The sequence below is a fragment of the Melospiza georgiana genome, chromosome 9 (genome assembly GCF_028018845.1).
Source record: "Melospiza georgiana isolate bMelGeo1 chromosome 9, bMelGeo1.pri, whole genome shotgun sequence".
Classification (NCBI taxonomy): Eukaryota; Metazoa; Chordata; class Aves; order Passeriformes; family Passerellidae; genus Melospiza; species Melospiza georgiana.
Genome location: NC_080438.1, coordinates 19925131 through 20168923, shown reverse-complemented (window position 1 = coordinate 20168923; position 243793 = coordinate 19925131). Strand labels below are relative to the sequence as shown.

Below are 243793 nucleotides of genomic sequence, written 5' to 3'. Positions count from 1 at the left end.
ATATACATACACATAACTTTTATATATGTATGTATAATATAATTATATTAATAGACCAAAGTATATGTGTATCCCTATAGACAGGACCAACTTGGATGATCCCTGCAGAAACACCTTTCTGGACTCCTCAGTTTAATCATTCAGCAGCCAGACTACTTAGCTCTCACCTTTGAAACACATTACAAAACTGCCTTATTTTACTACTGAGTAATTCAGCTCTTCTGCTATTCTTTTTCCCTCCAATTACACTGTTCACCTACATTACACAATATCTGAAGCAGTCTCCTCAATATTAGGTTTTCAGATGAACAATTAGTTATATTGATTGCAAAAAACCTTCAGAAATTTAGAGAAATGAAGCTTTGAGCTAAGTCCCTGACACCCACCACAGTTTTCCCCAGAATAGAGGATTCAAGTTACCACACTGAACTGCAGGCTTCTAACAGTTCATATCTAGATTTCCAGGCCTACAACAAGGAGTCCACTGGATTTTTCCCTTCTTGAAGTGACAGTTTCTCTGGCACACAAACACATTGCTGTGTTTCCTCAACTTGAAACAAATGAACAATAATCCAAATAGTCTGGTGAAAGGCTTATGGAAAAAAAATAATTTCCACAGGCCCTTCCTGAGATGCATTCTTTCTTGGCTACGAATCATGACAGCTTTTCCCAGTAAAGGCCTCTCCTTTACCTATTCTCTGAATTATTGCCTTCCCTCCAGCTACACAGACCATCCATCTGGAGTTCTCCCACACTGCCTTCCTTGAAAAGACTACTTCCATTTCTGTGACATAATACCCCTTGTAGAGCTCTCAAAGGGCTGAAAGCAAGACAGTCATCCCTTTGGAACTGTCTTAAAACACATCTATTTATCTCTGCAAACAGAGGGGTTTGGTTTTTTCTAAGTATGACAGAGTTCCAGTGGGGAGATGCCTTTTTCCACAGTGACAAAGGCATTTCACCAACTCTGCTGCTGTAAAGAGCCTCCTTACTGATCTGTATGCATCACAGATTATGTTTGACTATGGTCAGACACTCAGAAGCAAAGACCAACTAGAAGACTCCCAGATTCCTGAAATCAGCTTCCTAAACCCAGCACATGTCCCTACTGCTAAAGCTGAGGCAAATATCTTTGCTTATCTCAGAAAAAAACTGCTCAGTATTAACCAGCAATTATTTACACATTGGAAGTTTTGCATTTTCAGCATTCTTTTAAGGGAGAAAACGACTTCTTTTTCAACACTGAATCTTGTTGCTTTTCCCTTAAATAATCTCAACTTGTATTTATCATCATATAGCATTCAAAACTGGGAACAGTACAGATGAGATCTCAAACCAAGCACAGCACCAAGTAGAGCAGAATAATTACCTCCTGTGCCTCACATCTGATGCTTTTGTTACTATTACCCAGAACAGGTTTTGTTTTGGTATCACTGGGTCTTAAGTCTTAGTCTGATCTGCTGTAATGTTCAGAATACTCAGCACAGAACTGCTTCACTCCCTGACAAGCTGATGCCCCTAACACTCAATCCATTTTTCCCTTACAAATTTTACAAAGCCAGTCTGTTCTACCATCCACTACTAATGAAAACACTGAATAAATTTGTAAACTTGATCACTGTACTGTGCTTTAACCAGAGAAATAGTTCCCGAGTTTCCAATTTAGAACGTTGTGTAAGAAAAAATCTTCTATTCATTGTTCTTTATCTTTAGTATGTTAGAGAAACTTAAATCAAAGAATTTACCAAAAAAAAAAAAAAAAAAAAGACTTGAAATAGACTTGAAATCAGACAGTCAGACAGTAGCTCACAGGCCAACATCAGCAAGTTATTAATGTCTGTCCATAAGCAAGTTAACTTTACCTTAATCAGTAACACAAGTCAGCAGTAAGCACTTGATGCTTTGCAGGGGCAATGTGATATTAGCTTCAAGTTGCTTTATCTCCTAACATCAAATCACATTTACAAATACTTACTGTTAGAGGATATTCTCTCTAGGGCTGTTATAGATGACTTTTGAACTGGAATAGCATGAAGTCATACAAACCAGTATGTTTTTAAACTGCATATAGAATTATTCAGAGGAAGGTTATGTCAGCATTTTCTTACTTTGGAGCTAGAACTGTCAACATCATTGTCTAAACTTAAAATGGTCAAAAAATAATTGTATGGGTGTGAGAGCAGTACCACAGCATTACTTCAAAGGATTTTGTATTTATATAATAAATGAAAAACATGTAGGAAAGCTCCCCCCACCTATTCCACAGTTAATTTTGGTTTTTTATTGATCCAGTCTTGAATAATGCTGCTTATTTGGTAACAATATCAGGCAAAAACATGAGCAAGTGTCATTCTGCATTCCAATATGAATCATTCAATAAAGTTTTGCAATATATACATTTTATCCAGCTTCTGACATTAAAGGTCATCATGCCAATGAAAATTCTTAACAATACAATAAAGTCCTTCAAATATAAATGCTTACGAATGTAATTCAAGAGACCAGACAATTTAATTTTCTGAAATTTATATCACTCATATCCATAATAATTTTACATTTCACACTTCATGCTCTCAAATGTTACCCTAGAGAAGACTAAATCTTTTTGCCACATATACTATTAAAGACACTAGCCAGGTTTATAGAGTTACAGAAGACTATAATAAGATGTAAAATTTAGTAGTAATAAGTTATGACATTTGCTGACTAAACCATTATTCAGTCTATCCTAATGTTTGAGCCACTCAAATACAATAAGTATTTGGATGTTATATACTACCCATTTCATATACTTACAGTGCAAAGTAAAAGACAATTTTTTCCTGAGCATTTAGGAAATGAAAATCCTTTTTCTTTATGTTTGATCACAGTCCATTTAAAATATACTCCTCACATACCTAGGCTTGTCAAGACTGTACAATTAAGACAGGCAAAAGTTTGTAGATATCAGAAGCCCAATCAGGAATCAGAAGGGTTACTGAACATCTCTAAAATTTGTCCCTGTTTTTCAAGTCTAAGGATATAATAGGATTTTGAGTCTTAGCAAAAAAATTCAGAAATTACATTTTTCCCATAGACCAAACATTCCAAAATGTACAAACCACATGCCTTCCAAAACAGAGAAACAGTCGCTATTTAAACAAATTGCAATACATATTTCAACTTACTATTCTGTAGTTAATGTAATGCCCAGTGAGCTGTGCCTCCAACAGACATAAGAGAATAAAACTTTTAGGAATGTGTTTTGGGCATTTTGTAAGGAAGCTGGATTCCTTACAAGTTCATCTTTTCCTCAATAGCTACAGACCATGAGTTTCTAATTCAATCTTCTCTTCTGTTTGCAATATATCAGGTTCTACTGGAGGAACAGGCGGTCTGAGTATAATCTCTGGACCTCCACCATATATTGACTGAAGAAAATTCCAAGTTTCTTCTGATATTTGTCCAGAATCTGCACCTGAAAAATTTTTAAAATTTAATTACTATTTAAATCTTTATTGATTTAAGTCCAGAACAGATACAAAATGGAAAAAAAATCCAGATTAAAATTTAAAAATGTAAGCATTCAGATCCAAATTTAACACCATAACCTTTATTTTTGCTTTATCTTGCACCAGCTGCCAAACCCAATTACCTATTTTGTGTTAGTTTTGTACTTCTTGATTCTTACAACTATCTGCTCTAAATTATGCAGTAATTGCAGAAAACACATGCAAATTCTATGATAAATATCTTATCTAATATCTACCAATCAAGCTCACAGCCAGTAAATCTTGGGACTCAGGAAACAATGACTCATATTATTATAAGGACATCAATCACGTCACTTACACAGTAAAGTTCAAGGACTCAAGATTCTTGCTTCAGCACAGAAATTAATACTGATATTAAAGAACAAAAGTATGAGAAGCACAGTGAAATTCCCAGAGACAAAGGACTATTATTAGGACAATGAGAGCTCCAGCAATGCTCCTGTAGCACTGATGGGTCAGCCTGATTTCATTCACTGGTTAAAGTCTTTGCTTATGATCCCATGCTCTGGCTAGAGGTCTGTCTCCTGTCTCAACCAGCATCCAACAAGCATTGCTGATTGTCCACAACTTTTTCCAGTGGCAAAGACAAGATGCATCAGCACATCCCCCCTCTAAGTTTTAATACAATGATCTGTCAGATACTGAGTGATTTCCTCACATTAACCCACAGAGAGATCACATTTCTGCTCTACCAGAATAAGCCTTCTTTTCTTTTAGCAAATCAAAACCCTACTTGACAGTTTTCCCTGACAGCCTTATTAGACATTATTAATTTGTCTTGTTAAGCTTGTTTCAGCACCCTCATACTTTAAAAAAAGGAAGTCAGCCCTACAAACTTCTCCTCCTACCTCCTGTACTTCTCTGTCCTCATCACCTGCTGCAGTGGTGCTTTGTATGTTTAGAGTTTCTAAAGGGGAAGGGTACAAAGAGCTGCATGTTTATTTAGCTACACAAACTCAGCTATGCAAAGCTTCCCCTGGAAGTCACCATGCAGATCCCATGCCAGTACTGTTGATGTTATGCCTCACTTCTACTCTTTTACCTTCAGGCTCTCAAGAAACAACTCCACCTCTGCAGGCACAGGAGTAGATCTTCACTCACTCACTCATCCAGACTGCAGCCAGTCAGGTTAAACTGAACAGGCACAGTGAACTCAGGCACTGAGTCACAGAAATGTGTAGTACTGGACCCTATTTAGGGGCATTCCCACCTCTTACAAGTTATCAGAAAGATTTTCTACATCCTACTCGTTTTTATTTCTACACAAGCTCTAATTCGTACCAATGTAGCTGAAAGTAAACCAACAACTGGCCAATTTGCTTCAAATTTAATTACATTTCAAATTGATTCAATTAATTAAATCATTAAAATGCACTAAAAAACTCATGAGTCCCAAAACTCATTGTTTTTAAAATAAACTCTTGACATTCTACAGTTGGTGAGGTTTATGGTAGGTTTATTGGTATATCTAGTGTATGCTGAGGCATTAAGCAAAATTGGGAAAAAATCCAGTGAAATAAATGTTAATCTTATTGATGCAGATTCTTCTTTTAGGCTGAGCTGCAATGAATTTAAAGCTTCCTAGAAAGTCTAAAGACTTCCTAAAGCAGGACATATAAGAATGTTTTCCTCTGTAGCTATGAATTCCAAATAAATGACATTGAGCATTTAAATCTGCAGATTAATGAAGAAATCTGTATATTTGCAAAAACTTCACTAACATGCAATGTACAGGATCAAATGACTTGCAGAAAAATGAGCAACAGACTTTATGTACAGTGGTTTTTCTCTCTCTGTGAGATGTTTTTCTATTCAAATTAGGTTTCAAGATTCAAATAACTACATACAGATATAGAACAGTCTCCCAATTTTGTTAAGAAAACCCCCATCAAACCAAGTGATGCAAAGCCAAAGCACACTTTCTCCATTTTCAAGTTACTCTTGAAACACCTCCTACACTCTCAACTGCACTTGGATTAGTCTATTGCATATAGTAATTCTTCATTTTAAGAATAAAATGGTTACCCAAAAATGGGCACAACACAGATTAATTAGAAACTGCCATTCATTTTATTGTAACAATAAATAAATTTTTAAAAATCATAAATTTCCCAAACTTCCAGCAAATGCATAAGGCTGCAGCAATATTGGACACCTACCTTGTTTCAGCACAGCATTGCCACATTTTGTTACTGCAATCTTAGCATTATCAATGGGGCCAGGAGGATCTAGTGCAATAGAAAAATTATTAAAATTGGGAGAGCTGAAAACAAACAGCAGGTTGGAGGTTCTATTTGCAAAGGAAAGGAAAAACAGATCATTTGTTTACTGCTTGTTCTTCTACAGTTTAACAGTACATTCTAAGTTGTTAAAAGCTAATCACATTTTAATTAAGAGCAAGTTTTCCAAAGCATTCCTGATTACAGTTAAGTCTTCAAGCAACATAAAACACAAATTAATCCTAATTCTTACCCTTACCAAAGCTATCCCAGAGCACACTCTGATAAGATTGTAGAACAATTTATCAGTTTCCATTTTAAAACTTTAGAGGCATCTAAAGTCAGCTAAACTGACATCAGTACAGTTGTTACTGAGCTGAGTTTACATTTGACGAGATCACCTTTCCTCCAGAAGCTGCAGCATCATCCACCAGTTTGCACAACAAAATCCATTCCCTCCTGTGCTTAGAGCCAATTTTCCTGCTGCCACTAACAGCAAACATCCTGCAAACAAGCAACATTCCTCCCAACACCATCCCATTATCCCACTGCTGTAAAGTATTTTACTATGTTCTGTAACCTGGATGCATTGTAACCTATAAAACCTGTGCTTAGATATTTAAAAGCTTTCTTTGCCTTTGCTATCTGCTCTTCCTACAGTTTTCTACCAAAGCAGGAACAAACAACAATACAACAGAAGATTACCTAGATTTTGAAATGGAGCACAACTTACCACTGTCTTTACCCTTTACAAAGCCTTCCCATTCTCTGAACCAGTGCATGCTGATGCAGTAAAACGTTGATGGAGATTCTTCTTCTTGGAATGCTCTATTAAGCTACAGGGAGAAAAAAAAAACCTCTGGTTTTCTGCCCTTTCATTTCTTTAAACTACTGAATTCTTTGAACTGTGCTAACACCATACCATTACACTGTAACAGAACATTTTAAAGAATCACTGACCATAAAAAAAGTAAACACCTAGTGAACAGGTGAGATGAGATTCTGAAGCAGTGATAACCTTCATATTAATAGCTGATTTACTGTTTTGTTGAGAAATTACTTTTATTTCCTAAAAACAGCAACAAGTTCTTCTTAAGCACAAGTGCTTACTCATCAAACACTAATAGATAATTACTGTGAAGGCTGAACTTTCAAGTCGCAAAAAAAGCAGAGATCTTATTTTTGTAAAATGAAAGTGGTTTGAAAATCTTCTTCCATAATTTTATGGAAAACTCTCTGTGTGATGAACTGTATCTTCATCTGTGTTTCTTTTTCCTCAAGTATTCTGAGCAGATGGCACTACAATTCCAAGCAAGGCACAGTGAACTAACACACTGGGATTTTTCATGACTTACAGATCTTTTTACAACGTTATGAAGAAACAAGCAAAAAGTCACTTAAACCTTCAAACCATTATCTTTTTAGCTCTGTAATAACACAGCTACACTTCCCCTTTGAAGTCATAAACCTAAAGCATCAACACAACTTCTTGAAGTTTCATATAGAGTAAGTGTTGCAATCATTCCCTAAAGCCATCTTTATAGAGAACAATAGAATTTTCTGTGTACTAACCAGTAACAATAGTTGCACAACAGTGCACATATAATCACTGCTTTTACTGGGAAGACACTGACTGCTAAAAAGCAAATGGGGTTGACTCAATGTCATGAATAATAATTTCTATCCCACGATAATCCAGAGTAATGAAAATTTCTAAAAATTTTAGAAAAACATGGAAAATATGAGAATCTCTGAAGCATGATTAAAGGACAAACAGAACTGAAAAAACAGAGTCAGTTCTATTTTTCTTCCTTTCATGAGTTGAGATAGCAGAAATGGAACTCCAGTATCTCTGCAGCTATTTTCAATGAAAACTTCAAAACACATTTTGGTTTAAGAACATCAAAATCATTACCTCTAGTTATTTTACTATTCAGACTCAAGCACATAATCCTCTAACCAGGGAAAATATAGTAGCTCCTTGATATTAATTTTACAGATCCATGACAATACCAACATATTTACTTCACACTGAATCACTTACGTTTGTTTATATTTCTAATGCCTTTTCTTTAAAGTTAGAACTAATGATTTCACTTAAATTTTTCTTGGCACAGTATTATTACACTTAAACCATAGCAGGCTGCACAGAACAGAGCACTGGCAGTGTAACTGCTCACATGGCTGTTTCCATACTATAAAAAAGCAATTTAAGAAATACGTGAAAAATTTTCTCTAAGTACATTTTCACCTAAGAGTTATCTGGGATTTCACAAGAACACTACTGCTGCCATTAAGAGAGGTGGGGTGGTATACAGGTATAGAGATATTTAATAAAGTCCATTTGTTACAGGAATCCCTTGTGCAATTCTAGTAAGCCCTTGGGTCTAGTCATGAATGTCAGGTGCTGGCCAGTAGCAGAATGGATAAATGTGAACTGTTTTACCCGTATAAACATTTCCAATTCATTTTTCCTTCTTTTTTCAATTCTTTCAGACTCTATTTGGCAGGTGTGACAAACATACAGATGGTTAACAGCTGGTCCTCCTCCATATCTGCAGAAAAAGTAAAAAACCCCAAACAATCAGCCTTGTGGAAAACATCATGTAAAAAGATCATGCACCTGCAGACGTGGCAAATGTTAGTATGAACAGAAGGCTGACACATGCCAGTCACAGTGATGCCAATAGCCATAGTTTATTTTCTTAGTAATATTCTGTTCTCCATCCTAAGACCATCTTGCAAGTTCTGACTGCCTCATGCCAGCACAAACCATCTCAAACTCATCACAGACTTCAGAAGGAGATGCTATAGTTAAACATGTCAGTGAGCAAGTATTGTTCAAAATACACCAGGCGTGATTTTACCAAAGAAGATTCTAATTCTATTCTAAGAAACAACCTATGGAAATTCCAGCCAGTTCTGTCTTAAACATGTTCCTAAATCCCACTGCAGACTCCTCATTAGCTTTGCTACCTCCCTGACCCCAGTCTATAAACTTATTTATAGTCTTGTTCTTAATAGGTTATTCTTGACCCTTCCCTCAGGTTTTTCTTGTGTGAAATTATATCCATGGAAGTCTGCAGGGGCACTGCTCCTGTGAAGGCTATTTTTACATACAGAAAATGGATAATGGAAGAAAAATCCAGTACATCTAGGAAAAGGGAAATAAACTGCAAATACCGTTGTTTGTATTTTTTACTTGTGTGCACCAAAACTTTAAAACATCAATAAAAAACTCCCCAAACCCTCAGATGTATCATTCAGGTGGCAGGAAATTGACAGCTAAAAATATTTCATGCAAGAGGAATACAGAGTGTTGAAAGCCATCAGCAAAGCTCTTCTGCAGCTTTTTGTTACTTTGGAATAAGGCATAGCTTGTAAGAATTCCTGCTTTGTAAGCAAACACTCAAACCTGACTGACATTAAAGTGTGGGGCAGTAACACAGAACACTCAGATATAAGTTATTTTGAAGCAGTACTGGCAGCTGAGGCTATGGATTCAAAGCCAACATAAAAGAAAAGCTGTCTGCAGCCAACAAGAGAACAGGAAGCTGATACAGAGAGCTCTTTCAAAAAACCTCTGCAAAGTGTACTTTTGCTGACCTACTTTGTGTTATTTCATACATACCATCCATGTTTATTGCTTTAATATTGAAGCACTAATCCAATAACACACTACTCTCTGCAGTCTTTTACTTTGCATAAGGAAATGATATAAATTGGCTGTTTGCAGCCCCTTCACTCAGCTGGGTGCCCAGAGGGCTGTCTTTTTCCTGAGCCACTAATTCTAAAGTCTGATGCTTGGTTCTCAAACTATCACTGGATTTTTCCCAATTACAGCTCCAAACTTACCTGCTGTACAGATTGTCCCATATATTCTGAGGTAGCATTACAACAAGGTCCTCTATGAAGTTAGCTTTGTGTGGAGGAACACCTGCAAAAGGAACAAAAACAATGAAAAAACATTTGTGGGTTTTAGTGAGGGGAGGAGACTATGTTACAAGTCCATAAATAAATAACAAACAGAACCTTTCAAGGAATTCAGAGAAATTACATTAAATAAATTTTACCTAGGCAGAATCTATTACTGTATTTAGAGACACCACTGATTTTAGTCTTTTATGAGGCTGAAAAACTTATAAAAAGCAAACTATATGAATGGCTGAAGTTAAAGGGTTAGAATCCATTTTACATAATGAGTTCAAAAAGCTGCTTCAAGTATACAGTTAAAATGTCAGCATGATTAAATATCTTGATTATGCATGTAAACACTAACAAACTGTCTACTCAAAATTCACTTATTTGCTGCAGACCTTTTGGAATTACTTCAAACAGCATGAATACTTGAGAGAAATTTTGAGGAAGGCAGAAATGGAGGGGCTTGCAGAATTAGCAGTGTTGAGTTGAAGCACATGGTAAACAACAGTGGACTATTCAGGAATTCTTGGGAACAGAGAAAAACTTGGGCACTTTTACATCAAGAGTCAACTGCTGCAGCCCTGCAGAGGGAAAGCCAAAGGGCTCACAGGTACTCTGCAGATGGCTACAGGGACACAATCATCCTGTGTTAAAATTTTGGTTCAGCAACAGGGGCAGCACCTCCATCATCCAATCCATTGCAATTGTACTTTTATTAGAAAATAGGTACTACACAGTAATGATTTCTTGGATTGTTAGCACTCAAATATGGCTATTTCCCCAAATGTGTTTTGCTTAGTGCAATGCTCTCTCTTTTTTTTTTTTTTTTTTTTTTTTTTACATGTAGCACAAGGTAAAATTTTTATGCTCCTATACAAAATACACAGAATTACTACTTGATTGTCACACTGCTATGTACTGGATATGCTGCATCAGCTCAATTTCTTCCAAAGCAGCTTTCAAACCTTCTCACTGCTTATAGCCCCAAGCTGAGAAAATAATTTCAATTTGCAGATGAAAGTATTAAGGACGATGATATAGTGACAGGATGTTTTAAAATGTGAATATACATGTTTAAGAAGCAAGCAGACAAGAGGAACTGTTCCTCCTTAAGAATCAAGAAAGTTTATAAACAAAATCAAATGTGCAGAGAAAAGAAAAAAAATAGGACAACTTCACACAGTATAATTTCTACTTAGTCAGCTACTAAAATAAGAAAGAATTTACTCAGAAGTTATAATTTACCAAAGAAATTATAATATGAACTTAGCATAGTCCAATTCCTTTTATTAAAACAAGTATACACCACTGCTATAGCTAGAAGTTGACAAATTATTCTTAAATGATTCACAGTTACAGTCTCACCTCCATGAATACAGAGAAAGTCATTATTTGAAATTGGTCCTGGCTCTGCAAAAGTTTTGAATTTATTTAACCACTGCCTGGAAACATAGAACTGCAGAAGACTTGGTTCCATCATATTCAGCAGCCCTGATATCCTCCGTCTCTCTCTCTGTGCTTCTTCACTGCTCTTTCTATTACAGAAACAGAAATCATTAAACAAATACAGATCCTGTGTACAGTGCAGATAACTTTTATGCAACTCTAACACAATGTGTTTTGCAGCCAACTTTTAGTGGAAATTTGATCTTAGTACCAGAAATTTAAAATCTGAACACTGAGTTGCTTTTATTATCTCAAGCACAAAAGTTCCCTAGACCGAAGATGGTAATAACATGACTTCTCACTTTCATTTAAATTCTCAGAAACATAATAGCCTATAAATAGCATTAAATTAAATGCATAATAAAATGTATAATACAATGGATTAAATTACAATACATTAAAATCTATTTTCCTACATCCCATCCATCTGATAAATACTTTGGACAATTCCAGTTAGAGCTCTAACAGTTAAAAACTTTCTGTGTGCAAAACCTCCCTGTGTGCAGAATTCCCTTCCTCTAACTGGAAATAAGGTGGTTAGCTCCAAATTGATGCTTCAAGTTCTCTTACTATGCAGATTTCATTTTCATTTTAACATTAACACTTTAGCTCTCACAGAGCAAGTGTTAAGGACATAACTGAAGGATTAAGTTTTTCTCCAGCATAGGCTTTTCTCATTGGTCAAACTGTTCCATTATAATTCCCACAGGGCAGCTAAATCTGAAAGCTTAAAAGGTGTTTACATACATAACTCATAGGGGTATGATTGTACTTTTGATGTCTTCCTTACCTGTAGAAGAGAACATAAGCTTCTGCATTTTGCACTGTGGATTCTGATACTTCTGTGACACTCTGGTCATCAAACTCATACCACAAGTTATTTAAGTTGTTGCGACAATAAGCTATGTAATGTCCACCTAGGGTGCAGGAAGCAAGAGTTAGCAAAGAGGGTCTAGAGCTGCCATTTTACTCTGTAACACATGAAAATGAACTAAGTCATAATAAAATCCCCAAGTCTTAAATGGGAGAAATAGAATCGTTAGCAGATATGACTTTGAAATTAACTCATGTTAAACTCAACATCAGCTTTTTTCTAAATTTCTATTAGCTAGTGGTGAATTGAACTACTTTCAGCACATTGCTGCACTCTTCAAGCAGCATGCTGTTTAAAACAGTCCTGAACCATGACATTCAGTGTAAGATTATCTGAACAATTTACTCTTGTCAGTTTTCACAACAAACTCTTTTCAAATCTTTGTATGCTTTAGAATAGAAAATAGCACAGATATAGAATAGCTACATGATACCATGATCATAACTAACTGTGTTTCAAAGACTATTCTTACTACATTTAAAATTATTACTATTTTTGAATTCATATTGAACTGCTAGTAAGTAAATAATCAAATATCTGCTAAACTGATTAGGTGAAGCGTGACTTAGCAAGGACTAAATAGAAGTTGAAAAACTATCCAGTAGACCAAAAATAAAGGGAAAAAACCTCAAACAATGGATACTTTAAGTCTGAGAAGTATGAGGGGGTAACTTCCATAAAAACCTATATAATTTCCGGCTTAAATGTTTTCTTTCTCCTATTTTCCAAATCTTATAAATACTGAAATCACCTAGGCAGAAATTACCTCGACATATAGCAATAAGATGTTATTCAGCTACTTTTCATTACCCACAAATAGCAGTTACCACCTGTTTTGGGGTTAAATGGCAGTGATCATCCAAAAGAACATATTTTTAAAAAATGACTGGTATCTTTATAGTTCTTTGTAAACAATTTCCAAATATTAAAGCATTGACACAAACAGCAGTTACATAGAGCAGCTGATCAACTGGTCATCTGCTGGCAAGTTTATTTGTACATTTATGTTGTTCAATAGTTTTCTTTCTTAATATTCCTGGACCTGTTAAATTTTTTCCACCTTCACTTTTATTTAGGTGTACCACGTAATTTCAAAGATGTGCCAACACTTTCAGAGCAAGCCTTAAATCTTCCAGATCGAGGTAAAAATCACAGCATTCATCTTTCACTTTCTAATTACCTCTGTTTATCTATTTACCCTTCAGTATACAGTTATCACCCTTGAAGAAGAGTGCTGATGTAGCAGCTGCAAAGATAAAACAATCAGCCCATACTCACTGCTGGCAGTCCCATGGTGGCAGATGACAGACAGGAGATCGTAAGTCACGATTTGAGCAGGACTGTCCTTTGCAAGGAAAGGCTGAAGGTCAAGGCCTTCCAAGGGAAAGGACACATGGGTCCCAATTTTTGTGGAAAACATGAGTTCATGTCTGAATCTTTTGAGATGAATGCACAGAATCTGTAAGGATTGACAGATTCAGTCAAGAACTATACATGCTATTTGATATTAAATACCTAAAAACTGTGTGCACCATCTTTTCCTTTTATAATCCCAAAAAGGATAGTTTTCCCTATGACTTCAAGCATATTAAACTCTGTGTTTTAATCAGCTGTGGCTACTAACACTGATGCAGCACTGAAAAATGTACCTTTTCTCAATGCTCATATTGCACAATCTTGTAATGGGGACACTAATTCCTCCTGATTATTGCACATATCAACTCATGCTTTGAAGTGTAACACTGGATTACTTTCTAAATGCAAAGTTACAAATGTTACTATAGAAAAGCTTTTCAGTCTGGCTGTGGTGTTTAATTCTGTGAACACAGTATAAACAGTAGAATATATACTAACACAGAACAGAAATGCTGTTACTGCCTGCAGACCAACAGCAGTAACATAGGGAAATCCCATTCCTGCACTTGTCATGTACAAGATTCATTTTCTTACAGGGTGAACAACCACGTTGCTCACATTCTTAACAAATGCCAATACAAAGGTAGACTTCCATCACACAGTATTATATAGACAATTTACTCTGTGCAACTCATTTACTCTTACCACATTCATAATCATGCAGAAAAAAAATGCTTTAAAGTGCATATTGTAACAGTACCTCAGGAAATTTTTGTACTTTGCAGAATTTCACTCCATTTCTTAACCTAAGCAAAGGAAAAACCAAACCAAAACAACCAATGATTAATTCTGAAAAGGTTTTACTTTATTGCACTAGATCAGCAAAAGCCTAAGCTGAACATTGCATTAGTAAACCCAAAATATTTCTGGAATGTAGACTAGACATGGAGTAGCCAAAATGATACAAACAATGATGGTTCATAAGACAAGACAATCTGTACTGCTGAAAAATTCAAAACAGCAAGTACTATCAAGTCCCAACTAGCTAACAGTTTCTATTAACATAGAGGAAAAAACTTGAGGCTTCATGAAAGCTGATAATCCAGCAAAAAACAAAAAAAAAATGAACTAAGTTTACTTCTAAGAAATTATCTACAGCACATACAAGAAGGAATAACGTTCCTGTACCATAAAGGGCTTCAAGCAGTCTTCACACCACTTCTGTTTCTTGGTTTTTTAGTATTTAAAGCCATATATTATTTATTTAACACACCTTAGTGTCCTACTGCATATCAGGGGAAAGCTGCTAGTACTAGAGAGGGCTAAAGACTTTTATTTTGTCAAACAAAACCAATTTACATCTAAATTGGAACGGCATGAGAAAGAATTAAGCACATGTGGTAGGGTAAATCGGTGCTTCCTTGGGAAGTATTCCTTGGGAATACTGAATTTCTGACAGTCAGAACACAGGATCATATCAAAAGATGAACAGTATTGGGACCTACCCAACAGAAATAAATGTCTCTTGACTAACAGAAACAGTAAAACCTCAAATTAAGACAAAGTAAAACAAAGGTAAAAGCCAGCTTACTTTTTACACCTTCCACAGCTGTACATGTTATCACCTGAAAACATCAGGGAGAAGAAAACCAGCCATCATTCTCTAAATCCAAACAGTTATCCTTTAAGTGTGTACATTTGATAGAAAAAAGTGTCAAGGGAATTTAAGCTGCATTCAGTATTTAATAGTCATAATAGTGTTGACATAGCAACTACAGGAGAGGTTCTTAGGTTTTGTCTTCAACTATGAAGCAGTACAGTATAATCTGAAGAGATGATGCTATATAATTCAAAAGGGAAATAATTTACTATGTCCAAATTGAGGTTATAAGAATGAATATTAATATGGTGGGTTTGAAATTTTTATGAGCCTTCAGTTGATACAATTTCACTAAACCAAATTCAGACTGACTTGACGTTTCTAAAGCAGCTTTCATAGGCATTTCTCTCAAATACTCAGTTGAATGAGAAGCTTACCTTTCTGAAATGAATGATCCCAAATGAACAAGGACTGACTGTATTACACCTTAATAGGTGGCCTCTGCTTAACTGCATTAAGCTAAGAAGATATTAATCATCTCATTGTGAGAGGAGGAAAAAAACACAGAAGAAACATGTTCAGGTAATTAACCTCTTACCCTTGAGCTCATCTCTGGCGAAAAAGGCAGCAAGACAATCTTGTAAGGTTACAACTGGACCCCAAAACCAGCTAGGAACACATGAGACAACAAACCTGAAACATCATTGACAGAAAAGAAAGAAAACCAACAAATGTTCTGCCAGAAGAGCAGAAACTAGAAGTTCAAAATAGATAATTGAATCAAACAAGGTAAATATTATTTACCTTTTGAAGTATTCCATAAAAAAGGCTATCCATCCCTGGGGGGCATATGCTTCTCCACATGACCCTGCCTTGACCAGAGATGTCTGATGACTTGCAGAATGGAGTTTAGCAAGATCTTCCTTACCTGGAATAGGCAAGGACAGATCCTGAAAGGTCTCCAGGGTTACAGACAGCTAAGGAAGAAAATAAATGAAACACAGTGGAGTTAAGCTGGAAGAGAAATGGTTAATTAAACTGAATTCTGTACAAGTCACTAGTAACTACAAAGTCACTGCATCACTGAAAATTCCACTAGGTAGGAAATTACCATAAAAAAGCACATTTACAAGAATTCATTTTTCAAAAATCGGAACCAAAACATAGCATTTTAAAATTAACTTGCACATTGTTATCACGGAAACATTTTTTTAGGTCACTATTACTTTTCTTCATATCAGTCATACAAAGCACTATGATTTTTGCTTCAGGCTGTGTTACACATAATAGTTTCAGAAAGCTTCACTCCATTGTTTCTACAGCATTTTACTCTGACATTATATTGACCTGATGCAACTGGACACGCTGCAAGGGAGACCCATCTGTGCATTTTCTTGCTCCTGTGCTTCATTTAGTGATCACATAGTCACAGAGTCAAACATCAAACACATTCTAGAAATTTTTGTTTGTTTTTTGAATTTCTTCACCAGATTACCCTAAGACAACTTCACAAAGCAGTCAATGATTAATATCATTGCAAAAGTTAGAGTCTTTACTTGGATTTTTTGAAAGACCTTATTTTGTAAGTCTCAATCTATCTGACAGGACAGTTACAGCACTATATTAGATCACTGTCTCATTTTTTCTTCGAAACATCAGGTAGCATGTATGCATTAGGATATTCAGAGCATTATTAAAAACTAATGAGACCTAAATGAAGTTGAAGAGCAAGCTTCTCTCTACATCCTTGCTGTAAACCAATTCTCAGAATGTTTTTTTTAGCTATGAGTAAATATTCAGCTCAATGAATACAAGCTATTCTAAACACAAAGTGCTGGTAGAAGCTACTATTACAATTTGAGAGAACAAGTATGAAACACCCCAGCCTTCTGAGGAAATCTGCCACAAAAGAATATAAAGTTACCAGAGAATGACTGTATTCATAAAGCAGTAAGAAAAGAACATGTTAAAAGTCAGAACTTTCTCTTCTTACCCGATCACAGGTCAAGCACTGGACTGAACTTATTATAGTGCCATCAAATATATCAGAGATAACACTCCTGTACTTCTTGCGCTTCTTCCTTTTTGGTGACGATACCGTTGAAACTATAAAATGACAAAAGTAAAATGCTGCAGTAAGGCAAAGTACAGTGGATTCTGATTACATTTCAACTTTGTGTAATATAATTAGAAGTCTCATGTTCAGAGTAAAATTATAAGCCAAGCCCTGTTTTCTATTTACTAAATATTTCTTAGGAATGATGAGATCACATTACTGCCATTATAGGCAATTAATGTGGGTTCCTCAAGCCATTGGGGACAATCACCAGAAACATTTGCCTCTGTAAGTAAAACTCAAACTGCCAGTCTTGAAGTCTACAGCCTATTGCAACATGATGGATTTATTTTGGCAGGAATCCCTCAAGGTATAAAAAGGAACATTTTATTTGACACTTAATTTGATCGAATCTTCTTGGGAAGTTTCAACCATGCTGGGCTGAAAGGCAGCATCTCAATATTACTGTATCAAAACACTGATGACAGAGGATTGAAGTAGACTAAAGGTACAACTGGAGTCCAGCCTAACAGCTGCTTATTAAAAAACCCAAAGTCTCTCAACCTCTCCTGGGCAAGCACCAGTGACCGAGCACCTCTTCTGACAGACTCACTTCAGGTTGTCTAAAACCCTCCTGTAATGGCAAAGCCACAACTGGAGACAGTAGCACAGATGCAGCGTCAAAGCTGCTGAACAAACAAACCTAGCAGGTCAATGATTTAAATCCATTTAATCACTGTCATGCAACACTAATGCTAAAGCATTAAAAAGATAATAAAATGTTCAGAACTTATCTGCAAAGGCTATTAAATGAAACAGGATCATAATATTAAAGTTGTATTTGTTTTTTGATTTGGTTTGATGCAATGCCTTAAAAGCAAGTTCTGAAAGACAAGCTTTGCTTAAAGTAATCTACTGTTAGACAAATCAGGGAAAATAAAATTATGTATTGTTCCTCATGCCCTAAGGCAGCACTGTCTTATATGTAAAGGCAGTAAAAGTCTAAATATTCCAGATGCTCATAAAGGCATCCTGCTGCAGTGCCAAGAGAAATACTCAGCACTGCAGGGACATTAACTACCATGAAGCAGCCAGCATTTACAGGTTTATCTACAGTACAATTACACTTTGCTCCTTAAACCTTAATTGACTAAAATGGTGATTTATTGAACTTCTGCTGAATAACCAATGAGCTTATTCTCTGGAGAGCATTACCTTTGGGGGTACTAACTTCTCACACCTTTCTCTTCTCTCCAAACTGGTACTACTGAGAAAATTGTCTAAAAATAATATTCTGCCTTCCTAAAATAGAGGCAAATACTATTCATGCTTCAAAAGAATCAGAAGATTATAGAAATACAGGGAATAATCTTGCATGTCCAGCTTACATAACACTCCCTTTTCCCCACCAGGGGAAAAGGGCTAAAAGGGCTAAAAGCCCCTTAGGAACAACCCTGCATTGTTACACAAGACATAAGTAACACAATGGGAACTATAATGTGGAATAATTCAGTACCAGGAAGGAGCAAATAAAGAGCCTCTACCTTTTTTGTGGACCTGTGCCAGTGAAGAGCACGATGGGAATGACTTTGGAGGGCTGTTTGATAAGCGTGTGTTCATCCCTTCAACTGAGGATGGTGTTTGGGCAGCAGATACATCATTCATGTGAACGTCATTGATGTAATCTGCAATTCAGAGTTGCACAAATTCTGTGAAAAAAATTACTGCACAATGAACAGACACAGTGGTCATGTAACTTATTTAACCCCACTGTCAGGCCACTGGACATTCAGGTATGTAGCTTCAGTTCCTTTGAAGTTAAGAACAAAACAAAAAACCCACTCTATCTGAAACCTTACCCAGCACAAACAGTTAGCTCATCAAGGGAATTAAAATCAAATTCAGAAGATTTAAACTGAAAAACTAACTAAGTAAGGACATGGTTTACAAGTACAACTACCTACCTTATTTGGCCTATACCTCTACTACATTCTATAACTCACTTCTACTCCCACAGATATTCTGGCTAAGATTTTGACTATTTCAACTGCACTTCAGCAATGCATTACCTGAGAATCTGCTGTGTATCTGTACTTTGACAGTTCCTTGGTTATTTAAAAATTCAGTGGTCTCTGAAGCAGTGTTTGTGTCTTTTTCCAAGTCTTCCATAGAATTTGCTCGTTTAAGTTTGTTGCTTTTTTCTTTCTGCCAGTCTTTGGAAGTGACTGAACTGTTATCATCATCCTGAATTAACATGGTTGTTTCTGCAGGATCCTCTAAGACAGGTTTGAAAATTGTGTCATTTTCTGTTTTATCACAGTTTCCACAGGATTCACAGGGCTGAAAGCTTAAGTCTGACTGGCTCTTATCTTCTTCCATACTCTCTTCAACACTCATAGGCTGGGCATCTTCCAGTTCTACAACTGGTTCTTTAAGTTCCTCATGCAGCAAATCCATGAGACAACGTAAAAATTCTTGTGCATCCTAGAATTTTAAACAAGTTTGACCATATTACTCTATTTTATCTGGAAGATATTCACAACAGAAAAGATACAGATAAGTAAAATGAAAGCTGGCTGTTAATGAAGAATGAAGAAAGTTCCTCTGTCCCAGGTCTAATGTTCAAAACCACTTTTCACTTCCGGACCATGTCTGTTTCCTGCATACATTTCTTGCACGTCACAAATAATCTTATAACACAAATTTCCTCCCAAAATAAACTATTTTAACAACACCAGCAAAAATGTTGTCATAGCTTACTGGAACAATAAACATAACTCAAACAAGTACCAGCAGCATGGTCAGACCCCAGCTCTGCTTGTACTGGAGCATTTTAGAGATAAAATGCTCCATTAAAATCAACCAGAGCCTTGCTTTCACTGGGTATGAAGTAAAATTACTATGATGTGACTTAGCCTGACTTTCCAATGCATCACACTGACAACAATAATACAATTCTTCTAAAGCCTCAACAAGATTTCCCAAATGTGTTCCCACAAAGAGCTGTAATACTACAAGTCTAATCTGTGTTTGAAAACATCCTAAAAGCCACCAAATTTCATCAGTCAGTGCAGTATCTATTTCTATCTTGGCAATAGAAAGTATACAATAAAGCAGGTATGTGAGAAAACAAAAGCCTCTTGTTGGCAACTACTACTGCTTTTATTTTCTTCTGTTTTCCTTTTTGTATTCTGGTTGTTCATAATAGTAATTTTTGCTGCTCAACGTTCCCATCTATCATAACAAATACTCATTCAGCTCAAAACTGATGACTACAAAAACATTTCTTTTCTTAAAAATTGCAACTTACAGAACTGAGTTTGGATTTGGGTAATGAAAAAAAACCCCAGTATGCCCACTTGCTGGCAATCCTTCCACAAAAAACCAAAATTAACAAAAACATCTAGACATCAATTAAGAGATAAACATTCTTCATTGATCAATGTAATTTTCTCCCTGAACATTGGACATGGCTGCCCAGCTTGCTCTAGGAGAGTGCTGGCTATGAAAGCCCTGCTGTGTTTTAATTGTTGCCATGAAACCTGCTGAACACACAACTGAACTATGATCCAGGCATAACTGAAAAAGGTTCTCATTAAGTGTTGCTCTGCATGGAAAAAGATGTTTTCATCAGCATTCAAAGCTGCAAGAATTAAGTTTCCATACAGTTTCTTTTTGGTTTTCAAGGCTGAATTTCTGCTTTTTCAGAAAGCTAGGTGGCACGTCAGAAATTCATGAGCAGATTACAGAACTTTAAGCTTAGTATTTAAACATTGACTTTACAGCTTCATGCAGCAATTGAACATTAAAACATGTCCTAATCCTTCACTCCACAAATATGAAACCTAATGGAACAGCAAAATTCCTATTAATAAATGCAGATTCCCAGAAGACACTAGTAAGCTTTTCTAATTACAAGGTTTAAATTTTTCACCTAGTCCTAAAGCTTTTAATGATAGTGCTCCACACTGTATGAATGCACCAGATATTGTATGAAGTAGCAACTGAAGAATGCCTTTCCTATAAAATGAACCCTGCCCATTTAACAAGCTACCAACCTGAGGTTCCCATAACACACAAATGGTGGGGCTTTTTTCCAAGACACTAAATGGAAATTGCATACTGTGTATTTTTTTTTTAAACATCATTAACAGACATATATTAAAAATCTGTTATATTAACTTTTTTTCAGCATCTTTATTTTCTGAGACTGCTCAAATATTAGCAGCATTATTTCCCACAAAGGAGAAGCTCAGATATTATTACTTGAATTTTTCTGAAAGAAAAGGAGTTATTCTACACTGAAGGCTTTTTGAGAATTTGATATAAGTAAATATAAAACATGACCTAACTACTGATTATTCCATTTCAAGTGATCTACATTCAAGTTATATTAACCAAAGTTTATGTTGCATTTGCTTTAAACAAATACAGGAAGTATGGTATCTTAAGCATTAGATTTCTGATTAAGAGATAATTTTATGGCTTAGGCAGATTTAAAAGGCATCAGAAAGTTTTACCTGTTGAGAGTAGCCTCGAAACATTGGATTAACAGTTTTAATTCCTTGAAATAGGCCAGTAGGGACAACAGATCCAGGCCTACAAAAAGAGTTTTAAATATATAAACACTGAAAAATAAAGAATTTAAATGGATTTTTTAATCTTTACGGGATCATACCGTTACCTGCAACTGAACACCAATAAATTAATCTTCACAAAACATAATATTGGCATTGAATTATTAATACATGATTTTTAAACACCAGTCACCCAACTGAAACAGTGACTGTATCAGGCCTTTTATGGCATATTTCTTGTCAGACAATCAGACAACAAATCAGACATACTCTTGCCTCTGTGCATAATTACTGCTTTACCTTTGTTTTTATATTTTGAAGTATTTTCTTAGCCAGATATTGCACAAATTCCATATAAGGAAATAAGAGAAACTGATAACATATTGATATGGAACGAAGGATAGAGAGAGGATAAAATAGCTAAATATTTTAGATGCATTTCTGGCAAATATAAGTATTTTTAAGAGCTAAATGCTTGCAATCCAATATATTTCTTGTCCTGTCTTTGGTATGTATGAAAAAATAGCAGGCTATAAGGAGTGCCTAAGCCCTGCAAGCCAGTCTTTCCTTCCTAATTTTTTTAAGAGGAATTCTGTGAACACATAAAATAAAATTAGAAACCTAGGACAGATTAATGCATCCCTCATGACTGTGGAATTTATTTATTATCATTTCATCACCAAAATGATTTAATACCTGCTTTTGTGCCAGAGTTCTGTCATCAGCTTGAGGTAACTTTTACAAATTGCAGGTTTCTTATCTGTTCGGGCTAAGCCCCCGCAGTCAAGAAAAAAGTGTGTCAAAGGTGGGCTGGATGAAAAGAAGAAAACAGTCATTTTTTCAGGTTGCTAAAATACAAGAGGAAATCTGCATTTCATACAGGATTATATCATAAAAGTAATGCTGTTCTATGACTGAACAACTCCACTTCCCACGTTCATAAATGCTGCAACCAAACATTTCCTGGTAGGACAACTTCAGCAGTACAGCCCCACTCTGATCCTAATATTTCTTTTCTTGAATTAAGAGTTTATTCTTATGCATTTCCTCTGATTTTTCTGTAGATTTTTTCAGATTTTCTTCTAATCTCTAAAACTGCATATATTCTTATTTAGGAGGCATTAGAGTGAAACAGAGAAAAAGCTGAGTGACCCATATACCATAATAAATTGTTTCCAGTATACAAGACAGATTCAACAAATATATGCCTTCCTCCATGGTACTGCACTTCTTAAGTCCATCTGGAAAAAAAGCATGCATAGGCAAATATAAAATTGCATTAACTATCATTTTCCTTACCAGTTGGAAAGAGCTTGTAAAGCTGCATTCATGTAACAAGTGTTTCCAATATTTTTTAATCCTGTTAGACCTGGAAAACAGAATAAATACAAATCTGTTAATCCAATAATTCCTAGAAAATATATACTGATCAGAATACTCACGGAACACTTGGGATGCCAACTACAATGCAGAATTGCAACTAAAAGAAACACAGGACTCCTAAACAAATACCAATCTAACTAGAAGTAGTAATGAAGTGTTCTGATCTCAAGTGAACTAAAGATCACTTCAGAAAAGTGGACTGTATTTCATCTTACTCACTTTTCATGGTTTATGACATCTGCAGATTTTAATTTAAATTTTAAAACACCAAAGTTTTACTTCAGCCAAATGACTTACCTGTTCAGTTAAACTGTTGCTATGCTGTATTTGTAACTAATCACATCACCAAAAGCTTCTCTAAGATTTCACTCTTCTGTTCCAAATTCACACTAAATCAGATTACATTCAATATTCAAAACCTACTCAAGATGTGATTATCCCAGGCTAGTCTTGCAATTAGTCCTTTTCTATTCCAATGATACACCTTTATTTTTATTAACAGATTGCTCAATTCAGACTTTCCTGCATTGTTTATTTTCTAAGTCACACTATTTACATTCTTTACAGATAGTCACATATACCTTTTCCACACACATGAAAGTTGTAACTGACATATATTCTTTCCATAATTATGAATTATGCAATTCATGGCTACTAAAGCATTACATTATTTAAGTAATATATCAAAATAAAATTGATTTTGTGTGAGGGAACAGTAACATTTCTAAGCAAAGAATCAGTAAGACCCAAAAATTAAAAATCATGACAAACACTCAGCAATCAGTACTCATGACTATGCAATTCCTGAAGTCTAGGAACTCTCCTGGTAGTTTTGTATATGGCAGAAAAAGAAAAGTTACTAATAAAATCTTTCTACATCTGAAAACCACTTGGGTTACTTCAGTTACAATTTCTAATAGACAGGACTTCAAAATTAAGTTTTACAATGTCCTTCTGTCTGAATGAAAGTACAGTCCTGCTTCCTGTATCAGAACATGCATTCCAAACTCTGCTACAAAGAGAACAATTATTCTTATACTGAAATTGGAAAGCAAGAACAGTTTGAAGATTTTGATTTTCTTTCAGTTTTTTTAGAAGCAGCACATGCTTCAGGAAGATACTCTCGCTGCATTTTTCCAGCCTGTAGTAATAAAAGGAAAGTTTTCAAACAGACTTCTTGTGAAGATATATTCTAATGGTTGCTTCATCAAAAGCATTTCAAAAGAAATTTTAGGAGTAAAGTTAAAACAAAGCTAAAGAAGATTCTTCCTTTCAGTTTGAATAAGTTTCTTAACAGTCCCATCATCATTACTGGGAACTTTATTGCAATTCTAATTGCATATTATTGCAAGGTAAGCTACATTCCCCAAAATAATAATAATATAAGAAGAGATAAAATATACAAAAGACACATTGGTTGGAGAAACTAACTAGGAATAGAACACATGGGGTAATGATGTAAGGGCAGATGGCAAATTAGTAGGGTGGTGTCACATCCTGTCAGGCCGTGCCAGACAACAGAAGGGACAAGGCAGGTTTTCTGACCAATGCCAGCAGACTCAGCAGAGGGAAAGCTGGCAGTAGGTGAGTGAAGGAGAAATGAGAGCCATTGCTGTGGTGTAACTCCAGCCAGCAACACAACACCCCAGAGCTGCTCACTCACTCACTCACTCCCTAATGCTGGGATGGGCAGGGAGTTGTACAAGGGAGAAAACCCATGGGTTGAGAGAAAGACAATTTAACAGGTGAAGCAAAAGCTGTTTGCACAAGCAAAGCAAAGCAAGGCATTCATCCACCACTTCCCCAGACAGGAAGGTGCTCTGCCATCTCCAGGAAAGCAGGGCTCCATCATGAATAATTGTCAAGACAAACACCCTAACTCTGAAAGTCCCAATCTTCCTTCTTCCTTTCCCAGGATGCCACATGCTATGGACTATCCCCCTGATCACTTGGGTCAGCTGTCCCAGTTGTGTCCCCTCCCAACTTCTTGTGCACCCCCAACCCACTCCCTGGTGGGTGGTGTGGGAAAGAGAAAAGGTTGACTGTGTGTAAGCCCTGCTAAGCAATAACTGAAACATCTCTACATTATCAACCTGTTTTCAGCACAAATCCAAAAACACAACCCCATAGCAGCTAGTCTGCAGATAACTAACTCTTGCCCAGCCAAAAGTGGCATATGCATAAATTAGAATAACTTTTCTCTCATCACTGATGGAAAACAAACTGCCTTGACATATGCAATGGTATCTCAAAAATAACAGCTCAACAATCTGCTAGTCATATTTTTCTGAAAAATGGTACTTAGCAGTATTTTCTTTACCATGAAATACACAGACAGTTCTTAGAATGATCAATAATAATTAGAGGCTTCAAAGAAATAGTAATTATTATGTTCTCTTATGAAATGAAAGATTAAAGCTTCACTGCTTGGGATTAGCTTTGCTGCTTAGGATTTCATCACTTTAATTTTCATTTTTATACTAGATTTAGTATTAGGGTGGGGTAATCTCTGATATGAGAAAGCTTGGCAGTGCATGAAATCAATTACGTCAAGGAGAAAACAAATAACCAAAACCCCACACTAGGATACTACAGGCTCACAAAAGGATTACTCAAAATGAAGGAAAGTATTTAAATCAGGAATCTTTTAGGGCAAAGAGGCAAAACCAGTAGAACAGATTTTTAAAAAGCCTACTTGAACCAGAGTGGCTACAATACCAACTGCACTGAACATGCTTTGGCAATAGCAAAACTCAGGCAACAGCCTCTGCTCTGAAGGTAAGAAAGATTGCTCCAAGAAGGGCAAAACTAAAAATAAACACCTGAGCTGAAGCAGAAAAATAATGCATGGGGTTTTGCTTTTATTACCTCTGGTCTTCAATTCATCTTCTTCCACTTCTATATCTAAGTCATCAAATACAGCTGCTAAAGGAATCTTCAGTGTGGGATTACTGGGTATTTTAAAATCCTTAAAAGGAGGAAAAGAATATTTACTTTAATTCATCACTTTTCTACTTAATTAAGCCTATGTGTAATTTTACCAACAAATCAAGAACTGGAAAATTATGTGAATGTATTTTGAAATCTCACTGCACAGAAGTGAGAACACCAGGATTTCACAGGTACCCTCAGAAGGTTTACTAAGAACTCCCTCATGTTTTTGTTACCAGATCCCTGAGTGATTTTTAGAACAACAGCTGAAGAACAAAAACAAAGCCAGGGATGGGATTTATTCCCCCTGGATAACAAAGCAGCCAGCATGGAAGAGCTAAGGCAGGAGTTATCACCTAAGCTCATGTAGGTGTTTTTGATGTGCCACCAGATGGCTCACTACAGTTAATGAAGACAAATTAAACTCTTGAAAGAAAAATGTACAAATAGAGAAACAAACTAGTAGACAGGCAGCCATTTATTGAATTACAGGCTCCTTTTGTGAGCACATAAATAAAAATCCTGAACAAAATGCTTCATAAACTTCGTAAGTTCCACTGATTTTTCTGCGTATTATACCTGTTTCCTTGGAAAACTAAAGAAGGTTAAATATAATAGAACAGAAATTCAGAAGTCTGAACTCAGCTTTATATCAAGGGACAAGAATTTTTAGACAACAGAATTTTTTAAATTCCAGTCGTGACATTCCAATTGAGCTGCTGGCATTTTATGAGAAAATGATCAGATTACATTAATATTAAATACGAAACTTTGAAGTAAATATATTTATTATACAGACTGAAAAATGGTCCATCTTTCTGTTCAACCTGTGCATGATGATCTCTCTTCTACTGCTCTATGTCTCAAACAGAACACATTTAGAAATCCTGTGCTTCTGCCTGTGACTTTTAACCTAGTTACCTGTTAGGTTATGTAACTACATTATAAGAAATAACACTTCTTTTTTCAGCTACAAACATTATTCCAAACAATTGCAGTGTAACTTTTCCCAAGACAACACTTACCTAAGAAAAAAAAAAGATCAGAGTGAACACTACTGATGCCAGTAAAGCCAAAAAAGTTTTATGAAAACATAGAGGAATTAACAGAAAGTTCAGCCACAAGAATGGAGGAAAAGTTAGTCTCTCACTTAAGAGAAAACATAATTTTTACAGCTGCCTTTGCTCCCTTGGGTTAAAAAATACCTGCACACTGTTTTCTTGTGCTTGGTGAGACAATCTTGTACTCGGTAGTGGAGAATGAGATCCCAATTTTCTGTCCAGGAATACTTCCTTACTACAGGCGTAACACCAAACACGGAGAGTGGTAAGGTTGACAGTCAGACAGTGCTTTGTCTCCTGAAACAGAACAAAAACCACAAGTGGGATTCAGAAACTGGGAAAAACTAAACACTGCTACATGCAAGCTAGAATAGGTATTTCAAAATTCTAGGTTTTTCAACAATGAAACAAATATGCACATTAGAATATTGAAAAAGAACAATTCAGTTACTAAATTCTAACACAAACATTCATTTTTAGAACAAATCACTCAAACTAGTAATAAGATGCAATCAGAATCAAGACACTGCAATATCTAACATGCCTCTCTGTAATTAAAAAAATAAGAAGAAAGCCTTCTTATTCTTGTTAGAAATGCTACAATTCACAATGAACCAGTTTTCAAGGAATATCTGTAACTGTGTAACTGGCCACAATGGGAGCTACCACCTCTACCATGTTTATTTCTACTGGTTTGCTGCAAAAATTCAGGGACCATCTGGTCTCCAACTTCTCTAGAAACACCTCAGTTCTCAGTCTGTTGTAAAGGCTTTAGAACTGTGATTCAGCATTAACAGCGGATAAAGAACCCGTGAAGGTATTCATATAGATTTACATTAATGCACTATCTATTTGTATAAATACTCTTTCTTCTCAAGTTTCTGCTTCAAAACAAAACAAAACAAAACCAGGAGTGGTGGTAAAACCCAGTCATAACACCACAACTTCTTGTAAAACCCCTGTATAAACTATTCTTTCATTTTAATATTCACCAAGGCTTTTCAGTAATTGTAGGGATCAAAAATTGCTCTGTGTGGAACTTTAGATGCATTTACTGACCAACTGTAAACTGATGGCAAGACTTTCATTAGTCTCAAAGTCAGCAACTCAGAAATGCCATGTTTATAACACTGCCACCTCTCTGTGCCCAGAACACCTTGTTTTGGCAAGTGTTGCCCTTGCACACGTGTGTGCCCAGAACACACAGTGAGTTTAGACCCAAACCTATGCAGAGAATGCCCAGCCCTGGCAGAACTTGGCATGCTGGGGACAGAGTGCACACACTCCACTGCTCCCACCAAGCTGGATCCAAGATCAGGACAGAGCAGGAAAGCTCTGCTCAGCCTACAGTTACTTCATCTGTCACAAGGAGCATATTGCAGAAACAAAGCAACTCTCTCTGGTAATTTATACTCCCTATCTTACACCTCTTTAGCTGCCCATTAATGCAACTTTCCTCCTCCTACCCATCAGGCAGCCTCAGTCCCAGAAATTTAAACTGAAGTAGTGAAATACTAGACATAAGCTGAGGTACTCAGCAAATCTTTCATCTGTGCATCTTGAAAATCATCAGTATTAATTGTCCTTTTTAATTTTAATTTGCACCATCTTCTTTAGAAGAACTGGATAATTATGCAGATGCACAAAACCTGCAAACTCACATACTCCTAAATTAGCAAGATCTGCTTCTATAACATGAAAAACAATTACAGCTAATCAAACCTCCACACAGCTAGCTAACATAGATTATTGACTTCATTGAAATAAAAGTTCTTTAACTCCATTGCTTCAAGGAACTGTGTTACCAGCAAACACATACCTGGGAATGGGTGGTACTGTGATCATCATGGGATTCACCACAGCCAACATATGTACACCTGTTCTGTTGGGCAAGATACACAGAATATAGAGAATTAAAAAGTGGTCTCAAACAGGTTTACAGAATAGGAACATACTGCCAGTCCCTTTAAATCCACTCAAATTTCAAACTTGTAGGACTTGAGTCCGACACAAACCAAGAGACATGCACAGAAAACAGTGGAATAAATATCACTTAAAGCAAAAAAGAATGCTGCAAGATTTAACTCAACTTTTCCTACTGATAAACAATGTGTAGAATCTAATTTTTTTGGCAATGCCTATATATTTATTCATATTACACAACATGTATTTTTACAATTCCTTATTTGGTAAATATTGTTACAGAAAACACAAAGTTAATCCAGTGTCTGAGTGGTGAAATACTGAATGGCAACAGCCTCAGACACCTTTATACAGAAATCCTTGCATGTCCCTATCTGCAGTGCCTACTCATCAGAGCATTACTTCACAACTAATAAGCCTCTTCACCTTTACATAAGTTTTCAGCACTATATGGCTAAGAACTTGCCATGTTCTAGTTATAACATGCAAAATAATTGTCTATTTTAATCATTTTGCAATGCTCATTACAAAACATATTTGGCTGAGTTGAGTGTGGAATCTTGCAGCTGCTATCTTCAAGCAATTTTTGCTAATTCCTCATTTGCATGAGTCAGGCCAATCACACAGGAGGGTACAGCAGGTTATCTGTGTAACTCTAAGCATGTTAATTTATACAATCAAATAGTCACTGAACACGGCCAATTTCTATTAAATGATCTCAGCCATTTGATAAGTTACAGATTGTTTACATGCTGGGATCTCACCAGGTTTGTCTACTGAAAAAGGTGAAGACAAGATGCCAATTCATCCAAGAGGAGAAACATCACAGCATGACATTAAGTGTCCTACTGCAACTACAAGACTCTCCTATGGAAATGTGAGTATAAAATTTAGTTTTTCAGTAATAAGTCTAAGACCTCTATGTGAAAGATAAAAAACATTGGTTTAAGTTTCACAGCATTTTCCCACCTGCCAGGTAGATGCATCCCTGAACACCTCTTCCCCACTCCCAAGAGGTTTGTTTAAACATAATTAAAACTTCAGGCCATCTAACAAAAGACATTAAACACTGCTTCTTTCCCCCTTCATCACTGTTATTGAAAGAAGGAGCAAAATAAGATGATCTCTTAATTGTTCCCACTGTCCAGCTCAAAGGACACAAATGAAGGGCAGTTTAAGATGCTCACACATACACTTACAGGGGGCATTAGCCTAGAGATCCTTCTGACAGTACTCAAAGAAAAATTGCCATTAAATGAAGTCAAGCCTACAGGGCAAAATTTCAGTCTCTGCAAACATCTGCAAAAAGTCCAAAGAACTCACAGGACATTTTAAAAACTAAGTTAACTATATGCTTTCCAGTTGGGATCATAGATCCCTCATGCAACATATTTATTTTCTTTAAACACAGTGAAAATTACAGTTTTTTGTAGACAGCAAGGAGAGTCAGGCAAAAGCATATTTATGGCAGAGCTATACCCAGGGTAAAGACTGTATGAAATTTGTAAAAAGTAAAGAGAACGCTCATACAAGATTATGCAAGTTTCAAAAAAAGGAATTTTTATTTGTTTTCCTTAAGAATAAAAGTTAGAGTATGCATTATTCTGTAAAATGTCTGCATTTACTACTAGATGTTATGACTACAACTGCTAAGAAAGGCTTATAAAAAGTAATTTAATTAACTCAGGGATAATATATTATTTTTTAGATCTACCAACCCACGGAAAAGATTAAAAAAACCTTCAAAACTTAAGAGCTAAAAAGTATCATAACTCAAGTAAAAACACTAATATGCTATCTTCCTTCTTATACAAAACCCTCATTTTAAGCATATTATTCTTAAATTACAAGAAGTATGCACCCAATATAAGGTAAGTTATCTAAAAAAAAAAAAAGAACTACAGAAGAAATTTTGTTTTTAAATGATAAGTTAAACAAACTAACTTCAAGAACTTCATCGCAGATGTTTCTTTAAAAAAATTCTACCAACTTTATCTTTACTAGAAAATGACTCTGCTGCAGAACAAGAGAACAACTTACCTCTAAGCATGCCCAAAGGTTGGGTCCTCTGACTTTACAGTCCTGACAAGTGCCCTGGTAAAGTTCAACACAAAAGCAAGTTTTATTTCACTTACTTTCACCAGTAAACCACAACTTCAGGACAAAATGAGAAAAAATACTGTAAAGCTTAGTATCAGATTAATACCTTTAAGACTTTAAAGTTAGCTTTTAAAAAGGGATATTTTGATAACCAATCCAGTTTTTGCTTCCCATAATCTCAAGATCAGCATATTTTTTTGACTAAAATATCAGATTTATATCTGAGTTTTCATCTTAAACCAAAAATTGCTTTTCTAAGGCATAAATATTACCCTATCACAATCCTCATAATTGGTCTTTCCTATAAATTTAACATAAAAAGAAATTATAGTGATAGAACTTTTAGTAAATTCATATTGCTTCTTGCAGACACCACCTGCAAAGGTTTATAGAAACAAGATGTAACAGGAGGGAAATGCTGTTCTCCTCAGCAGCAAATGAACTGTTACAGAAATTAAGCACCATGGACAGAAAAGTTCTCACTTTTCATCACCTCCCAGCTACTTAAATAAGCTGCAAGATCCTTCCTTGTTCCATTTATTAATACTAGCTTGAAACAAAGATTTCAGGGAGGGGAGGCTTCTCCATCAAAAAGAGAACTGTGACCCAAGTAAATTCAAGCATAAATTTCTTTGTTACAGTTTCTACTTAAAGTCAGTTATGCTATCTTACATGGACAGTCTGAATAACCAAATGCTGCAATGGCAATGAAAATGAAGTTCAGCTTGGTGTTCTGCTAACTCTAACTAATGATTACAATAGAACATCAATTGTGGCAAAGGTGCTCTTTAAGTGCTGAAAAACAGATTTGCAGCTTTATCAATCCCACAATTCTTCTCATACTTTATTTAAACCCTGCTATTCCAGCAGAGGAGCTTTTACCCATGCTTGACACTTAAATGAACCTTATAACTAATAATACACTAACATGTGGACCTAAAAAACCTGATCAGTTAACAGTGATAGGAAGAAAATGAATTGCTACAACTCACATGAGATTTCTGTATCAATTCCTCCTTTGTTATCTCACCAACTGATTCCAGGTGTGGGCAATTGCTGCTGGGTGATGACATGGCTGAAGCTGTATTTTCTGAGATGCTGTAGCTGTAATTTTCAACACCAGAGAATCACCTGTCAAGAGAAGTAAGAATGAGTAAAACCCAATTCCTTAGACTAGACAGCAATACTAGATATCTAATATGCAACATATACATAACTTTAAAAACAATGTGCCTCTTTAGACTAAGTTAGTATAAACAACTTTATAAAGAGACTCCAATAGCCCAAAACTATTGCTGACTTCTAAAATTAAATCCTATGACTTATAAGTCAAACAAAAAGAATTCTGAATGGAGCAGAGGTGATTTGGGTCAATTATTTAACTTTGTGGACTCTGCTATGGCACCCAAATGCTATAAACATTGGTTTTCAAGCCAACCTAGAACTGACAGTGGCTTTGCCTGTATGTTCTGGAAAAGGATCTTTGCAACACTGCTGAAGCTGTGAAGGCTGAACTGCAGAAACACAAGACTCGTTTATCACAGGATACAGAAACTTTATCTTGGTTTTATTTATTTACAAAGACACATTCTAGATTCAGACATATTATATATCAAAAGGAGACAAACTTGTGACTCACATGTAGCACTAAACACTCAGCAACACTTTTATCTTGTTCTCTTTGCCCATCCAAGGTCTCTGGTGTAGACATAGAAACTTATCAGAAATAAAGAATGCTACATACAATCACTTTGTTACTATTATTTCAATAGTTGCACAAAAACAACAGAAGGAAAATAAAAATACTAACTCTGTAACATTCTTCTTATATAAATACTCCAACTGACTCATTCAGACAGGGACTATCCAATAACTTTGTTTCAGTTTTGTCACTTAAGCAATTACTATTGATGACTCAATCTCTCTAAAGGCCAAAAAAATTTAACTTGTTCTGCTCAATTATTCTGCCCAATATCTGTCCAATGTAGCACTCCTTTATCAAGACTTACAACTAAACTTCAACTCAGTTGATGTACTCTCCTTGTTCTGTCTGCAGCCTTTGGCACTGCTATCAACACCTCTTTCCACTTTGCCTGTGTGCTTTGGCAGCTTTAGGTTTGCTCCTTCCACTTACAGGACCAATCACTCATTTCAATATCAAGCACCCTACAGCCCTGACAGAGTGGGGAAATCAAACCTTGCCTAATGGACATCTCAGACACACTCCCAGGTAAACTCTCAGCTTATCATGTCTGACCTTTTCCTTCTGTTGCCTTGCAGTAAATCCCTTTGAATCAAGAGCCATTTCAGCTCCCTTTGGTCATTTTTCTATATAAGTGTGTGTATGTGTGTAAATAGTCTGTTTTATTGCTATAAACATTATTACAAAGGTAATATTATTGAAGTATTACATCTTATTTGTTATGGAAAATTTCTTCATGTCCTATTACATCCATGTGTGTACACACACACATATATATACACAAATACATTTTATATAAAAATAATCACCTATATAATAATATAATTATTAGACACCTAATTGTATATATGGACTCATAAGTATGAGTATATATGCTTCAGTCTTTTTAATATCATGTTAACAGTTGTTCAATAAGGTATTTCAGAACTTATCTCACAAGACTGAAAATACTACATTTAGGATTTTTTTTTCTAAATGAGATCTGAATTCTCTCCCAGGACCAGTGGCATGACATTTAAAATGCATTATTCTAAAACATAAGCTCCTGCTGGAGAAGCACTTCCCCAGTTCAGTGACTGACTATAATCTATATGCACTGTTACTGAAAGACACTTCAAATCAGGCAACAGCTTTTCAAGCCAAACCTCCTCAACTTCCATCATATTAGCAATTCCTCTTTGAACTGCAAGGTTCCCTTCCAGAACAGAAATGGCAACATGAATGCATGTTACATCTCCCACAGTTTGCAAGGTCTGTTAAAATGTTTAAAAAGGACAAGTGAGTTTCAAATAAAGCCCTGAGCACGTTAAATGCAGTGAGATGACTTAATACAAATGCTTTAAAAAGATTGATATAATGGATTAGTAAAGCTTTAGGCTTTTTTTTTATGGCAGAAGCTTTCTGAATGCACTATTACAAGTAATACAAGCAATGAATGGAGACTTCACCTCATGCTGCCAGATTTGTATTTAATTTGTATTTAACTTTTCATACACAAAACTCCACAAATCCAAACCTGCAGTCCTGAACAAACCCAGACCCAGGAGCTCTGCTCATGCCAGTTTCTGTTTCTTGGTGCAATCTGCATCTCTTCTCTAACAATGATCAGAAAGGCCAAAGCTGTTCAAACTCATGTCCCTGTGGATGTGGTCCCTATTCCTGTCTTATGGAGAGCATCCCTTGTGGAAGTGTAGTTCATGTTACAAATTCTTCACGTGTCATTATACGAACAAAGCTGAGTAGCAATTCTTTCACCTTTTGTTAACAATTTCTTTACACACCTCCTTCCATCTTGCTGCACTGTGATAACTCTGCCATAACCTTGGTAGCTTAATACACATAGCTGCAGAAACACATTTTGTAGAATTTTATGTTAAAGTCTAAAACTGTCAAATTAATTCAAAAGCCATGACTCATCCTTCACCTAAGTCCTAGCCAGCCCAGGGTAGCCCCTCCCTTGCTCAGTGACCTTCCTCCATTTCACCACTTCCTACTCTATGTGAAGAGATTGCCTTTCTTCCCCTGCAGCTCATTAGCACATCTGCTTTACACCAGCTTCTGCATTGCATTGGCATCATCCAAAAATTGTTTTTCTGCATTTTCAGTACTTGAAAAAAACCCCAAAATAATCCAATAGGATTTGTAGTTTCCTTTGCATTCCACATTATACTCCTGTTCTGAGGCTGGAGCATATCTCCATTTCATGATCCCATGGGATCACACAATCATAGCATGGTTTGGGTAGAAGGAACCTTGGAGATCATCTGGTTCCAAAGCCCCACCATGGGCAGGGGTGCCACTCATCAGATCAGGGTGCCCAGGGCCCCATCCAGGCTAGCCTCAGACACTTCCAGGGATGGGGCATCCACAGCTCCTCTGATCAGCCTGTTCCAGTGTCTCACCACCCTCACAACAGAGAATTTCTTCCTAACATCTAACTAAACCTGCCCTCTGAGTCCAAAGCCATTCCCCCTGTTCTATCCCTGCCCTTGTTAAAGTCCTGCTCCAAGTCCTTGTGTAAGGTCTCCCTCTCCCCCCTGGCTGATCAGCCCCAGCTCTCTCAGCCTGTTTCCACACCAACTGCTCATGATCACACTCATGCAATAAGGTTTTCAACAAATGCTTCCCACAGGTCTGGGAGAGGATTGGTCTCCCAGTCTATTGCCAGCTCTCCCCATTGCTTCCCCTCAGAGGTTGCAGCTCACCTATCTCAGTGCTTCACACCACCCCATCCCATGAAGTGAACCCATTCATGCTCCAAACTAGGACTCATCAACAGAATTTTGCTTTGAGCATGCACAGACTCACACTTCAAAGAAAAAATGCTCTTCAAGTCCAGTCTTGGAGGGTTTTTTGTGTTCTTGACAAGTCTTTTCATTCCCCAAGTAAAACAAAACTGAGCCATCAGAGAAATGTGGACTACAATTCAAAGCATCATGACCAGCAACCTGCTTATTATTCAGTAGAATTCCACAGCATCAGACTTGTGTGGTGCCTACCATGGAAAGCCTATCACACCCACAGAAAACTCCCATCAAACACTATGGAATTCACCAGATCTCCAAAATTATCTTTGGGTCATGTAAGGAACCCTATATCTCCTAAAGAAACAAAACAAAATTTAAATTATTTCAAAAAGTTTTGGATTAATGATTTCATCTGCCTAGTTACAGTAGTTAACACCTCAACAGATACTGAAAAAAACAATTGTATGTTTTATGTATTCCACTGATATTCTAAATATGGAGCTGTTTCAAGAGATCATTTTACAGAGTTCAGTAAGGGAATGCTGATGGAAGATTTTAAGAACAAAAGGATTATTCTGAAGACATCAATTATATGAAGCAGCAATTGTGTCTTCATTACAGGCCTTTATTATTGTGTCAGTACAGCTCTGAATAACAGCATCTCAAACCAGTAATCTGTAAGCTCAGGCTCCTTCATTGCACTCATGGTTATTTTACCAGTGATGCACTGGAACAATTTCATTTCACATTTATTTATATTTTATAGCAACAAACAAGAGTGACACAGAGTGCAACTTTGTACCTGAACACTTAATTACTTAGAATACTCAGGAGGTCTGGAAGTTCAGCAATTACTTATCCTATTAATATTCTTCACATTCACAAAAAACCCACCAGCATTCACTCAGAGCTATAAAAGCCCACTGAAGTGATAGCCTTAGGCATATACCAATTGTTAAGATACATCATTTTTATCACTTTTCTAAAAATCTGCATTGTTTTAATTAAATTTTAATTAAACGGAAATTCCTTCAATTGCTTTTGTACATGAATGACATTTTTACCAAACTTAAATGAGTCTTTTTACTGTGTCAAATTAAGGTTCATCTTTCCTATTTCTTGACCTAAGTTCCTTTATATTCCATCAATCAATAGGCAGTTTTGAATTTTATCTCCCATCCCTCCGTATTTTTATCTTTTTTTAACCTATCAACAATAAACAAGTGCAGCCCATTTCTTGAAAAAATGACACCACCAATTCCAGCTCTGGTAGAGAACTTACTTTATATATATTTAGCATAAAGCCTGGTATTTTCCCACTAGATGACAAAAGTGTACTCAATAACCAGGTCAAAGGTACCTGCTCTTTCTCCTCAGGTACCAAGAGCTACCCACTCAAGCAAGACACAAATTGATAAGTCACTTGCATTACATTTCTTTTCTGCACTTATGTACTGTTCCCACAGAGAAAAGACATTTTAAAATATTCTGGACTTGAGGGTACATCCTCTTACAAGGTTAGATAGTTTTTATTTTATATTGGCTTTCAGGGCATACAGGCCACTCTTTCCTTTCTTCCTTCCACCACGCTAAATCCTAACTATGAAACCCATTAGCTAACCTCTATATTTCTAAGAGGATTTTCCTACTCGGGCTTTGCCTAAGCGCAGAAGCCCACAGTGATTTTCCACTAGGCGATCCCCGGGACTCTTCCCGCAGGCTGTTCCAGCCCTCATACCGACCATCCATCCGCACGGGTGACTCGGGGAGCGAACGGGGCCATTTCTCGGTCAATTCCCGGCTTTAGGGACTGCGCGGTGCCCCCGGTACCGCTGCCGCACAGCCGCACCTTCAGCAGGGACCTGCGGAGCTCTGTGGCCGCTTCCAGCCGGGGGCAGGCCGGTCCCGCCCCACACGGCCCCGCTGCCCCGGGCCGGGCACCGCCGACTTCGGGCCCCCGCCCAGCCCGGCGGGACCGCCGGGACGGCTCCCGGGCGGCCGCCACCGCCGCACCAACGCGCCTCGGGCTGTGCGACCGGCCAGGCACACGGCCCGCCGCGCTGCCAGCCCCGCCAGACCGAACCCTCCGCCGCTGCCCGAGCGGGCCCTTCCTCTCTTACCGGAGCAGCCGGGAGGATGCGCCGCGCACGGATCCCGGAGCTCAGCCGGGCCGTGACCAGCCCCGCGTCTCGCCCTTGCCTGCGGAGATAGCGGCGCTGCAGCGGGGCTGCCGTGGCGGAGCTGGGCGCGCCCGGGCCGCGGCTCCGCCGGTGCCGCCCCGCACACGCGCGGCCGGGCGGGCGCGGCTGCCGCGACGCCGCCGCGGACGCGCCCCGCACAAAGATGGCGGCGCCGAGAGCCTCAGCCGCTCATGTGAGCACTGCCCCGCACAAAGATGGCGGCGCCGAGAGCCTCAGCCGCTCATGTGAGCGCTGCCCCGCACAAAGATGGCAGCGCCGAGAGCCTCAGCAGCTCATGTGAGCGCTGCCCCGCACAAAGATGGCGGCGTCGAGAGCCTCAGCCGCTCATGTGAGCACTGCCCCGCACCCCGCCCCCGCCCGGCTGCCCTCAGCGGGAGCTGCCCGCAGCAAAGATGGCGGGCGCGGGGTCCTGACGCCGCAGGTTTCCCTCACGTGGTAGCCGCTCCTCCCGGCCGACAGCGGCCGCGTCTCCCTCTGCCGGAAGGGGATCCCGCCGGTCTCCGGGCAGCGCCGGGGCTGGAGCGGAGGGAGCTGCCCGTGCCCCGGTGCTTGGCGAGCAGGTAGGTGACAACTGCGTGCGGCAGCTGCAGCGGCCCGGCCCGGGCACGGGGAGAGGCGCGCCCGCTGTGACCCGGGCGGGTGCGAGGAGGGGGCTGAGGAGCGCGCAGGGCACCCGGTTCTGCCCGCTGCCCGCCCGTGATGCCGGGGCTGCTCAGGCTGGAGAGGGCTCGGGCGGGCTGGGCGGAGGTGGCTTCTGCCCCGCGGCCTCCCGCTGTGCCGCGGTTGCGGTGCCGGGGTCGCGGTTCGGAGGCTTCGCCTTGTGTTGAGCATCAGGGAGCGAGAGAGGTGTGCCTGCGGCGGGGAGATTACGTCAGGCTGTAGTGGTTGTGTCTCGTGGTGTGTCTGCAAATAAACGAGGCGCTGAATGAGATAAACTTTTTCTAGCTGCTCACAAACCTTTTAATTCTTTCAGGCGACAGATATGTTCTTCCAGCAGTCGCGGTTTCCGAGGCAGGGTTGTTCCGTGCGTGGTTTAGAGGCTGTAGTACGGGAGCGGCCGCTAATGAAAGCAGAGCGAGCCCTCCTTAGTGCTGGGCGTTGGGCAGCTGCACATCTGCACACAGCAGCTGGACACACGGGGCCTGAGCTGAACCAGCAAATCTGCTGTCACCACATCAAGTCTTGCCTCTAGTCAAAAACATCAATCAAACAAGTCATGTACTGTGATTGAAGAGATTAAAGCTTGTAGAAGAAAAATGGCCTGGGCTCCTATAGTTATGCGTCCTTCTTATAGGAAGGATGCATCCTTCCATAGTTATGCATCCTTTACATCTTCATAGTATGTATCCTTCTTTTGCCAGAATATTCCAGCGACCATCTGTGATTGTTTTCAAGATAGTTTCGCTTAATGAGGTATGGGAGAGAAGGAGCCATGTCAGAAGAGGCTGTTACTGAGACACGATTTTCTCTGAAGACAGTAGCTCTACGGGTGTTTCATCTTCCCCTTTCCTGGTATTATTCTCTTAACCAGGTAATAAATGCATCTAAATTTTGTTGCTTTTGTTATACGTTTAGAAGTTCATTGCAGTGTTGTATGTGCTCTTGTGACTGAATTAAATTTGTACAGAATACATTGGGGTTTAGTTGGTTTATAACACTGCACTAAATTAAGTGTGACTTTTTGTCTTTTTCTGCTAATAAATGCTTAGCGCATCATCATACATCTGCTTTACCTGAAGTGTCTGTGTATCTCCATTTTGTAACAGTGCAGTGATTCTCAAGATATCAAAATCCTCAAATTGTCTTTTTTTCCTTGTAGATTTTTTTGTATTTACAAGCTAAACATAACTGTCATTAAACTTTGAATAATAGTATTGAGTTCTGCTTTTCAAATCAGGTCTTTAATATGATTGTATTGAATCACACACTTATAATCAAAAGCCATGTCATATTTCACAGTTCCCTGTAAGTACTTTACTGCGTATAAAACCAGGGTAAGATATTCTCAGTCTTAGCTGCATATGCTTATTTCCACTTTTTTTCTATATATTAAATACTTCAAAACTCTCACTGCAAGATCACTCTTTTCTTTTCATGTCCTTTTTAAATACCCTTATGTGCAACTATTAACATTCCTCTTTTTAGCGGTTTTCATTTCACTGTTAATCAACTTATGATCATGTTTGTAGGCACACACAAATTTAGAAAAATTATTTTGCAGTTCTTTGAAACTACAGTGTGCTAACATTTAATTTTGTGATCTTGGAGATTTTAATCTCAGGTGTTTGGTTGTTGACTCTCTTCTGTGAAATGCAGTAGTCTTTTGTAAATTTTGTAAGCTCTGTGTTGGTTCTGTGTTCCAGGCATTTCCTTTTCCCCATGGAGCACAGTGGTAGTTGTAGACCTCAGTCAAGGCATGGTACCAGGAAGGGCAGGGTTCTCAACAAACCAAAGGTGCTTGACTTGTTGACTGTAAACTCAGTGCAGAGAGAAGCTTTCATTGTTTCTTCACATTGCACAGTGGTGATAGTCTTTAGCAACTGCACAGCAGGCAGGAGTGCCAGAGTGCTCTGTGTGCTCTCTCTGGTATGAGGAATCATGTTACACAAACACCATATGAGGCCCGAGGACTGTGGATCTGTTTTTCTCTCAGCATTCTGTTCCTCAAGCAGCATAAGTTTCCAGAAGATTTTATGAATGTGAACTGTGGTTTCCAGTTAAATGGCACTTTCCTTGTTATTTTGCATGTTACAAATTTTGTTAATAGCTTTTGACACAAGTTGTTTGTGTTTGTGGCTCTTATTTACTAATTTAAAACACCTATACACCTATGACTGAAAGAGATCCAAAATAAAATGCAATTTTTTTTTTCAAAACCTAATTTAGAGAAATGTGTTTAAATACATGTTCTATTCAAATTGAAACACCAGAGGAATGTTGGCATTAGAATCTTCCACTCTTTCACAGTGCAAGAAGTAGTGTAGTTGGGAAAGGCAGGTTCCTCCTCAGTATTTTTTTGCTGTTAGAGATTTAATTGAAGTCCTGCATTGTCCTGGCATTAAGAAGAAATTTAAAAACCCAAATCTTTATTTGAAAGTCATTTGCTTAGATCCCCATAGTCTGTGGGTTTGCAATATACCTTATAGTTCTTTGTGCTGCAGTCTGTCTCTCAGTATGTATATTTGCAATTAAATCACATTTTTATTTTCAGATAAAGCTTTCCCCAGGGTTAAAGAAACTTTTCACAGTAACAGCAGTGAGTGCAATATCTGTGATTTTTCTGGCCCATCACTTTAAAAGAAGACGTGGAAAGAAAAACAAGAAAGTGCCACCATGGGAGCCAGCTCATCTCGTATTAGAGTGTACCAAAGCAGCTGCTTCAGAAAAAGGTAAGGCATGGAACCCCCAAGCTGGGGTTTTTTTGTTGTTTTCTTGGAGAGGGAAGAAAGTTGTGTGAGGGGATGGGTATGCATAACTGTCGTAGTAAACCAAACTATTTTCCTTTGTCCATGGGATAGTTTGGGTTGGAAAGGACCTTTAAAGTTCATCCAGTCCAACCCCTGCATTGAGCAGGGATGTCTTCAGTTAGACCAGGTTGATCACAGACCCATCCAACCTGGCATTGAGTGTTTCCAGGGATGGAGCATCCATGACTTCTCTGGGCAATCCATTCCAGTGTTTTAGCACTCTCATTGTAAAACCTTTCTTCCTTGTTATCCAATGTAAATCTTTTAGTTTTAAAACCATAACCCCTGATCCTATTGCAGCAGACCCTGCTGAAAAGTCTGTTTCCATCTTTCTTATAGGCCCCTTCAAGTACTGAGAGGCTGCACTAAGGTCTCCCTGGAGCTTTCTCCAGGCTGAATAACCCCAACTTCTAGCATTTGCTCAGAGGGGAGGTGCTCCATCCCTCTAATCATCTCCATAGGATGGAACATCTGAGTTGGTTCGAATTTTTAGACTTTGAATTTTGAATATGTCAAATTAGAAACTAAATTACAGTATCTTTCTTTTAAAGAAGCTGGGCTTCTTGTCAAAGGTGAAGTTTTAATCATGAACCAGGATTAAAACTCTTTTTATCAATAGTATGTTAACAATGGGTTTTGCCATTCTTACATGCGTATCTCAATATGGAAAAATTCACATCTGATTTTTTATAGAATAGGCAAATTATTAAGGTAAAATGCATAGTTATTGTTACAGACAATGAATTCTAATGTGTAGTTTCTCAAGTAGAACTGTAAATAAAAGACTAATTATTGTTTGCTTCTAAACTGGATTTTATTGAAAAGAGTAAATGCAATTCTTGATAGATTTGCACAAGAAGCAATATTGAGTTTGCAAGAACTTTAAAACAAATTTGTCTCTTAGGTTCTAGTTGTTCCAGTAGTCGACAAAACTTGACTCTTTCTCTGAGCTCTGCCAAGGAAAAAGGATCTCAGTCCTGTATCTATGCAAATGGAGGACTTTTCAGTAAATACTCTGGTTCAGTTCAGAGCCTGGCCTCGGTAAGTAAAAGTGTGTTAAGGCTCTTGAATGTCTGTTAACTTGTATTGGATATGCATCTAAAGGCTTCACTGAGCTGAAGGAAGCTTCCTGAATGAACTGCACAGGCAGCCAGAGATGCTGAGAAACCACTGTCCTTCCCACAGAGTGAAAGCAGTTTCTAGGCACATGGCTTGGATGTGGTGTACTCAGGCAGGAACGTGATTTTAAGGATACTCTCTTTTATTTTTCAAGGTTCAGAGTGCCACCTCTTGTCACAGTTGTGCTTGTGCCAATTCTAATTCCTGGGATAAAGCAGATGAAGATGACCTTAAGCTTGTCAATATTCCAGTGACTACACCTGAAAATTTGTATTTGATGGGTAAGTTGTAATAAGAACATCCAGCATCTGCTTACAATGAATGTAAATTATTTTTGGCTTTATGGTAAAGTGACACAAAATATTACTGTGTTCTTTCTCAGTGTCCTGTTGGCAAGTGTCAGAGAACATTTCCATAAAATAATGAAATCATACTTGATCTAAAGTTAGTTTTCTAGAACACTTTTTCCTCCACTATTTGCAGTAGTAATCCTTAAAATCAAGCCATGACACATGGGGAAAATGGCCATGTTTCTTTACACAAAAAGAAGGTAAATATGTACTGGCTATATACTGATACAGACTGGGAAGTGATGTTGTTTCAGCTTACATCTCTGTGATAATGATGCTTGTTTTAGCTACATATTTTCCTGTGTCTGTAACGCGTGAGTGCAGCTGGAGCTGTTGCTGCTCTGCCCTAGGTATGGAGCTGTTTGAGGAGGCCCTGAGGCGCTGGGAGCAGGCCCTGACTTTCCGTAACAGGCAAGTTGAGGATGAAGCAATCTGTGGTTCCATTAAGCTGGGAGCAGGAGATGCAATTGCAGAAGAAAGTGTAGAAGTGAGTACATCCCATCTGTAATCTACTGGTGCTGCCCTGACAATTTGTTCTGTGTTATTGCCTGAATCTTTGCAAATTCAGTTACCAAACTTGACAATTGATTCAATTTCCAGTTTAATGGTATTGTATTTAAAGGAGAGCTAAGTTCATTTCTTCTGACTTTTTTGGTTGGTTATGTGGAGGAGGGCATGGGAAGGGAGCCAACATTATTTATCTTTTGGCAATTGCTGATGCATCAGTGTTTGCTTCTGGACAGTATTATCGAGCCATCAAGCAGACAACTTCCCTGCCCGTAATCCCTTGGGTCCTCTCTTTCTTTTATGATTATGTGAGAGGGTATCTGCTTGCCAAAGATAAATGTCTCAGGGAAAAATAATCAATTTGTGCATATTCACAAACAATGTGCTTAAACTTTTTCCTCCTGTCTTATAAACGAAATGCTAAAAAATATTTTGAAATAAACAGGTATGTGCTACTTTCATTATTCCTAGTGCAGCAAACATCACAGATAATTTTTTTTTAAATTTAGATTTTATTTTTTATTACTCTAAATAAAATATGTGTGTGTTCTGAAAAGTGTATCTATTGTGGATGTTGAAGTTTTCATCTGACAGTGTCCCTGTGTGGTTTGTAGGAAATTAATGTGTCACGGTTTGTTCTGTGAAGACTTAATATCCTTGGACTTTACAAAGGAATCTTACAGGCTAAAAGCAAATAGAAAAGCTGCTAATGTCTGTCTTCTTGCAGGATATCATTAGTGCTGAATTCATTCATAAGCTTGAATCCCTTCTTCAAAGAGCTTATCGTCTTCAGGAGGAGTTTGAAGCCACCCTTGGGGTCTCTGATCCTGCTGCTCTAGCTAATGATATTGGTGAGTACTGCTACTTTACATCCCTTTTGCTTGTAATTATGGCTCTTGAGGGGAGGAGTGAGAAATCCACTGAGCAAAATTGTATTTATCAGTAAATCAACAACAACAAAAAATCACATTCTTTATGTTATTATGTTGTGTTTGATAAAGTGGTTCTATTTTAGTTAACAATGGATTGAAAGGAAATTGTTTTCTTTGTAACTTATCAGTATTTAAACATTTATACAGCAAGAATATATGGCCCTTTTTATAGCATGGGTGTTCAGAGGTCTTATGCATCCTCTGAACTATGAAATTTGATATGCTTTTATCATAATTTTTTTATCAAAATGGAAAATTAAACTAGAAAGACTTAATCTGAAGCAGATGTCCATTAGCAAAGGTCTTATCTCTGGTGGTGAAGTATATCAGTTCTGAGTGCCTAAGCTGTTACAACAGTGAATATAATCAGTAGTTGCTGCCTGACATGCTGATTAACTACAGATAGTTTGATTATTTTTATTGAAAGAATTGGATATTAAAGATGGATGCTGTTGTACCCTTCCATAATTCAAGATGAGGCATCTGTTCTCGAGTGAGTGTAGAGTTTGAGGGCAGAGCACGTTGTGGCTCAGTCTGGCAGGAGCCGTGGTGCCTGGCACGAGGTGGCAGTGCAGTGCTGTGCTGTGCTGTCCTCGCTTGGCCTCCCTCCTGCATCCACCAAACACAGCCTTGACAAGGGGGCAGTTACATCTGGGTCAGAGCTGGCTCTCTGACTCATCTGCATACACCTGGAAATGTAACCCTTAAAGCAAAGAAGCGTTTGAACATTTCGGTTTGGTTTCATCTGAAGCCATCAGTCAAGTTGCATTGTATATCCATTACAATTAGAATTTCATTTGTGATTTCTGTCTTCAGGCCAAATTAATAAAATGGTACTCAAAGGACTTCATGTGATTGCTCAATGTGTTTAGTTATTACCAATGTGTTTTGTTGATTACCCTGGGAGTATTTACAATTAATATTTCATTTTTCAGATGTGATAACTAAATTCTTGTTTACCAAGAATGTTCTGAGAATCTGAGTCCTTTCAAACGTTCTTTATATAAGTAATTTGTGATCTCTTGAGTTACTTTATTATTTAAATTTTATTTGTGCTGGCCCAGATGAGAGAGGAAAAAAGTAATAAACTGGTTTAATGAATGCTGTTATCTTTGTTTAGGATTTGGAGCTTTTCATCATTATCTTTCTTTAGCTTTTGACTTGAACAGCAAGTATATTAAAGGATGCTTCACTTTTTCAGAATGTTTTAATAAAAAATCAGAAGGACCATCTCCTGTGAAGCTCTTGTGATGCCTTGAAGGGTTCAAGAGTCACAAGAATAAGCAAGTCCAAGAAAATGATGAAATCACAGTGGTCAAAAGACATAAAGATAGTACAGCTTTCTTTGCGCTACTAAGAATAAGAATAATATTCTACTGCAAAATACAAACTATTTTCTGAACAGAAACAGAAATGGAGGGTCCTATGCTATGTAGGAATGACTATAATTTGTGGCAAAAGGATGATTTATACCTAAAATTTTCTTGGTAGATTTATATCTAAAACTTCTTAAAGAAATTAGATAAAGAAAGCATCCTTATCTACCATTTACTATTCATTATCTTGGAAAAAGAGAATGGGAGTTGGTTGTTTGTTTGTTAAGATTTTGAGATAAATGGGCATTTCCCAGTAATTTGGAACAATCTCCAGCATGTCATGCCTGTGAAACAAGAGTTGCTAATTTGCAGTTCTGCTACCACAGCCAAAATAATACAGTATGTAATTAGTGCCAGTTGATACAATTTCAAAGCAGGTAAGTTTTCTTGGACTGTAGGTTTTTGAGAGATCTGCAGTTTGATGTATTGGTATAGCATAAATTAGGTGATGTTTAGCTCACTGACGTGAACATTTATTTATATTTCTGCCTACTGTTAAGAGAAAGATTTACCTTTTAGGGAAGATATTTAGTTAAATGCTGTAATTTTATCAACTATATAATTGATTATGAAATCATTGTAGAGCCGGAAGTTGATAAAATTTATAATTTAGGGCATTTAAAATATTGAATGAGCAAAAAACAAAGATTACTAATAAGGATCTGAATAGTCTCTTTAAATAGTAACTAACTACATTTGTACTACCAATCCTTCAGATATGAACTGTACATATAAGTGAGAGATTTTAAAAGAAAAATCATGAAGAAACACTTAAGGAAAGTTACACATCATAATCAGTGTAAGCTCTTGGCACATTGCTGCAGAAAAAAACTTTTCTAACCTTTGGCTGTGTGCAAAGACAGCAGCAGCATAGAGGCAGAGATGCAGTCTTGGTTGGTGTGGTTTTAGAATACTGTGTCCAGTCTCTTGGTCATATTTCAGAAGATTGGAGATTGTAGACAGCTCAAAACAAGCCATAAAAATTTCCCATGTTTTGGAAAAACAAGGTAATCTGTGGTTCATGTTGAGCATGTCAGCTCCTTATTGAAGAAAACACTGAGAGGTGACTGACTTGTTCTGAATAGCTGCTTACACATGGAAAAGGTATGTGGTGCTGGGGGACTTGTAGACCTTGTTGTCAGAGTCATAACTAGATCAGATTTCTTGTTGTTCAAGTGAAACAAGTGAAGTTCTGAAGCAAGCTACCCTCAACACACTTCAGAGGCAAGATTTGCTTTTAGTGCTGTTTTGAGGGATGTTTCATTCTTTGGGGAAGATAGAAACCTGGGGTTAAATGGTCAGTGTGGTCTTTCTGGCATTTCAGCATTTCCCTTTGCTACTGTTTTTCCTTCTTCTGTGAGCCTTGGAGTGAATAGGATAAAGCCTTTGTCCTTAATATATTAATTCATAATTGCCCCATCCATGGAAGTGCTCAAGGTCAGGCTGGACAGGGCTTTGAGCCACTTGATCTAGTGTTGGCAGGGTTGGAACTGGATGGTTTTTAATGTCCCTTCCAACCCAAACCATTCTGTGATGACACTTACAGCTCATTAAAAACATTTATAACCAGCTCATGTGCTTCAGGGTTTCAACTGTTCACCAGCTTCAATAATCAGAGAATGTTTAGCTCTGGTTTTTTTTCTCTTATACATAGGAAAGATAGATATGGTTTGTGGATTTTTCTTCTGTTTCCTCTACCTGAAGTGCTTGTGATCAGCCACAGCTGGAGTTGAGGCTCTGACAGTTGGACAGATGTTATCAGGTGCTACATAAATGCCTGACAGGCACTTCTTGTTCTTCCTTATAAGAATGGAAGATGTTTATAATTTGATTTATAAGGAACTCCAAATTTGTTCAGAAGGAAACTTAGGTGAAAATTTTTAGCAACTTCTCAATTTTGGCTTTCTCTGTAAACTCTTCTATCAAACTTCTGGAGCTCCTGAAACCTCTCTCCTGCTATTTATCTATGGTTCAGAGATGCTGCTCCTTCCCAAAACCTTTAAATGTTACTCTTCCCAACATTTCCCTCTACCAAATCAAATTTGGATCTTAGTGCTGCCATTGATAAATCATACCACGGACTTGCTTTTCACTTTGTGATCCCACTTACTATTTTAAGATGGTTGTGCATGATAAACAATTTGCGGAGCAGGAGCCTTCTAGAGGAGGCTGAGGTAACATGTCACAAGGGAGAGTCAGGAATGAGTTACCTGGGGGCCTGTTGGAATACAAGAGCTCACCACTGCAGCCACTGTCTGTCTGTGCCTGAAGTGCCTCTCTTCTGCCTGCTAGGACAGCTACTTCTGATATTTCTAAATATTCAGCTTTCAGCAGTGCAGAAGACAGAGGTATAAATAAATAAGTTTTCTCCCTGTGAGTAGAATACCATTAAGAGTAATAATAATAAAAATCATTACAAATAATAATTTTCAACTTGGTAAGCTGTTGTTGAGTTATAAATTATAAAACCACTCTGGAAAAGACTTGCATTTTAAACAGATGAAATAATGGAATGCCATTGTGTTCACTGTTGCATTCTCCGCTGGACTTTTAGTGTTATCCTATAAATCAGTGAGCTATAATAGGATTTCTGTGGAAAAAGTACTTCTGGACATGAAAATAAATAAATATGTAGGGCTGAACTGTGGTTGTTTCTATGCTGTGCCTCTTTTAGTACTGTGAACCAGCATGGAAAGTCAAAGACAGGCTGTCCTGAGGCAGGCATGAGGCTGCACTCCCAGAAAGGAGGCAGTTGGCACAAAACCGTGAAACAAAATATTCATCCTGTTATTTCTGAGTGATGAATGTAAAGGTGTGTAGAGGGTTAAAAGCTTCCAGGACTTTCAGTACTCTGCCCTTGAAGAAAGCTCTCTCCAATTTTTTTTCCTATTTAGAACTTTTCTAGCAGACTGAAATGTTAGTCGAGTTAACTTGGGAGGAATGCAAAGAGTTGGGAGAGAAACAAAAGCTTTACTTACAAGCAGAATTTCAGGTCAGAGGGGAAAATTCTCAAATTGTTCCTTGTCAGTGCTAAATTCCTAATACTTCATATTATTATTTTAATTTCTACTGTAGAAAGGAATGCAGGCATTCAAACTGATGGGGACTTGTGTACACTGGCCCTTAAACTTTTTGCCAATATTAAAATGTTTTAGTGTTAATACATTTTCATTTTTATAATACTTACTTTTTATTGTGTATCAGTTACGCAGCTTAAAACAAATTAAGTGTTTGAGCTACCACAGTAAAATTGTCACGAAGGTCTGTGCTGTTGGATGATTTTGTTGAAAGGTTTGTCTGTTTCTTTTTTTAATTTTCTTCTCACACTCAAAGATATGCCTGGCATTTTGGAGAGAATAAGCACAGCCTTTAACCTAGTCTCAAAACTGTTTGGAGAACTGATTTACATATTAGGAACCTTTTCTTCAGCAGCTCTTAAAACCAACAAAAATCTTTGCATAATCACTGAAGCTGTTGAAAACTCATTTTTATATAATTTATTAACACAGACTTCTCTAATGTCTTCCTGTCCATGGATTAATATCTACAGCCTGTATTTTCTTCCTTCCTCTCAATGTTATTGGGAAAAAAAAATATTTTGAGTGTATTTTATTTGCCTATATACAATAAATGTTTCTAGTTATAATTCCTAATCTCCAGGAGCAGTTTAATACTTCACTTAGGTGAGCTCTAGTATTACATATTATGAAATAACTTAGAGTTGTGTAACTTTTTATGTTAGCTTGGAAACTTTTTCTTGCTTTGTTCCTTCAAGATAAATTTCCATTAAATAATTTTTTAATTTCTTGGAGATGGCCTAACCATTTTTCTAGTGGCTCAAACAGGATTGAAATTGAAACAAAAGAAAACAGCTTTTTCTCTAAGTGTGAAAATGTATTCATCCCAACAAATGAGGGAAAAGGAAAGAAAACAATATTTCTAAGTCTGAGGAAAAGCCCAGAGAAGTTATTCCATTCCTATTTTTAAAAAATAATGCATATTTTGAACATAATTTTTACCTATTGCAGTTTGTTGAAGTTCAGTAACTGCTAAAACATGAGGTCTCTTATATTACAACTTATTGCTGCAACTCCTTATTTCTGACACCCAAGAGACACTCAAAGTGCAGATATTTGAATTGGATTGCATTTCTTCCCTAATCAGTAATATTTAAATCTTCCCTTTAAAGGCATTTTGTCCAATATTAATAACACTTCCTTTCTAGATGGCTGTCCATAAAATTCCTCATCACAAAGCACTGAGGTACAATGCTTGAACAGAGTAAGATTGGTCATTAGAAGTTCAGTCTAATACTGAAGCAAAAATATTTTTGCAAACGTTTTGTCTATAAAAATACTATAATGCTTGGCTTTCTCAGTGATACTGTTAGTTTTGGCAGTACTCTACTAAAAATGCAAAGTGGCTTTGCATAAACATGCAGAGAAGTTAGTGCTGCTGGAAAATATTGGTATTCATAATATGTATCATAGCTATTTGCTAACATGGAGTGTATTTTTATGTTAATTCTAGAAACTGAAATCTTTTCAACAGTGGCTCAAGAATTTCTATTGTACTCTTCACTGACCCAGCAATGGAGAAGTCAAGGTCACTTACTATGGTCAATTAGCTTGGAGATTTTTCCAAAAGCACTTCCAATAAGATGAGAAAGAATGTTTCTGGTTTTTGAGGACTCTCCTTACTGTTTGCCCAGCAGCTTTGCCATTAGATCCAGCAGTGCAGGCTATTTATACACCCCACTGCTTTCCCTTAAATGGCATCCCCGAGCCCTGTCTTCTTTCTGCCCACACCAAAACTCCTGTCTAAGCCCTTGTCTCTCTCACTTCTTGACTCCTGCCATGTTTTGTCTTGCCTTGTCCATTTAAAACTTGCTTGTCTGACATGGACTTAACTGTTGTTTATAAAAATCACCTTTGCTCATTTTTCTGATCAGATTATTCCTCTCTTAAGAGGTCTCTTTCCCTTGGGAACTTCTCTTCAAATGAAATACAAGCTGGTCCTCCTTTTAGCTCTAAAAGCTGCTTACTATGGAGCCACAATCCCCCAACATGATTTTATTTCCCAGACTTTGTTCAGTTAGCTGTTCCTGTGCATCCCTCCTCAGGCCTCCTAACACAAAATGCATCTCAACTAATTCTGCTTGTTCTTTACAATATGTGTACAGCTGCAATTTTCTCTTTCTCATTTTTTAAAAAACTATTTTAAAAGTACATATTTACCTTCTATTTGAGTAAAGAAATGTAATCATTTTCCTCACTTGTCAGAGCTTGAATTAATAACTGCTTGCCTGCATTTTGAAGTTACATAAAAGTGGTAAAAGGCCTGCAAATGCAGGAGGTTGGGTTTTTTTATTTCTCCTCTCTCATGTTTTTATGATACATTCTTAACAAGTTATAGTTTGCAGATTCTTTTTCTTACTAGAAAAGGTGTACATGCACTTAACTTCTATTAGTTTGTATATATTGTCTAGAGGTAGGAAAAATCAAATAGATGGCAATGAGTGAGAGTGGGATAAGTGTTTATTTTTCTGGCTGGAGTACTGGCAGTGTGAGGTTATAGAAATTGATGATCAGGAACATGTTTTGGTCCATAGAGCCAATTCCCCTTTAGATCTTCTCTGAACAATCTCTTTTTTGCATTGCAGTATGCTTTTAAGAGAGGCTTGTCTGAAACATTTTTGGGCAAAATGAAGAAAGGGGAGCCAGAACAGGCTCAGGGAGATAAAGGCAGTGATAGTTCAGAATTTGAAGAGACTTCTAAAGAAATCAACTCTCTTGGCTTGGTAGCTTAGTATTGGATGTGCAGAAAAAACACTTTGAGCTTTCCCATTGCTTTGGAGAGCAGTATCAAAATGGAGTATTGACAGAATCATAAAATCAGCAAATACAGATCTCTGCACTATAGTTTTATTAATTCAGTAGTTAGAACTAAAGTAGGTACACTTCTGTTTGCAATTTATTTTCAAGGACTTAAAATGAAATTAAAACATTGTGTGTATGTACACATACCCAAAAGCTAAGAACTTTTCTTAATGAATGTGTCTACTATGTTTAAATCTTGCTGCTCTTTAAGTGGAAAACTCTGACCCATCAAGGTGGCATAAAAGATTGTGGTATATCCACACAGTACAGTCTTCAAGAATTGCTGTTAAATTATTATCTAGCACTAGCCATGCCCCATCACTACAGCTCTGCACATTTATTTGCCAAGCATTTACTTTGGAGTGTGATTTTTTTTTTTAATTGTTTACCCTGTACCTGGAAGGCTCAAGTAGCTTGTGTAAGCATTTCATTCCTAATGGCCTTTTAATATCTTACAATTTTCTTAAACTTCTGTTTCAGCTTGAATGCTTCAAAGTTGAAACTATGTGGGAGTAAATTTATTTTTGTGGCAAGTTATAGCAAAAGTGAACAGTAACAATGGAGGGAGTAAAATTTATTATTTATGTGTTATTTTTCTCTCATGCTTCTATTTGTGCAGTAATTGCTAAAACTCTTAGAAAAAGTAACTGGGTTTGAGATGTGTCTCATTTCCCTTTTGATGGTTCAAACTGCAGGGTGTTTTTAAAATAAATTACTGTCTCTAATTCTCTGTGAGCTCTCTGGACTGTGCGCATGTCCCACCTTACCTAATAATCCAGTTTTGTAGCAAAGAGCTGTGGTGTAACTGATTCAAGAGCACATGTCGATCACACCAGGCTTTATTCTCTCCCCTGCTATTTAAAGCTGCCCTTGTTCTACATGGAGAAAGGCTGTGAGTATTTAAAGGTAAATGTATGCATATTTCCACATGGCTTGGCACTGATTAGCAGCTGCTCAAACAGATGCAGTTAAAGTTGCTGTCTAGTCAATGTATTAGTTATCTGTGGTAAACCAGAGTAAGGGAAAATAAAGCAAGGATTGAATAATAATGTACATAGCTTAGGTGATTGGCAATGGTCAGGTTGCTTTAATAATTACTTGCATTATGATTCAAGCATTAATATGTCGTTACCACTGCATTTGGCAACCTTATAGCGTTATTAATTTGCTTTTTTAGTTTAAGTTTGATAATTTGTCTTATTTAGTAAACTAAAGATTCAGAACTCTACATAGAGTACAGCCTTATAGGGATTCTTATCTCATTCTTTCCCATTGTTGGGGACAAGTGGAATACAAGTAGGTCCCAGTCAGTGGGGCACTCCAGATATTCTTTAAGTCTTATTGCTTAAAGTTAAGCATATGTCTTAGAAATTTAAGTTGTCAAACCATGTCTGTGTGCAGCTGGGTTTGCAGAAGCCAGTCACATTCCTGAGCAGTGTCACTGGAGTCTGCAGTGTTCTGTTAAATAGTTCTGCCCTGAAATTGAAGGGAAGACTGAGATTATTAGGCTGTTCTTACAGAGTTTTTCTGTGTCAAACATTCTGAATACAGTCTGAGCCCAAAACACACATGTATGTATCTTTTGGTGTTTATTTCATTGAGGATCACCACCTGTATAGCTGGTTCTGTCTTTGTTTGGTAATTCAGGGATGAGAAGGTATCAGATTTTTCTGATACTGTCTTCATACATGTAAGTGGAATTATCAACTGCTGGGCAGCATATGTTTATTTTAATAGAAGAACAAATGAATGTGTGGGTTTTCCTTTTGTCAGGCTGTCTTTCTTGCTTTGAAATATCAGCATCCCTATGGCATGATGTACTGGCCAAAGAAAAACCTTCCCAGAAATCTTAGTTTGACAAGACCATCTTGGATGGTCCCATACTCTTACGCTGTGTTCAGAAAAGTAGGTTTTGTGCCAGAATACTGCAATGTTTGCTCTTTTGGGTTTCATATAACATGTTAAGAAACTGATTTGAAAAAAAAGGAAATTGAAGAAACAGTTAGAAACACAACAGGTTTCAGGAGCTGAGCAACAGTTGGTGCTTATTATTGTCCCTTTTCATCACTATGTGTGGTAATATCTCTCTTTGAAGAAATGTGTGGTGGGAAAGGCAAGAAGGGGGCAATGAGAATTGCCTTGGAAAAAAGGAAGGGATAACATTGGTAAAGCACTGGTGTAAACATCCTGCTTTTAAGTACCCACTGACTCACAGGTGTGGAAGAACTGAGACCAAAGGGAGAAATTCACTTTTGAGATTCCTCTGTCAGTCTGGTGAGAAGATCTTTCTACCTAACCTGGTTATGCAGGCCTCTGGCATAGGAAAGGTACTGAAGGTAGTAATTTCTAGATGTGGAAGCCTGAAAGTTAACCTTGTGCTTCCTTTCTCTCTAAATGTGGCATTGTATCTTCAATCTGCTCTGCATCCCCATGAGTTAATGTACTGTCACACTGAATGGGGTTGAACAGACCATCCCATTGTCACTAGAAGGTGGCTGTACAAAAATAGCAGTAGGTTGCACTTGGTTTGGAGAAGTGAAGAGCTGAGAAAAGGCAGTGACGTTTAAATCTGATGACTGAGGTGTCTGGCAGGCTCCACAGGGCTGTGCTGTAAAGCCTGGGGCCTCAAAGTCTCAGCTTTGAAATAAGCAGGGCTGGAATTCAAACTGGTCTTTGCTGTGGACAGCAGAGATGTGGTGCTTTCTGAGCTGCAGGAGAATGGAGTGAAGAGCAGCGACAACTTTGTGCTGCACATCCACCCAAACAGACTCTGTCTGGATTAGACAGCTGAGCAAATTCACTTGGTTGCCAGATCTTTTCTCTCAAATCAAATCAAAGTACAGAAGCTGTTACCTAAACTATTGGAGTTGGAAACAGTAGAGTGCTCAGAAGCAAAACTTTTCTATAAAAAATAGGGATTGAAACCTTAAAATCTGGGAAGATATTTAGGTTCAGGGTAAAGAAATTGTGAAAAACTGTAACCCTTTGTAAGTGTAGAACCATATAATGTGCAGTGTTTCCATTTTCAGTGAAATAAAAGGCTGTGTGATAGGGAAAGACCTCTCAGTGACATGTGGTTTACACAAGATATATGTCTCAAATCTGCTTCAGGATCATATGTCTGCAAAGTAGAGAGTCAAAGAGGTAAATCAGAGAGAAAAATGCATGCATACATCTATTTTGTGTTTACTAAGCTGATTTCTCAGCTGTCAGCACACATGATTTGTTAATTCAGGGTATAAAATACATATCAGATGCTGCTTTGTTTTCTTAAAATTCAGATTTCGGCAATGTAGCACCACATGTGTTTACTCTGCCTCTTCCTTGAGATCATAGAGTTTCTCATGATGAGGTCTTTCCATTTTGAAATGTTGGTTTTACAATAAATCTGCTATTATGATTCAGACACAGCTTTCACAAGCCATATTCTCTATAATAAAACTATATTTTTAGCCATTTGGTATTTTCTTTGCTTAAAAAAATAACTATCAGAAAATATTCCAACTCTGTTATCAAATTTATGGAAGAATGCTTTAGCAGATTTAAATCTTGAAAGAATCATTTTATTTATCACCATTCCAGAATATCAAATTTATATAGTATTTCCTAATACTTTTCTCTAATTTGATGTACCTGTGTGCATGGATTATGGGAAATAAATTGAACTTACATTCCTTTCTCAGGTACACTTGATTTTTACATGAAGAGACTAAAATTATTACACATGTAACTTTGTGCTGTTTATTTACCTTTGCAGAATGAGAGCAATAGGATATAAGAGCAGTAGCCATGTTGTTTTGCTTTATACACTATTAAATGTGGTATTCTGCAGGTAATATAACTTTATGGACAAAGTCAGCATCTTGAATGTCTGAAAATAGTCAAAGTATTATCAACATCACAGAAATTGTTATTATTTCTTTCCAAAGTATTTGGAAAATCTCTTGAAGATTATGAGATTATTTTAGGCAAATTGTATCTTTTTCCACATGACAAATATTGCAAATCAGTGCATCACAGTTTTCAGGTGCATTTTATTGCTTATGTATGTAAACTGAATGGATTGTACTATTAAATTTTTATAAGCATTCTCTACTTATGAAGAATATATTACGGTCATCTATACATGTGCTTTTAATTCAGCTTTTAGTCAGCTGTACTACTTTTGTCTTAATAACATCCAAGTGATACAGAACACAGTGACTGAACAACATCTTGGGTTTTGCATAATGATAATTAGGTGAGAACCCAGTGTCTTGGAAAATGGACCTTTTCATACCTGTGTGAGTGTGTTTTAAGTAGAAGGCTTTTATGTGAACCCTGAATATTATAGTTGTGCTTGGAAATAATTATGAAAGTTCTGTTAAGTCGACTTTTTCCAAGGAAGTAAGATTTGGCTCTCTATTCACCCATAAGCAGAAGATAATTCCTTGCATGGAAACCACTGAGGTTTTTGTTAAGGATGCATTTGAAGTCTCAGCAGTAACCCCAGCCACAGCTTACCTTGACCAAGGTCTGAGAGTTCTAGGAGGAGGGTGAAGTTGCAAACACTGAGTGTCTGATGCTCTCCTGTGCTCTTCCCCTCTGGGCAGCTTTGGCTGCTGAGTTCTGGCCTCACCCTGGTGAGCAGAAGCTCAGAGTTAGAAGAGGGCCCTGCTGGAGGTGTGAGCACCCACTGAGAGCCAGGCTGGAGTATCTTCTGTGGCTTGGTGGGCATGGAAGGAGTGTGGCTTTGTTTCCTAAAGGAATCTGGCACTTCAGTTTGCATCAGAGCAGTAGCAACAAAGCACCATGAGACATGTTGAACTTTGATACATGCTGATGTACTGGTAGAGTACAAGATCTGGGGAGATATTTTTAAAATACCCTGACCTGAAATATATTTTCATGCTGAAGTCACTAACAGCTTTGGTTTCATGTGTTTAGATGAGGTGCCTCCAGCTCCCCCAGATATTTGTGTTACTGGAGGATGTAAACACATACTGCAACAGCAGATCCACAGTGTGGGTACCCTGCTCCAATATTGGCTTGCTTTTTTAACTTGTGGCTGTAGGACCCAGTCATCAGAAGGGGGCACCTGAAGGCTGGGATTGTTTTCTTTTTATAAATATGACATGATGTAAAATTTGCTGTTTTCTGGGTGCATCCTCTAAGACTTCATGTAATGCTTTAGCAGCTACTTGGTAGAAGTGATGATCAGCACTCTCAGAGTTATGAACTATTTATAAAGGTAAATAAAGCTGCTTTTGGATGTTTCAGCAAGGGGTGACAAACCACTGTGCCACTTGTGATTAGCTAGAAGACTGTGGCACACTCTCATGGAACTGAACTGATTCATACTGCTGTCTGAACTGGGTTATTGTAATTCCTTTCACTGGACAGGAAGGCACATATAGAAGGGCTCTGAGCACACAACGTGGGCTGGCAGAACACTGGGCCCCTGCTGCTCTGAGGGTGCCATGACTTTTCATAAGTGGTTCCTTTGCAAGGTTTTTTCCTCTTCAGACTCTATAAAGTTTCTACTTTCTCATCTTGCTTTTCTGCTTGTGATGTTTTAACTGCATTGATTTTCCACTGAAGTGGGAGGGCTGGGCAGAATGGGGAACCATGACTTTAATGGTGGTACTTGGAACTAAAATCTGTAAGTCCCAGTGAGTTCTTTACTAGTAGGTAAGTGCTTTCCTTTTTGAAATGTGTCAGCTAAGTGCCAAACTCACTTGTGAACTTCCTGCCATGTTTCATTCAGGGTTGGCAGGAAGATAACATGGAAACGGTTTTCAGAGTTTTAAAACATTACGGGAAGGTGAATGCTTCCCAGTTGAATACTAAAAAGCTGATTTCTGTACAGTTATGAAGGTCAGATTTTGGTCTGAGAGTTTAGGGGGTTGGCTCTGTGCTCTGTATTACCGTGAAAATGTACCAGCACAAAGACAAATAATTATTCTGGATTAGTATTTGTAAATAGATGTGAAAATAGCTTGGTTCTGGTCTCTTTTTAATCTTGTTTAGTTTTAAATAGATAGTTGTTTGCAAAACATTATAAAGCTAGGAGTAATTTCACAAGCTTTAGCAGTCCCCCATACTTTTCCATGTTTTTAACACTGTAATATAATTTAGGGACCATAGATACATTTTTAAGGCACTACAATCAAGAGCCATGATTGTAACATCTGACACTCTACTTCATCCTCTTTACAAATAGAAGTGAACCCAAAATAACTCCTTGGCTCCTCAAATAGGTGAAGTATATTTGAGGCTCACATACTTGCTAGTACTCCCCTCCTGAAGTTATTAGAGTCCATAAGAAGCAGGGATGAGTGTGTGAGCAGTTGCAGGCGCTGGTGGGTGGGTTCCTCTTGCAGCTGTTCATTCCAGGAGTCTCTTTGTGCCACTGTCTCTTTTTTTTCATGTTCTTGTGTCTAAGAATGTTCTGCTGGTACTTGCTTGGTATGTACTCCAGCTGTAAGTTAATTTTCACCCCAGTGAAATTCCATGGTGAATTTTCATAAGAGCGTGCTCCCTTCACAGCCTGGGTATTGATAAGCACCTGCTTGGCTAAGGATGTTTCAGGGTATTAGGGTGGTGCTGGCCTGAAAGCCAGAAATAGCTGACAAGGCTGTTTGGTTTTCTTTAGGGAGGCTGTGCTTTGTGTGCACATATCACTTGCCAAAGGTATTATTTCACTCAGCATTTCCAACCTTATTTTTAATCTTTTTCTTCCTCATAAAATGCGGATTTTGTGTCTGTTTCTGTAGCAGTGAGATTTTTTATTTTGAGTGAAAACACAGATACTCCATATTCAACTAATTAACATGTTAAAAGCATACTGGCTTGATGATAGTTTTAGGCCATATTAGAAAACTTGGAAGTATGACTTTTTCAACAAAGATAGATTAAATAAAAAATTTGTTAACTCTAGAGCTTCATTTAGTCTTTAACAGGCTGAATACAAGATCTATGGAAGAACCCCTGATTCTGTGTTGTTCTGGGCTGTGATTCCTTCATTTACACCAATTATTTTTTTAACATATGTGGAATACATTTTAGTTAAAGAGCATTATTCCCATTTATATGTAATCAACCACATAACCCAGAGTTAAACTATTTAGAATCAGTGTGGGGATATGTTCTTATTATTGAGCTATAAACTCACATGTAACAGTAAAAGCAGCTTAAGCAAAAGGAGAGGTTGAAAAAAGGAGAGCCAAAAAATCTGCAGCCAGTCTATAATGCTTGTACTATCCTGGGTTTAACAGTATTATTGCAAGTGCAGCAAACTCCTTTGTGAAAAAGTGATATTAGAAAATCATCTAATGTAATATTAGAAGAGAATTAATGCAAATAGTGAGTTAGAAATAAGAAAGAAACATCATGTTACCCATCCACTCTAAGCAGACCTCAAGCTAGTGCTTTACAAACCACAGTTTGCTTTTCTGTTCCAGCACTTCACATTTCAGAATGTGATTGTTTCTCGACCAACTTTTAAGCTCCAGTACTTTTCCTCTTGGTTTTAAGAGGTCAGAAGAAAGAAATAGTAAGAATGAGCTGAAAAAAATCAGACTGCATATGAATAGCGGTGAAGTCGTGATTGCAATTTGCCTAACTCGCTCTAGTAAAATCTTTGTCCAAACTCTGAATCATTTTTTCCCTCAGTGAATACTCCCAAGGACAGATATTTGTTCTGTGCAGGTTTTGAGCTGTCATTCCAAGTCCATAACTAATAAAACCATAACAACCACCAAAGTAATAGTTAAGTAACGTGGCTTTGTAGCATTTCAAGTGATGAGTAAACCATCCCAGTAAATTGGCATTTGGCCACTCCGCTGTGTAATGGAGTTTTTAGTGAAGTATTGCCTTAGCAACAAGCCTGGATGACATTGGGTAGCTGGTTGCTGCTGACTCTTGGAGATAAAACAGGCTTTTAGGAACACATGTGTAATGTCTGAAGGTAAAGTAACCCAAAATAAATGTATCTGCTCTACTGGGAATGTAGGATGGGTCACATCAAGCCAAAGCCTGACTTACCGACTTACGAATTTAATCCTTCTGTGAAAGTGTTTCTGTATGGTGAAAATGAAACCATCCCAGAAGTGCAAGAGTTGAAATCTGAGAATAAAGTAAAGCAGAACTGAGAGAAACTGTATTGCAGAAGATTTGAAGAAAAAATAACAGTTATTTTAAAGGCTTTGAGAATTCTTGTATTGTAGGAAATACTTCTGGATGTGTTATTTCAGTGATGAAGCTTTTTGAGGAAAGAGGATACAGTGAAGATTAAAAGCTTCACTTGCTCTCCAGAAGAACCAGCAAGTGAAAAAAGGCATGAAAAGTAGAAAGTGAAGCAAATTCAAGTAAAACTAAAATGTGGTGGTGTTTTTTTTATTAATAAACTTTTATTTAGAAAAGTAAAAGTGGTGGCTAGGACATGGAGCAGTTTGTTACATAACACAGCCAAGTCAAAAACTTGACTGAGGATCTAGCTCAATATAGCAAAGTAATATCATAAGATAAAGAGATCATCAGTAGTCTATAACAGAAAGGCCAAAACCTTTGCCAAGTCTTTTTGTCTTCTTCCAGTTCATTGTGGATGATATTTGAAAATCCACTTTAAAGGCAGAAAAGAGAGAGTCACATTTATATATGTTAGTGAGTCATAAAAGAATTTACCCTTACATTAGTATAATATTGTGCCTTCCAAATGAAATACTGTGTTAAAGTACACATGAAACACGTTTTCAAGATGTAAATGGAATTTTCTGATTGTCTAATAAACTTTTTTTTTTTTAATTTTAAAGATAAAAATACAGACATTACTGTAAAGGATAATGGGGATGATTTCTGCCTTCGAGATACATTAAGCATTGCATCCACGGATTCCTTTGTTTCCACAGCTGAGGTAAGACTCTTAAAGATTGCTTTTTTAAAGATTTATTGATCTATTTCAACAGTGAACAGAAGAATCCTTATTTTTGCTAATCATTGTAAGCAAAAATATATTTCTCTTGTGGGGAAAATAGAGCTTTTCCAGGCTTCATTGGACCCAGTTGTTTTGGGTTTATTTTTGTGTACTGGCATAATGCATCCCCAACTCCTAAACAGAAGTTGCTTTTGAAAAACAGATCACATTTTCATGAGTGAAGAAGCAGTCAGTTGAGGCTATAGTAGTTCCTTTCACCATGATTTATATTTTTCTGTTCTTTTGTCCTATTGCTTTACCATACTATAAAGATGTATGAAGAAGGCTTTGTGTTGTTTAGACCTGGAGGAGTTTTTTTTTGGGAGGAAATTGTAAGAAGTTGACAGCTACCTGTTTTAGCACACTCCATGCACAATACGAGGGCAGCAGGTTGAGCTGTTGCTCTGTTGTTGCATACGATGAAATGACTTAGCAGGAACCAGAGGTCTGAGGCTGCTCTGGGGCCCTGGGCCGAGCTGGGGGAGCTTGTGTGGCCCTGTGGGTGTGCAGGGACCCCCCAGCTCCCTGCAGCCACCACGGGAAGGGGCCTTGGGCTGGCAGTGACAGCCCCTGGAGGTGCAGTGGGACCCTCCTGACTGGCCACACTGGGAGGCTTCCTTGGCAACGTGAAGTACCTGATCTAACTCACTGTAATCCTGTGGGACAAGAGCACAAAGGACACGTGGTAATCTCTGGGTAACAGCCTGTTAGCTGGAGTCTGCTACAGCTCCCTTGAGGTGTTTGAAAGAGACTCATGAGCAGTGACACACTTAGTTGAATGAGGAATATCTCCTTCTGTAGTATCTGAGGAGCTGCAGTGATATTGAATAGCACTGTTCTCCAAAAACCAGGAGAGGCAGCTGGCCTCAGAAGATCATTTTGTGATAGATATTGCTCTCCTATACACACCACAACTAAGCTACTGAAGTCCGTTGCAAAAAGAAAGAATTGCACACACATTCTTTGCAGTTGTTTTGACTGTCTCTTATGGGGCTTGTTTTTCCATAACACAGTTACCTTGATTTAGTAATTCACATTAAATAGTGATTTCCTTGATTTAGTAACTCACATTGAGTTGTGGTGCCCAACATTCCTAACAAGGACTGTATCCATAGACACTGGTTTCTCTTTGCTGTAATTTGGACACCACCACAATTCAAGCTTGTTTCAGCTCTGCCAGCTCATGAGAGGAGCTGTAAACCATTGTAGTTTGTACATTTTATATCTGGTTTGTTTTTGGGGGATTTTTTCACATGAATTTTCATAATGCTTTTGCAAGTATGTGAGGATGGGAACAACCCCTTATGCTTATTTGTGCTGCTTGGCTTTAAAGAAAGGGAAAACCAACCAATCAACCAAGCAAACAGAAACCCCAGGATGTGTCAGTGGAATCATCATCCTCTCCTGAAGCTATATTGTCCCAGTGTCTGCAAAAAAAACCATTGGAAATAAAATTGGACATGTAATTGTCTTCAAGTATCCTGAAAATATTCTCCACATTTTGATACATCAAAGCCACTTGTGTCAACTTGTTTTTCCAGGATAAAGTTATGAAGATTGTCTCATCCTTTCCAGCTGTTCTAACCTTTGCCAATAGAACAAATTCACTTTTCTCAGATTTTATTGAAGAATCTAGTGAAGTTCTTAGGTGACAGAAGTCCTGAAGATTAATAGAACATGAGCAACTTGCAGTTTGGTGTTTGAGCCAGAGCACCATCAGTGTTCTGGGTTAAATGGGAGCCAGTAGGCCTAAACTAGAGGGTCAGCTAGCTCGGGAGTTGTAGCTACAGGGCATCGTTGTGTGGTGCAAAAAGAGAGCTGTGAATTGGTGTTCTGGTACAAAACCTCTGCTACCTTGATTTATTCTTTTGTCCATCCTCAGGAGGGTGTGTGGTGGGGAAATGCTTCACATTATGGCAATGAGAAGGAGCAGCAGCAACTTCCCAGTGTATTCAGCTGTTAGCAGAGAGCAGTAATTGCTTTGATTTAACAGGATTACAATTGACATACCAAATTCTTTTATTCTAGACATGATGACAAGCAGCTTCCTCTTGCTTATCTACTTCTTAATTTTTTTTCTTACACTAGGGAAACAGTGGAATGTTTTAATTTAGGCTAAGTGGTCTGGGGCTTTTCCAGCTTCAGATTTGTCTCACCTAAGGGCCAAATAAGGCAGTTCCTTCATCATAAGCTCCCTGATTGCAGTTACAATAGCAGTAACTGTCCTAAACTCCATGTCTTGATTGAAGTGTTTAGCAACATTTTTAAATCTGAAATTCATAGGTGTGATTATGCCCTACTGGAATTAATAATTTCACCTTCCAGGAAATTAGAACGTGGCACCATTTTTTGTGGCCTCATCATGCTGCAAGCTCTGTGTTGACAGTTCCTTGGCTTCCTTCTACACTGTATCCTGTCCCAAGGAGCAGGACTAAGTATTTTGTGTGACTCTGATTTTGGAGACTGGAAACTGTGTTCATGTTTCAGCGCTGACACAGTCAGTCAGATTTAGCTCCCTGCCCACAGGAGAGAGAACATTAATGAAACAAGACACAGATAGATGCTTGAATGGAAATGGATAGGGATACTGCTCAGGAGGCAACAGGAATGTCGTGCTGTTATATTAGAACAAAATATAGGAAAGAGCTGTACAAAACTGGGACAGTTTGGCAGGGTTTGCATCATGTGCCCTTTTGATGAGCTCTACAGGATAGCAGGAGGGTGAGCCAAAACTGCATCTGGCTGTGGCTGGTGATCAAGAGGGTGCTGAGGATCACTTATTTGATGACTTCTCATACAGAGTTGTGCCTGTCTGGCAGCTACAATATACACAGGTGCCTGAATCTTTGTAGAGACAATTCAGACACAGTTGCCCTCCCCATGACCAGACAGGCTTCTAGTCTTAGACACACTTAGGCTCTAGAAGCATTGCAGAATGGGTGGTAAGCACAACTATTGCCCTAATTAAGTTATTAATACCACTTCTGTGATAAATAGTGGTATTTTCTTCCCCATTTGAGCCTGGCTGCCTTCAGCTTGTGTTGATGAGGGTTAGTATGCTTTTCATAGTCTTGCTTTCCCATCTACTGTGACCAAAATAGCTGCCACCTTTGGCAACAATGCAGCAGTGAGTGTGCCAGATAAAGGCCTCTGCCCTCTCTTTGCTGGCTTCTTTTCCATCTTACTAACAGAACCTCTCTCCTGCTCTCCCTGACAGTGAGCTTTGTTGCTGCTTCTTCATTGTCAGTGCACATGCATTTATCATGTCTAATTTTTGTGTTTTGACTAGTACTGAGTCTGTAGGTCTATTATCAAATAAACTTTGCTTTCCTTAGTCCAAAGCTTGGGAGATTTTTTAGACTTGTGAATAAAGCCTTTGCTGCTTTTTATCAGTAACAGCCTTCCTGTTTTCTTCCAGACCTTAGGTGGAGCACACCACTTCATCATTTCAATTTATTAAAATGCCATCTCAAAGGTTTTTGTTACTAATCACCATCACATCTTCCAACTCCCTGTGATGTTTCACTTTCATCCTGCAGCTACTTACATTTTTTGAGGAAATCTTTTCTCTGAATGTCTTTATATTTTAAAGAGATTATCATCAGCTTTTTAAATATATGGTAAACATAATTTCTCAGAATGTAAGGAATGCTGAATGTGCCAATAAAGTGACCTCTCTATTAGGGGAAGCAAGCAAGAATTCCTGAAAGGTCTAGCATTGTTTATTTTTGTTACATTCATGTAGGTGGTTATTTTAGTAGTCAACAAGGTCTTGATGCACAGCTGAGAATTTTTTCTATTTATTAAGAAACAACTTGTGAGGGGCAAATGAGAGTACTGAGCCTGTTCCTTAAACCAAAGCAGTCAGATCATCCCAGACCTAAAAATGATTGCAAGTGGCAAAGGTTGGATGCTTTAGAGCAATGATTTCAGCACCTCCTTACTGCAGATACAGCCCTAAAGCTGAAGTTCTAGAGAAAACTGATGAGCATCTGAACAGTGTCCATGTTGGAATCCTCAGAGGCTGCTCTGCAGCACAGCAGAGCTGGTTAGACACAAGTTAGAACTACAAGCTTTGGAGTTTTGAAGAATGTGTTATTTTGATGTAATGATCTTAGGGCAGACCATCAGAAATGTCCTTTTGGGGTCACCAACAGGTCTCTCTTTCTGAAGCCTTGAATGGATACAAGCAAAGCCTTACAAGATGAGATTGCTGCTCTAGTGTCAATCATCTTCTATCTCTTCTATGTCTGCATTTTCATTTTCTTTGCCATGTACCTCCTGACACTGAGGAAGTAGCAGACACTTGGGGCTGGCACATCCAGTGCACCATCACAAGCCTCTGTGCTCCTGGCTGCTGCCAGCACTGGGGGTAGCTGTGACACAGCTCCTTGTCATCCCTAGAGGGGTGTGAGGAGCCTCAAAGTGGCAGTGGCTGTGTGTGCACAGAGGTGGCCACTGCAGAATGGCAGGAAGGGACTCTGGGCGTTTTCAAGTGTCCACCTTGCTTGTGATGCCAAGATGTTGGATGCTGGAGCTTTCTGGGAACTTGTGGTTAGTACCAAAGCCCTGGTGAGGAGAGTTATGTGGTGCTTAGGGGTACACAGTGAGGTAAAATCAGGTACCTCAATAAATATCATGAGCACATGCCAGTTGATACAAGGTACTTAGAGTGAGCCATCTAACTGAAAACCAGCCCTTCTGCCCACCTTATCCTCAAAGGCAGCAAGTCCTCAGAGACTTCTGCAATGAAGGGTTCATTTTCCTTTTGATGCCATCTTGGGAGGTTCTTGTCTAGAAAATGTTGTGTGCTCTGAATCCTGTTAAATATTGAATATAATTTGTGAATTTTCCTAGTAGCTGAACTCTTCTACATTAGAATTGTGGATGTATCTTTACAAATCATCTCTAATGCGTTTTACTTTAAGCAGGATGTTTATATAGGCAAGCATTCACCTTATTTAATCTCAAAGAATGTCCCCTACTGGTTGCAAGATCATTTTAAGCATAATAATCTGTGTTACATCTCTATATTGTTACATCTATATACTTTATATGTTTACATATAAAATAGTGATATAGCAATATATTTCTAAATACTAGAAAGCATCAGAAGAAAATTTATAATGTCTCCATGAGCATTAATGGTGCAACTTCAGAGCCAGTCTAGATCACCTTTTCTAGTTAAACATTTAGTTTCTGGTTTACTGTTTGTTTGTTTTTTCTCCCCTTCACTTTTTGTGTGCCATGAGAAGTCAGTGGTAGAGGAATTTGCTCCCCCTTTCAAAATATTATTTGTTGGAATTAATCTGTAATTAAAATCATCTTCTCTGGGGAGGAACAGTTAGACCTTTCTCTCATGATATTTTATTTCATCTGGTAGTCTGAGAGGAATTGTTGTTTTCTTTTAAAAAAAAACTAAATATAATCAAGGGCCTCACCCAATTCCCATGTATCAGTTCCTGTGCTAATCTGTGACCTCAAAGGCCAGAAACACAGAAACCTAGAAACACAGGTTTGTTTGCCTCATGCAGGATGTTGAAAAAAAAAAAAAAGCTAGAATTAGTTTTCTGGTCATTAAGTAAACTGAATGATGTGTAGACATCAGATTTTGGTTTTATTATTAATAATATAATGTAATCTTTATAGTGAAATTGTAGCTAGACATTGTTTTGTGGGTTGAACATGATACCCTGTAAACAGGAGTTCTCTGTATTATTTTTGTGCTTTGATTTATGGATCTGCTTTTTTTCTTTCTCTAAAAATGTCTACAAGTTCATGTTTATTTCTATGTTAACCATAGAATTAACACTGTCAATAATGAAAACCATTTAGGGAGCCTGTAGTATAAAGCACTGAATATTTGTGTTTCATACAGTATGTTTGGTAACTGGGAGGTTTATTTACCAGTGAGACTAAAACAGAGGTGGAAGGATGTTACTATTTCCAGCCTCCTAAGGAATTGTATGGTGCAAGCATTCTGTACTTCATGTCCTGGCAATTATTTTCTTTTAACAGCTTTGAGACCCATTATGGTATCATTTATTTTAACTAGACAATTCAAAAACTTAACTATACAAATTAAATACAAAAGCAAGATGCTTTTATTTCATTAATTAAAGGTTTTCAAACTTGAAACTGTACCTTTCAGATTTTAGGAGTTACTAAGTTAAGTCTTATGACCTGGTGTATATGTTCTGTTCACTTGTTAATTGTTACCCCTGTGTTTTAAGCAGATGCAGTAAAGGATGCATCTTTCATTAGAACATTAGGAAAACTTCTGTAATTTGTTTTATCTTCACAAAAATTATATCAGCAAGCTCTTTAGTGAACTTCCAAAACATGTTGTTTCAGCTTTCAGAGCACAGAGAGATTCGTAGCACGTATGGTCTGGATTCCCTTTGCCACTGCCCCCTGTATGAAGAAGCCATGCACTTAGCAGAAGAAGGCAAAATTTATTCACGGGTGTTAAGGTATTGATTTTTGTCTATTTAAGTATTTCCAGGAAAAGCAAGAATTAAAGTTTAATATTCTGTCTAGAAATCACTTTTTAGAAGTTACTTGTACTAGGTATTTTTTTCTAGCAATTAGATTTAGATAGATATTCTTGTGTTGCTTTTTTTTAGTAGTCTCTGAAAACTTTTCTGTTTGCACAGGACTGAAATGTTTGAATGTCTAGGAGACAGTGACTTCCTTGCTAAGCTTCATTGTATTCGACAAGCTTTTCAGGTAAACTGGAAGGAGTGATTTATCTGTCTTGTGCATGGCATTGAAACTGACTGTTAGTCTTTGTGCAAGCATTTTTATAATGTAATCTGTATTTAAATATTTTCTTGTTGCTTTTACGTTTTTATCATTCTAAAATGAGATGTATTTGCAGAGGAGTCCAGATTTTATGATTAGCTTTGTAACCTTTGCACCCAAGGCTTATTAGGAACTTGTTAACTATACTAAAGGTGATAATTAAAATTGATTGAAATGTTTAAGGTCATTTGGTATAACCTTCGAATGAACCTGTCTATATTTTCTGAACCTTTTTCTAGATCATTCTTTCAGAAACATCAAACAGAATATTTCTTGCTGAAAGTGGAAGAAAAATTTTGTCTGCTTTAATTGTGAAAGCACGAAAGGTAAAATCCCTTTTTTACCAATGTTTTGTTGTTTATGTAACTTCTACCTGAATTCACTGTCTAGGGGAAATCAACCATATCTCTTTTTACATTTGCTTGATACTCATTGCTTTTACTTTACAGAATCCAAAGAAATTTGAAGATGTCTTTGATGAAATGATATATTTTTTGGAGCAAACAGATCACTGGGATAATACTGAAATGGAACTTGCTGCTAGAGGAGTGAGTTGCATTTCTGAAAAGTGTTTTTACCCTTACTAATGCCATAGGATCTAAAAATAATTTTTTACAGTTCAGAATTGTGGGAAAGGCAACTCTTTATTGTTTATATTGCTGATTTAGAGAAATGGCATTCACCAGTTTAGTACCGGAAACTACACTTTTTTTTAAACTTCTCCTTTACTGACAAAGTATTTTTAATACTCATTAAAAACAATTGCAAATCTGCAAATTACAATATGGTGCATGCTGAATTCCACTGCTGAAAGAGAAACTAGGTTACTTAGATCATGTTCTCATTTAATATAGGTGAAAAATCTGAATTTTTATGATGTTGTCCTGGACTTCATATTAATGGATTCATTTGAAGATTTAGAAAATCCACCAATATCTATACAGAATGTAGTAAATAACCGCTGGTTAAATTCCTCTTTTAAAGAAACTGTAAGTATTCATGTGTAATTATCTTAATTGATCTGTAGTACATTGCAGTGTACTGAATATGTACCTGAGATCTTCCTCAAAAGAATTTAAAAGATTGTATTATCAGGTTTTTCATAACAGGAATTTAAAAGTTACAGGTTGGCCCAAAACAGAGAATGATTGAATGTGTTGGAGAAAATACTTAACCTTGTCCTTCCTTTCTCTGAGAGAGTAGAATTTTAGAAGGGAAGTTTCTGTTAGCCACATCTTAGTCCAGGTTTTGGTTCATAGACAGAGATTTAGCAATAAGGGACAAAGGTACAAGGAAACAAAAGTAAATTAATACAATCCAGGTATTCAGCTGTTGATTGCAATTAATGTTTTTTCATGTGTGGCTGTTTATTTGCCAGATAGATCTCATCCCTCTGTTAGAGACACAGGCTAGTGCCATGGTCAGCTGGTACAGAGACTACTGTCATTTCATCCATTTTCATCTGTACACTGCAAGTTTTCCTTTTAGTTTTGTTTTACAATTGAAATATTCCCTCTAGAGGAAAAGAATAAAGATAACATGTATATATTTTTGTAGTTTCATGGATTCAGTGTGCTTTGTGTGTATTAAACTCTCTTTGCAGTACTGAGGGGAGTCGGATGAGGATAGTCAGAGGCTGGGAGGGGAAAAAGTCCAGTACTGATGTTGGTATATTGTATTTCACAGTCCATATTTGGACAAAGCTCCATAGCTGAATCTGAAGCTATTGCAAGAATGTTTTTGCTAAAGTGAAAAAGTACATTTCAATGTGTTCACATGCCACTTAATATCTAAAATAGTTACTGATGTCTGAGCACACACTTTAATATACAAGACTGGTCCTCACTTAAACCCAGTGAGTGTTGCTAACTGTGGTAGCTGTAAAATCAGTCAAGGATGCCAAATTACATTTGAATTGAACTAAGAAAAATGCTGCAAAGATGGATCTGGAATAGCAAGTATGAAGTACATATAAACTTGTTATTTATATCAGCTGCTGTTTTATGGTTTGAAATTTTATGTTGTCACAAGATTGAAACTGAAGAAAATACATGTCCCTGAAATGTAGAATATAGAAATACAGTATTCTGCAGATGAGTTCTTTTGAGATGGAAAATTATTTGAGGCTTGCTTTATTTTTTTTATTTTTACAATTAGGCTGTGGCTTCAAGTTGTTGGTCAGTACTGAAGCAAAAAAGACAGCAAATGAAGGTAAGCTGCCTCTCAAATTATATGGAACAAAGGTATTGATCATCTCCTAAAAATTTGAAGTTCTTTTTGTAGCTTTGGCAAAATAAATGAGTGATCAACCTTTAGTCCTGTAGACTTGTTAATTTAGACAAGAGGTTTGCCAGTTGCAGAAGTTTAGCTCCTGGGGCCCTAAAACCTATTTTTAGCAAAAAGCCTTAACTGAAAGGTTTTCCCAAACCTAGTTTAGGTTCTCTTGGTGGTGGTGTCAGTCACCTCTCTGACTTCCTGCCCCTGATGCAGATATCAGAGTTCTGCACACCCAGGTTGTGATTCTTGTATCTCACCTGCTTGTGCTGGGATTGTCAGCCCCAGCTCCCTCCACCATCCCGCAGCCAAATCCCATCCAGTCCTGCCCTGTTCCCTGCTTGAAGCACCAGGTTCCTCACCAGCACCAGCAATTCTGCTGCAGCCTCCCCTCAGCCCCTTCTGCATCCTGACCTCTCTGTGCAGTAGAACTCTGTGCCACAGCTCCACACATTTGGGGGATTTTATTAGACCAAGGCGGGAAGTGCTGGGCTTTTATGAAGACTTAATGCTGAACAATAGAGCTGTATACTAAATTTACTGTGTAACTTTTGTCTACAATTTTTACATCACTAGGTGCCTGATGGATTTTTTGCACATTTCTATGCTATATGTGAACATATCAGCCCTGTTTTGGCTTGGGGCTTTTTGGGCCCTAGAAATTCGCTGTATGATCTATGCTGCTTCTTCAAGGTTTGAAACTTTTTTTGATTACCACTTTTTTTTTTTTTAATCTTTCAGATTAAAATAAATTGAGATTTTATTTATTAGTATACATTTGCATTTTCCTAAGATTAAGGCTAACAGTAAGAAACCATAAGAAGCAAGTAAGTACTTTCATATGAATGTTTTAAGCCTGGAACTGTTTTGCAAAGGCTGTTTTAGCACACTTCTGTCTCAGCACCAAAATAATACATAATTGGATGCTTTTTGGGAACATGTTAAAGAAAGAGCTGTTAGCATTGCATACTTTTTTTTTTTCCTTTTTGTAACTGAAAACAAGTTCTTCCTTTTTCTTCCCCCCACTAGGATCAAGTGCTTTTCTTCCTCAAAGACATTTTTGATTTTGAGAAGGTGAGGTACTCAACCATGGAGAGCCTGGCCGAGGACCTGACGCAGCTGCTGATGCGGCACACGGAGCTGCTGCTGGCCTACCTGGGGGCAGACTCCCTGAGGCACGTGGGGGCCTGTGTCAGTGGCCACAGGCCTGTCCTGACCACGGGGCTCCTGGAAGCAAAAGTACAGTAAGCTTCAATCCCTGGCACACGGCAGGGAGTGCACACAGATGTGCTCTTTTCCACCCTTTTCTACTGTGGCTGTTACTGAGCAAACATCTGGGAATGCATCGTGTTGCTAAGTATGGAAAAGGACTCAGGGAGGTTAAATGTACATCTGTGAAAAGAGCTGGGGAGTGTATTACTGTATATACCTAAATTAATTTTGCAGCTCAGCTGTCGCTGTATTTATATTTCATGTATCCCAAAGCTTTTTTCTGTAATATTTGGGTAAAGTTTATTTATGAAATACTGTACTTTTGCACAAATAATTCGTAAGTGAAGCTGATGGAGTTGTTTCCTTTAAAAGCTTATAGTACAAAATGTTCATTGCAGAGTCTCCACAGCATTAGGTGTCTAGATCTAGAAGGTGTTTTGACTGGGGTGTCTGCAGTCTCTGATTCATGTGACACGTGCAATAAAGTAATCACACGCACAGAACTGAACATGTTGCCCCTGCCCCAGAATTCCATTTGTGTGGGTGTCAGCAGCCATTTTGTACTACAGTGTGATGGAGCAGTGCAGGAAATGCAAGCACCATTTGGGCAGGAATGACTGCCAGTATGCAATTTTTACTTTATTTTTATTTAAAATATCTAAACATCACTAAGGTGTTTTAAAATACTTCTTTATATTTGAAAAGCTAGCTTCACCAATTAATTTAAAACTTTCTTGTTCTAAAACCATTACTACTCAATGTGGTGGTAAATGAACCAATGTTAATCTCAGTTCATATGTAGCATTTCAAAATATATTTTTAATAAGTATGTATTATAAGATTTATTAATAATGAAACAGAATTGAAGGCAGTGTTTTATAATTTAATAATTTGTGTCTTCCTCCCTTCTTTGTGGGAAGTCAGGTGTCTGTTTAAGAGGAGATTTGTGCAATTGTGGCCATCTCTGTGCAGTGTAAAACTGTGGCTCAGGCCATGGAACCCTGAACTTCAGACAGGAGCACAGCACCTTCAGAAGGTATGAGGCACCTTGCAGCAATGGCTTTTCCTGTTCCAGAGGTGATAAATTATGATGATCTTTGAATTTCTGTCAACTGAAGCAATGCTTCACAGTTAGTTTAGGCTCTAAAACTGCTCTTCCATGCCTTTGCTACACAAAGCCAGCCCACAAGAATCTATCCCAAGTCAAGAAATACAGAGTAATTCCAAATACTCAGATACTTGAGAAGCATGTTGTTAAAATCTAGGGTATCAAAACAAACTTTGACTAGCAACATTTCGAATTTCATGTCAAACACAACCCAAAAGGATGCTATTCAAAATGAGGGCCTGTGTAATTCACAGATTTCACTGGAGCCAGCATTTTGCTCCTTTGTTGTACTCACTTGATAAATACAAAAAGCGATGAAAATGTGTCATATTACTTGTGTGAAATGCCAACTGATTATAGTTTATTTAACAAAAAAGAGTATACTCTATATGTAATAAACCAGAAATTCCAAATGCTATTCTTGGCCTATTTCCACTGTTTAACTTGCTGAGCTTGGCACCATCCTCCTTGCTGTATTTTTTTTTCTCTGCAATGTGTCTTCAATACAGGCATGTGAAGTTTTTTTCACCCACCTCACTTAAGTTTTGAGAAGATAAATATGTTTAAGCTATGTGCATTTTGGCAGCTTTTTGCAAGTTATGAAAGAAATTATATTTAACAATAAGGGTGTCTTGTTGGATTCAGAATCGATAGGAATAGCTGGAAATAGAAGGAACAGAGTAAGTGTTCTGTATATTCTACAGCAAATGTATGACCTGTAGGTAACAGAGCAAAGTGTCTGCTGTGATTTGTCTGGTCTAATTAATTTGTATGAAGAAAACTATACCTTAACATGTATCACAAAGAAACAGAAATGCACTTCTTCACAGAATTAGAAGTATATTGAGATTTTCGTATTATTTACAAAAAGCTCTTGAAGAAACAGAGTTGCAGATGAGATTATAAATATTTCCAGACACTTGGAAAAAAATTAAACCTGGAAACTTGGTCTTCTGTCAAAAACAAAAGGATTGTTTTAAACAGAAGAATAAGAAAGGTCTAATCAAACACCAAACTATTTAGAAAATGGGGAGAATTTCATAATATCTGATTTCAGCATTTGTGTCCCTTTCAAACAGGAGCACTTCTGTACACTCACATAGCTCAAAAGTCCACAGAGTTGGACTGGAAATTGAACCAATGTATTTCCCATACAAAATAAGAAATACAGGATTTGGTTGTTGTAAGATGCCACCAACAAACATTTGATTGAGAAACGGCAAAGAAACCAAAAAGGAAGGCAGTAGAGAAACAGGGAAATGTCCAGGTACAGGTGGGAAGGCTTTTGATCTCCTCTGAGTCTTTTTCAATCTTTTTCTAAAAAATCTATTCTGAGTGTGTAACTAGCTCCAGAGAGATGCCAGTTTCAGCTCTCACAGCCTGCCCCTTGAGCTGGACACAGCATTTGTTGATAACCAGCCCTGTGGCTAAAGAATTCAGAAGTGCACCATCTCTGCAAACACAAGTGCCAGAGCTGCACCACAGCAGTGATAGCATGATGCAGTTCTACTCTAGTTAATTCATAATCAGACTCAGAATTTACTTTATAGTGTCTAAATTTAGGTAGTTTGGAATGATACTTTCCATCCTAATAAGAACAAACTAAATTTAAAAGCCATCCTCTTCTTCCATAACAGTACTCCTAAGATTAGAAATGTTGAATGCATTGGGATTATAAAGAATCAAATATTTATATCATTTGTAATTTAGTTGTAATAATAATTTTACTTTAATTGTGTTCTTAATGATTATTATTCTTCCATTTTGTAGTGTTTGGTTTCTGTCAAAGTAAATGTGTCAAATCAAGTGTCAGTAAGAGTATTTGTGACCTTTCTATTGCCTAAATGAACTGCAGCTGTGTATATAAAATAAAATATTTCAGTGAAACAACTGTTGCTCATATAACTGTATCTGAAACTTAAATCTGAACAGTTCTTGAAATCTAATGCAAAATCATTTAATATGGGAGGAATTTTGATACCAGTTAGTCATCCTGAAATTGGAGTTTTCTGCCTGCAATCAACCAAGAACAACTATTAAAAAATTTATTATATAAATTTAAAAAATATTGTATGGGAGCAGCTTTTGGGCTGTCCAGTTTCATTGTATACAGCTGTTGTGTTGTAACAGCCAAGCTGTTGTCTCTCCACTTGTTTTTAGGAGATCAATTTTTTCAGGCTTACTTCCAAGCCAAACTGCCGTACTGAGTTCCAGTTGTGGATTAAGACCTCCTTTATGGAGTAATGTAAATAATGAAATAGAGGACATAAAGAGTCTAACCCCTATTGCTATGGAAGGGCCATGTGGCCGTGCTTTGACCTGGCCAGATTTGTTTTGTGTGTTGCATGTTTATGTGTTCATCTGTTGACAGCGGGTGGGTCCCTGGCAGTCAGGAGCCCCCACGCCGCTCCTGTGCTTCAGAACGGGGGTGGCACTGGGGGAAAGTGCCTGCTCTGTCCTTCAAAAGGCAAGAGCCTTTCGTGTCTGAGCTGTGACGGCCGTGCTTCAGATCTGCACAGCCTAAGGTCGTGTGCTTATTGTCCTAATGCTGATAACCCGGCTGGAAGTTGGGCTCCGGTCCGGCAGACACAATACAAGGGAGATAGGAAGAGGAAAGTTCTGCACTGGAAACCTTGCAGCTGAACATGTAGGAAAAAAGTCATCTTCAAGCAGGAAAAGGAATGCCTTCAGATGTAATAAAATCACGTTTCTGCCGCTGCTTTGTAAAGTTCCCAGCGACAGGCGCTGCTTTGAGCCACCGCGCTCTGCCTCTCGCAGTCTGGCACTAGGGAGATTCCTCCCCGCTCCATCAGCGGACTGTCACATTACTATTATTAGTTGATCGCTCTCCATGTGCCATTAACCGACCCGGCTCCGGACCGCCGTAGGTATAAAACCCCGCGGGCCGGCAGAGCCGGGGCAGCGGAGCGCTCCCTGCGTGTGGGGCCGGGGCTGCGGTGAGTGGGGCTGACCCGGGGCTGCCGAGCCGGCGCAGCCCCGCCGGTACCGGGCCGGGGGAAGCCGCGGTCCTCGGGACGAGCACGGGCAGGGCGAAAGCGGGCGGCGGGTCCTGGTGGGGGTGGCGGGTCGCGGTGGGTCCCGGTGCGCCCGCGGAGCCCCCGCCGCCGCTCGCCCGCTGCCCTGCGGCAGGGCCGGCACTGCCAGGGACGCGCAGCTGAGCCTCGCCGCCCCGGTTATTTATAGCTCGGTGCTGCTTCCAGCCCAAAATTAGCCTGTTGGCCGAGTTACTGCCTGCGGGAGGGGGGCTGGCTGCGCCCCCCGCGCGGCCAGCGAGGGGCCGGGCACGGCGCGCCGAGCCGCAGGGCCGGGGACGAGCCGGGCCGGGCCGGGCCAGCTGCCGCGGCGCGGGGCTCGCCTGGAATGCGGGCGCCGGGCGCGCGTCGCGACTTTTATGGAAAGTTGCAGCGGCGGAGCGGTGGCCGCAGCCAAGGGGCGCTCGGCAGCGCAGCCCGCCCGCCGCCGGAGCGCCCCGAGCCGCAGCGCGGGCAGCGCACAGGTAAGAGCGGCTCCGCCGCCGTGGGGCACAGCGCGGCCCGGCCCCCCCGCCCCGCTCCCTTCCCCGCCGCCCCTCAGCCGGCCCCGCTGCCCCGGCTTGCGGCGGGTCTGGGTCTGGGGCTGCCCGCGGCGCCCCTCGGCCGGAGCCGCGGCGGGAGCGCTGTCTCCTCTCGCCGCCGAGACCGCTCCGCTCCGCCGGCCGCCGATCCCTGCCCTGCCCGCAGGGCTGCGGGGCAGCCACCCGTTCGCACCGCGGCCGCGGCGGGAGGGCCCGGGCCGGGCAGCGCCGGGGGCGGTGCGGCCGCAGCCGTGAGGGAGCGGGGCCCTGAGGGCGCGGGCCGGGCGGGCGCGGCCGCAGCGGTTTAACCGAAGGCGCCGCCGTGCGCGGGGCTCTGCCCGCCCGGCCCCGTGAGGCGGCCCGGGGGACGCGGAGCCCGGGAGGGCCGTCCCGCCCTGCCGTGAGGGACCCGCGGTGAGTGATGTGCGGTTCATTAAAGTTAGCTGAAAATCCCCGAAATCCCCGATTTTCGGAAGCCGCGTGTCTCTAGGCGCGGAGTTCAGTTTTGTTGGTGTGGTATCAGCAGCGAGGGCGTACTGGATGCTCCATTGGTTCTGCTTCACTATGGAGTGATGGCTGTAAAACAGAGGGGCTTGGAAGAAATATTTGGCTTCTGTGACAGGTTGCAAATTAGTTATTATCACGTTTGTTTTAGGTAAATAAGGGCTTCTTTTAAGCTGACAAGTATTGATAAAAGCATGTTTAATTTCAAGCATGTTAGAATTTCAAGAGTTAATCAGCAAATAGTTGCATGGTAGAAAACACTGTACTCTTAACCTTAGATCTCAGGTCTTAAGAGACATTAGCTCTCCTAGAAAATTGTCCAAGTAAACGAAATTATGAATTATAATTAGTCCTGTAGGAGGGCCAACTGTATCATTTAAGGAGCATGCAGAAGTATGACAACATGACTGGTCTATGCAGAAGGCACAGTCTGGTGATAGACAAGAGCTGGGTAGATGGTGAGACATTAGTAAGGAATACTTTGACTGCATTTGGAATGTATTAGATGAGTAGTTTTCTCAGTGAAAGAAGCCAGACAAGCATTGATGTGGTTATCAAGCTTTGAAAGTCCTTTAAGGAGAACCGGTGCCGTGGTCAGGCTGGCTGAGGGGAGGCAGTGGGAAAGCTCATGGCGCTGGGAGAGCGGCGCAGGAGGCGATGGAAGCGACCCTTGCTGTGCACTGAGGGCAGCTGTGCCTGCTCAGGCGAGGGTGCTACACGATGCAGCTCTTTACAGGCATCAGCACCAGCAGCAGCGGGGTAGGGCTGCTCCAGGGGAAGCAGCAGCCTGTCTCTGGGAAGCCCTGGAGACCTCTCCTTGGGGGCAGAGGCAGAGCTCAGGCCATGGCCACTGTGGGTGACCAGCCCTGCTTCAGTCTGAGCTGGCCAAGAGCATTTCTGACAAGAGGCAGAAAGGCTGTGTCCTGTCAGCAGGGAAGATACAGATTGCAATAGCACCTCGTGGCCAGCATTTGTGTTTCCTTGGTCTCTGGAGTCCTGTCATTGAAGTCAACAGAGCACTTGGTTCATCTTCAGCTGCCGGACACAGCGGGGAGTGGAGAAACTGTGGCATGGGACAAAATATCCTGGTTTATCTCGTGGGAACCTCAGTTCACAATTTACTGCCACTTCCATTTGGATGAGCAGATACCATGGAACATGAAATCATGGGCCAGAAGATGCCAGCAGGGCTTCCTCACTACCAGAGCAGTCTCTGAACCCCCACTATGTTTGCTCTGGAGCCTGTGTACCCCATAACAGCAGAATAGAGCAAGGGATCAGCAGACCTTTTGTGCAGAGAAAGGTGATCACATTTTTTAACAGTTGGGCTGATTGGCACTGCTGCTTTAAGAGTGTTTACAGCTGTATAAAACATAGGCATCCTTTACAATGCATATGTTTTTATAAAGAACACCCTATCTGCAAGGAGTATTCTACAACAAAATAAGACTCTCAATAAATGTCAAAGTGTGATAAATTCAAAGGTTGAGGAAAAGATTGTAAAATTAACTGGGCCACTTGTTGGTAAGCATTCTGGTCTTTAATTATGAAGGCTTAATGAAGGAAGTACAAGTAAGTGGAAGTAGTCTTGCATTTTGTATTTATACAAAATGAGAAGTTTAGACAGCTGGTATTAATTGTCATAACTCACTGGCTGCAGCGGAGCTGATGGTTGATGCCAGCTCAGGATGTTCCTCTGTGCATGATAATTTTAGTATCTACTTCAGTATCTGTAATTTGGTACAACAACTGGCAGTGTCATTCCAGAGCAGTTACAGGCAGGACATAACTGATGGCCATTTCCCCTCCTCTATCCAGTTCTGTTTAATATTTTATTAAATATTCCAGTGCTGTGGACTGTGTTTGCCTCTGCTTGGTGCTTTGGCTGCAAGCAGTGAGTTTCCAACTCTCACAGTTTGGTTTTCTTATATATAATGGAGAATTCCCTGCAAGTGGATCACAAAGAGGGGACAGATGGTAAATGTAGCTGAGACCGTGCCATGAAGGGCTTATTTATAACCCACAGTACCCAGGAGGAGAGCAGGGGGCCCTTTGAAAGGAGAAATCACAGAGGAACTGGACCTTTTTTTCAAGTCCTGACTTCATACTCCTATTGTAAAGAGTGCTGTTTGGTTCAGGGAAATGATGGCATTTTTTGTGTCTGTGAAGATGCTTATCAAGCCCCTGAAAAACAAGATTTTTTAAAAAGAAAGCAAGTTTTATTATTTATGGGAAGGTTTTTTATTTTTTAATCTGGTTAAAGCTGTACAACTTTTTTTTTTTTATCAATTGAGGACTATGACCTGCTTTCAGAAATGGAAATTAATTAAATTTAAGGAGATAGATTTTGGGACTTGTAAGCCATCAAACTTCTGTGTCCCCTTAATGGTTTTCTTTTTTTACTTTTCTTCCCCAAAGATTTTAGGGAGGCTGCATGAAAAGTTGAAGAAGTGCTGTGATCATAACAGGTCAAGGCATATCTGAGCTGATTGCTTGTCCATTTACAGTAAATGAGTAAGATGTTTGAGAGCAGTAATTTATATTTTACAGAACATTTCTGATCTGTTCCTGGTTTCCTATGTATTATTGCTTTTGTGTTAAATTTTCACTTCAACTTTTCACTCTCTGTGCATAACAGCCAGTCAAATTAAGTGGCATTTTCTCTTTTTTCCAATTCCAGAGTTAGGACCATTGGTCACTGGGTGCAGGTTAAATTTTTCTTGAGGAGAGGACCCTTCAAAGGGACCCTGCAGTCTGGTACTTTCAGTATAAAGCTCCCAACACCAGACTAACTTTATCAAAGATATGACATTTAATTGTAGGAAAGATAAAATGTGGAGAGAAGAAAAAATTACACTATTTTCAGGTGAATGCTGGAGTGATGAGTTTGGGACGGCAAAGGGTAACAAGGTGAACTTGTTTTTTGATCATGGTTATGTTCAAAATTATCATCTGGGATTCTTTTTGAGTGGGAAGCTTCAATGAGGAGCTCTTACAGCTTCTGCTGGGGAAAGAAAAGAAAAGGTGAGACTGAATATTAAGATTGGACAGCTTTGTAACAGGATAAACAGTTTCTGAAGTAAGGAGCTAAACAGGCAGGCTCATGTTGCCTCAAAAAATAAGAATGGCCTTTATTAGATGAAAATACAAAACAAGAATACATACATATAAATAGGTGATTTAATATAACTAGTTCATCTCAAAAGGAAATTAGTAGGTCAAGGTTTCTTGGGTTGGAAAATCTATTACTGCATATTTCTGCAGAGCTATTGGCAGATGGGGAGGCACTGTTCTTCCATGATTTGTAGGTGTCAGGGATGCAGCCACTTGGGTGTTCTCAGCACCAATTCATGGACTGTGAGCCTCTCCTGATGCTGAGGCAGATGCAGAGGAGCTTCTGTCTGCAGTGGTTGTTCCTGAAGCTGTGGTCACTGCCTCACAGACCCAACCCAAAACTCAAGAGTGCTTCTTTTTTTCTTCAATATTTTGATTGTCTTTATTGGAAATGACCCATCTGCCCTGAGGGGTGCCCGAGGCAGGGTCCAGCCGCTCATCCTGCTCAAGGTTTAATGGCCATGCAGAGGGCTGGAAGTGCACACATGGGTGCTATCATGTTCAGCAGTGTGCTGGTGCTTTATATCAATATCTTTTAGCATCAGAGGTGGAGGTAGGATGACTTGCAGAGGCAAAATGCCTTAGAGCCAGCTGGCTAACCTTCAAACATATTAGAGTTAGTGATGCCAATGAACTGGAAAGTAGCCTAAAGTAATAGCAGATATGGCAGTATTCCAAATGGCAGAAACATATCTGCCATCTTGGAGGCCCACAACCTGTTGGACTGGCACTGTTTTGGAACTTCAGACAGCAGGAATTTGCAAAGGTTTCTTCCAACTTTTTTTTGCACTTCTAAGAAAAATTTCAGATTTGTTATCCCACTGTTGAGGTTCAGGTAATTTGAACTATCAGAAAGGTTCAAGACAAAGTCTTGACTCAGGAACATCTTCTTACAATTAATTGCACTAATAAACCAGACTTTGGAATAGTAATTTTTCAGATGACTTTAAGATGAAGCCCTATCCATGGGGTACATTGCTGTTGTCACAATTTGTGGCAACCTTACCTTGAGGTGTTGAGGTGAGGTGGAATTCCTTGTGACAGATTATCTTTGAGTGTTCTCTGCTCCAGCCCCATGTCAAGGGCAAAATGTGTCTGTGTCCCAGGTCACTTCAATGCAGGATTGCACCAATTCATGACATTCCTTTGTTTTCTGATGGGTTCCTGCAGTAAAGCTTTGAGTCAGCTGCTGGATGTTTAGTACAAGGCTAAAGGTTGCCAGCCCCAAGTGGGGAAGGAGCCTTTAAATGAGCAGAGTAGCAAAAGATGAGAGCAGAGAACTTCCTCTAAGACCTGCTTAGAGAAATAAGGGAGTTAAAAGATTTGCAGTAGTTTTAAGGTTCCACTGATCACAGTGGGGATTTTACTTACATGGATAGAAGTCAGCTAAAGCTTACAGAGCTGGGAAAATCCTGCACAGTGTACAAATGGATGGCAAAGCCTGGGGAGACCGAGTCCACAGAATGCTGATGCAGTTATCTGCCTTTCCAGACTCCACACAATTCTAACATGCTATTGCTGACCTGAAACAATCTCAATAGGAACTGCTACTTGGTGATTATATGTTCATGTGTTCACAAGTGAGAAACTGAAATGCCTTGGATTCCTATCAGTCTACAAATGAAGGAGTGGGGTGAGGATGGTGTGACTTTCCCTGCTAACTGGTTGAAAGGGAACACCAAAGTGCTCTCCAGAACATCCCTATTGAAGCCAAAATTGAGGAGTTTAGAGCTTGTAAATCAGGGCAAGTGTTGGTAGCTAAATGCTCTCGTTTCATATGTTGTGACTGCTTTCATTGGGAAAAACATCCCAAGATCTCCAAGAATCCCATTCCTTTTGTGTAGCTACAGCAGTGCCAGCGAGCACTGGTGATGTTGGTGTATTTTTGAGGAGTTTACATGAAAAAAACTCTTACTATTAATTATTTTAAAAAGTGCATAAATATTTCTATGTTTATAATCTGTTTGCAATTAACACTTAGAGAATTTGAAAAATAAGAGCTTAATTTTCTGTATCATGAAAATCCCTGACTTCAGCTCCTCTAAACCATGAGTGAGAGGTCCCTTCCAGTGCTAAGCTGCTTTTCCAGCACTTCTGCTTAAAATCTTTGAGCCCCTTATTTGCACCGTGTTTGGCACACTGAGTTTAGGCTTTCCTGGGACTCAGAGGATCAATACAATACAACAGTAGTAGCACTGGAGTCACATCATGATTTCCTTCCTCCCATGGGCTCTGACAGATCTGAAGCTGAAAAGAAGAGAAAAAGAAGAGAAAGTGCCTTTCTGTTAGCTTCCTAGTATACAGTGTACTTTAAAATTTCGAACAATTTTCTTCTGAAAAATGCTATGTAATTTCCAGAACACAACTACATTATACAATTGGCTTACCTATCCCATTTCATAGCTTTTGCCACTCCCTTTCCCTGGAGAAGGGCAGCGTGACTCGGTGCCGTGTGCCGGGTGAAGGCCGGGGTGGCAGCAGGCGCTGCCCCAGCCCCTGTCCCTGTCCCCTGTCCCCTGTCCCCGCAGCCCCATCGCGGCTCGGCCGGGCCGGACCCGGAGCTGCGGGACGAGCCCCGGGAGCCGCGGCTTGGCAGCGAGCAGCACGGGCAGCCCGAGCTTGGCTCCGAGTTTTGTTGTTTTTAAAATGGAAATTAGAACCCAATATCTAGGACTATATAGAGGAGTTATGAGCATGAATAGTGAATCATAAGCTTGTTCTTTTAATTACTGTGGCATACTTAGAACCTATTCATGTCTGCAAAAGCCCCAGCGGACCAAGTGAAATTGTGATCCATCAATTTCAGCCTATGCAAACTTATTTACAGGAAGATGGTTAAAGCATCATTTAAAAGGAAAAGAAAGGAATGTAACTACAACTGTTTCTTTTAGGTAGAAACTGAAAGCCATCTTAAACATACCAGGTGCAGAGCACAGTACAGTAACCATGAATGACATTGCACAGAAAACTGAGGTATGTACCAATTTTAAAGTAATCAAGGCAATGTAATAATTTACAACCGATGCTTGCAGAAGTAATAATTACAAATAATTGTGAAAGACAATTATACTGGAAATCTGCTGGTATTTTTACAGTTAAAGGGGTTTTGTTAAGTAGCTTAAGATGTGATGGAATCTGTGAATTATGTTCTTATTAGAAAAACATGAAGGAGGAGGGTGAAATATGGAAAAGGTTTTAAATGTTGGTGGCAAAATTCTGGGCAACATTTACATCTGATGCTAAAATGTAAATATATTAGGCTACTTCAAGTATTTCCTCTTCTACATAGACTTACTGAGTAGCAGGAACAAAAACTTCTGGTGTAGCTGGGAAAATATGAAACAAAGCATGTTTTTAGCCAGTTTTCTCAGTATTATTTTATTGAGAACATTCCCGTTGTCATCACTGTAGGAAGACAAAACTTCACAGTAGCTCTGAAAGTGGGAGCCTTTGGTGTTTGGACACCCACAGAGTAACCATTGGCAAAGAAGTTCCATTTGCTGTATCACCATCAGAGCCCTGGTGGTCCAGTGATCTTTGCACTTTGTAACATAAAATCTCTGGGCTCCTGTTTTTTTTTCCAGATATTGAAAAAGTAAGCATATTGCAAGTTTTAAATTAAGAAACACTACTGCTTATTTAAAAACTATAGATGGCTGTTGAAGTGTTGCAGAAAAACTCTCATATGTATTGTATTATGTATCTATGTATCTATGTCTTTTTATCTCTTTTAAATGTTGGGGGTAGAGAGTCTCTTTGGTGACTGCTTACGATTGAAAGCAACAATAAAAATCTGTATCTAATTTAATAGTTTAATATAATGCTGAATGTTGTTTTGGATATTTTACAATTTATGACTATTTATGAACAAATATAATGATGCTTAACTGATGATGGCTCATGGCACCAAGTTCATAATCTCAATTGCACTTCTTTTTTATGTTCTTACATTCTTTCTAATCCAATCTATCAGAAATATTCTGTCCATCTGTTTCACCTTTCTTTTTCTTATCTTCATTTCTTCTATATCTTCACCAAGATTCTGCTTTCTTCATCTAAACCCGTCCAAAAGTCCTATGTGCCCAAGCTTCACAAGGGTGATGTAAAGGATAAATTTGAAGCAATGCAGAAAGCAAGGGAAGAAAGAAATCAAAGGAGATCTAGAGATGAAAAGCAAAGAAGAAAAGAACAATATGTTAGAGAGAGAGAATGGAACAGGAGAAAGCAGGAGGTTATTTTCTTTGCTAATATTTTTGTGTTATAATATTTATTATTATATCTGAAAATCTATTCACATTATTTGAATACAATAATACTGGGATTTCATTTAAGTTATAAAGACATTTTACTTTCTATGTTTCATCAACTAGATGAAAGAACTGCTTGGATCTGATGAAGATGATGACACCAAACTATCTAAAACAGAAAAGGGTTATGTTCCAAAGCTCATAGGTAAGAGAGGCCTGACTTTAATGGCCACAGAATTCCCTGGGTGAGTGTCAGATGGAACTGCTGAGCTGTGCATTTCATGTCCACAGGAACTGTTAAAGGCAAGTTTGCAGAAATGGAGAAGCAAAGGCAAGAAGAAGAAAGAAAAAGAACAGAAGAAGAAAGAAAGCGCAGAATTGAACAAGATATGATTGAGAAAAGAAAAATTCAAAGAGAATTGGCAAAAAAGGCACAGGAGGTATGTTTATCTGATCCCAACAGTCAGGATGTAATTGTAAACAACAAACACTAAAAATGTTTTGTATTGATCAGAAAGATTGATCTTAAGATTTCTCATAGTAGAGATTTACATGGGAGATGCTCAGTGGGGTGGAAGTGAGATATAATGTTCAGTCTTCATTTCTTTACAGTAACAATTTTCTTGTAAGCTCCAAAGTTGAGTTGCAGATGAAACTGCACAGGCATAAACCTGTTAGAAACCATGCACAAATTTTGGTGTCATATGCATATAAGTTTACTAAACTAATTTGAAAATGTTTCTTGTATTTTATAAACTCTTACTTTAGACAACCTTTCCTTGTAAGTTAGTGGATAGAGCTCAGTGATACATGAACTAAGGCAAGCAAGAAGTAGTAAAACACCAGTGGCAGGTAAAAATGAGACAACACTAATGCAGTAAAAATAATAAATCATGAAGATCCAGGTCATGTTTTATTCCTTTGCCATTTTGTGAATCATCATTGCATATATATATAACATATGAACAGACTCCAACTTTTATTGATGCCAATAAAGCAAATTCTGTCTTTTGTAGGATATCAAACTTAATTCCTTTTGCAAGTTTTCTTCAGTGCTGCAAGTACTGCAGTGAGAGTAAGCATTTAAATTATAGACTAAAAACATATGCAAATTTCTGTTTAACCAAATGATAGTAGTACTTCATTTAGGTTGAATTTGTAAGAAATGAAAAGCAGTGCTATAGGAGAAGTCAGTTTTTGGATAGCCTTTTCTACTAGAACTTCCAACATGGTTAAAATTGTACTTTTAATTGGCATTGTATCTAGCATTTATTTAATCTACCCTGCAAGGCAGAAGGGCTTACATGTAGAATTTTAAAAAGTGTGTCAGTTTTAGGTCATAGCATAGGCACAGCATAGGAAGCAAACACAGCATTAGGCTTTTTTCAGGAGCTGAGGGGAAGACAATGTCACTTGAATCAGATATAATCAATGACTTAGCTTTAGGGTTTTTTTACATTTTTTTTTTTACATAATTCTGGAATGTTTAAATGAAGAATGGACATCTGAAGTACTGTTCTTGGTTCAGCAGTGTTGAGAATGCTTTAGCAGACTTTGTGTGGGATGTTTTATGTCTTGTTGCCTCTTCCTCGACAAGCTGACCTATCTGAAGTATTCAGCAGAGCCTCGCTCCTTACCACCTCTGTGAATTTATGTGCTACATACATATCACTGATACAAAAAGAATTTCCAGTTCTATGTTTGCAACTCTAAGGCAAAGAGCCAAATTAATGTAATCATATGAAATTCTCATTTAATAGATTGATGACTTTAACAATACGGGAACTGAATCAGCAGCTGAGGTAATCAGATTTTTTTAAAGAAATGTTCACCTACATTTTTATTCACTTTGTTTTATTATTGTAATTTGGGTTGGGAAAACTCAGAAAACAGCACAGAAATACCTAATTAAAGTTCAACCAAGGAGTTAACAAATTTTTAATGTATATGGAATTATCTCTATACTTGAAGTCAATATAATGAAGTCTGAAACAGAGCCTGCACTATGAATATTTTGTGGCTAATTAAGAACATCTAAAATGTAAATATTCAAAGCCACCAGAATTATTTTATATATATTAGGAATTCTTTTCCTAATATATATATATATTAGGGATTCTTTTAAGTCCGCTGGCTTTGCAAAGAATTATCTTAAAAGCTCTTTGCCTTAAACTTGAAATTAAAGGGGGATTCTGACAATATACAGATGTTTGAACACCTCACTCAGTTAACTTTGTTATTTTTTTTACTAATATACCATACGGGTTTTGATTTATCTTGCAAATAAATGTTTCATTTCAAAAACTGGGCCCAAAGGTCCTATTGTCTTTCACTAACACAAGAAAATCACACTCCTACTACAGTTTTGGAAAGAAAAACTAAACCTGCAAATTCATCAGTTTTAACTTATTTGGCAGGAGGGAAAAATATGAGTAAATTATATTTTGGCAAATAAGTTGTAAATAGAGAGTTGAAGCAGCAACATCCTTCAAGAAACAATTATGGTACCTGAAAAATTACATATTAGAAATTACAAATTACATATTTCTGTGTTGAGCTATTGGCTTATTCCAGCTGCAGTTTATTATCATTTACATAATAAATACAAAACTGGAAGTAGAGTGTGGTTACAATTGTTGTATATTCAAAATTACACCTGTTCTTTCCCAAACCTTGAGTTTTTATGGCAAACAGTTAATAAAAATCCATAAAGGAATTAAGGAGCTTGCCAGCCATTATTTTTAAAATATATATATAATTCAGTTCTTGATACTCTTCAGATATTAGAAGAAAACTAGTGACTTTATTCTCGTGGGTAATATTCAATACAAGTAAATCTTTTGGAAGTTTTTTGGTGCACACACGTTAAACAGCAGCTTCATTAAGAACTGAGGCTACCTACAAGTCAAGTGCCATGAAAATGTAATAAATATCTTTTTGGACAGGAAGGGGATGATTCACTGCTAGTTACAGTAGTGCCTGTAAAAAGCACCAGGACATCTGGGAAGATGAAAATAAACTCTGAGAACACAGGAAAGGAGAGAGCAGAACAAGGAAAGACACAGGATGAAGAAATGGCGCTAAAAGATGAGAAACAAAACCAACTCCTTAAGGAACCCAAGTGCCTTTCATTAGTCCAGGTAAAGCAGTCATCCAAAAATACCTATATAATAGATATTTATTGGCTTAAGATACAACTGTTTCATTTTCCTTACCCAGGGTGAAAATGAAAACAGTGAAACTCAAGATGCTCTGTCTCCTGGTAAGCTGAAAGTGACATTTGAAGAACTGGAAAGACAAAGACAGGAGAACCAAAGGCGGCAAGCAGAGGAAGAAGCAAGGCAGCGTTTGGAAGAGGAAAAGCGTGCCTTTGAAGAAGCCAGGCAGAGAATGGTAAGCACACGTTTTGTTCATGCTGGTACACAATCTGCACATTCTTTCCTGTATGTGATTCTTCTCTTTTCTTCTTCCTTATCTCTATTTCAAGCTGTTAAGAGTCTGGAAATGAGTTTTTGAAAGACATTTTTGACCTTTGCTCTAACTCAGTAACCACACTGGCATAATGCTTTAGACATTCTTTTAGTGAACCAAAAAATAACAGTGTTTTGATTTTGCCAGCAACTCAGTAGATGTTTTATCTACACTTTGTAGTATCTTAAGCTGTAAGCCTTCAAGAAGATGAGTGGCTGTCTGTTTTCTCTGAAGTAATGCTGCAGATGGTTCAGTAATTGGTTTTTGATGTAAACATTCCTTAGTAACAGAATGCTGTTTCTTATCCCCATATTTATTTGTATATGTGATAGAAATACACATCAATTACAACTCTCCTCTTATGAAGAAAGGCAAAAAAAAAAGACAGATCAGCTCTTTTTTATGTACTAACATAAACAACAACAAACTATAAATTACTAGAGTGAGTCCCCCAAATTGTCAGAAATGCAGCCCACAGATCCTGTTTTGTATTACATGGAAAACTGCCTCCATATGTGTTCTTTATCATAAGTCAGAGCTAGATCAGCTATACACAGAGCTCACTATAGTTTGTTCTTGGATCATACTGAAGGAATCAAACACTTAGTATTAACCTAAGCTAACCAGATAGTTTAGCTTAGCTTATTTTTCCATACTCCATTTCCCCTGTATAGTCATGATCACTATGACTTTAATTCACACACAAAATTCACGTACAAACAAGATTAACAAGAAATGAGATTTTAATCTTACATAAAAACTTGGAAAATATTGTTTATAGGAAATTTGCTAGCTTTAACAGAGTATAATTATGCATGGACAGTTTTGGAAAACAGCTCTAGATCACTATTTTGATTATATTTCCAAAACATTCAGGATATTTATATTCTACAGAAACAAACAAAACCAACAACACAGAACTTCTAGAAAGCAGAAACACACAAATTTCCAACTGGTCCATATTGAGAGAGTTCTAGGTTTAGGCAGATACCCAAACTGTGGTTTACTTTTTCATCTCCACCTCCAATAAACTGCTGTTGTTTCACACCACTAACCTTGCCATTATGTCAATAATGGACATTTTTGGGTTTTTTTGGGGGGCAAGAGATTCTAGTGAAGGAGAAGAGTGAAGAAACTGAAGGAGAGTAAATTCCATGAAGTCACTTAGGTGTTCTAACTGAAGATTAATTCACATCTCCCTTCCTTATGCTTATGCATTTATTTATCAAGTCATATGAATTAATTTACAAATTCTCTACATCACAAGAATTTTTTTTAACATGAAGCTGTATCTACCGACCAGTGGTTGTCAAAATTTGAAGTGAACATTTTTCTTAAGAATTCAGCAGTTAATTTCCTTAAATTCTCTTTTTTTTTTTTCCCTTACAAATTTCAAATAAAGATTTCTCTAATTCCCTTAATGGGCTATCCCACATACCAGTCCCAGGGCTGCTCAGAGTACAGAGATCTGGATTATCAGTACTCTGACAGCTCCCAGTCACTCCCTCCATGAACAGATAAAATACTCTGGGATGTCCTCTGAAAGGGGCTCTTGATTGCAGCTTGTAAAGCACAGGCTTCTCTTAGCACGTGAGAGTTCACTGGAGAGAAGCTATAGTGAGGAGACCAGAGTATCTCAATTCCTTTTCTTCAGTGATGATTAAATGTCTAAAAAGAAAAGAAACAAAAATCTCAGTCTGGAATAACAGTAAAATGCTAACTGATTCAGATTTGCTATAAGACTGTACAGCATTTCTTTAAGTGGTGCACTGATGAAAGCAATTTCTATACAAACAAAAAGACCTGATGATATAAACATCTATGAAAATGATGTAAATAAAGAGAATAGAGAGTGATTTACAGTAAATGATCCAACAATGAGACCATAAAGTATGTTCTTAACTGTTCAGTCTCTTCCTGGTAACACACTGTTCTTTGAATTACACACTCAACACAGTTTTAAAAATTATAAAAGCTATGTGTAGGATACTGAAAATTTCTTTTCTTGCTCCCCTGGCTAGAACAAAGATTTAAATGATGCTCACAGGAACCTAAGTCTTGATGCATTTTTTCCCCCAAAGAGAAAACAGTACTTATAAAAGATCAGAAACGAATGGAGTATTTATTTGCAATAAAGAATATTTTTTCTTGTTTGGGTAAGTGCTTTCTACGTTTTCCTCTCCCTATTCTCTTAAGATAAATGAAGGTGGTGATGAAGAATCTGAAAATGCTGTTAAAGAATTCCGCCCTGGTAAACTCAGACTCAGTTTTGAGGAGATAGAAAGGCAGAGGAGAGAAGAGGAAAAGAGGAAAGCAGAAGAGGATGCACGACGACGCATAGAAGAGGAGAAAAGAGCATTTGCTGAAGCAAGGAAGAACATGGTATGGTATTTTGGTTTAGCACAGAATTTAATTTTTACCTAAATCCCAATCTGGAAAGAAACTCTGGGAAAAACATTTAAATAAAGTCAGTAATACATGCTTCAACTCCTTCATTAATTAGTTCACCTTACTATTTATTCTAAGGTGATGGGGTAAACTAGTCAGGTTCATTTACCAAAAGTAATCAGAGAACAATCCCTCCTCACAGCCAGCCTAGAGAGGATTTCAGATAATTCAGTCCAAACCAGGTATCACATCCAGTGGGTATTATTGCACTAGATGCAACATACTTGGGAAACAAAATGTTTCCACAAGGAGGGTTCATTGTTTTGAGTTTTTTTTTGGGAAGAGAAATTTCTTTTACAGTTTCAAGTTTATTCCCTTACCTCTACAGGATGTCCACTCTTACTACTAAAAGCACTACTAATTAATGACATAGTAGAAAAATGCTCACTGCAACTATGTATCTTCCAATCATCTGTGGCTCTTCAGGGAGAAAAAATGAAAAGGTTGAGCTCTGCTACTTGATGTTTTTAATGCTTGCTCAGGGAAAAACAGAAAATAACTTGTGGTGTTTACCATTAGAACTCTTTGTAATACTATCTTCCCTTGACAAACACAGATTTCTGTCATATGCAAGGACTTCTAAAATTTGAGTTAGGATTAAACTGGAGAGAAATTTTCAGGGGGTTAGGACTGACTCTACCTGAAAGCACAGAAAGATGCCTGATTTCAGGGGTTGGCAACTACTATTTATAATTAAAAAAAAAAAAAAGTGGCCACTGAGCTTTTAACTGTGGTCTTCATATACAGTCAAACCACTTCAAGATTCAGCAGGCTTTTGGGTATAAGCCAGTTACTTATTGGTGGATATCAGGAAATACAGCATTAAATTACAAAAATACAAACTAGAATGAAGTAGTGTTTGTTTCAAAAGGGAGGGCAGGACCTGCCAGTCTAGAACTGTGGAATAACCCAGGCATCTGGTAGCACCTTCCTACATCCTCTGTGGCTGAACTGGGGAAGGCCAACTGTGTGCCCAGTAACATTTTCTCAATCATTCAAAGCAATACTTTGAAAACTTTGTATGAGTACTGATACAGCCAGCAGGGCTCCCTCTGCCTGGAAACTGGGCCAAAGACTTGTGCTGAAAGACTACCTAGAGAAGCTACAATGTGAATTTATATTTGATGCTGTACTGAAAAATAGTGTCTGTCTGTATCTCCAAAGACAGAAAACAAAACCTAAAGCCATTTAAAAATACCCTCAATCCAACAAAAGAATGCTACTGGAGACTTTTTATGAAAAGGCAATAGAGAACTAAAGGAAGCCCAGAAAGTATGTGCTTCTTCTGTTTTTTCCCGCTTTCTTGAGAAACTCTTTTTTTGGCCTCAGTGTAGCAAGAACCTAAACTCAAGTGTCCAGGCAAGAAAAACCTCACTGATCAACAGGGTGTAATCCATCATACCAGCACAGTGGCTGTGACTGCTCTACTTGCAGACAGTCAAAGTGGTCTGTAACTAAAAAAAACCCTGAAATATATTTTTAGCATTTATGCACTTGACAGTTCTCTGTTAAGTAGCATCCTGAATATGAATACTACATTTTCTACTATTAACAGAATATAATCCTGTTTTCCTTATTTCCCACTGCTACAAAATGTAGCAGCAGTGAAGATTGTCCTAAAATGTTTAAAAATATAATAGTCCTCCCTTTCAAAGGCAGTAAAAATGAACATTAAATTGTTATTCCAGGAACTTTTTAATGTTCATTCATTTTAATTTTGTTTTGGAAGTGGTAGAAATGGTAGTTTTGTGGCTGGAAAACACAAATGCCACCTCCTTTTGGATCTCCCTCTTTCACATTTCCCTGTGCTATTTCCATGCTCCCCAGCATCAGTGTGATCACTTCTACACTGAAATCTTTCACCCCCATCAATCTTTTTCTGGTAGAGACTGCAAAAAAACCCTGTCTTAGCACAAAACCCCCAAAACAAAACAAAAAAACTTTTCCTGTTGACTATGCTACAAACCATGATTGTTACAGGAAAGTTTCTCACTACCAACCATTTCCACTTTGCAGAAAAAAAAAGTATGGCCTAATTTCACAAAATATGGCTAAAATGTTTACTGAACTAACCACAGAGGTTTTGTGCATGACATAGCTCAACTAAATCTTTGTGATTTTTAACCAGGGAGAAGGTGTCTGTGTTTTCATAACTTAGTTAGAAATACAGAGACAGCTGCTAGTGCATGCACAGATTCTGAATTCCTTAGGGCAAATTCTGAATTGATGCTTCTCGTGGCCACTTAGGTTTGGTATCTTCTTGAAGTCATGAGCTTATGAACTAATGCACCACCAACAAAAGAATTTCATGTTGCTTTGCTAATTTAGTTATGAGTAGCCTCTAAAAACTGTTGGGGCATAATTTTCACTGTAGGGAGGAGTTCACAGCTTTGGTTTTTGACTTCACTTCTCTATTAACACAATTTCAACAATTATGCTCATATTACACAAAACAAATGAAGAATGGAAGGAATGGTGGTGCTGAAGTCCAGTCGTAAGTTAGAGGGAAAATCTGAGTAAAATCTCTAGAATTTGAGTGAGATTGGGCTAAAAAACTACTGAAAGAGCTGTGGCAAATAAAGAGAGATGGGCAAAGTAGGTCAAGAGTGTGGGATGAACCAAGGTAACACCAGCAGCAGAGCAAGGTGTGGGTTACAGTGGCAGTAAGCAGCAATAAATACAGGTAGTGCCAGAGGCTCTTACAGAAATGCCTATTCTCTGCCCCTTTATAGTCAGAGCACTTTCTCAAAAGGAAATATTGCTCCTTTAATTATTGCTATCATTTGACTGATTACTGCTTCTGGAAATGTCTTCAACTGAGGGCACATTGAGCTCTCCCATATTTGCCACAAGGCTTTTCAAACCTGTGCTGATCAAACAGTGCCAAAAGCCACATCACCCCCCAGTTCAGTACCTGACCAGTGCCTGACCTCACCTCACCTTTACCTACATTCCCGTTGAGACAATCTGTTAGTAAGCTGATATGGTTACATGCACATATATTCTTTTTCATAAACTTCCATTAAAATTCCTGTATAACTCACTGTCACTACTGGCTGCTTCTGTAGTGTTCAGATTCATATTTTACTACTTCAACAAATTCAGTCTGATAAAATATTAGTTCTTGCACTTGCTGCTTTGGACATAATGAAAACTGCCTTTCCTAGGCCCTACTATCTTACAGATTAGTCTAAAAGATAGGCCAGCTGCTCCCAATGCCAACCAGGCCTAACCCTGCTCTGAAGCCATTCAGGGACAGGGAAAGGAGGAAACCCCTGCTAGTGGGTGTATAAATCAATAAACTAGCCACATAGCTTAACATAAACAAATTGTGCAAAAAGAAGAACTTCTTCTGAATGTTCTGTTCCTTTATCCTTACTGGGAATACTAATACTGCTTTAGAACACAAATGTAATTCAGATTGCTTATGAGAAAGCTTACAGATAAATGTACTTCAGTATTAAGAGCAATGACATTTAAACACAAACACTTTGTCTGAAGTAAACAAGAATTAATTGCTTTAGGTTCTAAAGGTGCATTTAGAGGACACCCTCCCCTACAGAGGGAAAATACTGCACTTTAAAAAACCACCTAATCTTCATTATAAAAGTTTAGTGCTGTAACTAAAGTGAAATACCAAGCCCCAAAGCACTCCCTCCCACAGCATCAGAGGAATGGCCACACTGGCACAGTGCCCCTGTCTGTGCTGGGGCAGATGTGACAAACAGTCACTCAGCTTTATGTACCACAAGTGTCTGAACAATGCTGTGATTTCATCACAGATATAATTAATGCTCTGAATTTCCAGCAGGTGCTGGATGATGAATCACCAGAAATGTTTAAAACCTTTTCTCAAGAATCTCTCATACCTGGTAAACTGGAAATTAATTTTGAGGAGTTGCTGAAACAAAAAATGGAGGAGGAAAAGAGGCGCACAGAAGAAGAGCGTAGGCAAAAGTTGGAAATGGAAAGGCAAGAATTTAAACAGCTGAGACAAGAAATGGGACAGGTTTGTACATCAAACTATATGTTAAGTGTGCTCTGAGTAAAAATAAAATTTATCACTTTGTTACTAAAAGTTTAAGACTGGAAAGAAAAATTCCTTTGAAAGAAGTTTTAAGTTAATGCATTCAATATTATGTGAAAGGGAAGAAAAACAGAAAATCTTATTTGTAAAACATTTTATATAATGACTTTTTTGTCACTAATCTATCAGGAAAATGTGTTTATCCACTCCCACCTTGGAAGCAAGTACAGTTATGAATTTGTAGTTTGGTTTTGCAATAATTTCTGAATTTCTGGATGATTAGTAAAATGATTAGATAATATTTACGATCTTGGGAGAATATCTAGTTCCCAAAAGACAATACAAAAACAGAAGTAAGAGAAAGGGCAATATTCTTGCTTTTCCTTGGAGAGATACTGTGCTACCTAATGAGAAAAATACAGTGGGCTCAATTTTTTTCTAATTGGTGTTTCAAGGGTTTGAAGACTGGCACAGTTGATTTTAAAAATCACACACAAAATCTGCTTTACATGCCAATGTTTAAAACATCACACTGATGAACTTCACACTTCAGTGTGGCTGTGGGTGGCAATTCTTTTATTGTTCCCTTTTGAATGTTAGAGAACAACATTAATTTATTGTTTTATTATTTTTGTTGCAAAGCTTGAGCAAATAGTAAAGGCTCTAGCTTATGATGTTCTCAACAAATCCTGGGGAAGCAGGGAGAGACAGGGACATCCAGCTAAAATGCATGTACATCTTTACAATTAGGGTCATAAAAGGAGGGAGAAAAAGATCAGTAATTACAGCTTCCCATGTGGTTTGACTGCAGGATCCACAACTGCCCTTTCTTTTCCAGCCACAACATCTTGAAATGTCATTTACTTTTTCATTGAATTAGGAAAAGATAAAAAAGGCAGTATTTTATTTTTAACAAAATAGCTGTATTTTAGAGGATTACTTCATATCATATCACAAGCAAGTAGAGGTGAATTTTGGACTCCAGTTAAGTTTTTTGTATTGGTCTGTGTCTGGTTTTCTGAATCCAAGAAGGGCAGTTTATTGCGAGCAACCCTTGAACAAATGGGATATTCAAGCAAGGTATTTTAAAATCTGTATCTAGTTGAGATATGATACAAATGCATTCATCATGAGATAGCAAAGTAAAAAAAAATTACAGGGGAAATTTCAAATAACTAACAGAACTGTAATGTATTGAATTATACCATCTGGAGAGAGAATAGGTAGTAAAAATAATGAGGGTATTTTCCATCTTACACATTCTGTCATTTCTCAACAGCTGGAAGAAGAGGCTGAAACTTTTGAGTTAAGCAAAGAATATGAAGAATTGATGAAGCTAAAAAGAAGCGGTTCTATCCAGGCAAAGAACTTAAAAAGCAAGTTTGAAAAAATAGGACAACTGTCTCAAGAAGAAATACAGAAGAAGATTGAAGAAGAGCGGGCAAAGAGAAGAGCCATGGATAAAGAAATCAGAGAAAGGGAAGCTGAAAAATTTCAAGAGGTAAGTTGCATTCTGTGTACTTAACCAGCACACTAATGATCCAGCAGTGGAAAATGCTGCTGCTTTGATAAAATTTTGCTGTTTCCAAAATTATGTTTTCCCTTCTTTCCTGTTCCTTCCCTTGGATGCTTAAGGACATCACACCTCAGCATCCCTTAAAGAGACAGCACCAGTTTATTATCAGTGATTTGGTCAAGCAGAGTTCTGCTTTTCTGCTCAAAGCCCTACAGCTCAGCATTTTAACCTGAAACCTGCCAGTCTGAGGGCTTAAAACATCATTCTGAGAATTACCTATTAATCATCACTTGAACTGCTTCTCCTTCTGAACTCTTTAATTCATTCTCCACTACATGAATGGAATAAAAAACTCAATTACCCAATCCAGACAATACCATTTGAAGATCAAGTCTCTGTGATGTACACTCACTCCTCAGGGTAGAGCAGAAGAAGGTTCCTATCCATCTGTATTTCAGACCAGAACCTTCAGTTTTTCAGAGGGGAAACCCCAAGAAATGGAGCTATCAGTGCCAAAGTGGTCTGGAATCCATATGCTCAGTGTGAGCTTTTGTGATGAAATGTAAAACCTTAACAGTACTAAGCCTGATCTGAACTTCATTCTGGCTCTTCTCCACAGGAGTCACTTCAGCATCAGCTCAAAGTCTGCCCTATTTGTGAGCTTTTAATTTAATGATTGACACTCATTGTTTTCATAAGGTCAACTGTTTCAGTGTTAAACCCAATCCAACATCATGGCAAAATAATCCAGTCACTGAGGATGTACAATTGGCAACAAGTGTTCAACTTTTATATTAATAAAACTTCTGCAATATTTTTTACACAGAATTTTTGAAATTACTTTTGCAAAAATCTTGTCCTATCCTTGGATGAGCTATTACAAAACTCACCCTACACTCAAACAAACTTCTGATAAAACCAGATCTCTGTGTGGCTCTAAGTTAAAAAAAAACTCCGGGAACACAAAACTGGTTTTGCTATCATATATATGTCTAAGGCAATAAATAATAGTTAAGCCATGTTTTTAATTATTATTTCCCAAGGATGATGATGTAGATGTGACACCAGCCATGAAATCTGAGGCTCCATTTACTCACAAAGTGAACATGAAGGCTCGTTTTGAGCAAATGGCAAGAGCCAGAGAAGAAGAGGAGCAGAGGAGGATTGAGGAGCAGAAATTACTACGCATGCAGTTTGAGCAAAAAGAAATCGATGCAGCATTACAAAAGGTATAAATTGCAAAATAATCTTCTCCAGTTGTGTCATTTAACTTAGCTTCTAAATTACCACTGTAGGCAACACTACCAGATACAAAAGGAAAGTTCTGCTTCTTTTAGCAGGTGCTAGGAATTGCTGAAATAATATAAAATTGCTTTTGGTGTTTGCACATACTCTCCATGGAATCAAAGAATGGTTTGGGTTGAAGGGGCCTTAAAATCATCTAGTTCTGACTCCCCTGATGTAGGCAGGGACACCTCCCATGAGATCAGGCTGCTCAAAGCTCCATCCAACCTGAACACTTGCAGAAGAGCATGAGACACTGCTGACATCCTGTGTCAGAGTATGTGAGATCCTGTGAATAGTCTGAAAATGGAATTGACATTCCTGCCTGTTTTTTACACCAACATTCCAGCCTCATTAAAATGCATTTTACTGCCCGTGGCATGCCCAGATTGGGTGCATTGTTATGTATTGAGGACAGATGTGGAATTTCCTCTTCTCAGAAACACAGTAACTTGTAATGAAACGTGTGTCACTATCAGTCATAGTGCTATTGCTACTTTAAATTCAACTTATTTTAAAACAGAAAAGGGAAGAGGAAGAAGAAGAAGAGGGAAGCATTATTAATGGTTCTACTTGTGAAGATGAGGATCAGGCTCGATCTGGAGCTCCCTGGTTCAAGAAGTCACTGAAAAACACATCAGTTGTTGACGGCGAGCCAGTGAGATTTACAGTTAAAATTACTGGAGAACCAAAACCTGAAGTTACATGGTGGTTTGAAGGGGAAATGTTGCAGGACTCTGAGGACTATCAATATATTGAAAGAGGAGAAACCTACTGCCTTTACTTGCCAGAAACCTTCCCAGAAGATGAAGGGGAATATATGTGTAAAGCAGTCAACAATAGAGGCTCAGCTGCTAGCACCTGTATTCTCACCATTGAAAGTAAGAGCTAGCATTTTAATTTGCTTATATCTCAGTCTTATTATCTTTCCTGTTATGAAAATCTAATTTCCTCTCTCTCTTAACCCTCTTTCTGTTTTCTAGCTGATGACTACTAATGCTCTACTTTAGCTGGAATCTTTCTTCCCCTCCACTTTCTTACTGCATCATCTCTTTCTCTGATGGGGCCAACTAAAGAAAGCAAGGATGTGCATTAATTTGTCATTCCTGCATCAGATAAGAATATACCCTTCAAATTGTGAGAATTCCCTACTCAATGCAAAAACTAGTATCAAAGGCTGAAACTAAAAGGAATCAATGCATGAAAGATCAACTGAAGGAAAAAGCTGAATTATCACAGTGCTCCAGCATTTGAAGACCAACTCTTGTGTAAGAGAATAAAGCTGAATACACGATCTGGAACTTGTGTAGTAGTGTAAATCTGCTGGTGTATCCTGCATGAGCACTGAATATTTAAGCTGTTTTACCTTATCCCAGAGGCACTGAACTGGCAAAGGAAATACTTCCTGATGATTTTCAAAAACCCAAGTGTACTATTTTTAAAGAATAAAAGATGACATAAGTGCTCACCATTGTTTGAAGCAGCATAACTTCTTTTGTTTTAAAATGGGTTTACATTGAAAATGTTCTGCTCTGATTAACCTATGCAGCTGATAATCTCAAATAAAAACCATCTCCTTTAGGTTTATAGTAGTCTTCAAAGTACCAACACCTGCTTGTAAGACTCAGGATTTTTTTTCATTGATCGAATGACACCGAAACAGGCGGTGACATCTATGAGAATATTTTCACAAAGTGCCTATTTTCTCAATCTTAATGCAGTAAGTTTATTGCCACATCTATAAACACTATTTTCTGAAGCCTACTGTAATACTTTTTTCTAAGACCTCCTGACAACAACACTGAGGTCACTCTGCTAACACCCACCTGAACCACAGAGATGAAGCTTTGGGAGGAGTAACTTTACACAAAAAGGTCACATTTTCGAGTACTTGTGTATAGTACTGTGGCTGAATCTGCTTTCTTTCTACAGTTACCGGCTGCAAGTCACTCTCTGGCCTCATTAACAAAGGGTAACAAGCTGCATGGTGTTTTGAATTATTTACTCTAATAACTACATGAACATTTAACTTCATTTTTTGTGGGTGATAGTCATTCACAGAAGTACAGGTTGATACAATAATTTTGCTCTGAAGCTGTAAGCTCAAAATAACAAAGGCAGGGATAGGAGCATAAAAAAGACAAAACCATTGCTATTATTATTCATCAGTTTACATTTATTGAGAAAAACCATACAAAACCATTATACAGTTAATGTGTACCCATATTACATACAATGTCAATGCAAGCTCAAAACCACATTTTTGTAAAGCATTCAATTTACCTCAAGTCCAAGCTGCATCTCCCTAAGACACTGTTCCCATCACAGTTGCCTTTTAAAGCCAATCTTCTGTTTACACACGGGTAGTTTCTGCAGAGAACACTTTTCTCAGGACGAAAAGGCATTTCACATGCACGCAAGAGAAATATTTGTGCATACACAAGAGTTTCATAAGCTAGTACTAGGGAAGAGGGAATCCTGTCAACTGTTTGCTTTCTGAAAAGCCCAGTCCTCCCTTCCTCCCCCCACTTCTGGAGAAAAAGTAAAATGGAAAAACTTTTAGCATGCAATGGAAAACTTAAGAATTACTCTGGAAAGAAATGGGGAGAAACAGTTTCTACCATCCAGTAAAATATCACTAGTATAAAGATGAAATAATTCAAGATAGGCTGTGCAAGTGAATCGTGATCCTATCTGCCTGACAAGTGAAACAGATGACTTACAATAAAGCCACCCTATAGAGAATCCACCTGGTATCTTATTCAATGTCCTAATTAAGTATAGGCTGCAGAAAGTGATATGAAAATTCTTTTCCTACTTGGAACATAATGCTTGCTTTTCAAACTTTTCTTACTCTTCACATTCACTGTGGGACACTAAGAGGTGATGGGTGGGGTAAGCAGGAAACATTTCAAGACATCTTTTGGACAAGTCCACTGCATTTCTAAGCAAATTCAGTTATCTTTTTTGCTACTGGGGTAACTCCAATAATCTACTGCTGTCCCAGGAACTCTGAGTTTGGAGACAAGAGTTGAAACAGAAAAGGAACACGGTGCTCTGCACAGACCAGCATGCCTGTAAGCCCTGCAGTGAGAAAGCTGGAAGCCAATACACCTCAAATGCTACACAGAAAAAATCTCACCTTCCACACTAGTAACATCCCAATACACTGGCTTTTTCTTCTCTATCTCCTCCCACAGGCTAAATTAGCAACTGAAAGACTGTTCAAGATATTTCAGGAGCAACAGTTGAAGGAAAAAGTACCATGTAAAAAGGAAGTGAACAAATGACTCACCCCCACACTAAATCCACAGTATCAAAATCCAAATGGTACACACCTACCCTCTTCTCACATCAAAAATGAAGTTACATGTTAAGCTGCAGATGAAATACTAAGTGGCTTGAGAAACTGAATAACAACTATTAATTCAGTTCAAAAATTAGCTTGACTGTTTAGAAGAATATAAAGTAAAATAGATGGTTTATATTATTAAATCACAGTTTAAAAAACTTTAACAGATTATGGAACATTAATGGTCAAACAAAGAATACTTTAAAGAATGAAAAGTGATCAAAACAAAAATTATACCCTATATCATTATGTATGGGATACATTTCAAATCTGTTATGCTTTTGCCAATTTTACCTTCTACATGGAGCCCTTCTACGGTCCATGCTCATCGGCTCACCAATGGCATACACTCAAAGGATTCCTCTTTACTGGTAGTAACTATCTCAGGACCTGATTCTATGAGCTATGATTTGGTGCTTGCAGCATCTTCAGCACTGTGTGTGAAAATGAAGGCAGTATTTTTGAATATTTTTCTTTGATGTACAGATAAGCAGGACTTTTGAAAGAGGAGCAGCACATTTTAGAAGCAGAATAATGAACAAAACCCAAACAGATGCTGCTTTATGTTAAGCTAAAAAAAACCAACAACAAAAGCTCAGAATAAAAACCTGTACCAGACCATCTGTAAGACATTTAACATTTTATACTATCAAAATATTCAGCAATTCAGTTAAAAATATCAAGAAACAGCATACACTGACTGCTATAGCAATAAAATATTATTTGCTGTACTGTTAACTGGTGCTCATGCTTGTTCAGTTAAAACATACTCATCTCAAACTGCAAAATCTCTTTTCCTACCATGTCAAGTATTAATAAGCAAACTCCACTAACACACTAGAACTGTAAGACAAGTTATCAAGTTCAGTGATAACAACAAGAAGTCATTCTTCACATTTAGGTCTTATGGATTAATGGGAATAGTGCCCTATCATAAAAAAAAACATTTGTGAAGGCTGTTGACATTTCTAACCAAAGCAATTCCTGCACATTTTAAAGGTTTTGATTCTTTAATTGCAACAATTATCTATTTGGGTAAAATAACAAAAATTACTTATTCTGATCAAGTTCAATTACTGCAATCTAACATTCTTTTCTAAAAAAAAAAAAAAAGAAAAAAGAAAAAATACATATTGACCTAGAAATATAAACAGTTGTTTAAAAACTTAAGATTTTCCATTCAAATGGAACCGTGAGTAACAATGCATTTGGGGAAGCAGCAGATTGCTTTTCAATACACAACCACAAAGATCTCACAGGGACAACATTAATGTACTGAAATATATTAATTTATATACTTCCTTAGGTTGTGCTTACCTGTTGCTTTTTTGCAGCAGAACCTAAGGTGGAAGGTCTGGGAAGGCACTGTGAAGTATAAATAATTGCACTGTTTGCAATTAATAAAGATTTTATACCTTAAATGAATCAAAATCAACAGCCTCCATTTTGCGAATGATAAAGAATCCAGTGAATTTAATTTTGCTCACTTTAGTACATAATAAATGCACCATTCTGTAAGGTTATCTACAAAATACCATGCAAAATACCTGAACTATTAAACTTAATACCCTACACTAAAGATAGCAAATACTGTCCTAGCCTTCTTCAAGCTACCAGCAAATTCCTAGCTTTAAAAGGATAAAAATAATTCCTTCTATTTCTACAGCACAATGCATACATTGCTGATTACCTGAAAAAACTACTTCAGTTTTCAAGCCTTAACTTTTACTTCTCTGTGCAGCCACCCTAAAAAAATTTAATTCTCAAAGCAACAACATGGTGTTCCAAAAATTAAAGCAATTAACAGTTATAGAATTATTTAAAACATACCTACATCACTACATATCTGCAAACTATCTGGAGACAAAGACAACTCGGTCTAACAAGTGGTTCCAAAGACTTCAATGTTATGATATGCATACTTTATAACACTGAATGACAGCTGTCTCATGAGTACTAATGAAAGAAACTCTTAGATAAACAGACACATGATTTTCTTTAGCTACTGCTAGAAGTTTCAGAAATACTTACCCACAAAACTCAGATTATGTGTATGTATATATATATAAGCAAACCTATGTTTCTGAATTAAGAAGCAATTATGATTTCCTAAGATACCAGCACTGTATTCCAACATAATATCACACAAGCACAGCATTTGCATTATGTGGAACATTGACAAAAAGATACTGTTGCAGTTCATCAATTTGTCATTCTGATGTACTTACAGTGCAATGCTCCTTGAAGGAACAATCAAGGATGATACACAGCACAGTCCTCCTCACCCCTATAGAGCTAGTTCTATACTGGCTGGATCAAACCTGCACTTCAACAGACAATGGCAAGACAGACTGTAGTGCATGTAGTCTAATATATGCAAAGAGCCAATAAATATGCAAAGAGCAAACACAGGATTTCAAGAGAATCAGCTTTTTAGTATGAGCATTAGAGCAATAAGAAGCTTCAAGTATATATAAAAAAATAATCAGTTGATTCAAATACTTGAATATTTACAAAAAGAGAAGTTATCTGCTCTGCAGGAAGTTCTCAACCACTCCCATCACTCCAACAAAACAGCGTTTTAAGGACAGACGCAATTTTTGTAACTACTATGCATTACCACATTGACTTTTCTACACTGAGTTTTGAAGTGGACTACTTTAAACTGAAGGCTTAAGCACATTACACTTAAAGTAGTTTTATAACTAGTCTGAAAAAATCCATAGAATAGTTATGCAGGAACAGTTTTGAAGTATTCAATTAACAACAAAAGTTATCTGTTATAGCAGCTGCACAGGTCTGAAACAGTGGTCATGTATAAAAGGAAATTTCACTGTTAATGCAATGGAAGTATGCCAAAAGATCATCTTCTTAAACACATGCAGTTTTAATCAAGTAGAAAAAAAATTAAGGTATCGAGATTACTGGTGCTAGGCAGCAAAATACAATGAATGAAAGAGATCCTCCATCTACAGCTATTCTGCAAGAGGGGAAAAACATGCTAATGACAAGTTTTTAAACTCAGCAAGGCTTATGGGGGGGGAAAAAACCCAACTCATTTGTGTAGCGGTACCTTGATTCAGCGTTGCAAATCAATCCTATAATCAATACTGCATATACCCACATATCCAACTTACCGACACAGGAGGTTTCATATTATTTATTGTAAAGCACAAAACAGGCATTTTAAAAGTGATAAAGTATACATTGAAAAAGTACATTTATATCACAAAGCATTGACCACATAATTGCAAATACATTTGCTGGAATGTGTACATCTACACTAATACTAAAAACAAACCATTTTTTCATTTCTACACAGAAATATTACCTCCTATCAGTAGTGATAGATATTTTGTACATTTTCAAAAACACTATTTTTTTAAACCAAATTTAAGATCTTCATCAAGGCGTCTGCATCCATACATTTAACAAAGGTTTTTTCCCCCACACAATGAAGCAAATACTGTATTGTCCACTTCTTATTATTGGCCCTGTGCAGAAGAGATACATAAGAGATACACAAAAAGTTAAAGAAAATCCTTTAAATCGAGCTAACTCAGGAGTGAAGCCTTTAAGAAAGAAAAATTGGTTAATGTAAATGGTGGTGGCTTCTTGCATGGTTTTCAAAACCCTGGGAGGAGAAAGTTTTCTTCTTTTTTTTAATAAAAAAAACAATCACCAAACATATGGATAGATACAGAACTCAAGTTATCAGGTAAACAAAGTCATCTACTCATTATTCTGATAGCTACTTTGCTAGAAAAAAAGATGCATACCCCAAAGGAACAAAGCAGGAGACATGCAAAAAAATATCTACAACCACTGAGACAGAAGCCAGCCAAAAACCACTTCAGGACTGTACCTGTGGTGCTGGAGGATGCTGTGGCATTCCCTGGGGACTTGTCTGAGCGTAGTACGCTGCCTGCTGCCGGTAGTACTCGGCCCACGCCGCGCTGTAATCTGGCTGCCCGCCTGGAGGAGCCCCAGCAGGGGCAGGCACAGCTTGACCTGCAAGGAATTGCAATTGCACAGCTTGGTTGTTGCAATAGAAATGAGAGAATCTCAACAAACATCACCTAGCAATATTCCTCCAAGGCTCTGAATAAACTTGTGGCTGCCTCTTTCAGCCTAAACACTAATTCTATTACTTTAATGTAATGACTCCCATGTAAATCAAAATTAAGGACAGTTTTTCAGCCTCTTGATTCATAATCATGAATCATGTTTAAAGCCTGCTGACCTAAACAACAGTAGTATTTAAATACACACCAAGAGGCAAAACTTTTTGCAATCCACCTTGAGTAATTTTACCTTATTTTACAGACTGCATTCATTAGCTCAGCAGATGCCAATTCATTTACCTCCCCAATGCTGGCATACTTCATTCAATTTCAAAGTTATTGCAGGTTACATTTTTCAAAAAGTGCAATAATTTTTGTAAACATTTACTCCACTACAGAATACAGTCCTGAAATGTGCTTCCACACTTAGTGGAAGTTCTAATCTCTAGAAACAAGAGCATGTACAGATACACTCTCAAAGAGAGCTCAGAATTACCTTTCCTTTCAATAATCAACTGACAGACTACAATCCCAGTGCCAGACTGATACACAGGGACTCTACAGCATACTAAAAAAACAAGCAAAACAAACAAGCAAAACAATAAAAGAGAATTACAGCCAACCTTTCAGTTGTGCTGTTCTTCTACAGGAGATCTGTCACAGACATCTTTACTTCATTTTTCCTCCAACTTCAGAAACACCAAATACACCCCTCTTAGTACTACTAATCTTTACGATTTGTGAGAGGTGTTTTTGCAATTACCACTACAAAATGTGCAAGACTCCAAGCAAAGCAACACACTCTATATATCTGTCCACACACACTTGCAGGCACCCAAACAAAAGGGTTTTATATGTAGAGCTTCAAGTTTGCTGAACTTCCAAATCAGAACTTTTATTACTGTCCTATGAAACTCATTAATTTATATTCTTAACGGATTCTTTCAAATCAAAGTTCTAGTCAGAATTAAGATATTAGCAAAAAACCACTACCTCTGCAAGTTTTTTCTAAGATACTAGGAAAAAAACCCCGAACCCAATAAAAACAAATCACCACATCACATTACCCCACAGGAAATAAACCCAAGCAAAATGCAAACCTGCACCCTGTACAATTCCATGTGCACCCAAACTGTCAATTCTGTTATGGACAGAAAGGGGCAGCTCCCAAGCTCCCACATGGCAAGGGCTTAAAGTTTCCTGTTCTACCTGAAACCAACTCACTTTTTATTTGAATACAAGTCCACTGAGCAACTTTCTAGGGAACATGAATATCAGAAATTCTAAGGAAGTGTTTTCTAGAGTATCAGACTGAAGGTTGTCTTTGTTTAGTTGTTTTTCTTTAAATACTTAAACAAAGAAAATTCACATGAAGAATCCTAGCTACTCACACTACGCGTACACATGTGTAATCTTTTAATCCTCTCAAAAACAAAGGGTGAGCAGAGAATGTATGTGGCAAAGCATGATCCTGAAAAACATCAAAATACAACCTCCTATTTTCCAACTCTCCTTACAACTTAGTTTTTTCCACCTACACTGTAGGTAAGCTCTGAAAGTCTATCCATCTTTTATTTTGGTTTATACAGTAATGGAATTTCTAAAAGAACTTACATTTCTTAAAAATCTTTAGAGCTGTTTTCATTTTACAACTTTTAATGTACTACAGCTTACAATTTACACTTCTGATCAATTATTTTAACAAAAACTACCTTTAACAGGGTACACTCTTTCCAATTTCACCATTACTGTGAGATAATATCTGTACTTATAAATTACTGTCACCACAAGAGGAAACATGAGAAACACAGAACACATCCCCTTTAAGGAGGGCTGAGAAAGGAAACACCAGAGATTTTATAGTTCAACATTATCAAGGGTGATTCTAGTAAAAGTAAACTGCTTTGTTTTTTCTTTCCACTACAATGCTAAGCAATCTTTTAAAAACTCCTATTTTATTATTGAATCCTTTAACTGTATGTCAAGCCCACAATATATGGGAATGACTTTAAATAATAAAGTTAAAAATTCTGATAGTGGCATATGGATCATTTACTAACGATTCTGACTTCATGTTAAAGGGAACTGTTACCCATGAGAGACTTTTTGGAGTATTTGCTACTCAAAGCAGCAGCCCCTGAAACAAGGGTCTGAAAAGGGAGATGGACTTTGCCACTGTATTTCTGACTCAGGCGAATATTCAAGTCACTGTTCAGTGAAAAATACAGTGAGGTGTTCCCCATGACTAGCAAAGTCATATCACACCAGTAGGAAGCCACTTTGAAAGTCCTATTATTGTTTGGATGGGCATATTCTGGAGTTTTTTACCATTTTCAGGTCACTCATACTTAACTAAGTACAAGAAAATCCAAAACCCCAACTGCAATATCACTGGCAACTTGTTCAGCTTCCCACAAGGATTATCAAACCAGTTTTTTTCAGCAGCAAAACCAGAACTGACAGGGCTCAGCAAGTCTGAATTTCAGTTCAGCTCTCCCTAACAATGTTTGGTGAAATCATTCACCTGTGTTCTGAAAAACCTGAGTCTTCAAAGAGCAAGTGACTTGTAATTGCCATCCTCTGGCACAAGTTCATGGGGACAGAAGTAACAGCACTACAGGAAGCACAAATGGTACTGGAAAGCCTGGAGAGCACCAGAACTTGCTGGTGGGCAGCCTTCTTGTCCATCAGGTCTTCTACTGACTTTCTACTGTTCATGAGGTGGGGAAAACTGCACCATTTAGCATTATGTCAACTCCAGCTGAACTCCTCTTTTGCAAGTGGCTTTGAAGATAAATGGTATCTACCACAACAAGACTCTGCAGCAAAAAGTTCTCATGATTTTAAGGTAAGTTATGTAGGTGCAGCCATCAAGAGCTCTCCTTCAGGCAAACAACTCAATCTGAACTAGAAAAAGGAATTAAGATGAGAACTGCCCTTGTGTTTTTCCTCTTATTTGACTGTCTTGGCATTTTTCACATTTTACATTTTAAGACCAACTATTTTTTATCTCCCAATGTGTTTTTTCCAACTCCTCTTTGGAATTGCTCCCATTAACTCTATTGCTATTTTTTAATCTGTGCAAGTGCAAGACTAGTGCAATCCAGACTCTGCTTTCCAAGACAGCAAATTAGAAAGATAGCAGAGAGCCTACCAACAAATTACATTATTTAAAAAAAAGTGAAAGCCTCCCACAAGTCTGCATTTCAGAATGTGAGCCAAACTAAGAGAGACAATAAATTGAAAAGAAATAGCTGAATGAACGAGAAAGAAGAAAAATGGGAAGGCATATTATCTTAGAAATCACATGTTTGGGAGGTGTAATTTTCTTAGTCTGATACACAGCTGTTGAACTAAATACTCATTATGTATTTTCTGTAGAATTGATCACTTATACTGTGCCAAAATAAAAAATAAAGATAGTTATGTCTTGGCAAAGCGTTATCAATACAGCAGAAGGCTGGTAAGAGGAATTATGCATGTTATTGATCTTAAATCTGAATGCTTTTAATATTCCATGATACAACAGTGCAATAGGAAGATGGCAGAACAGGCACCAAACCCTCCCCTGCAAACAAAGATTCATCCCAATGGTGCTGTATGTGCAGTCAGAGACACTAGGGAAGCTCTGGCATTCCTTTGTGTCCTGCAGTATCCAGGGCAGGACACCACAGACAGAACACAACCATGATTTTAAAGGTAATGACACCTTCTGCCACATACTCTCTCCTTATACACAAAATAATGAAATAATAAACCAGCACATTAATTTCAGTTTTATAAAGAAAGCTACCCACAACATATAATCTGCAGTTTAAAAACAGTTCTCAAGTGCTGCAAAGCAAATATTATTTTAAAAAAGGCACAGTATAAATGATAGCTAATGATGATGCTTTAGTATAGTAACTGGAAACACAGAAAGCAAAGCACAAGGAAAAAAAATCATATGTAATCTGAAGAGAATTGGAAAACAATTACCAAACATAAAAAAGATAGCTTCATAAAGTAGATAAAAGTGAACTTCAAAACAGAGGAAATGTACTTTATAATATTCAGAATGAAACATTTAAAAGTTGCTGTTTCCCAATGATCGAAGATATCTCATTAAGTCTGAAGCATTTTTGTAAAGCTGATTACTAGTCTGAGTACCATGAAGTACCTAAAAACAACACAAAATTTCAAGTCTGTTTCTCAGCAGTATTTGGTTCAGAAGACATGACTGTGCATTTCAATTTTTTTGGGGGTAGAAGCCCTCATCTCATCCAGCAAAACAGACAAGTCTCCTAAAACATTCCACTGTGAATGTGGAACAGAAAAAACAACAGAAAACCCCCTGCACACTTACCCATTTTTTTGTAGTACTCCTCCCAGGCCTTGGTATAGTCAACCTGCCCTGCTGGTGCTGGATTTGGCTGATCTCCTGAATTACATTAAAAATAGTTAAACTAAAATTACTGGGGTTTGTTTCACACATAATCCAAATAATAATCCACTGAAATACGAGACATGACTCAAATCTGACACTATAAACCTTTGTGGTACAAGCTACTACAATTACAAACTACTAGTAAAAGAAGACATGTTTTCAAGATTCAGGAAGTGCATACCACTGGCAATTCAAAATACCAAAATTCAAGTGGTAAGCCTCAGCCAGGCACAAAAATTAAAATAATACAACTACATACCACAACTGTAATTGTCCTAAACCCACTGGAAGTGATGCAACCATTTAAGGAAATGACAATCAACAGCTTAGCTCATTACATTTTTATTTATGACTGCTCTGTGTAGTCATTAAGTCAGCCCACATTGCAGCAAAATTCTCCCTGGAGTATATTCCAAGATAAATACATTACCCTTGTTACTACTGAAACTGTGAAAAGCAATATTGAAAGCTACAAGCAATAGTTTTCCAAGAAAACCAGCTGCTTAAAATAAATTTACCTGACACAGGAGGACAACAATAAAAAATAATGGGGTATTTACACCTCCAGCAATGAGAAATGTGTCCCTTTCACTCAATATCTACCTTGTCCATTGGTTTGGGTTGTAGCTGGTCCACCAGGAGGGGCTGCAGGTGGTGGCTGTGCTTGCTGCTGGTAATAGTGAGCATAATAAGCTGCCCACGCTGCTGAATTGGGATCTGTTCCTGGCTTACCTATGAAAACAGAACACAAGCATTTATAATAGCACTACTATGAACAGAATGCTGCCCTCAATTAATCCTGTCCTAGCATTCTTATTATCCTCCAAGGAAAAATCCATCTAAACAAAATATCCATGTACATCCTTCTAGTATTTTTTCTTTCTAGCATAAACTTTTGATCAGGTTTAAGACCAATGTACTAAACAAACTGTACTTTCATAGAGCTGGAGAGATAAAATAACTTTAGAACCTTTACTACTACAATGCCACTTATTAATCTTACATGTGGTAAATAGAAACAGAGTTTTAAAGTTTAAATAAACAGTCATGTCAATAAATGGCAGCAGCAATGAATCACTCTAGCACCAAAGGATTTCAGTGGTTTTACTTTTGTTAGAACCTCACGCTAATGACACTGGCACCGGTGGAGGAGGCATGCCAAATACATATTTCTGAAACAGAAGAATACAAGACTTACTAGGTGTTTGCAATGCTTGTCACTTAAACTTTAAGGTAACAGTAAAATAGAGAAACACACAGCATTTTAAGAACCTGAATCCACATACATGGCTATTAAGCATCACTGTTTACTTACAACTTTTTAGTATAAAAAAATAATAGAAACAGTTGCATCTATCTCCATGACTCATTATTCATCTACATCTAGGTAGGCCAATGATGCTGCTTCCTAGGGTTTTATGGCTCTGTTTCTCACACTTAGCCTTTAGGAATGGCTTATTCTTGCTGATCACAGATTAAGTACAAGATTGGCAATTGACAATACCTGAAAATCTACTATTAGACAAAATAATACATTTTACACATCAGCATATAATTGCAAACAGTATTTGCAGTCTTAAAGAATAAAAGTATCTGCAAAGAAACTCAGCCAAGTGAGGAGAGAATTCACAAAAGGACATGGACAGAACTGATACTTTAGAGTAACTATACATGGGAATGGAAATACAATCCTCCCTAAATGTGAAACAGGTAAGGCAGTGAGCAATGGAAGATGAAGAATTCCCCTGAAAAATGCATTCAACAAGAACCCAGAGCAACAAATTAGTGCTAAACGAAATCCTGTGACAAAAGTCAGATGTAATCACTCCAAATGCACACAGAAAAAATGTTAACACACTACTTTCTGTTTAAATTGCACTACTTCCATCAACAATAGTGGATTTAAATTAACACTTCCTATATTCTAAGGTTACCTGCAAATATCAAATAAGCCATTGCTCAATTCCTCCCCCTCCTCCTTAGCTACTTCTCTAGAGTAGAAGAACACAGAGCTGGGGTCATTAATTTCCAAAGAAATTTGACTGTAGTAACTAGCTCCACTTTCACATGACAAGGGCAAGCACAGTTCTGGAGAAAGCACCTCTGAAAACAAAGTACTGAAATAACCCATTTGTTACACTGGAATGAGTAACTAAGTGAAAACTGTAGAAAAATCATTCAAATAAATGCTAGTCAAAAGAAACACCAACTTCAACTGCACATATGAGAACTTCATTAGATTTTGAAGAGAAGTGTTCATAAAAAATACAGTTACAGAATCATCAAGATGACATCAAGGGAATATTTGCCATTGTTTCTTACCCAGCCTTTATGTAGATAAGTGAAGAGCAAAAAAGGTGGTATGAAACAGGCTGTAACTTTTCAGCAGTGGTTTTGCATGAAATACTTTGCTATGCTGATACTGAGTCACTTTGAGCCATTCTACTTCTAAATGAAGTCAGCAGCATTTTAAACACTGAACTGAGCACATGCAGAGCTACCTTGTGCAGAAGTCTGGGAACTAAAACCAGCAAGGGCTCTTTGCAAAGAGATAACGTGATACAGACATGGAGTCCCTTCTCCACTAACAGAATCCATGGCAGGAACAGTGGCTACCATAAAATATCTGTCATTGATAACATAAACAGAATTGAGATCTTTTGGCTCAAATTGTGAGGAATTACAATTCCACCTCAAACCAATGAGGTACAACAAACTCAAGCATCTAGCCTTACCATGCCTTCTGTGGCTGATGTTCCATTTCCCCATATCCTCTAGTCCAACCAAAGGATGTAAACTTTAAGAAAAGCAGGATGCTACAACTTTGGAAGTTGTATTTAAGTAAGAACTCCCAATCTCGACAAAGATAAACAGAAATAGAAGAAACAAATTCTACAAAGATAGGTTTCAGAAATACAAAACTATGATAAGCAAAAGCTCAAAATACACAACCCTAACTAGTTTTACTCTATTAACAGCAATTCACCAAGGTTTTAGCCCTCAAAAGGGAGTCAACAAAATACACTGGAGCAGACTCTTAATATTGTAATAGAACAAAACCTAGAAATATCATAGCATTAACTGCAAAAAGACAAATCAGTAAAGACCGTTTAAAATAAAATACAAAAGTCATTTACTATTAAAGACAGCCTTACTACAGAACTTTATGCAAAAACATTGATTTTAAGAAAACTGAATTGCACAAAATCAGTGAACCAAGACTTGCAAAAAGTATCATAAATAGTGATGCAGTATCAGTAACATTTGTAAAAAAACATACTCCAACTGTAACAATTAAATTTCAACCTTTCACAAGGCACATATGGAAAGTGCAAAACATAAGTAAAGTGACAATCAGTGAAAAAAAGCCAGAAAAAACAGGAGCTTTTCAGCTTTAGGAGTGTAACACAAGTAACTGTAAAATGCATATACTTGTAAGGACAGAATGGATGTACCTGAAATATCCCAACACTACAGCACAGCTGTGCATTTCTTACCTGGGTCTGGTGGGTTTGGTGGCTGCCAGTGTGGATAAGCATTTCCCCATCCCTGTGGAGCATATGGAGCTGGAGGACCACTAGAAAAGATGACACACACAGTGAGAGGCAGCCCCAGGGTCACCCCACACAGAGCAAAGGCAGCTGAGGCAATACTCACTGAGGGGCAGGACCAGGAGGGCCTGGGTTGTAAGGAGCTGGGTTGTAGGGTCCCATGGGAGCACCAGGACCTGGTGGCCCAGGAGGTCCATGTGGGCCAGGAACAACACCATGGGGACCATGGGGAACCGGGGGACCCAATGGATTCACTGGACCCTGTAACAAGGGTGGGACACAGATGAAAATACACCTTGAGAGCCTCTATTTCTCAGCATTTTAAAAGCATTTGTCTTAAACACTCAAAGAACATCTAAAAGGTTTGATTGGTTTTAAAGACAGTTCCCTGCACAAAACTGGCTATTTAAAGTTTGATTAGGCTTAGAGGTAGTTAGAGGCAGCTGTAGCAGTAATAGCAACTAAAAAACTGCATTTATTTCAGCTCCTTCTTGAGAAACTAAAGGATTTTACAAAAAACCCACAGATTTTTCCACAAGTTACACTAAACTCCCCACACTCTAACAAGACTATCAGTTTTAAAATAAATCAATACATCTAAACTTGACTAACTAAACCTGCTTGTAAGATTAGCCACAAAAAGCCTCTTGTAAATTTAATTACATGCACACACACAGCAAACAAAAACACTGTGAAACTGAAAGCGTAACTTTGATTAGAACTTTACCCAAACATAACTGGACTGAAAAACCAAACATGTCACTAACATCTTTGAACTTAAGAATTTTTTCATATACACAGGATTGGCATTTTCAAGAGCACACTGTATGATGCTGAAGAGATAAATGGTTTCCATTTCAATATTTTGTTATATTACTTTAAATCCAGATGACCATTATTATCCATTTATTATCTGATTAATTTAATCTGGGAAGTGAAAGGAAAGAAATCTCCACAAAGGAGACTTGCTTTCTGCTCTGTTTAGCTGTAACAATAAACAAAAAAGCAGTCAGTTCTCCACTCACTCCAATCTTTTCCTCTATAAGTTGTCGTGCATAATCTATTTGCTGGGGTGTCCCACGGATAGTAAACATCTTCATGTTTGGATCTGCATTAGGTGGAGGATTTCTCTGAAGTTCTATTCTAGCACCAGACTGTTGGCTTATACTTTTAATAGTTTCACCACCTGCAATGCAATACAGAGTTTTTATGAGGTGCATCAAAGCAAAAAATACTGATTCATATCAGAGAAAAAGTCAACTGCATGGAAGCCAAAAAGACATGAAAAGGCACCTATTCTTATGAGCTGTTCAAGAACATTCCAACAACTCAAATAAAATCTCTTCAGTGTAGCAGAGAGATTTAATGGCAATAAATAAGTAAAATAAATTTTAAATGGTTATAAAAAAATTACTCAGAAATGTCAGCAAAGAATTCCTACAATCTTGTATATATTTTTATTTATGTAAACATCTAATATTAAACATTAATAACAACTGACACACATGGTTATCAGTAAATATAAGCATACAACCCAACCTCCCTATAAAAGGGGCAAGGAAGCCCAAATGACAAAAAAGCCCCACAGAGGTACTGGCCACAAGGTAACTGGCTCCTTCTCTTACAGGATCCAGAAAAGTTATGTGTACCATTAATATATACAAAGTCTCCAAAACAGGGGAAATTGGGCAATCAAAATTTTTTTAAAAAGTCATAGAATTACAAAATATTCTGAGTTGAAAGGGCCCCACAAGGATTATGGAGTCCAACTCTTTAAGAGAAAGGCCCATATGGGGACTGAACACATAAATTCAGCATTATTAGCATCAGACTCATCTTACATCTCTGTAGCATGGCACTTGTCCAAACGGAGAAGCTGAGTGGTTTTTAAAGTAACATACAAGGTACATATATAAGATATATTACCTTTTCCAATGATTAATCCAGTTTTGCCAGTAGGGACAATAAAATTGAACTCCTGTAATCCACCAGGAGGCCCCATGTTCCAGTTGCCTTGGCCTCTACCCCGTCCTCGACCACCAGGTCCTGGCCCACCAGGGTTACCAGCCTAAAAAACAGCAGCAACAAATGAGCATGTTCTATAAAATTACTGCAAACAAATGCAAACAAGTTACATTACATTATTGTTAAGAAATAACAGATTCACTACTCAAGTTTGGTAGTTGAAGCAGTACCTTTTATGGAAGGCATAAATTAAATTCTAAAAAATGTTCTGTACAATTCTGCATATGAAAGATGAAGGAGGAAAGGATATAGAAGCAAGCAGAAATTTCACACATACAAAGATGTCATTTTTGTCTGCCTTCTGTAAATGCAGCAGTGGGGCCCATCTAACAACAAGCTTTTAAACACTGATTACAACCAAAAGTAAGAGCATATTAGCAATTAACACAAAACAAGGACCAGCTCTAAAATCAGACACATCAAGAAATGCCATGACTTTGAATCAGTATGGTCACTTGCAAAACTAACTGTAAACATTCATGTTCCAGACCAAACTTTGAAGTAGATTCAAATGGCACAACTAAATTATTTTTTCTAGTTACACACACTTTTTGAAAATTTTGGGTCTTTCCAAAAGGTGGGCAGGAGATTTTAAACACTGAACAACGTTACCCAACCTGAACACTGCGAAGGAGATCTGTAATAATTTCTGCAGCATGCTGACATCTGTCAGGAGGCCCTGTGATCTGGGCTATTCTATCTGGAGTTGTTCCATCATCTGGAATAAAAACAAACTATTCCAGTATATGCAATTCAGTAAATTCACAGTAAAGTCACAAAAACTTATGAACATGTTACAAACCTGGCTTGAACTGGATCCTAACACCAGCATCATTCTGGATCTTCTTAATCATCTCTCCATTTCTTCCAATTACAATACCTACAGCAAATCGTGGTATTGGAACCTAAAAAAAACCCCAAACCCAAACAAGATGTTGATGGCATAGATATTACTAAAGAAATCCACATAATGAAAGGGTTAGAGTTGTTAAGTAGGGCAAGACCAATGCCACTTCAGGCTTTTTTAAGGATGGATTTTTTATTATCAAGTCACAAGCCTAGCACATAGTGGACTAAACCATTAAAAAGAAAGTGATCCTATGCTTTAGAAGTTCTCATAGTGGTGGCAATTGCAGAGGATTTTATGCCTCTCAGAATAAAAAAAGGAAAAATTTATAGAGTATCTAAAAGGCAGATTCCAGCAGATGAAGCTTTAAGCCTCTCCCTGATGAAGTTACTAGCTTGTGACTTGCATTAACAGCTGGCCTTAAATAAGATCTGTAAAGGCCAAAGTCAATTTTCAATAATGTTGTAACATGATATACTTGACCATAAAATTTACTTGCTTATTTGATAAAAAACTCCAGCTACTTGAAATTATTCATAGCTGCTGGCAATGTAAAGTGAACGCTGCCCATCATTTTAGTGTTGTAAATTCAGCAATGATCAAGTAATACTTACATGCCACAACCAACTTTTGAAATCTGGTTAAAAGCTGTCAGTGGTATTACCCAATTTAACATTTCAAAGTGAACATCTCAAAATACAATGAACAAGTTTTTCAACCATGCTTACGTCTATCCCTTCATTTCCTCCTATTCTTGACCCATACTCGTTGCGCACCTCTCTAAAGCCACCTTGGTCGCGAATTAACTCCAGCACCATTTCCTTGGCTTGCTACAAGAACAACAGAAGTTTGTTCAGGTACTGCAACATCCAAACAGATTTTAAAATGCATTTAATTGTGAGGCACTTCTTACCTGAACTTTATAAGGGTCTCCAGTTATCCTAAGGGGCTTGTCTGCACCAGTGTTCTGTGGGCCATCCTGAATCATGACCATTTTGACACCTGCCCGCTCCTATTTGACAAAAGGGAGGTCAGTACTCACTCAAACCCACATTCAGAACCATCATATTTACAAGATGATACATACATACCTGTAATTGTTTAATTGTCTCTCCACCTTTCCCAATAACTAATCCTGCTTTACTTGCTGGAATCATAATTTCTTGGACTGCATTTCCAGGTCCATCACCATGATGAAATCCAGGTGCAGGTCTTCCCTTTTCAACTATCTGATCAAGCAATCTTTTTGCTGACCTGTGAAAGAAAATACACATTCATAAATGTGCATCCCTGCAAGTATCTCTTGCCCCTATCTATTCTGCTTGGCAATTTTTAAAATTTGAATAGTGTCTGCAAAAGAATTATGGCTATTATCACTAAGAAATATGAAGCAATCTCAATCAATCTGCAAAAGTAACTTAAACTAACTGCAAAATAATAAAACCACTGCAATATTGGAATTTAAAAGATGGTCCTTTACCAATTGTATTTAATGAAGTTACCTCCTCAAGGTCCTTGAACACAGTTACACTCATCAAAGCTTAATTCAGAACAAAAGCTGCTGCTTGATTCAGCATGCAAAGTAAGGACATTTGTACTTGTAACCACTACAACAATGGACAAAAGCAAGTATATATTCACCACATGTGTCAGGTCAGCTGCCATGAGAGTAAAATCATGATTACAGTCCTGATATCAGTTAAAAATACTTACTGAACAGACTCTGGTGTCCCAGTTAGCATACATGATCTTTCAGGCAGGCCTCCACTATCTGCAAACATAAAATAAAGCCAACTTATCAGCAGTGTTAAATCAGAAAGGGATTATGAAATTAACCATAATACACAAACTACTGGATTTTCATACTCAATGAAGTAGAATAATCATTGTATCCCATTTTGCATTTCTTTAGCCCATCACAGTCATGATTAGCACAAAAAAGTTCACTTGTATCTTAAATGAAGGTTCAGGCAATGAGAAGCAATGAGCAATCTTCTGGACCTCCTACCAAGCACCTCCCCATTCCCCCAGACAGGCAATTAAACCCCCCACATAACAAACAGTTACCGGGTGCAATCTGTATTTTGCAGCCAGACTCCTGCTGAATGCGTGAGATCTGCTCTCCACCTCTGCCAATGACTTGGGGAAAGAAAACACAAAGGTGATTTGTACCAACAGCCTCTGCCAACATCCCCCACCATGCCACAGGAGCACAGCCATGCTACTTACTGAATCCAACCATCCCATCTGGAACTTTGTACTCCTCTGTCATCACAGACCTACAGCCAATGGCAAACAAAGTCATGACCATGCAGAGAACAAACCAGCATCACACTTACATTTATCCTCCCATTAAACTAAAGCAAGCTACTGCCCCACCATCAGCCTAGCTTACTTGCCTCCCAGTAACTTTAAAAGTCATTATGCAAGCACAGTTCTACATAAGCTGACAATACACAGAAAAAACCACAAAAAGTTCAAGTGTTGTACAAATCAGTCAGAAGTTTCCTTCACTCTCTTAATTAACAGACGTGCAGTACAGAAAATGTTACTTTTTGGCAGCATTTTAAGTTTCATCTGTATACCATCAAAGGATGTTGCAAATTTTGGTATCTCAGAAGTGTCCAAAGCAAAGGAATAACATCTGGATGTAGATGTTTAGGTAAGAAATGAGTGGAGAAAACAATGAAGTTGTAGTCTGAATTATTTTGTTTGGTTTTAGGTCATTCAGCTTTGTTTTTTGTTTACAAGATGGCATCATCTTTCTCTTCAGATCTGCTTCCAACTTCTAGCTATGCTACCTAGGCTGAAGTAGAGAAATCAGCCAATATATTTTTCTTTTATTAAGCTCAATACACTCTAGGCCGTGGAAAAAGAAAGGGAGGGCAATGTAGGTACATTTTAACTGTCTGACTTGGGACTTGCTAAAGCTGAACTTCAACAGATCATAAAAACACAGAATACACGCTTCATGTGTTGATACTATTTTTTTCAAAAAAATTGCTTGAAACTGCTTTGTTTCAATAAAAATTCTCCGTAAGATGTAGTGTAAAACCCTTACCTTTGCTGCTGATGCATCGGTGGTAGCTGATTTCCAAAAGCTATAAACAAACATTGTTAAAATTAAATTCAAACAAGTGGTACAGCTTACAACTAAGCATTTCCTTTGATAATAAAACTCAATTGTATCAAACTTTAGCCCAAGTTTACTTTTAGGAAGTGTTATCAAAAGGTTTAAAAGCTATAAAGACTCTCTATTGTTGCTACCCCCACTGTCAGTTTTACCAAGCAGACTCAACAATGCAAGATAAACCCCCAGCCACACTCTGGATCTCCCTTATTCAAGGGTCACCTACCAGAACACTTTCAAACTGTTGTTCTGACAATGTTACACTTGTTTAGGTTTTTTTGGCAACAAAATAAAAATTACTTACAGTCATTCTGGGGAGCAACTTTCTTAGCATCTGGTTGATCTGCAAAATTAAGATTTTTTAAATTTTTTTTGCCAAGAAATTCAGGAACTCTTTAAGCCTTTTAGTGTGAATAGTAAATTTCCAGTGCATTTTAACCCCCTTTTTTTTTCCTCTCTTTCTTTTTCCTCCTCCAATTTCAGGGAGTTGATCATCTGAATAAAAGAATAAAAGAATCTGACGAGCACTCAGCACTTGGTTAGTATAGCTGAAAAGGTGTTAGGTTTTTCCATGTATCTCTCAGTTTAACAAAAGGCAGCTTTCAGAACGCACTGTGTGTAGATAGCTCACAGATACCCAGTCACTGAAACTCAACTAAGACAAGGAACAAAGTCCAGCTTTGTTGGCTGCTCAAGCTAATGATGCTTCTATAGTAAAAAAAGAAAAAAAAAATCAAATCCATACAAAAATCAACAATAACTTAAGAAATAATTCAGACAATGACCACAAATCTAGACCAAATATCTGAAAATACAACAGTATCACATGGCAATGCAATCTCAATCTGAACGCTGATATGAAATCCCTATCCAAATATCAAGCATTTCATAGTATAAAACTTCAAAAAAAAAAAAAAAAGCAGATCACAGTAACTAGATCACTACTGTCCATATTCTTTCTGTACAGTAGAGAAATAAAAGGCATCATGAACCTGTATCTGTAAAAATAACACTTCAGATGCTTCCTTCCCACCCCAAAATAAAGGCTACATGAACCACCATAATTTATGTGCAGCAAAAACTCAGCCACATATTCCAAGAAATATTTGTGTCAATCCAGAAAGATCCACTAGTTTATGTCATGTTTACATACTAAACACAGGTAATAAATAAAAATTCCTGCCTTTAAAAGGAGAGGGCATTCCCTCCCAGTGTGTTGTACTGCTCGGACTTGTCCAAGAGCCATCTACACATAAAATAAAAAGAATACATTACATATATCATCTGAAGCATCATTAGCTCATTTTTGTATATTAAAAACCTCACCTTTAATAGAAAAAAAACCTTTACTGTAGGACACAAGAAATCCTGATATAAAGCCTTAGTTACATTCTGTAGACTGAGTTTCAATCCTCTTAAAAGAAAAAAAAAAAGGCATTTCTCTTTTGTGAGACCTATGAGAACATTTCAGCAAGTTCAAAGATTTCTTCCTGTAATTTAGATAGGATTTGGTGTGTACATTAACCATATCAAACCCTGCTAAGTTCAAAGTGGATGCTCTGTAAGAGACAGAAGAGGACACACACACATTTCAGGAGAAAACTTTACTGCAGTGCAAGGCAAATCGAAAAAGCTGCAACAAGTCAGAGGATTTAAGTATGATCTTATCAGGGTTCACACGTGCTGTAGGCTGAACTATTACACTATACAAAAGTGTCTTCAAGGCAGAAAATTCACTTCCCTGTGTTTTTTAAAGTCCTATGCTTTTACAATGAAATGCATTAATACTTTTATTTAAAACAGTGCAGTAATGCAGCTAATGAAACAATCCAGCACTTCCTGCCCTAATTGCAATTTATGAGTTGTAACCAATCCCACAAAACCACAAAAGACTTCAATGACACCTGCATAGGCATTTTGCAACCTGAGTATTTCTGTCCCTTTCCCCAGCATGCACTGTTCTACTTGCAGCACTTAAACCACATTTAAAATACTGTAAAATAGCCTTACATTCACTTCAGGTTACAGCACAACGATTTAAAAAACTTCCCCACTAAACCGAAAATGAAAAAATATGTCATGATCTAGGAGGGGAACAAAATGTTTTAATGCTCTGCTATGGAAAAAAAAACCCCGAATCCACAAACAATCTTTCTTGCACAGTGGCCATGCGCCACGAAAAGAAATGCAGCAGGAATGAGTGCGTACCTCCATCCTCGAGAGGTCTTTTCTGCCCTCCATAACCGTAGTCGTTTGAATTCATTGCTGTGCCAGCATCTCCTCCAATTTTCGCTGCAATCTAAACAAAAGGCAGATGTGAGCCAAGGAAAAAAAGTAATTAATTCGGCCCATGTTCATTCCACGTCTTCTAAAAGATTTCAGGGATTTAAACAACCGCGCAATAAAAAGACCCCAAATCATTAAACAAAAGGCCAAAACCAGTTTTATTCATAGAGGTTTTCTTTTGCGATTTAAGGACTTGTGCTCATACTTCAGCAGCAAAGCCGCCTCAATTTTCCTCACCTACAAAAAAAATCCCAACCGAAAACTTGGCCTTGAAACACCAAAACCTTTTTCCTACACGGGAATTTTCTTTCTCTACGCCTTCTTCGCTAAACACCGCGGTATCTCACGGCAAGGCCTCACCGGCCAAACAATTTCAAAACCCGACCACACCGCGTCCTCTAATACTGCCAAAACCGCGACCGCTTATTAACAGGCAAGGCGAACATTTCGCCCGAGAAACGACGAAAACATGGCCCGTGGTGCAGAAGCCGCAAATAAAGCTGCGGGATAAAAAGCTTCCGCAAGGGCCGCCCTGGCCCCGCAGGCCGCCCAACCGGTCCGAGCAGGTTGCGGGCGCCGCGGGCAACACAGCGCGGCCCGCGCCGCCCTCCGTCCCTCCGCCGCGCCGGGCCCGGCCCGATAACGCGCCGCTACTCGCCCGCCGAGATTTGGCCTCCCCGCCGCCGGGGACGGGGCCCGCGGGGCCGCTCCGCTCACCGCCGAATCCCCTCGGGCCGCTCCCGGCGCCGTTCGCGGGCAATGGCGGAGCGGGGCCACAAATACCTCGCGGCCCAGGGCGGGCGGGTGGCGCAAAGGGGGCGTGGGGACGGGACAAAGCTCCCCCCAATTCACACTCACTCACACTCGCATACACAGACACACACACGCACACTGGCGGAGGGGTCCCGCTCCCCGCAGCCCAGTGCGCAGCGCCCTCACTGTTCACTGTTCCCGCGGCTTCGAGACCGCGGCCTCCAGGCCCCAGGACCCCATTGATTCGATGGAGCCACACACACCTGCCTAGCCCTCTGCAGCGCGTCTTTAAAGGCATCGTTCACTCCTCCAGCCCCGCCGCCACCTCCCCCGGGCGCGCCCGCGGCAGGAGGGGGCACCGTGGAATAGTCCGCCATGGCCTCCCCGGCGCCGCTCCGGCCGCTGCCGCTGTCTGCCAAGAAAGAGAGAAAATGGCGGCGGGCGCGCGCCTTTCACATTCCTGCGCGGCATCGTGCTCGGGGGGAGCGCGCCGAAACCTCGCGAGATCTAGGGCGGGATTTCATTGTGGGCGCCGGAGAACGGCGGAGAAGCCTCGCGGCGTTTCTCCCGGCCCCGCCCAGCCGGCCCCGCGGGGCCGCCGGGGCCGCCTCGCAGGGGGTGGGGTGAGATCGCGATGTTTCCACGGGAGGCGCGAGCGCTTGGAGACGCTGCTGATAGGGCCGGGAGAGTCACGTGGGGCGAAGGGAGGGCAGCGCGCGGGGGGGTGGGGGGAGGCAGCGCGCAGTTCTCGCGTCATTCGCTGTGGAGTCGCGGGTGCGCGCGGAGGAGCGGAGGCTGCGCTGCGGGGGCTGCCGGGAGCGCGGTCGGGCCCGGGCTGAGGCGGCGGCGACGCTCGGTGAGTGCGGGGGGCGCGCGGGACCGGCCCAAACTGCGGCAGCGCCGCCTGCCCGCGCCGCACTGCGCTTTAGGAGTGCTCTGCCTTCCCGGCTGCTGCCCGGGCTGTGGCGGTGACAGCGGCGGCGCTGCCCTGGGCTGAGGCGGGGTCCGGGGTGCCGGGCTCTCTTCCCGCCGGAGCGCGACGGTGCCCCGGGGAGAGGCTCCCGCGGTGCGCGGCCGCCGGGCGTTGTCACAGACAATAACGCGAGCGCCGTTTCCGGCGGAGCCGCCTCGGCGCCTGGCGGGGCAGCCCGGGCGGCAGGGACAGGGGCGGGGGGCGGCTCGCCGGCCGGTGCCGAGGCGGCGGAGCGGCCGAGCCGTTGGGCCCGGGGCAGGGCCCGCAGCCGGCCCGTCCCGCCGCTGCTCGCGGCCCGCTGCCCGCTGCCATCCTGCGGGCGCGGCCGCTCGTTTCGAACGGATTTTTGGGTCGTTCCACACCCCGCGAAACGGGACCAGCTCTCTCCTTTAGCGGAGCTTCGCTTGCTTCGTCCTGCGGTTGTCCATGGTTGTTTATTCCATAGCCGAAAATGTTCGTTGTTAATGTACGATCTTTAGAGCTGGGGGATTGTGGTCTTGGCTGCGCAAGCACAAGCTTTAATGAAAAACTGGAGTGTGTAATGCTTTAATCTGGGTCCTGTTAAGGTCCTGTGACCCGGTGGGGATGAACTGTCGTGCTGAACAGGGATGACGGTGTTGTAAAGGCTTCACATCAGGATAAGGTCGTAGAACATCTCCTTAGGAATCCTTGCAATAGAGACTGCATCATACCGGAGCGGAACGGCTGTACGACGGCGTTCTGAACCATTCTGAGGAGATGCCTTACAATTTTTAAAGAATATTTCTATGCATTCATCCGTTCCTTTTTCATCACGACATAAATGTCATGCCTTTTTTTAAAGCATACCTGCTTTGAAAGTGAAGCGTGGCAGATCTCTTCCAGCCTGAAGTGAGTGTGGTCTGTTTGTGGTCAGTGCTTTTACTTGGGAAGCTGTTGTTTTGGGCTTGGTCTGCTTGGGGCTGTGTGTAGGGGCTCTTGGATTCGCATAAGAAAATAGCTCTCAGTGTTTTCCCTTCCCTGTCCTTCAGTGCTGCCTTGTAGCTCCTTGCTGCCTTAAGGCGATTGTAATTGGGATGAATTCAATAGACTATAAGTCACAGTGTTGCTGAGCTCAGATTATCCTGCATTCTCTAGTGCAGGTAACTTCACTAAAGGAAGCTAAGAAATTGCTAGATTTTTAACTCCCATAATACCATCGAGGTAGTGCACTTAAGAAAGGTTATAAGAGTAATACATTCCACAAAGTTTAAAATTCCTGTATGCTTCTAGGCAGATCACCGTGTATTGCTACAGCCAGGTGAAACTCGCTGCCCTGAGACTTTTGCTGCAAAAGCCTGTACATAAGAATTAGCTTATACTTTCCATTAATGTAGCTGTGTTAGCTGGAGGGATTGGGGAAAAAGTTAAATTACTCTTGGAGTGTGGGAATCTAATTCTTATGCTTGGCTCTTTGCTGCTGTTGCTAAACACTCTTTGTTCATTCTTTTAGCTACTAATAGTTTGACTGTGTAGCAAGTGGTTACTTGTATAATTTGAGTTGAGCAATAGTAGTTGACTGTGACACATTGAAACCACTCCTGGCCAGTGGCTATGTGTTTTCTGGCTCTCTCCTGCCTGGATGAAGGGCAGCATCAGTGTGCTTTGCGTTTTACAGTTACAAAGTGTGCTGCTGTTTCTTTGCTAAGTTCTGTGGGACAAGCCAGTAGCCATGCAGTGCTGGTAATTTTTAAGCAGTCATAACACCTTGGGCTAATACAAACACTCTTGTCTGCTATGATAAGTGTTCTAGGTGAATTCGTAAACAGCAGATAATAGGCGAATGTTAATTTTCAGGGTTTTTTATCAGCTTTTTGCTGCTCTTTGAGGTGATGCTTTATTTGAAGGCTGAGAGTGATATTTAGTATGTCTGTTATTCCTCGATCTTCTCAATTATTGAAGTCACTGTAGGCTTTGCAGTCAGAATATGAGATTTAGCAAACTGAAGAGGAGAACGATCTCACAGTATTGTACACTATATAAATATTTTGCCTTTACTTTCACTGTTCCTAAGTTGATCTAATGACCTTTATTAACACTTTAATCTGTCTGTATTTCCCATGATGGCACTTAGAACCGATCTGCTAGAAAACCACATCTCTTAAGCACTCTTGTCTTCATTTCCCTCTATTAGATGATATTTCTGTTAAGAAAATGATCCCTGTAGGATTAATTGATTCTGTTTAATCTGTGAGTGGAGTGGGGTGAGGATCTAACCCCTTCACAGTGCTCACTGCAGCATTTGTTCGATGTTGCTGGCCTGTCACAGCAGGATGTCCTGCCTTCTTACTTGCAGGGGTTGCCTGCACTGCCTCTTTCCTCGATGCCTTCTAGGAAGTTCCATGTGCTTGATGTAAGTAGTTGTTTGCTTGGGCTGCCAGAGCCTGAGAGCATTTGTTGTGCAAAATAAGGTTCACTTCATACAGTAACTACTCTTACTAAAGAAGGATGAATAGTAGAAAAGTGAACATCTTACCTTTCAGAGTCTAGATAGATAGATAGATAGCTGGCAGTATAAGAAATAGAGGAATATGGATTTTTTTTAAAGTCTCTTCACTGTTTCTTTTAGAGATTGGAGGATGATGTCTCCCTTAACTGAATTTACCAGATTATGACATCCCCCGTGGTTTTCAGGATGTAATGGTTGTTTTTTGCAGTAATCATCAGACTAAAATATTCTACTGGATGTATTCACTGAGAAACAGTGAGTGTAAATATCTGACAAGTCAGAAAACCTTTTATTTGTGTGGGTTATCAGAGATTTAAGTAATGGATGGTTTTGAGGAGAAAAGTAATCGTATGCTGTGTGTGAAAGAATCATTTTATCAAAAGGTCCTCAGGGTATTTCTGTATTAGTTCAGGTATTGCCAAAGCATCAGTGTAAAAGTGTGGAACTGACACAAATCCTCTGCATAACCAAAGCCACTTCAGTGCATGCATGCTTTGAGTTCTGCTGGGTTGATTGGGGTTTTTTTCTCTTTTACAATTCACTTCAACTTTGCTCTGTGGTGACCAGACCAGAAGGTAAGGCTGTCCTGAAAGAAATGCTTCTCTGGTACGAGTAAGGAGGCATCACACAAGGCAAATAAGTAAAGAATTGCATTTCTCATGAAGCTGCCTGTGCAGCCCTCTGGGTAGGATGTTTTGTTTAGCTCTGCCTCAGTACCCTGAACGCCTGTGTAGAAGTGCTGATGTTCTCTGAGAGAAGGATGACCACTGTGATCGCTGTACCTGTGCCTGCCATGCTTTCTGCAAGGCATTGCTGCTCGGCTGAAATCTGATGATTCCCTCACTTTGGGAGGTGTGGATCAATGGATTCAGGTCCTGTCAGCTGCTGCTCCTGCACCGGGCAAAGTGTGTCCAGGATCTGCAACATTATCAGTGGGAAACTCCCTTAAATAACTGCTGAGAGAAACAACTGTTGATCTGTCATGAGTTTTTGTATTTAATACATGTGCACTGAAGTAGTAATTACAGTTTTCAGATCCACAATTTGGTAGTGTTTGGATAACTTTTACATAGAGAGTTGGAGGGGGGGATGTCATAGCTGGTGGTTTTGGCTTACATTTAGTCATTCTGCCTTTCCTAGAAAAAGGTTTTAGTGTATTAAAACTTCATATAGAAGCTGAGTAAATGTAGAATCTTTAGAGCTCTTCCCTTGCTCGTTTTACTCTTGAGCATCTCGTTTGATATGTATTTGATATAAAATTTTGGTTACCTTCCAGGAGGCTCTCAAATGGCATCAAGCCCCCGTTGCATTGGGTATGTCCGATGTAGGAGGATAAGTCAGAGAACACTCACTCCTTCCTTAGATACAGCTGCTGTGCAAAGAGACGGGATCCTTCTGTAGAAGGAATGCTGTGCCAAAGGCAGCTGGATAATATTAGTCAGCGTGATCGTGTCATCAGTGCTCAGCACTGACTTGTTCCAGGGCATTGGGTGTTTTTGTGGCCATGTCATGGGAAAGAAAGCTTTGAGAGCACAGAGAATTTGCTGTAAGCATCTGAAAAATTCTTTCCTGATGGGGGAGAATAGTGAAAGGCCTTGCATGAAAAGTTGGGCGGTGGGGCTGTCCTGGAAGTTGCATATGAATAGGGATTAAGAGAGGCTGAGGTGGGGACTGAGAGACTCTGAAAGGAGAACAAATGATTAATGCAGCAGTAGCTGTAGAGGATGGAAGTGTCTTAAAATATCCCTCTGCAGCAATGCACTGAAGAAAGTGCATTTAAGACCTGTTAATTAGTGAGTAAGTACTGTATTTAAGGCATAATTAATATTCAGAATTCTCTTCTTGAAGTGGGAAAAGCTTGATTGCTCCAAAGCTTGATTGGTGTACTTCCTTATTACCCGGGCCTGATGTCTGGTAGTATTCTTTCTGATACTGTTTAATTAAGCTAACAATTGTACTTCTTGATTTGTGAGTCAGAGCATCTTCTTTTTAAACAAACTGTTGGTGTATCATAGCATAAATTAAAAAAAATCCCAAACATAGAAAGGTAAATCTTTTCTGAGTCTGCATTCCGATAGTTTCTTAGTAGAACAGATACTGAAATTTGGTATCCCTTCAGAACACCTAGATATTTTCCTGCTGAGTTGTACCTTCCACGTCATACCTTCTTTACCTCTTAGCTAGCTATGCACTCTGTAATCTAGAGGAATAAAGTAATTTAAGATATTAACTGCAAAGTAGTTGCTTTTTATCTTGAAACTTTCCTAGGCTGATAGAGAAGGGGGAAACCAGTTATGAAACATAACTTAGCTATGGGATGTGGTTAAAACATTGCAAAGAGTAGTGAGCAACTATTTTGACTTCTCTTCCAGCAGATTGTAGTAAATATAACTAGGGCTGCTTGTCTTTCTGTCTCCTGTAGGTGAAATACATTCTTACTGACATCTGTTCTCCTTTCACGTTGAGCAGCATTGTGCTGACATCTCCTTTTTAAATTCCTGTCTTTGTACCACCGTTCAGTGTGTGTGTTTTCAGCCTTGCATGTAAAACTGGCTGCATGAATCAGAGCTGCTGGGTGGGATTTTGACGAGCACACTCTGGAAAAAGCATCTCGTGTGAGCACCTTCTTTTGCTTATGTAAGAGCAGTGGGATCACATGTCCACAGCAAAAATGTGGGCAGTTCCTTTTTTGGTAGTGCATTAATAACCTTGATCTTGCATGAGTGTAACAGCAATTAAAACAAAACAGTGTAGCTGAGCCGCTTTTCAGCTGGATTTATTGTGTTTGCAGTTCATATCTTCATCAAGGCTGAAAAAATAGTTCATTTTCTTCTGGAAACTAATAACTTGTGACATTATTAAAGGGGAAGAAACCTCAAGAAAACAAAGAAAATTTGCATGGGGATTGTGCAAGCATCTTCCACCTACCTTCCACCCACCCTATCTTGTGTGTGGCCCGTATCCATCAGTTGTTTCTTATTAATAGCTTTTTAATTATGTCAAAAAAAACCTAATGCTTTTGCAAGAAGAAAAAATAATTTGCAGACATGACTTCTGTCTGTTCCTTAGTCATGGAACATAACCAAAGTAGTGATAAAATTCTACATGAGTTTGTCAGCCTCCTGTGTAAACCTGTAGAGTATATTCATCGTTAGGAAAATATTTCTATGATGTGTTATGTTTCACTAATGAGTGTTCCAAACCGGCAGTGTGGTGGGACAGTGGTTTGTTTTGTTTTTTTTTTTTTTTTTTTTGTTTTGTTTTTTGTTTTTTGGTTTTTTTTTTGTTTATTTTTAATAGAACAAGTCCGAGTACCTAATGGTAGGCTGAGAACCACTGGAAGGACAGACTTCAGGTTCAGATCAGGTCACATCTGAGTTGTCTGTGCCAGTCACAGAGACGTTTTTGCAAGAGCTAATCAGTGAGGAGTATCTTTATTCTACAGGTGCCCTGATTCATTATTTCCATATCTTTTTTAAGACAGCAAGTTATTACTTGTATTGTTTGGTGGAAAAACCCCACTGGGTTACTTTGTTATGCATGAAGGAGTTGCTACTGTGCTTAAGGTAAACAGTAAATAGTTCCAGGTGGTAAAGACCCTCCTTTTTCTAGGCCAGAAGAGATGATGTGCTATACTCCAGCCATCGAAGTAGATATTAAATAAAACACACTGCCCATCCTAATGTTTCCTGGGGGGTCAGAACTGTACTAACTGACCTTATGTAGGGTGTTGAAATAAATGCCTTCTAAACACTTAACTCGAGTTTCTTCAAGGAAAGTCAGCAGGGCTTATTGTGGAAACTGGTGCTGGGTTTTCCATTGTCCTTTTGCTGTTAATCAGTGCATAGCACTGGCATGAGGTCACAGAAGTTCTCCTGCCCCGGGATTCATTGGTGGAAGATGTGGTCGGGAGCCAATGCAGTTCTCAGGTCTGAGCTGCTGCCCTCGTGTCCAGCCCCGAGCAAATGGAGCTTTGGGCTGTGCCAGCTGGCCCTGGGCTGCAGAATGAGCTGCCCATCCTGTCCTTATATTTTTAGAGATATTTCTGCCCCTTTTGTGTTGCAGGAGGGGGGCTGAACCTCTTGACTGTGAATGTCAAATTAAGCCTCAGTTTACTGAACACATCTTTGCAAGTGCAACTAAATGCCTGTTTATAAAAAGTGTATTTCTTGTAAACTCCACCTCTCTATTTAGGTGGAAAACATTACAGATATACTTATTATAGTATAGTATACTTATTCATTATTTTCCAATATTTGTATAATAAGCACATCTGCAGGACAAACGAGTAGAGGTTCCACACATTTTTTCAGTATTTTTTTAATTTTCTGACATTCCTGCTCTGGTTTTTTTGTTAAGAAACTTGCAGTGCATGTCTTTTTTATTTATTCAGTGTCCCAGTGAATATTCTTATTTATTCGGTGTCCCACTGACATCATTATTGAGTCTCCAGTGTCCTTTGACAGGGAATCCTATCACTTACAGAATTTCTTCATTTTATTATTTAAACTAGCTTCTTCTGATTACACTTTGCCTCTGGCAATAGATATAGACCTTAAACGATTCATTTCCTCCTTCCTCCATCATTTGTTGACCTTGCAGACCTTAGTGACTTCTGTGTTTCTTGGAGACTGAAGAATTCAATCATCTTCAGTTTCTCACATGGAAATGCTTACATTTTTTATCTGTTATGGTTATCTGAACATTTTTTATTTTAAATAATACACATGGTTGGGGGGGCAGAATACCTGAGTGTTAACAGTGTAGATGGACTCTTGGTACTGTAGTGTTTGCATGAGTAATGTTTTCTGGGATTTTTGTGTCCTAGTATCAACTAATACTTGTTTTTTTTGTGGTTTTTTTTTTTTTCTGGCTACCAAGCAATCTTGTAATCTTTTTTGTCACTAATCCTTTGTAATCCTTTTGTCACTGATCAGAATTAATCAGTACTTTTAAAACCTTTTATAAACAACATATATTCTATTAAGTGGTGTAGTCTTCATGCTGAGAAAACAGTGTGGGGCATGGAAGCCCCTGGCTATGTATAAACTATATGTACATCCAGTAAATGCAGTAAATCAGTCCTTTGTGATGGTATTGATAACATTCAGTGTGTTGGCACTTGGGAATCTGAAAGAGTTGGATTGCAGCAGTATGTTTGCTTAAAACAGTTAACAGAAGGGCTGTAAGACTTTTTACAATCAAATTAAAAGCAGCTAGTCTTGGAGGGAAACAGCACACACAAAGCATTAAGCTGTTCATTCTGTTAAATATCTTTACTTGTTATATAACCAGCATGGGAAGGTTGGTGACACGTGAGTCAGAAACCTGACTAGTACAGTGTGATAAATGTGTGATTAAGTCTAACTCTTCATTTGAATATGGCTATTTCAGGACAGAATTCCTTCAGGCTTGGGCAAATTGCTGAGTGATATCCATCAGAGCAGCAGGTAGTTAGGACAAAAATCGGGGTTTTTACATGTAAAACTGAAAAAGAAAGAAAGAAAGAAGAAAGAAGTTTGGCTTCAGTATTTCTCTGTTTTCTTTGCCCCAGACTTACAACTTAAGTAGTGAATTGTGCAGAACTTGTTAAAATCATACATTTTCATGGAGGAAAGAGAACTTCAGCTTTGTTGTGAATGGGGGGGATTTTGTGCTAATAACAGGAGGCGTTTCTCTGTACCAAAACACTGCACTTTTCCATACAGATATTTACAGAAGAATGTGAGAACATTCTTAACTATTGAAGTTCCCAGTAGTGTGTTAGACAGGCACAGTCAGCTATGGGAGAGAACCTGGTGAATGTTTTGCATGATTGGCATTTTTGCTGATCACCACTCAAACTGAGCAAGAATCCCTTCCCAGAAATGCGTGGGTAGGGATTGCAATGGACACAGAATCTGAGTAAGGAATTGAAAAGCACCTTTGGAATGTGTATTCTTGTTTGGAATGTGTATTCTTTTAGAAGGGGGAAGTCTTAACTTGTAGATGGAAATTCTTGGTGTTGCTTTGTGTGGCCATACTTTGGATGGTTCCTTTTGAGTGTCCAAGTGCAGTCCTGTGTTTTCATCAATCTGTACATCACTGCTGAATCCCAGGAGCTCTGCTTGCTTTCACATAGTTGTTCATTCCCTCTTAGTTGTGAAAAGTTGAAATGTGGATGTTTATTCCAGGAGTATTTTTGTTTTCCAGCCATAGTAAAGATTGTGACTTAGTAAACAGGAATCAGGTATGAGATGTAAGTTTGCTATGTTCTGATCAGTGTGTAATGGAAATAATAATTTCCTGAGGAGAGGAACCCAACCCATAACTTAGCATATTATAAACTATAGTAAGTTTTAAAGTGTGATGAATATTTTCAGTTGTACATTTTCTTTCTGACTTTTGATCTATTGTTACAAAAAGTAATAAGAAAGTTGAAACTAATTTAAAAAAAATTACTAACATCTTGTCATGTAGTCTTTTCCAAATGAAATTGAAGACTATGTGAATCACATCCTTAAAAATACATTTTTGGGATTCAGAAGTGGTAACAGTGTATCTCTGGTTTGAGATTTTACACTCAATAATTCATGTAATTTCTGGAATGTATATTTTAAGTAAGCTTTTCCACAAAAGACCTTAAAAATATATCCTTTGGCCTGTTGGCAGAATTTAATGTATGTTCCAGTAATATTATAGACACTGTTTTAAAATACATACTGCCAATGAAAAATATAAAACATATTTGTTGATACTAGGACTGGTGTAACCTAAATATAATGAATTTATTGTAAGTCATGTGGCATTTCACTTTGCTTTTATGATTATTCATTTAGCTGTAAAGTCAGCCCCAGAATCCTTATGTACAGCTAACTTTTTACTTCTGTCACAGTAGCAGTTTCCACAGAGAACTCAAGTAAAAATTTGATAAATTTGGTTCTTACTGTGGTATGAAGGGCATTACTAAATTAAGCTTTTCTTTTAGGGCCATCCACTAGAAAGAACTGTGATGCTCTGCAGGTTTCACTTTGCATTTTATGTTAGATATATTTTTTATACTAATTATTGCTTCTGTTGTAAACTCCAAAACTTATTTCTGTGTATGATACCAGCTACTGAATAGTTCTGTGGTGAAACTCGATTTAATTATAGAGTTCATGAATGGGGCTTGCATGTACCAGGTCTTATTCACAGTATAAATTGTATATAAAGACAAACATAGCTCAGGCAGCAGCTACATCCAGTTCAAGATGGTGGGGAGAAGAGTTGTAGGATTTTTTTTTTCCAGGTAGACAATGGATGATGTTACAGGAAATTATTTTCTTGTATATGGGTGTGCTTTCTTCAAACCATTGTAGATGAGTATGAATTTATTCCATTCATTAATGTGGGTGTGCAAATATTGTGCACTTAATTGTGAAAGCTTTTCCTGGGGAGGGATTTGGCTCCTGTGCCTTGACATTTATGTGCACATGTGTATTTATAGTTGTGATCTGTCTGGAATTTGCCTTTGTGGTTTTGTTTGCTCTTTAATTTGTTCTGTGATCTAGTCCCGTCTTTCTCAGTTTTGTTTCTGTGGTTTAATAAGTGAGCAGTACAGAAGAAATGGTTTAATTTAAGGCAAATAATGAGCATTTTTATGAAGCTTGAGGGAATATTGACACTGTTCTGCCAAGAAGCTTTTCCTTAACACGCTGGTGCTCATTTATGATTAATCTATAATTTGAGTTCAGTATGTTATTATGAATGCTTCCATAATTTCTCTCACTTGTTGTGAAGGCTTTTTTAAAGAAATCAGCTGATTCAAAGCTGATATCAGCACTGCTGTTCCTATGACCCTGCCCCCACTTTCTGCCAAACAAGACTTATAGCTCTTGGCCTATGTATGTGAGTTAAACTATAGTTGTTCTGAGAGAATAATGGAAGAGACATTTTAAAGCAACAATTCTCAAGTGGAATGCATTAGTCAGGCTCTGTCTCTGAAGTGCAGCTGTTGAAGGAAGAATTTTCAGTTTCCTAGTATGTATTTCATACACACTTTAGATGAAAAAAGGAAGTCTAGTATTACAAGTGAATGTCATAGGTTTTGATCAAAGCACATAGAAAATCTTCTAGGTAAGAGCTTGGTTATATTAGGCAAGTTTTGCATGTTTTCAAAATTTTATTCTGTTTTCCTGACAATAACATTTTTAATAGTCTATTTGGCATTTTAGTAGTTTGTTACATTTGAAAATGTACCATTTTTCCCCCTAGTCAACGTTAAAAAGCTTGAACTGAAATTCCTTCCCCCCCCCCAGTTTATACTGTAACAAAACCCAGTGATGTAAAAAAGCACTGGACAAATACAGGCTCTTGGCTTTCTCAGTACAGAATAGGAGCACCATGGCATTACCCTGAAGTAGCTTGTAAGAACAGAAAGTCACGTCTGAGACTGCCTGCTTTGGTGGAAAATTGTTTTACAGGGTTGACTATAACCAAGAGTTTCAGAGATCCCACTTGATACTGGAAGGATGATAACTTTTTTGTGTATGCTTGAAATGGAATGTAGCTGTTGTATTTGAAGACTGTATAAACAACTGATTATGTAAAAGGTTAATTGAGTCATAATGTGATATATCAGTTGGAGAATTAATGTGGTAGAGTGAGGAGGAAAGTTAAGTGATGGTGGGGGGGGGTTCTGTTATGTTTTTGAGGTGGCTTCCTGGCCTGGTATGTTACTGGATTTGTACATCTGAGAATTTCCTTAGCTTTCTTACAGAATCATGCTTAATCAAGGCTTGGCTTATGGCCTTACTAATTTTCTAGCTGTGTAGTTTAGTGCTTCTGGAAGGCTTGAGTGATTTACAGGACTCACTGCTGCTGGTTTGTGAGGGCTGTGCGGGGCCCGCCGGGGGCTGTGCGGGCCTCGCTTGGGGCTGTGCAGGGCCCGCCTGGGGCTGTGCGGGATCGCTGGGGCTGTGCGGGGCCCGCCGGGGCTCTGTGCTCTGACTCCTGCCGGGGGCTCCGTGCTCTGACTCCTGCCGGGGCAAAGCCGTGAGCTCCCAGCCCAGGGGCCGCGGTTACAAACGCTGCAGGGACCTGTGGGACTTGGACACAAAGCAGCAGGCTCTGAAATGCAAGGATTCTGGGAAATGGGCGTACTGATGGAACACATCAAGGTAGAAACACTGGAAGGAATCTAGTAAATTCTATTTACTAGACGTTGGAAAAGAAAAGATAATGGTATGAGGATTAGGAGGATGACGCAAACTAAGAAAGTGAAAGTAAAGTCCCAATCTTTTTCTAGTACTTTCTGGCTAAGGAAGCATTTTCTGTCCCTTCTTATCAGTCTCTTGTAAGTTTGAGCAGGTTCTAGAAAATGGCTTCAAATATGCTGCCTGAGTCAGAGGATTAGTGAGTTTATTGTTAGAAGGAAGGCAGCTGAGCTTAATTACCTCCTTCATAATTCAGCCTAGAATTGTTTTCATACAGACAACGTCTAGATATGACCCAAAGTGTTGTATTCTAATACTTTGTTCCAGAGAGGAGTAATTTTTCAGTTGTGTTAATCTGTCATGTGGTTCATTGCCCTACTGATAAACATAGCTGATTTTTTGACCCATAGCTCTTAACAGAGGTATGAAAGAAATCTTGCAGGCTAAAACTTCATAGCATTTTCTCTATGGAGCACGAGAAATACTTCAGTAGTAGAATTTGTTTTATATATTGTAAAAAACAAATGTGTAAGAACCAAGTATTTTTCTGTTATTAGCATCTCATCAGATGAAAGATATTTGTTTGGTATATTGCCATACTTGTATAATAATCTTGGTATTTCCTATTCCATAAAAGAAGGCTGAGACAGGATTTACATTTTGATCTGCTTTAATTTAGTAGCTTGAGTTGTGGTAAACAAAGTGGTATTTTTTTGCTCAGATTCATTCTTACTGCTTAATAGTCGCTATGGTCAGCTGTGGTTGGCAGTGGCTTAATTTTCTTTTTAAAGAAAGGAAATTTTGCTTTCAGAAGCTTTGTCGTTGATACGGGTGTAAAATTCTTCATAGCCTTTGCTGGAAAGGGTACAGCTCCATGTTGATATATTTGGAAAAGAGTTATGTACAGCTGTCTCTATAGAAACGGAACAGTGAAGTAAAACGCTATAATTACTCTCGGTGGGTTTCAGGCTGTCGCCGGGGCCAGAGGAGCCCCGGGAGCGGCTGGGGGCTGGCCGCGCCGGGCTGGCCGCGCCGGGCTGGCCGCGCCGGGCTGGCCGCGCCGGGCTGGCCGCGCCGGGCTGGCCGCGCCGGGCTGGCCGCGCCGGGCTGGCCGCGCCGGGCTGGCCGCGCCGGGCTGGCCGCGCCGGGCTGGCCGCGCCGGGCTGGCCGCGCCGGGCTGGCCGCGCCGGGCTGGCCGCGCCGGGCTGGCCGCGCCGGGCTGGCCGCGCCGGGCTGGCCGCGCCGGGCTGGCCGCGCCGGGCTGGTGCAGGGCGCAGTTCCCGCTCCGCGTTCCCCCTCAGCTCCGCTCGGGCGCTCCGGGGCCGGGCTGGCGCTGCTGCGCAGGCGCGGGACGGCGCGAGCCGAGGCCGGCGGCGGGGAAGTGACGTGAGGGCTTGGGCGTTCTAGAAAGAGCGGCCTGCGGGGGAGGGCGCTGCGTGCCCGCTCCGTAATGCTTTATAAATGAGCCACGGGGCACGGAATGGAACAGGACAGCCTCTCCGGGCTTTCTTCGTGTAGCCTAGAGTTTGTTGTTTTGTAGCAGCTCTTGTTTGTTTCGATTCAAAGTTTGATTTTTATTTTTCCTTCTCTAGCATCTCCACCTTGCTAAGACACTGGACGCTGCTTCCTTTACAGCAAAGAAAATCTGAATTCCTCCAGCACTCAGGATGGGGAAAGATTACTATTCTATCCTGGGAATTGAAAAAGGGGCTTCTGACGAGGATATCAAAAAGGCTTACAGAAAACAAGCGCTGAAATGGCATCCAGATAAGAACAAATCTCCCCATGCAGAAGAAAAGTTCAAAGAGGTTGCAGAAGCTTATGAAGTGCTGAGTGATCCCAAAAAGAGAGATATTTATGATCAGTTTGGGGAAGAAGGTATGTATGTCTTTGTTATGCTTTGGTTGGTCACTTTCATCATGTTGAATGAAGCAAAGTAAACATACGAAGACATAGTATGTGTTCTCTTTAGACAGCATATTTACAATGTATTTGTGCTGCTCATAAGATTTTAAGTATAAAATGCATTGCTGGGCTTTAATGCTGGTAAAGTTTAATTTCCTAATTTAATGGGGCTTAGTACAAACCCCAAATACATGACAGGCAAAAAGTTACTAAACAGAATAAGTTTCTATCACACATGAATAGCTTTGTGATCTCTGACTGCTGCTTTCCTCTGCCAGAGCAGTTTTTGAGATGCAGTTCAAAAGGCTTGTACTCTTTTTTAAAAATTTTGCTTAAGGCCAATCTGCTTGATCTAGGCAAAGCCGTCCTTCTGAGCAAAAGCCCAGGTGTCCAGCCTGTAGTTGTCCTTGGCTTTGTGCCTAGAGAGGAAAGAATTTGGCTGATGTCATGAAATACCAGAACAATTTTTTAGCTTTAATTGTAAACAGTGATAACATGCCAAGAGAATGAGGCCTCAGAAATGTCACATTTATCCTAAAATGGTTATCTGGAGAAGATGATTTTTTTTTATTTTTTTAAATTTTTGACCGACATGACTTTCAGTGTTATGATTGAGCAACAGAGCAACAGAGGAAGTCATTAACATCCCTTTCCATAAATGTGTATGGTATCAGAAATTCCTTTTAAAATAACAAGTTCCGTTGTGACAAGTAGGCCTGCTCATTGCTATTTGCTTGGGGCCATGTTTTTTACAATTATTTTACAGTTAAATAGCACTATTTACTATTTTGGGCAAAGATATAAAGTATGACCTTTTAAAATGTTGAATGTGGGAATATCTCCTGATGCCTCAGTTGCTCTCTAAGCTCTTCTGAGAGGGTTTTAATGGAAATGCAGAGGGTTGGGGTTTGTAAGAAGGAGGAATCTTCAGTGTTTTTGCAGCCAGGAACTGGATGTACCTTCAGTAACTTCTGGCCAGCTATTCCAGGAGGTGTCCTTCTGCTATCACAGATTGAATCCCCTGATCTGCATATTTGGCATTAACAGTAGTGTGTCAGAAGGATGTTTGACATCAACAAACTTCAGTTTAAGTACTTTTGCTCTGGTATTGAAATGTCTGATGTTTTAGCTGGTTAGTGTTGGTACCTAACATTAAGGTTATGCATGAGAACACTGAGCTAAAAAAAACCCTACAAACCCCTCTTTCAAATTTATAGAATGCCTCCCTCATAATGTAAGCCTTCGTTTTTCTATGGTTATAGAAGTATGATAGCAGCTGTAGTTTTGAGTTGTCTAAGACTGAAAAAAAAAAGTTTAAACAACAAGCATTTTAAGTTTAAGACTTTAAAACTGTTGACTTTAGGACAAAAGTATCTTAAGAAGACTTTCAGCCTTCTAATAGTCTGAGAAAGCACCCTGAAATGGTTAGTGCAGAAGAGCACCATTACAAGGAAGTAATTGATCACTGATTGGGAAAGAGGCATTGAAAAAAATTGATTTTAGCTTGATTTGAAATGGGAGCGCAGGAAGTACAAGAGAATTTTCAGTGAGAGTTGTTGGCATGAAGAAATGAGATTTAGATTTCACCATGTGAAAGATAGAACAAAACTGTTGAGAACCTTCTGATTTTTAGCACGGACATGGTGATAGTGTATACAAGGGGTTTTGTATCAAATGGATCTTAGTAAGTTCCATGATGCTTTTATTTGTGGCTGCATTGAAGAGACTTCCTATGCTTTGTACCATAGGAACACAAGCTGTGATAGTTTTGGGGTTCTAAATTTAATATTAAGGAAGCATATATGTACTTGACTGTTGGCATGTTACCTTTTACTGAGAACAAATTGCAGGAAAATGGGTAAAACTAATTAACGCTGAGTTACAGCTGAGCTGTAGAGGCTGTGGAATATGTTGCATATGATAGTGAGTAATTTTCCCTAGCAGTGACCTTGTAGAAGGATGCAATTCCCAAAACACTTTGCAGAACAAGAAGAGTTCAAATCAAGCAAACCTGTCTTCTGCCCTTGAGATGCTAATTGATTAAAATAACTGGTTTCAATCACATGAAATGAAATTGCTAGTGTCAGAATACCTGTTCTTCCGAAGTCATTCTAGAGCTTCAGAAACCTTGCTGTTCAAGCTGTTGAATTGCTAGTTAGTACCTCGCATTCTTATGGTGAATCCTCCCTGAAAAGCAGACCTTTGACTCTACTGCAAATATCTTTCTGACTCATCAGTCCTGATATCATTACACTGTACAGCAGGAAAGCTTATACTAAGTCCCAATTTGTTTTTAACTTGCCTTGTTTTTCCTGTTTAGGTCTTAAAGGAGGAGCTGGAGGATCTGATGGCCAGGGTGGCACCTTCCGGTACTCCTTCCATGGAGACCCACATGCTACATTTGCAGCTTTCTTTGGTGGCACAAATCCTTTTGAGATCTTCTTTGGGAGGAGGATGCCTGGTGGCAGAGACACTGAAGACATGGAGGTGGATGGTGACCCGTTTGGATCCTTCACTAGTTTCAGTATGAATGGTTTTCCAAGGGAAAGGAATACAGTTGGCAGCCAGTTACGTCGTAAACAAGATCCCCCCGTAATCCATGAACTGAAAGTGTCCCTGGAAGAGATCTATCATGGCTGCACTAAGAGAATGAGGATTTCACGCAAAAGGCTTAACCCAGATGGCAGAAGCGTCCGAACAGAGGACAAAATCCTCACTATTGAGATCAAAAGAGGATGGAAAGAAGGCACCAAGATCACTTTTCCAAAAGAAGGTGATGAAACACCCAACACGATTCCAGCTGATATTGTTTTTATCATTAAAGATAAACCTCACTCTCATTTCAAGAGAGATGGATCAAATATTGTCTATCCTGTTAAGATCAGCTTAAGGGAGGTAAGTTTCTCTTGTGGTAGAACTCCAAGTGTTTGATGTTATTAGAGTATGATACAATGGTTAAAGCTGCATGGTAGCTGTGTGTGTAAGGTATTTTTTCTTATTAATTAGTATCAGGTAGAGAAATAAACTCTTGATTTCATTATGAACTTCGTGTAAATTAAGCTACCTTAAGGAATTCTACAATAAGTGTGAAGTGAGGTGAAGCACTTAAAGTAGTGAGGGAGGGAGAAAAGACAATATTTAATATTAATGTGGGTAATACAGTTCCTTCACAGATAAAAGCCTGTTTAGACTCATTGCATTGTTATGTAAATTGGACATTATCAGTGTATACTAAGTGTGCTGAATCAGGTGAAGTTGCAGGAATCACAGTCTTACTCTCAGAGATCCTAGTAATGAAAATAAACTGTTGGATAAAGCAGAAGGTCTGTAATGGTCAAATTTTGGTGCAACAATATTGTTGTTTGAATTTCTTTAGGCACCACAGATAGGCACTTAAGACAGCTCTGATTCTAAATGCCTCTGCTTATAGACACTCAAATGTTCTGAAATTTGATATAATAGAGGTTGATAATGTATTAGGAAAAAAGTCCTGTGCGATGTAAACAAACAAAAAGTGAAATGGGATTCTAAATTTCCAATGGAAATTTCCAGTGGAAATTTAGAAGACTGACATCTGTAGAGAGGTATGAGTGAGGAATTAATTTTGCTTAGCTCTCTTTATTATTTGATAAAGTCTTTGAGGGACATAAAAGCTCAATTACCCTCCAGTAACCATTGTGTAACATTCATAAATTCAGTGATATTCAACGACAAATTAAAGTTTTCTCTTTTTAAGAGAGGAACACAGTATTAAAATTTTGAAATCTGAGAAGTGCATAGGAGAAATGGTATTTAGAATGCTAGTCACTTTTAAATAATCTAAATTCATTTATAGGTACAAAAAAGTTCTGACCAATTTTTTTTCTCATATTACAATCTTTCTTTAGGCTTTGTGTGGCAGCTCTTTCAACGTGCCAACGATAGAAGGAAGAACCATACCCATGACAGTCAATGAAGTGGTAAAGCCTGGGATGAGAAGAAGAATTATAGGATATGGTTTGCCATTTCCCAAAAATCCTGACCAACGGGGAGACTTAATTATAGAGTTTGAAGTAATTTTCCCAGATAACATTTCTCCAGCATCAAAAGAAGTACTTAGGCGAAATCTTCCAGTTTCATAAAATGGAAGACTGTGTATGTCAACAGATTAAAATAGGACACTGGAAATGCAGAAGACTGGCGAGTCTGCTTTAAAAGTGCAATCTGTAACACCTAGTGGAATCTTTGGTTTTTTTTGTTTTGTGGGATGGGTGGGGGGAAAATACTGTAATGCTGCATGAGAAGAAAAGGGTTTAAGTAGAAGTTCTACAGATGAATTCTGCAGTAAAAATTACAGGGAAAACCACTCATTTTGTTTTACATCTTCCTAATCAGCAATGTTTAGTCATTATTTTGCTTAATATAATTACAGTAATTTTTTTACAAAGTCAGTGCATATTTCTGATACAGTACTTGAGCCTCCAAGTACATTATTTCTTATATCCTCACCGTGTCTATAACATTACACATTTATACAGAAATTTTAAATCATAGTAGAGATACACAAAGGTATAAATATTTTAAAGAGCACATGAGAGAGATCATTTCAGTATGTTGCCTTCCACTGCACAAAGCATAGGCCAGAAAAATCAGCTTGGACTCCTGACCAGCTCCCCTGTGCAATGAAAGCATGTTCTTTATTGCCTCCAGAAGTGTCAGGACTGCATTGTGGGTGTGGCAAAGGGCACATGGCCTGAGGAGCCAGAGTAGCCATTTGCTGTGGGATAGTTCCTCAGCCTTCAGGCAGAATAGCAAGAAGGGTTCTTCAGGGACAAGAACAACAAAGATGAGCCTGCTGTTGAATGGGGCAGGGAAGGTGGTGACCAATGACATGGCTGAGGTACTCTGTGCTGCCTTTGCATCAGTCACTACCAGTAAAACAACCGTGCAGGAATTCCAGGCCCCTGAGACTAGTGGGGAAATCTGGAGCTTTGGTTGGTGGTGGAGGATTGGGTTAGGGTGCACTTCACCTGGAATTCTAGAGCCTGACAGATTGCACCCAAAGTGTTGAGGGAGCTGGCTAATGCCATTGCAGGGCCACTCTTGGTTATCTTTGAATGGCCAGGGGGATTAAGAGATGTTCCAATAGACTAGAAAAGAGAAAATACCACTCTTCAAGAAAACCAAGAAAGAGGATTTGGGAATCCACAGACTAATCAGCTTCACCTAAGCCCTTGATAATATGATGGAAAAGAATCCTCCTGGAGAGCATGTCTAAAAGGTGGTCGGGGTAGTCAGCACAGTTGTACAGCAGGGAAATCTTGCTGGGCCAGTCTTACTGCCATCTCCAATAAGCTTTGGGGATTTGGGAGAACAGTCTGTGTTGTTTACATTTTACATCAGTAGGCAGACTGGTGAAGTACAGGTTGGATAAGTGGGAAGTGAGATGGATTAAAAGCTGGCTGCATGAGGGGGCACAGGGGGTTTAATCAGTGGCACTAAGTCCAGTTGGAGGCAACTCAGTGGTGGTGTACCCTCTGGCTGAGTACTGGGGCCAACACTAGTCATCAGCATTAGTGACCTGAATTATGGGATGGAGTTTACAAACCATATCAACTGGGAGGAGTAGCAGTGCCACCAGCTGATGGTACTGCCTTTCTGAGGGGCCCTGACAGGCTGAAGAACTGGACACAGGATTCACACAAAGTTCTGTAAGGGGCAATCCTCCACTGGGGAGTAACTGGCCAGCAGACTATCAGTAAACTGCCTGTGAGCTGGCAATGCAGCCTTGTGGCAGCAGAGGCCAAAGCTTTGCTAGCAGGTGTGGGGAGGTGGTCCTTCCTCGTAACTCAGCACTGATGAGCATCCATCTGGAGTGCTGGACTCCCTGGTGCTTGAAGGATACAAACTTAGTGGAGCAGCTCTAGCACAGAACCACGTGTGAGAAGCTGAGAGAGCTGGAACTTGCAGGCGTTGGGAAGAAAAGAGTTGGGGGAGATCTTGGCTCCTGGCAGGAGGGAATGAAGATGGAGCAGTCAGGCTCTTCTCAGCAGCTTTCAGTGAATGGACTAAATGGACACAGTTAGGGGTTCCATCTGAACACAAAGAAACAGATTTTTACTGAGAGGATGATCAAACACTGGAACAGGTTTCCTAAAGAGTTTGAGTTGCTATCCCTGCATACTCAGCCTGACTGGACATTGTGCAGGGCAGCCTGCTCCAGCTGGCCATGTGTGAGCAGGGCCGTTGCACTACATGATGCCAGGAGGTTTCTTGTAAGCAAAATCATTCTTTGAACTTGGCCTTGGCATTTTTTGCTATGGGTCATGTTCTGTAAATGAGTTTTAGCCTAAAGATGATGCTCATGTGACAGTCCCCTAGGGAGCAGGTCTGTGCCAGATTGGAAAGATGCACAAAAAACCCTGTAAAAACATTTGGCTAGGGCAGATATTTAAGGATCATGCTGATCACAAGTATTCTTTATTTTCAAAGGCCAAACTTTACTCCCATGTAGAAAAAAGAGCTAGGTCGTATCTAAAGCAAAGTTTAGGAGTCAGTGCGGGATAGGGGTTGCCCAGAAACTTTCTATGCTTGAATTGAGTTACTGTTTTAAAATTCAAATATTAGTCAGTTGTCTTTAGAGTTCAAAAGTGCATAGAGAGAGCCCTCTGTAATAGTCTAGTTTTATAATTCAGTAATAGGGCTGGTTCCCTTGGTTGCAGCATGGATTGGTGGAAGAAATGCCTTGTGGGCATGCTTTTATTACTTGAGTTTAAAACCATAATACAGTGCTTTAACAACACTTTTCAAAGGGTTTGGGGTTTGGGATTTTTTTGTTGTTGTTTTTCATAAGAAAGTATTTCAAGGTTTGCTGTCAGCCTTTTGCCTGTGGAAATTTAGAGGTTACCTGCTCTGTTGGGTAGCCTACGAAATAGCAGTGTTGTATATGTGACTGCAGAAAGTAAATCATATGGAAGTTGGGATTTAATTTACAGTAATTTTTACATGAGTGTAAGAATAATCCCATTTTTTTAAAGGAGTAGAATTTCTGTGGGTTATTGTTCAAGTCAATTTTTCAACTGCAGATCTCTTCATGCAGTACCAGTTAGTTGTAGTCCTAAATCTACAGGAAGTAAACAATTGCTGGAGCAGTATTACAAAGAAAAAAAAATTGCTGCTTAGTGCTTCTACATATTGTTAATACTATATATTGTTTGTTGAAAAATTTCCATTTCAGTATGTTCCGTATTGCATTTCTTATGTGGTTTTTAAGTAAAAAGTGTAAAGTTGGTTTTTAACTTTCTCTTATATTTTGTTATGATGGCAAATGCTACAAGCTACACAACTTTAAAGCATATCAACCTAAAATACCTATTTGTCCGTTCAAAAGCTAATGGAATCAAGCATTTTGTAATCCAGAATCTTGTAACCATATCCAACTTGTAAAAAAAAAAGTTACAGCAACTAAGACTATTTTTTTTGTAACCATCTTCAGGTAAGAGGAGTAGTGTTAAATTGAGGAATTGCAGTATCTTGTGTATTTAGAGGTGTGTATATATATATATATATGTGTATAGCAAACTAAACTTTTCCAACTGTTTTCAAGCTCAAAATACAAAACTTATAGAACTGGTATGAAATAAATGCTTGTATTTCTTTTCTTATGGAGAGATAAAGTATATGTTTCAGAAACCAGCATGTTAAATTACTTCAAAATATGAGAGGAAGCATTAATATCTGTCTAATCCAGGATTCACAAAAAATATTTTTCTAATCAAAAATGTGCTTAAAAGCTATGTTTTAAAACCCACTTGATTATTTAATAAAGCTACTTGGGAGAAGGAAGCAAATACTCAGTCAACTACTATATTTGTAACTACTGAAATACATGAAAATAAAATGGTCATTCATGAAACTGGGATGGGTTTTTGATCTCTTGAAGGTTGCTTAGGTGCCACAGAAAGTAGAAGTCATTACTTGCTTTGGAATTCATCCAGCAAGTCTGAAAAACTCTGCTTCTAAAGATCCTTTCTTAATCTCACCAACATGAAGCCTTAGGATACCCTCAAGCTGTTGGAAGAGTAGGTCAAGCTACATTACAACCCTTTCTCCTTCCTGCCATGCAGTGATGCTCTGCTTGCTCCACAGCTTTCTGCTGTCCTGAGGGGGTTAGCATTCCATTCTTTCACTCAGCCATTTTGTAGTGCTGGAAGCTTCCTGAGGCCTATTTGAAGAAATGCACTCTGTTCTTTTCTAGTATGTGCATCTTATATGCTAGTCTGACTCACCAGAAGCAGCCTTTTTTGGGATCAAATAGGTTTTCCTTAAACAGTGAAATTTGCTATAACTTAGGGTGAAATTCTGAACACTTGAATTCATGTGCTAGACCTAAAAAATATGTGCCATGAACATGATACAGTAAATATAATCAAGAAACAGGTTTACTTTTCCAGTCAGTAAGTGCTAGTCCTCTTTTGCAGCTGACTTGAGTAGTTCTTACTGTATTGCTTACTGAACACATCCTACAGAACCAGGGAATTTGTTGTACAGCCACTTACTGTTCAGCACCCAAACTGGGCAGATAGCAGCACTAATCTCCTCATGAGGTGCAGAATCTCAACCCTTCATTTGTCAGATTGCTCAGCAATTGACTCTTGGATGGCATGATTCGTTTCCTTCGGGCTTCTCCAGTTAATTGCTCTATTATTTGAACAGTGAAAATAGAGATCTGTTGTTGATCCCCTTGGGTGTGGAAGGGGAAATGCCTTGTGCTTGTTGCCCTGGAAATTCTGGCTTACCCAAGGGAGGAGCTGTACAAACAACAATCTTGTTTGTCATGCCCGATTGCTTTATCAAGGACAAACTGCCACGTTCACACCCTGCTGCCCTGCATTCAAAAACCCCTAGCACCACCCAACCAGCACCTGAAATACCTACCTGAGTAAGGGTAGGTAGCCCACGTGTAGTGAAACACTCACTGATAGTGGCATTTCATAGCCAGCAAGGTGACTGTTCCACGTACATTCTCCACAAACTATGGTTGTTGCATGCCATGATTTTTGCATCCCAAGTATTATGTGTGAGAAACTGAACAAAGGGGTAGCCTGTAGTGTGCAATATACTTGGGATGAAAGGATTAAATCAATTTTTCTGTTTTTCAAGTACACGGTTTATTTTTCTTTCTAAAACCAAGGCTAATAGCAATTTTATTTCAGTTGTTAACTCTCTTCAAAAAGTTAATTTGAAGTAATTTTTGGGTCCTTAGTATCCTGAGTTGCTGGAGGCTTATTTGGATTGGTTGGTCTAGTGTGCATTAATTAGTGTTGGCAGATGCTTCCTTAGAAGGTGCACATTCAAGGGAGTCTGAAAATAGGATTTCTTGTAGTTGGAGAAAGTGTCTTCTGTCCATTACAGCCTTTTCATTGGGGTCCTCCTTCAGGAGACTAATTTACAGGTCTGCAATCCACTCAGCATTGTGTTATGGTGATCAAGTGTAAGTCATTGAAACTGCTAATCCATCATCTGAGCAATATTAATAAGTAGTACTTGTAGATTAGGAAAAAGAAGTCCATGGTAATAAACCTTTTCAGTAGCGGAGATGAACATGACTGTTGAACACTTCTTTACCCTTCCTTCCAAAGCAGGGGACTGCTATGGCAATTTCATGTATGTGCTTTTCTAGGTTTGGGTTTTGAAAATAGGCATGTGTGCAGTGTCATCTTCCTCTGATTTAAATGTCACACAAAAGGTTTCATTTCACTTGTTACATCATGTAACAAATGATGGCATATACATGCTCCATACTGTTTGTGTCTTCAGTTTATTTGATCAGCTCCATTGGCCTCATCATTTTTTCTTTCCATAGTTAAAAGCTGATGCCATGGCTCCAAGCTCTAGGTAGGATCAGCATAGATTTTGTACCAACTTCAGCTGTTTTTCTCCATCCACCTCCACATGAAGCATGGAAGTACACTTGCACTGAAGAAAGGTTTGCAACAGATAGCTAAATTAGGACTGTTCATGTCCATGAATTATTTTTTAAATGAATCTGCACAACCTCTGTATATATGGAAACTTGACTGTGTTCATTTAGTATTAATCTCATGTAGTATAAATCTCATTAACAAAATTATTAATAAACAGTATTAACTGGGTTGTAAGAGTCAATTACCTTTTCACAAGAAAAGGAATGAGTCAAGACAAGACATAAATACTTGTCACCAATTCCTTTATAGTACATGTTAGTAAATGGGTAAAGTCTTCTTCTTTTAAAAGAAGTTGCTTTTTTAAAATTAAAAACCAGCAAAACCCTCTGAATATCAAGATGAACATGAAGAGTTTGGTACTGTTAGTTAATATCATCTCATCTCACTGCGATGTGATCCAGTGAATGCCAACATGCTGTGTGAATTTGATTCTAGTAATGGGGAAAAAGTACACACAGTTCTGCAATTTCAGAGAAACCTTCAAGTTAAGTTCTGTGGTTTCCAGCTGAACTGGACAATCAACTATTAAAGTGTGGAGACAAGTTTATTGTGCAGTTTTGTTAGATTTTTTATTGAAGGAAATTCCTACAAAATTAGTAACAATGTTGAATTCGATTGTCTTCAACTAGAACTGGATAAAAGCCAGAACTGTATAAATTTTTGAGTATTCATTTAAATCTACTACATGCTATCTTGGAAAAGCTGAAGTCAAATTGGCTTCAAACGTTTTTAACCTCACAGCATAAGCAGTTTAAAATCTGTACGTAATTTCATGTAATCAGAGGTGCTCTGATTAGATCTGCTAAGAACTTTTGACTCAGGGCTGCCTCACAGTAATTCATTGTCTCTGCCTGCCTGCTCTGACTCGATGTGCCAGAATCCTGTTAGTCTTTTTTTATTGTGCAAGTCAGAAGATGTGGCAAGGCACTGCTGCTTCTCCCTGTGCCTTTCGAGCAGTTTCCTTTAGAAGTGCCGAATGTTGCTCATGAATTTTGCACTCATCACATCCTGGGTGGATTCAGTGCACTACTGAAAATGGAGCAGTTCCACTGAGGTGAGCGTGGTTACTTGGGAGCACAGATATCTCCTCTAACGTGAACTTCCGACTACAATATGGAGTTCTATTTCACAGTAGAGGAAATATTTTGAATTCGTTAAGTGTTAGAAATACTTGAGAAGTGTATTTTCTCTGGTAAATCTCAGTATTTCAGAGCTGTTGCCCAGTACAATAGGAAGTCTCTTAAGTTATGTTACTGTTGCTTCATGAACCCTTAGAGATTTATAGTCTGTGATAAATGAGAAAGAGTAGCCTGAAGTCCTTGTATACTTCTGGTTTTCTTTTATGTGCTGGATGTAAATCTATACTAGTCGGTACTCAGTACTTTGCTCTTAGCAGAAATGAACGAGCGAGTGGAAGGTGGGTACAGGACCCCTGTGTGGTGGCGGCAGGAGCGGTCTGAGGGCAGCGCCGCTGGCCCCGGGCTGCCCGGAGGGGGCAGGGGCGGTTCGGGCTCTCCCGGCCCGCAGCGCTCCGTGCCTTGGGCGGCCGGGCCGGGCCGGGCCGGGCCGGGCGGGGCGGGGCGGGGCGGGGCCGGGCCGCACCTGGCGGCCGCGATGGCCGCGGGGCCGGGGCGGCGCCGCGCCGGGGGCAGAGTCCAGCGCGGGCGGCGGCGGCCGCAGGAGCCCGGGGCCGGCGCGGAAGATGCCGCTGGGGCTGAGGCACAAGAAGAAGGACAAGTCCAAGGAGACCTTCAAGCTGGTGGAGAGCGAGGCGGCGGCCCCGGCGCCCGCGGCGGCCCCGGCGCCGTCGGCCAGCGCGGCGCGGCTGCAGTTCCACACGCAGCTGGCGCACGGCAGCCCCACGGGCCGCGTGGAGGGCTTCGGCAGCGCCCGCGAGCTGTACGCCCGCATCGCGGCGGCCTTCGGCATCCACCCCGCCCAGGTAGGGCCGGCACCGCCGCGGCCGCCACCGCCGGGCCTCCGGGGGCGCCAGCGGGCGCTGGGGCTGTTCGGCGCCCTGCCCCCTTCCCGGCCTCTGCGCGGGCCCGTGGGGACGGCACTGCTTTACACTGCTGGGGAGGAAAAACCCCTTTGGCTATTCCAAATGAGCGTTACCGTGCGGGAAAAGGCATAAATGTGGCTGCATTCAACTCTTGCATGGTAGAAACAATGGTCCTCTTGACCCAAACTCCAGGGTCTCGGTTAACCTGTTGGCAGCTGCTGTTTGAGACAGCTCTTAGGCCCTACTTCATTCTAGTTAAAAAAGGGACAGCGGATTTATGGGGCTAAATACCTAGAATGAATGCATTGGAAGGGTAAGGCATGTGGTATAATGCCCTGAATCGTACTGCCTTTTAAAATTTCGGCCGAAAGTGATGTTTGGAAAGTTTTCTGCTTTGTCAGGTAATTATTTTTAAAGTGTTCACTGTTCCAATGGAGTTAAATTTAAGTCTGTAACAGGATTCCTTTTTAAGCTCTGCTGCCTTTTTGATCTTTTTTTTTTTTTCTAAGCCATGTTCTAAACATTTGTTTGGATAATGATTCATTTGTGTTTGTAAATGCATTGTTTTCTCTTAGTTAAAAGGTAGTGGCCATATCAAGTTCTTCCTATGTGGTTCTTTGAACCTTAACCTCCGAGTGGCAAGTTGAAACAGAAGGCTAACATTTCATTATGCCTACGTGTGGCTGTACAGCTTTACTTGTTTTCTTCTTTGTAGATGACTTTTGAAAAAGTTGTAAAGACTACTAATACTACAAGCTTTGTTCTGAGTTTGCTGTGGCCTGACGTAGCATTTCAAATGGTAAATTGTAAAGGGGAAGTGGCGGTAGCAGTGAATACAGTTTAATCAGTCAGTGTTGCATTAAGTAATTAAGAGGCAATGCATCAGTGTCCCAGACCTCCCCAGCTGCTTTCTGACCTTCTGCTCCTTTGTTTTCTTTTCATCCTGTGCTGCTGTTTGCCTTTTGTTCTGTTCCATCTCAGTTATACCTTGTATTCTCAAGTTATCTTAATCACCAGATTGTCTTCTATTTTAGTTGTCTTCCTTTCACTGTTGAACTTTTGGCTCCACTGACTTGAGAAAGAACAGCTTTCACAGAGAAATTTAATTTTGTATGAATGGTGTGCTCCTGTTTCTCCTGCTAGATGTATAATCTGACACTCTCAGAGGTCTTAGAGGAAGCACCACATATCATGGCATATATTGCCAGCCATGTGCCAGACTGGAGAATTTTCTTATTTCCTTTTTCTCCCTAGTGCTCCATTCCTTTAATTTTTTTTTTAATGTGGCTTATTGCTAAAAATGGATAGAGAATTATTGCTGGAGGCACTGAACATAAAATCTTCTACTCCAGAAATTCAGTTGGCTTTAAGAAAGTTGTATGATGTGAAAATAGTGAAGAAAAATATTTCCTGATGTAAAGGTGGCAGAGTGAAGAATTCAGATCAGAGAGTCATGCACAGAAACAGGATAGATCCGTGAACAGCCAAGAAATGTGAATTTATTAGAATTTATTTTAAATTGTATTATCTGTTCATTAAAACTGCTTTTGGACAGATAGTGTGGTGTAAAGAATAATGCCAGGAGCTACCTCTCAGCGAACTGCAGGATACTCAAATGCCATTTGTAAGCGTTACCTGTCTAGGAAAGTTTCAGTGACCCAGCTCTGCCGAAGGCTGCGGGCAGTGTGATACCCACACGTGACAGCCTTTGGAAACAGCTCCTATCGCAGGGATCTCCGCCCCGCAGCGCCTGGGCTGGAAAATGCTGGGGGGGAGCGGAGGGGAAGAGCTCAGCTCTGCGCAGACAGCATTCAGATGCCTTTTGCAGAAGTGAATACATTTAATATGGGATGTGAGGTTACCGCAGGGCAGGCAGCAGAATGGATTCTTGGATGAATTCCTGCCTAAGTGTTTTAATACCATTCTGAATGAGCTGTACTTGTAATCTGTCGCTTCTCCTTTTGACTCCACATGCTTACAGCGCTTCTTTTCCTCTTTGGATCACACCTCCCGGGACCAGCTGAGTTCAGTTTCTGCTGGAGAATCCATTCCAGGTTCTGGGATTTACTGCCAACAGTGACAGAAGTTTGTATAAAACACAGTATTTGTTGGACAGACACTGACAGAAACTTCTGTGCAGACCTGGATCATGAGTAGGGGAGGATGGGGACAGGATGGGTACAGCTTCAAAGGGGACGTATGTTTGCTGGGTGTCTATGAAGGAGTGAGACATAACAGCTGCTTTCTGAGGCTTTTCCTGCACTCATCCTTTCTTGTAGGTATTTTATAGATCTCTTACCCCTTTTGAGCTGAGGGGTAGGCAGAGGTCTCCCTTTCTGCCCACCTCTCTGACTTTTACAACATCCAGCACTTTCTCTGTCCAAGGTGATTGTTCTTTCCCCAGGGAGGAGGAGTGAATATCGCTTCTGGCAATACATTGCCGTGTCATTGACACCAAAACTGCAGGAAAAAAGATACAGACAAACGCAAAGAAATTCTTGTTTACTGGTCTTAAATTAGGCAATGCTTACTATTCGATCTCCTATTGCCTTCAATTGATTCGATTGATCCCTTTGCTAAGTTGGTCCTCATTCTTCAGTTCTCTTATCAGTCTTTTCCCAGACCAGGTATCTCAGCCCTCACCAGGAGGTGATGATGGGAGGTAATGGTCGATAATGTTCTCTTATCTCCTGTGTGCCTTCTGGCTACTCCCAATCTGTGAATGTTAAAATTTTAAATTTTAAACCCCGGTGAAGAGTCTTGTAAAGAGAAACTTCAATTCCCTTTTCCCTGGGCAAAGGAGAACAAACCCCTTGCTAAAGTTACGTTAAAAAAAAGTAAGTTTTATAATTTCCAGCATCATTATTATGTGTTGTTTGAGGTACATCACATTTAACTTGATTACTTCAACAAGCTTTCAACAAGAAAGTACAGAGCTAAAAAAAAAGTTAGATAGATGCAACTCTTAACTAAAAACACAACCCACACACAATTACGTGTATGTTTCTGTTTGCATAAATAATAGAAATATCTTCCCTTATTTTTTCTATGGAGGTTGAAGTAGGAAAAATAGTTGGAAAAAGTATTTATGTGTAGCTTTGGCCTTTTAGGATTACTACTCCGCTCTGACTATTGGGAATGTAGCAGGGAATGTTCCCCATGAGGGTGAAAGTGCTGAGTGCAGCCTGTATGATAAATAAATGAGCACTGACTGAAGGACAATGTGGGTCTGTTAAGGCATTTGGTGGTGGTGTGCTCCTGTGAGAGCACATGGTAGGGCTTTAAAGTATTCAGAGTAGCTAATCAGGCACTGAGAACGTGGATATTAAAGTCCAGCTGTAGCTGGGCTATTTCTTGATCAGACGAGAAGGGAATGGTAACCCATAGAAACTGTGAGGACTTCTGGTTTGCCTACTTGCAATTTGCCTTTTGATTATTTTGTTTGCTTTGAAAGGCGAAATGTGGTGGGGCTGGTGAACTAAACTTAATGCTCGATGGCTGTGCCTGTCCAGAGCCCTTGGAGGTTGGGGTTTCTTTCACAATGGGAGGAATTTTGTATTGCAGGGGTAATTCAGACCTTTCTGGCAGCAGAAATGCAGCTCCCTCTTTCTCTTCCAGTAGCAGGAGTTCAGCTGCTGAGCTTTGTGTGGGCTGTAGTTGCACAGGCCTTGCCTCCTCATGCTGAAACAGTCAAGTGTACAGTGAGGCTGTGCCACATTAAACTTTCATAAAAGTATTTGATTTAAACCTGTTCAGTTTAAAGTTTTATGAAAGGCTGCTAACAAACAAGCCACTGCTGAAACTTGTCTTTCTGAACAAAACGGCCCTTTTAATAATAAAAAAATCTGAAGTGTGTTTTAGAGAAAAGGGTTAGCTTGTGAAATCCTCATCACCAAAATGTTGAAAGTTTTATTGTTAAGCTTATCTGTTGAAAGAAATTGCTCACAATCACGCCTACAGATGGAATACTTTAAATGAGCAAACTTAACACTCCCTACAAAACACCTCCTCCCATCCCTATGGCAAGAATTGTTTGCTTGCTGTTTCCCTAAGCAGTGCTTAAATGTCACACCCATATTGCATGTGATGCTCGCTGTGTCTTTTCCAATACTTTCACTGAAAGTATTTGAAATATTACTATGGAAATAATTGGATGGAAAAATTTACACTGTAATTACTTGTGTACACTGTATTACATTGTAATACTTGTGTATAAAAAGACCAAAAACCGAAAGGAAAAAAACCCCAACCAAATCCCAAAACAAACAGCAAAACACTGAATGCTTGTTTTATAAGCCTTTGAATGTATTGACCAGGCTGAATATCTGACAGTACCAAAAGCTCACTAGAACTTGGAGGAGCTGGTTACTCTCTTCCTGTTGCTGAAGCTGGTCATAGCTCACATTTTCCTTGGGGAAGGTAAAGTGAGTAATACCTAGAAAATTGCGTTGGTGATTTCTTGATATGACATCTACATATATAGGGAAATCTGTCAGTGGGTGTTATATCTTGCTCAGAATTAAAATTCCCAGTTCCCTGCCTCTTAAACAGAAAGTGATTATGGTTCTCTGTAAAGTTATCTGAGATTTTTAATACATTTTCAATAGCTTCTGAGTATGTAATCTATCAACCAACTCATTTTTGAGTTCCTCTCAAAGTGTCAGCTCAATATGGAAGATGAGAGTACAGTTAATGTATAGAACATACAATATGGTACTGCATATATAGTTTATATAACACATCATGTAACCCTCTTTTTCTTAGCTAATACCATTTCTTTACATAACACATGTTTATATTTCTTTATATAGCCCTGGTTTTGTTGGCTAATGTGGTCTCTTCCAATTGAAAATATGGGTACAGGGAATGATCTGTTAGTAATCTTATTGGACAAATCTATTTTATAAAGTTGTGCATAAGCCCCTAGTGTCCAGCAACATGGAATTTCCTTCTTCTGAGTGCTGCAGAAGATGGTAACTCTTGGTGAAGGAGGTATCCTAGATACTTTGTGACTGATGTAACAGTTCTGATTTATAATATCTTGCTAAAGTTGGCATGAAATATTCACAGCACTGGTATACTGAGTTAGGGACCAAATGCCTATGAAGGTTTAGGGTAAGGACAGAAAAGACTTAACCATGAGAACTGCACATTGAATTTTTTTCTTGTTTCATTTTTGAATACGAAAATTACTATTAAAAATATGCAAAAGTTTGAGGGAGTGGAAACCTGTTGTTTAAGTATTCAAGTATATAATCTGGCATTAGGTCCCAATATTTAACCTATGTAAAATCTATGAAAAATACCATTTCTGAATGAATAGGTCTCAGCTGTGTACAAATAAAGCTATGCTATAACTGGTTGATGGTGTACTGGTATATCCTTCTGGGTAGATACATCTTTAGTACATTACTCTTTGCATATATCTCTTCTGAGAAAAAGCAGTTGTTCACTAAAGAGGATGAAGAATGATTTAAGTTTTATTTTTGACTAGCTGATGCTCTCTCAGCCTTGTGGCTAACACAGAACTGACTCACAAAAAATTCTGCAGACTTATAGGCTGTAGTAGGAATGCCATCCAGATGAAGATCTATAAAGAGAAACTCTGGATCAAGTTTCTAAATATCACATTTCTGCTCTGTTGCCAATTTTATCTATTCAAAGGTGTGACAGTATTTACTAGATTGTCTGTTTGACAAGGTCAGATGAAGGATGCTAATGTCTAAAATGTAAAGACAGTGCTTGTTATTCATCACAGGAACAATGAACAGAGAACTGAGTTACCCTTTTAAACTGGCAGTTATGTAGCTTGAGAGAGCTGAAAATGTGTATGTGAACTTGATATAATCTGTTTTTAATTTTTTTATTTTAAAATAGAGCTTGTAATTAGAGATTATTATTATCATTATTATTATATTCAAATTTCTACTTAAAACCAGATTAATTTCTCTAGGTGTTGTTATATCTGGAGTATTGTTTAACTAAAAACCTTTGCATTACCCGAGCAAATAAAACTACTGTCTCTTAAGGGTGTGCTGTTCCGACTTTCATTGTTAAATAAGGTGTTAGATTGCAGTGGATGTTTGATGGATTAGATGAGATAAGCAAGTAGCCATTGAAGTGGGGCTGTTTGCTGGGGGGTTTTTATTTGTTTTGTTTTCAAAAACAGCAACTAAACAAGACCTCTATCAAGAAACACAATCTCTCTACTAACTTTCAGTCTTTTAAGATTAAAATCCCCATAGTTACAGAATCTAAGTCCTAGAAAGCTCCAGAAGCTTAAATGCTCTTTGTGAAATACATTAGTAAAAGTATCCACTCTTCTTTTGACCTGGAATCAATGTAAACAGGTTGGTTACTTTCATTTCAGTTTTTCTGCTTTCATCCAGTGATGCCAGGAGGAAAGAAAAGGGCATGTGTAGTGTTGTGGTGTGGAAACCCCATGTCTTTGCCTCAGTCAAGTAGATTTTAGGGACTCCCCAAGTTTCTCTTGGAGCACAGAGTCTCTGGTTTGGCTGCTGCCCTGTGCTCTCCGTGCTGCCCAGGAGGAGCTGGGCTTCCCTTGGCCCTCACTCCTCTCCTGCTGCAGCTTGGAAAGGCTTGGGCACTGTCATTACTGCAGCTGTGATGGCTGTGCTGGGCTTGGCACATTCCTTCACGCAGCTCCTGGTGGGCAGGAGCATCTCTGGTCCCAGGCAGCGCAGATGGATTGCTCTCACCCTGCCTATGGCCAGGACAGGAAACCTCCCTGCTGAGGAGCTGGCATCAGTGTAGGCAGAAAAAGGACTGCCTGATATCCAGTGCTGAAGGGAAATCCCTCAGAAAAGCTGGTTTATAAGGAAGCAATTTGACTTTTTTATTAAGCCTTGCTTATACTGGAACAGGGATGACCCCAGCTCATGCTGGGGAAGAGCAGGAACTAATGAAGCCCACTGGAGACAATGTGCTCTGAGCTCATGAGGGAACACATGGGCAATACAAACCATTTCATGCTCTCTTATGACTCTTTTGTTTTGATAAGCTCTCTTTTTTTTCCTTCCCATTAAACTCCTTTCAACTAATAAGTTTTAAACTAGTCCCTAGTGATCTTTGGATAAGGTGGAATTTGAGGTGGGTGAATGATGAGGCAAAAGATGGTGATGGCTCTTCAGTTTGCTTACTCTGACCTGGTGCAAGCTGTAGCAGCTCAAGATGCCTCTCTCAGGGCTGGTGTGCTCAGACAGGCCTTGAGAGGCTCAGGGAGGGCTCTTTCCTGTGTTCCCTGCCAGCTCTCACCTGCACTTTGAGCTACTGATGCTTTCTGTGTGCATGCAGACTGTTCCTTCTCCTGGCACAGCTGGAGAAGAAGGGGGATCACTTAAGCTATGGACCTGTCACAGGGCCTGAACTGTGCTCTCATTTTGGCTTCCTGTCAAACTCACCAAGCCTAATGCACTGTTAATGTGTTTGCTTTCCCTCTGCCCAGATCATGTTTTGCACTTTGAACACTCATAAAGTTGATATGGACAAGCTCTTAGGTGCACAAATTGGCCTTGAAGATTTCATATTTGCCCATGTGAAAGGACAGCGAAAAGAAGTGGAAGTTCTTAAAACTGATGATATGCTGGGACTTACCATTACAGACAATGGAACTGGCTGTGCCTTTATAAAGGTAAACTTAATTACCAATTAAATACTTTGTTCTATAGAAGCTTCTGTTACTATAATTGGTTAATTATTGGTTTAATGATCCTTTAGAACTATAAGATCTTTTATTATCATATATATGGTAAGTAAAGAATAAAGTTGCTTTTCTTTAGGTACATAATTCAAAATTAGTTCAGCTAATCTGTACTGCATGTCATTCAAAATCAGTTCATTTGTTCATTGCTTCTGTAATGTGTATCAGCTTTACAATGAGACCATTGTGTCTCCTGAGCTACCCTGAGATGGTAGGTGTTAGATACTGCTTGCATCTGCCCCCTCCTGTTTTAAACTGATTTTCTGATGTCATTTATTACATGCTTATAGAACTTCTGTCACTCATGTGATAATGAGATCATGTTCTTTCAGTCTTTGGCTGTTCCTAGGGCAGAAGCCTTTGTGCTGTACAAGAGTAGGGGCAAGTACAGTGGTTTTTTAGCTTTCCTGTGTTGTTGCCTTGGATAGGGTGAATTTACAAGGATGTGAATTACCACAATTTACCACAATGAGCTTGAGTAGCAAATATGGGCAGTAACATACTCAGTATATTAATCATAATTGCTTTCCTTCTCCTCTTCTGTATGACCTAGAGGCAGTATGTTTTGAGACAAGTAGAGGCTCATGAAATGATGCTGCCCTTCTTGCTAGACTAGGTATTAGGAGCCTTAATCACATTTTCTGCCTTTTTGAGATTCTTTGCTCTTATATATTCCAGTTACCCATTATTAGTGAGGCATTAGCAATTATCTTTGATTACTGCTGCCCCAATCGTTGTTCTCACTGTAAACAGAGGTTTTGTATGGAGAAATTGTATTTTCTGTTCATTCCTTAGCTACCATGGCTATAAAACAAGACAGGGTTTAGGAATCGGTTTGCTTGTCTTTGTTGTGGAAAAATGTGACTGAGGTCATGTTTGTGAAAGTCAAGATGCAATAAAGGTTTCACTAAGCATTTTGGCAAAATCATAGCCTAACTTTTATGTTTATAAAGAACTGTGAATTTCTAGTGGTGGCATCTATACAGCCCATAACATTCAGCCATGCTGCTGCTTATGTGGCATTTTAAAAGAAGGCATTGAAGCAATGCTTCAGTGAGCAGCGTTCACGAGTGCAGCCCTGTGCAGTGACACTCCCTTTGTGCTTGCTTGGTAACAGCCCTCACATAGGCTGCTGCACAATTGGAGCACACTGGAAAACCCTCACAACATTAGTTAGACAGGCTGTAACTTCCAGTAAATTGTGTATAAGTCCTCTGAGCAAATATATATTATTTTTTCTTGTACTGGTCTAATAATAAGCATTGTAATGAAAATGATGCGGTCTTCATGGGAATGAAGGTGAAGTTTAAAGGAGTTTCTAGGAGCATACTTTGTTGTTGTTGCAGATTTAGCTAATGGATCTTTTAAATCAGCATAGAAAATGCTGATTTATATATAGACACATATATACAAAAGTAAAGTCTGCATCTTTTTTATTACTATATTTTCTAGGTAAATGACTAAGCAGAGACTGTCTCTAAAGTGTTATTGATTTTTTTTTTTTTTTTGCTTATATACATATATTTTCCTTTAAAAATTGTGGCTGTGTCCCGTTCTTAATTAAAAATTAATACTGAATTTACTGATTGGCAGGTTGTTGAAGGTTGCTACGGGTTGTAGTTATTTTACTGCATTTTGAATAACACAGAAGTTTCTAGGTTTGATGTGGTAACCCAACCAATTTTAAACCTGACACTGAACTGCAGGGCTTTTTCCTATGAAATTTAATCTTGTTTTGCCCTACTAAGAACAAAACCTGGTGTCGTTCTGCTTTCACAATTTGTTTTTGGGGTACACAGGCAGGTGGGAAAAGGTATTATGGAGTCAAATTAGCATTCAAAGAACAGCAGTAGAACTTGAAGTATGACTGAGTGGTGTACAAGGAGACATTATCAAATGGAGTAGGCATTGCATAGGAAATATAGATCCTCATAGCTTCTCAATGGACTGTAGAGCACTTGAAATACAGGCAATTGCATCTTAATTACTGTAACAGTGTAGCTCGACTGTCTCAGCCAGTTAACTTGGAGTGGTGATAAAAAGTGACACAAATAACAGCCAGTGAATATTATTTCAACAGTTTTAGTGTGTGGATCCAAGTGCTAAGAAGAAAAGCTAAATGAATATTTGACATGTAGACTAAACATTGATTGAAGCTGTGTGGGACAGGTTTTGAGTCCCGGTAACAGGACCGCATTTGGCACATTTGGTTTTTGGTGTGTACAGTACCACATCCACAGTCACCACCAGGCATCTGTTTGGGGCTAGAAAGAGTTAAACTGAGCCTGAAGCTTCAAATGCTGGCAGTGCAGTGTGTGGCAGTGAGCACTCGCACTCCCACTGACTCTCAGATGGAGGCTCATGTGTGGGCTCAGCCCCACGCAGGGACAGGAGCAGCTCCTGAGCATTGCACAGCCGGGCTGGCTGCTGCAGTGGGAGGTGGCAGCTGCTTATCTGCCTTGTCTCACTGTTATCTCACACACAGTTAGCTGAGCCACGCCAGTCTCTCTCGGTTGGAAAGATTGTTCTTCAGGAACACGTTAGAATGAAATTTGTACCTGCAAAATAAAAGGTATTTTATTATGACATGGCTTGTCTCTCCCATAGCTATATAATAATGGCTTAAGTGATGTATGCACACAATGCACCAATATGGCAGTATGTAACAACAATAGACAGATTCACCGAAATTTAAACTGTCATAAATCATAGAGATATTTTAAAGGTTTTTCCCCATACTTTTTAAATTACACTTCATTAAAGCTGTAACTTGTGTTATGACTTTTAGACTATTTGTGTTTTCCATGAGATAGCAGTTAAAAGATTTTCTTATTCTTTATTATTTCAGAGGATATCCTTTAATATACAGCTTACAGTATAGCTTAATGAGGAGAACAGTAGTTTCAGCACTTAGGATGGGTCTTATTAAGATCAGCCCTTTACAGTATGTAATTTTTTTACTAAGTCCCTGGACTAAACTTGAGAAGAGAAAAATTTGGTTCCTATGCTTGTCAAGCTATTAAATAGAAAACCCCCAAAAACTTGAATAACCATTCACATTGCTGAGATGTCTGTAAACAGTTTTAAAGCACAAAAATATTAGGTTATTCAGAATTCCTTATTTCTAAAGTGTGGTTGCATTCTTTTTTCCCTGTCTGATTGTATATTCAATGCTTATTAAAACACTTTGAAAAATAATGCTTTTCAAAATATGTTGTATGATAATCTCACAGACAAAACACACTGCTGGAATAATAAGCTCAGTAATACTGATATTGCTAACTAACATTCTTGAAACTTGGTGGTGTCACCTTTTAAAAAAATGTTTCTAATTCTGATGGTGTTTTTTTTTTTTTTTTTTAAATAGCGAATCAAAGAAGGCAGCATTATGGACCAAACCAAAACTGTCTGTGTGGGTGATCACATAGAGACCATAAATGGGAAAAATGTGTCAGAGTGTCGGCATTATGAAGTTGCCAAAATGCTAAAAGATCTGGAGAAAGGTCAGAAGTTTAAGCTGGAGTTGGTAGAGCCTTTGAAAGCATTTGGTGAGTGACCTGACTGTCCACCTTGTTCAGTAAAACACCTTGATAATAAAATCCCATCCTTGCATTACTTTGTGGTTTGTTTTCAGAGAGCAGCCAGGTGTCCACCTGTGGTAGCATAACTACTACAAGAAAGTACATTTAGTTTTTTTTCTTTGAAGTGGAAGATTTATGAATGGATTGTCTTCCATCTTGTTTTGTCCAGCAGTCATCCTGGTGTGGGTTACCTCACCCGAGCCTTACTCAGTCTCTTCTGCCACTACATGATGTTGCAAAATGAGAACATGGATTGTTTCATAGGTACAGTTTTAAAGCATGGATCACTTCCTTTATGTCTGGATCCTCAAAACTCCTTTTTTCCTCTATTGGTACATAATCCCTGTTGTTCTGTGTGTCAGACTTTTCTATTTCTGTACCCTTTACTGGGGTCTGTGCTCTCTGATGCAGAAGGAGTCTGCAGCAAGCACTGTCTGGGGTTCCCCAGAGCACCTCCTTTGCTGCCTGCTTGTTCTCCCTCTCCCCCTCCCCAGCTTTTTGTGGATCTCCAGTCATGCAGCAGGTAACTCAGAATTGGAAGAAAGCAGAATTGCAAAGCTCTGTCTTTGCTTGCCACCTGCGTGCAATGATAAGTGCTGCTTAAATAGGAGGAATGCATACCTACTGTTAATTCTTGTATATATAAACTCTTATCAATGTAGAAAACAAACAAACAAAAAAGGGAAGTTTTGCTGAGACAGTCAGAATAGAGACCGAGTTACAAATTTTATTATCTCAATTGTTTGGATTCTCTCCCCAAACCATATAGCATTTTCCTGTAATAAGAACTTCAAAATAATGCTAAATCACAAATCTGTATGAGACCTTCTGCACACCTGCAGTAACAGTCAATTCAATATCACTGTCTTCACTACAGCAGCAAAAATTTTTAATGTTTGTTTTTCAAATTTTTTTATGTGTTAGTAGTTTACAGCTACTGTCATACACCAGTCTTGACACTTGGTGTCAGAATAGTAGCAGAAATTGAAAATGAGAGAAATGCAAAGATTTTTTTTTTTTTTGCTTTTGGTGCTTCTGTGAAGAAAGGGAGTTATGAGTTGATCTCTAATGTGTTTACATGTAAGTTGGTACTGCTGTTAAGTAAATGTGTATGGTATACATTATGCTAAAGAATTGCATGTGTTGTCCATCACAATCAGTAATGCAGCAATGCCTCTTTTTAATATGGACCTGTAATTTGTGTTCAATGCTAGAAGTGTTACACAGTCTGTTTGTAAAGAGCAGGGTAAATCAGCATTTGATTGATGACTTCAGTCATAATTTATTAGTTTTTACTTTAGTCAGGTGACTAAGATACCTTTTAGTCTGCCTGTTGATGTAGAGGAGAAAATGCACTAATTTCATGGCAATACCCTTTTTCTGCCATTGATTTAAAGGCAACCAGAGCTTTGTGGAGAGATTTTTTGAATATGCACATTATTTTTTACCCTACAGAAATTCACTTGCAAGTTGCAGTGCTCAGTATGTTAAAAGTCCTGCCTTTAGCCTTAGGTACAGTTAGGCTTCAGGCACAAAGATAGTGCTTAAACTGCAGCTTAAGCACTAAGAATAGCCCCAGAGGAGATGACAAAGATCCAGATCCTGTTCAACAAATAGGTGCTGAATTCCTGTTAATTTCAACAGAATTTGGTGAGGGTACAGAAATAAAGAGACAAACCTCTGTGTGAAATTATTATTTTTGTTTTTCTTCCTCTCAGTGAAATGTGAGATAAGCATAATTTACTGGTTGGACATCCTCGTACCATGTACACACAGGCTGTCTCAGCTCCCCTAGGCAAGGCTTGTAGCACAGAATAAAAGATTTGTACCAGTCACAAGTGTCTGTGAATTGTGAAAAATGAATAGAAACGAAGTAAAGGCAGCATAACACAAACTCTGCATTTTAATTATGTGAACATGAGAAATAGTTTAGTGATAGCCTGTGTGTTTTGGTCTAAAGTACTGCAAATGAAGGTTATCTCAAATCATGAGTTCTAAGGTGATAATGGTGACAGAATTTGAAAAATATGGGAGTTTTTTATCAAGAATGACTTTTTGAAACAAGTCTAGCAGAAATGATGACAATCTTAAGGATGTTTTAAACTGTCCTTGAAGCAATAAAAGGATAAAGAAAAAGTGTTTATCCTAAGGATATATATGAGACTTTGACATACCTAGTTGTATCATGAAAGCTAATAAACTTTACTTTTCAAACATACTGTTCAGCATAATAATCTAGATTTGTGACCACTTATGCAATAATGATGAGCTGAAGTCTATCTGAGCAAAATTAATATAACATGTTAAAGAAGAGCTTATTAGAAAGGCCTGCTATTAAGAGGAGGAATAATCTGTTAGAGAAAACAGGACAAATAAAAGCAGTTCTGCAGAATTGTCTCCTCTCTTCTAGCACTTTCCAGATTCACTATGTAATTCCCATGTCAGTAAGTAAATTAAAGCCTTGCCACTCTTGAATGTAAAATTGCATCCTGAAATAAGAAACCCAAATCTTAAATGATTCCGTGCTCTATCCACTAACTGGAGTGCCCTTACCCAGAATGAAACAAGAAAGGCTGAATTCAGGTAAAGGAAACTTTGTGTAAACCAGATACTCTTGTAGAGATTTATCAGCTGTGAAATTAATTTGGTGAAACCAGTGGCAAACCTCCTGCAGATCTGCTTATGGCCGCTGCAGCTCTGTGAGTGCTGATAAGCAGATTGGTAACTCAGCTCAGGGTGGCTCATCATCACCTGCTTAGCAGCAGTGCTGGCACCATTGCATCAGTGAAAGACAGAAATGTTGTAGTGCTGAACCTGCTTTGTGTTCTGTCTGTAAAGACCCGAATAAATCAGCAGTTGGCCAGTGACTTCAGCTGCTATCTAATTTAAAGGTATAAATGCTTCTCTGCACAATAGGGAAATCAAATTATACAAGGTACATACATGAAATGAATGCTACAGGCCTGCTTAGATATATTGGTCAATTGTTCTAGCCTCAGTGCAGTTGAGCAGATTTACAATTTGAAGACAAGAAATTGTTAGCAAAGCTATACTTAGAATAGTTAATTTATAACTAGATTGTTACATAGTCTAGATCTCTATCAGGCTAAATGTGAAGATACTGTAATAACCAAAACAGATACCTCATAGTCTGTTGTACTGTATATGTAGTTTTGGTTGATATTTTATTTTTGTTGGATTTGTTTTATCTTTAGAAAAGCTGGAGCCAAGGTCCAAAGGCAAAACTCTGTCAGAGGCTAAAATCTCCAAAGGGAGAGAAACACTTCGCCTGAGAGCCAAAGGCCCTGCTACTGTGGAGGAGATGGTATGGTGGGGAATGCCCCTCAGCAGTTTAATCACCCAGCTTCTGATTTATTCTCCCCCAAGGATGATAAGTAGGAAGGAAAAATGGGATGTTACAAAGCTTGTGGGACTGAAGAGAACAGCTAAAGTTGATGACTAGCAGGGACAGGATGGGGCTGAGGAACCTGGAAGCACAAAACCCAGATTTCGAGTTCATGGACTGCATGGATGAATTTAGATTAGACCAAGGGGTGCTGAAAAGAGGGAAGGGGGGAAAAAAGAGGTGGGATGGTTGTGAAGAATTTGTTCTGTTTCTGACACTGAAGTGTACAGGGTTGGTGTAAGGGTTGTTGTTAGGAGAGGCTGATTAGATACACTGACATGAATTTGTGCAAAACTAGGATTAGAGTTTAGTGAATAAATATTATTTATTCTGGGCTCTTCTAAAGCTGATAAGGATTTGATGGAGATCTGTATTGTCAGGAGATACAAGGCCCCTGTTCAGTTTGAATGCATGAGTTGTGTGGCTTGGTATTAGGAGGAAAGCTCATGTTTGTGAGAAGAGGGAAAGAGAGTGGAATAGTGTGTCTTGTCTGTAGATTCTGTAAGTCTAGGGGGCCAAGGTGGGAGTAAGGATAATCACTGGCACATTGCTCTTTATTTTGAAATCTGCATGGATATAATCATACCTTTGTTCTTCTCTCCCTTTATTCCAACAAAGCCAACTGAAGTTGAAGAAAAAGCAATTAAAAAAGTGGATGAGCTTCTTGAAACATACATGGGCATAAGAGATATTGAATTAGGTGAGTTTGTAGCAGATACATTACTACAAGAGTAAATAATTTCTCATTTTCTGTAGTCTGATGTTTATTGAGTACTTTAGTCTCTGGATGTAAGTGAAGCAAAATTTGTCCAGCCTGCAGTCTCAAAAACTTGCCTCTATTTCTACAAATGTGTTTTTCTGATAAAAGAATCTCCCTCCCACTTCCATCCTTATGATGTAATTATTCAATCAATCCTCTATTCTTTCTGCACATTAGCTATACACTGTTGCATGCATTTTTTAGTTGTTTGCTATAACTGTCACCACTGTATTCTTTCTGGCATATATTTTCTAGTGGATCTTGTGTGTGCCATGGTTAAGAATTCTTCAGGATAAGTATGTTTATTTGCTTTTTTGCCCTTTGGCATAGACCCATCAAAGTTGATTGCTAAGGTTTGATCCTGAGGTCTTCATCAGTGAACAAGTAGCTATTTAGCAAGGCAACTGACAGAATAATTACACAAATTTATCAAAATCTCTAAAACTTGTGTTCTGATGAACATGAGAAAACTTATAGAATATTTACTAGTTATAAGAATCGTTGATTTATAATGAAAGACATTATGTAACCCCAGTGTCATAAGTTCCATAAAGATGCACCAAACTTGTCCTTGCAGCTGTTGCCTTTCTTTGTTATTCTGACAACAACTAAATAGGAATTTCTATTTATGTGGGAAGAAGCTGCAGTCTGGCTATTTTAGCCTGCTGTGGCTGGTGTAATCCTCCTAGGATCTTGTGGAACTGCTGGTACTGAGACAAAGAGGAAGGTATTTATTCTTATGGTAATATCTTAAAAGAACCAGCCAAGAAAAAGGAAAGAATTGGCTAAATAGAAAGAGATCTTGAAAAGAAACCTTTCATGAGAGAGAAGTGGAAAAGGCAAAGCAGAAGAGAAAATGGTTCTGGCATGAAGCTCCAGGGCTGGAGGGGCAGCAGTTAGCACATGGAATGAGAACAAAAGGTGGTTTTCTCAATAGCCAAAAGGCCTTTGTTGGGTGCTCCTACCAGCAAGCGTCTGTTTGGCAGATACCACTAGTTTTCTCACAGGAAAAAATGTAGGTAAAACAGTATTTGTGCTTCAGTATAAGGCAGAATTGGGCTTCATGGCATAGAAGAGAGGGCAGAGCTGCCCAAAACTCGAGTTCTGTTTTGTAGGTTCTATCTAAACTTTCCAATTCCCGGGAATCTAGAAGTTCTCAACATTTCTGTTCCCAGCCACTCCAATATGTGATGCTGCTGCCATGCAGTGCACTCCTGGGAGGCCTGTGTGCTGCTGAGCCATGTTTAGGTTAGGGAGGATTCCATGTCCCATCTCATTCCTGCAGCCTCTGTGCCTCAGTCTGGCTCAGGCTTCAAAGCTCTGGGTGCCCTGCCAGCTGTCCCTCTGGGAGCTGTTTTTGTCCTGCAGCTGTTGCATTCCTGGCTCAGCCTGGGCTTCTGGAAGCTCCTGTCCTTGCAGGTTACCTCCAAGGCCCCCAGGCTCCTTGCCCTACAGGAATCAGCAGCTGTGGGTGCTCTGCTTCTGGTGTCCATGGGAACAGTCCTTTGGGAACTGGTGTTCCCTGTATTTTTGGCTCTCAGTACTGTAAACAGGATGGCTCTTGCACACTAGACTGAGAAGTTCAGCTTTCAACACATATAGTTGAGTTAATGGCCAAGCACCTGGTAGAGTTTTCCCATGAATTCCTTGAATTTTTTTCCCCTCAAAAGATCTAATGCCCTTCATCTTTCTGTATGTAGTTTGGAAACTTAAAAAAAAAAAAGCCTTAGAAGAATACTCAAAGAAGGAAGAGGTCTTTGTTCATAGAGAGGCTCTTTTCTTCCCTGCTGGGTGGTTGTTTTGTCCCTCACCTCTTCTTTTCCTCCCCAAAACCAAGAGAAGCCGTCAGAAATCAAAGACTGTAGGGTTCATGTAGCTTTAGTTTGCACCTTTGAAGCCATATCTTGAAGTTCAAATCTAAGAGACAACAGCCAGTGTTGATGACTCAAATCCCCCAACTTTACCATTTTAAAACAATTAAACAGCTCAAGGATTCTTTAGGAAAGGAGAGCTAATCACCTGTCACAAATCTGTTCAATTAACACATGTCAGTTTTTCACATACTGGATGTGATCAGTCACCCATGAAAGTGAAATATGAGGAAAAGATTCATTCAGAGGATGCCAATCACCACTTAGCTCGAAATTTCTCTCATTACTCAGGCCAGATTAGTTGAAAATGCAAGTCATCACAAAGTGCAGCTGACAAGTGATTAAGATCTCAATCATTGCTCACTTCCATGCACTTCTGTTTGTCAGAATCTTTGGATGTCAGTTAATGTTACTCTTTCATCTCCATTAAAATGACACTTGCATGGTGTGATTGAATTCTGAAGCAGTGCCCCAGTTTTAAGACATAAGTTAGAAAGAAAGGAAGGAAAAACTAATGTTAAATTGCAGACAGGATTAAAGGTGAGATAAAGCCCTTAATTTTTGCTTTGTTAAGTATCTTGACAGTTTCAAGAATGGCTGACTAAATCTACACACAAATCCCTAGGCTGGACAAAAATACTTGGAAATTGTTAAAGAAAATGCATGTGCTTTTTTCTGGCACAGTTTTTAGTTTTTATTTTCAGAGATCTAAATGCTATTGAGATTTACATACCTGCTTTTGGATGCATTTTTACCTTTTTACTTCCTTACCCCTTTGTACTGAAAACTGTATGTAATCCAGAGAAGGGGCAGTTGGCTCTGGAAATATATTCTTCAGCCATTTTATGGGCATAATAGAAATTGAGCCAAGGTTTGACTTCAGCATTCTTTAAAACTTAAATACACAGCTGAGAGATAATTCAGGTTATTTTAAATTCTACGAGTGCTTTCTGGTAAAGGAATTTGAGCAGTTGGTTAATAGGAGCTACTCAGGAAACAGTGCTAGTTAAAAATATTGACATTTATTTTTTTAAATCAGTAAGACTTGAATTGCTATGGACTGTATTTAATCCCAAAAATTCTGGGTGGGAGGAAGCCTGGATCTAACCCCAGAATGCCACCGATGGTAAATCATGGCAAAAGGGCTTCCTGTCCACAGATTTTTTTTAGCACCTTTTGGCTTCCTCCACTAGTATTTTGTTCCCCTTTGTTCTGTTTTTCTGCTTTTGGCTGATTATTTCCTTTCTGTTGCTCTCTATAATATTATCAGGCATGATGTGTCACAGCATCATTAGGATTGGAAAAGAGCTCTGATATCACCGAGTCCAGGCTTTGACCAAACACCACCATGCCAACTAAACATAGACTAAGTGTCACACCCAGTCGTTTCTTGGGTACTTCCAGCTGTGGTGACTCCACCACTTCCCTGTGCAGCCCATTCAGTGCTTAATCACCCTTTCAGTGAAGAAATGTCCAACCTGGACATCCCCTGGTGCAGTCATGGGCTGCCAGCTCCTCTGGGAGAAAGGTGTGGGGAACAGTATCCAAGGCGTTGCTGAAGTCCAGGTGGGCACATCCACAGCCTTCCCCTCATCCTGTGGGTGGCTCATCTGGTCATAAAAGGAGATCAGGTTGGTCAGGCAGGACCTGCCTTTCCTAAACCCATGCTGGCTGGGCCTGACCCCCTGTTTGTCCTGTCCATGCTATGTGATCACAAACAAGATAATCTGTTTCATAATCTTCCATCACTGAGACCAGGCTGAAATATCCTTGCATATTCTATCTTGTCTGTTTAAAAAAATTGTCTGTTTTTGAATTCAGTTTTCAAACTTACCATCTAGTCAAAATATCTTAACAGGTTTAAACCTTTTCTGTTACCCAAGCTTTTTCTCTTGGCTCGCAAATCCAGCCCATCAATATTCAGTAGATATTTTTATCTCTAAATGCTTTAACTGAAGTGATATTCTCCCTGAATCTGTTATTTTCTTCTCCTTCTGTCACCAGACTTCCTTTCCCACAGGATTTTATTGCATACATCCAGGAGTATATTGTTTACAGCTGTTCATTTACTCTGAGAGAATAATGGGAGTTTTTTTGATAAAAGGTAGGGCAGCAAGTCCAGTTAAACAAAATAAACTTCAAGAAGAATTAGTACTTAAGAAAAAGGAACAAGCAGAAATATTTCTGATAGTTATTGAGTACCAGATCTGACAATGTTCAACATGAAACTTAAACCAAGTAATGTTAAATACTGTAAACTGCAATAACATGCTTCATTTTCTGATTTAGAGTGACAGGACAGAACAATATTTGTTACCTTTTGATGAAGACGAAGCTTCTAATGGCATTACAGCTAAATAAACATTGAGGCTCCTGTCAGGACTTCTGAAAAAAGCTTTTTCAGAAGTTACAGTACAGGATATAGGTAGCAAAACGACTGTGTAAGGTAGATAATAAGAATGGCGGGCAGAAGGTAGATTCCATGGCTTGTGCCCCATGTGTCCATTAAAAATGAAAATAAGGATTTTGTGAAAGATCGTTGAGATTATTTAAAGGAAATGTATTTGAAAAGCCAACATATTACTTTGTTCGTGTTCTGGAAGCTTGACATTAACTTCTCAGTTAAAGTTGATGAGACTTCTAATTCCTTTCACCACTTTTAAGATTGCTGAACTTTTCACATTTTATGTAAAAATCAATCAGACACTAACATTGCCTGAAGTGAACTGAAAAAAGGAAAATCTGAAAACAATTGAGGCTCTCTTGACTGTGGAAAAATATTCTATTGGAATAAAATTCCTGTAAGATCTGCACAATAAGTGATTACAAGAAGCAGTGGGGAAAAGGGAGGGGAGTGGAGACAATCTGGCACGAAGCTGTCACCCTCTGAGAACCAGCAACGTTTCCTTCAACTGGCAAGTATCTGCTGAATGCCTTGGCAGTCAGCGGGCTTTGATTTGCCCTGGGAATTGCGCATCGATTCCGCCAATGTCACCGTGCCACCGGGCCCATTTGCCATCGATTCCACCAATGTCACCGTGCCACCGGGCACATTCTGCCATCGATTCCGCCAATGTCACCGTGTGACCCGGCGCGTTCTGCCATCAATTCCACCAATGTCACCGTGCCACCGGGCGCGTTCTGCCATCAGCTCCGCCAATGTCACCATGTGACCGGGCGCGTTCTGCCATCGATTCCGCCAATGTCACCGTGTGACCAGGCGCGTTCTGCCATCAGCTCCGCCAATGTCACCGTGTGACCGGGCGTGTTCTGCCATCGGTTCCACCAATGTCACCGTGCCACCGGGCGTGTTCTGCCATCAATTCCGCCACTGTCACCGTGCCACCAGGCGCGTCCTGCCATCGATTCCACCAATGTCACCGTGCGACCAGGCGCGTTCTGCCGCCCTGGGAGCACTGTCCCGCAGCTGTGGCAGCTGCTGGGGAATCAGGCAGGGAATGGGGGCTGAGCACACAGGCTGGCACGGCAGCTGGCCCGCAGGAGGGCAGTGCAGGGGCTCGGTCCATGGCAGAGCCCGGCGGTGCCGCTGTGCCCGGGATGCTCCGGCAGCGCGGGCGGGCAGCGCTGGAGGTCAGCACTGCACTGCCACCGGGCCTGGCTCTGGCTGCAGGAGCGGCTGGGAATGCCGCTGTGCCTCAGTCAATGCACTGCATTAAATGTGCCCCGCAGTGCTGGTCACACTTACTCAGTACAGGTGAAAATGGGGTTTTTTTTGAGGCTGCTTTAGCGCGGTGATGTTCTGATTCTTGCTTGATTGGGTTGAAAGTTGATCCGCTAAGTTTTTAGTGGATTTTGTTTTCAAGTTTTGTAAATCTGTAATAAACCAGTTTTTTAGATTCTATTTAGTTATTTGGGAATGTAAATCTCTAAAGAAAGTTGCATTTGAAGTTCCACTTTGTTAATGACAGTTTGTTATGTGCAATTCTGAAGCTTCAGCTAGAGCAGCTGGACTGTGATATAATGCCTTGTTGTCTTGTGTTATTGCTGCTGTCTGTGTCATAGGGTTCTTCCATATCTCTTGGCCAATTTATCTTAAAACTGGCTACATTCCTGCTCCCACCCTGCTTGAACACTTTTCTAGATCCTTACTCTTTTGATTTCTAAATATCTGGTGTAACAATCTCTTGATGTGTTTGTTCTTACTCCACCTCGCACAGCTCTTTTCTCTCCACCCTTCTTCCAGTGTCTATAACGAGTAAATTTACATCCAGCTTCATATCCAGAAATCTGTGAAGTTTCAATTATACCCTTCTCCTCATTATCTCCAGGCTTGCTTCCCTGTAAGTACCTTCTTGTGCCCCATTGTCAGAAAATAGAGAGTGGTGTTGTAGAACAAATCCTTGTGTTCTACTTACCAGGAACAAGAGTCCCCTCTTTAATGCCCATTTCCCATCCAGACTTGACTGAATCAGAGTCAGAGGAACTTCACAGGGGACACAGAGGGAATCAATGCAATGGGGATAGGGTTTCTTCTGGCAGGGCCTTGAGGGTCCTTGAGAACCACTAGTGTTGCCTGGGAAGCTGGGGTACACTTGTTTGGGGTACACAGCAATTTATTTGACAAGATTTACATAAATTTTCCTTGCACAGCTTTGTGTAGTTTGACACACTGGGATTGGAGCCTCACAGCTGAACACAGTTAAAACCAAAACATCAAGTTTCCTCAGAGTTACTGTTGCTGACATTTACAATGTGGAGTACGGCTCACTCTTGCTTACATCTTGTTACATGTTTGCACAACAGCAAGTGCTGTTTGCCAGAAGTTCAGAACTGTCAATAAAGTTGAGCTGAGTTTTAGATCAACAAAATAAAATAAATTTAGAAAAACTTCAGAACAGGGAATGTTTGTTTTTATTTTTCTCAGAGAGATTTTGCCATGTTGATTCAATACAGCGTATGTGGTAGATAGCAGACTGTCCCAGTAAAGATGTTTTCTGTGGCTCCAAAACTTCCTTCCCTTTCTCAGGCACTATATTATGTGTTTTACATTTGGACATTTCTCTAAGAAAAGGCTAGAAGCTACCAAATCCTTCACTTTGACACTTGAATTTGATATGCTTGTGAAGAAAGTGGCAGGTATTTGGTGTTTAACAAAAGATGGAGGACATCTAGCAGTTCAAGGCAAGGGTATAAAGTAATCACAAAATGAAGCAGACTTTGATGTTTCATTTATTGTACTATACCATCATTTTCCTGTGAAGAGAGGCTGTGCAGCAGAGATACAGCTCAGAAAATAAACTGTGTTCAGCAGTGCTGTTTGTGCTGAGTGTGTCTTACAGAGCATTCTGCCCTCAAACCATTGTAGCTTGCTGCCAGTGGTTCTCTGGGCCCAGCTTAAACAGGAGAAATTTCTGTGCTGACTCTTTTCACCCTTGATGGAGGTGCAGGTGTCATGATCAAGAGAGGTTTGCATTTGCTCTAATATCCATGGGTTGGCAGCATCCAGTGTTTGGGATGGATTTCTGTGATCTCCCAGAGTCTGAGAAACTGTAGTGGCAAAAGGCGAGGGATGAGCACAGCAACTAAGGAAGGAGTGAATCCTAAGCTGCAGCTCCAGTTTAGCCATTTCTAAAGTGTGCTCTGGCACTTGATAAATTCTGATACTTCTCTGGTAAATAAGAGAAAATTCTAGACAATATTGGTATACAAGATATCACAGTTTAACTCCATTTTATCACTCTTCTGTTTTCATTCTCCTGGATGCCAAGATGTTCCTTGGTGACTCCAGTTTCTTGTGCACAGCAGCAAAGCCTTTCTCTTCCTTCTGCACAATTTGACACACCTGGCTGAGATTTTCAGAAATAACTTTTTCATTTTATAGAGGCATAAGCAAAAACTTTAAGTGCATAATTTCCTCTTGAATCCTAAATTCACCTGGTAAAATTTGCATATCCCTAAGCTGACTCACCAGCTGTTGAAAACAGACATCTCAAATCTCATCCATCCCTATCTTGGTTCTGTGTGTTAGCTGTCACTTTCATGATAATTACATTCTTTTGTTTTGTTGCTTTTTAGCTGCAACAATTGTGGAAGCTGGAAGAGACAAGAAAAACCCAGATGAATTTGCAGTGGCCTTGGATGAAACTCTTGGAGACTTTGCATTTCCAGATGAGTTTGTATTTGATGTGTGGGGAGCAATAGGTGATGCCAAGCAAGGACGACTGGAATGAGAACTGTGCAGTTTGTCAACCCCTGTTTGGAAATACAAAATGATTTGCAAATACATCAGAATGTTACTAATTTTGTTGATGTGAATTCAGAGTGCTCTGCATAAGTATTCTGACCTGAGATTTTCCTTTGCAAAGGAAGGTTTCTAATAGAAATGAAGGTAAACCTGAACTTCTGACAAATTCATCTGGCAATTTAAAACATTTAATTTATGTATAGAAGTCACTGTGAGGAGAGTGTCAAGGTGATATATTTATTCAGAAATTTATGAAAATGAGGTAATTTTTATTGTACATACACTTTGATACCAATAGTCTGAAAAGTGTTAGACATATGCAACTAGGAGTTTGGATTATTTTATCTCTTTAGAGAGGTTTATAAAGCTGTTGAGAAAGTACCTAGCTTTATGCTGCAGTTCCCTGGTTTTCTGCTGTTTGTATGTATTAGCCTAGAGCCTTATGTTTTCTTACAGTTTGGCCTGGACAGTGTTTTTACTGTAGGCAAAGCTGGGAAGAAGCTACCCTCTTTCTTTAGAACCAGTATTCAGGGAAAAAAAAAAATTCCTCTGAAACATGAAAACTAAGATATTTGGATGAGAAAGGCTTGCTTGCATTTGAGTCATAATGTGCTCTGTCTGGGTTATTACTGAGATGAGTAGAAATGCCTAAACCAGGAAGCTGCTGCTTTATTCAGATGCCATAATATTGCAATAGGAACTGCACAGAAAGAAATAAATGTTAATTTTGATTAATATTAATGCATTTGAATAATATCTGGAGACTGCACTGGAGACTACAGTGTATCACTAAGTGCTTAATTGATCTTTGCATATGCTAAATGATTTCTTGAGATCCCATGGAGTTCCTCTCTTGTCTCTGTGTTTTTTCAACATGGCTACACAAGAGAGATACTGAAGGTGTTAAAACCCAAAAGATATTATTGTAAAGTCACAAAGAATTGTAGTTTGGATGACAGTGCATGCCTAGACCCTGAAAAATAAGTTAAACTAATCTTAGATGTTAGGTTTTCCAATGATATTGTACATAAATGTTTATTTTGACTACTAATTTTTTACTTTTAAATCTGAGATTATTGCAAATGAAATTGAATGAGAATGTGGGCTCTGGCCTGGGAAGGTGTCATATCTTTTTAGTATTTTTATATTTGCATAAGAATATAAAGTAATAATTACTACAAAGTTTTTTTCTAAATCATTACCTGAAAAAAATGTCTTTCACTGAATTGCGGAGATCTCTTTAAAATAAAGATTATGCCAATAAATTTACATGTTCTATGTCAGCGTTGTTTTTTATTTTTGTGTGAATCTGTGACACTTTGAAGTATCATTGAGTGGACAGGTTCTTGTTCTCATTACTAGGTTATTGAAGAAGGATTCTAAACTCCACTTCAGCAAATTTTTGTAAAACGTGAAAATAAAATTGAAGAAACTCTAAGGAGAGGGTAAAATTTTGTACATCTCGTTGCTTATTTGAGCCCTCAAGGATGTATTATTTTGCAAAAGGAGTTTGAGCATTTCTTCTTTTTCCATAATTGCAAGTCTGAGCCCACAATCTTCTGTTGCAGTTGAGCACACTCTCTGTCTTGTGCAGGTCTGCTTTAGCTGATTTACTCATGGTAATGAGGGGTTAAAGTCTTGTGGGCCATATAATTTGTTCTTTAAACTTCTAGGTGAAAAGCAAAAAGGAAATTCCAAGAATTCCTTGTTGGTTTCAAAACATAAAACTCAAATGTCAAATTTTGTGGACGTGTTTATGTACTCTACTGTTAGTTACCAACATGCCACTGGTTATAAAATGTATTAAAATAAAGAATTCCTTTAAAAAAAGAGAAAAAGTACTATGGATAATGCACAAAATGTTGCCTGTAGTAGATAACCTATTGTGTGTTGGCCATTCATTTTATTTTGAGAAATTAATGTTGTTCAATCAATGTATACTCAGGGAATAATTTGTCTCATTACACTGATAAAATAGTAAGATAAATATAATCTCTGAAGCTGTAATTCTACAGAGAGCTTCCTCTTGTCACAGTGGCCTATTTTTGTGGAGTTTATTTCAGGCCTAAGATTTAAATAGTGATTGCAATTTTACTAGCATTTACTGCAATAAAACATGTCAATATATCTTACTTTTTCAGTGTTCTCAAAGCACTCACTATTTTCAGCACATAAGACAGGTACCAGTACCTAATCTGGTAGATTATTTGCATTTTCCATCCATGCATGAATAAATTGTCACATGAGAATCACACTGCCTTATAAAGCATGATAAATACTTCTCTCTCTTTGTAGTGATTTGTGTAGCAAATTAACGTTGTTTTACTAATAAAATACAGCCTTTAAAACCTAACCAATAATGACACTAATGCTTTGTACAGTGAAAATGTCATTAAATGTCACTAAAAAAGTCTCCCAGGTTAGTTAGACAAACTAATTCTAAGACATGAGCTCTGTTTAAGTGCTGATTAGAGAGGGACTATAAACATCTTGTTAGTGTGTGCTGCACATGGAGGTGAATGTTGGGGAATAATCCACTCAAAATCTGAGGTGCAATGGCCCAGAACAGTAACTCAGCCCAAACTCAGCTGTTCTAAAAGTGACTGATTCCTTACTTTTATAATTTGGTGCGGAGCCAGCAGAGAGCTGGCAGACAGATGCAATTTGTGCCTTTGCTTCCAGACTTGCTGCTATGTTCAAGACAATGGAAAACACAGCTCTGTTTTCTTCTATTTTTGCAGAGTCGTTAGGTAGTCTTTAGATGCAACAAGGGGATTTAATGAAATCTGGTGTTCATAAAGTTCTGAGCTCATAATTTAAAAAATATGATGAGCGATGAATATTTTACACTTTTAAAGGAACAAATTTTGCAAATTACAGGTACATCTTTTGTGACACCTTTAATATGCCAAATTATGCTTCAGTTAAACCTGATTTTATGCAACCCTATTCATTCAGCTATTATTCAAAGAGCTATTAATATAATCAGTCTAATTAGGAAAATCGCGTCTGCTAGTCAGATTTGAATAATGCATATACTCTTATTTCTTTATATAATTTTCATCACAATTTGTCTAATTTCTCTTTTTTTGAGATAAATGTAATATAAAGCTTTGAAAACCTTGGTTTTTCTGAATTTGAAAGTGCAATATTAATGTTAAAATTAAGCTAATTTGTAATATTTTGTTAGATTTTTTCTTCCTGCTTTTTAATGAGAACTTATCCTACTTTTCAAATTAAATACTGTTTTTGATGAAAAGAGTTCTGAGAATGTCTCTTCCAAAGTCTGAGTATTGTAGTATTGTAGTAAGATGATATATTATGCTTTTATTTTTCCTTTTTTTTTTTTTTTTTTTTTTTGCCAGGAGATATTTCAGGACAATTAAAAATCAGAGCCTTGACTCTTTGAAAGAAAGGCATCTTTGCCATGAATTTCAGAACTCAACTCTAGCAATAAGAGCTTCATCTGAAATTTATATTCAGTATTGTTTTCTTGTCCAATTCTCTGACTCAATGTTTGTAAGGCATTCTGCATTTAGATGTTGTAATGCATTAAAAGATCTCTGATTTGGTTTATGAAAATGTGAATGAATTCACAGACTTGGAAGTCAAAGAGAAAATCCTCAACGTTTCACGAGGATACTTGTACATAGTAACAACTTTGAATGAAAAGTATGCAGCCTGCAGTACAGACTTTGTCCTCAGGAAAGGAATGTTTAATGTGTGAGATTCAGGCACTGACAATTAAAATAGATTGAGACTGCATAAATGTACAGAAAAAATATTTTTTTCACCTATTGCAACATGCACTGTCATTAAATAGAACACAGTGTCTGAATGCAGCAACAGAGTTTCCGTAGATTGAATAGAAGCAATCTCCTGATATATTGATATTGTCTTTATCTCTCCTGCTGTTAATAAACAGAGAGGTTGGGAACAGCTTTTTCAGTTTTCTTTAATGGCACTCCTTACCTAAATCTCTATTGTGATGTCTGAGCTCTTTCAGAGAAATGTAGCTGTTGGTTTTGTACCTGGATCATTATTTCCTGGGGTTCTCCCAGTCCCCTGAGAACTAATGGAGGTTTCCAAGTTGCTGTAAACTGATTTTACTATAGTATTTGAAGGAGAGGGAGAATCAGGGAGAAATAAATGTCTACTTTTCTTTGAAATGAAGTCTGCAGGTCAGACTAGAGGCAGCAGTTCAATGTAAATCCCTGACAGGATCAGTGTGGAGGTTGGGTGCATGGCCCCAGTGGTTCTGGTCAGCAGAACTGCTGCTGTGGTTCTTGGCATGTTTGCCAAGGAGCTCTTCTGCCCTGATAATGTTTGATAGGAATGTGGGCTCATGAATGTAGTATAGAAATTATTGTCTTCTTTTTGGGATGAATAATAAAATATTGTAATTTTTTAGGGGTAAGGTTTTTAGCATGAACTGCATTAATTGACTATAAGAAGGAAATAAGGTATTTGAATTTTAGATGAGATCTAGCTGAAGAAACGTATTGCACCACAATATCTAATAATGCATTTTTCTGCTTACAAAAAATATTGTTTTTTAAGTTTTTCCAAATCTTTACTTTTTAACAGGAAAAAAATGGTGAACAGTGAGGGAGGAGACTTAGTTTAGTGGAAAAAGCTTTTAATGACAGACTTAGAATTACAAGTTGTGCTTGTAACACAGCTGACCTGACAGTGATTTGTGTAATCCTTTCACTTGACAGCTCTTCCAGTAAAGGCACAGATTTGTACTTTATATATATAAACCTTCTCTGGCTTGAAATGGGAAAGCAAGCATGGTAAATCCATTGCAAGTCGCAGTCTCCAGGCATTCATATCATAGTATTGAAATCTCTTTTAAAAGCCTTCACACATACTTTCCAAACATTCTCATTTTTACAATGTGGATTTTGTTTCCAATGAGTGTTTTAAGAGATAATTTTACTTGCTGAGCTTAAGTTTTGAAACCAGTAAGCCTTTTTTGAAGCATCTCTAACCTAAATAAGCTAAATTTTTAATGATCAGATACAGAAACCGATCAACAGAATGACATAAATCTCAGCTCTGTTGGTAACAATACCTGAAATGCCCAATGGATGTTTGCCATTAGCATGTACAAATTTGATAGTGACAAAATCCTAATTGCAGGACTACAAAAGTGGGGTTAACCTTGTCCTTCCTATGTCAACAAATTAAAAGTGCATGTTGTTTCACAGTTGATATGTTTTCATTTCATTATCTATAAAGCAAACCAGAAAAGAAAGGGAGTTACAAGTATGACCTCTTTCCAGGAATAGGAACATTGTGAATTGAGGTGAATCTCTGGATAAATATGCTATAACTACTTTCTCCTTTGGTAAAGAACAAGCTAATTCCCTTCAATGTCAAGGATAAGTGAATATAGCTATGACAATATTTGTCTTTTAGAATTCCGTGCTACCAACTGAATGTGCAATTTTCTTGGCAGGGTTCTTGGTTAGAGGGAATTGCTGCAAGGGAAAGGTTCATGAAACTCGGCTCAGATTGGTGGTTTGGCTCATCAAGTCCAAGGCAGATAATACATTGCCTGTGAGAGAACCAGCTCTTTTCTTGAGCTGTGCTAATTGTCACACTATTGAGATAGTGAATTTACCAGAAGACTTTCATAGAACTGACCTGAGGGATGATTTCTTTTTTAAAGAGGCAGAAAAAAGACCATGGCACAAAAAATAGGTTTATGTTAATGAGATTGCTGAGGATACAAACTGGGAAAGATGACATGACAAAAAAGATTGTGTTTAAAACTTGTCCAACAAGTTTGCCTTTAAAACTTGACCAATAGTATTTTAATAGTTCAATATTTTAAAATGAAAGGTCATAACTTCAAATTTTAGGGACTGAGGGAAGTTCTTAATTGGAGATGCTACATGGAAAATACCTTGATGCTCTAGTCATTGAATGACTAACCCACCTGAGGGCTGCATCTGGGGAAAAGTGACTGCTGTGCATCACAGGGGGGAAGACCAGGAGAAACTTGGAGGCAATGTTGCAACCCAGAGCAATTTTTATTTTTATTTTCAACCCTGTGCTCAGTGCAGGCTTCCCCTGTTGTTTAAGCATTGGACAGATTTGGAAAAAAGGCATAATAAAATGATTATGAGAATCTTGAAACATCAGACTGAAGATCCTGAGTTCTTTGGTACAGCTAAAAAGAGTTGGTTAGGGTGACAAGAATCTTGGAGGGAGGAGTTTTTCAAACCAACCAACCAACTGCACTGCCAAGAATACAGGTGTGGCCACAGGCTGCCTTCGGTCTGGAAACCCTAAGGAGGATTTCTAACACAAATGGAACAGCATAAGGGAAGAGTATGGAGACAAAATCCAGGCTGATTTTAGGGCAGAACTCTAACTTTTATAAAGAGAGGCTGTATGAAATGGTTGCTGGAGCACCAGCAAACAAGGTGTGATCCCACAGTAGGTTCCTTTTGGTCCCAAGAATTGTTTTATCTGTATTTAATGGCCAGGTGTTTTGAACTCTCACAGTTTGAATTGAAATGTGGACAGATTTGGAAAAGGCAGGTAGGACTGTAGAGAATTTTTTAAAACTGGAATTCGGGAACTTGCCTTTTTGACTGAAAAGCAATGCCAAAGCCCTCCTGAGGTCTCTCTTCAGAGTAGGTGGTTTTGAATGTTGGCTTTTCTTGCTTTTCTTTTGTATGCTAAATGTATGGAAGCTGTGTCAGGGGAGGAGATATCTCTGGAATGCTGAGCTTGCTACTGCTGCTGGAAGTCAAGAAGAATCATTTCCATCCACAGCTACTGGACTTTTCTTTTGGTGTTGAGAGAGAGGTCTTGGTTTTTGTGTGGATTCAGTGTGCTAAACTAATTTTTCTATCTTCTACTGTGTTTAAAGCCATCACTACAACTTTTGAGTGTGGAGAGGGAGGCTGCCAAGGTTTCATCCTATCCCCAGGAGCAGGTGAGAGAAGTTCTAGTCTTCATCTAGAATTAGGTGTAGGCACTGAGTTGCCCAGAACATGGGAGGGGGCAGAGCTAAGCTCTGTTCATCTTCTAGCTGTGCTTGACTGAAGAAAGGCTGCAGACAAAATGGTGTCTGTGGGTTGTGCTGCAGACTGTTGGTTAGGACTCTGTGTTCTCCATTGTCTTGATTTCTAGTCCCTAGTAAATAAAAAAAATGCCTGTGATTTGTACCCTGCTGAACTCGCTGCAAAATGCTCTCCTCCTGTATTTCTGGCCTTTCAAATTTGTGGCTAGTCTCTTGAATGATCAGGGGAAAAGGGATTAGTAAATAGCTTTGGCATTAATCTGTATTCAGCTCTGTGTTGAACATCCATTATTTTTATGATTATAATAAAATGAGTAGCAGTGTAACAGCTGCCTTGGGTTTTCAATTAAATGCATTAATACATATGCAAGAAAATAGCCTGTCTCAGTAGTATTTATAGGGAAAAGAATATTTTTCAAGATTTGTGGCAAATCATTATTATGCCGTTTTTTAATATGGCATTTGGAAATATGAGAGTGGAATTGCCAGCATGCTGCTTTATTGCTTGCAAGTGGAATGTGTGATAATCAGCCCTTTGCAACACTTCTTAATGACGACAATTTTCAATGCATAAATACCAGCTTTATAACTTGATGAACAAGTCTGGAGTCAGTGCCTGGTTTAGTAAGAACATGGTTAATGCTTGCAAAAGGTCCTAAATGCATAATTACAGTTTTGCAGAGTTATTTGTAAAAGAAATTTTGATGGCATGAGTGAAGTGTGTAAAATCGCTGTTTATTCCGATGGCTTGAGAGTTGGGGGCATTTGCCTCCCTCATTGTTTCCAAACTGCTTTATTTTCTTCATCTTAGCTCCAAGTCAGAATGATGCCTTTGGCAGTTTCATTTGCTTGCAGCTTACATTCTTCTCTGTGCCTGTTAGCTTTGCCAAACAACACTGAACAATAAGGGAGTCACTTTTCCAGCCAGCTCAGCTTTTGTCAGACCCTGCACTCCAGCTCATTCTTCCATTCTTTCCAGCTGTATCTTGTGTCTGGGGCCTCATGTTCCTGCTTATGAGTCTGAAAGAATGGTCTTATCACACTCTTTTTACAGATGTTGTTCCTTCTGTGGGAGCAATAGACTGCCTGGTGTCCATTAATATTTCCACCATAACAAATGCAAGGGCAAAAGTCACCCTGACTTTATAGCATAGAAGTTGACTGATTAAAAAAAAACCCGCCAAAATTACCATCCTGCTATATTATTTACTTCATTTCTAGAGCAAGTTTAGAAGAGTTTAAGAAGATCTCTAAATCTTCATTCCCTTATCCAGAGCCAGTAATAAAGCCTAACAGATAATAAGCTCACCAGGATGAGTATGACAAGTAGTGTTATGTGCATAATTCAGTCATTTTACTCATAGCACTAAACCCCTTTTATTGAATTGTTTCACTGCAGAAGGATTTTAATCTTCTATTAGTAAGAACACCTGAATAAAATAATGAATAACCTTGAACCAGTTGGACTGTGAATCTTGCAGGGTTGCCACCTCTCTTCCCAATGCTCCATCTCATACCCAGGATTCCTGGGCTTTCCCCTTTACCAAATTGCTGTTTGCTGATTTACACAGGAACAGAGGCAGGTAACACAAACAAACAGGCAGGTAAGAGAAATATTTGTGTAGAATTGTTGCAAGGGATCCTCATCCATCATGAACAGTTCTCAAAACACTACCCTAAAAATCATCACAGAAAGTTCTTTAGAATCCAGGGCAACTGGCTCAAAAGCCTTAAAAACAAACTGGAATTATTTCTACCTGATACTGTCATTGTGGTAGATAGAAAACAAGTCCTGTGATACATTTAAGTGGACAGACAGTGCAGATTTCATGAACTTAATAAGTTTATTTTCTCCAGCCCATCACTGTGAATGAAGGGGGTCATGATTGCTGAGAGGGTTAAGTAAGGAGAAAAAAAATATTTCTATTTACACACTTCAATTTATGGACGGGAATGTATTTCCTTTCTCTGGAAAAAGGATTCTTTATTGACTGCAGTTAATAAACCTGGATTTTCATAGCAGGTTTTCACTGTCTGAGGAAGTACCTAAATCTACTCTCAAGTATCTGTCCTGAAAAGCATCTTATCTTAGCTAAGTGTAGAAAAAGTCATTTGTATGATCAGCTCTTGGTAGGATTTACAAGAAAAAAGGTTTTGTATTTGCCTACAAGCAATGTGGGGACAAAGACATGAGCTCTGCTTTGTCAGAGACCATGGAGAGACAGGGAAGGATTTGTCCTGGAAAATGTGGAATGACACTTCTCTTTTCAAGATTCAAACAAGCTTTTCAGCAGTTTCTGCTTCCTGCTTCTTCCCTTGGATTAATTCCAACCAGCTTCTTGCAATTATCTCCCCATTATGCTCATGTGGGGTGGGAGTTTAAAAGATGACATCACTCAGACACATATTGTGATATGTATGACTAACCAGTAGTCAACAATGCAACAATTAATTCCTCTGTGGCATTTTATTTGTCACTTAAAAATATTCCTTTGACTCACAGAGTAACTCATACCGTGCAGGAAAAAAAATCTCAGCTCATTAGAGCTGATCTGCAGTTATCACCTGGCTGGTCTCTCCACTGACTCCACTCTCCTCATTTATTTTAACCTTGATCTGAGATCTCACCTCTCTCTTTTTTTTTTTTTTTTATGTCCTTTTATTTGCAGTGGAATGTCTGTCTTGCTTCCAGGAGAGCAAAGGAATAAAAAAGTATTATTAAAAGGAAATAAAAAAGTTAAAAAAAAGCCTTTCTTCTTTCCTCAACAAGCCTGGTGAAAAAGTACAAAAATGGCTAAACTAAGGTATGTCCCTGTGTGAATGTTTCCCATGAGCTCTAGGCTCAGTGCAAGAAGCATCAGTGTTTTCCACAGTGTCCTCATTTGCACTTTCTTGCTTTTCCTTGAGATCAGACCTGCTTGTAGTTCCTCTGCGGATTTACTTATTCTTTGGGAGTTCATCCTCACAAGAATAAAATTTTTCCCTCTTTGCCTGAATCTGTTTTCAGCATAGCTCATGGAACTGAGAAGCCAATGACATCTGTTTTTCTGAAAAAAATAAAAGTCTCAAGTCTTCTCTACTGGGTTAACCTGCACAATCTGCACAGGTCTTTTGAGCACTTTTTTCATTTTTATTCATAATGAGAGTTCCAAATAATGTGGTTTTGGCTGTTGTGAGCCTGAAAGCATGAATGAGGTTATGTTATAAGGTGTTGCTCTATAGGAAATCTTGTTAAACACTCATTATTGTGCACAGGCAGTGAGGAAGTGAATAGTACATTAACAATCTCACAGAGGCAAGCAGGAGGAAGCCGAGGCAAAGCAACTTTTACTATAGACAGACCAAACATGAATTTTTACTGACAAATTATGAACCTATTTCTAGAAATATGAAAGCAAAAGAGGCTATGGATGGATTATAGATGTTAAGGCAGCAGAATGTTTAAAATGCATGCATGTAACTGCTGTGTACAGGCAGTGCAATTCCCTGTAGGCTCTAGAGGCAATGGCGATTTGGGAACAGATCTGAAACAGGCTGAGGGGTGGAGTGCAGCCTGGCTGAAATGATAGTGCGTGCGAGTGTGCAAGAGTGTGAACGAGTGTGAGTGGGTGTGCGTGAGTGTGAGCAGGTGTGCAACAGTGTGAGTAGTGTGCAAGAGTATGAGCAGGTGTGCAAGAGTGTGTGTGTGCAGGTGTGCATGAGTGTTAGTGGGTGTGAGTAGTGTGCAAGAGTGTGAGCAGGTGGGCAACACTGTGTGTGGGTGTGAGTAGTGTGCATGGGTGTGTGTGAGTGTGCAAGCGTGTGCATGAGTGTGAGCGTGTGAGCAGGTGTGCAAGAGTGTGCACAGGTGTGCATGTGAGTAGTGTGAGGGTGTGCATGAGTGTGCGTAGTGTGCATGAGTGTGCGTGGTGTGCCAGAGTGTGCATGAGTGTGAGCAGTGATTGTGCCCCGTGTGCCCGCATCCCTCTGTGCCGCGTCTCAGCCGCTCCCGGCCCCCGGGTCTCTGCACTGGCCGGGTGAATTCCCTGCTCTCCGTTCCCAGGTGCCATTCCCAGCCAGGCCCTTCTGTTCCCATGGATGTCCCCCTCTCTTCCCCCCCTCTCCTCACAGATATGTACATCCCTGGTATTATTTAGCCCAAGACTATGTAGGTAAAAGCTGGACAATATTTGAAAGACTGAGGATTTCAAATATTTAAAAATATTTTAAGTATTTTCTCTCAGGAGCAATACTTAGAGAATTTAAAGACCATTAAAATGATTATTGGAGGAGCATTTGTCTTCCACAGAATGATTTCCATTAGTCATTAAGAGTGGCTTTGTTTGTCAGGTCTTAAAATCATGTTGTGGATATCTACAAAACAATGAATATATAAAAGCTAATTTAAATGGTAGTGGAGACTGAGAGTCTCTTCATGTTCCAGACATTTTTATTCTGCAGAATTTCCAATTACTTCTTAAGCCCATTTTATATCTCTTTCCTAAATGTTTAAAGACAATAAATCTTGTTTTACTATTTTCAATCCTTTCTTCTCTTCTTTTTCAAAAGAAATGTTAATACACCAAACATATAAATACATTAACATGCTGTGCAGCTTTATCTAGAATGACAAATACGCTGGCCATTAATTGAATGGAAGGTATTTGGTATATTTCATAAAGGTATTTGGCTATTTCATAAATATATCAGGACTGTGTGCTGATTCATTAGTCAGAATACATTTGAAACAAATAAACTGAGATTTAGTAAGTAATTAACAAAAATGCCAACCAGTCTACTGCAGATGCTGCATTTTCTTTCCAAATTCTTTTTCTCACTTCCATATTTTTTCCCATTCTTGCAGAAATGCATTTTCATTTACTTGTAGATTTTTAAGATTGTAGTTGAGGAAAAGCTTGCTGAGCTCATGCTTGAGTTACCTATTTCTATCAGCTCTGTCTTCAGTAAACACTTTGCAGCAGATCCCAAACCATCTCGTATCAGAACAACAATGGTTCTAAATGCTGTTTGAATTACACTTGTGTGCTCACGAGAGCCCTCTGAGCTTTCCTTCTGCTGGGGCTACACCAAAGAGTGAGGGAAGGATTGGGAATTGTGTTTCCTGCAGCCAGGTGGGTATCTGGGGGCATGGCTGTGTCCCTGAGCAGCCTCTGCCCAGCCCAGGGTGAGCTGTGCCCCCAGCCTGGGCTGATGTGCATGGGGCTGCTCCTTCACAGGCACCAAATTCTTGTGTTTTGCCCTTGGTGGCACCAAACAATCGGGGTTTGGTCAGGGAATCCTTAAAATCAGAGGGTTTTGGGGAAGCTGCAGAAGGCAGGCCTCAGAAAGAGCAGAACTGTGATTGGAGCTGAGCAGTAGCCATGAGATTGGTCAGCAGAAATGTTCTGTGAGATGTAGAAAGGACAAATAGAACAATGCTCTGTGTGTTAGCCCTTGGCTAGAATAACTCCCTAAGCTACAGAAAAGGATATCTATTAGATATTAGAGAGTTCTAAGCTTAATGGAGCTCTGTGCATTATATTTTAAGGCTTACAAGCAGGTACTGTATTCAAAATAAGCAAGCAAGTTTTAAACAAAGGTATGTGTGCTTATGGTGATTGGATGGAACTACTGTCAATGTGCTTTTGCTTTGTGTGATTGGTCAAAAAACTTTCAAAGTGAGTTGTAACTGAGTTCTTCAGCTGCTGCTGGCATCTTCCCATTGTCATAACCATGTCATGAGACTGATGCTTGAAAATAAACAGCTCAAGACCTGTTCCCCAGCAGTCCCATCCCGTTGTGACTCTGTATGTAAACCTGTGTTAGGCATTATTTGGTAGGGCTGGAGCTGAACCCATGCTGCTGGAGGCTGAACAGGGAAGGGTTTTTCTGTGAGGGAAAGCTGTTTTGGGGAGCACTGACAGAAAAGGGCTCTGGGGGTGAGGGAGCTCCCAGTCCTTCCCTGTCTGAACCAAGGAGTAGGAAATTGTTCAAGCTGTAATTACCCATGGTTCAAAGATTACCAGAATACCACATTCAGATCTGGAAGTTTTTTAGTCAGGGAGGTGTAAGAGAGGAACTAAGAGATTTAGAAACCTTTCTCTGCAGCAGGATTCAGCAAAGTTTATTAAAGAGAAGATAAAGGAGCAGCTTGCCTTTATGTGCAGCATAGATTTGATAACAGCAGCTCTCCTGTCTGGCTGAAAGAGGTAAAATGGGAGCCATGCAATTAAATTTAAGACTAGGCAGTTTAGATTCCAAGCAGGCACATCCTAAACAGTGTGAGTGATTTGCCAGTGGAATGATTTAATAAAGATTGTAATAAATTTCTCCTTATTGAACATTCTAAAATCTGAACTGGATGCTTTTTGGAAGGAAATGCTCCAATTCAAACAAGATGGATACATAAGTCTTATAGCACAATTTGTTCCAGGGGTCACACAGGAGGATTGTATGATCCAGTCTTATCCTTCTATTGTGCAAAAGAAATCGTTCAGTGGTTGGTCTGTGCACTAACATTGTATGAAAGGATTAATTCTCTAGCAGACCCAAACCATATCAATTCCACAGAGAGCTCTCAAGTCCACTTTGGGGACTCCAGCTTTTGTCCTAGAAGGAATGGTGGCCATAATTCCTTTGGTTTTGTTGCCTTGAGTTAGTTAATCAGACCAAGAGCTGCTAATGTGTTTAATGTGGCTCATGTATCTTGAGCCAGCATGAGGCAATAATGAAAAAGGCAATTACTAGTTTTATTTTCGAATTTTAAAAATCTACGGCAGTGGGACTGTTGTGCTTTTGATTTGAGGCAATATAAATGAGGCTTCATAGAGCTGATTTGTGGATTAAGTTAATTGCTGGTCTGTGAGCTCTTCCTGACTGCAAAGTCATAGGGAGAGAGCAGGTTGCTGCTGTGGCAGAATGCAGATGTACACAGTATTTCACCCTTCCTTAATGCATTGCTGCTCCTCTCTGCTTGGTTTCTCTATTGGAATATAGAGAATAGGTGGATACTAAAATAAAGCTGTGCTGTTGCAGAGCTCAAATGGAAGTGATACTAGAGAAATTCCTCAAAACAGAGGACACTGTGGCAAATTTCGAAGAGAGATGGTAATGCTAAATAAATGTTAAGGACTTTTTAATTGGATAAATTTACTTAGAATGGGCTAAATAATGTCTAAAATTTATATAATTACTTGAAATACACTCGATTTGATACTCTAAGCACAGTTTAATGCAATTCTGAATTCATGTTACTTTAGGAACTAATATTTAATACTAGTGATTCTCACACATTTGCATTTTCCTTAACTTTCTGAACTAGACATGTGTCAGCATGCAGGAGACATTGCTGCCAGGCATTTCACACCTAGAGGGAGTTCTCTTTATTTCTCCTCCAATAAAGCTATTCCTTTCTAGCTGTCTCATTTCTAATGAACCCTGCTGTTATTGTTGTTGTAGCTTTTTGGGGTTTTTTCCTTCTATACCTGGTACAAGGTGAGCAGATGCTCTAATCTGCACTCAGTGACTACCTCATCTTCTGCCTATGTGCTTGTAATCCTTGTAGAACACCACAACATGCAAAATAAATTGGTAGAATTGTTAGTAGTGCATCAGGTTGTGATTTTGGAAGACTTTAGTTAGGAATGTTTGTTCTCCTAAGTGGTTACAGCTGGCAGACTGCATCCTCCATGCCTGTTTGAAATTTGACTCAGGGTTAAATTCTGTGTTCCTGTGATTTGCCAGGGTTAAATTCTGTGTTCCTGTGATTTGCCATGCCTTTAATTACCAATGCACTACATGTTATGGAGCAAACACCAGGAAACCACATGCCTTTATTTGTTTAGATTTTCCATTCTTTCCATTTCAAGGTAAGCAAGAATTATGTTTTGAAATGGGTGATTCACAGGCACAATCATTCCAATTTGGCAATGATACTGAACCATAGTGTCACATCCTTTAAATACAGCACAAAAAATTGCTAGTCTAAAGAAAATGGCTCTGTTTATATCACTGAAACTTCCTTGGTCTTATCATAGCTCTTCTTTTAATAACTGTCTTAGTTTCCTCCTCTAATGGTGCTATATATTCAGATAGCAATGAAGTCAATAAATCAGACTTTCCTATTTAGTCAGGTGTGCAAATATACTTTACTTACCTGAAGAGCAAAGAAAGGGACATGGTGGATGAGCTGACTCACTACAAGAAGATTTCTTCTCATTTTTTCCTTAGCATTCAGTACTGCAATGGCAAAACTACCTCTGATTTATTCCTACAAAAGAAGAGCATACCCACAAATTGCTGTATTCTACGCATCCAGGTTATTTTTTAAGGTTATATTTTCTTGCTTTATTCTTTTCCATTGATTTATTGATAAGATACAAAGGTTTTAGAACTGAAAGCAAAACTGCAGATATATTTACCTTTGGAACATCTACTTTGAACGGCAAATGATTTGTTTGCCTTCCAGAGAAGACAACCTTCTTTCACTGCTTCACCCTCCATCCTCCATGACCAGCAGAAAGCTCAGAGGTCAGCAGGTGGCATAACTTTCTGAAGGGTTATTTTTTCACCATAAATGCTCAATATAATAGTATTTAATTGCTTCTGCTAAGCTTTTTTTAAGTGGAAAGCAAGATGGATCTCAGAATGATGGGTGAAGACAGGATCTAATGTGCATTTTCAGGAGACAAATGCCTTGCTGCTTCATCCTCCCTCACTCTGGCTCAACTTCCCACGGTGTTTGACCAGCTGGGCTGTTCTCAGCTGGAAGCACTGGATCAACAAATGCTAATATTGACTCTCTTCCTGCCTAATTGGGCTGTCTCTTGAAAGGCTACTGTGATTTACATATTGAAGGTACAAAACATTGTTCAAGATATGGCTACACTGAGCACTGGTAAAAAGAAAGACAATTCAAAATCCAATTCACAACCCAATCCAACTCAAAGGCGGCTCAAAGGTGGTTTCTATTCTATCACAGGGCCATTTGGGCTGCATGAAAAACACTTGGGAAACCTGCCTGGTGCTTCAGACTTCTCTCTTATCTCACAAAATGCAGAGGAAGCAGAGCTCAGCAGCAGGCCAGAGACAGAATTATTGATGTTACTTCTGAGCACTGAACTGCACTGGGAAGGCAGCTCTTATATATCTCTTTTAAAGACAAGATAACATGGTTTATTTTCCAGAAATATCCCCAAATACTCTGAAGTTTTCATTGTTGTTCTTTAATAAATATTTTCTTTTTATAATTCTGAGTTGCCTACTTTACTTGCTTAAATTCCTATTTATTTAAATGAGTGAAATTGCTTTGCAGGTCTGTCTCTTGTTGTCTAATATTTCCTCTTTCTTAATATGTCTGTCTTTGTAAAATGACATTTCTTTTTAGAGTCCAGTAGAGGTTATTTCATGAAATATTTGAAGTCATGAGGTCAGATATTGGAAAAAATATGTATAAAAATATTATTGAAGAAATTCTGACAGAAGAACTATCTGTGCTGTGATGTTCATGAGGCCTGGGGAAAAAAATGCAGTTGCATAGTTACAGCATGTATCACAATACAGAAGCTGAATTAGGCAACCCTGAATCTGGCATTTCTTAACTTTTGAGAGTTTGCAACCTCTGTGTGTAGGTCACCTCCTGCTGTCACCTAACAAGGAGAGAATTATGATACAACAGATGTTTAACCAGAATGAAGTCCAGGGTTCCTTCCAGTAAAGCTAACTGAAGTAAAGAAAAGCTAAATTACGGTAATATCCAGCATAAAATGCTTGTGTCTGTGTTGTCCTCTTTCTTATCCACACAGCTGAGAGCATTGGAAGGAAATCAGCAAACTTCTGCTACTTGTGTTAAAAACATATATTCTGAAGATTGAATGCAAAGTAACAAACTAACAGTGTGAATTCTCAGCTGGATATGTTATCTCACATGGATAAATTTATCCATGTTATCTCACATGGATAAATTGCCATGTGTCCATTTTTAAGTGAAGCTTTCAACACTGTCTCTCACAGGATCTTTCTGGATGAAATGCCCAGCACACAGCTGGATAAACACATCCTGTGATGGGTGAGCAGCTGGCCCAAAGGGTCAGGGCTCAGGGGGGCACAAAACCTTCAGCTGCAGAGCCACTGGGGCTGCAAAGGCTCTCCAAGGTGAGCACTGCCCTGCAATAACGCTGCTCCCTCCACACCTCTCACACCTGGGCCACCAGTGCTTCAGAACAGCTTGTTGCAGGGTGGGAGAGCTGCTGAGACAAAATAAATAAAATCAAAGCATGCAGGATGAAATGGCTGAAAACTATTTCTGGGCACAGGAATGGTGGAAATCAGATAATCAACAAGACTAAGGTTGGCTAAGATTTCCAGAGCAGGAATATGAGGAGCAAGTTGGTTAAAATAGATGGGATGCTTTCAGTCACAGTTAAAATGCGCTGCAATCAGCTACCTCCACAATTAAAAGCCAGTTAGGAAAAGGGATACACAGTTAAAGGACGTTTTACTTATTAAAGAATAAAAAAGGAAGAACAAAGCAAAGAAAAGGTTTCTTCTTTTTGGCTGTCTTGGTTTGACTGGGGACCTTGCCCAGAAGGAACCATGAAACATCTGGCCAGCTGAGCTGAGGGCCCACAGCTCTGAAATGTGAAACACCAGCCTGGCCCGAGCTGTCTCAGCAGCACAAGAGTGCTACGTAACCAAAACACCAACAGAGCCCAGTGTGAGTGTGTGTGTGTGTGTGCTAGACTGGCCAGTGCAAAGAACAATTGCCTCCCTGTTTTATACAGGAAAATAAGTGACTTTCAAGAAGAAAATCAGCAGTGGTTAATGAATTGCTCAGTAAATAGCCTGCAGGGTCCTGGATGAGTCACGGCTGTCCAGCAGCACAGCTGACACACAAAACTGCTCTACTTTCTCATCTCTTCCACTGTTTTTTTACTGCAGTGTAATGTGAAGAATCCTTATAAATCAGTTATTTACTCTGTTTCCTGTGTACTCTTTCTGTGGAAGAGACCAAGTGAATTCAGGGTGTCCTTGCTCCCACAGTAACATCAGTTTGTAGGTCTGGTAACCCTTTTCTTTCATGACATAAGATTTGATATGTACCATTCTGGTTTTTTTTCATCATCCTTACATTGTCTTCAGAAGTGAATCTGTTCTCTCAGCTGTTTCTAGGACGTTCAGTATTTAGCTGACTCTTAGGTAGGTTTCATGACTAGCTCTTCATAGTAAATTGATGAAGCAGTACAGAAATTTCCAAGATGATGATGATGATGAGAGTCCTGCTTTATTCTTGCTTTTGCAGCAGTTGATGCAATAGATGCCAACTGACTGAGTAAGGCAATGGTAAATAAAGTTGCAAGTATTTTTATGAAAAGTAACTTCCCAGACTGGATTCAACAATACTGTGCCGACAGTATTCCTGATTGGAACTGGAATATGCTACTTTTGATTATTGGTAATTTTCTTTCAAAAAATCCCCAAACCAAACCAAACACAAACCAAACCAAACCAAAAAACCCTTATGAATGGCAGTGTGGAGCCTCTGCTGGGATCTTTAAGATGGCAATTTTAGTGATCTCCTGAAGCTCTAACAGACCATGAGTTTCACAGGACTGGTCTGCTTGTTGAGCTTGTTACATTTTATATTTTGAAATTATTGTTTGCTGAACTGACTTACATGCTTGTTTAGTTTTTTCCTTTTTCCCAAATGGCCCCGTATGCATTTCTACTGCTTTTTCATAGTATTACCAACAAAATGGACACTGGTCAGCATTAATGCAAAGAGCTGATAAGAGCTTAGGTGTGGGGTTGGATCTGTTGATGCTGTTGCAGTGTGATGGTGTAAGAGAACATTTTTCAGCAGGAGGATTTGGCTGCATTTACAAAAGATGGCCAGTGCCCTTTGCCAGATGTATGGTCTTAAATTATACAGTAATGCAAAATATAATTTATGGCATAGAAAGGCTTATTTTGGCAAATGAACATTCATGAAAATGAGTGGTGTTTTCAATTTATTTTCTATTTTTTAATTTATTTAACTGCTTCAGGTAGAGAGTCACAGTGAATCATTTCATTATTGCACAGAACCAGTCATCACATACCATACAGAGGAACTGGCCTTACTGCAGTCTGTTGGCACAAATAAGCAGCATCTTGAAAAAATTATCCCATTACTTCAAGTAATATTGTTTTATTATCCATGTGATAATAGTGGTTACAGTAGAAAGCGGAAACGTGGCACAGTAGAATCGTTATATTGAAGGTTTGAGGGAGACAAAATTGCAACTAGAATGACTGTGTTTTGTCCTCTATATCTTCTAAGAAAATGCAATTGAAAAAATTACATTTTTTTTCTTAAAAACCCTGGCCACTGAGAGGCGTTATTAATTAAAATACTTCAGATTAGCTATTTTTTAAAGCTGTAAGCAATTACAGAATTCTTTCTTTCTATTCCAGTGCTTTAGAATCATGTAAGTTTTGTTAGCCTGGAAGAAACGGTAACTTTCTTTTATACAACATATGTGCATTAATAAGTTCAATGGATGGTGGAAATTTCCCAGCTAGAACCGAACACTGGACACTTAAATTGGTGTATAACTTCTGAGTAGTGTGCTGCATTCCTGGCAGGGAATTTGAACTCTGAGTGAAAGGAGAAATAATAGGCCTCAGCAAACGGATAGAAAGTGGTTATTCAATGAAAATAAAATGCAACCAGGCAGCCTGTCCTATTTGTAAAGCTTTCAATTACAAACTGATTATGAGGAAGAAATTCTAGACATTGTCTGTTTATGGTTTACTTCAAATTGCTTCTTGCTTTCAAATTATCCTTCTCTTTTTTAAAAAGAAAGGGTCATGTCATTTATGCAAAGAGTAACTCTGCAAATGACTATTTCTGTCTCTTATTTACATAGGAGCACAAGCAGTGCCATTAACTTTAAAAGGACAGTCATGCCAAATCAACTGTGGGTTTTTTAGGACAAAACCTAAGTACAGGTTTTTATCATGGTTCTAATCCATACAACCAAGCACAAGCAGTCAATTATACCCAAAATACAGGGCAATTCTAGAATGGTTTTAAGAACAAATTAGTGGGCACAGAGTTTGTGGTGATTGGGAGCGTGGCTGAGGCCAAGCCTCATCCCCAGTGGGCACAGCTGTGAGCAGCAGGTGAGCAGCATTGACAGCAATGAGCCTTGGAGTGCCCAGGGGCACCAAAGGGAACGGAGGGCACCCAGGTGTAAAGCATGTAAGGTGAAGAACATAAAAAGTTGGGCTAAAGAACAAGGAGGGCAGAGGCTTGCAGCCTTCTGAAGTGGTGTGGCTCTGTATATCGTGCCTGTCTCAACTGCAACGTGAATTCTTTGCCTTTTTATTAAAACCAGAGGGTAAAGGTATGTGCCAACACATGTGTTTGATTTGGGTGCGTTTTCTGCTCTGGACCACCTCATATTCTTTGTTAAGGGCCAGGAGGGAGTGATCTCATGTAAGACTTTCCAAGTGGTGCTAATGAAGGACTTCCTTGCCAGGTGCTCAGTGGGCTCCACTCCTCTTGCTTTCAGTTGTGGTGGAGGGCCTGCTGCATTCCCTGGGCTCCAGCCCTGTTGTTTATGAGCTCAAGTCAGCATTGCCAAAAGGAATACGATGAGAGAAAATAAATGGCACTGAGGTTTACTTTGAGGATCCCCTAAACTAGCTGGGTTTTGGTTTTTTTACTTGGAAATATCAAAATCTACATCTGGAAAATATCAGTGTAACACATAAATACTCTCTGCCAATTTCACAGAACAGTCTTCATGTACAACTTGTGGGAAATCAATTTTATGTTATAGGAATAAGGATCTAAAGTCTCCTACTGACTTAAGGGCTCTCTGGAGCTGTAAGTAGCCCAGTTTCCTTCTTGTAACATGACCCAACCCATGTTTCAGAACTCCACATTGTGGCCTATTAATTATCATGTAGTTTCCTGATAAAGCCTCAAACAGGCTCATACTTGAATATAATACTGTTCCATGTATCTGACTGTCACACTGACAGTATCCTCCAATCCTGAAAGCTGCAGTTTGTGCTTTTTAATTTAAAACAGGTCAGAAATGTGAAATGTAGTAGGTTGTTCCCTTTTATTTTTTCCTTCTTTTTTTTTTTTTTTCCCCCAATTGAATTGTGTATGTGGGGTGTCTGGGAATGAAGAAAGAGACATATTTTCAGCTTTAAAATTTTCAGCAAGATGACAACTTGTAGGGAGCGTATTCACAAGGGAAAAATCTTTCCTCTTACCCTCTGGGGATGTAGTCTGTGTTGTGGGAAATGAGCTCCTTGTAAGACAGAGAAGGGCAGGAGAGTGGAGATTTAAAGCTGTGCTGGTATCCATGGTCAGAGCCCTGCCTGGGGCTGTGGGTTACCCAGCAGAGGAGGCGCTGCAGGAAGGATCAGACCTTGGGGCTGTGGTGGAGTCAGTGATTCATGGCTGGATTATTCCTTTCCTTTTCTACTCCCCCTGTAGTCAGCAGACTTGCAAGTCTTCCTCATCCCTTTGCCTTTGGAGCCATGGCTGGTGCTGGAAAAGGAGCAAAGTGAATTTCCAGCCTTGTTTAACCCAAGAGAGAGTGACAATGCTCTGCAGTCCAGTGTGGGCTGCTCTGAGCCTTGGCTACTGCAGTCTTTGTTAAAAAGTCCTTCTTAAACTATCTCAGAGGGAGAAAAAGCTTGGTTTATTTGTTATGATGACAGGTTAATACTATCTTAAGGCTGATTACACTGTGCTTCTCTAAGGAGGTCGTCCCATTCTTCCAAATCATTCCTATTGTGTACAGTTAGAAGATGTGCTGGCCCAAGGATTGATCCAGTTTTTTAGACCTCAAACTGTGTTTAGGTGAGTATGATAAAAGCTTTGTGAGTCCTAATAAAATATGAAAAGCAAGTCCATGTTAAAATGCTCATGCCAAAATGTAACTGTGTATTGAAAATGATAGAATGGCCATGCTGCAGAATTCTCAAAAAGCCCAGGGACCACTTCAATGACAGATGGATGAGTTGTAATAAATTTCTAACAAAGGGGTAAAAAATCAGATGAGCTAATAATTACAGCAGCAGGTAGACAACACTGTAAAATTCAAAGTTTAAAAACCAGAATAATTAAAGAATATTTGCAGTGGCTTTCTGTCACTGCACTACCAGAACAGTTGTTAAATTCCATTTTCATGGCACTCAAAGCTTCACATAATACAGAAGTTACAGCAGAGGTGGCTGGTCTCTGTCAGTATCTCTGAGCAAGGTAAATTACTAAACTTAGTGGGTTGAGATTTTTTTCCCTATTTTTCCTTATATCTTAGGAAAAAAGCCTAGTAAAGCCTACTCCCTCCAAACTATATTTTACTTTACTCTTCCTTTAATCTTGATGTCTGCTTTGAAAAGAAAATAGATTGCTGAATGAAGGTAAACAAGTTATCCTTGAGAGGCAGCTTTATCAGAATAACCTCTGCATTTTTAAAATTCTTTAAACTTAGAATTAAAATACATTTCTGGGCTTACACTCTGAGGCCAGCACAGAGACCTTCAATGAATAAGCAGGGTTTCCATCAGCTGTGACCTCAGTGATGTTGCAACATTCTGCTGTAAAACTCAGATGCTATCTTAGGTGATAAATGCATCTGAGTGGTAGGAAAAGATTAAACTTGTCTGGGGAAGAGCAGCCTAGCCAAAATTTTGATTAAATACATGGGACAAACCCCAACTTCTAGAACACAGGATAAGGAGATTCAGATGGATCATCTCCTTTCAGAGAGCCCCTCTCTCCTCCAATTAGAGAAATTAACTGGGATCTAGTCTTAAAGTGTACTGTTTCAAATGATTACTATTAGCATTTTTGTTCTTGCCATTTTGAGTGGGTAGCACATCAGCTAGAGCTTCATATTCATGACATGATTTCACTTCAGCCAAGGGAGGAAGGGAGATTTTTGGCATTTTCTCAGCCACCATGTTGCAATCTGAAAAGCTCAGAGCTGCTGGAACCTGATCTAGTCCAAGAGCTGCTGGGAGAGGCAGAGTGCTGCTGTGGGGCTGAGAGAGCCTGGGTTCAGCTTTAAATAAATGCAACTCACCTGTGTCACAAGCACTGTGCAAGTTTGCCCACGAAAGCTTCAAGGTTCAGTAAAATTTCTGCCTAGAGACTTTCAGTTTAAAGTAATGTTTTGTGATCGAGAGTTCACCTTCTTTGAGATGAATTATAGTAGTTCTGGTAATTTCATGGCCTGTTGGAAACCAGTCCCAAATTAGTGTGCATATTGTCCTGGTGAAGTACAATTTATATCTAAGGTCTGCTGAAAAAACATGTATAAAACTGGAGTTTTTATAAAGCACTGTTGAGGATGCAGAAGGATGATGTTGTTGTGTCAAATACTTCACATTTTCACACACCTGGACAAAGCTCTTGTGCTATCTGTGCTGACCTTGAAGGGAAGAATTTCCATGAATATGTTCAGCATTTTCACACTGCCAAAGGAGGATGGCTGGGTGACTCTGGTCTGGGAGAAGCCTGACTGAACACTCCTGCTAAGCTTTTTGGGGAATATCATGTATATTTTATGATTTTTAGGGAGTACAGCTGAGTCTCCACGGAAGTTTGTCTTCCTAAAATGGGACTGGAGGGGAATATAAGTGCCTTCTTCAGAACCCTGCAGATGGTTGTACCTACATCTTTTAATTTCCTCCTCTCATGGGTTCTTTGATCAGACAGGAAGCATTGGCTGTTCCTCACTAGCTCTATTTCTGGTGACCACCACTTCTGGATCTAGTTTGTTTGATTAGCCAAGGATAAAGTAGTGCTGTTCCTCCCCCAGGTTACGAAACCAGATAGATAACATGTGGAGAAACTTCAGGGCAGGGCTCCAAGGGACCTTGGCTGCATCAAAGGCAGGACATTACTGATGTGTCCTGGAATTTGATTTGGGGGCAGCTTCTGGGAGAATTTACCAAGGCTGGTGTCTGACAGAAAGCTGAGCCTGTGTAAAAGGAGTGTGCATCTCCCCAGAGCAGCAGTCACCTCTGCCTTCACCTGCTGCTCCTCAGTGTGTGAAGGTCTCTGCTTTCTCAACACAACTTGTTCTTTCATGGTCTCAGCCTGCACAGAGCCTGACACAGCCCTCCTGGTTGTGCTTTGTCCTCAGCAAGTGTTGGAGGAGAGATAGGGGTGCTCTAAAAGGAGATGGATCCATTTGCATCTCCTTATACTCTTTTCCAAATGTCTGAGTCTTAATACCATCAGTTGCTAGGAATTCCTTTCCTTTGAATGAATTTTATTATGCAATCCATGTGTGTGGAGGGTTTCTTTCCCAGAACTCATCCTGGCTCCACCAGAAGCCAGGCTCATCGTTTGCTGGTTGGTTTGGATCCCCTCTGATGGGTCTCATTCTTTCCGTGGTTGTGGAAGGACCTTTGACAGAAAACTTGGGGAACAGTGTAGCAAAATCTCGTTTTATGTTCTACAAACTTAATTCAGTGAAGTGTAGGCTTTCCTTTGACTGTGTTTTAAAATTAGTATATACTTGATGCATTGATTAAGAAATCATAGAATCACAGACTGTGCTGAGTTGGAATGGATCCATGAGGATCATCAAGTCCAGCTCCTGGTCCTACACAGGACACCCCAGGAATCACACACCACGTGCCTGACAACATTGTCCAAATGCTTCTTGAACTCTCACAGGCTCAGAAAACTCCATGAGAGCACGCATTAACCAGGGTTAGGCCTGGCTTGGTCCTTTGCTCTGTTTCCTGGGTTTGTGTGTGCAGTTTTGTTGCCCCTGTCCCTGTGCTGGGGACATTCTCTGTGCACAGAGAGCCATCCACCCCTGCCTCCCCGCACCTCTGTAGCCACAGAAACACAGCCTGGCTGCCACAGGTCTGGCTGTGAAATGCTGGGAGCCTCACAGAGGATGTCAGAGGTACAACGTTTAGTGAGAGTGTAAATAACTGGGTTTTGTTTAGGAGAGAATTGAGAGACTGGAAACAATCCCAGCTATATGGTTGAGTAAGGAAAAAGCAAGCCATTGGTTAATGCAAGTGAAGCAGAAGTTTTAAAAATAACATTGTTTAAAATATTATCAGACCCCAGTTTTTGGAACTTCATGAACTCTGTAAAGGAGATTATGGTAGTTATTACTGCAATGATTAATTTCATTTTTCTGGCTGGATCACGTCTGCAGCTGTGATCTGTGTATTCTGAAAGTTTGAATTCAACTCCATTGAGGGGAAATGCTCTTCTGAAGCATTTTGCTTCTTTTCAACAATGACACTATTATGTGGAGAACCACACGTTGCCTATTTTTATACTGCATTCTACTTTCACTGCTATAATTATTTCTTATGTTTTCACTGCTTGTTGTCTACTATGAGATGTTCAGCCTGCAGCTATGTTGTTAAAAATATACTGAATTTCACCCATTTTCTCCTTAGTTTGTCCTTTACTCTTCCTATCCCTTCATCTGCAGTAAATCTGTATTTGGTATTGTAAATTCATAGGAGAAGGAGAATGATGCTCAAACAATTCTGTTTCCTACAGTGTAATTATAATTTTCAAATCTGAGGAAGAGTTGATAGGTTGATATTTTCAAGCAGTGTCTGGCTTTGCTATACTCAACATCATCACTGTCTAAAAAGTTTGTAATTGTCCTTTTAAAAACTTTTACTAATGTATTCAATTATTACTCATTAATTTTCTTATTTTGGGCTAAGTTTGTGTGTAGTATTTGATTCTATAATAATGTAATTTTTGAATGCACTAAACTAAGCTGGACAAGAACTGGAAAAAGTTAATCTGAATTAAACGTTTATCTGCAGACTTGCATTGGGAAAATAGAAGATATAAATTACAGCTGCTGCAGTTACACTATTTTGGTGTATGTTTGTAAAGGGTAACTACAAAAAGCAATTGCTTAGAAGCATCTGCCATGGTATAAAATGGCCAGATGGAGATCACTGCACTCATTGACTGCACCTTGGCAAGGGGATTGTGTGAAAGCTTCTCATCTGGTACTGTGCAAATTTAGATGGCTTTGCTTAAATTTGCCTCCAGACCCTTTAAGTTCATCTTCAGGTTGTTTAAGCAGTGGCATCTTTCCAGTGAAGTAGGTAAGAAATGCTCACCCAGCCTGCTATGGCAGATCAGGGTGTGGTGAAATGGAAACTGGCTTGGAGCAATATCCTCAGCTGTTTTAACCAGCTCCCTAGACAGATAATTTACTGATATTTTTTTTGGTTGTAGTGTTAGTTTTTGCTTGTTTGTTTATTTGATGTTCCTGTCTGTTAGTTTTATTTTTGTTAATCACTGACTACAGAAATACATTTTAACGGTATCTGAACTTGTGTAATGGATGTATCTACACAAATCTATCAGACATTTAATTTTTTATATTGGTAAAAATACCTTTCATAACTTATGGCCTTAGGTACTCTGTGTATTGTTTTGTAACTATGCATTATTAAAATGGCTCCACATGTGAGTTATATCTGTTTAATAGATCATTAATTTTACAGGTTAAAATATTGGATAATTGTAACGGAATTCAAATTTAATCTTGAATGTTCACCACTAGGCTGAGAAGATGTAATTTGTCTCAGCACTTGGTTTAGAGCACTTGGTTTAGATAGATCACCATTTAAAAACTGAACTCACAAGGCATTTATTAAGCCCTTGAAGAATCCAGTAATTCTTTCCACTGGTGCTTCTGAGATGTCCCAAGAAAAATTCTGCACCCATCAAACTGCAGCTCCATGGAGAAAATAAAAGATAAAAAGTGACTTGCTGTCAACACAGTCTAATAGCTGAACATTTAAAATTTTATACTGTAGTCCTTTTGCTAAAGTAAGAATCCTTTCTTCTTAAAAAACATGTGAATGGAAAAGAAATGAAAACAAATTCTCAGCCTTAACAGTGAGACTTTATGATGCAGATTTAGAATGTCAAACCCTTGCTCAAAAATCAGATAATTGCCTCATAACATCCAAATGGGAAATATCTTCTCTTATTTCAAAAATGCAAGCCATGATCTAGAATGTTCTTTTCCACCTTGTTGTTAAAGCTTATTTTTCACTAAGTTCTAAAACAATTTTATAGCTGTTCTGCAGAACAGCAGTTCCCTGAATACCTAATCCCACAGATATTTAGTACATATTTAACCTCAGGCATATAAGGGACAACTTTTAGTAGCTTGAAGATAGGCCAGTTTGTAAACACTTCTACAGCTTTTTTTTTTTTTTTCCTTGGGTTTTTAAATGGAAAAGCAGCAAAGACTTAAAAAAAAAATAATTACCTTCTGAAGAAGATGAGGAATCATGGCTTCATCACAAGAGTCAAGGGCTGCACATCAGACACTTAAGTCAACTGTATATTGAAGGCTCAGGGATGACTTTGAAATCTTTATATTCTCTTTGGCAGTGTCTGTTCTTGAAACTTTCACTTCCTGTACCTTATTAATGTACTGGTGTGGCTTGTTCATCTCCCATTTATGATGCCATCCAGAGGTTAATTACCAAAATAGTTGTGGCACGTGTAAGATCAAAGTTGGAGCTCATATTTTGGCTGGGCTAGGAGTTGCAGCAATTCCCTGCACTGCAGACCCCAGCGATTTTCTGCAAGGTCAAGCCATAAAGAAGAAAGTGCAGGGCAATTGTCTGAATTAAAGTGGGAATTGTACCACAACTGTAGTTGGAGTGAGTGGTTCAAGAGCAATGCTAATAACTCTTTTGGTCTTCAGAGAAATGCTCAATTTACTTGACAACCCTTTTTCAGGGCCATATTTATTATAAACATCTGCCTCACAGGAATGCCCTTTACCTTAATAACACTCCAATTCAGTTGTGAGTCCTTGTTTTAAAATATTACTTAGACTGGGAATAAAAGGTTTTTGCAGCCTGTTTTTATTTTTCCATCTTCCCTTAATGAGTCATTATGCCCTTCATTTCCCTAAGAACTTATGCAAACTCTGCAATGAAGGAAAAAACCCATAATTTGAAGTTTTAAAACAATTTTGTGAAAGGATTTTGTTAGTACCTTGAAAATGCCAACTAATTTCTTCCTGCTTTCTTGATGACCTTTTCAAAAAAACCACTAAATTTGTTCTAGTACTTCAAATTTTTCCCTAGGCAAACTTTCCCACTGATTTAAGTGGCAACTTTGCTTGAAAATATAGTTGCAATTCTTTACTTTTTTTTCTTTATTTGTTACTTTTAGTGGCTATAGTGATTTGAAATCTTGTTCTTTTTTTTTTTTTGTTCCTGTGAAATTTATTGGTAGCTGCATTCTGTAACTCATTCAAAGGCCTTTGTTCCTTGGTTGCACAGGTTTTATGAGCACATTGTTTTTCTTTGAGAGATGTACTATTTGAATCTGTCTTTACTGCTGTCTAGACTTCCAGTCTGTAGTAATAAATGTATTACCTCAATATTTCACATGCAGTCTGATATTTCTATCTTTAACATGCCTCTGACTTAATTTATGGCCATTATTATTACATCATGCAAGGTAAACTAGCTACATAAATGAAGTACTCAGTTGATGAAAGCTAGCGTAATTTTTGAGGCTTTCTAAATAAGTCTTTGTTGGAAAATATCCTGTGTGTAAAGTTTGTGCAGGATTGTGACAAAGTGCTGCTGTGTGATGCCAGCTCCTCAGGAGCAGCACCCAGGGGCTCTTGGAGTTACTCTGAGTCTGCAGCCTGCTGCTGCTGACCATTTGGTTTGCTGTTTAGAGATTAAACTGTGCAGATTGCTGATAGTAATTTGTAGTCTAATCTGGTGTACTCATCTTGTTATTTCAGATTCCCAACTGTATTGAAAATTGCAGTTTTGTAGGGTGTCTTTTCAGTGAAAATTCATCTTTGTTTGGGAAAGGTGGGCACTTTTATATCACATGAATTTTCAGGCATCAAAGGAAGATGCTTCTCTAAAATTTTAAAGGCTAAAAGAAATATCTGTGCTTCAGATAGGGCATGGGAAACTGCTGTGATAGTGAGATGTAATCTGATTTGTACCTAGACAGGCAAATTGTCCAGAAATTAAAAGAATCAAACATAAAGGTGAGGAGAGCATAATAAAATTATAGAATTATCAGGTTGGAAGAGACCTTTAAGATAAAGTGCAGCCAACAACCCAGCACTATCACTGCAACCCCTAAACTGCTAAACATTATCACTGAGAATGAGAAATGCTGAATGATATTGCTGGAAAGCTGAAGTGCAAATACTTCATGTCGCTCTGAGGAGAGTGATTTCAGAGGCTGAACTCACTTCACAGTTTTTATGTAGCTCCATTTGTTATGAAACTACACGGGGATGTTGGGGCTTGCTCCAGAAACCAGAGCAGCACCTCCTAAAGATGCTGTGTGGCTGCTAATGGACTTCATGGGACACGTGTCAGCCTAGAGGTCACCATCCCATCATTGTCCTTCTGTTACAGGAGGTGGCATCTGTGCAGAGCAAATGTCTCTGCTATCATCCTTCTCCCAGAGACATTATAAAGTGGTAAATCTACACCTGTTCCATTTCCAGACTACCATTTCCAGGTAGAAGCTGCTACTTAAAGGACTTGTTATTATGGCCAAAATGTGGCAAGTAAAGCCCTTCTCCTTTGTGCTCTTCACACCAAGTGTTGTGAGGGAAGCTGTCCAGAAGGACAACTAGGCTGCCCTGATCAGATGGGAGCTCTGGCTGGGGTTTTCAAACCTCTTTGATTTTCTGACATACACAGCCTGTGTGTAAAATAAAATAATGACGAACCATGTCTGGATCAGGCAATTCTCTTTTTTTACAAGCAGAACAGAGCCAACAAGTCCTTTATACCCAGTAAACAACTTGGTTATTTTCCACTGTCCTCTTTGTGGCTGTCAGCAGAGGCAATGTTAATAGTACCAGGAGGATACTTGGGATCTGTTACAGGCAAAAGGGAAGGAATATCAGATAATGTTCTTGTTTCAGGCAGTAATAACACATAATCTGAACTGTCTACCCAGTAAAACGATGTGAGGTGAGGTAAAAAGGCTTTGTGTACACAGAGTAGTTTCATCTAATTAGCCCAGCTTACAAAATAAGAGCAAAGCCTAGGTTTTGACATGTCCAGTACCAAGGTTATGTATTCATTATTCTTGGAGAGCTGATATCATCTAAGAGTTGCCAGCACACAGTGATGTCTATGGCTACATCTTCAATGATGTGATAGCTGCATCCCAGGTGGCTTCTCCTGATGACAAACCTCCTTTTAACACAAAAAGACTGATGCCTTTTTATTTAATGATACACCAAAAGCTAAGAAAAAGAAGCTTTAACCGGTCAGTCTGGGATACATGCATTTTTAGGCTAGCAAAGTATTTCTGTCCTTCTTGTGGTTTTGTTTTTCTTTCTTTGTGTTCAATTTTATTAATGAAACACTGGTTTAAATTGTCTATTCCTGTGGAGAATTCCTGAATGCAGAATAATGTGAATAGCCAAGAAATCTGTAATTGTTCATCCTCCATAGTATTTGGATGCAATTCTTTCCTAAGATCTGCCCAAATTAAAATGTTTGGCTGTAAGTTGATACGTTTGTGGATTTGAGGGAGGTTGTGGATTTTCAGTGGCCAGCAGTGCAGTAAAATGCTGTAGGCATCCTGTCAGATGGACCATCCTGGTTCTGAGAGAGCTGGGAGCTGCTGGGAGGCACAGAATGGTGCTGCCACAGCCCCTCCTCTGGCTCCTCCGCTGCAGAATTACTCTTTCCTGCACCCAGCTCTGTCTGCAGCTCTCAGGGACATCCAGCTTGGCTCTGTCTGATTCTCTGGCCTCTGCAGCAGTCAGCACTGGTGTGCTGCACTCACCTGTGACAAGGGAGCTGCAGAACTGGGGAACCAGCCCTGAGGAAGGGCTGGGTGATGCAGCATAGCTGACCCCATGGGTGGGAGCACACTGATGCCAGCCTGGACACTGGGACACAGCTGTGGAAGAGGATTAGCACAAAAAGCAAAGCTTGGTCCCTTTCTTCTAACAGAATTCTGTCTGGAGGGATGCCTGCTCAGTGCTGAAGCACTTTTTTCATCAGAGTGAAAAAACTCCCTAAAACTAGTAGCTACTAAGTATGAGTAAGAGCCAGATGTGCTGACTGGCTGGGGAGGGTGCTGCAGGGCAGCTGGCCTTCATAGTGTGGTTTGCTGGGGTTGAGGATGGAATTTCTCTGTCAGAGGAAGTATATTACAATTTAGAGACATCTTTTCATTACTAGTGCTTTAGTAATGACTTGTGTCTTTAAGCTGAAATAGTGCAAAATGAAGCACAGGATGGGCACCAGTGTCACAGTGCTCCTTGTAACCTCTAACGCTTCACAATGCAGATTTCCTTTTATTATAAGTCCTTCTGACTAAATTAGGAAACCTACAGAGAAACATCAGTTTTTAAATTAATAATTTAAATTTTGATGCACTTTCTAAATGAATTCATTGCCTTTTTTATTGCTTTCTTACTTACCTCAATTACTAAGGAGTCGGTTCCAGGCAAATTTCAAAAATATCCTTGTGGCAACTTTTCACTACTATTTGGCTTTTATTTGCAAATGTCTAAAGAGATGCTGCAGAACAGTTTTATATAGGTGTATAAACCTTTATTGTTTCTTTCCAATACTGGCTATTCCTCCTAGATTGCACAGTCCTGATAATGTAAAGGCTGATGATGACCTGCTGGAATATTTGTCTGTGTTCTCTCTGGCAGCATTTGCCTTGTTGCTAAACTACCTATTTTTCCACTCTTCTTTAAGAGCACTTAATAAGGGTTAATGCTATTTCATGACTTGATTTCATAATCAAGTCCTGCCAATGCTAATCTGCTCAGTTCCCGTGCAATTAAGTGACCATACACTGCCTACACTTGTTAACTGAAAGTCAAGTGACTTTTAAAGATGGTCTGACTAAATCAAGTGGAAATGTGACCTTGTGTTAGTTTTTTTCTATACACATAACTCTGTGTTGTTCACTGAAGCTTTTTTTTAGTTGATTTGGCAATTTCAAATCCACAATATCAAACATAAAGAAGTACAAAATCCTGAGCACTCTTTCCTTTATATTATTAAGCCATTCACCAAATTTTTAATGTGTTACTATGTCAAAGTTGCCCTTTTTATACAAAAAAGGAGCAAAAAATAATAATTTTGAAAATACTCAGTGATTTAAAAAATAAAATTAATTTTCCTAAACAATTTAAAGTAACATCCTGTAAGGATGGTATTTTACATAAAATGCTAAAATTCTATGGATAAAACACTTCCAGCACCTTATGCTTAAATTTTTTTGGTCTGCTAATGGCTAAAATGTAAATAGTTGTTCGTAATTTTTGCATTTGAATACTCTTAAAATTCCTCTTTAAAAGAAGTATTCATCTTGCATAATTTATCATAACTAATATTTGCAAACTATGTACTGAAATATCCACCCAGTTACCTTGAAAGGTGCATGATATATGTATATATAGATACGTAGTGCATGTATATAGCTAGATATATATTTATAGGTGCTAGAGCACAAGCCAGGAACCTCTTCAGTAGCAATTCTCTTCTGAGTGGAACCATAGATCAGCAGGTGAAGGCAGACACTGAGTGCAGAAGGGACTGAACCTGCTTTTATGGTCTACACAGCACAAATAATATTTAGTGCTGGCAGATGGAATGGAGCGCTCAGGCCTCGGCAATAAGGAACAAGAGCACAGCAGATAAGGAAACCCTGAGTGTGGAGGGCATAACTCTGCAGCAGACACGGTGTTTGGATGAGGAGCAATATAACAAACTAATTATGTGCCAGTACAAACAGTCCTGGGCAGGAATGCTTTGAGCCAGGCTCTTGGAACACATGGCTCGTGCAGCCCAATTTACATCAGCTCGTTTCTGTGAGTGATTGAGCACCTCACCCTGGAGCTGCTGAGCTCTGAGCATTTCTCAGACAGTCCCAAAAACTCACAGCTTGAAATGTTGTCACCTTTTCGACCTTTACAAAAGAGGACATTCCAAATTTGCTTTTGTCAGCTAATAGGAATATATTTATTACCAAGTAAAAATGGATGAAAATGAAACTGAAAGTTTTAGATCAACCTCAAATTTTAAAATTTTATTCTGTGAAATAATACAATTGTTTTACCTCTCTGTCTCTATTAGAATACTTTAGCATGATTCATGTGATGGGAAATTACTTTTTTGGACAATAAGCAAATCATTGGTTTATCTTCATAAATTGGCATAAATATTTGTGTTCTCTGGCTCTTGGAAATTTTCCCCAAGAAACTGCTCAATAAATCCTCATTTGAAGCTTCACCTCAGATTGGTAAGAGCTGTTGACTGTTGTTAAGCTCTTGAGGACCATCTGTATTTGTTAATAATGTCTCATTACATGAACTTCCCTGTCTGTGCCTTTGAGTTCACTTAGACACACAGCAATTCTGTCCCTTTACTCTGCATTAACTCCTGTCACATAATGGTATGTTAGCTTTTTTTTTTTTTTAATATTATTTATTTTAATATTATTTATTTTCTCTCCACTGGTATGTCATGTAAGAAATGACTGCAGAAACCAGGGAATTAAAACTGCCAAGATGTGGTTCCTCTGGTTGGAATTAAACAATTGAAAGAAAACACATTCCTAAACAACAGTAAGAAAAAGAAATTCTCCAAACTTCAGGAATAGGATAAATGAGTTACTGGAGTTACGGCATATTTTAATGTGTACAGGAAGTTCTTTACTCATGAAGAAAAGAAATTTACTTTGTGATATCCCAAATGAGAGGTTTCATTAACCTGTACTTGAAACTGAACGAAAAATAGACTTTGAACTGTTGATTCAAGAGATCTATAACCTTTTTCAGTGTCTGAAGACTACTGGGTTCAATTTTTGTCTGCCACTGTGTATGTAATACCATATAATAACTATGTATATAATACCATATAATACCAAACTCTGAACCTATAGTAGCACAATAGGCAAATTTAAATTTCTATAGCTTTAGTTTTTTTCTGTACACTGTAGTTTTCTTATTGTGAAAATATGATAGTAAAAATAGTAAAAAAAAAATAAAATAATCGAAGAGAAAAAAAAAAAGGCACTCTTTTAAATGCTGTTTAATTTTCTGAATTCTGAATTTTGCCAGTGGCTTGAATGGGAGAGAACAGTCTGCCTCCTGCTGAAAAGGAGTAGGTTAAACTTTTATTGCAAGATTACCTTTAAATTGTATTGTGACTGAATTGTAGTCAGAAAATGTCCTGGTCAGTTTTTGTTTGTTCCAAAGTATCAGGCAGCTATTTGGGATATATCTCAGTAAGTGCTGAGACAGCTGAAAGGCTGCAAAGAAATTGGCTCTATAAATTCTGGCATTAGGGTCCCAGTGGGGTCCCTTGCTCTGAAAATAAGAAAGAGCTCACAGTGTGAGTGGTTGTAAGTCAGAAGGTTCTTGTGGGGTTGTGGGTGTTTGGTGTGCTCCCTTTGTATTGTTTTACCTTCATGAAAGTACAACACATTGAAAAAGGATGGAAGAGACTGTACAACCTAACTGTGTTCCTGAGAATCCTCTACTTCCCGTGTCCTTCCCTAACAGCTTGCTGCAGAAATGTTTATTAATGTTTATTTCCAAACAGCTCGCCCTATATTGCCTTTAGAACCAGCAGATAGGGTGACACTCTCCAGGGGACAGGACATTTTGTGTGCTAAAGTAATTAAATTCAGACAGAAGCCATTCTTAAAACAAATAAATTCCACATTTAGAGCTGTGTACTTGCCTCTGTGGGAGAAATTAAATAATGATGCATTGATGGGGGACCAGAGAGATTTAATGGAGCTATCTGCCAATAGTCCCTTTCCAGATTGCTGCCATTTCACCACAGGAATTTCAGGGCTCCTCCAACTGGGATTTTTTGGGTGCCCTTTAAAATCTTTTAGCTGAGATAACTAGAATATCCCTTTGGCTCTTAGTTTTTTGTAATAAAATATGAGAATGGAGGCCATGCTGTTTGAAGCAAGTAAGTAAGGAGAAAAGAAAATCAAAAGAAAAAAATGCAAAAATGTCACACAGTGAATCTTAGAGGATTCTTTCTTTTGTTGTTGAAATTTTGGTTTTGTTCAACAGTTTTAAATAGTTGCTTCATTTCCAGGCTTCAGAATCACAGAGAACAGTCAGTTGCATTTTCTATGTGGGAAATAATTACTTGCATATACACCACTTCCAGTGAACTCATATTTGTGGGTTGTCAGTGTCTCTTCTAAGGACTGGATGACTTTACATGCAGATTTTGAGAGTCTTCCAGTCTAGAGTATATTGCATTTTTTAATGTGCATGTGTGTGACTAACTACAGTATCTATTGAGATTTTTGAATGTGATGCTTAAAGATTTTCAATAATCTCAGCAGGATTTACCAGGTCTAGAAACAGATCAGCACTATCTATGCAGAGCACTCCAAAATTCAGATACCCCAAGAATATGAGTTACTGAAGAGTTTCAGATTGGATATCAGGAAAAATGTCTTAACTGGAAGAGTTGTCAAGCATTGGAACAGGCTGCCTAGGAAGCGGTTTAGTCAGCACCCTTGCAGGTTTCTATAAGATGTGTAGATTTGGCACTTTTAGTGGTGGATGTGGCAGTTCTGGGTTCATGATTGGACTCAATGATCTTACAGGTCTTTCCCAACTGAAATTATTTTATTATTCCTGTTGTCCTTTGCTGCCTGTTTTGTGTTGTGCTTTTTTTTCCAGATACTTAGCATGTTTATTCAAGACATCTCTACCTTGAAGTTTGTATCTCAACTGCATTGAAATTTGATGGCCGAGGAGCTTAACTCAAAAAAACCCAAAAGAAACAAAAGATGCTAATTGTAGAAAAGGCTTGAAATCCAGCCTTGGTAGGGTGTGTTGCCCATTTTTTAGTATGTAAAATGTTCTCTTTGTGGGTATCTTTGTTTACATAGGAAAGCAGCATTGCCAAAGGAAATGCAAAGGGATTTGTACAGAGAAAAAGCAGCTCTCTAACTGCTTATGAGTAGTAATTATGTGAATGGTTTAATGCAGAATGCAATTGTCTGGTGAAAGGTAAATGCATTGGAAAGGCTCAAGCTCAAGCAAAAGCCCAGTTCCCATTAAAATACATGTGAATGATACACCTAGAAACAAAAGAAACTGGTTTTGGTGATACAAAACTGGTAGCTGATAACAATGAGGGCATTTGGAGCTGCGCTTCTCACAAATCCCATCCCATTTCCCCTCCTGCCTGCTGCTTATCTCTAAGGCTGGGCTCCCACTCTGCATCATTACTGACTTCACCCAGAGTCCTGAACAATGGGAGAGCAGTGACAAATTCAGGCTCTCACAGCAACTGCCAGAGTGGCAGCAGCAGAGGGAAGGGACAGAGCAGAGCAGGAGGAGCTGGTGCTGACAACAAGGACACATCTGACATCTCTCTGACATGGGCAGAGCCTGGCCAGGTCTGCCTGCCAGCACCGACTGTAAGCTGGCACCCGTGCGCTGCAGAGAGGGGCAATAAATAAATAACATTGTTTTGTGCACAATGAGGATGAGTCAGGATGCTGATGAGGCAGGGGATGATTCATGTCCAGCCCTCAGAACTCCATCAGCTGGAAGCTATTTTGCTTGCCCTCAGGAATTCATTAACTGGGATGGGGAAAGAGATAGTTATTGCTGTGTTACTGTTGTGCTTGGCTACGATATGTTAATTTACAATTGTGCCATGTTCAAGGAAATTGCTGCTTATTCCTCAGGTGGCTGTAGCAAGGATACTGCGTGGTTTTGCATATTTTAGGATGTGTGTCCACTAGGTTGAATCCTTCTGCCATTACAAGCCATGGAAGTGAACAACTAAAAACAAATTAACTGTAGTCTGACTTCTGCTCTGCCACAAGTGCTAATATTCCACAGTATTTCTGAGGAAATATTAACATGTTTTTTCTCAGTCCTGCACCTAATATTTTAATTCCTTTTACATAATTTAGTACCTTTTTCTTCCTAGAATGTGACAGAATGCCAAGGTCCCAAGCTACACTTGTCCTTCTCACTGCAAGAGATATGCAAAGCAAAACTGTAGCTCAGTTTGAATTATAATTTCCTTAAGCTGTGCTTCTTCATGGCCATGAAAGAGCTCCATCCACTGCTGCATCCTGTTCTTGCACATGGATGGAGCTTGTTGGTCCTGTGCCTTTTCTTTGTTCATCAAGTGTAACTCTAAATAACACAAAAACTCATCAGATCTGTCACAAATGCCATGTGAGGGTGCTACAACTTGGGGAACAGAGGCACAAATTTAGAAACTAACTTGTGTGGTAGAAAAATTACACAAGTGGTTATTCTGAGAGGCCACTAAAAACTCCAGGCTCATTTTCCTTACCTGGGAGGATTTGAAGGGAAGGTTCTAAAGGTAAAAGAAAATTCTTACGTGGCCATATGTATTGTTTAAAAGTTCTTATTTTTCTATCTTTGTTACAGCTTGACAACTGTGATTAGAAGCAAATGTCTAATTTGAGAAGGCAAATTGGGCAGTGTGGGATCCAGATGGATCTTTTTGCTGAGTCTGGGATTTTGTTTACAAATGTTCCACTCAAAAAAACCTCAAAACAAAAAACAAAACAAAAAAAAAACCCCAAACAAACAAAAAAACCCTTAAAAATTCCCTACATACAGTTAATATAGTAATTAAAAAATGCATTTGAATTTCATATATATTTAACACATGTCCTGAAGGTAGAGATGCTGAATTTTCCTGCTAGATTTTAACTTCATTTTAACCTTTTCTGTTCCTTGGTCTTATTTTCCCTTTGAATATGGATTTTATCATGCTGTCTGAGTATTTTTCTTTAGCTGAACTTTTCCCCCACATTTCCTAATGAAAAGAGCCTCCTTCTGCTTCACTAGTTGCATTTGTGTGCTACAACACGTCACTGCAGGAGGATTATGTTTGTCAAACAAAATTAAAGCATATTTAAAAAACAGACTTCTCCAGTGCTCTGTAGGCTCCTGGAATAAATTTTGTGACACAGGAGGCAAATTCAACATGCTTTTGACTGAATTTTAGACAGAAGATTTTTTTATATCTACTCAGGATGTTGCTCAGGATGGTGTGTCAGTGAACAAGTCTAATTTCTGTAGCAGTTTATTTTGTCCCAAAGTTTAATTTTAATAGATAGTGAAGTTTTTTATTCCCTTTCAAGTTGCATTTGATGCATAAGTTGTTTACTAGCTTACAGGTGGCACAACTTTTTTTGTAATATATGGGAGAAAAAAGGCTGGTTAGTGGTAAAAAGAAGTTAAAAAAACATATATGGAAAATTATTTGAAAATTAATTATATGGAGGAGATTGAAAGAAAAAAACCTGGAGATTTGGTGGTCAGGACAGGGGGAAGGATTTGAGACAGAAACATGCAGAAGGAAATAAGTGTTAAAGTAACTTTATCTTTTACCTGTGTAATGCTAAATCCGAACAGGTGCACAATAATCTGGAATTTGGTATTTTAAAGATTATGACATTTCTTTTCTTCATCTCTTTCTTTCCTAGATTAATGTCCATTGAGTCTGACCAACTTTGTGTGTTGGCTGCTTTTTTTGGGAGATTCCATTACTATTCATTAATCATATTTAGGCAGGATGAATTCCCATGTTCTTGCCTGAACAGTAAGTACATCCAAGGCTGATTGGACACCCCAATATAGCTCTCAAATTGTTTTGATCTGAGTTTTTCAACGAGTTTTTCAGTTTTTTGTATATTGTACGATTTGGGAGTTGATTGAGCAAGCCTGACTCAACGCTTATGTTTCAATTCTTGTCAGTGGAAAAAATGGAACAAATGATTCCTGATACAAACCAGAGTCTGCCTGGGGTCTAATTTTATATCACCACTATAAATGTTGCTCTTGCCAAGTCCCATGCACTCCCTAGAGTGGCCACTTGGTTTGCAATTTTGAGTTTATGCTTGTGCTGAAGGATTTCACTGTGTGCTTTATGGTGAGCCTCCAGCACTCCCATCTTTAAACTCCTTGCAGCAAACTCTCCCTTTGGAAAGCAGTGCCCATGCAGTGAGAGGTTAATCACCTCTTGCCACAACAGTTACCAAATTACAAGGTGGGAACATGGTCAGCAACTCTCTGTGTGCTGTAGGACAAAGGCAAACTGTTTCTGCAATGTTTGCTTATTTCTCCCGTGTCTGTTTAACAAATATTTTTGAAATATTTGTAGTCACCAGTTCTTCACGGTTATTGAGTGTGCTAACTCTGTGATTGGAGTCAGTTGATATTAGATTTCTCTGCACTGTGTTCCTTGTTCCCTTTTGGAATTCTGTAAGAATAATGCACACCTTCTGAACTGTGTAGATACTCCTTACTGAAATCTGCACAGGCAGGTTTCATCGTCAAAAGATATTTTCTGTGCTGTTTGGCTGATCCGGCCTACTGACCTGCAGGTAGCCCCTCCAAAAAGCCAGCTATGCTTCTTACTCTGTCCAGATTTGGGATAAATGGTCAATACAGACATTAGGTATGCATGCCTGTTGGTTTTTTAGCAATGTATGACAAAGTGCTTGGTTTGATAATAGTTACTAGTGAGTGACTTCATAATTTAAATTTACTTAGATTTTTTATTTCCCCATTGATGTCTAATTGTTCAGTTGTTAATTGGTTGGGATATTATATATCTTCATCTTGCTCTGACTGTGGACTTCATTTACACCTTGGCACCACTAGTCCTCCTGGATCCCTGGGGTGCCATGGCATTGCTTTTAGGAGTTGGGGAAGGATTTTGTATATACAGAAGTAAATGGCATATGATCCCTGTCTTTTTTACTCAGCCTTCAAGGAAAGTGATGAACAAATGGTTGTATCTTGCAGGGAATGAGAGACCTTTTGCAGAAAATGGCTAGAGAAAGGTCAAATTTGTGACTATTGTATCTTGTGAAATATACATTGTGAAACTAATGAAAAACTTATGGAACTGGTTTTTACTGAGTAGAGGAAAAGCAGAATCAGGCCCACAGGGAGAAGCAATAAGTATGGAATACGAACAGTACAATAGTTTTATTTACACAAAGACTTAGTAAAACAAGCTGTGTTATTTTAGCTGAGTCTGCCTGATTTGCTATCCAAACACAATATTAATGATACATAATTGGCACCCAACCAGTACCACAGCAGAGGAATGCTGTTGTGCAATGTTCTGCTCTCAGACCAGTTCCATTTCACGGCGCGTTACCGGCAGGGGCTGCCACACAGCGCCGAGAGAGAGCAGCAGCCCCGCGTGTGCTTTTGGAAGATGTGTGACAATCCTCTGCAAACATGACAAACCCAAGGTGTTTCTGGCTGCCTGTGCTCTGCTCCCGAGGCTGCTGCAGCCTTTGGTGTGAGGTGGATCAAGCACTGGATGCTTGCTCAGGCCCCGGATCCCCTCTGCCTTCTGCTGTGCTGGTTCCCACCCAAGAGCTCCAAGGAGCCCAATTCTGGCAAATGCCCCACAGTTCTGCAGGCACCACTGCAAAGGAGCACAGGAGACCTTGGTTTGCTCAGAAGCAAGTGGGAATAAATATGATCCTTTAATACTTCATTCTCTGACAGTAATTTTCTTCCATGTTTCTTTGTTGATTTTTTTGCAGTTCTATTTCTTAATCTTCTTCCTTTTTTTTTTTTTTGTACTCTTGTAATGCCATATTAATGGCATCCTTTAGAAACTGTGGTGTTCTCTGCAATATTTTGAGTTTTTCAGTACAGTCAGCTTCTATTAATATGTTACAAACCCTGTGTTCACTCAAGATGATGGAAGGAACAACTCTGACTCTGTGAAAGGGCTGCATGCTGTGCTCACTAGCACTGATGGGGCATCATTCCTATTTTTTACTGATATAACTGGAAACCAGTTATATCTGGAAAAAATAGGAATGATGCCCCATCAGTGCTAGTTATATAAAGAGGCTGGCAAGCCTTCATCTTCTAAAAGACAGAGGTTTGAAAAAAAGGAGAGCTGCTTGCTAGAGGCAGGCTATAATTCTGCTCTTTATAGCTCAATAGTTCTGTTTAAAATATTTTAGAGTTAGCAAGCTCAGAACTTGCTAATTCTAGGCTGTGACTGGGACACCTTTAGGAAGCAGCTATTTGTGCTATGAGTCACTGCAGAGCTGGCAAACAGAGCAAAGGTCTAGACTGCTGCTTGTGGTCCTCCCAGGCTCCATTTTCTGTCATTTTCCTATTAGCTGAGACCTGACATATATTTCTGGGGGATACAGAACTGGGTTTTTTTGGCACTTCCAACAGTTACAGAGGTTTGGATGTTCCTCTGCTCTCCTCCTTCCCACCCCCTGTATTTGGAACCTTTGCTTCAGTGTCAGCCACATTTGACAGTTGTTTCTTGCACTTCTCTGCAAGTACAGATGCATAACACTGCTGTCACCAGGAAAAATGTGGGGTTTCACTTGTGGTCAGAAAGAGCTTTGAAGTTCGCATGATGCTTTTCATTCCTGGAAATTTTTTTGTTCATACATCATTGTATATCACTGTGATTTTGTAGCACGGCTTGTGGTTTACTCTCAGGACACATTTCATATAGGAAAAGGTTTCCACAAAACTTAAGTGCTCTGAGGGACATAGATGGAGTAATTTCCATTTTCCTTTTAATTCTGGGTCACAATCAGGAGCAGTTTTGCTCTGCAGCTGTTGCTGGTTGGGTTAAATTCTGAAGCTGCTTCTTATGTGTATCATGTCAGTGGAAAGATACTGGAACTCCAGTACCCCAATCTACAAATAGTCAAACTTGTGCTTATTTTGGACTTTCTCTAAGAGAGAGCTTCTAGAGGAAACAAATTAAACAGGTTCAAATCCCTTTTGCAAAAGAAAATCTCTTTTAGATTACATGTAACAGAAGACACTTGTATTTGCTGGGTTATAAATGTTGACAAATGAGCCAAAATCTTCAAGGGAACCTGTGCACTCTGGATGTAGAGGGAGAAAAGTAGGCTGGAAGGAGTTGAACTAGTGCTTATATGCCCGCTAAATAGATAATATTAGATCAGCCACTGGCAGCAAAGCCATGAGTAGCAGCAGACCAAATAAAAGCACTGTCACATAGAATAGTGCCTGCGTGCCTAGAGCTTTACTCGGTCTAGAGGATATGAATATGGGAAATATTGAGAAGGAAAATATTGTGTATTTGTGTAGTGCTCTTTGCTTTTGTCAGTTTGTTTTGTATAGGTCTAGGATATGCTTGGGAGTGCCAGCCAGTCCTTTTGCACCACTGAGGTCTGGAACATTGACAAGTCCTCCCAACAGGGGTAACAGGTTGTTCACACAATAATACCAAAAATATTTTTCCTTAAACCATGTTTTTCCTGAACTCAGTCTGGAATCTGTGGGGAAGGGAGAGGAATGCAGCCATCGCTTCAAATCAGGCTACATTAAAGATTTGAGAGCTGCAAATGGCTCTCCAGTTTCCCCATTTTATCCTAAGCTGTGTTCAGCATTTCCTGCACCTGTGGGTCTGGGTAGCTTTCCCTCACAGTAATGCCATCAATGTCAGCTGTCATTACTCAAAACAGTGGCCAAGCCTGCCCTGTTTGCAGACATGCCACAAAGCCACTCTGTTTTATTGACTCAGCCATTGATTATAGACCTAGGATGTTGTAGGCAATACTTGCATAGTTTAAAGTAGTGAAAATTGTATTATAAACCATCTAATTTCTAGTGTTCAACACACATCAAACTTATTTCCATGCTGAGGGCATAGACCATTGCACCAGCTGTGGCCAGTGAGTGCTGTGGGTGTGCACTACAAGGAAACCCACAAAAAAATCTGCTAAATTCACACACACTCTTGTATTGAAGCAAACATGATCTCTGCCTGAGTAATGCTTTAAGTTAGATAATACTTCAATTTAAGTGCCACTTTGATATCAAAAGGCTTCTTTTCTATCACATGAAAATTCATAGAAGTCGTTCTTGAAATTAAAGAGGAAAATCATCAAAGCCTTCATTCCATATTGAGATAAATTCAACTCCTCATTCTTTAAGTTTGAAATTAGCAGCAAGTCTGCTTTCTGCTTTTTCAATGCCATGCAGTATCATTTTGCATTTGACAGTGAGCCTGGACTGTTTATTCCTCTGTAGCATCACAAGCTGCCATCTCAAAGTGCTGTTCTTCCATTGGTGGAACTTTTTTCAATGATGTAAATCACAATTATACCCTGGGAAGTGACACTGAAAACTTCTCATGAAATACATTTGTTTCACGTCCTTGATCAGTGTACAACATATTTTGTCCAGTTCAAAGGGGCAAAGATGTTATTTTCTAAACAGCTGGTGTTGCTGCTGGGCATGAACATCTGGATCTGGAGTTCTCTCCTGCTTGCAATTCATCAGCTGCCACCTTGGTCTGGCTGGGGCACATGGAGCCATTAAATGGGTCAGGTAGATGATGCATTTTAAATACATGAGTTCATATACACTGAAATAACTACAAGTAACACATTATAGAACTGTAATACACATTGCAAATATTTTCAGTCTGTGTCTTCCCAAGGGCATGTTGGCATTTTCTGTGCAGCACCTTTCTTTGAGTGAGTTCCATATTTCCACACAGGCTGGGATAAAGCAGTGCTTTGTATCTAGAGCCTGCCTCCTGCTAATTTTTTGGGATATTTAAAGGTCTTTTGCTGTGTTTTATTTTATTACTATTAAATTTATTACTAGAGAAAGCAATTACCTAGGAAGAAACATAATTTCTGAGCCCTGAAATTAAATGTCAGTTTTGGGAAAGCTTCCAGATAGATGTAAGAGAATTAATTGGAGATGGAAAAGACTTTTTATGTCTGTGCAAAATATTCCTCTGCCTCTTACCCTAATTCCTCCCGGTTATTTTCTGTACCTTTGCTCCTATTGGCATTCAGAAGCTTTTCCACAGTTATTGCCATTTTATCTGTGCTTGTGTACCACTGACTGTAGCACTGTTTGTCATATCTGACCTGCGTGCAACAGGTTGCCCATTGGTGACATAAAGGTTTAGTTAATATAAATTTTATAGCTTCATGAATGAAATAAACATGTCCTGATCAAGCAGACTGTAAGCCTGGCAGGATATAGGATGCAGGTAACGTGTGTTTATGCACCACCAAACAGAAGTATCTTTACAACTGATTGGATTAGTACCTTTGGGCACTAACTTAACATAAACATTTGATAAAAGTGATAAAACTAACTCCATCATATTCCAGCCACACTAAAAAGGTAGCTTGGGAACACTTTTGGCATTGACCAGCTCTTTTGAACTGCTCCATAATGATATAAATGATTTTCTGCACTGAATAGTGTTAACTTGTCCTGCTGGTTTTGGGTGCAAAAGGTGTCTCAGGTGGCCACAGGTGCCTACAGTTATCTGGGGCCATTGCTGTCTCAGCTGGGCTATAGGAACCAGATACACATCTTCACATCTTTCTGGATCAACCAGAGCTGCCTGCATGCTGGACTGTTACTGCTAAAGGCTAAGTGGGAAATATTCCACACCTTGAGCATGACAAATATGTTCTATCCCTCTGTTGTGAAATTCCAGCTGCAGATAGTGTGGACTTGAGGAATTACACACAACCTCAAGAAACCACAGCGTCATTGCAGTATTTTATTTTATCTGTTCTGCTGTTTATCAAGTGGCTGCCAAGAAGTAGGAGGCTCTCATCTTGATTTCTCACTGAAATTAAGAGAAGTAGTTTGTGTACGTCTTCCTGAACACTTTCTGAAACATTCCAGCTGGCGTGATAATTTGTGAGCTATTCTAGCTTGCCTAAAATTCAGCTGCTAAATTGTTTGTCAGCTGTATTCCTTCCATTCATTGTGCTCTGGTCTCCTAAATGAAACAGCTGTGGATGTATTTACAGTCTGAGAAGGCTGGAGCAGTGATGGAAGTCTGCAGTTTTAGTCATTGCTCATCAGCTGACGTAAAGGCAAAACCAATGGGGAGCATGTGCTTACATGCTCTCTAGTCTTTAATTATGCCCATGTGTTGCCATTTAATTTGGATGGCTCAGAGAAGTCATTATTCAAAACTTCTGATAATTCAGGTCTGTGGGGGCATATTAAATCCCAAAAATTATATGGAAAAATTGATAAAGTCTCCAGAAAGTACAGCTATGTATAATCATGGCTGTGGTGAAATTTAAATAACTTCTCAAACAAACAGTGAAATTCAAAAACCAAAGATGACAAGTTATTTAATGATGTCTGTAATTAGAAAATCTAAAATGTACTATTTTCAAGCATCCTGAAATTTTGTTGCCTCAAGCAGGCCTTCCCACAGATCCTTGTACAAATACACTTAAGTTGCTTCTGAAACTTTAGTGACGAAAATGTTCCCGGATTTGTATTTATCAAGAAAATTCACTTTATTACCACAAAGTCACAAATGTCTTTAGAATACTTTATTCTTGTGTTTGGTTTAGAAAAACAGCATGTAATTGACAGCAGTTATCTTAGAGCGTAACCAAAAGATGGCAGCAATCCAATATTTTTTTCTACCAAGCAGACAAGAGACAGTTTATTTACAGTTTTATGAACTCTGCTGTGTTACGGGAAGGGAAAGATGCTATCGATTCTATTTCCTATTGGAAAGGAAGTAATTAAAACAATTTGAGAGGTAAAATAATACTCTGCATTTTTTTTTAAATTAATGTAAGAAAACAAAGCAGAGGATGAATGATATTGAGATGAAGAACTTGCTAGACTAAGAACAAATATCTTTTGTTTAAGTGCTTTCATGTTGGACAATTCCCAAATGGGACTTCACCCTGGAATGACAAAAAACACAAAACCAGGCCCCCCTTGGATGTCCCTGGATGGAGGTGTGTGCTCAGCCCTGAGTCAGGGATGTCCCCAGGGGTGTCCCTGGATGGAGATGTGTGCTCAGCCTGGGCTCAGGGATGTCCCCATGGGCTGTGCTCAGCTGGGGTGCAGGATGAGGAGCCATGCAGGGCATCCTCGCTGCCATTCCCACAGAAGTGTTTCATCTTGGGTAAGGGAACAGCATCCAATGTTTATTGACAGAAAATCAATGCTGGAAAATATCACAATATTTGGAGTGGGTGTGCAAGAGTGTGCCAGTGTGTGCCTGAGTGTGAGCAGGTGTGCAAGAGTGTGAGTGTTACCCTTTAACTGTGACCCTGCCGTGATTTCTTGAGTTAACCTTGCTATCTGTTCACTTTTCCTTTTGAGACATTCAGCACGGAAATGACTGGATTAATGAGCTGCTCTTCTCAGGCCTTCCTGCAGCCCTGTGGGGTCAAGGAAAATGTTCCCAGTGACTCCACTTTTGTGTGAATCAGCTGCTGTCTGGTGGCATGCCAAAAGGGCCTGGAGTTGTGCAATGCACTAACATGCACCTTATGTTGGGTTTGGGTTATCAGCTCAGTCAAGGAGGTGATAACAAAACAGAAGCTACAAAGAGAGTTTGGGGAGAAAATGGGGAATTAGCTGTTTATTGGGTGTACAGTGCAGAAAAATTCCCAACCAACAAACCCTCAAATAACCAAGCTCTCAAACAAAGAGCCTTTACTCCCAACCCCAAGGATTTTCAAGTTCAAACACCTCACAAATCATAGTGCATAACATCTTTCAAAACAGAAAATCCCTTAGGAAAAGGTTTCTCATAATTACAAATTTCCTTGCAGGAGATTGCTCAACAGCTCTTAAGCAACATTTCCATTATGTGCAAAGCCGACACAAAAGCTTGTAGTGTTCCAGAGTGCATTCCCTAGCTGGTGTAGCTGTGTGAGGTTACTGCTTTGTAGGGTCAATGTGAATTAGGGACACAATCCTGTGACTGATCCTCACACTTGTGAAGTGGCATTTTCACCTTATTAGGGGTTTTCATACATTTCAGCAGGACCAAGGCCCTGCTATCCAACCAGTGTGGTATCTCATTGCAGAAATACTTTGGGTACTTGAAGGCTGTCCTGATCAGGGACCATCACTGATTTTAAATGATGAAAATCCCACTAACATTTTCCTTTGACTTAGTATTTATTTTGGTAGCTCAATGTCCCAGGCTGAACATGTGATATTCATATGTGCTATGGTTCCATGATACGTGATTCACACACTTTTTCTTCTGAACAGAAGTAGTTTGTTCAAAAGAAGGGTGAGTAGGACTTGCTTTTTTCCTACATAAGGTTTTAAGAGAAAAACTACAGGAGCAAAGGGTCAAAAAGACTTCAACAGCTGAAATGTAATGGAAAATTTGCCTGCTTTCAAAAACCTTAATCTTTTCTTTGTGACTTTTGACTTACCCTGATACTAGATAATTCTAATTATACAACTCTGAATTTGAATTGAACTCTGCTATTGAATTTTATTTCTGAAGGGAATTAATTCTGTTTAACCTCTTGCAGAAATTCAGGTTCTTTCCTTCATATCCCTGCTGTGTTTTATTTAGGCAGCTGCTACCTACAGCTGTGAAGGCACACCTTGTTTTGTTCACAGGCCTGCAATTTGCCAATCCTCCTTGCAATTACTGCAGTGCAATCAGTGTTGACCCAAATATTTACAAGCCAGGGGGGTTTGACACAAGCAGGAGCAGTCTCTGAAAGCAGTGTGCAATGTGGCTCTAGAAGAGGAGCATGAATTCCTCAACCTCTTTGTTAAATAAACAAAATATTGATGCTTGTGGTGAGTTGAACATCTGCATTTCACTTCAAGCATTAAGTGAAAATTGAAAATGCAGTACCCTCTGTTTTTATTAAATTCAGCAGTTTGACAAAACTTGGCTGTCAAAAGTACTTTTGAAAGAAGTGACCAGTAAAGAATGGTGTCCTTTATCATGTTGAAAAACCAGATGTACTGCATGTACCCCTCATGTGGATGGTGATTCCATCACTGCTCTTACTGAGTGTGTTACTTTTTGTCTATGTGGTAATTCATTTACTGGTTAAAATTCAAGGCTTTTCTTCTCAAGAAAAAGCTGCATAGGAAGAGGATCGTTCCCATAGTTCTCCTAAAGCCTAATGATTGTTTATTTTTTTGGGAGGAGGTACAACATGAACAGATTTTTTCCCAAAAAAAAGCAGAAACATGAAAGTATTTAGAAATTTTTTATAACTTCTGGGAAGTCTGGACTATCGCATTGGTCTACACTAAACCCCAAAGGAGTTCAAGACATACAGGAATTTTTCTTTAATACCTTTGACCTACTGTTTTCAGGTGAACAATTTACTTCTCAAAGTACACTACTTCAGGCAATACAAGATGAAGAATATGTAGAATATGTCATGGGACGTGTGCTAACCAGGAGTTGCTCCCATGATGTCCCAACCTATTGCTCTGGTCTACTCATGGGATGGGTGAAATTTCCTCTAGGAGTGTGCAGGGCAGCTCAAGTAACCCATAGTTTGGATGATTTTCCAACAGAAAAAGGTGAAACTTGTGAGTGGTGTTCCTCATTTCACTTGATCAAGGAGCAAAATGCTGCAGCTCAGAAGCTGAGAAGAGCAAACTCTGAGAAGGTCACAGGCAGGAGGTGACAACAGCTCCCTGAGGCTGAGCATGTCACTTGTCCCTGATGCAGGCAGAGTGCTGGCCACAGCTGGCTCCTTCCCTCCAGAGAAGGGCTCAGAGGACACAGCAGCACGTTCCCACAAATCCCAGCCCTGCTGCTTTGCGTAGCCAGGGCTGGCACAGGAATGGTCCCTGCTCTGCCTGCGGGCTCTCTGTGACCCGGGAGCCACGGGATCAGCACCTCTGCTACACAAAGGCTTTTTCTCTTAATGCTCTCTGACTCTGGCTGGCTGGTATTACTAAGCATGTCAGATTTATTTCTCTTTGAATGAAATGTTTTGTTTAATCTCAAATGATCTGTCTTAATTGGCTGAGTATGTGGAAACATTTCAGTTTGGGACAGACCCAAAACAAAAACCACTAACTTGTTCTTTTTGGTTGTTGTTGGTTTTGGGTTTTTTTTTCTGTTGGCTACTGAACAACAAAAAAATATCAATTATTTGCATGTTTTCTGTTTAAACATCAGCTGCAGAAGAACTCAGTAGGATTATGCCTTTATCTGAACTTGAAAATCAATGTGAAATGTGATCAGAATCAAAGCAGACTTGGAGGAACAATTGGGATAGAGAAGACAGAGTACTTTGCTTTTTCAGGTGTATTTCTTTCTTTATGAAAAACTTGAATTCAAACTGAATTAATATTGGAATATCTTTAAAGTTGATATTATTTGGGAATTCATGATTTCCTTTGATTGGGTATAGAAATAGAGCTACAGGTGATGCACTGTTCTGTTTCAGGATTGTGTTCACTTGTCACTATTTAATGTGAGCAGGTGGTTTAGATCAGGACATAATGACAGATTTCAAACTCGTTAAAATCAGTGGTTTTTCTGGACCAGGACTTCATATTTTATGTCATCATCAAAATTACAATTTCCAGACAGTATGAGCTTCAAAATCTTCCATTGGGACCTCCAGATCAGCTACGTCTCAAGTGAAGGTAAAACACCATGTGGAGAAGGAGACAGCATATGAAAGACAGGGAAATAATTTTTCATGTTTGTCTTACAATAATGTGGTAAAGAATAGAAATGGAAATAATGTTGTTAGAAACTACCCAACACAAACAGGATTTAGAGAGATGAACAAGACCTTTGGTTGCTGCAGAAAGGAGTCCAAGGTGGGATTGGAGGCCCATGCTGCCTCTCCTGTGGAGCAAAGCAAAGGCTGTGGTTTCTGCTGCATCTGCGTCAGTAGTGTTTGGCTCTCAGATGGAAAATAAGAATTAAAAAAATTCCATTCTTGTTTGTCCACACACAAATTAAATAACTCTAATTTTCTTTGTCTGCTGTGGCATTGGGGAAATGGAAATAGCTCACTTAGGTGCTGGCTATGAGGGCACTCTCCCTCTCTTCTTTCCCTTCCTCTTCAAGCACTTTGTCATTTCAAGCTGTCATTTGATATGCTGACCACCAAATTAAACACATACAACTACTGTTATTTTGCATTGCTGTCACAGGAACAATGTTAAAGCAGTTACCCAGTAAACACAGCTTTGATTAGGTAAACAGAGCTGCCAAGAGTAGCTCATATGAAGAATGTGGTAAAGTTAGAAGGTGATGTTTTGGGTAGGCTAGGTATGTGATTAGGGTCAATTCAGGGGTTGCTTTTGGTAAATTAGCAAACTTTTTCTTTTTTCCTTTACTCAATGCTGCATATCTTTGAAAAGGCTACACTGCAAAATGTAACAGTCTCAATTACACTTTGGAAGAGTTCCTGTCAGACCCACTCATGTCAGTCTCCAAGTACAGCGTGTCGGATCACACTGAGGTTTTCTGAACAGCAAATGGGGCTTGGAATGTCACTGAAGCAAAACAAAACTCAGCTCTGTGGAAAATACGGAATAAGTGAGTTGCTGCACTTTCTGGGAAAGCTTTTGTAAATGAAAGAAGGAGAAACTAGTCAGCGAAAAGAATCTTATACTGTAAGGAAATGAAATTTGTCTAAGCAGGTGTGTTTGTGGTGCTGGCTTTATGATCACACAGAAATGTTTGCAGGCACTGCTTGTGTCTGGTGTGTCCCCAGAGCAGGGGCACAGCACTGCCTGTCTGATGGCTCTGCTAATCTGGCTGCAGAGCTAAACTCTGGCAAGCCTTGGTTTCACAGCTCTAACTCTAGTTGTGTACACACTTGGTTTGTAAGATAAGAGGCCCTGATGCAGCATTATCCACTGTTCCTCTGCCTTCCTATTCCCACAGCTTTGCTCAAAGTGGTGCTGTGACATTTACAACTACAACTGGCAAGGCAATGTAGTAATACCAATTTATCATCTCCTCCTTAGTTATGATTTCCTCAGTCCTACTTCTCAAACTTTCTATCCCCAAAGTAAATCCCACGATTAGTTTATTTATTTTTTCCCCTATGGTTATGCTACTGTAACTCAATAAGTCTATCAGTCTCTGCTTTATTTCCTGTTTTCGCTTTTAGACAAAAGTGAAATCCTGACTAGGAGGCCAAACATGGTACAGAGGGAGTAAAAATATGATACTTTTTCCAATATATTTCCAATGTCTTCTCTTTAACAGGTCCAACTTCATTTTTCATAAAATGTCAATAGAATAATGTAACTATTCTACCATAACTAACTGAGATTTTTTTCTCTCAGTGCCTGTAACAGGAAACAGTATAAATTTCTACCTTCCTACTTTGTCTAATTGCGTGTTATCTAAACTAGGTAACAGCTTAAAGGGAAAGCAATATAAATAATTACCTAGGACTTTTAATTAAATTTGGACAGTTTATGATTTATCAGGACAGGGTGCTAGGCCATCTTGTCTACGCTGTGTTTTGCCACAAAAAGTTGGACCAGATGATCCTTAAAATCCCTTCCAGCCTGGTATTCTGTGATTGGAATATTGACCTTTGGTCTGAGTCATCACTTTCCACTATAATTGTGAACTCCGTTGGCAGTAACCGTATGTACAGCCTTTGGTACATGGCTAACAGATCTAACAGACACAGAGGCGTTGAAGCTGGGATTAGAAATGTTAAAAACATCCCAAAAACTCATCATTCATGGACATGGACCAAAGTCTAGAATGGAACAAAGTATGTGTCTGTCAAGATTGGATCTCTGTTGTGGAGCAATCACAAACTGGGCTGAGAGACTTCGAGCGCTTTTCAGCTGTGTTTAATTTTCCTTCATCTGTTAACCAGGAAACAGGTATTATTATTATTATTATTTCATTTTATACAGGGGGATCAAAACTAGAGAGAAATTTGTTTAAGGTCATTCAGGAAATCTACAGCAGAACAGAGGAGATCAGGAATTTCTGAGTTCCAGACCAGGACACTAACCATGGGACAGCTCATTTCCTCTCTGTAGGAGACTCTGCTGCCAAATTGCATTAGATGAGAACAAGTCCCTGTTTACATTTCTTTAAAACAAACCTTCATTAGGACTGGATTCAATACATCACAAATACATTATCAAGATTACCATGAACTGTTTAGAAATCTCTAAATCCAAAGGATTGGATTGGCTCATGTAAATGAAAATGAGATCACAAGACTCAAGACAAAAGCAAGTAAGTTTTCTGAGGAGAAGAGTAAGGTTATTTGCTGATGTAAGGCAAATTAATTGAAAAAAACTCAGAGAAGCTTTTCTCAATTGGGGAAAAAACTTGTTTGTGTGATTAAATATGTCAGAATAATTTAAAAGCCCGTTTATTATGAAACCAAATCTGTTTGTTTGAATACTGCATCTCAACTAATCCCTCGAGGCTGTTTACATAAAAGCAAACAATCTGCTAATGTTAAAAATTTTACTCACTTCCCTCATTTCCCAGTTCTTTCTTAAGGAAAAAAAAGGAAAAGAAAGAAAACCACTTTTCTGCAACATTCTTAAACTTACAGAGATTGTCCCTTTGCAAGAGCCAAGTGTTGCTGAGCTGCCATCATCTGCAAAAGATGTTGCTCAAGTAAGTAATGGAAAAAACCTCTGCTTTAAAATCAAATAAAATGAAACTGTTTGTGCTTAGTATTATGGATCCTTACTGGATTGTAAGTATTGTTTAACACCTTGAATACACTGTAGTGATTTCTTCATTTTTACAGTGACAGTGCATTCCTCACCTTGGTTCCAGGACCAACAGCTCCTGGACATAAGTCAGGATACATTTTCAGTACAGTGACTGTACAGACACAATTTGTCTTCAACCTTCTTTCAATTATTTTTATTTCTAGGTACTTATATACTTCAGTTACCATCAGATTAATTCCACAATAATCTCTGGGTTTTTCCTCACTTTTCAATGAAGGTTTTCTAAGCTGCACTAAATTTAGGCCTACATCTTGCCAGCATTATTCCTTCCATGCTCTGCTGCAGTGACAGACATACAGACTGCTCTGTGTTTTGCCTGTGGGTGAACAGCCATTCATTTATCTGCCTGAGTGCAATCCTGCTGAAGTCAATGGAGGTTCTGTCTATGATTTCCATGAGTCCTGACTTTCAGCCTGTGCCTCAAATAGGGTCAGACAGTTCCCAGGGACAGCAGCTAAAGCCATGGATGTGACTAAATCTGTCTGCAAATCTGGCATTGCTGGTAACTCAGCCAGCTCTGCTTATGGGATGAGACAGGTGAATGTGTCTGAATGTGTCTTCTGGTGTCCAGTGGAAGCCACATCCACATGTCCAAACACAGGGCTGTCCATGAATTGACTACAATGGAAAATAATAATCTTCATCTAAACCATTTATAAATTTTTTGTTCAATTTTTTTTTGTGTTATTCTGCAGCCAAAATCTAGGCATAAAGAAACAGTTGAAAAAGTACTTTGCCTGGGCCCTTGTTGCTATTTCATAATCATGAAAACATGTGTTGTTTGAAAAATTAATGTCTGCATTCCTCTTGCTTCTCAAAAGAATATTAAATGCTTGTTTAATGTCTTTCAGGTAAATACAGATATTAAACTTCTTTTAGATTTGCATACATTCCTTTCTATTCAACATTGGAACATAGGGAAGAGTGAAGCTGGAGTAAGGCTCCCATAATAGTCTTCATTATTGCCACCCATGTCCCTCCTTACCAAAATTCTGTAACCTTCCTATTCTCTGTTACTCTTCAGTTAAACACCACCTTGCATCACTCCTATCCTATTAATGTGGTCACTTGTCCTTCAATCCCTCTTCTCTTTCCTTTGGGAATGATTTTTTTTCTTTTTCAGACTTATCACTTCATATAATTTTTTTTTAAAAATGTATTTGAACAGAAATCAGAGGGGAACAGCTTTATCCTAAAGCAATTCTTACAAATCCTTTGAGAAAGGCAGGATGATGTATTTGGCCTAGGAATATACTGTTTTGTCTTCTGGCAGGTGAACAGTGATTATTCTAGGCTGGCTCTTTTCCCCATTTCCTTATCAACAGTTTTGCTACCTACACAATTTCTCTCTCCCAGCTCTTCAACAAAGCATAAGAATTCTTGACATGCATCATTTATCTCCAAGACTAATATAGGCTGCAATATCAGAATATTATTTCTCAATTTACCCATCATCTTCTTTTATATCAATCTTGCCAATAATTTACAGTGCTGCTGAATCTGTCAAGATGAGTCTTCTGCTGTGTTTAAAGGTGATATTTCTAATAATTCTTGAAAATGGCATGCATTTTTTGTTGGAAAAAAATAAACCCCAATCCTATGTCCATACCTGTTCTTTAATCAGATTTTTCTCTATATTTTTTGACAAGGTCAAAACAGGAGCTCACAGATACAGATTAATTATCAACCAAGATACTGATGTTGTAATTGGATAGTCTGCTTTCAGCTGTGGCAGGAAATCTCAGCTCACACAAGGGCTCTGCTCTGCGGAACCTGCAAAGCAACACTGGCCCCAAACAGGTTGGGCTGGAATCCGAAAGGTGCAGTTTTTGTTGGCCAACAAAATCCTCCCAGCAGTGACCTCCCTCGTGCTCTTCAGCTCAGTGAGTTCCCACACAATGCACTGCAATTTGACTTCCCAGAACTGGGAACAGGGATAATAGGGGGCGCATATTGCAAACCCTGTTTTAGTAAATATACAGGATCTTTCTCCCTAGAATGGCACTGGCAAATTACTAGCTTGTTTTTCAAGTGTTTCAATGATTTCACTGCTTTATTGCTATCAACTGTGATGAAAGCCAGGTCTTTGGTTTACTTGACCCCTTTTGAAAGTGAGACTACTTTCAATTTTTCTGGTAAGACTTCTTTGGAGAATTTGTGCCTATTGCTTGGTCCTGTGCTGCTGATGGAGATTTGAGATTCTGCTCAGGTATAGTCAAAATAAGGTTGAGCTCATGCCTAATCTCTCAGAATTTTGTGGTGCTCTTTTCAGGTAGATAGTGAATAGTCAGTTTGGAGAATTTCCCCCTCAAAGAAAATAAATAAGGAATCTGTAAGTGATTGCCACAGAAACTCACAAGAAATCCACACCACAATCCAGGCAGTTTGATGTCTCAGTAGTTGTGTATTCTTGTGGGCTCTAAAGAACCTTCATGGGAAAAGAGGCTTCACTGAGGCTGTTATTAAGGATTTTATTCTCTCCTCCTTCAAAAAAAAAAACCTTGGTCAGAAATAATTTCACAGAAGACGAACTTCTCATCAGCTCTCAGCAGAATTAAGTGCCACTTATGGAGACAGAGGAGTTAATGGAAGAATGAACTGCATTGTAAAAAAGGCTGCTGTAGCTCTTACATGTACCATTTCTTGATCATCCAAGAAATGATGGAGATTTCATTAGAAAGAAGAACATTTTTAGCTTTGGATAGGCAAACAATAAGAGACACACTTCTTTTAAAGAAACAATTGAATTTCCTTAAATTCAACCAGCTATTCTAGAGCCAGCTGTCACACTGATTACTTCAGTAGGCAGGTGATGATCAGAACTATTTAACATCCATTGAAATAAATACTGAGGTAGAATCAAAAATGCTTTCATGCCTCAACATTGCTTGTTACTGTTATCAAGAGGGGGTAATTTTTTAAGAAAAAAATCAGGTAAAGATGGATAGTGTGTTCAGTACTGAACTGCAACAAAGAAATAGTCAAGTAAATGAACTTGTTAAATAAGAAGTACAGTATTTATTCTGAGGCTGTCTCAATGACTATGTCTGAAGTGATCACAAGGAGGCAATCTGGACATTTAAACAAAATAAAAATGGCTGAGTCAGATGATCCATGGGAACTGTTTGCTCTCTTATTAGTTTGTGGCCAAGGCAAAGCATTGGATGTAACTTTTTTCCCTGCAGAAAGGACAAAACCAGACAAGTGTCTGACCCAGATGACCTGCAGTTCTTTTGGCAGGAGGTTCAGAAGCAGGAGGTGAGCACTGTTTGCATTTATTGATGAAGGGTCCTGATCCTGCTTTCATGTCTCATGGTAAAGTGTTGGAGACAGCAAAATCTCAGCCTGCTGAGCTGTGAGCCCTGGTGGAGGTTAATTCAGTGCTCAGTGCAGAGCACCAGGCACAGTGCACTCTGTGACATTTCATCAGAATTCCAGGGAAAAGGAGGAGATGTAGACCCCAGCTGCTCAAACCTGTTGGAATTACTCCTTTCCAAATGCAATCAGGATTTGTGCTGAGAGTCTGATTCACAACATCCTCAATGTGATTCAAGTGTTTAGGGCTCTTGCATTCTAAGAATAAGGTTTTGTGTGAAGTACAAGAAGACAAGGAGCATGAAATATGAATGTCAGCTGTAACAGTGTCTGGCTGTAGAAAAAACTGATGCTGTGTTAGAATTTTAATTCCTTCCTGAGTGAATTACTCAGATTCAAGCCCACTGGAGAAAAGAAGGCAGGAATCAAATTTCTGATGCAGATATGCTCCTGTCAACATCATACACATGAGAAAAATATGTAGTAGCATGACTTTGAGCTTTAATTAACTATATATCAGCATAATTGCAAATGTGAGCTGATTTAGGTATAATATTTAATGAAGAAATACCCCTTAAAGGTTACTAAAGCAAGTAATGTATTTTTGACCTCTATTTTTAGATCAGTTTTCTCAAAGGGGGAGGGGGTTTGGCGTATTGCTTGGTAGAAGTGATTTTTGGCGCTGCTTTTTCTTTCTTTCTCTCTCTCTCTCTTTTTTTTTTTTTTTTATCTTGAAGCCTGAATTCTCCTACAAAACAAAACCCCAATTGCTTCTTACTATTACAGTTTTCCCCAGATTTGTAACTTTTCTTTCTGCTATGTCTAACTGGTCACCAGGAGAACTTGAGCAGGGTCCTAAGTGGTCAAAAGTGCTTGACTTTAACATCCAGAGGGAGGGACCTAGAGGCAGTTCTGCTTTACAGCTGCTACAGAATTGTTCTCATTAGCCCATATCCATTAGCTTGGAGTATGATTTTTCTAGAGAATAGTTGATTAAGTTCTTGAACCCTGTACAGAAATATGTCAAGCAAGTTTTTTTCTTTCAACAATAGAGTGAAATACAGATTCTACATGCCCATAATTTCTCATTTAAATGAATATGACCCACAAGCTATAATAATTTTATTGCTGATTCACTGCCTAAATTTCTGCTGTTAAAAAGTTGTTGTTGATGTCCTGCATTGTTAAACTAAATTGTTTCTGTAGGCCCTATTTTATTGCCTGTATCCACACCTGAAATTCAGCAGCATGGCTGACTTTGCTCGTATTTCAATGAAGCAAGTTTTAATCATAGCTTCTCTCTTTTGCCTTTGCACCAGCAAGGCTCTTGGGTACAGCTTGTCCCCAGAAACATTCTAGGGAAATGTAACACGATTTTCCTCTGTTTTACTGAGGGCTTAATTGTGCAATGGTAAATAACTTAATTGCTCCTTTAGCAAATGGTGATGCTGCTGCATGGTTAGATTCTGTGCTCCAATCTGTAACTCATTTTCCCTCTGACTCAGAAAACCACTAATTTTAAGGAAAATAGTTCTTTTACAGAATTTAGTATTTTTAATAGATTTTTTTTTCTGTTAGCAAGTCTGAACCTGCAGTGGTTAACCTGAAAGCTGACTCAGCTGTGTGACAGTGTGGCAGTCTGTGACAAGAGGGCTTTGCCATGCACAACAGAAGATTGTCACCACGTGTCCCAGCACAAATTCTGTCTGCAATTAGGGGTCCTCTTCATAGACAGTGCAGACTAATTTGCTGTTTGCTCAAGATGATGAGGCATTAGCAGGACCATTTGTTTGGATCATTATGTTTTGGGTCATTGCTGAATTTTCAAAAAGAAGATAGTCCCACAACCTATTACTATTAGAGTGTTTATTTGATTTTATTTTTTTTAATGTTGGCTCAGTTAGGAAAACTTTTCTCTCTTCATGGATTCAGCTACAATTTATCTGCTCCCAAAAAAGATAACATACATTTTATGAAGGTGTTAACAACTCATGGATATTGATGCATTCCATTCACATGTGACTCTGAATATAGCTAAACTGCTACATAACTAATTGCTGAGGGCCTCAGCAATTTACCTCCACGTTTTGTTCTGTTGTCAATAAGCCCCACCAAAACCAAGCACGGAGAACTTAAGCAAAACATTAAATATTACTTGCTGTAAACAGCTGACTAAAAGACCACACTGAATTTAATCAAAGAGTAGGTTCTGGTAAACAAAGGACACTGTGCTCAGTGATCTTACAAACCTCTGAGTCCCTTTGGCCTTTTCTCTCTTAATACTGTACATTCCTTATGATATCTGCTCCTCTTCCTGTGACTTTTACTGTACTGGCCTTGCTGGGATATTCTGCTTTCACATTCAAATAATGAATTTTTTTTTCACAGTAAAACCTGGAAATGTGATTTGAAAACAGCAACTTTTCCTGGCCTTTGATCATTGAAGGTATCATAAAAGAGTCAGTGGTTTCATGCAGCCATGCGTTTTCCATTTTTATTTATTTCATTCAAGTATGGAATTTTAAAAAGAATTATTACTCGTTGATCTGTATGAAGTATGATGTTTTCATGGGATGTTCAGTCCCAGACACTTAACAGTTCAGTTAAATTAAAGCCCCATGATTTCATTCATTGTGATCAATCAGTCAACACATCTGAAAAACAGAGCTGCCAAGGAAAAATATTTCACATTAATATACTCAATGAACGACAAATAGCCAATTTAAAATTGATAAGCTCTTAGAAAAAAATAGAAGTTCTGTAATTAATCTAAAAGTATAATATTGTTATGGGTGATTTTATGTTTCTAATTTAGGATGTAGCTGTTTTTATTTAAGAAGTAGATTTAAAAAAACTGATAATGTTTGTTTTCAGAAAGTGGGAAACATTAGGTAAAAAATATTTTCTCTTAATTAAATAAACTGAAAAAAAACACTGAAATGAAATTTGAGCAGTTGAACTGGGCTGTCAGGTTTGGCTCTCCTGTTCAGTGTTGCATCAGCACCAGAATGCATCACAGCCGCCCACCTCTCATTTTACTGCATTCTTCTGATACTTCCTATTGCTCAATCTAGTCCAGTCAGCACCAGTTTTGTCTCCTTGGGCTTCACTCTTAACATTTTCTTTCTTATTTTGGTATTTCTGCTCATGTAGAATATAACTTCATCTCCCACCTAATTTCTGCTTAGCCAGGTCTGATTCATTTACAGCATTCCCTCCAAATTCATATTTTTCAGTCCAACCCTTTAATTCTTATCCTTACTTAATTCTTTTCAAACTCTTTATCTTCTGTGGTAGCAAGGCAGAGCTATCTAAATTTTTCTAGATGTGAGGAAGCAGTAACATATTTTCCTAAATAATTCCTTATCAGCTTTTATCAGAGATAATGGAAGATCTTCAGAAGACCTCAGTAGGGACGGGATAATGAGCTGTGAAAGCTAAGAAAAAAATATAGGAAAAACTGATTTTCTTGAAAAATAAACCAAAGTCTGGTAAGTATTCAAAATGAAACAGGGAGGTTCATGGTCAGTTTTCACTCCTTGGTACAGCTCAGGTGCAGCAGGACCCACAGCAGTAAGGGCTGAATGTTTCCCCTTCATCCTACAGGCTGAGTAACTCAGAAGGAAACAACTCTGAAAGTTAAAAAGGAAAGTAAAATCAAAGCTATTACTCAGGATGGGAGGAAATGTCCTCTTATAAAGGTCTGGATAATTGATTACTTTGGCAAATTTCAGCATTAATGGGACTTGTCCAGCAGCCTTACAGACTCATCCATTTAGGATCCATTTGGGTTACTTTTCTAACCCAAATCAGGCTATTCAATGGCTGTCTTGTTTCCACTGCAGTGCTGCACAGTGCTAGTATTATGGATTAATTCTGTACTTCTTTTTTCATTTTACTTGCTTTCATTTTACTTCTGGAAGGAAAATGGTTTTTACTGTTTTACATGTACTAAATAAACAGCACTGCCTAGCCCAGTTCCCTGAGCTAGAAAGTAGAAGTTTGATGCATAACTCCTTGGTTTACTATTAACCAGCTGTGACTCCAGGCAAGCAGAATGTTAAAATGCTATTAATTGTTTTGCTACTAATTGGAGATTTTAAATAAATAGCCTCTTCTCTTTTATTTTTGCAACCTGTAGTGTTACTCCTGGACTCACAAGCTGCTGAAGAAGGCCAGTTACTAATTTAAAAGTCAGAAGCCAGACTCACTCTTTCTGTGCTTGCTCTCACTTTTACCTATGTACAAATTTGTGTTGCTGGCCTCTAAGAACCCTTAGGCCACTTTGTGTTCTGAGTCCATAAAGCCAAAGTTTTTCATCAAGCACCTGTACCTGGAGAGAGTGGTCACAAATCTGGGGCTCACAGATGTTCTGTCTCTGCCCCTGGACCTTCAGAGGCACGTGGGCTCCACAATCATTACTAAATCCTTGCATCTGAAATTTGCTTGGTCAGTCCTGTTCTGTAGGGGTTCCTCACTGAACCTGAACACTTCCTTTGACTTGGAAATCCAGCCCTCTGCCCTTCAGGAAACAAAGCCAAAGAAAACCAGTGTGTTGACATGTACTGCATGTGAATTCCCCTCTGCTCTCAGGCTTTGACACTCTGGTTCCTCTCCAAGCACCTTCTTGTTCTTCTTTCTCCTCTCCAGTGAAACTCCACTATTGAAATTACTGAAAATATCATTATCTTCCATTAGCTCTCTGCTTATCAAATCCTGCTGTTTATCAAGAGTAACTGGCTTACTGAGATTTCACAGGTAGTTCTTCTGCTTGGCTCAAGCCTATATCTATACAGATTGTATTAATTTAGTAAGAGCTGAATGGTTACATGGCTGCCCATCATAATATTATATTCTAATTAAGGATATAAACTTGTTTACCAGATTTCTCTAGCACAGATATTACTTGTGGTAAGCCAGCACTGTGAGAACTACTTACAAAAAATTAGATCATTCTTAATTAAGTCTTTCCACAGAGATACCTCTCCACATCATAAATGAGTGCTCTTCCTTTTCATTAATGTGAATTTATTTCTTCATCAAAAAATTATCTTCTGCCAGGAAATTCGAACACTTTCACTTAGTTGAAAGCCTTGAGGCTGAATTCCTGCTTCTGGCTGTGGTTTGTTGTTGAGTCTAAAGCTCCTACTACGCTTTGAGATAAGTCTGATTCTAGGGAAAAAATAATGTTATGGAAACATGAAGCTTTTCTAAAATTAGATTTGCTTCCCTAAGTTGTTGTCTTACTCTAATTTCATTTAGTTTACTTTGGCATATCATAAAAATTATTTTTCCTCACTTTTAGATGATAAGACATTCAGGTAACTTTTTAGTATTTATCTGGAGCAATCGTGTATTTTTGTATCTGTATCAATCTCTAGCTGTGGTGGCATGGCTCAGGGAGAGAACTGTTTATTTGAAATGTACTCGTTGGCTATTCTGGGGCGGCTTTTTCTGCTAACCAGATGGTATTTACTTTGTTTGTAGCCTAAAACCTCTTGATGTTACTTAAAAGCTTCCCACTGCTTTGAAATGGACTTTAGATTTATATTTTATGGTACACTTTAAGAATAACAATGAAGTTGTTTTACTTTGGAGCATGAAAAATTATAAGAGGAGAATCAGAGGTCAAAAAACCATCAGAAAACCAAATGAACTTTCCCACTTATCAGGATATATCAGAACAGGACAGAATAGAATATTTCAGTAGAATAGAACAGAATGGAACAGAAACTGGAAGGGGCATAAAATGATCATAAAGTCCAACTACCTGACCACTTCAGGACTGACCAAGTTCAAGCATATTTTTAAGGACGTTTCCACATGATTTAGTTATTGACAAATTTGGGGTATCAAGCATCGCTTGAGGAATAAATAAATAAAATAAGTTGGAATAATTTGAAGGAAATTATTTCTTTATTTAATTTTACTTGAGCAAACTGATCAAAAAGAATACTTGATGAAAGACTTCTTCATCAAGAAGTTTGTTTTTCCATGGTCTCCATCCTGGAGAATGGAAGAAGAGAAAAGGAGCTACTATGAAGTTAAAAGCAGTTAATTTAGTACAATTTGTAAGATGCTTGTTCTTATGTCCCCAAATACTAAAGAGGTAAGTAATGAAAGAGAACATTCTGTCCCATATATTTAAAATAAGAGAAAATTACATTGTTATTTTTATGTATAGAACTGTACTTCCACTCCTGATTAAGCCCACTTACTACAAATTACCCTAGCCTGAACAGGCAAGATTCAGTCAGTAATGGCAATATCTGTCTCCTCTGGCCTTTTAAAATTTTGGGTCTATGGTAGTACAAAAAATGGATACTTCATATAATCATAAAGGAGATTCAGAACCCTTAGTTCTGAAACATCAAATTTAACTTTAAAACATATGTTTAAAAATGTTTAATCTGCTATTCATTATCCAGATAAATGGGTACAGAACTGCTACATGAAGCTTCCTATAAATCCTTGAAGGGAATGCTTTCACATTCATGGGTTTATAGGAAGAACATGCTCAGTGATACACTGCTCTATAATCACATTGCTATTATTCTGTTCATCTTCCCTCACTCCTAAGGGCTGTACTTGTACAAAGCAACACACAAAACTCCACATAAAAAAGAATCAACCCACACCCTGAAGGATCCTAATGATCTCCCATGTATGCCTTGTATTGTCATATCAAAAAACAAGGGTTCAAGAAAGTACAAGGTTTGCAAATGAGAAAAGGGAATTACTGCCCTGCAGTTCTTTCTGATACAGCCAATTTAGTCACCATTTGTAGCAATCAGATAATTTTAGAGCAACAGTATGTGATTAAGATGAAAGTGTATCTCTAAGCAGGAATAAATGCAAATCAATAAACTGATGTAATGAAAGGTTTCAAAAGCCACTTCTAATATTTAGCATTTGTCATGATCCATTAGGGAATCATTTGACCAATATGAGGCATCTTAGTTTTTATCCTAATGTAAATATTGCTCAGAACAAATGTGAATAAGGCAGTATAGAATATTTTTTTTGTGGTTGTTTTGAATATCCTGGCAGATTGTAAATGTTCTTAGACTAGAAACTTCTGGGTTTAGTAATTTTTTTCCATTTGGAAATTTTGTCTGTCTTTGATAGCTGGATGATGGATACTTGAGCTCTCTCCTCCTCTGCTAACACAGTTTGGCAAGGATGACTTAGTCAGATGCAGTTGTTTCAGCAGTTTAGCACCTGAGTTTTGGGTTTGCTTATCAAGGAATTGCTTTGCAGGTCTGCTGGTATCTCAGAAACAATCTGCTTGGTATCAATAGTACCATGAGCCATTTGATGATCAACTCCTTGGTTAAAGGATTGCCTCTCAATGGTCTTCTTGGACCCTCTTTGTGAGATCACATTAAAACAGAAAATCTGTCTTTGCTCCTTCTAGTGAAAAGAACTATAATGCAAACATATTTCACAAATTGTAGCAAACCTCTGTGTCCCCTATCCCACCTCCAAACCTCACCAGGGAAATTGAGAATATTTCCTCCTTGTTCTGTCTACAGCAACTCTTACCTCATTTGCCAGGAGCTGTGTCTCATTATCAAGAAGCAAAGAATTTAACTTCCTTGCTGATAGGGATGTTTAGAAAATAAAACACCATTATTCACAGCTGTACTTCCAGTAAGAGTAAACAGTCCCTGTTCCAATATCAGCAGGTGGAAATCTCAGTAGAAAGATGCATGTTTGTTGTTATGATTCCTGATGACCTTTCTTGGTTTTATTTTGCTTTGATAGTGAATGCTTACTGGCATGTTGGTGGTTTTAACCTCCTGAACTGATCTGGGGCTTGTTGCAAAACACTATTAATTTATATTTAACTACCTAGGAATTTCCTCCTTTAGCTGCCTTGGCTGTGTCCCAATTCAGGCAGCACTTAAGCCACAATTTGTGACTGTTTTACAGCTTCATGGTGAGCTATGAAGGTCAGAGTGGTGGTTATCAGAATGACAAAGCCGTGGGTGAGTTGTCAGCTGCATTCTGCTGAACCACACTTCTTTTAACTTGGTGAATTGCCTTAACGTATTTTAAAATGCGTATTTTGAATATGACAGGATGCAGCAAGTATTTTATGCACCCTCCTCAAGAATCAAGCAAACCCAGGATCCTGAGACGCATCTTTAAGGAGACATATTCTGACCTCCATTTCTTGTTTCAGATACCTACATGGTCTGACTGCACACCAGGATGACTGTGCATGTGTTCTCACAAAATCCATTTCCTAGCCTGGGCAGAAATTTACTGTTTTGTCTTAACACTATCAAGCCAGGATGTTAAGGATATGCTGCAGTCACATAACACTTAAAGGAAGCCTTATTTGCTAAATTTATATGAGACTTTAAAAGGCTAGGAATTTGTGACATCCTTTATTGTGCACTTACTGCCATTTTACTATGTACATGATCACCTTCCACATTACTGACCTAATTTTCTGATTGCATTTTCTAGACAGAAGGCATAATTAATTTCTCAAGCAAAATTGGCCCTTATCAGTCTTATCTGCTTAATGAAATGAGATTGCAAATTGTCCTTCACTACTATACGATTTAAAATCAGTCTCTTTGAAAATCTGCTGTAAAATTAGGTTAACAATCTTAAAAAAGACATGGGAATAATTCCCCATTCATAATGAGAATACTAAAAAAGACTACTAAAAATCCAAGCAGAATTAGTAATGCTGGTGTTCTTAACAAGTGACTCAGATTTTCCAAGACTATAATTTTTTTATCTCCATGTTTCTGCTGTCTGACTATTGCTGACTTCAGAACACAGCAAGCCTCTGCCCAACCTCTCAGCATTGCTTATTAACCTTTTGAAACTCATCATTTCCATGATTTTTCTTCTCAGCCATATAATACTTAGAATGGTATATATGCATAAAAATATGTGCAATCTTTCTGATGTAAATCCCACCTAGTCTAAATCTCCTTTGCTACCTTCAGCTGGATATCAGCTTTTTTTCTACATTTGAATAGCTCATTCATCACGTACAGTTGGACCTTTGATAGAAGCTGTTTTTTGGGTGGCAGGGCACTAATTCCAGAGGAGAAGGAAGTCCTGAAGGATTGCTGGTTTTGGAGAAATGGAAGTCAGTAACCCTAACCCTCTATGGGGATGGGTACTGTAGCATTCAGTGTCTGTGGCCTCAGAAGTCTCTTTTGTCTCAAACAATTATGGGCTGAACAAGGTGGCATTTAACTGAAGGATTCTCACTGACAGCTTTATTTGACTGAGGTGCCCCAAATATGATCCTATATTCACAGTTTCCCTCTAGAGTTATTTTGATTTACTACTTTTGTCTGTGAAATTTAAAGGCTTTTATATCACTGCTATTTCACTAAATGGAAAGATGACACTTAGCTCTTGTTATGCACAAAAACGAAAAGGTTTCCAATGTTTTGCACCAAGAACTGTGAATATAATAAAAGTACATAGTAACTATCATTGAAGGCTGCATGAGGAATTTATGGCTTGATGAAAAAGGATGAAGAGATATTGTTTTATTTGCATTCTACCAACTTTGTTGTTGCCACTGAAATGCCTACCTGTTCATTTACAGCAAGGTTCTTTGAAGCTGGTATTCAGTGAAAAATCAGTGCAAGACTTGAGTAGGTTCCTGGATTTGCAGCAGGAGGCTTTGAGGACTTGATTACTGTACACTTCAGTTGCAAACCAGCAACATCCAAAAGTTCTCCATCCAGAAGATTTTGTCACATTTTCTTTCCACTCTCTGGTGACCAGTGTGTGGACTGCAATTATCACAGAACAAGAGATGTCTTTTTACCTCTATATCTCTTTCTCTCTCTATATGTTAAACTACTCCTCTTGATTTAAACTCACTGAATGTGAGCAGGGAATTCTGGTTCCTTCATTCAAGTTGAAACCTGTGGCAAAACCTGTGTACTCCTAATTCTTGGAGTACACAGGAGTCAAGGGCTTTGGAACAAACACAAGCAGCCCAACACATCAAGAAGTGCTGAAGTCAGTGAGCTAAGCCAAGGCACCACCTCAGTTCTGCAGTCTTCGAACAGGTAGAACGAGAAAGGGTCAGGAAACACTCCACTGTGGCTCCTGCATCTACAGCATTTGTTCTCAGACATAAAAAGGAGTTGAATCAAACCCAGCTCCATAATGGTTGACCGTCAAATGGTTGAGAGGAAAAGCCACTGCCCTGCTGAAAATGACATTAATCCTTCCTCTCCTTTCCCTCAGCTCTTGGTCTGTGAAAGGACTGCTGGCCCCTAAGAAAGCAGTGGCTGCTCATTCACAACCCACAGCAGAGGCTGTGGTGGGACAACTCTGGTCACTCCTGTTTTCATTAGTAATAGGAGATGAAGGAGCTGACCATGGGTCAGTATGAAAAACAGTTCTGCTGGTGTCACTGCCAGTTTTCACCCCTCCAACACCTTCTGAAATCTCCATCCCACTTGGCCATAATCCTACAAACCCATTCCATTGCAGAGAAGTCACTATTTAAGTTATTCCTGTATCAGGAGCACACAGATGTGTACAGGGCTGAGCACCAGACATACCTGTCCTGCTTATGCCAACGCTTAACAAGCTGCTTGCTCACAGCACAAAACTGGGATGTGGCACTTTGTGCTCTTACAGCTGCACAGGTGCAGGAGCACTCTTCAATGCCTCTTGTCTGAAAAGCAAGATGGAAGCTTGTATTTACTTTCCTAACACTATTTCTTGCCTTTTTTCTCCATCTCTGCAGCAACTGAAATACTGCCCCTCCTTTTGGCAGGCTACTGCTTTACTCAGGGTGTTTGCCTTTCCCTTACTACATTTTACAAGCACACTGAAACAGCTGTCTTGAGGTTTTTCTGTTCTTCCCTTTGTCTTGATCTACCTGATAATGCTGTTTCAGCTTCTACCACCCAGGCTGCTGTCTTGAAGTATGAACTTCATTGCTTCTTTTCAAGCAAAATTGCTCCCCATTTCAGGATCTTTGGGTGAAAAAATCTGGCTAGGGAAGAAAGGCATGGAGCTGTTTGTAGTTTGAGATCTCCATCTCCATTTATTCCTAGGCAGGGGACATAAAATAAACTCTCCTTATCTGATCTTTAATAGGTAATAATGTATTTTGAGATATTTTTATGTTTTACTGTTGTCTTAAAAAAGAACTTATGGGAATTTATAGGTCCCAATTAGACCAAACTGAGCATTTTTGCTCATTGTATGCTAAAATGCCAAAATCTGACAACAATTTTGACGAAGGTCATCGTGTGGTGCTCTTAACTGTTTATGCAAGTGACTCTAAATACTGTTTGAAGAAATAGATAAATCTAGCCTGTGTTTCCTCACTAGTAGATTACAGAAAGGCAACTTGTACCTGTGCTATTCAAGATATGAAGGTAAGCAAAAACTAGTACATTTGAGAATGTTAATTTTTAAGTAATAGTCTTGTGGCGCCAGGAACAGTACCACTCAAGACTGTGTCAATGAAAACAAATTTAAGTTCATCATTGTAGCCATGATAAATTCTGTAGTATTTTACAGTTTTGTTTCATAATTTGACATTGATTTTATATTTTGGTTTACTTCTACAGTAAGAGTTGTGACTAAAATTCCCATTCAGGCCTGTTTGGTAGTCCTGGGCATTGATGGATGCAAGAACTTGAAAGTCATCTATAACTTCAACTGGTAAGAGCTTGAGTGCATGATGGGCAACAAGCTCTGAATTTCCAGCCTATGGGTCGTATCATTAATGCCTCATTTGGATGTGCTCTCATGGTGTTTCTCCAGTAGAGAAATGGTCCAAGGAGCACTGTTAGCTCTACTTGACCCGGGAGAACGAGGGCCGTGTGTCTGGGGCTGTGCCAGCCGCATCCCTGACAGTATTGCTGGGGCTGCCCCTTCCCGAGCTCCCTGCGCGCTGCTGACGGGCGCAGTTGGGAAGCAGCGTGCGGAAAGTGAAGAGGAGGTGAAGCGGTGCCTGAGGACAGATGTGGCCTCTCGGCTGCCCCATGAGTTGCTCCGGCTGCGGCTGCAGCCCGGCGGGCGGGAACTCGCCCGTGGCTGTGATGTGACACGGCAGCGCGGCTCTCCTTGCGGGGACACCGCGGCCGCAGGGACACCGCGGGCTGCGCCTCCCGGGACGGCGGGGCGAGGTGCGTGCGCCCGGGGCAACGGAACCGCGGCCCCGCCACGGAGCCGGAGCCCGTCCCGGGGGCGGCGGGCGGGAGGCCGGCTGGGGCGGCCGCGTGGGGAGGCCGTGTGGGGAGGCGGAGGCAGGGCGGGCGCGGGCGGCGCCAGCGGGAGGGGGCTCGGCAGCGCTGGCGGCCGGCGGAGCTCCGCGCTGCGCTTCTCTCCGGCCCCGCGGGGCGACGCGAACGTGAGCGGCGGCGGGGCCGGCCGGACACCGAGACCGGGGTAGGGAAGGAGCGGCGGCGCGGCGGGGCTGGCCCGGGCCGGCGGGCACCGGGGCACTTGTGCCCGGCGAGCCGGGCTCGCCCCGCCCCCGGTGGCGGCAGCGCTTAAGGGAGAGCGGGGCGGGGGGCGGGAGCGCCGCTGCTCCGGCACCGGGGCTGCTGTCGGTGCGTGCCCGTCGGTGTGCGCCTGTCGGTGTGCGCCCCGTGTGTGCCCGCGGTGCGGTTGCGGTGCGGTTGCGGTGCGGTTCCGCTGCCCCGCTCCGTCGGAGGAGCTGGCCGGCCGCGCTCTGCTGAGCGCTCCCGAGCGGCAGAGCTGCCTGGTCCGGCGTGCCCCGTTCCCGATGTAGCTCAGGAACCGAGGGGCTTCAGCGGCAGTTTGTAATACGGGCTGTTAGCGCCCGCTTTTTATTTTTTTCTCCCTACTTTTTTTTTTTTTTTCCCCTACCTGGGGAGGTTTTAGTATTAGGAATGTCCTTGGAGTAGAGATGGGAGATAAAGCGTAAAGTAACTTCCAGAATTGGTTTCTGAATTACGGTGCGTCTGAAAACTAAGTTTGTGCTTCAGCGAGGGTACTGGGAACTTGAAGGCTTCAGTGCTGGTTAGGTTAAAGCTTTGAAACATGAATTTGTGGGAGGAGAATTGTTTAGAGGTACTAAGACATTGTTTTGAAAATAAATGTTTAAAAGTGGAGCGTGATTATGATCTCAAAATGCTCCAGTTTCAGTATTTCACTTTTGTGGTTGGGCTGGTTAAGTACTGTCATTCTTGGAGTTTGTTGCAAAAACATTTGTTTAGCTTAGTTTAACCAACAGAACTGTTTGTATTGTTTATCTTACTAGATGTACATTAACATGATATATTGTATACATTGTTTTGTATGTATTATGCATGCTGAAACTGAATTTCTTGTAGGCTATATTTGCATTGTGTAATGCATGCAGACAATTGTTTTACAATGTGAGTGATGAACTTAAAATGTGATGCCATATCATATCACTCAGAAAAGTGGAAAATTAGATTTGTACCGCAGACTAATATTATGGAATTTCTGTTTGAAATGCCATTTGAACAGTGGTATGCCTTTTACAGCGTTGTGTATATTTGTTTTTATAATTGCAGATGCCTTTTGATTGCAAGACTGCTGAAATGCTTTGAGGGCTGCGTCTCCTTTCCTAACCATGAACAGTTCAAAATCACCGGGGCTGGCTGGATTTGGAGTCTTGAAAAACACAACGTGCCACACGGAGAAAAAGATTTCAGTTTTCTTCTCAATAATCTTCATGACGGCAGGAATTTTGTCCAACAGTCTTGCAATAGTAATTCTCATGAAGGCATACCAGAGGTTCAGACAGAAATCCAAAGCCTCCTTTTTGCTTCTTGCCAGTGGTTTGGTTGTCACAGATCTCTTCGGCCACCTCATCAATGGAGCCATTGCAGTGTTTGTGTATGCCTCGGATAAAGACTGGATTCGGTTTAACCAGTCCAACATTCTGTGCAGCGTTTTTGGCATCTGCATGGTTTTCTTTGGTTTGTGCCCACTCTTCCTGGGCAGTGTGATGGCTGTTGAACGGTGCATTGGAGTCACCAAGCCAATATTTCACTCTACAAAAATGACTTCTAGACATGTGAAAATGATGTTGACTATGGTATGTCTGTTTGCTGTTCTTATAGCTTTGCTGCCTATTCTTAGGTTTAGAGCCTACCAAATTCAAGCATCGAGGACCTGGTGCTTCTATAAAACAGAACATGTTGAGGACTGGGAAGACAGATTTTATCTCTTACTTTTTTCTTGCCTTGGGTTCCTGGCCCTTGCTATTTCATTCCTGTGCAATGCTGTCACAGGAATTACCCTCTTAAGAGTCAAATTTAAAAGTCAACAAAGACAAGGCAGATCTCATCATTTTGAAATGATCATTCAGCTCTTGGCTATAATGTGTGTTTCTTGCATTTGCTGGAGCCCATTCCTGGTAAGAGCATAATGTATTTGCCAATGTTTAATGCACATCACTGTATAAAAGTTACACTTTTTTGTCTCCAGGTTTTAAAGCACTTAAGTTGTGATAACAGCTCCACCCACTCAGTTGATATTCATTTTATAGCATATTGCCTATAATGTATGTACTTATGCATCTATAAAAAACTTGTAGTTATTCTCCACTTCTGATCAATAACACAGTAAACTAAATACATAGTGATTGTCAGGACTGCATTTCCAGAGCTGTGGAGCAGACAGTGATAGAAGACTCACGGCTAGAATAATTCAGAACACATTTTGAACTCTTCCAACAATTCAGTGACATCTAGGATTGGGAAGTCTTTTTACTCTGTACAGTGTAAATAATTCTTTTATTTATGGCAGTCTGTTTGCTGTTATTTCAACTGTTTACTGCTCCTTGTGAACTTTGTTAGGGCAGGTAACAGTTAAGAACCTAAAAATCCTCCCCTCCATTTTCAGGGTGTTAAGGGCTTAGCTCTAGGGTCGTATTGAAAACCAGTGGTTGGCAGTGGGTTGAAATCAACATTTGCTTTAGACCTAAGCAGGCTGGGTTTGTAATGTGGACAGAGGAGCAGCAGAGCTGGTATGGGACTGTCCCTGCTGTGAGATGATCAGTGCTGGTAGTGCCTGCTCTCTCAGTGAGCAGGGTCCCAGGAGGTGGGATTGTGGTATGGCAAAGAATTTGACAGCTCCAGCTCTATCATGGCATTAGAAAGCTGGTATTAGCTTTTAGTGTAGCAAACTTGTCTGAAGAAATTTAGGTTTTTTGCTAGAGGGTTTAAATCACAAGTAACGTGGAACCTTAATTTCTTCCCTAGAGGCAGGGTCCTTTAGTTTTCCAATGATATAGATGAGGAATTCTGGATTGAACTAACAAATGCTGACATTTAAGTCTAAGATCTGTATCATATCCAGCTGTATTCCATCTGCTCACTGCCTATGGTACAGTCTGAAGTTACCTGAGTTAGTTAAAAATTAGACACTGACACTGGCCTGGCTGCAGCAGTTTGGTATCTGGCAGGTAGCATTTAATTAATCCAGTATCATTGGCCTCAAGGTGAGTGTAGGTATGAATGTCTGCAATCACTGAAATGCACAAATACTCCTTCATTTTTGTTCAAATAATGGAGAATTTTTCTAGTCTTGCTCTGCAGCATAGTTTAAATTCATGCTGGCTTTTGTCAGTGTTGTGGCTGTAGTGTGTGGAGCATAAACAAAGTTGTCAGAGCAGCAGAGCAAGTTTTGTAGGGAACTTTACAGTTATTTCAGACACCATCTGAAGTTTGGGGCATGCCACAGAATGGTTTTCCAAAAAGGATCTCATATGATGACTTTACTTTCCATGAAAAAGCAGCATTAGTATCTTCTGGTAACATTTATTTTCATTTAAATTAATTGTTCTTAAAAGCAGAGATTAATTTGGTTTTGAGAAACCCTTGAGTGTCAGAAAAGCTGTAAAATTTTTTAGTTCAAAAGAGACACTTCATTTATTCAACACATTAAGGAACACTAAATTGCAACTACTATGGTTGATTTTGTTATGCTATTCAGTTTTAATTATGATATTTATTAAAAGTATATAAAATTATAGTTTTAGAAATTGCGGCAATCTAATGAAATCACAGCACTACTTTTGTTAAAATATTTAACTTCATCTAAGTGGTTGTTGAAGATGAATTATTGGTCTAGCAGGAATTTTTTTCTTCAGACCCTTTTTGGAGTTAGTGTTTGCATTAGCTGATGCAGGCCAGTGAACCAGGTCATGCTTAATTTTGGACTTGGTATTTTGTGGGACTGTGTTGTGAAGGGAATTTGGTTCACAAGGAATTCTGATTCATTGGGTGGCAAATCTGATGGTGCCTTTTGTGCCTGCTGGGCTTGTGATGCTGTGCCTCTGGATTTCTTTTGAAATGAGGTGAGCCAAACTCAGCCTAGCATTATGAAAAATAGTTCTGCAATGTGCACAAATTTAGGTTAGAAAGGAAGGGTTTAAAAACAAAAAAAAAGTAGATGTAGCGGGGGATTAGATTCTTGGAACGAAGTTTCAAGGAAGTGAACAGTCAGTGTTTTAGCCAGAGAGTTTCAGTGGGAAATGCAATGGGACAGGGTCCTCCGTGGGTATTTCCTTTTGTAGATGTTAGGATCATGGAGTTTATACCAGTAAATTTGCTGATTTATTTACCCATTGCTTGTTTTGATAGCAACAGACTACAAACAGAATTACACGTGTGGTGTTAATTTAGCAAGTTTTTTGGCCTGCAGTAGAATAAAGTTTTGTCTGGAGCATACTGCTCATGTGCTACATTGAAGTGATCCAGGGTTTATCAAGTTACATGCTTTATGATTAACTGCTGATTCAAACCTTCTGATTCTGAAAGGTCTCAGGGCTTTTAATTTGTGAAAAGAGTGGTTTACATTCTATAATATAATCAGCATATACCAAAATAAGTATTTCTTGACATAAATATGAGTAGATGTTCATAGGTGAAATTCTCTGGAAGAGGACATAAATACATGCTTGTTCTGTGATTTGCTTCTTTCATTTTCTTTCTCCAAGCTAAATCTAAAAGTCAGAATTTGAAGTCTAGCATTTGAATTGTGAATTCTACCTATGTTCTCTGTCCCAAAGAGTATACAGAACAAAATGTTTCATGAGAATCAATTGCCTCAAAGTAAATCAGAGTTACTAGAAACCAAACAAACTTCTGGAAGAGAAAGTGGAGGAAGGCAATGCGTTTTATAGCACATGTGGTTTGCAGATACAAGAGTTTGGATTCATTTGGTGTTGGGGGGGTTTAATTTATTTATTTCCCTTCTGTTTTCAATCTAGTCTGGTATGTCCATTGACATATGTGTAGGGCTACCATAGCCGAGTCTGTCCAGTGCTGTAATCCAACTGCAGATTTACTTCACTATTAGATTTTAAATTAATTTTATTTTTTTTCCAAGTGGAGTTAATATTCCGACATTGTCACTCTCCTGTGATAAAATCATTTTCAGATGACGAGACCCTGGATTATTCTTTATGGTGTCTGATGTGGAGCTGAACTTTTGACTTCTGCATCTGCTCAGTGATAGTGAAGTTGTTTTGATGCCTATTTATGTATGTGTGTAAATGTTTCAATAGCTAACACTTAATATTATAAATAATAATATGTACTATTCTAATCAATCACCACCTCTGTCTTAAGATTCCTGAA

The 243793-nt window shown here is 39.1% G+C and overlaps 7 protein-coding genes across 20 annotated transcripts in view; 5 read left to right on the top strand and 2 right to left on the bottom strand.

Annotated features, from left to right (window-relative positions):
• Positions 1-2258: 2258 nt before the first annotated feature.
• USP33 (ubiquitin specific peptidase 33) lies at positions 2259-37693 on the bottom strand. 3 transcript variants are annotated; one of them, XM_058029985.1, is made up of 24 exons: positions 37550-37693; positions 31973-32111; positions 30921-30974; positions 28777-28839; positions 27102-27254; positions 25834-25933; positions 22882-22951; positions 22279-22392; positions 21526-21604; positions 19075-19489; positions 18550-18690; positions 16943-17055; positions 15754-15926; positions 15548-15642; positions 14941-14974; positions 14110-14155; positions 13272-13452; positions 11910-12036; positions 11039-11208; positions 9608-9689; positions 8199-8307; positions 6486-6588; positions 5693-5761; positions 2259-3457 (listed from the first exon to the last, which is right to left on the bottom strand). In XM_058029985.1, exons 2-24 carry the CDS (start codon positions 32051-32053, stop codon positions 3300-3302), a joined length of 2730 nt encoding a protein of 909 aa, XP_057885968.1. In that variant the 5' UTR covers positions 32054-32111; positions 37550-37693; the 3' UTR covers positions 2259-3299. The 3 variants fall into 3 exon arrangements, with proteins under 3 accessions (XP_057885968.1, XP_057885969.1, XP_057885967.1); XM_058029986.1 differs by having other exon boundaries at positions 15548-15618; XM_058029984.1 differs by having other exon boundaries at positions 15548-15652; positions 15755-15926.
• A 401-nt stretch (positions 37694-38094) lies between these two features.
• On the top strand, positions 38095-73501 carry MIGA1 (mitoguardin 1). Its single transcript, XM_058030490.1, has 16 exons — positions 38095-38190; positions 38992-39161; positions 40842-41019; positions 42002-42138; positions 42371-42497; positions 42917-43053; positions 43801-43924; positions 60053-60153; positions 66568-66686; positions 66870-66942; positions 67257-67343; positions 67467-67565; positions 67872-68006; positions 69175-69228; positions 69868-69984; positions 70321-73501. Exons 2-16 carry the CDS (start codon positions 39039-39041, stop codon positions 70537-70539), a joined length of 1830 nt encoding a protein of 609 aa, XP_057886473.1. The 5' UTR covers positions 38095-38190; positions 38992-39038; the 3' UTR covers positions 70540-73501.
• Positions 73502-74525: 1024 nt separating this feature from the next.
• NEXN (nexilin F-actin binding protein) lies at positions 74526-97264 on the top strand. Of its 3 annotated transcripts, XM_058029886.1 has the most exons (14): positions 74526-74568; positions 81699-81776; positions 82843-83034; positions 83174-83255; positions 83342-83490; positions 84811-84852; positions 85996-86190; positions 86270-86443; positions 88718-88903; positions 92778-92978; positions 94276-94497; positions 95556-95741; positions 96320-96677; positions 96780-97264. In XM_058029886.1, exons 2-14 carry the CDS (start codon positions 81750-81752, stop codon positions 96791-96793), a joined length of 2028 nt encoding a protein of 675 aa, XP_057885869.1. In that variant the 5' UTR covers positions 74526-74568; positions 81699-81749; the 3' UTR covers positions 96794-97264. The 3 variants fall into 3 exon arrangements, with proteins under 3 accessions (XP_057885869.1, XP_057885871.1, XP_057885870.1); XM_058029888.1 differs by lacking the exons at positions 74526-74568; positions 84811-84852 and adding an exon at positions 75052-75128 and having other exon boundaries at positions 81695-81776; positions 92781-92978; XM_058029887.1 differs by lacking the exons at positions 74526-74568; positions 84811-84852 and adding an exon at positions 75052-75128 and having other exon boundaries at positions 81695-81776.
• Positions 81817-120698, bottom strand: FUBP1 (far upstream element binding protein 1). Of its 8 annotated transcripts, XR_009114790.1 has the most exons (22): positions 120494-120696; positions 119400-119490; positions 117496-117534; positions 117123-117162; positions 116291-116340; positions 116129-116200; positions 115775-115832; positions 115153-115315; positions 114975-115073; positions 114790-114891; positions 114017-114119; positions 113832-113932; positions 113116-113257; positions 112215-112375; positions 111296-111450; positions 111136-111215; positions 108242-108370; positions 107558-107632; positions 103014-103159; positions 101377-102642; positions 100466-100513; positions 97952-99582 (listed from the first exon to the last, which is right to left on the bottom strand). XR_009114790.1 is itself a non-coding variant. In XM_058029892.1 (21 exons), exons 1-21 carry the CDS (start codon positions 120605-120607, stop codon positions 88172-88174), a joined length of 2001 nt encoding a protein of 666 aa, XP_057885875.1. In that variant the 5' UTR covers positions 120608-120698; the 3' UTR covers positions 87247-88171. The 8 variants fall into 8 exon arrangements, 3 of the variants coding, with proteins under 3 accessions (XP_057885875.1, XP_057885872.1, XP_057885874.1); XR_009114791.1 differs by lacking the exons at positions 97952-99582; positions 100466-100513; positions 101377-102642 and adding exons at positions 81817-82963; positions 87960-88189 and having other exon boundaries at positions 114838-114891; positions 120494-120698; XR_009114787.1 differs by lacking the exons at positions 97952-99582; positions 100466-100513; positions 101377-102642 and adding exons at positions 81819-82963; positions 87960-88189 and having other exon boundaries at positions 120494-120697.
• A 283-nt stretch (positions 120699-120981) lies between these two features.
• Positions 120982-142645, top strand: DNAJB4 (DnaJ heat shock protein family (Hsp40) member B4). Its single transcript, XM_058030267.1, has 4 exons — positions 120982-121086; positions 134439-134724; positions 137072-137646; positions 138639-142645. Exons 2-4 carry the CDS (start codon positions 134514-134516, stop codon positions 138870-138872), a joined length of 1020 nt encoding a protein of 339 aa, XP_057886250.1. The 5' UTR covers positions 120982-121086; positions 134439-134513; the 3' UTR covers positions 138873-142645.
• Positions 142646-146418: 3773 nt separating this feature from the next.
• GIPC2 (GIPC PDZ domain containing family member 2) lies at positions 146419-171530 on the top strand. Of its 2 annotated transcripts, none has more exons than XM_058030114.1 (6): positions 146419-146658; positions 154184-154369; positions 157806-157986; positions 161235-161344; positions 162044-162125; positions 170093-171530. In XM_058030114.1, exons 1-6 carry the CDS (start codon positions 146419-146421, stop codon positions 170245-170247), a joined length of 954 nt encoding a protein of 317 aa, XP_057886097.1. In that variant the 3' UTR covers positions 170248-171530. The 2 variants fall into 2 exon arrangements, with proteins under 2 accessions (XP_057886097.1, XP_057886098.1); XM_058030115.1 differs by lacking the exon at positions 146419-146658 and adding an exon at positions 146871-147119.
• Positions 171531-238510: 66980 nt separating this feature from the next.
• PTGFR (prostaglandin F receptor) overlaps positions 238511-243793 on the top strand; it is a 19904-nt gene continuing 14621 nt past the window's right edge. The window contains exons 1-2 of one of the 2 annotated variants that reach the window (XM_058030251.1): positions 238511-238598; positions 239717-240243. In XM_058030251.1, the coding sequence (XP_057886234.1) occupies positions 239776-240243 (468 nt within the window). In that variant the 5' untranslated portion in view covers positions 238511-238598; positions 239717-239775. Of the gene's footprint in view, positions 238599-239716; positions 240565-243793 lie in introns of both variants that reach the window. The other variant, XM_058030250.1, reaches the window with a different exon arrangement.

Excerpts from the sequence above, each read along its gene's own strand:
- DNAJB4 (XM_058030267.1), top strand. The coding sequence starts at position 134,514 with ATGGGGAAAGATTACTATTCTATCCTGGGAATTGAAAAAGGGGCTTCT. Across the intron at positions 134,725-137,071 it reads TGATCAGTTTGGGGAAGAAG|GTCTTAAAGGAGGAGCTGGA; the intron begins GTATGTATGTCT and ends TTTCCTGTTTAG. Across the intron at positions 137,647-138,638 it reads TTAAGATCAGCTTAAGGGAG|GCTTTGTGTGGCAGCTCTTT; the intron begins GTAAGTTTCTCT and ends ATCTTTCTTTAG.
- USP33 (XM_058029984.1), bottom strand. The coding sequence starts at position 32,053 with ATGTCATCACCCAGCAGCAATTGCCCACACCTGGAATCAGTTGGTGAG. Across the intron at positions 14,975-15,547 it reads CGCCAGAGATGAGCTCAAGG|GTGATAACATGTACAGCTGT; the intron begins GTAAGAGGTTAA and ends TGATGTTTTCAG. Across the intron at positions 5,762-6,485 it reads TGTAAAGGGTAAAGACAGTG|ATCCTCCTGGCCCCATTGAT; the intron begins GTAAGTTGTGCT and ends CTATTGCACTAG.
- GIPC2 (XM_058030114.1), top strand. The coding sequence starts at position 146,419 with ATGCCGCTGGGGCTGAGGCACAAGAAGAAGGACAAGTCCAAGGAGACC. Across the intron at positions 146,659-154,183 it reads TCGGCATCCACCCCGCCCAG|ATCATGTTTTGCACTTTGAA; the intron begins GTAGGGCCGGCA and ends CCCTCTGCCCAG. Across the intron at positions 157,987-161,234 it reads AGAGCCTTTGAAAGCATTTG|AAAAGCTGGAGCCAAGGTCC; the intron begins GTGAGTGACCTG and ends TTTTATCTTTAG.
- MIGA1 (XM_058030490.1), top strand. The coding sequence starts at position 39,039 with ATGAGGTATGGGAGAGAAGGAGCCATGTCAGAAGAGGCTGTTACTGAG. Across the intron at positions 66,687-66,869 it reads ATTTATTCACGGGTGTTAAG|GACTGAAATGTTTGAATGTC; the intron begins GTATTGATTTTT and ends CTGTTTGCACAG. Across the intron at positions 69,985-70,320 it reads ATCTATGCTGCTTCTTCAAG|GATCAAGTGCTTTTCTTCCT; the intron begins GTTTGAAACTTT and ends TCCCCCCACTAG.
- NEXN (XM_058029886.1), top strand. The coding sequence starts at position 81,750 with ATGAATGACATTGCACAGAAAACTGAG. Across the intron at positions 86,191-86,269 it reads AGTGCCTTTCATTAGTCCAG|GGTGAAAATGAAAACAGTGA; the intron begins GTAAAGCAGTCA and ends TTCCTTACCCAG. Across the intron at positions 86,444-88,717 it reads AAGAAGCCAGGCAGAGAATG|ATAAATGAAGGTGGTGATGA; the intron begins GTAAGCACACGT and ends TATTCTCTTAAG.
- FUBP1 (XM_058029892.1), bottom strand. The coding sequence starts at position 120,607 with ATGGCGGACTATTCCACGGTGCCCCCTCCTGCCGCGGGCGCGCCCGGG. Across the intron at positions 114,892-114,974 it reads GAGACCCTTATAAAGTTCAG|CAAGCCAAGGAAATGGTGCT; the intron begins GTAAGAAGTGCC and ends TTGTTCTTGTAG. Across the intron at positions 107,633-108,241 it reads AACCCAAACCAATGGACAAG|GAGATCAGCCAAATCCAGCA; the intron begins GTAGATATTGAG and ends AATGTAATTCAG.